We start from the raw sequence: 209,135 nt of genomic DNA, 5'->3' as shown, positions 1-209,135 counted from the left end.
GATACACACACTGCCATCCCACCACTTTCATGTTATCTTGCACAGATACACACACTGCCATCCCACCATTCATGTAATTATGCACAGATACACACACTGCCATCCCACCATTCATGTTATCTTGCACAGATACACACACTGCCATCCCACCATTCATGTTATCTTGCACAGATACACACACTGCCATCCCACCATTCATGTTATCATGCACAGATACACACACTGCCATCCCACCATTCATGTTATCTTGCACAGATACACACACTGCCATCCCACCATTCATGTTAACTTGCACAGATACACACACTGCAATCCCACCATTCATGTTATTATGCACTGATACACACACTGCCATATCACTATTCATGTTATCTTGCAAAGATACACACACTGCCATCCCACCATTCATGTTATCATGCACAGATACACACACTGCCGTCCCACCATTCATGTTATCTTGCACAGATACACACACTGCCATCCCACCATTCATGTTATCTTGCACAGATACACACACTGCCATCCCACCATTCATGTTATCTTGCACATATACACAAACTGCCATCCCACCATTCATGTTATCATGCACAGATACACACACTGCCATCCCACCATTCATGTTATCTTGCACAGATACACACACTGCCATCCCACCATTCATGTTATCTTGCACAGATACACACACTGCCATCCCACCATTCATGTTATCATGCACAGATACACACACTGCCGTCCCATCATTCATGTTATCTTGCACAGATACACACACTGCCGTCCCATCATTCATGTTATCTAGCACAGATACACACACTGCCATCCCACCATTCATGTTATTATGCACAGATACACACACTGCCATCCCACCATTCATGTTATCATGCACAGATACACACACTGCCGTCCCATCATTCATGTTATCATGCACAGATACACACACTGCCGTCCCACCATTCATGTTATCTTGCGCAGATACACACACTGCCATCCCACCATTCATGTTATCTTGCACAGATACACACACTGCCATCCCACCATTCATGTTATCATGCACAGATACACACACTGCCATCCCACCATTCATGTTATCTTGCACAGATACACACACTGCCATCCCACCATTCATGTTATTATGCACAGATACACACATTGCCATCCCACCATTCATGTTATCTTGCACAGATACACACACTGCCATCCCATCACTCATGTTATTATGAGCACATACATGCACTGCCGTTCCATCATTCATGTTATCATGCACAAATACACACACTGCCATCCCATCATTCATGTTATCATGCACAGATGCACACACTGCCATCCCACCATTCATGTTATCATGCACAGATACACACACTGCCATCCCATCACTCATGTTATTATGAGCACATACATGCACTGCCGTTCCATCATTTATGTTATCATGGACAGATGCACCCATTGCCGTTCCACCATTCATGTTATCATGCACAAATACACACACTGCCATTGCACCATTCATGTTATCATGCACAGATACACACACTGCCTTCCCACAATTCATGTTATTATGCGCAGATACACAAACTGCCATCCCACCATTCATGTTATCATGCACAGATACACGCACTGCCATCCCACCATTCGTTATTATGCACAGATGCACCCATTGCCGTTCCACCATTCATGTTATCATGCACAAATACACACACTGCCATCCCACCATTCATGTTATCATGCACAGATGCACCCATTGCCATCCCACCATTCATGTTATCATGCACAGATGCACCCATTGCCGTTCCACCATTCATGTTATCATGCACAAATACACACACTGCCATCGCACCATTCATGTTATCATGCACTGATGCACCCATTGCCGTTCCACCATTCATGTTATCATGCACACATACACGCACTGCCGTCCCACCATTCATGTTATCATGCACAGATGCACTTACTGCCGTTCCACCATTCATGTTATCATGCACACATACACGCACTGCCGTCCCACCATTCATGTTATCATGGACAGATGCACTTACTGCCGTTCCACCATTCATGTTATCATGCACACATACACGCACTGCCGTCCCACCATTCATGTTATCATGAAGAGATATACAAGTTACTATACCGCCATTCATTTTATCATGCAGAGATATGTAGGTTGCTGTCCCATCGTACGTTTTGTTATGCACAAATATATATTCTGTCATCCCACCGGCCAGGTTATCATGCATAGATATACAGGTTGCCACCATTCATACCTGTGAAGATCCGGGTTTGATTAGGTCTTCAGCAATCACAGTTTGCCGTAAAAGACGGCTATCCTTGTAAGATGCGACTTCTGGGATCTGGTAGTCAGATTCGTTGACTTGGTTGATGGATGTCATCGTATCCCAATTGCATGGATGGATGCTCATAATCACTGCATTGTCTGGTGGAGACTCAATAATTTACAGATCACCGTCATATAGCTGGAATATTGTTAGGTGCGGCGTTAAAACAAAACAAAAAACAAATCCCACCATTCATGTTATCGTGCACAGGTATACAGGTTGCCATTTCACCCTTCTTTACATTACAAATCAAATGGTACTAACAAAGAACGCATGCGCCTTGCATTCAAGAAAAAAGCAAAGCAATGTAATGTTGCGATTTCGTGCCTTTATTGCCTGATTCGACAAGTCCAAAGGTCGCATATCGACTTTTAAGAAAAAGTACTTTGTATAAAAAACCCACGATAATGCGACATTGCAAGAATGAGATTCCAAGGGTCGAGATCTTCAGAATGTCCCTTTCAGTATTCCATAGGCAGTAAAGAATGCTGTGAGTTTATTTGTAGGGGTTGTGAGTGGCAGCAAATGATTGAAAAGCTGGAAACATGTCAATGCGTTGTAGTGGCCAGATGAGAGGTTATTACACTATGAGTTAACGCATTCGCCACCAATGAGAATTTGTATAGTGCAGCCATTGAGTTAGGATCTTGTTATAATACAAGACTGTGATCATGAATTCAACTTTTTCATAGTGTGACACGAGCTTTGTCATTATTTCAGCTTACAATTATTCATAACCAACTTTTTTAACGTTTTTCAGGAAACTTATAGCCAGTCCGGCTTTTAACAGAAGCAAGATATTCGATAACGACTTAGCCGCGTTGCATATGCAGAAGAGTAATATAAAATTCAACAGACCGGTGTACGTCGGTATGAGTATTCTCGACTTGTCAAAACACTTAATGTATGACTTTTATTACAACGAAACTTAAGAAGCAATACGGCGATAGATGCGAGGTGTTATATACCGACACAGATTCTTTGTTGATGGAAATACAAACCGAGGATGTGTATAAAGATATGGCAGAAAAAAATAGATATGTACGACACGAGCGATTACCCTAAAGATAATCCACTGCACAGCGTAGTAAATAAAAAGGTGTTAGGTAAGATGAAGAATGAATGTGCTGGGACTCCTATAGCGGAGTTTGTAGGATTAAGACCTAAGATGTATTCTATAAAGAAGTCCGATAATGGAGAGATAGGAAAAGCTAAGGGCGTTAAGAAGTATGTTGTAAAAAAGCATATCAAACACGAACAGTATAAAGAATCATTCGAAGGTAGAACGTTCAAACACGAGATGAACTCTTTAAGAAGTTACAATCATAGGATATATGGATTACGAATGAACAAGACATCATTATCCCCCTTAGATACAAAGAGATGGATTGATAATGATGGTGTAACTACCTATGCTTATGGTTATGGTGGTAATACCGTACCGTCGGGAACTATAAACAACTCTTCTCGTACAAATGCCCTACCCGGTCCATCTTTAAGATAATAAAGAATAGGCTCTCCTTCTTTCATAACCAATCGACTAATGTTAAATGTCTTAATGGACCATATAGGATCGGTTGCGCGACGTAGGCCTCCCTCGAGTTCACCGGGCTGGTATAAATATCTTACCCTTACTCTATCCGGAAGTTTTCGTTCTTTGCCTCTCTCCTCGGTGCTGAAGATTCGGAAGTCACGGATTTCATTTTAATCGCATTGGATGGTTTCTTCCCGATTAATCTCGTTACTTCATTATTCAGCGCTGATACAACAGCTGATAATCGTGTCACCCATTCGGTTGATCTCAATCGCTCGGATTTCATTTTGATCCCATACTGATAGGCAAACGAACGTTCCGCTAATGTCCTGTTAAATCTTTCGACGATAGCTTGACTGAGGTGGGACTCTCTTTCACCACGCCTGATTTCGACATCGTGCTTTGTTAACAGTTTTGTTATCGATCCAAAAACTCGCGACCGGGATCTACTTGAAATAGCTTAGTCATTTTAGTGGTCCGCGTTTATATATACGACTCAGTGCATTAGCTACTTCTGTTGAATCTTTCGAGGTGAATGGCTCTGCCTCTTTGTATCGACTAACCACATCCACTACGGTTAAAGCGTATTCATATGCTTTGCGTCTTACCTTATAGTGGGGAAGAAACAAGAGGTCAGCCTGATGAACTTCATTCGTTGTAAAAATATCAAACTTCTTCCTCGGTATATAACGCGGTGCCGGTAAATATATTTCCCACATCGCTTGTTTCTTTAACCAATCCTTGGCTACATCTTTAGATACCTTAGCCGCGGTGGCGTATTTTTTTATTGCTCCTATACCTTTCCAATATCCTCGTGGGCTATAGTAAATTTTATTCATCATTAATTAATATTGATGTTTCGTTTAATACAACTCATGACTATCGTTGAATCGCATAAAAATGCCACCTGTAGTAGCAGTATAGGTATATAAATCCGGCTCCAGTGGGGTTGCGGCAGAACCCCTATTACCTATACTACTGCTTGTCAGTGTCCCACATATATTTATTACTGGCACTTGCACCAGCACGTGCTTATTGCCTCTCTGCATGTGCTGCCGACTGAACACGTGATTGAAGTGAACATGAGACCGGTAAGGGGGGGGATTCCCCTCTCGAGACAATGTTAAAGCTATCACAAAAAGAAAACAGGTTGCTGAAAGCAATAATATAGTCAATCACACTTGTTCCTGTGGAACTGATATAGGAAAAATCACCTGTACCGGCATCACGACCCAATCTTCCATTTGATATATTCAGATTCAAAGTTGCACAGAGATGCAACAATTTTCGGCCATATTTGTTGATTTTTTTGGCACATGAATGCCTAGTAATATTGAGACTATCACACATAAAATCAAAGAAATTTATATTTAAGTGTTCGGCTATATCATCATTTACAAAATCCACACGTGTGCCTGTCCGAGCGTTAAAATCGCCACCAAGAATTATATCAACATTGCCCACTTTCTGCAGGACATCAAATAAATCTTCTTGAAATAAAGTGATACCACATCTACAGTTCTTACTGTCATACCATGACGACCCATCTGGGTTAATATAAATTGAACACAACTAGATATCTTTTTCATGAATAAATAAGGACTTATTAAATGCAATGAATACCGCATTTTCACCAATATGCATATACTTTATAAAAGATTTTAATGATTTTCTAATTAATAGTGAAATGCCGCCTGATAAACGTCCAGACTGGGCATTTTTGATAGCATTTACATTATGTGCTAGTGGCCTACTGATGGGTAAAGTGTCGGGGCTGATGAGGTCAGTGGTCTACTGATGAGTAAAGTGTCGGGACTGATGAGGTCAGTGGTCTACTGATGAGTAAAGTGTCGGGACTGATGAGGTCAGTGGTCTACTAATGAGTAAAGTGTCGGGACTGATGAGGTCAGTGGTCTACTAATGGGTGAAGTGTCGGGACTGATGAGGTCAGTGGTCTACTGATGGGTGAAGTGTCGGGACTGATGAGGTCAGTGGTCTACTGATGGGTAAAGTGTCAGGGTTAATGGAGTCAGTGGAAGAAGAAATTGGTACACACAGGCAGTTGGTGCGAGAATTGATACACAGATGCAGGAGAGGAAGGAAGTTGTACTCGCAGGCAGAAGGTGAAAGGATGAATACAGAGCTGAAGGAGAAGAAGGAATTGGTACTCACAGGCAGAAGGTGCAAGACTTGATAAACAGATTAGGAGAAGAAGGAATTGGTACTCACAGGCAGAAGGTGCAAGACTTGATACACAGATGCAAGAGAGGATGAATTGGTACTCACAGGCAGAAGGTGCAAGACTTGATACACAGATGCAGGAGAGGAAGGAATTGGTACTCACAGGCAGAAGGTGCAAGAATTGATACACAGATTAGGAGAAGAAGGAATTGGTACTCACAGGCAGAAGATGCGAGAATGGATACACATATACACACAGACAGGAGGTGAAGGAATTAGTAAACAGGCAGAACATGAAGTAGCTGAAGTCTCTTTATTCATCGAAGAGAAAGCAGTTTGACCGATGTGTTCATCGCACCAAAACACAGTATGTCAGGGAGATTCAGACTCTACAGATAATTACGGCTAGTATTTCCAGAAGACTGTGGGCAAAATAGCTGTAGTGAAAGAAAGCCGTAAGCAGACTCCGGCGGAAGTCGAGACAGTCGATGCTTTGTGGCAACATAAGTCCCTGTAGTAATGGACAAGTAGAACAGTGATTATCAAAAACCTCTTGAAGGTGCACAGTGTTACTGTAATACCTGGAGTGAGAGCCGTGTTTGGATTGAAGACTGGTCGCAGAATTCTGCTTTGATCCTTTCATAGGGAGCGAGCTAAAATCTGCTTTCAGTTGTGATCAAGAACGATGAATCAGCAGGTCCATATGATATGCCCGCTGAAGCATTACGCAATGAAACATCGAAGGATGTTCTGTTATGACCAATACGTATTACAGCCATGGTATGGCCCAATATGCATGGTTACCATATATCATTCCCGATCCCAAGAGTAACACTACAGACCCAAGATTTCCTTTATCTTACAGATAAATGTCCTTGTCATGGTTAATATACAAGTTGTACTACAATATTTAGAAAACCAGACTTTTGACCGTCTCCCCACACTGTCCTCTCTCCGTCGACACTGGGAAAACAAGGACTCTATAATTGGTAAAGATTCTGGAGTATGGATGAACAGGGGGTGCAGGGAAATGTGTTGCACGTGCTACACGTGCTACACAACGTCTCGTACGTCACCCACTGAACCCCTGGGGTGCGGTACTCTGGATAGCAGTCTCCAAGCGACATAATAAGTAAATACAATTACTTTTTAATGAATATAATAAACATAGTATTGATCGTTAAGGTTATGATATGCGTCGGGGAAATGTCACTTTCGATTATTGACATAAATTCTTAAGAATATGAATATCGTTTGATGTCATAACCGTTATTTTGAGTGTTTCTTGTCATTTTTTGTATGCATTAAATAGAAACGGTACAATGGCAGTTTACAATTTGTTAACTTCTCATAGTTGTGTGTTGGAGCACATAGTTGATAAGATTCTCCTTCTCCTGGCAGTCATATAATATCTAAGGCTGCATGTTAAGAAAAGAAAGAAACAGTCGTTTGATTTTAGCCCTAAAGTACAGACATCCGGACAAGTGTTGGTTAAGTTAGCCAGGGAAGAACGTGATATCAAACTAAAGCACACGGAGGAGGAACGTAATCTTCAAATGGAGGTTATTCAGTTGGACAAAAGAATTGCTGAAAACAAACAGTTCGGAAAGTCGCATCAGAAAAATTGTCTGGAATGAAGAGCAGGGTTACAGTTGCAAGTACTTTAAAATGTCAAAAGTTTATGCTAATTAAATTTAATGCTGTTTCATTTCTCTTCAGGTTACATACTTAAACATTTCGGGTGAGATTTTACAGGACAAGTTGTGGGAGCTGACATTAATTGACATTACCTGTAATACTCAGTTGTGTATGCAGCAAATGGCGACATATTATCTCATAACATAAGAATCTTATTGGTTTATCAAACATTTTATCCAGTATTTTTAGTCTCAATGTAACTGAGGTTGGATGTTAATTCACAGGGTAAAACATGCTGTCTTTGTTGAGGTCATTCAGAAAGGCACGACTGTTTTTAGTTGATTTGCACTGTTGAAAATGCACATGTGTTGATTAGGTTTTGTCTCAGATTATGATTTGGGCATGGCATTGTAAATTTTGTTTCTGGAGCACTGCTTCACTTTGACAATTATCCATATTCTTAACCTCTGCGCCTATTTATTCGATTCATGAATATCTTATTTCATGAAATCAACTCCAAGAAACGTCATTTTAGCCTTAAGGGGATTTGGAGCAATTAGCGACGTGCTTTGCGTAAGGAAGGCATTTTAGGGACTTATCTGATCCATTCGATAAGGAATTTCATATTCTTTTCCGTTTTAGCAAATTAATGCACGGTGATATTATATTTGTTGTCAGAGACGTTGAAACCAACAACATCACCGTACTCTATAGTGCTTACGTAAGTCTTTGCACAGATTATTGTTCTTCCGGTACATTTATGAAAGCTGTGGGTGATTTGCTGGACGTCCATCAGACCACAGTTTGTTTTATTCAGAGTGTCAGAAAGGCAATATCTGAGCAACGATATACGGTTATTAAAATTCCATCAGGATGCCGTTGTACAAAGTGATCTTAGCACTAAGTAGATCGTAACTCACATACCTTTACATAGACTTACGACAGTCGGTTGTTTTGTGATACTCCTGGGTATTTTGGGTATCAATGTCTTGTGCTCCTATCAATAATCCACGACCTTTAGAGACGCTGCAGCTTAGCGCAATGGAAAACAATTGAGAGCTTATTTTGCGTTAAAAAACGTTATTTTCCATGCCTGTCTTTTGCCTTCGCATGAAACTTGATAGAATATTTTACGTCATCATACCATGTGTTCCTTAGCAGAATATTTCAATGCTCAGAAACGAAAAGACAGCGAAACTCTCCAATTTAAATCGAATCACAGAGTTGACAAAGTCTTTCTTCTCTTGATATATTCTGCCTGCGACCAGTCTCAATGGGCAGGTTATGATTTGAAGTACGAAATTTTAATATCGGCTGGTACTAGCTTTAGGGAGTAACAGATCATTTTCAAAAGTTGGCTTTTCCTTATAGTATGTATGGTATATACCCTTTGGGCACGTTGAAGAAGGTGCTCGACAGTGATGGCTACGTTTTTCACTTACTTTGCTTTGACTTCAAGGCACGGAATATTGTGCAATGTAGAAATTTTCTTAAATCAGAATTCCTCCGGCAATAAATTTATTGTTAGTAAATATGTGTAATCATGGAATGAGAGATGAACCAGTGACAACATATGGTGTCAAATCATTGCACATCCCATTTGTAATACTTGTTTAATGTTGCACCAATATGTATATTCTATATGTCAATATTTATTTGTACATGGGCCTGTGGCCTTTATACTGAATAAAGAAATTGAATATCACTGCACACCATCCAGTACTATGCCTGTTTGAATAAGTTAGTTTCTTTGTATATTATTTCACAGTGCATTAAAATAAATCCAGCACGGCTGTTGTTATTCTTGTATTCTTTTTATCTTCCAACCAACCCAAAATATCATGATTGGGATAATAAAGAGTTTAGAAACGTGTTCGGTATGAGTTTAGAATAGTATCATTACTTTCTTTCTTTTTAAGTATTCATGCGATCAGTAGATTGCCACGTAGAATAGGCACTTCTATGGTATCGGAATTTGTGCCAGAAATGTGTCAAGCCTTCTACCAGTGTCTGAAGACGTAGTTTTTGCAGGTTTGACATGATCCTGTATCTTTACGACTTACACCATATTTATACAAAATATGTCAATAAAAAAAACCAGGAAATGTATGTACGTAATATGTTAGTTCATATCTAAAGGAGAACTCGCTGTTGGCATTAAAAATCCTAACCTAGCATCCCTGATGCTATTTGTATTAATTGTCTGTAATAATGAACGCTGGACACCAGTATAGTTGACTATGTCGGCTGCTTGTGACGATGTTGCTGAAAAACACAAATGTTCCTGATGGTGAAAGGGACTGAACGAACCAACGACTGTACTTGATCGTCATGGTACAGGGCCTCCACAAGCTGTTGGTGTATCTTTATCTTCAGCATTTACTGTGATCGCATATCCCTAAAACCTGACCAAATAGGTCATTATCATCTTGAGTGTATTGAGACAGCTCAAGTTGGGGTGGGCTTTTCATCAGACTCAACACACAAGAAAGTATGTCATCTTCTCTGGATGTCTTCTGCCTCTTCCGAAAAGTTGTACTTCTTGGGGGTTTGACTTTGGGGGTACGAGTTGGAACATGGTCTGGAGCAGATCCAGAGGGACTAACCTGTGTCGATGCAGCTTCTTCCTCATGAATATGATAATAATACAGGTTATTAAAGTTGCTGAAACAAAGTAAATAACAATTCAACTCGAACCAGAAAAGGTTGATTTATTGTTCTGGCTGCTGTTACACTCCACAATTATTTGCACAGCAAGCGCGCTCATTTTGACGCCCCAGATATGCAAAATGCTTATCCTTTGACATTACGTGGAGATCGGAGACAAAACGCGAATTTCCATTTGCCAATTGTCCGTCCACAGGGCTCAAACAGAAGTTCCATGCAGGCCAGAGATATCAGTGAGGAATTTCTAGACTACGTTATCGCAAATGGCCAAGTAGACTTGCAGTCGGAAATAACATGTATGGCCATGTTTGATAAAGTCCTCCGTGGTAGCACCTGGTCTCTCAAAAGTGCTTCAAGTGAATCAAAATAGGCCCATGAAGATATGTATCACCAGCTCCCGCCCCAAGCTTCAACGTGTTCTTCACCTTCTTGTGCACCCTGATGTAAGAGGCTGTTTAGTTTCCTTTTCACTTTTTCTGCTGTAAAATAACAGCAAATGATATAAACATTAAATGTCCATTTTTCAAATAAGAATTTGATTTTAGGAAAATGCACTGACATTACATTCCTACAAACTATCAACTTCAAACGACAAATGTAAATAAAACCAGACGGAGTGTTGATATGTCATTTTCTTAAGAAATAAGATTATATCTAAAATACTTTGTAAACAAGTAATAATAAGGGGTCAATAAATGTTTTTTGTGTAGTTACGTGTCGATTCCCAAATTGAAAGAATAAGTAAACCCAGATATCTATAGAAATCAACAAATGTATTACAAAATTAACTATGTTTGCAAATCAATAGTCTGATGGCAGTGGTCAGTATCAAATTCAAGAAATACAGTGGTGATAGCAAAAGTCAGTGATAATTATATATTCATCCAGTAGCGACAGTGGTCAAGCTTCCGAGGTCGGTTAGGCAGGGAATCAGGGAAGATGAGCGATCCTCACATGAAAGCTGGTTCCGATGTGGTGAAAATGCGTCAGAGATACGTAAACACGCTCTTGTACACTTATATAGTCTAACCACATACCGGAAGGTTCCATATAGTGCCCTCACAGCATAGAACCTTCTCCATGTTTCTTTTACATACTATCACCGTCCGCGGTATTACGAACCGAAAGTTTACACACCACACTAGCATCTAAATATAGTAACTTCCTGACGACTGATCACTGTCCAAACACAATGCAATAAGTGTCTACCGAATCTCAACAGAAACAATGTTACACAATTACAATCACTGTTCAACGATAAAATACACTGCCATATAACACTAAAAACAACCGTGCACTTGGTGACGGATGTTATGAATGTAATTTTCTGATTTTTGTGTGTCCATTAGTCCTGTAGTTTTCAACATTTTACAAACGCTTTAACCCTCATATAGTGCATGGCCGTCAGCTGGTATATTAGGTTCTTGCTGGATGAAGTGTGGCCTCTTTACGTCGATGGTACAGTTACACCAAGCTAGACCCGAGTATGACTTGTGAATACAAGACACTTCACCTAAATAGACCCTAGTGCGACCTGTGAATACAAGACACTTCACCTAATAAGGCCCTAGTGTGACCTGTAAATACAAGACACTTCACCCAGTCAGGCACTAGTGTGACCTGTAAATACAAGACACTTCACCCAAGTAGACCCGAGTATGACTTGTGAATGCAAGACACTTCACCTAAATAGACCCTAGTATGACCTGTAAATACAAGAGACTTCACCCAGTCAGGCACTAGTGTGACCTGTAAATGCAAGACACTTCACCTAAATAGACCCTAGTGTGACCTGTAAATACAAGACACTTCACCCAAGTAGACCCGAGTATGACTTGTGAATGCAAGACACTTCACCTAAATAGACCCTAGTGTGACCTGTGAATGCAAGACACTTCACCCAGTCAGGCACTAGTGTGACCTGTAAATACAAGACCGTTCACCCAAGTAGACCCGAGTATGACTTGTGAATGCAAGACACTTCACCTAAATAGACCCTAGTGTGACCTGTAAACACAAGACACTTCACCCAGTCAGGCACTAGTGTGACCTGTAAACACAAGACACTTCACCTAAATAGACCCTAGTGTGACCTGTAAACACAAGACACTTCACCTAAATAGACCCTAGTGTGACCTGTAAACACAAGACACTTCACCCAGTCAGGCACTAGTGTGACCTGCAAACACAAGACACTACACCCAGGTAGACCCGAGTATGACTTGTGAATGCAAGACACTTCACCTAAATAGACCCTAGTGTGACCTGTGAATATAAGACACATCACCCAGTCAGGCACTAGTGTGACCTGTAAACACAAGACACTTCACCCAGGTAGACCCGAGTATGACTAGTGAATGCAAGACACTTCACCTAAATAGACCCTAGTGTGACCTGTGAATATAAGACACATCACCCAGTCAGGCACTAGTGTGACCTGTAAACACAAGACACTTCACCCAGGTAGACCCGAGTATGACTTGTGAATGCAAGACACTTCACCTAAATAGACCCTAGTGTGACCTGTGAATATAAGACACATCACCCAGTCAGGCACTAGTGTGACCTGTAAACACAAGACACTTCACCCAGGTAGACCCGAGTATGACTTGTGAATGCAAGACACTTCACCTAAATAGACCCTAGTGTGACTTGTGAATACAAGACACTTCACCCAGGTAGACCATAGTGTGACTTGTGAATACAAGACACTTCATCCAGCTAGATCGTAGTGCGACCCATGAATACAAGCCACTTCATCCAAATAGACCCTAGGTCACATTTAGGTGAAGTGTCTTGCATTCACAAGTCATACTCGGGTCTACTCGGGGGAAGTGTCTTGTGTTTACAGGTCACACTAGTGCCTGACTGGGTGAAGTGTCTTGTATTTACAGGTCACACTAGGGTCTATTTAGGTGAAGTGTCTTGCATTCACAAGTCATACTCGGGTCTACTTGGGTGAAGTCTCTTGTATTTACAGGTCACACTAGGGTCTATTTAGGTGAAGTGTCTTGCATTTACAGGTCACACTAGTGCCTGACTGGGTGAAGTGTCTTGTATTTACAGGTCATACTAGGGTCTATTTAGGTGAAGTGTCTTGCATTCACAAGTCATGCTCGGGTCTACTTGGGTGAAGTGTCTTGTCTTTACAGGTCACACTGGTGCCTGACTGGGTGAAGTGTCTTGTATTTACAGGTCACACTAGGGCCTTATTAGGTGAAGTGTCTTGTATTCACAGGTCGCACTAGGGTCTATTTAGGTGAAGTGTCTTGTATTCACAAGTCATACTCGGGTCTAGCTGTGTGTAGTGTCTTGTATTCACAGGTCATACTCGGGTCTAGCTTGGTGTAACTGTACCATCGACGTAAAGAGGCCAAAATTGTTCGAAAAGCATTTCTTGTGATAAGTGTCTCAACACGTGAACATTTTCGTTTTTACTTGCATTTCCTTGTGTGTTCTTCTTATCACTTGAAACAAATGATTCAACAGTGACATTACCATGCTCGTTTCGACTAAACTGCCGGGCAGAAGGAAATACACGAGTGGAATATACAAATACTGGTGTGACAAAACACACTGTACAAATGTTGTGGATGTTTCCCTTCAACGGTTAAAAAACAGCCACAGAAACACTGCAAACATGAGGTCCAAAACACAACCGGTATCAAATACATGACCATCGAATAAACATTCATGTTTGTTTCATATTTAGTCTCTATCAAACATCGGTGTATATTAGCACTTTATATCTAGGCGTTCGTCCTGGTCAGTGGCCACAGTTCGCACACTAGCCCCTATTGGGACGAGTGAGTGGTTTACTTCCCTGAGATGTTAGCAGCATCTGGTGGCATTGAAGACAACAAGAATAACCCCAATCGGGACATTTCCGCAAAGGATATTCGTCCAAATGATGATTGGATTCCTTAGAACAGATGTGACGTGCAATCATTTACGACATAAGCCGGATTCAGACGGGTTTAGACCGTTAGTTTCAGTGGAAAGTCTGCATTTGTTTGTTGCAATTTACTAATTGCCATAGGATGAATTTCTTCAGCAAGTCACTGTACCTAGAGAATAGGATTATTTAGCTTGCCGACATGGGCATTGCTAGAACGCCTAGACTCCACGACCCATGTGCTCTCCTCAGTGTAGTAGCCTCCTCCTCAGTGTAGTACCACCCTCCTCAGTGTAGTAGCATCCTCCTCAGTGTAGTACCACCCTCCTCAGTGTAGCACCATCCTCCTCAGTGTAGTACCACCCTCCTCAGTGTAGTACCATCCTCTTCAGTGTAGTACCATCCTCTTCGGTGTAGTACCACCCTCCTCAGTGTAGTACCATCCTCCTCAGTGTAGTACCACCCTCCTCAGTGTAGTACCACCCTCCTCAGTATAGTACCACCCTCCTCAGTGTAGTACCATCCTCATCAGTGTAGTACCATCCTCTTCGGTGTAGTACCACCCTCCTCAGTATATTACCGGCCTCTTCAGTGTAGTACCACCCTCATCAGTGTAGTACCATTTTCCTCTGTGTAGTGCCACCCTCTTCAGTTTAGTACCATCCTCCTCAGTGTAGTACCATCCTCCTCAGTGTAGTACCATCCTCCTTAGTGTAGTACCATCCTCCTCAGTGTAGTACCACCCTCCTCAGTGTAGTACCATCCTCCTCAGTGTAGTACCATCCTCCTCAGTGTAGTACCATCTTCATACTTCTCATCAGCAGACAGTGAAACCTGGCTGGTAGTATAGGCCGTCGGTGGAACATCGTCAATATGTTGGAGTTCAGTTTCAATCTAAGAGGCTATGGCCGTTCTTTAAGTTGCACAGCTTATCATTCCATACCATTAATTTTTACCAAAATTACAGAAATTACTGTGAAATTGGCGAATATACAGGACACATCAGCACAGATTTTACAATGTTAACATCACAATGTCGGTTTATATATTTAGCATTATATTCAGTCAATGTGCAGTCATGTTTGTCAACATAATGTCTGTCAAAATGGAATTGTTGATTGGTACCAAAACGGCAGTGTGGTGTCCAATAAACAGACATCACTTCAGACATCAAGACATTCGGACATCAAGGTTGAAATGACGAAACCGTTAACAACGCCTGTCGCCAAATGAAGTCTCAATGCCATGCTGGATTTGGTTGTCACAACCCCAAACTATGTGACATACCAATGTGCTGTCTCTTAGGATTGGTTGTGCCAATTAAAGATCAATTACAGGGTAACAGATGCTTATGCATAATAATTATTTAAAGTGTATTAACAAAGCAATCGATCCGTAATAAGTATCATAGTATGGCTATAAACAAATTGCAGTTTTAAAATGAGGGTACGCACCGTCAATCTGGCTGCTTACTTTCAAACAGACTAAATGCAAGCCCTGCCCATAAACATCTGAGATCACAGATTTCACATAGTTCTGTACAATCTTCTGTGATGAGCAGCGGACACATCTGTCACTGGGAAGATGGAGGTCACCAGGTGCAAAAACACTATCGCAGGATTTACAGCCATATAATTAATTTTGTTGTTGTGTTCAATGAAATTCCTGTGTTCGGATTAGCTGAATTGGTCACGTGTTATTGCATTCATTTCCCAATGAATGTTAATAATTAAGCTACGCTCACCGAGGCGCACTACTTTTATTACAGCAGAATGTCGGGGAATCCCAATATTTCAGTTGAGGGAATGAGAAGGAATGAAACAGCAAACATGCAGGCTCGCTCGCCTCGCTCATAGTTCTTCCGGTTCGTTACAGTCTGACTGTTGCAGTTCTTCTCGTCTCTTGCCTTTGCCAGGTTCTATGAACATTGTTTGGATCCTACTCTCCGTTGAATGGCTACTGACTGTGTAGGCGTGTCAAGTTCTGCGCATCACCTGATTCATGTCACGCCACAGCATGTATTCCTACACCTGGAATGTTTATTAATCTCGTCATGTTTGTCTGTTTTGATATATACAACTGTTTTTGGTTAAACTATTGTAGATAAAACATATTTTACGTTGTCGAATTTAATTATAAGCATTGACTGTGTATTTTGTTTTGGTTCATTGAGGTATGAATGGAAAAACCGCAATGAACCGAAAGAAATACACAATCATTCCTTAATTACGAAATCAAATATCTCTTTATTTCGACTGAACCTATTATGCGCTATAAACCTGCATGTATAGACTGCGCACATTGGAACAAGAAATCGTCATGGCCGGGGTCAGGCGTTCATGGCGAGCTGGCAGGGGCTACAGGTGATCTGTACACATGTATACAACTGCTGCTCGTGAGAGAGGCTGCATCATATTTCTACGTTTGCCTAACAAGTAATTTACTATTAGAAGTACGAGGACATGGAGAAAGAGGAGACTGCTGGTGGAGATGTACTGGACATTATCTGTGTGTGCTTGGCGTGTTCTTTATGCTGTCGATTAAGTACAAGTACTGGAAGTTAATCTGCCATAACCCGTATTGTCTGTTTCAGAAAACAGAGACAGCGAGGATGTTCATCAATGTTAACAGAGTAAACCAAATGTCTCTTATGATGAAAACCGGTACGTCATAGAAGATCTGTAGCTCACCTGACTAGGACTGTATACACACAAGTTGTGTCAGCACATGCCATATATTTTCGTGAAATACCAGCCACGCGTCCTATTTATTGTCAGAGTTTGTGGAATGTAGCCTTGTCATGTAACGTGTAATTGATATTGATTGATCACCTGTTTAATTCCAGTCACATGGTTACCTCAATTATCTCACCACGCCACCGACGTGGCCGTGTCTGGTTTGACGGAGATCTTAGGACAGAGGTTTCTTTTCTGGGACAAGTTACTTAAACACGACACATAAATGATTTATTATCCTTAAAGTTAAAAACAAGCTAGCACATAAGCAATTAATGCGTGTAGCCTACGTCACGTGTTATTTATTTATACAGGTTATACGAACACGAGGATGGTCAAAATGTTCTCAAACTGACTACGTTTCAACTATGGGCCATAACAAAGTGTCAACTAGTCAAAGTAGTACATTGTTTGAGTGGTCCATTGCAAGTGTATTTGGTCTGCCGAGGCCGTTTGTACATTAATGACAGCCAGTTGAACGTGATATGGTTCCAAATGGACACAGAAATGGAACAGACCGAGTACTGAGCAGTCGTCAAGCTTATTGAAAATTTAAAGTACTCCGCAAGAAATTCATGACGTCATGTCACAAATTTATTATGATAAGTGCCATAGCTATTCCGCTGTTAAACGTTGAGCAGCTATGTTTAAGCCTGGGAGAACACGCCTTGATCATGATCCTAGGTCTGGACGTTCCTCAACTTCAATCAATGAAGTTTCAATCAAGGTTATTGAAAAACGTATGCTGTCAGATAGACGTATTAGCATTGCTGAACTTGAGGAAGACACAGGTCTAACCCATGGATCCATTGAAACTATTATTCATAAACATTTACATATGAATAAGCTATCTGCTCGCTGGAGGAAAAAAGGGACTGGCATTGCTGGGTAAAATTTAGAGCTAATTGTGGATTTCGTCAAATTCAATGAGTCAATGAGTCAAAACGTCAATCCATGGGATGGCACCATTCCACTTCTCCGCCACCAAATAATTCAAGTCTTCAAGATCAGTGAAGAAAGATATGGCCGTTGTATTCTGAAATGCAAAGGGTGTGATAGTTGTTGATTCCTCAGAAAGTCAAAAGTCGATTACCGGTGCCTAGTATGCTGATTTGCTTCATCACCTGAGAGATTCTATCAAAGAAAAGCGACGAGGAATACTGACTGCTGGAGTTCTACTTTTTCATGACAATGTCTCCCCTAACACCTCTCGATTTGCAAAGGCTGCTGTGCGAAAATGTGGGTTCGAAGAATTTCCTCACCCTCCATACTCGCCAGACCTGGCACCAACTGATTTCCGCCTGTTTCCTAAACTGAAAAAACACCTTCGTGGAAAGCGCCATGACGACAATGATGATCTTAAAGCTGCCGTGAATGGGTATTTCAGGGTGTGTTCAGAAAACTCCTTCCTGACTAGATTTGAAATGCTTCACTATTGAGATAAGAAATGTATAAAAAAGCAGGGAGATTATGTTGAAAAATAGAACTAAAATCACTTTCACAATGGTTGGTTTCGTTTGTTATTTTGGGGGGTTTTTTTTTTAGCCCTCGTATATATTAGAATCCGTGCACTTCCCGCTCGGGAGGTACACTCTATGAATGATCCTGATCACCGTTGTATTGCGATTTCTCATAACGTAAGGAACCTGAACAGCCATCGCTCCATCGCACCTGCATACATCCATCTGGAGTGCCTACACCGTCTGTATATCACCTCCTGCCATCAGATAGCCTGACACATCCCATCTGTGAAGTGTAAACCGGGAAAGTTTTTCCAAATGGACACATAAATTACCTTCATCATTGGCCTGTTAACGTGGAATAGACCAGGTGTTTATATTCATGAAGAAATCTCTTTGTAAACTATACAAAGGATTGTAAGATTCCAGAGAAAGCAGTTAACCAAAGGCTGGCCGTCCCAGGTCTCACCGTTTCTTCTGGCTGCGAGAACCAATAGATCATCGCAGTATATTTATTAATTTTATGTTGATATTACATAATGCATTGACATCAACAACACGTATACAACCGTATACGTTTCCACACTGTAATATGTTAAGCCGAAGGGACTCGACAACATGTGCAAAGTCATTTCAATATTATAATGAAGTCAGTTTACAGTGCCGTAGCCAGCCGGGGAGGCGGGTTGGGGGAGAGCCCCCCTCCCCCCGGATTTTGTATAGAAAACAGTCATACTTGAATCAGGTTGGGGAAAAGTGATAACCCCCCCCCCCCCCCCCCCCCCCCCCCCCTCTCTCTCTCTCTCTCACACACACACACACACACACACACACACACTGTCAAAAGAGGTTAACTACGGCTTTGGTTTAGGTGTTTGTCTGCATTTGACATCTGACGTATAAGTCTCAGCTGTTGAAGGGAGCAGGTGTAGGCTACATTATGAACCCTCAGGTAGTGGACAAACAATTCCGTGAACTAAGGCCAAACTAGGACGATTAACCGTATTTCTGTGCCTAACTAAATGCCTAACTTATAAAAAGCACAGTTGTCTCCCTTTCCCAACACTCGACACCACCAACGGTTACCGTAGTCCGGGGTCAAGGACGACACAATGGCCGCATCTATACAGTGACTCCATTCTGTACAGGATAAGTTTGCGACAGAAATACGTGAGTGAAGGTGGTTCAGGTGCCGCAAATCACTTTGAGGGAGCTTACTAATGAGAAACAGCTATAACAATCGTTAACCGTAGTTTTCCCACGATTAACGTCACTGAATTTAGCCCTACAGAAAAATAATAATGCAAGTGAGACCCGCACCGTTCCACCTTAAACATTGGAACATCCACAACATTTGCACAGGTGTTTTTTCATATTAGCATGAAGTTAAAACATTAACTAGACGCGCTGTACACGGATCAGAATATGATGACAATGACAGCACTTGTATATTCCGAGCTTCCTGTCGTTAACGAGCGGGTTAACAACAAGAGCTGAATGGAATTCCATCTGAAATTAGAACATTTATATCTTGCTCCAAGCGAGGTAAAAAACACCAGCTCTAGAACGATGACATCTTACACTAAGGAGTGCGTAAGTAGTTTTGTCTACAATTACGCACAGTGCACTCCGCGCTCTATGGGCGAATGTACAGATCCCTACGTGCTTAGTTGTATACAATACCACCAGCCACATCTCCAAGCTGTCCATATCAGCACTGTATTTCGTTTTCACTGTATGATCAGCGAGTCACTAGCGATGCTGGTATTTCCTTCAACGTCGCTGGAAGATTGTGAAAGGAAGGTATCTCGCTAGTTTAGCTGCGGCAGGTGCTTGCTCCCATCATGATATAGTGGAGGCCTGTTGTGAAGGCCAAGCGAATGGCTGTGCATGTGGTTAATACAAGATCAAATACACTGTACCATTGAGGACTGCTGGCCTTTTATCAACTGGAAATGGATAAATACGCAGGTTTTGTCATCACAATCATTGTCCTCCTCATCTGTCCCCAGGTAAGTGCAGTGACAAACACGATGATGCGCATACTCTCTCTCTCTCTCTCTCTCTCTCTCTCTCTCTCTCTCTCTCTCTCTAAAGTGTGTAGAATATATATATATATATATATATATATATATATATATATATATATATATATATATATATATATATATATATGTGTGTGTGTGTGTGTGTGTTTACAATATACGATGCATTTCAGTATGATATTAGTCAAGATATGGATACATTATCCGTTCAGACACGTCTGGAATCTTGATTAATTCTTCGGTATAAAATCAGTCGCAATCAATATTCGTTGGAACAGTGACGATTAAGGACAGTGTTCTTTCAGATCTGTTAATGAACACAGAAATACACATCAATGTATCGTGTTGTTGTGATTAATTAGTGCAGGTCGGCGTGCGATGTGGTACATGATCCAGAATAGGGTGTTTTAACAGGGCCGCAGTGTTTACCATGCAAAAAGTCAAATCTGGACTTCACATTCATTTGTCGTCAGCAACTCAGCGCACAGCCAACCCTTCAAATGTTGCCCACACGCCATACACAACAAACATGAATACATTACAGTTATTTCCTCGTGCTGAGTCATTCCAACTTAGCCACAACTTTGGTGTTCACGCGAGCTTTCCCAAAGCAAATTTGTCGGCTACATGGGGAGTATACACGCACGGCAGTTCCTGTTCCTTATCAGGGACGATAACACACTGATAAATATAGTCGCTGAAGTTCACCTGCTCTCTGAACTCAATCACAACCTGCCCTGGCTATCTGTACAGCTCTTCCACAACTCACACAAACAAATGACACTGAGTTGTTCCATACTCCAATACCAGTTGATAAATTGAATTTGTCTTGCACACATATCATCCGGTTGATGGGTGAGTCCAGATGCTCATGACTGGTCACCGGTAGACATTTCTCGTTGATCACTTCGATTTCCTGTGCTCATGTAAACAAGGTTGTTATTTTACTAAACACTCCATAACATGAACCACATCTTTGTAAGACTGGCTTTTAGAGTGGAGTGATTTCCAGCGAGGTAGAGATTGACACAATAACTATTTTAGCTTAACTGTACATAGGGGTGAGTGTCCCAGCGGTTGATCGATGGTTGGTACCTGGTAATCGGGGTACGTAGTTGGCACAATTTCAGTTTACCCTGAACACAGCGTTATCACTCAGTTACATGAATAGCGTGTTATTATGTTCACAACCGGCTTACGCTATACGTATTCTGATAACATGTATTCATTGTTTTGGTCATATTTTGTAAGGAGACATTTTACGACTGTTTTATTAAATGTAAATAGGTATATTGTCAGGGATGTTTTATATCATAATGAAAACAGTTACTGTGAAATCGTGTTTAATGCAGGGTCGAGGACATGATAAGTGTGTTCATTGTGAACTTCTTAATTCTGAACGCGAAATAATAACACATATACATCCTTTCATCGTCAGTGTCAACGCGGGTGTGTATTGTGGCGTCCCCATCGGACATCCCCGACCTTTCATATGTTAATACGTATCACAATAGACGTGTCGGCAACTACAAGGCGTGGCGGACAAACGTGATGTTGAAAATACGGTGTTTAAATACAATAACAATGAACATGCATTAGCTTTGCTGAAATGTTTTACAGCAACCCGACTTTTCACTTTCTAAATAAAACAACGTATGATCATATAATCACATGACAAAAACTGCCATCACCAGAAATGACATATATAAGTGAAAGAATTTATCACGAGATTTAATTGGTCACATAAAGGTTGTAAATACTCACGGGTAGACCCATGTTATCAGCAGTGTCCATCCTTGTTATATGCATCTCGTTTTGTCAATCACCAATTAAGGACAATAAACAACCCTGCTATTTTAGTGCCTTTGAAAGATCTACAAAGTCTGCGTGTTTGTAAACAAGCATTCACCCATGTCAGCAGAGACCATATAATAGATTATATGGTCTCTGATGTCAGTCACCATATCCCGAGGCTTATACCAAGGGTCACTGACCATGTTTACAAACAAAAGCAAATTAAGATGTTGTCATTGATAATAATTGGCAACTTAGAGGTATGTATTTAATCCATATGTAACTTAAAATATGTTAATCACATCTTTTAAAAAGTCAATTGTAGTAAACACCATTTAATGTTACGTCAGTGTAGGAGTCGGTGGCTTTATGAAGCAATGTTCAGCGGCTGCGACTTAAAGCAAATCAACAATACAATTACTGCATAAACTCTACACTTTGGTTATAAATTAATACGGTTCCAATACGTAATCTCAATTACATTTCGTGTGACGCGACTATTTGTCAGCAACATGGCGGCCATGTTTATTGTGCTTCAAACTGACTGAACATGTGACCTATTTTGGCTATAGTCTGTTTCACAAATCGATAATTATGTCTAGTAAACGAAGCATTAACGCCTTATCATTATTACTGCTGAATGTTTTATTATGTTATGTATTATATCCCTTTTTGAAATTAATAATACACACACAAGAAACTTTGAAATGATACAGGTTTTATTTCAATAATATGATGCAACATTTTTACACTGATAATTAAATGACCTGACATGAAAATATTATAAAAATCACCATTATGAATCAAGGTTAGGAAACAAATATTATTTCCCAGTTCAGTGAAAAGGGTGGTGTTCTGGGTTGCTGAATACACACAAATAGATTCAAGAGACAGGTGGGCCGATAAGCAAAGCTTCCGTGATGTTTAGTGTCTCAGAGTCCACTCTCAGACGCGGATGTCCACTCAACAGCTCCTGCATTACACGATGGGCAGGCCAGTCAGACTCAGCTTGCACAACATTGTACATTAATGGCTCGTATTGGCTATTGATGCTGTAGATGGCATGTCACGGAAAATTGCAGATCAAATGGTACATTTGAAAGAAGGAAATTTGATATCTTGCAACAAATAGTATATACTTTTGTCAACTATTTCTGCATCTCAGGAATGTTGACTAGACAGGAACCACACTTGATCACACAAGTCCTAAGGTTCTTGCACTAAGAGAGATAATCCATTTGTCATTACACATTATGTGATAGCTGCTGTCAGTGCCCTTGGACAAGCCTTCCCGCCGTATGTCATCTATACAAGGGGCAGCGTTGGCAGAAGGACTCTGCCTACCCGCCATTATTGTTACAATCACAACATCTGGTTAAATGCAGCACTATTTGTTTTAGATTGTCTAAGAATCAGTTCATGAAGCAAAGTATCCTTCAAGACAGACCATCCCTGCTGACAAATTAATCACCTCTGAAAACATGAAGGCTCCTACTTCGAACATTCTGGAAGCACTGGAGGTCACCATAAGAATCTAGAAGCTTGACCCATTTATCTATAAATGTTAAGACATGGAAATTCAACGTGTCTTCACTGATGTTGATTTTTTCCAATGTAATGTAAATATTACATCAATCCAGGGCTTGAGACTTGACGTTTTGAAACAGGTTATAACTTTAATGATGGGATTTAGTGATAAAAAATACCACGACCTCAGTAAATTCCATTTCACTGTGTATATAATTTGAAACGACTTATAGATAGTCGTACACGTTTGTTTTGATAACGCACACTTCAGTGCCACAATACTGGGCAGTCAGGTCAGGTGTGTGGGAAGCAAAACGTGCAGATTGTTTTGAAAGATTCCGATTTACATTATATATACTTTAATATGCACATAAGTACAAAAATCCTTCTGACTTAGATACATGATTGTTTTATCTTTTACAGCTGTTATATATCTGCCATGCACAGGAATGCTAATTTAAGGTGCACAGATTATGTTACCGGCAGTGTATATTCGCAAGTTCATTTTGCCATTCTTTGCTTATACAAGAGGTTCACAATGAGCGACCTACTTTTCATGATTTTGTTCATGTGGCGGTTGTACAAAAACATATATGGTATGTGCCCAACTGTATATAGCCGTCAAGAGAAAACACCATGTTATACAACATATGTGATCAAGTACATAAATGTATGTGTATGTGATTTGATCTACACGTGAACATGTCGGTGGGGATGCTTGGGGAGTACTTTTGTATCATAAGTATGAAAACCAGTTTTACACCTGAAAGTGATTTGCTTGAAATAGGTCAAATAAACCAATACAAGATGTCCTATTTTATGAACATGTATTTGACGCCCATCACTGACTCCATCCGTCTCTTACAAATATCCCGACTGGGTGTCTATATCTGCCTGTGGATGAATGTGTGTTTCTCATTGTCCACCAGTGTTCCTCTGCAAGCACACACCCACGTCAAGGAGAGACTAAGTACATTCATGGAGTGAGACACGCACATGCCCAAGTAGTCATGTGATACGTGAAAGGGTCACACGGACAGCTGATCATGACGCCGTTAGGTATTCTAGAACTAAGGCAATAAAGTGTATATTGTAGTCAGTTACAGTAGTCGCAGTGACAGCAATGCCGCGGTTCAGCGTAAATAATCCAGTGTGGACCAGATGAACTCGTGGATGATAGCACAATCACCGTAACACGCAGTGTCTAACAATGTAACAATTACCCACTCCCAAACTTAAAAGCATTTAAAATGGATATTAACTGTAAAGAGATAGCAATATCATGTATTAAAAAATGGGTTATAAATACATAAAAATAATCACGCTTTTTTATCAGCTAATTCTAATATTAATTGTTAGGTTCTGATAACACTTGAATCAGCTGTAGACCATATCCAACAGAGGACAGGGATATTAACAAAGTCTTGTATGTTTGTTGTTTAACGCAGTACTCGGCGATATTCCAGCGAAATGATGGCGGTCTGTAAATAATCTGGACCAGACAATCCAGTAATTGATATCATCAGCATCGATCCACGCAACTGGGATACGATGACACGCATCAACCAAGTCAGCGACCACCCGATCCCGTTAGTCGCCTCTTACGACAAGCATGGGTTCCTTAACAGCTATTCCATCCCGGATCGTTACGGGTGTAAAGAGATAGAGAGATATGCTATATGAGAATCGGCAGAACTATCATAAATGTAGCCCTCTCCGTCATGTTACAGCTTGCTGTGTGGAAAGTGATAATCTATTACAACAGCAGTACATTCCTACTAGATTCTCTCTTCGACGGCAGAAGTCGCAAGAACAGTTACAAGGCTTGACGGCTGGCATGTTCGTTATAAGGTTGCAGCAGTTTAAAATGTTTAAAGGAAAAGCAAAACGATTTAGTCTTACCTGTCCTCTTCTCCACAGAGCACTGCTTCTTTTTCTGATCGGACATTTCAAATAGGACACGAATAGCTGAACACATATAAACATTTATAATTGTTGAGCACATAGTCACATAGTCGTCTACAGTTGATGGTATAATAATATAGTCGTCTGCAGCTGATGGCATAACCACATATACAAGTCTACAGCTGATGGTATAGCCACGTATACACGTCTACAGTTCACGGGTATAACCACATATACAAGTCTACAGCTGATGGTATAACCACGTATACACGTCTATAGTTCACGGGTATAACCACATATACATGTCTGCAGCTGATGGTATAACCACATATACACGTCTACAGCTGATGGTATAAGCTCATATACACGTCTACAGCTCACGGGTATAACTGCATATACATGTCTGCAGCTGATGGCATAACTGCATTTACAACAACTGATATAACCACATGTACATGTCTATAGCTGAAGGGTATATCCACATATACACGTGTACACTTGACAGGTACATGTATATCTATATACATACGCCTACATGTGAGGTGAAAAGACACATGCATACACATACCTTTGAGGGGAATAAACACACACACAGACAGACGTACATGTATATACCTCTGAGGGGTATTGTCACATACATATGCCTACATCTGAGGGGAACAGACACATACATGTACGTCTTCAGCTGACGGGTATAGGCCACATACATACATCTACGGCAAATGTCGCTGGGACATAAAAAATATAATTGCTTTCTATTTATCTTTGTTTTAATCTATCCAACATGCAGTAATAACATGCTCAGAATTTTGCTAAATTGTGCATATCCAAATGCCATTAAAATAACAATTTTGAGGTGTTTTCTCATTCATGTTACAACTGGAGCGTATGTGTTGCTTCGAAAGCCAAGTAGGGTTTAAGCCAACAAAAAATAAACTAACTTTTTGTTACAATTAGTCAGGTCAGTTCATACAGTACTATTCGACCATTGACAGGAAACTTGTCTCACCTTGGTGTACACAGGTTCAAGAAATAGACACTGGCTTTGTGTTGGCGACTCCCTTTCCTGATAGTGCTTCTGTATTCCCTTGTAACATGTCTGACGCAGGTTGTAAATAGCAGTTCAACAGCCTTCCCTTTTCAATCATGCCAGTCGTGTGTCCAGTGCCAGACTGTGACTAGCTAATTGCAGGATTTACACAGACCAGATATATACCACTACTGTTACATATACCTTTGTCAGAATACAAATGAATTGGCCACAAGTTGCGACACTTACATTGTCGTCTCCAATTAATATACACACGCTAAATACCATTAATGACAGAAAAAGAAAGAACAATTGGAAAAGAGAGAATAATAAAACAGATCATCACAGATGAAAATTATTCAAGAAACTTACGAAAATATGTTGCCAACAAAATCATGTAGAAAATTATATATTCCGCAATTAATCCAAAAACATACACTTCCATTTCTCTTTAGAATTGTATGTAAGGATTTTGTGTCAGTTGTTTTATTTATTTATGAAATAAATTCGTATGTGTATTAAGTCCTTTACTTTGCACCGAGTAGTTCCAAGCAGTTTACGACAGGTTGGAACTTCTATGTTTGTACTGTTATGCAGGTTATAACCAATGGCAATGGTGCTTGGACCGAGACTAGAAAGAAATCGTGGCAATTAACTTCGAGAAAGTCTTCGTCTCTCCACACTGATGGACACGTGGGCAACCAGTGACTTAACAAAACTTTCGAAATAGGCCAAGTCTACGACCACCTTCTCCAAATGCCTAAATCGACAGAAGATTCGTGGGTATCTGCTACATGGTTTATATAGACTATAAATAGGAATGACCCGAGCATAAAACCTTGTCGAACACAAACCTTCTGTGCTTTGGAATAGTCTCTGTGACGCAGACACTTTGTTCTCATGGAATAATCTTCTAACCAAAGTCACACCATGATTCACACCCATCTGTGAGAACACTTCCCCACATCTATCAATGATTCACACCCATCTGTGAGAACACTTCCCCACATCTATCAATGATTCACACCCATCTGTGAGAACACTCCGCCACATCTATCAATGATTCACACCCATCTGTGAGAGAACTCCGCCACATCTATCAATGATTCACACCCATCTGTGAGAACACTCCGCCACATCTATCAATGATTCACCCCCATCTGTGAGAGCAGTCCGCCACATCTATCCATGATTCATACCCATCTGTGAGAACACTCCGCAACATCTATCAATGATTCACACCCATCTGTGAGAGCACTCCGCCACATCTATCAATGATTCACACCCATCTGTGAGAGCAGTCCGCCACATCTATCAATCATTCACACCCATCTGTGAGAACACTCCGCCACATCAGTCAATGATTAACACCCATCTGTGAGAATACTTCCCATCATCAATCAATGATTCACACCCATCTGTGAGAGCATTCCGCCACATCTGTCAATGATTCACACCCATCTGTGAAAGCACTCCGCCACATCTATCAATGATTCACACCCATCTGTGAGAACACTCCGCCACATCAGTCAATGATTCACACCCATCTGTGAGAACACTTCCCCACATCAATCAATGATTCACACCCATCTGTGAGAGCATTCCGCCACATCTGTCAATGATTCACACCCATCTGTGAGAACACTCCGCAACATCTATCAATGACTCACACCCATCTGTGAGAGCACTCCGCAACATCTATCAATGATTCAGACCCATCTGTGAGAACACTCCGCCACATCTGTCAATGATTCACACCCATCTGTGAAAACACTCCGCCACATCTGTCAATGATTCACCCCCATCTGTGTGAGCACTTACCCACATCAATCAATGATTCACAAGCATCTGTGACAGCACCTCCCCACATCAATCAATGATGCACACCCATCTGTGAGAGCACTTCCCCACACCAGTCAATGATTCACACAATCTGTGAAAGCACTTCCCCCCATCAATCAATGATTCACTCGCATCTGTGAGAGCACTCCGCCACATCTATCAATGATTCACACCCATCTGTGAGAGCACTTCCCCACAGCCATCAATGATTCACTCTCATCTGTGAGAGCACTCCGCCCCATCAATCAATGATTCACACCTCTGTGAGAACACTCCGCAAAATCTGTCAATGATTCACGCCCATATGTGAGAGCACTTCTCCATATCGATCAATGATTCACACTCATCTGTGAGAGCACTCCGCCACATCAATCAATGATTCACACACATCTGTGAGAGCACTTCCCCACACCGATCAATACTTCACCCCTCTGTGAGAGCACTTCCCCACACCTATCAATACTTCACCATCTGTGAGAGCTCTTCCCCACACCTATCAATACTTCAACCCTCTGTGAGAGCACTTCCCCACATCGATAAATACTTCACCATCTGTGAGAGCACTTCCCCACATCGATAGATACTTCACCATCTGTGAGAGCACTTCCCCACACCGATCAATACTTCACCATCTGTGAGAGCACTTCCCCACACCGATCAATACTTCACCCCTCTGTGAGAGCACTTCCCCACACCTATCAATACTTCACCATATGTGAGAGCACTTCCCCACACCTATCAATACTTCATCCCTCTGTGAGAGCACTCCGCCACATCAATCAATGATTCACACACATCTGTGAGAGCACTTCCCCACACCGATCAATACTTCACCCCTCTGTGAGAGCACTTCCCCACACCTATCAATACTTCACCATCTGTGAGAGCACTTCCCCACACCTATCAATACTTCATCCCACTGTGAGAGCACTTCCCCACATCGATAAATACTTCACCCGACTGTGAGAGAACTCCTCCTTATCAATCAATGATCCAGACCAATCTGTGAGAGCACTTCCCCACACTCAGCACCGACCTAACACCATCAAGAGTTTTCAGCAATAGGTCAGAAGGTAGTGCCCATGTAATCGCCGTTGTGATTTTCTTCAGTTCCAGATTTGATATACAAGATGTTATGAATCTGTACATGAAACTGTACAATATATATTTCAATTTTCGATGGGGTAATGTTTCACCATCTGTCGAAAGCATCATTTAATCTCAGCCGGAAAAGCATAGGTTTCCAGGATGTGAAATCTTGTCATGATTGCATGGCACAATGCTCGGTTACATAATCATTTACAAAATGTATACGTGTTGTGTAGTCACAGTCATGTATTTGATGTTACGTAAAGCACGGACCGCACCGACTGTATGTGATAACTCTCTGGCCTCCTCAGAGTAGGTAAAGAAAACCGATGCCCGTATGTATTACACTAACTTGCAGGTGAAATAAAGCAACATCCATCTCGGCGACTACAGTCTAGACAGAAGGAGATAATACCACTAGATTTGTCCAAATGTAATTAGTAGGAATAAAACAAAGATGAGTCCAACCGACAAGATTTGTCGGTGTAAACCTAAGTTGTTTGTTGCTAGTGAGTATTTCAACCAGACGTCTTATAGTATTTATTCACGGGTCCATGTGCTCGGAAGGAATATAGATAGCCATATATATTGTGATCGGTTGATTTGAGAACCTGTAAAAATAGTAAGAAATCAACGTTTTAGGGTATGTTTTATTTGTCCAAGGTTCTTGGAGATCCCTTCCCTTTATCTAGCACTGACACACACATCTGTGAGAACATTCTCCCACATCCAACAATGACACACACATCTGTGAAAACATTCTCCCACACCCAACACTGACACACACATCTGTGAGAACATTCTCCCACACCCAACACTGACACACACATCTGCGAGAACATTCTCCCACATCCAACACTGACACACACATCTGCGAGAACATTCTACCACACCCAACACTCACACACACATCTGTCAGAACATTCTCCCACACCCAACACTGACACACACATCTGCGAGAACATTCTCCCACACCCAACACTGACCCACACATCTGTCAGAACATTCTCCCACACCCAACACTGACACACACATCTGCGAGAACATTCTCCCACATCCAACACTGACCCACACATCTGCGAGAACATTCTCCCACATCCAACACTGACACACACATCTGCGAGAACATTCTCCCACACCCAACACTGACACACACATCTGCGAGAACATTCTCCAACATCCAACACTGACACACACATCTGCGAGAACATTCTCCCACATCCAACACTGACACACACATCTGTGAGAACATTCTCCCACATCCAACACTGACACACACATCTGCGAGAACATTCTCCCACACCCAACACTGACACACACATCTGCGAGAACATTCTCCCACACCCAACACTGACACACACATCTGCGAGAACATTCTCCCACACCCAACACTGACACACATCTGCGAGAACATTCTCCCACACCCAACACTGACACACACATCTGTCAGAACATTCTCCCACACCCAACACTGACACACACATCTGCGAGAACATTCTCCCACATCCAACACTGACCCACACATCTGCGAGAACATTCTCCCACATCCAACACTGACACACACATCTGCGAGAACATTCTCCCACACCCAACACTGACACACACATCTGCGAGAACATTCTCCAACATCCAACACTGACACACACATCTGCGAGAACATTCTCCCACATCCAACACTGACACACACATCTGTGAGAACATTCTCCCACATCCAACACTGACACACACATCTGCGAGAACATTCTCCCACACCCAACACTGACACACACATCTGCGAGAACATTCTCCCACACCCAACACTGACACACACATCTGCGAGAACATTCTCCCACACCCAACACTGACACACATCTGCGAGAACATTCTCCCACACCCAACACTGACACACACATCTGTCAGAACATTCTCCCACACCCAACACTGACACACACACATCTGCGAGAACATTCTCCCACACCCAACACTGACACACACATCTGTGAGAACATTCTCCCACATTCAACACTGACACACATATCTGCGAGAACATTCTCCCACACCCAACACTGACACACACATCTGTCAGAACATTCTCCCACACCCAACACTGACACACACATCTGTGAGAACATTCTCCCACATCCAACACTGACACACACATCTGTGAGAACATTCTCCCACATCCAACACTGACACACACATCTGCGAGAACATTCTCCCACACCCAACACTGACACACACATCTGTGAGAACATTCTCCCACACCCAACACTGACACACACATCTGCGAGAACATTCTCCCACACCCAAAACTGACACACATCTGCGAGAACATTCTCCCACACCCAACACTGACACACACATCTGCGAGAACATTCTCCCACACCCAACACTGACACACACATCTGTGAGAACATTCTCCCACACCCAACACTGACACACACATCTGTGAGAACATTCTCCCACACCCAACACTGACACACACATCTGTCAGAACATTCTCCCACACCCAACACTGACACACACATCTGCGAGAACATTCTCCCACACCCAACACTGACACACACATCTGCGAGAACATTCTCCCACACCCAACACTGACACACACATCTGCGAGAACATTCTCCCACACCCAACACTGACACACACATCTGCGAGAACATTCTCCCACACCCAACACTGACACACACATCTGCGAGAACATTCTCCCACACCCAACACTGACACACACATCTGTGAGAACATTCTCCCACATCCAACACTCACTCACTCTCTCTCACACACACACACACACACACACACACACATATATAAAGTTCGCACATATATGTGTGTGCAAACATTCTCCCACATGTTGGGTGTGGGAGAAGAATGTTGAATGTGTGAGTGTTGGATGTGTGAGAATATTCGCACAAGTATGTTTGTGAGTGTTTGGATGAGGGAGAATGTTCGCACACCCATATATGTATATATAGAATGTTCGCACATATATGTGTATTCGAACATTCTCCCACATCCAAACACTCACACACATACTTGTGCGAACATTCTCCCACATCCAACACTCACACATATGAATAGAACCAGTTCCTCCTGCCACATATTATGCAATGGTGGTCACAATGATATTGACATGACTATAAGTGCACAGTAAAAAGACAAGACATGTGACCTCATGACTTTATCAGGTCACTTCACAAAGAGCCCCACCTGAATGTGTAAGCGTGACTACAGTCTCGGGGATAATTAGTGTAGTAAGGAGCAGCCTATACAACACGCTGTTGTATTTGTATTTACCGTTGTCTTGTGTTAGTTCTAAATCCACGAAAACGTTTCTTTTAATTATTTAGGTGTGAGCATAATTAGGGTTGTTTGAAGTACAGGTACAGGAATACATATGTAATACACGGCCTCGAATTATTTGGTTTGTCGAAATGGGAAAAAGAGGATCTCAGTTCAAGTTAAACTTGATGTGAAACAAATGAATGATTAACACAGTATTTACATGTCAGGAAAAAGCAAACAGTCTGAGCCACAAGGAAACTGCCAGATAAAATAAGTCCCTAGAAGCAGCGTTACGTCGTTGTTATAAACACTCAGCTGAGTAATAGTAGGTACAGGTAGTATGTTATTAGTACTCGGTGATTCGTGCGGAACCACGGCGCAGTAATCAGATAGTCACTTGTCTATTCTTCTAGTTTGGTTTTTATGTAATTGAAAATTGAAAGAACTGTTGTTCCTAAAACTGTTTGTAAAAAGTAATATGTGGCAGGGTAATTTTGTGTGAATAAATAGGTTCAATGACAACTTGGGAGAGAAATGAAGTTTCAACCACACGACCCTTTTCACGTTTGTAATGTTATAAATTTATGCCGATAAAAACAAATTATTGATTTTCAAAGATACATGTTTCAACAACCCATCAGCAGTTGTGTAGAATGCGAATTTATTTATTTACAAGTTTTAAATCAAATCATATTTTTTTAAAAATAAAACCATGCAGAAGTATTCCCCGAATCCTGACTAGGTGCAAGTACAGTTCATTGCTGTGGATAACGATATCGCTATCTTAAAATATACTGAACCGAAAAAGAAATGTAACCATGGATACATATGTGAGAAACCTTATTTGTCCAAACACTGTAAACATACTTTGAGACACATTAAAAAGATGAAACTTGGCAAAACTGATCATCAAGGTTGAAATTAAAGTGTCAAATGTTCTTAAAGTGAAACACAACACTAGTCTCTGAGAAAATGACATCACAAGTCAGCAATTCCGTCATGTGCATTGATGACGGCCGTGCAACGTCGATACAGGGAATGGACGAGGCGGTTGATGAAGGCCATAGACACTTGAGCCCACACTCTGAGGAACGCCTAACGCAGTTTAGCTGCAGTTGTCGGCCTTGGTGGGACGCCATTCAGCCGTCGTTGAATCTCGTCCCACAGGTGCTCAATGGGATTTTAATCGGGACTGAGGGCAGGCCACTGCATGGTTCTGATGCCATTCTGCTGGAGGAAGTCTCTTGTTGCTCTGGCAGTGTAGGCGAGGGCGTTATCATGCTGAAACACGTGGTTGCGGCGACATGCCAAATGAGGTATGGCGTGTGGTCTCAAGACTTGATCAATGTACCGAGCTGCTGTGACACCATTGCCTCTCCCTGGATCGATGTTCTGGAAGACCACAGGGCCGACCCTCTGTGCAAGACCAATTCAACCCCACTCCATGATGCTCGGACCATCCCACGAGTCTCTCTCAATAACACAAGCATCCGAATAGCGCTCCCCACGGCGTCGCCAGACTCTCTCTCTGCCATCTGCTGTTGAGATACAGTAACTGCTCTCGTCTGAGAAGAGGACTCTTCTCCACTGCTGGTGGCGCCAATGCTGGTGCTGATTTGCCCACTGAATACGGTCTAGGTGATGACGTGGTGTCAGAATGGGTCCTCGGTGTGACCTGTGACAGTGGAGGTGTCTGCTCGTCAATCGTCGACGCACGGTGTCCACACTAATGTGTCGCTGGTGTGTCCCCATGGTCTGTCGAGCAGTTTCTGCAGCAGTAACAAAGCGATCTTGAAGATGCAGTCGCACAATCTGACGATCCTGACGTCGGGTGGTGACCCTTGGTCTTCCACTACGTGGTCGGTCATCTGTAGTGTTTGTGGTCTGGTACCGTTGCTGGAGCCTGTATATGGTCCTTACGTGGACTTGAAATGCATTGGCTACTTGCCGGGCGGTTTGTCCAGCGTGCAATCACCCAAGGGCTTGGTGTTGGTGATTTCTTGTCAATCTTGGCATGTGGTAGCAATTTAATAAGGAATGAATGTTATCCGATCTCGGTGGATTTTTATAGGGCAAGAAATGGGGGAACGCATGTGCATTTCACATGTGCATGTGCACGGAACTCACGTATATCGGGTTACCATGGCCGTTGCCACGATTCGTTTGGGCGATCGGTTTTATTGTCATCTGCTTTGTTTTTTATCATCAAATTTCATTTATCCGGACAAGGTAATGGTAAATTTTAGAAATTTGACAAAAATTAGCCAGATATTTAAAGGACAACTTTTCATGCAATGTTTCTTTGGGTGGCGTTTCTTTTGCGGTTCAGTATATTTTAAATTAAATATCAAACATATGATAAAATCAACGGTGATATATAGTTTCTTTTGATTCTTAGCTTATAATGTGCTGTGGACATGGTATTAACCTTTATATATAGTGATATATAGTGATATATAGTGATATATAGTGATATATAGTGCTATATTTATTTATTGACACAAGCCACCACCCCCACTTCTTTCCCATTTCCCGGCACCCGCGTTTGATAGTTTGCCTGACATGCAGCTGCCGTGGATACAAGGATGCCTTGTGACAAGAGACAGAGCAAGCCGAGTGTGTGCTCAAGCTGCACCGTGTTGGTTCTACACACTCAAGATGGGTCTAACACTCTGCGATGTTGTGTACAACACTTGACGATAATGAGCAACGTATACACACACAGCGGGCGGTTAATAGAATAGAAATAAAGGGCACATCAAATATCAGTAGCGAACGTACTTGTACAGTGTCCATTGACATATTATCAAATCTTACATAGTATCACAGTTTAAAACGAGTGGTGCTCATACGCGTCTAGTGCATCCTACTAATGTATGTCATATATGTATGTAAACAACAGGGGTTCACTAACAAATATAGTTGCACACCGTTGTCAGTGCACATGTGTAATGCCAGCGCCTATTACTGCCAGGAATCAGTCATAATTAACATCATCAGCTTCAGTTCATCGTGCGTACGTGTAATCTGTCTTAAAAAAATAGAATTATTAGCTGTGTGTATTTAAAACATCGGTTTGTTAAGATGTTATATTGTAAAACGTAAATTAATAGCTGTTCTATTGAAGTATTAGCTGTTTATCTTGTAAAACATGGACCTATTAGCTCTGTGATTGAACCTATGTTTTGTTACTGGTTGTATATCAATGAGATTCAAGAGACAAATGCTCCAGCATTTGACATTACGGGAAACGTGCATGCATACCTCTTGTTGTGTGTGCAACAACATACACACGTAGGTGTACACTACACCAAGAAGTACCGTTTGCTAACACACCACAGCTGCATTTGTTTCCCTTGGTATGCTGTTAATAATCTTAAAAAGTGGTATTTGTTTGAAAGGCGTATTCTGAACAAATTTAAACAATTTGTTATTAGCTTTTGGACTGCTAGCTGTAAAATGTCACACCAGTTGTGCAACGTGACCTGTTTGGAGCCTCACACGCAAGTATTGATTTTTTTTAAAGTAGGTAGCTGTTCCCACTGAAGTGTCACCTGGCACCCTCGCCCGACCTTTCCACCTTCTTCAGTCATAGCCCTTATTTTTAGACCTCTTGAAAAGTGTGTTCTTTTTCTTCTCAAAGTTAGCCATTAAAGAGGTGGCATCTCGATGTTGGAGCGTATACTTTGGGTGTTGCCTTTTTAATACTCTCAGTCGTACTGTGGTAGAGTTAGCCCATCCAGGTTAGACTCTAATCATGTTTGTTTGCATTCTGGTATCAATTGTAAATACTGCTAATAATGCCGCCACTATATTACACTTGTTTGTCCATACAAGGAGACATATTATAATATTACTGATTGCAACAACCAGGTCCCACCACTACACACATTGCCAGTAATTGGCATATCTGATTATTATTACCGTTTGACTTTTCAAGGCCAGTTCACTGTAATTAATAAAACTGACACACGACGGAGACATGGAGGTGTACCTGTGCGTCTGCTGCACAACATTTAGTATTCCAAACATGTATATGTCCGCATTCCTTTTTGTAGACAAACAACATACTCATCACAGACTCGGAAACTCAATCCCCTTAAACTACCACATGTAATAAGAGTATACACCCGAGGCATAAACAAATTGCTGCTGTATATCTTCAACTAATGCATCGTTCCCTTCCGTACCGCGGTGGTTGTCCGTTCCTTTGTGTAAAATCAACCATCTAAAAAGATCGTGTTGATCTGACTGATTAGCGCCCGAGTGGGGAATGAAAGACCTATGTTGGCATTACGTGCCTCAGGCCATTCGAACCCTAAATGTCAGGCGGTAAAACTTTCTCAAACATTTTGTTTCCGCTCTCTTTCACTGTGTGTCGCTGTATTGACGACCATGGACAACCCGTGTATTAGCTCGCCGGGACGGATGTCGTTTCTTCAGTGTTTAACTTAACTTCTGACTCTGGGGTTACAAAACGATCACGTACATAACTAAGAAAAGGTAAGCAGACGCCATACCATGAGTCTTCTGTGTGTCTTAACTTAAAACACAGTTACATGTACATACAGTCAAGATCTATTGGAATCAATAGTCAACTCTCCATATATCAAACATGGCATTTACAAGCTCGTCACAGTGCCGGTTGCAATATGATGTGAAAAGTTGGAACGTAATTGTGACACTGTTATAGATAACAATGTGTTGTGCCGGTGTAATATTTTGTGAACCCTGGCCATGTGATAGCAATAATGTGGAATTACGTGGAGTGACACTAACATCGTTTCACGACACTCGTGACATTATTAAAGGTCTTGTTGTCCACTGTTGCAGTCGCCCCTGCGAGCTCTTTCTTCTGATATGTACGCAGTGTTACACATGACATGACCGCACTTGTTTGTAAGGTCAATGTTGCACGACAAACGACAACAACTTGGAGAAAACTGTTGGGATATATCATGAACAGACAACAGTGACGATGTATGACCAGTTCTAATCTATTGTATGAGGTTGGTTAAAGGGACATACTTTTGTAGTCTGTGGTATATAATTGGACCGCAGTCAGAGGCATGCCACCGACGGACAAAGAGCACGTCGGACAGGCATTAATCAAAATGATTAAAGTGATCGTTGCCTAGTAACATTAAAGGTTTATCAGTTGCATAGATATATGTATGACAGAGTACATTTTACATGTCTACTTATACAGTGGATTGAAAGTTCCTCGGTGCGTATCCATATGAACCTGACAACAAGAAAATGTAAGGATTACACAACACAATACAACAGGACTAAGTGAGTTAGCGGTAGCTTGACTGCGCCACAGATGTAGCCCCTTGCCAACAATGGGCCTCCAAACAATGAACACCCGATAGGACGGTTGAACTTGACAGGTGAATAGAATTTTCACAATTACGTGGTATCATTACAGCCCCGACGCATGCCTTCAGACACTCTAATGATGTACTATATTAAAGAAGGTACACAGTCACCCATTTTGGTCAGTATTAGCTGAAAGATGAAACTTGTTAGTATTAACTAGAATACACAATGGAGCTGGGCACTATTAGCCAAGCTACACATGGTTAGTATCTAGCATTACCTACAGAAATAAATGTACCTAATGAATGATACAAAAGTTTACTGATCAGTATCAGCTCTGAGCGTGTACACACTGCCACACCACTTTACGTCTTGTGGATACAGCACTTTCAAATCACGTTCAAATGTATGACGCTGCTAATTTCGCGGTCTTACCTTCGACAGGACCCACGATGTTGGTGAATACGTTGACTCGGCAGTGAAGTTAACCATAGTGGTAGAGGTCCCTATAATGTAAATAATGTCCAAGCAGCAGAAGGTCGTGCACACTTGAAGTCCCCCAGGAGCAAGTCACTGACTACACTAACATTCAATAGCATGTCTTGCTCTATTCCAATATTAAGAAAATTTTAAGATTTTTTGTCAGCACTGCAGTTAAGTGCTTTTTATTTTGCATTGTATCAGTTGAGTGTAAATAGGACTATTGCGTGGCTTCATCACAAATACTTCAGTAATATTTAGCTGCCAAACGTTCGCCTTACGTTTTAGCTGCATGTGATTGAGATAAGATAACAAAAGTATAGCTAAAAACATAAATGATTCATTTAACAATAAGATAACAAAAGGAATATAACGTAAGTTTGTCAAGCTCTATGGGAAGTTTGGTTGCATTGCCTTTGTAATAAAAAGTTCTGGTGATCGAAATATGAACAATGCTACCATGACATCAATGAATACTGCATTCTGATTGGTCCTCCAAGAGTGCGGAATGTACGTTATTTATCACGGCGAAAGCAAACATTCATTTGAATTTACATTCATTCCAAATCCTGATTTATCTAATAAACTTTGTGAAATAGTGTGTTGTATTTCCTAGGGTAGCCAGGGTTTCTCCAGGGAAGACAGTTTAAGACACATAATGCCTATACAGTTTCCCCGGGAAATTGATTTTGTTGTCTGATATTGAAGAAATTTATATTTGATGTTGAAAATTATGTTCCATTTATTTGGTTTCAACCCGATCGCAATTGGTCCTGAATTGGACAGTTCAACCAACTGAAAATAACTGACTCAACCCACGTCACACTCGAGATCACTCATGCGATTACCAAAGAGTTCGCGATTATTTTGCACGTTGTCATGGTCATGGTAATGTCATGTAATTTTAATTACATATTTCGAAAGTATTCGATTTAGAAACAAATTACGCTACTATGTTCATCTCCTAACTGAATCAAGCGTCCATCAATCACATCCCTGGGTTGACTGAAAATTGTTCTCCTTGGGTAATAATGGACTGTATTAGCTAAGTCATGCCCGTGACACTGAACAGTACAAGCTAGGACTCACAAAGTTACTGGGCAGATTTATCCACGAGGCAAAGGTCCCTGGTAACATATTAACTACAACAGACAGCCAAAACTAAATTATATGGACACACAATAACACGGAACACTATTCTGCAAGGTGGCTTTAGTTAAACAACTCAACGTCATACGGCAGAATTATCTAGTATACTGAAATACCCGGTTGCATTATCTGACAGTGAATGGTGACTGGAAGTATATTTAACACTGGTGTACTTGTACACGATAGACGTTTTTGTAAATGGATGAGCAGTATCTATGAAAAGTGTTCTTTCTAAGTCACAATTAAGACTGTGTCTTGAGAAAACAACTATAAGAGTGGAAGTCAGTGAATTATTAATGCTGTTTCGAAACGTGACTGGAACCGTGTAGCAACAGTTTCTATGTGCACTTAATCACCTTGATGACAGGGGCGGACACACACGGAGTGAATTTAACAACTGTACTCGACTATACGCATGTGTCTCTCACTAGCCCTCTTTCCTCGGAGACGAAGACGTAACAGAGACAACAGAGGGTATATCCAACGTCATAATTAATTGTTGTAGTGGGCCTTACACATATCATGGATATAGTTGTCCCTGGTCTCCAGGACGTTCACGAATGACCCATGCATGGATATACCCGTCCCTGGTCTCCAGGACGTTCACGAATGACCCATGCATGGATATACCCGTCCCTGGTCTCCAGGACGTTCACGAATGACCCATGCATGGATATACCCGTCCCTGGTCTCCAGGACGTTCACGAATGACCCATAAATGGATATACCCGTCCCTGGTCTCCAGGACGTTCACGAATGACCCATGCATGGATATACCCGTCCCTGGTCTCCAGGACGTTCACGAATGACCCATGCATGGATATACCCGTCCCTGGTCTCCAGAACCCCCAGCCTATTTAAAGGTATTTGCTATTTCCCCGGAATCAAAAGTCAGAATGTTGACAATGTCGACCGATAAGAAATTCTCTGCACGTAAGTGACAAAAAGCGAAGATTGCTGGAGATCCACCAAGTGTAATGGACGCTGAGAAGGGTTTATTTCGAAGGGGAATTGACAACATTTGTACACCTACCCTATAAATCATTTGTCCCGTCAAAGATAGCACGCCAAGGCAATAATGTATTACTAATTGATTTTCTAAAAGGAATGTATTTGCTAAAATATGTATGCGGCAGCATTTTCGGGATCAATTGATCATTAATTACTTCTGTCAATAATAATATGTTTTAGAGATCACTGTTCGTTAATGATACTGCTTGATGACAGGAGCTTTCTGCGTATTCATTATACCGAGGTAGGATGAGTTTCCCTCATAATGTGACGCGATACTTGGCAAGCGGATTTCATTCTGGATTAAAACAATTGTTTCTGACAGATCCACAATGAAGGACACAGATTTATTGCACTTGTGACATGGCATCTCTTCTGTAAATTGTATGGTGTATGTTACAATTCACTTCCAACAACACGTGGTAACAATCATCAAGGGATGGATTTGAAGAAAGAGTCAATTGATGTGTCTGTCTGGTAGTCTGTTCATGCCGATGAGCACAGGTCTACAGTTAGTGTACTTTCAGTTTTCTGTTGATGCTGGTAAGCACAGATCAACATTCTCTTTGTGTCCGTTAGTCTATGCTTGCTGGTAAGGCACGGTCAACAGCCTGTGTATATGTCTGGTAGTGTATCCTTGCTGGTAAGGCGCGGTCTACATCCGTGTATGTCTGGGAGTGTATTTTTGCTGATAAGGCATGGTCTACAGCCAGTGTATGTCTGTTTGTGTATTCTTGCTGGTAAGGCATGGTCTACATCCTGTGTATATGTCTGGTAGTGTATTTTTGCTGGTAAGCGGCGGTCTACAGCCTGTGTATAACTGGAAGTGTATTCTTGCTTGTAAGGCATGGTCTACATCCGTGTATGTCTGGTAGTGTATTCTTGCTGGTAAGGCATGGTCTACATCCGTGTATGTCTGGTAGTGTATTCTTGCTTGTAAGGCATGGTCTACATCCGTGTATGTCTGGTAGTGTATTCTTGCTGGTAAGCCGCGGTCTACATCCATGTATGTCTGGTAGTGTATTTCCCTGGTAAGGCGCGGTCTATAGCCTGTGTATATCTGGTAGTGTATTCTTGCTGGTAAGCCGCGGTCTACAGCCTGTGTATATGTCTGGTAGTGTATCCTTGCTGGTAAGGCGCGGTCTACATCCGTGTATGTCTGGTAGTGTATTCTTGCTGGTAAGGCACAGTCTAGAGCCTGTGTATGTCTATTAGCGTATTGTTCCTGGTAAGGTATGATCTACACATGTGTAGGTCTGATAGTGTATTCTTGCTGTTATGGCCCGTTGACTTCCTCGGTATGTCTGGTCGTGTATTCTTTTTTTGTAGGCTGTGGTCTACAGCCTGTGTATGTCTGGTTGTGTATTCCTGCTGGTAAGGCACGGTCTACAGCCTGTGTATGTCTGGTAGTGTATTCTTGCTTGTAAGGCATGGTCTACAGCCTGTGTATGTCTGGTAGTGTATTCGTGCTGTTAAGGCACGTTCTACAGCCTGTGTATGTCTGGTAGTGTTTTATTGCTGGTAAGGCACGGTCTATAGGTTCTATATGTCTGGTAGTGTATTATTCCTTATAAGGCACGGTCTACAGCCTGTGTATGTCTGGTAGTGTTTTTTTTATAGTAAGGCATGGTGTACAGCCTGTGTATGTCTGGTGGTGCATTCCTGTTTGTAAGCCGCAGTCTACAGCCTCTGTATGTCTGGTAGTGTTTTGTTGCTATTAAGGCCCGGTCTACAGCCTTTGTATGTCTGGTGGTGTATTCCTGTTGGTAAGCCGCGGTCTACAGCCTGTGTATGTCTGGTAGTGTATTCTCGCTGGTAAGGCACAGTCTAGAGCCTGTGTATGTCTATTAGCGTATCCTTGCTGGTAAGGCACGGTCGACGGCCTGTGTATGTCTGGTAGTTAATTCTTGCTGGTAAGTCGCGGTCTACAGCCTGTGTATGTGTGGTAGTGTATTCTTGCTGGTAAGGCACAGTCTACAGCCTGTGTATGTCTATTAGCGTATTCTTGCTGGTAAGGCACGGTCGACAGCCGGTGTATGATTGGTAGTTTATTCTTGATGGAAAGCCGCGGTCTACAGCCTGTGTATGTCTTGTAGTGTGTTCTTGCAGGTAAGCCGGGGTCTACAGCCTGTGTATGTCTGGTGGTGTATTCTTGATGGAAAGGCACAAGCTACAGCCTTCGATGTCTGGTAGTGTATTCTTGCTGGTAAGGCACGGTCTGCAGGCTGTGTGTGTCTGGTGGTGTATTCTTGCTTGTTAACCGCGGTCTACATCCTGTGTATGTCTCGTAGTGTTTTTTGCTGGTAAGGCACTCTCTACAGCCTGTGTATGTCTGGTAGTATATTCTTGCTGGTAAGGCACGGTCTACAGCTTGTGTATGTCTCATAGTGTATTCTTGCTGGTAAGCCGGGGTCTACAGCCTGTGTATGTCTGGTGGTGTATTCTTGCTGGAAAGGCACGGTCTACAGCCTGTGTATGTTTGGTAGTGTATTCTTGTTTGTAAGGCACGGTCTACAACCTGTGTATGTCTGGTAGTGTATTCTTGCTGGTAAGGCACAGTCTACAGCCTGTGTAATTCTAGTAGTGTATTCTTGCTGGTAAAGCACGGTCTGCAGTCTGTGTATGTCTGGTAGTGTATGCTTGCTTGTTAACCGCGGTCTACAGCATGTGTATGTCTGCTGGTGTATTCTTGCCGGTAAGGCACAGTCTAGAGCCTGTGTATGTCTATTAGCGTATTCTTGCTGGTAAGGCACTCTCTACAGCCTGTGTATGTTTGGTAGTGTATTCTTGCTGATAAGGCACTCTCTACAGCCTGTGCATGTCTGATAGTGTATTCTTGCTGGTAAGGCGCCGTCTACATCCTGTGTATGTCTGGTGGTGTATTCTTGCAGGTAAGGCACGGTCTACAGCCGGTATATGTCTGGTAGTGTATTCTTGCTGGTAAGGCAAGGTCTACAGCATGTGTATGTGTGGTAGTGTATTCTTGCTGGTAAGCCGCGATCTACAGCCTGTGTATGCCTTGTGGTGTACTCTTGCTGGTAATTCCCGGCCTTTATTCTGTGTATGTCTGGTAGTCTATTCACGCAGCGCGTTTTGTTTTATGACGTATTCTCGAAATCAAGATCCTCCTTAAAGCAGCCTGCAGTACCGATCGATTTGACGCACCAAACGTGGCCTGAAAAGGAGCTGTAGCTAGGATGGTGTGGGGCATCTGCGGATCAAGCACGATAGGTTCACGCCAAACCTCGCGCCGAATAATTGAATTCGTGATGCAAATGGGATTTGTAGGTCTTGAAGATCGCAGAAGCGTCACGCAGCCTCAACGAATGCGCTGGCAACTGTATCGCGAACCAAGATGCCGGACTGGACAAAATGGCGGGAAACGGCTCCATTGTCGTCTGCAAGAATATAACGCTTTTGGCACTTGAGCACGAGCTACAGTGAGATTACATTGATTCAGAGGCAGAATGTTATCATTCTCATTGATCGATAAGTGTGGAAGTACCTGGGTAATTGAAACCGAATACCTGCAAGGCAGAGTTCACACCTGCCATTAAAAGGTGTGTGTGCATGTGTGTTTTAGTTTGTGTGATTGTGTTTGTGTGAAGGGGGTAGTAGAAAGAGATGGGTAGTGTGTGTGTGTGTGTGTGTGTGTGTGTGTGTGTGTGTGTGTGTGTGTGTGTGTGTGTGTGTGTGTGTGTGTGTGTGTGTGTGTGTGTGTGTGTGTGTGTGTGTGTGTGTGTGATTTAAACATATTTTATTGCGGAAAGTGACACACTTACGAGGCCTTCTCCTATATACATTTCATTACATTGTGGTATGTGAGTAATGATAGTGCAGAATAAGTGTACAGTGCATAGGAATTACAAGTACTTAGAAAATATAATAACACACACATACTCATATATGTACAGTATTACACACAAACACACATATACCTACATACACTCACACATACATATACATATATACATATGATGAATTTTTTGGTATACAATGAGTACATGATATATTTATAAAATAACAATGTAGTTAATAAACTAATAGACATTTAAAATTTATGTGAAGGGCGGGCAATATAGAATGTAACTAAGCTGTGATAGTTACATGGAATGCTATTGTTTTACATCAAAATCAAAGTTATAACGAATACCCAAACTAATAAAAAAAAGAACAAAATGAATTATATAAATATAACTAAGAATTTTGGTGTTGAAACAACCATGTATATATTATATGTGCAAGTCACATGTAAAATCAAGATAATTTGAAAGTAGCTCGTGAAATATAATTCTTGTGATAATTCTTGTTATATTAAGATACAATTCAAAATTTGTTTGTTTCTACAATAAATTGATGGACATATTTAAAAATTAAGTTATTTTGTTCTTCGGAAAGATTTTTGTTACCACTAATTTTTTTTTTCTAAATTTGGCTGAGTCCCTATATTTCTAATGTTGATAAACAAAGATTGTCTTATTAAAGAATATTTTTTTACATTCAAGAAAATAGTGAAAAGCATTTTCGCATGGGGAAGAAATAGTGTCTGACAAATTAACCCTAAATAAATCATCATTTAGATTGCTACATCTACATCTAAGTCTTGTGTGGATAATATCAATTTGACGCTTTCCAACACTGAAATAATATGGAGATTTAATAACATTTGGATAAATTTTTGTTTCTAATTCAGCTATAGAGATAATATTTTCAATATTTTTATTTTATTAATTCCGTTGTTTTAAAGAGTCTATTATAAATGATTTCTGAAACGTACTTGTTCTGGCAAAATGTACAGTCATGTTCTGTTTGTTACGTATGTTATAATTTGAAGCAGCTGATCTATTGTGGGGTAACAAACCATTTAGATATGTGGGACATTCATTTATCATTATTTTGTGCACTGTCGTAAGTTTTTTTTAATTTTTCGTCTCTCTTTTAGTGGTAGCCAGCCAGGTTTCGAAATATATACTTTCTCTCGAGGCAAATTTGGTAAAACCTGTCACAATTCTGGCAGCGTCAAGTTGTATTAATTAAAGTTTATTTTCGTTAGAAGCAGAACAGCTGTCCCATACTTCTGGTGAGTATTCCAGAATAGGTCTTATAAATGTCCGATAGATTTTGACAGATTATATCTATTTAATTTATATTTAAGTTTACGCATAGCCGAAACCATTTTCGCTGTTGACCTAGCAATAATTGAAAAATGTACAGTCCATTTCGTATCTTGAAAAAACGTGACCCCCAGATGTTTGTGGGTTTCTACATGTTCAATGGCACTGTTAGCATAGCAAATAGTTGGATAATCCTGTACCTGTTTGTGACTTACATGTATTTTGTCTTGGTTGGATTAAAGTTTACAAGCCATGTACTTGCCCACTCGTGGAGAGAGAGAAGGTCTTGATTTAGTCTGTCTTCAATTACGACCATGTCAGTAGATGAAGTTCCTATACGTGTATCGTCGGCGAATAACCTAGTAATATTTTGAAGCTGATCAGTAATATCATTTATTTAAACTAGAAATAGGAACGGACCCAGTACAGAGCCCTGTGGTACCCCTGCTTTGGTGATTTTTTTACTTGATAAACTACCATTAATAAATACTCTTTGGCAACGGGATGACAGATAACTACCTGTCGAATGCCTTAGAAACATCACAGAATATCATACAAAAATATTTTATGATCATCAAGCGAATTACAAATGTGATGGTAAATTTCAATTAATTGATATGTAGTACAATTGTTTGGCATTAATCCCGATTGATATTTGGAAAGTAGTTTATTCTCCAGAAAGTAATTATACATTCTTTTAAAAATAAGTCTTTCAAAAAATTTCCCATGACAAGATAACAGTGAAATAGGCATGTAGTTGGAAGGGTTGGATTGATCTCCCTTTTTGTACAAAGGCATTACATTAGCTACCTTCCATTATGATGGGAACGTGCTTTGTTCAAGAGACAAATTAAATAACAAGGATTGGCTATGGATAGTGATATATATATAGTGATATATATATACACTCTGTGTGTGTCTGTGTGTGTGTGTGTGTGTGTGTGTGTGTGTGTGTGTGTGTGTGTGTGTGTGTGTGTGTGTGTGTGTGTGTGTGTGTGTGTGTGTGTGTGTGTGTGCGTGGTTGAGTGTGTGTGTGTCCGTCCGTCCGTGTGTGAGAGTTGTGCACTCAATCTTCTACAGCCACAGAAAACTGCAGAGGACTGCTAAATACTTTCAGCTTGTTCTCAGCTCCTGGTATTTTGTAGGTTTCTCTAGCCTCGACACCATTACTGAATTGCGAGTGACGGTATTAAAGTAAAGTACGACCGATGCGGCAATGTTTAAAGCCTGCCGAGAATTGCCGGTAAAAGTCGATGCAAATTGAATTGAGATTATCAGATCGGGGACGTTTTATTCAGTCTAATCCTATGATATTAACAAGCAGATTGGTACACTGCTTTAGCCTCACTGCTCTCCGCCACAGACACACTTAACTTTACCAAGAGCATTTCTTCCTAATTTACTTTCGATTAATTTTACAAACTTCAAAACCGCTGGACCAGCTTTCTAACGACGAAGGGAGTATCATTTGTGCTTGATGCTGTTGTAACGACGAGGGGATATCATTGGTAATTGGTGTTATTGTAACGACGAGGGGATATCATTGGTAATTGGTGTTGTTGAAACGACGAGGGGATATCATTGGTAATTGGCGTTGTTGAAACGACGAGGGGATATCATTTGTGCTTGATGCTGTTGTAACGACGAGGGGATATCATTGGTAATTGGTGTTGTTGAAACAACGAGGGGATATCATTTGTGCTTGATGTTGTTGTAATGATGAGGGGTTATCATTGACACTGATTGCTGTTGTAATATTGAGGGTTATCATTTATACTGTGTGCTGTTGTAATGATGAGGGGTTATATTTGACACTGAGTGATGTTGTAATATTGAGGGTTATCATTTATACTGAGTGCTGTTGTAATGATGAGGGGTTATCATTGACACTGAGTGATGTTGTAATATTGAGGGTTATCATTTATACTGAGTGCTGTTGTAATAATGAGGGGTTATCATTGACACTGAGTGATGTTGTAATATTGAGGGTTATCATTTATACTGAGTGCTGTTGTAATAATGAGGGGTTATCATTGACACTGAGTGCTGTTGTAATATTGAGGGTTATCATTTATACTGAGTGCTGTTGTAATAATGAGGGGTTATCATTGACACTGAGTGATGTTGTAACGATGAGGGGTTATCATTGACACTGAGTGCTGTTGTAATGACGAGGGGTTTTCATTGATACTGAGTGCTGTTGTAACGACGAGGGGTTATCATTGACACTGAGTGCTGTTGTAATATTGAGGGTTATCATTTATACTGAGTGCTGTTGTAATAATGAGGGGTTATCATTGACACTGAGTGATGTTGTAACGACGAGGGGTTTTCATTGACACTGAGTGATGTTGTAACGACGAGGGGTTTTCATTGATACTGAGTGATGTTGTAACGACGAGGGGTTTTCATTGATACTGAGTGATGTTGTAACGACGAGGGGTTTTCATTGATACTGAGTGCTGTTGTAACGACGAGGGGTTTTCATTGATACTGAGTGCTGTTGTAACGACGAGGGGTTTTCATTGATACTGAGTGATGTTGTAACGACGAGGGGTTTTCATTGATACTGAGTGATGTTGTAACGACGAGGGGTTTTCATTGATACTGAGTGATGTTGTAACGACGAGGGGTTTTCATTGATACTGAGTGATGTTGTAACGACGAGGGGTTTTCATTGATACTGAGTGCTGTTGTAACGACGAGGGGTTTTCATTGACACTGAGTGCTGTTGTAACGACGAGGGGTTTTCATTGATACTGAGTGATGTTGTAACGACGAGGGGTTATCATTGATACTGAGTGATGTTGTAACGACGAGGGGTTTTCATTGACACTGAGTGCTGTTGTAACGACGAGGGGTTTTCATTGATACTGAGTGATGTTGTAACGACGAGGGGTTATCATTGATACTGAGTGATGTTGTAACGACGAGGGGTTTTCATTGATACTGAGTGATGTTGTAACGACGAGGGGTTTTCATTGACACTGACTGATGTTGTAACGACGAGGGGTTTTCATTGATACTGAGTGATGTTGTAACGACGAGGGGTTATCATTGATACTGAGTGATGTTGTAACGACGAGGGGTTATCATTGATACTGAGTGATGTTGTAACGACGAGGGGGTTATACTGGCTGTTGTGTGCTGTTGTATCGACGTGTGTCTTCTTCACACATACATTCCTGTATAGTCCTACTGACCATATTTGGACATACCTTCGAATTAAAGATGACATTTACAGAGGATTTAACATAGCAAACAACGTTGATCCATTTGTATTGAGAGAGAGAGAGAGAGAGGGGGGGGGGATTTTTGTGTCACACGCACAAGCCGTCATGGTAAAAAACATTTGGCATAATATTAGTTCAAAAACAAAAGCTTGTACATCCAGCCTTATTAGGCTTATGAGACACATTGAAATGCAAGTGTATCCATAGTGAAATAAATAAATAAATAAATAAATAAATAAATAAATAAATAAATAAATAAATAAATAAATAAATAAATAAATAAATAAATAAATAAATAAATAAATAAATAAATAAATAAATAAATATACAATACTAATAAAAATAAAAGTGGTGTTTTACTTGAGAGTGGTGTTTTACTTGCATAATATCAATCAATTTGTCTGAGCTGCCTAAATATAAAAAACTCTGTTAATAGCAAAAGCTTCTTGTGAAGGATCAAAACGTAAATCATCATAAAAGTTACATTCGATTAAGAAATGACATTTATCTTCAATATAAATGGGGGGAGCATCGTGTTCATTAGAGTAAATATAATATATACATATTCTTTGAGACAAAGGTGTGGGAGGCTCGGAGTATCGGCCGGTTTCAATATGCAGTGATAGATAAACCCATCTAAAAGAGGCTAAAATCCTTCTGTGATCCTTGAACTTTACATTCTTGACATAAAAATCGACATCAGGAAAACATTTATAAGTTCGTAATTTGTTCCCGTTTGGTTTATTTCTGTCATCCCATACAGCGGCAAGCCATTTATCGTTATCATCAGAAGTGAGAACATTTCTAACATGAGCGATGCATTGTTTCATAGTCAAACCCGATCTCAATAAGAAGTCCACATTAAAATGACCTTAAGAAATCTTTTATCCCAGGAGTCGTCATTTCTTAGAAGACCATTTGTGAACAACATAGGGGATACGCGAATGAGGCATATTATATAGTCTAAAATATAACCAAAAACATTCAGTAAGTTGTGTGACCTTCACAGAGCCCCATCCCATATCACCTCTCATAGCAATAAGGGTTGCATTCTTTTTTACTCCTAGAAATAGTCGACAGGCTTTTTTTTTTAACTCCGTCAATCTCTTTACATGTATTCAAACCCGCCTTTAGATATGTGAGGCTTGCTGTCCCACCAGTGTTACCATTATAGTACAATCATCACGCCACCGTGTTCCAGTTGAACCAATCCCCTTGCGCGTCACTCAACTAGTCATGAATAAATCATTTTTTAATTTCCAAGATTGAATGAAATTGTAATTCTGTAGCAATGTTTCGGTCGTGCACTGTAGTTACTTAGAAATTATAACGCAGGATTATCATATAAATGACGGTGAAGGAAACCGGCCATTGTAAGGATTGGAACTTACTTAACGCGCAGGGTCTACCTGATCCTAGGTCAAGGTATATCACGTGATAAAGGAACGTGAATCAGCGGAGACAGTCATTTAATTTGCTCTACCTTCAGCCATTGACAATACAATCGTGTGGCGGCAAGCACCTGTGCGTCACGGTTTCATGAAAGCACATAGCAGATTGTGTGGTGTCAAAAGGAGGGACGCAGTGAGGCAACAGTGGCAATTAAACCATTATTACATAGGAAATATTCTTGTCTACATCAACTGCTCAGACTTAATCTTTTATATCAGTATCTTTACAAAGATCGAACACACATTTGCATTTGAATCATTTATCATATTTCAAAGTACAGAGTAGCCAGTAGTTATGTTGATTCTTCCTGTAATGATGTTTTCTCTGTATGCAAGGTTGAGACCTTCGTCTATGTCAACAGTAATTGATGTGAAGTGACATAATTACACAACTCCTTCAGATCGGCTGACAGTAAATGTACAAAACAACGGTGAAGGGGGTTAACAAGGTGGAATCTTATAAGTAATGGCAATTAAGTGATTCGAGGCTACAGGGTAATTAGCCCTTGGAATTAAATGTTCATTCAGATAATGGTTCTCATGAATCGGCCGCTATGACACACGTTTGAGAATATTTATGGTTATACATATGTATAAAGCAGTAACACTCAAAGGGAAGCTGGTGTCAGAAATAGGTGTCTCATATGAGCAAGAACGACACGAATCATTCATAACTGTTTCTGTGATGAGTTACGTGCGTATATACTATGTATGCAGGAGGGCATGTGTAGGAACCTTAACCCACGCTATGACGTAACCCATGAGATAAAAACCCCGCGGGGTGCAGCAATTGGTGTGCAACGAGGTGTCACATGGCACATATATAACACATGGACCCTTCAACTCAGTGCAATACAGACGTGCATGACGTACACAGCCGACAAGGCAGCGGCGGGGTTTCTGTATTGTGTGAACGCTCTAAAGCTTTCTCATTGCCTATCCCCACCCATTGACGAGAAATAACTTCAATTCATTCAACTGATGGAATTGGTCAGAAACCGCGTCACGTCACGAGTGACACAATTGCAAGTTCCCCCAGAAAGACACCGTGTGTATAGGACTTTATCACATACATTAAACTGCATCTCGACTAGGGACCTATTTCATATAGAACTAAGAACATAGCGCTCGCTCTCGGTGCAGCCATTTACAACAGAATATGCAGCATCATACTCTGTATGAGGGGGTGTTACACGAATCAGTACTAGTTTTAGAAACTCCAAAAATCCATGTCAGTATAATTAAATTTGAATATTTTGAATATTCAGAAACAATTCATTGGAACTTTTACCTATCATAAAAGGCGTAAGTGTTGCTGAAGAAATGATATTTTTATAAACATGACAGGGTAAACTTTTGTTTCGCCTCAACGTGACAGCATTGCGCTGACAGATGTAGCGCCGCCTGAGGCGGTTCCGTGTGTCAAACAGTCGCCACGATGGCCCTTGCTTAACGAACACTACTATTACCAAATACAACATAGCATAGAACAGACAATCTGTCGCAAAGATTTTGTTATTCTGGCAACTCTCTGCGAACTATCCGCAAGGGTTTCCTATCTGTTCAGCATGAGATAAATGGATGGCACTTATCACACATGGGTTCTGTGGGATAATGACTCTCTGGATGTTCCGACGGCATATCCACATAGCAGTGATGACATGTATTTGAAACTGTTTTCTACCGCCTGGAACAAGCGCTATCTAATACATGTATCATAACGATTACCGTCATTTTAGTATCCAGTGTTTAGTTTGGATTTTTTCAACGCAAGTTAATGTACAAAACCTTAAATTTACGTTGTTAGGACCAGGACGCCAGCACTAAAATCTACACATGAAAGTATGGCTGCGTCACACGCAGAACACTTCACAGGGACAATGCAAGGATATATAATTACCTCGGCATTAATTACAAAATATTATGGCGTTGCAGCATAAACCATATACGACATCAAACCAGTATATGGCAAGACTTTACAGCATGTACCATATGGGAAAAGTACCATGCTGTTTCACAATGAACCATATATGACCCTGCTCCAGTACAGCACTATCATGTTATCATATGTTACATTATGTTACACCATGCACCTAATACCGCATGGCAACCAGGACATATCATGAAGTTACACCATATACCTAATACCGTATGGCAACCAGGACATATCATAATGTTACACAATATACCTAATACCACATGGCAACCAGGAGATATCATGCTGTTACACCATGTACCTAATACCACATGGCAACCAGGACATATCATGATGTTACACCGTATACCTAATACCGTACGGCAACCAGGACATATCATGATGTTACACCATGTACCTAATACCGTACGGCAACCAGGACATATCATGCTGTTACACCATGTACCTAATACCACATGGCAACCAGGACATATCATGATGTTACACCATGTACCTATAACCGTATGGCAACCAGGACATATCATGATGTTACACCATGTTAGATATAGTGTTCAATACAGCGGCCGGGAGATATCATGATATTACACCATGTACCTATATACCGCATGGCAACCAGGACATATCATGATGTTACACCATGTACCTAATACCGTATGACAACCAGAACATATCATGATGTTACACCATGTACCTACTACCGTATGGCAACCAGGACATATCATGATGTTACACCGTATACCTAATACCGTATGGCAACCAAGACATATCATGATGTTACACCATATACCTAATAGCGTATGACAACCAGGACATATCATGATGTTACACCATGTTAGATGTAGTGTTCAATACAGCAGCCGGGACATATCATGATCTTACACCATGTAGATAATACCGAATGACATCCAGGACATATCATGATGTTACACCATGTACTTTATACCACATGGCTACGAGGACAAATTATGATGTTACACCATATACCTAATACTGTATGGCAACAAGGACATATCATTATGTTACACCATATACCTAATACCGTATGGCAACCAGGACATATCATGATGTTACACCATGTACCTATATACCGTATGGCAACCAGGACATATCATGATGTTACACCATGTACCTAATACCGTACGGCAACCAGGACATATCATGATGTTACACCATGTACCTAATACCGCATGACAACCAGGACATATCATGATGTTACACCATGTACCTAATACCGTATGGCAACCAGGACATATCATGATGTTACACCATGTTAGATATAGTGTTCAATACAGCAGCCGGGACATATCATGATCTTACACCATGTTCCTAATATCGCATGGCATCCAAGACATATCATGACTTTACATCATGTGTATGATGCCGCATGGCAATCGGGATATATCATGATGTTACACCATGTATAATATACTCCATGGCAACCAGGACATATCATGACGTTACGTCATGTGCATGATGCCGCATGGCAACTTGGACATATCATGACGTTACATCATGTGCATGATGCCGCATGGCAACTTGGACATATCATGACGTTACATCATGTGTATGATGCCGCATGGCAACCGGGATATATCATGATGTTACACCATGTATAATATACTCCATGGCAACCAGGACATATCATGACGTTACATCATGTACATGATGCCGCATGGCAACCAGGGCATATCATGACGCTACACCATGTGCATCATACCGCATGGCAACCAGTACATATCATGACATCATATTTTGTGCATAATACCGCATGGCAACCAGGACATACCATTACGTTACATCATGTGCACATATATACATACAATACCGCATGGCAACCAAGACATACCATTATGTTACATCATGTGCATATATCTTTAGAATACCGCATGGCAACCAGGACATACCATTACGTTACCTCATGTGCACATATATACATACAATACCGCATGGCAACCAGGACATACCATTACGTTACATCATGTGCACATATATACATACAATACCGCATGGCAACCAGGACATACCATCACGTTACCTCATGTGCACATATATACATACAATACCGCATGGCAACCAAGACATACCATTACGTTACATCATGTGCACATATATACATACAATACCTCATGGCAACCATAACATACCGTTATGTTACCTCATGTGCACATATATACATACAATACCGCATGGCAACCAGGACATATCGTTATGTTACATCATGTAGGGGTTGGGGTGCTTAGTAAGACATTAAGGTGAGAGGTAAGTATTAAGGGGTTTACAGACCGCAAAATTTCCTGTACATTAAGATGTGAGAGTGGATATAATACATGCATAGCGATTCCCATGGGACGCAGACAAGTTCAGTTATCGGAATCCTTAAAACTCATTCCATTGCAGCATGCATGTTAATCTAAAATTATATTTCCTTTGATCAGAAATACATCAACATTCAAGCTGTCAGTGTCCGTTTTTTGACACTCAATGTGTAATCATAGTAAAGGATCGCGGAGTGTTGTGACGTCAATGAACCTGTAAGAAGTCAAGTAAAGTGTGCCATGTGTCGTTAGCCTGTAGACGTCAAGTAAGTAACCGTCATCACCATTGGGTCCTCATGCCTGACACATCAACAAAATTCTTGACTGACTCAAGGATCGACACATTGTTAATAAGTTAAATAGTTTTCCAGTTTAACCACGGCGTGTCAGATAGATGTGGGAGGAAAGCCCGAAAAATACAGGTTTTTTTAAAAGCTAACCGCAAAGGTAGTGAGCCGACAAACAATCAAGTCGAATCTTGTATTAAAACCCACAAGCAAAGGAATCACAAATAAGTATCTGATGTTGATAAATATATGATGCTGACGATTGTTTGTTGGCTGTTGTGAGAACGTGAAGGCACTTGTCTGATTGGTGTCTCAGCATCAGGGGTTTATGTGAAACATTCATTACACAGGTGGTTTAAGCGATAACGGTATTATTGGCAGTTGTCAGGGTTTCGCTACTAAAACTGAGACGGAATGTTTGCGACACCGTGGACAAGATAGCTGGCAAACAGCCGTAGGTCCGTGGTAAAAATAGCACGGTGCCCTTTGGTGCTTCGTGTACACGTATTCGCTGTGATAAAGGATCCGTTTTTTTTCAATTTCTGGACAAATCAATATTCGGAAAAGGAAGGATCTTGGCGTTTCCTCTCTTGTTTCGTGTTGTATGTGTTGACGAAAACAACTCTTATTTCAAACGGACACTGCCTCACTTTTATTTTCAACTGTAACCGTTGACCAGTGGGACTGTTGTTGCAAATACTGCATTAGTATACCTGTTAATAGGACCAGCCTTTTGTGATGGTTATTCCTGGTGAGCACTGTTCTTTGACTGCTTCAACTTGCTGACATACAAGAACGTACATAGAACAACGCTGATGTGCACTCGTGTGACGTCGCGCTTACTAACTTGAACAAAATAAAAAAAAATAGTAATTTATGGAAGAATTCAATAGAACGAACTTCTTGTGACGTCATAAGAGATCTTCCTCACATGACGCACCCCTGTACCATGACCATGGTGACGTGTCATGTGTCCGCATAAGCCCCGGTCTCATCAGCATTCAAGGAATCCGCCTCATTGTATTCGGCGGATTTTAATCTAAATACTTTCAAACTTCTCTTTAATCTCCCCGGAGAGTAGTTTTTGCTCAACCCGTTTTCAGGCCGTGGAAAATTGGACTGGAATCTGTATTGATTTTTCCAAGTTGATGGCAGAGCGTGGATGATGCGACAGCAATGGTTTATGGATTATAGCAAAACGTATGTTTGAACAGCGAGGAAATCCCGTGCTAATATACCATTAAAATGTTTGCTTACAACAAACGTTAATTGATTCATTTAGGTCAGAGGGGCACACTTGAATCCCCAACAAGTTGGAAAACAACAATCGGATGTATGTAGGTGATCTGTCGTTGGACGTGATTGTCACAGTGCACAAGACGCTGGATGTGTTTCATCTCGTCTCTCCGTCCGCACACTCGACTATAACGCTCGCAGTTGGTTGCACAGATAATCGAATGGTTTAATGGGGATATTTCATTTACGCTTGTTCTGGGAGTGAAACGAAACTTACATCTCATTCTGTTCAACGCCAGAACCAAATTACATAGTCACAATCAGCGACAAATTGCAACGATTTTTTGCTCGGTGGCTACAGTTTAGGAGGCTAATCCAGAGAAGGGCTGCACTTTAGGTTGTGCTAACACTCGACGGCAACACGTGTTAACGGCCGCTTGTGTCACTGGTCCCTGCGCCTCGCCAACTAACAGTCATCATGGACCGAAGTGTTTAGCTACCTAACATCTGCCAGCTATTGTGTTCGTCTGTTATTACTGGATTTAGCATGCTGGAATCCCTGATTCACAACATCACTCACACCTTTGACCGACTTCACATCGCATTTCAACAGGTAAAGTATCTATATTTGTATCACTTTGTGTGCACGGTTTAGGATGTTTAGTGCATTTAAAAGTAAATCAGTATTGGTCATGAATCGACACAATGCCACAGTAATGGAGGACTGCTGTCAGGCACATCGCACAGATGTCGCCTATGGTGGGCACGGTTATCTAGCATGGTATCTAGAACGCCTTGTGGAAATGGTGCAGGTGCGTGCTGTATTGCTGTACACAAATGGAGGTCGCATTTGAAGGTGTAGTTTGCCCTGTGACATATGCAATAGTGTTGCGACTCAACATATAAATGCACATACACATATTTTAATATGATGGCTTGCAGGTTCATATATTCGCCATCATGGTTGATCGAAAGAAAATACTTGTATGTTACACTAAACTACAAGGATCGTAGTAATGGTTTCCCGGGCTGTGTTGTAAGATGTGACTTCTCGGTGTTTCTAGGCACCGATGGCAGACATGTACATCGCAACATTAACATTTTTACCTGTCCATAGGTAAATTGATTTCAGTTCAGTACGCCCACATGTAGAAACAGCAAGGCACAGTAGTTATGGAGTATTGAGATATTTCTTGCATTATGATATATGTATATTTCATGCAATATATTCAGGTACCGAACAAGAAACCCCCCCATTTTAAATAAACACTATTCAAAGCTAAATAATAGATGTGTGACCCTAATCACAATGTGTCTACACGTATACCGTTACTATAATGCACTGAAAGAACACAAACCGTCCTGTTCCTTCACACAGCATAATGCAAACTTAAGTGATACAATACTACCGCAGTATGTGCTTACATTATTCAGTGAGGTTCTCGTGTCGCCTTCATGGTATCATCGATTGCTGTGATGATTGTTTAGTCGATACCACCTGCACGAATAAGGAGAACAATACATTACAATTCGGCAACAACACAGCAGTTCAACACATTAATATAACACTCAGACCATGCCATTACAAAGGCTAGCCAAAGAAGTGTCAGTTCGCAGTTAAGGTGATGGTTATTTTTGAGGCATTTTGATGCACTGGATTCTCAACATCAACACAGATGTCACCGTATATGCGTCATGCAAAAATATTGACAATATAAATTCTATTGTTAGCGTACAACCCACAGCAGGATATTGATCGCACAGCGTCATGTGTTCATGTGAATCACTCTCTCATTCCGAGCAATGTTCAGTTGCTAGGAAGCGCTTGTTATCACATCTGATGTATATTGTACAGAACTGTGTCGGTTTACACCAAAGGCAATAGGACACGTACCCTGCCCTCTTATCAGCCCCTGTGCACACACAGCTAGTACATGCTATTTACCAGATAAACATGACTGTAGGGAGCTGGTTCATCATAAAATACCGTGTCACCGACAACACGTCGCTGGGAGATGAGGCTAAACATGTTGAAGGACATGAAACATAAAAAGATTCTCTCCAAGAATGATACTCTCTCTCTCTCTCTCTCTCTCTCTCTCTCTCTCTCTCTCTCTCTCTCTCTCTCTCTCTCTCTCTCTCTCTAAAGGCGTGTTTATTTAAGTTGCTTGCTACAAATATGTATCATCCCAAACTGGCACCAACAGGAGATATCGCTTGGGTGAGATCAAGCGATATCTATATTGTTGATAACGCTGCAATGAAATTGCATCACAATGCTTTGCAGGCCATTGCAGGATATTGTGGATAGCATACATTCATGCCAGTTACAGATTCAATAATCATTATGGAACTGTTCTTGTTGATGGCTTTCAAACATATGACACTCTATAATGAATTCACTGCATATCAACAACACCTCTGAAAGCATTGCTGGTCGAGAGCCTGCTTTCCGTGCCTGATCAAATCCTTTAGTCTCAGATGTTGTTGACCAGGTCTCCCTTACCGCACCTCCTATCATATTAGCCCCAAACAAGCATTATAGATTGGTTCGAGATTGGATTGATAATGAGGATATCCTGTTCCAAACATGACCTTTAACTTCTTCAGCGATGTTGACAAATATGGCCCCTCCTCCTTGCTACTTTGACCCATGGTGCCTGCAGTCTCCAGCCCCGTCTTCCTTGGTGTACAATGTTGACTACTTGATACGTTATCGATCAGCTGCCTCACACTGGCTCTATAATAACCACTACTCGTGTGGTCAAGGAGGATCCCTCGAAGCTCCCATAATATGTTGCCTCTACTCTCATACAAGCCGCTTATTTACGATCCTGACAGTGATTGGGACTTGAATAATGCTGGAACCAACTTTCCTTAACATACGCAGACCATTTATTTCATTACCGAAGCGAGATAACTCCATCCGTCTTGTGACGACGGCGATAGGCAGGAATGTTACTCGCACCCGAACACAGCACGCAACGTTGTTGGTCATTAATTCTAAGGGAGATAACTGTCATCCTCCACAGTGTCATTTTGTGTCAGGTTTCGGTTTAGCTGATGCTGATTGCTTTGTAATCTAATTTAAAATCCACCACAGGGGAATTAGTCGTACCAAACGTCGTCGGATATTCAAGTAAACCCATAAAGTTTCTGTCTCAGTATCAGGGGTTCTCAGTAAGATCTGGAAAAGAAAAGACAGTTTATTCGGATCGGGTATTCCAAAGACAATATCCAAGATTATGTGAAGTACGTTGGGTAGACGATTTGAACCGAAAGCTTCAATACAAAAGGTGATAATCGTGGCTTTAAGCACAACAAAACATTTCTTTGTGATGTCTTTATTTAGCTCTGGATTCCATCATTAGCAGGATCAAAATGTGACTACATGTAGAAATACATGAAACAAACAGTTGTGACTCCGATACTAGTATACAGATATACATCATACATGCAGTGTGTATTCAGATAGGCAGACGGACAGCATACATGCAGTGTATATTCAGGCACAGAGATAGACATCATACACGCAGTGTATATTCAGGCACAGAGATAGACATCATACACGCAGTGTGTATTCAGGCACAGAGATAGACATCGTACACACAGTGTGTATTCAGGCACAGAGATAGACATCATACACACAGTGTGTATTCAGGCACAGAGATAGACATCATACACGCAGTGTGTATTCAGGCACAGAGATAGACATCGTACACACAGTGTGTATTCAGGCACAGAGATAGACATCGTACACACAGTGTGTATTCAGGCATAGAGATAGACATCGTACACACAGTGTGTATTCAGGCACAGAGATAGACATCATACACACAGTGTGTATTCAGGCACAGAGATAGACATCATACACACAGTGTGTATTCAGATGTACAGATAGACATCATACACGCAGTGTGTATTCAGATGTACAGATAGACATCGTACACACAGTGTGTATTCAGATGTACAGATAGACATCATACACACAGTGTGTATTCAGATGTACAGATAGACATCATACACACAGTGTGTATTCAGATGTACAGATAGACATCGTACACACAGTGTGTATTCAGATGTACAGATAGACATCATACACACAGTGTGTATTCAGATGTACAGATAGACATCGTACACACAGTGTGTATTCAGATGTACAGATAGTCATCATACACACAGTGTGTATTCAGATGTACAGATAGACATCATACACACAGTGTGTATTCAGGCACAGAGATAGACATCATACACACAGTGTGTAATCAGATATACAGATAGACATCGTACACACAGTGTGTATTCAGATATACAGATAGACATCATCCACACAGTGTGTATTCAGATATACAGATAGACATCGTACACACAGTGTGTATTCAGATGTACAGATAGACATCATACACACAGTGTGTATTCAGATGTACAGATAGACATCATACACGCAATGAGTATTTAGATGTACAGATAGACATCATACACACAGTATGTATTCAGATGTACAGATAGACATCATACACACAGTGTGTATTCAGATGTACAGATAGACATCATACACAGTGTGTATTCAGATGTACAGATAGACATCATACACACAGTGTGTATTCAGATGTACAGATAGACATCATACACACAGTGTGTATTCAGATGTACAGATAGACATCATACACACAGTGTGTATTCAGATGTACAGGTAGACATTATAGATATGCTGGAACAATGGAGGCAAAACTATGTGTAACTACAGCTCAACGCTCATGAAATGACAGAACAGAAGAGGTAATAAATGTAGTTAGGAAAGGGTCTCCAATCTGAAAACGGCTTTTCATGCTGTGGGTGTATTCGTGTATGCTTCAGATGCTTTGATTTCGATCAGAAGAAATTGGAACGGCATGGCTCTCATAATTCAGCTTCGTTTGATCTTCCTAAGGCATCCTTTTCATTTCAGCAAAACCAACTTGTGTAGGGAAATGGTGGTTACCGGGCGACGCTCTGGGGGCTTTAATCTTTGGCAATAATAATTTTATCTTTCGTAAATCTGGATTGAGTGCACCAAAGATATTTCTTCCCCATTTCTGACTGAACATATTTTAAGGTGGCAATATAACTTCTAATAAGAGTATTTGTATTGATCTGTTACTTGTATTGATTTGTATCTCAGTCGTGAATCATTATTGGTATCAATATCACCCTTGAAATATTATCTTGATATTCGAAGATATTCTCGTGAAGTATTGATAGAATCATTGAAACATTCGTGACCTTGCCTATAATCTTGTGAATACGTCAGTGACGTTTTACTTCGTGACAGGTGTGGTATACCCTGTTTGCAGGACAGGATTAATCACACTCATATGGTTTAAAGTGGCATAGCAAATATGGCTAGATGGTTGCTCTTTCAGATTCTATTTCTACATGTTCGTTTCCATATGTTACACCCAATCTGTGCAACTGCCCATTGCGTGCAGTGGAGAGGCCGTTTGCCCAATGCGTGCTGTTGGCAATACAGTTTGCCCAATGCAGGCAATGTGCAAGCAATTATCTGCTCATTGCGTGCAATAGGCAACAGTTGTGAGTAAAAACAAATCTCCAAATATTTCACAATATGGGCAACCAGCTTGCTCATTTCATGCAATGGGCAGGTAATTGTTCTGCCCAAAGCAAGCAACTGAAATTGGTATTGTCACATTTTACACAGGATATCAAGCTTCTGGGGATATTGGCATACTTGACTAACGGTTTCTTGTGCGTCTTCTCACCACCATGGAGAGTTTCAGTGTGTGCGTGTCTGATTAACTCTACTAATGTTTCCTTGGTGAGAAATAACATTTTATTGGCCAGAACTTATACGTATACTTAAACGGTAATGATAATTTTAACAAGCATCATCATATGGTTTTAACACACTCTCTCAATTTGAGTAGATATAATTAACGTAATGTTTTTCATATCAAAGATAAAACTATTTGTGCCGCAATTGTATTAGTTTAACCTTTTGAAAATAATATACCATCAGAATGTTTGTAAAGATAAGACAAAACATAACTAGTTGTCACAAACCCTTTAATAATGCTTCGGTGATGATCAAAGGGAAACAGTGCATTTAGATGAAAGGTGAACTTGTTTACGTTATCAAAACACCTCTCTAAGATGGAGAAACTAATTGTAACTAAACGCAATACAATGATCACCTTTTAACAGGATGCCTTGTTTCATTCAGGTAAATTGCTATCAAAACAAAGTACTGCGTGTCAATTATACAACCCAACACATGCTTGTGAGCAGGACACACAGTTCTGGGAGTCGATATAGTTCAGGGAAGATCACAGTTTAGTGATTTAAAAATAAATAATAACGGTTGATAACGTTTATTTGGTGCGCATTAAAGTCTCCATTTGGTCAGACGTATTATTTTCGAGCCGTATTTTATTTGTGTTTTACAGTAGTTAAGAAACCATATAAATCGTAATTTAAGGATAATGTTGAAGCATCCGTGTGGGAAAACAATTCAGTGAACAGGTTTTTGTAAAATAACTCGGTGAATAGATCCTTATAAAATAACTTTGTCCTTTTGGATTCTGTGAATAAGATTTTAAAACTCACACACGTCTATGTCCGTTGCATGCATTGGGTAAGCTGTATTACCGATTGAACCCATTGGGCAAACGGCCCGCCCAGAGCACGCAATGGGCAGTTGCACAGATTGGGTATAACACATATATTGCGTTCAGTTGTTTTTTAATGCGATATTTTTGTCATGATAGCCTAAGTATCACGGTCACAAACACAAAATAAAAGGCACCCACAACCTTTTATCATTTATCACTTATCAATATGAAATACCAGTGTAAGTGCATGGTATCGATCTACGTACAACCAAATAAGAAATTAGAGATTACTAGCGTGACACATTCGAGAATACAAAATTTTATGTTCTGGAATAGCTGCTGCCGAATGTACTTCGTGCTGCCTCAATGTATGTAGACTTCGTACAGCCTCAATGTATGTAGACTTCGTACTGCCTCAATTTATGTATATTTCTCCAATTATCCCTTCGCTTTCTTTTTCAATATAATCATGTGTTCGACGCTGTGGAAATTAAGTGCAAGTGGAATTCATGAAACACGTGACGTGCTGAACAGCGTGCAACTATACCGGGCGACTACTGTACTGCCGATCACCCGGTCTATATGTGTTGGTTGGAGACACCAGGATTTGAATTGCATCGACGTCGTGTCATACTCAGTGTATACCTGTGTTGCTGCTGTCAGTCACATCTTCCTCTCTGCGGGGGCACGGGGTGGCCCAGTCGTCTAAGGCGCCGCGATTCGCTGTGCAGAGTTGCGTCCCTTGGGCACGCCAGAAACCAATGATTGTGGGTTCGAATCCCGGTTCGCCCTGATTATGTTTCTAGGTTTGTCAGCACCATACCCGTGCCGAAGTGGTAAACGCCCGAGACCTGCATCACCTCGGGCTTTCCTCACACATTAAGCTGACACGCCGTGATATAACTCGAATACTGTTAAAAGCGGCGTTAAATACAACTCACTCACTCACACTCTTCCTCTCGTTTTGCCTATGTCACATATGCTGTAATGTAGGCTGTGCCTGTCATGTACCATGCATATGTTGCCTCAGTGTATATACTCACCATGATAAACTGCTGTCGAGTAATAAAATTCAAGATATGATATAAGTATGTATGTGAAGGTGTCTGACGTCTGAGATAGGCATGTGCCTCAAATTCGTCGATTGGGCATGCGTAAGTCGGAATATCTGGAAATGCAAAATATTGTACCACATTAACAGAAATGCTATTTATTTGTCCACAAATACTAATTGCAAGATGCCATTCGGCGTATTGATTGAAGTTTGGTTCCGCGTAGTTTCAAAGCATATCCATAGAAGTTTAGTGACATGTCGAAAAGAGGAGTTTTATCTAAGTGTCACGCATTGTACAGCATAAAACATTCTAGATATTTCGGGTGGGTATGTATGATAGGTCATTCACGGAATGTAAAGAGAGACAACACGTAGGTCTGCATATCAATAGCCGATACAACATTCACTTCAACATTCAAGTACATGTTGACACTCTGTGTCGGCCTGCCAGTACAAGGCAACTGGAAGTAGTTAGTGGTAACATATAGTTACCTTTCCTCCCGTTGTCAACATGAATATCCGATGACTGGTTGCCTTGTCAGGCGCATCTATCCCTGTCAGCCATTGCGATAATACAAATACATTAAAATACAGATTTGTATAACTAGACGAGATCTCGCATCACTTTGCGCGTCTCTGAATTATCAGTGAATACATACATTAATCCGGCTTTGATAACACATCTGCAAAAAACCTTCCCAACATACACTGGATTTGTGAGATAATATGAAATTTTAGTGAGCGGTACAATTGTGAGTACGGCCCTACCGCCCCATACGTGTAGCGCCTCCGCCATGTGCACAGGCTGCCTATTGACTCCTTCTACATGGAAACCGGAAGCTGGTGTATGCTTCAAGCATTGCCTCGTATTGAAAACACGGAGTGGGGATTACTAAAGATGCCTGGATAGAGGGAAATGTTTAGATGCAAACTAAGTACTCTTCTCCGTGGGAAAGGTAAGGTATTACTCAGTCATCTTGCCATTTTTTCTTTTATATTCGTTTCGTCAAAATGACCATCAACTAACGTCTTGGATATCGATTGGGGCAGCACTTAAAAGCGAGATACAACCGTTAGCTCCCTCCGACTGCTCGGCAAGATGGCTGGTCTATACAAAGACAACATGTACAACGAGGGTATTGTTGTAGCAGAGCTGGTCCGCTGGTGATATACATGCTGTGCCGACCTGAAGGATGCTCATTGTTTCAAGTGCTACAGGCAATCCAACTGAGAAACAAAAGGACGATCGTAGACCTATATCCACAACTTACCGTTTGGAAATGATTCGTCGATTCCAGAAATATTTTCAAGTATAACAACGTAAAATTACATCGATGGGGTTCTGGTGCTTTGTTTACGTGTCGTTTAATCACAGCTTGCTCCCCCTCCTCCCTCCCCCACTCTAATTTGTCAATAGTTATCACTCAGAAAATCAATGTTTGGGTGGAAAAGAAACCCATACAGTAGAGACACAACACTTCCTAAAATATGATTATCGGTCGTATCTGAAATGTTGCCATAGTAACCGGGAAGACATATTTCTCCTCGGCGCATCAGTGTGTGTATGTGTGTCATGTTTCACAAGATGGTGCTCCGGTTGCATACATCAGCGTTTCACGTCCTGTCAGTGCTTGCATTATTAATCTACGATATGTTGTTCATGGTTCCGTCCTCATCATGTCGAGTGACGTTCAGGTGTTTATTAAACAGGTATATTATGAATGCAATGGTAGTACCAGGCAGTGTGTGAATCTTACGCCTTCTGATAATAAATGCGTATAAAACCTTGGGTCAACGAAAATAATAGAGAAAAATCAGTTGTTGCATCAATGAATATATCAAACCTAGTGGGTTGGAGAAAAACATTCATTCAGGATATCAAAGCGAAATTGTAAAACGTGCATTAATATTATTTATACACGTTGCTTATAAACACATACTGGAATGATACGTGAAGGCAAGAGGAAGCTAAGTGGGCGCAAAGTACAACATTATAATCTTGCAGAACAATTTGACAAGTGACAAGGTTAATGTCAGCCAAGGGGTAAGTTTTTTACGCAAACATTAGGTTCCTACGTGATACACATCGGCCTTATCCAAGGTGTTACTCACACCTGTTAACTGTTATCAAGACAATACGGCGGCTCCCCTCCCTCTTTGAAAACTGAATACGATGTCTTCATTGAAAATCACTGTAGCGTGAAGTGTGCGTATAGAATGGTGAGCAGTGTAAACACGGGGGAGGGGGTGGGGGCTGGGGCGGGCACAGCAGGCATAGGGGATTTGTGTCAAGCTCAATGGGTGGCGCCGGCTTCGTTCTCTATTGATGGAAACTTTGACCGGTTTGGGTAGCGACCTTCGTCTGGGGCAGTGAACCATGGACAGTCCACGGTAATCGTGCTGCTGATAAAACACGCACTCCGCATACTTCATCTTCTCCAACGTGTCACAGCTTTTGTTAAATGTTACTTCATCCCCCGATAATTCTTCCCATGGTCTCATGACGCGAGGAGAATACCGACGCCCTTTACTGTTGTTACGCGTATACAGCTGATACGTGCAATGTGAGTACTGACAAGCCTTGTGTTGTATGATAGTATTACATGTGAATATTTGTTGTTGATGTCGACATCGGTTTTAATACCATACAATAAATATTTAGTAGTGTCAAATTTGCAGTTTCCCAAGAATAAATGGAGGTGTGTAGTATATTTGACTAAAAACGTGCAGATAGTAAATATACAATGTATAATGGCTTTTATGCTGCCTCTATTACATGCCTTTTCAAAGTACATTTTTCACCTATCGTTTTTGAGGCAGGTTTTGCCTATTTTAGTATTTTTGGGTGAAAGTTGTATGAGTTCATTTATTTCATGAATTTCCCCATGTTCATATTTATACTCAAATACTAGTACTTGAATGTTAAAGCGTCGTGACTCATTGTGGTTCACATGGTTTGACTTGCCAAGTTGAAATGGTGTGAGCGTGCTGAGGTACTGGTGACAGGTGGAGATGGTTGTGCGGATGTGCTATAATTTACCTTACCAAGACGTTTATTCACATTGCATAATTTTACCCCATGCTGTTAGAGAGAAAGTGAACCAAATGTTTGACATGTGTCACACTATGTGGTGTACACAGGTTCAAAACAGTGCGTCCTCGCTGTGTGGTGTTGTGTCGGGAGGCAGTCCCGTGTATGCTGTCTGTGCCGCGACGCTCTCGGGTGTCAGGCGCTGTAGTATTGCTCACCTCGGAAGTAAGGCTGAATGTGTCAAAGATATGTGAGTACATGTCAACACGGCCGGTGTAAAGTCTGACTGGCGCATAATAACACAATGTAACATCAACTGCGTTACACTACAATCTGATTCTGATGCACTTGGATTTGGTTCGGTCTACTGCCTTGCCGACATCTTCCTGCGCAGTATTTGTGGCGCGTGTCCCTAGAACATTCCTTTAGTTCTCCTCCCCAACACCATCGGCATCTATTCCAAATCTCAAAATTCCCCAATTCTATATAAGCAACCCCTAAAGCTCCCTCTTGGGTTGCACAGACCACTTTCGCCCCTTTCGGAAACACATTAAATGGCCTGACCCGTGTGCGAAATACGCATCAGTCGGAAAGCGCTCGTTAAATATCCAAAGTAAGTAAGTAAGTAGAACATTCTACGTCAGTCCATGCTCAGATAATATATATCTTCTCTCAGTATGAGGCCGGATACTCCTTCGATACACAAAAGATACCTTCAATGACAACAGGTAATGCCCTAATAAGGCGGAGATCTGCAAATGTCTGAAAGAATAGATGGTCAACGCCATGGGATTCCGATCTCAACTGTACCATGTATTTTAAACTGACTTGGAGGATACCGCGATATAGCCGATGATATATCTAACATTCACTCATCTACATGCTCATCTCATGAATCGAAATTGGATAAAACAGGAAAGCTGCTAAAATATTTGGAAAGTAAAACAAATGCATCATACTAGCCACACATGAAGTGTGTGTACCCGTAAATATCCGGGGTAGAATACGTCTTCACCAGCCCATGCTTGCCGTAATTTAAAGCAACTATGCTTGTCACAAGAGGCGACTAACGGGATCGGGTGGTCGGACTCGCTGGCTTGATTGATGCATGCCATCGTATCTCAATTGCGTGGATCGGTGCTCATGACATCAATCACTGGGTTGTCTGGTCCAGAGTCGATTATTTACAGACCGCCATCATATAGCTGGAGTGTTGTTGAGTGCGGCGTTAAACAACAAACAAAACGACAAATGTGCGTGCCATTTCATATTGAAACTTCTTTTTTAGTCCCATAATCATTAAAAAAATGATAAAATAATGTAGTAACTGGCACGGTATAACGTTTTGAGCCGTCAACTTGCACTCAGGCACCTCGGTGTGTAACTGTCGGAGTGAGTATAGGATATCTTGTCTCACAAAGGAAGTCACGACTTTGTTTGATTTGTAAACAATGTAATGTACATTGCTGTATCGATATTTCAAACATGACAAATATGTGGTTGCAGTCGACTCTCCAGTTACCTGAGACCTGTTTCATGGTTGACATCAACTGGTGCCTCCGTGTATTTCACGTTACGTTTGCAGTTACCATGCTCTCCCGTTTGAGCGACGTGTCAAGCTTTAACTTCCAATGTTACTAAAATATAGGAAATTATAGTTATCTATCCAGACTAAACGTGTCTGTATATACACTTTCTGCTGTCATGTCACAAGCAATTGTACGTCACGGCTAGACAATCTTCTGTTGCATAGTGAACATAGTATAGTGACAGTCTGACGTTACATCATGGGTAAACGATAGCAGGTAGACAATAAGCTGTCACGGTGGTGCCATTCCGCTGAAACATCGAGATGGTAGACCATTCACTTTGGAGTTCGGATAGTGCTTGGACGATTTACTCAGCGTTACATATACAACATAATCACCATTAGTTAATCCGAAATAAGTTGACTTCTTGGTGAAACGATGTTCACCTCACTGCTTCACTGCAAATATACACTGCATAATAGGTGCCGTCCGTTTAGGTGGGTGACCATCATGAACTGTCAAGTATTTAGGTGGGTGACCATCATGAACTGTCAAGTATTTAGCTTGGTGACCATCATGAACTGTCAAGTATTTAGCCGGGTGACCATCATGAACTGTCAAGTATTTAGCTGGGTGACCATCATGAACTGTGAAAGATGCCAGCTATGGCATCTCCTGATGCTCAAATTACATATAAGAATAAACATGTGATCCTTAAGTGTCAGACCAAATTATGGATAATAGGGTTCTAGTTATCAAATAGGTGATTATCTTAATTTCTTTTTTTAAATATCATGGATATATGGTCTACTCTACGTATAGATATAGTTTCTAAATGTCACAAGCTCTGGGCGTCGTATCTCATGGAAAATACCACTGGTTATAAGTGATACATCAAATGCATGGACCTTTGTCCGCTTTCCATATGCAGTAGTGTTAAACATTTCAGCGGTGTATATTACTATTATGACAATAGATGTAGACCAACACCGTGTTGTGTAATACGTGTATTGACTTGAAATGGATATTAATCTATCGGTTAAGTTTGTTTGTTTGAGATTTTACCCTTACATTTCTAGCTGTAAACATCGCGTGTCATGGAGTCATGCTTATGACCCAGGACCCAGTTGTACAAAGCGATCGTAACGTTAGGACGACCGTAACTCTCATACAAACATATGACTTAATGTAGTTGTAGCGCTAAGATGCTTTCAACACCGGGGCCCTGGCCAGCTTCAGGCATTGTATTGGTACGATGAAGCTCAGTATACCAAGATGGCGACTACTTATATAATGCCGCTATAGCAGAGCTTATACCAAGGCACCTTCACGCCCATGTCAGATGTATTCCTTTACTTTTAACTGCTGAACCATGACTGAAATGTTAACTATCTCACCCCTTGAAGTCTGCTGAATGTCTGTGGGTGTTATGCGTCCACGAGGTGGGACTCGCATGTGGTATCAATGCATTAAAATGTCATTGTTTTCCTATTAACGCATTCAAAATGGCATTTTATAGAAAATGAGGCGAGATGTCATTATTACAACACAACGATTATCCAACATGATAGCATCAGGGCGATAGGACAGCGTTTATTATTTTGGAAATGTAGTAAGTAAGTTTGACAGGCTGACAGTGCATCACGAACGTGTAGGAGTTTAAATGATAACACATTCTGTGAGAGCAAGCTGAATATCAATTTGGCTTCACGGACGGTGTTCCGATAACTATATTTAGCAGAGACGTCTTCAAGTTCTCCTCGTCTTGCATAACTAAGTTATGAGCTAGCTCTGGTTTAAATGTTACAGCGATGCTTGACTGACAGAGGCAGTTGTATGATTAACATGTCCATTATAATGTGGAAACCCAAGTTAAAACCATTTATATCAATTTAGGAATCACTGTGTTATATCACAATTAAATAAAAGTACGCAATTCTTTTAGTGTTTATTTAAGATTAAAACAGGATTAGAAATTTAAATATACAAGTTATACATGTATCAGTTGTACATTCCAAAGTAATAATATCATTCGTTAGAATAATTGGTAACTCTGTTTTGGAAGTTGATTGTTGAACGCACTCCACGGGGACGAATAAAAATATACTTGTTCCCAGGCAGTTCTTCCTTCATAGTACACTATGCAGTACTCCGTGAGTGAACAGTCCGTCCTCATAGGAACATACATCTGGATGAGGAGATCTCAAGAGAACTTGGTGATGAATGTCAAATGTTAAAGGAAATGCTGTTTGTTGCCGACTGCATGTGCCCCGAGGAATACATGATGTCTCCTGACATAATCAGGAAATACCAAGTGATACTGGCACGAACATGGAACATAACCCCCTTGGAAAATAACTCATTTTAAAAGTTTGTGTAACAGTGAATTAACAGTGAAAAAGAAGCAATCATATTTGTATCTTATAGAGGGACTATTACGTTTTCAATGATCAGATTTGGTTTTTACAATCAACAGCTAAACATTAAGAGTGACATTCAGACTTCTTGTTCACATCATCCTACCTCGTAGACTAGGTATTTACGACTGGACCGAGTCACTGTAATTTGTACATGCACAGAACAGTATGAATACATGTATACGTATGCATATGCACACAAGCAGAATATATGGCATATGAAGGCATTACCACAGCGCCATGGCAGCCATATCGCATCTTGAGACCGCCGACAAAAATAATGTTGTTGAATCTGAGATCGATGCGACAACATGCGAAGTGTTAGGACTGCGGGGATGGAACAGGTCGAGCGGGCAGGCTTCGGCCCTCTGAGGCGTCCCTATTTAAAACCAATTTTCGTTTTCCATTACATTTTTGCCTGACTGTTCACTGTGTTAAGTTTTTTGTGCCAGTAATGCAATTACAGAGGTTCTCTACGTTTCTCGCATCTTTTTGACGATCGATCTCTGGTACATGTGTGTGTGTGTATTCCTGGAAGAATAGGGAAGCGATATGTTTGGTCGTGCGCCTTCCGCGAAGTTGTGTCTTGATCGTTACTCACGTACAGTTTTAATGTACCTTTAATAAACTTAACTTAATTTTTATTGATTTTCCCTTTAACTCGGTATTTAAGATGTAATGTTTGTTGTTACTATATAACCTCATACTTTTAGCACTATTATGCCACAAGACAGTAAAACAGTCCCCAATTCAAAGCACATTTAACAAATGAACTGTCAGAGATGGCTGTTTTATAATTATGACAAAGCGAAGAAATACTTTAGTAATGACATTCATATATTGTTATTAATCCCATAAGTAAGTATGCATAGCTTGATTAGAATATTTGTTAGAGAATTTAAAACTATATGTTATTGAAGAACGTTTGCACCAGAATATATTGTCAAACTCGGTTAACGTTCATCAACGACCTATTTATTTTGTTGTTTGTTTCGTTACACTGCAGCTCCAACATATAGCACGGCGGCCTGTAGGTAATCATATATTGGCCAGGAAAACCAGTATTAATTTATATACATAACAACCATAAATATGCTCATTTTATTCTGGCATAGATAGTATTTAATTAACAGTTAACAATTTCATTTCCATGAGCAAAAGCATGGTTAATAAACATCGATAAATTCTTTAAACAACCTCTGTTCTCTCATATTTTAATAAACTTATAAATTTACATATGTTTGGTTCACTGTAATAGTATTTTGGTAAGTATTTTATTCTTAGTTCTAAATATAATGGACATCTGATAAGGAAGTGATACTCGTCTTCTATTTCATTTAAGTTACACATGTTACATTTTCTTTGTTCTCGTGTGGTATTTATATATCTGCCTGTTTCAATATGTAGATCATGCGACATGCAACGAAACCCTGCCAATGCTTTTCTATAGTTTGGTAGGTAATATCAACGTGATAGCATTCTCTATAAATGTAAGATTTAAAAAGTTTATACTAAAAGTGTTAATTTGATAATGCCAATGAAACATTCCATGATTGTAAATAAATATCTTTTAGTCTTTGTTTCAGTGACTGGATAAACTCAGCAGTATTATTGACCCGTTGATCATACCAAACATTACCAAAACCAGATTCAAATAAGAGTTCTCTAACACCAGTTGCCCAGTTTCTTTTACCATTTGAATCAAACAACAATAACATATTATAACACTTTTTGGAAGTCTATACAAAGGCATATTTAAAAGTATTAACCAATATTTGATAACTTTAATATATGCAAGAATATACAGTGGATAGCGACCACAATCACCATAAACCATAACCCCGGGTGTTTTAACTTTTACACCTAAATATTTTTTACATGCATACAAGTGAATCTTTTCTATAGCATCTACTTTTGAGAGTCCCAAAATCTCCGCACCATACAATAAAATTGGACTTATTTTTACATTAAAAAATTTGAAAAGGGTATTATAATCAAAGTTTAGACCACATGCATTTCGTCGTATACCAATGAATACCTTTTGAGCTTGTAAGGATGCTTGGCTAACATGATATGTCCATGAAAGACGGTTAGTAAAATACACTCCTAAATATTTATATAAACTACAATCGGTTACCGTTATAGTACCATTTTTCATATTTGATAAATTACCGCCGTTTTTAAATACAACAATTTTTGTTTTATTTCTATTTCCATTCAATTTCCATTCATCACAATACTTTTCTAACTTTAACCTTTCATAGTACTTAAAAATAGTCGTGATATGCTGAAACGCTATTACCCAATCTGACCAGCTGAATCACACCTTACGAGAAGGTGTTGGTTGCTGATGAACAACTGTGACCCGGGTGCCTACGGGGATAATCTATATTATGTTGATGACACCCATTGCTATTGCTTCGTGCACATTTTATCTCATCTCTCTCACTAGACCACCTTCAAGATGATATTTAGGACTATGCAGTCAGCGACTTATCTCTAATAGATGAGTCTCATAAAGTAGATACAAGGATATCACATTATGCCTCATGTTTCAATACACAATATACCATTTTGATGTCGCTATATCACACTGTGCCTCATGTTTCAATACACAATATACCATACTGATGTCGCTATAGCACACCGTGCCTCATGTTCCAATACACAATATACCATACTGATGTCGCTATATCACACCGTGCCTCATGTTTCAATACACAATATACCATACTGATGTCGCTATATCACACTGTGCCTCATGTTTCAATACACAATATACCATACTGATGTCGCTATATCACACCGTTCCTCATGTTTCAATACACAATACACCATACTGATGTCGCTATATCACACCGTGCCTCATGTTTCAATACACAATACACCATACTGGTGTCGCTATATCACACTGTGCCTCATGTTTCAATACACAATACACCATACTGATGTCGCTATATCACACTGTGCCTCATGTTTCAATACACAATACACCATACTGATGTCGCTATATCACACTGTGCCTCATGTTTCAATACACAATACACCATACTGATGTCGCTATATCACACCGTGCCTCATGTTTCAATACACAATACACCATACTGATGTCGCTATATCACACCGTGCCTCATGTTTCAATACACAATATACCATACTGATGTCGCTATATCACACAGTGCCTCATGTTTCAATACACAATATACCATACTGATGTCGCTATATCACACTGTGCCTCATGTTTCAGTACACAATACACCATACTGATGTCGCTATATCACACTGTGCCTCATGTTTCAATACACAATATACCATACTGATGTCGCTATATCACACTGTGCCTCATGTTTCAATACACAATACACCATACTGATGTCGCTATATCACACCGTGCCTCATGTTTCAATACACAATATACCATACTGATGTCGCTATATCACACCGTGCCTCATGTTTCAATACACAATATACCATACTGATGTCGCTATATCACACTGTGCCTCATGTTTCAATACACAATACACCATACTGATGTCGCTATATCACACCGTGCCTCATGTTTCAATACACAATATACCATACTGATGTCGCTATATCACACCGTGCCTCATGTTTCCACACACAATATACTTTGTTAATACACGTTATTGTGTCAAACTATGCTTCATTTTTCAATGTACATAATACAATATTGATGACTACTATATGACACATTGCCTCATAATTCAATGTACATTGTACAATATTGATGAATACTATATGACATATTACCTCATAATTCAATTTTACATTATATAATATTGATGACTACCATATGACATATTACCTCATAATTCAATTTTATATTATACAATATTGATATCTAACTTTATCATACTGAACCTCATATCGTAATGTACACTATACAATACTGATATCGGCTATATCACATTATGCCTCATACTCAGTATATGACATACACTACTGATGTCGGCTATTTTGTACTGTCACCCGTGAAGATCCGGGGTAGAATAGGTCTTCAGCAACCCATGATTGCCGTAAAAGGCGATTGCGCTTGTCATAAGAGACGACTAACGGGATCGGGTGGCCAGGCTCGCTGACTTGGCTGATGCATGTCATCGTATCTCAATTGCGTAGATCGATGCTCGTGATATCCGTCACTGTATTTACGTAGGTCCCTTTATCTTGACACAACTGTGTTTGACTGTACATCAATGTACATTACACAGTAATGGTGTCTGCTGTATATTTTACGCCATGTCTCTTACCTCAATGTAAAATATACTATATTCATGTCTGCCATTTTACACTATACCTCATAATTCAACACGTGGTATACCATTCTGATCTCTGCGACATAAAGCTGTGCCTGATAATTCAATGTGAAATATACCCATAGTAATGTTTTCCACAGCACTTTGTGCCCTAGCATTCTATGTTCAATATACAAAACGCATGTCTTTTTCGTCAAGATTCAATGTACCCTTCAAGGTCCTGCATGCCCCCATTCCCTTCTGGCGCGCCCTTGTTGCCCTTCCACTTTCAACTGTAAGAACACCCTCCCCTGGACTTGAGTCCTTCGATGCGCCTGTGTGATCCACACATGTATGGACTGCTGGACACAAGTATATATCTGTAGAGACCAACCCTTCTTACCTCGGGTGAAATACTTATTACAGAGAAGGTCCAAGTGATGGTCTTAGGGCATGATGCTTCTCTGACCGCCAGCCATCGTTATGCCCCACAGCTGACTTCCGACGTCTTCGCCGAATGTCTGAGTCTGAAACAAGATGTCCGGCGCCACAAGAGGACATTATACATTTGCTAATGATGTTCAGATGTTGACCTTGGTTCATGTATGTTTTATAAATGAGAAATAATGTAAAACTAGAATTTGTATTAAAAATCTTCTTGGAAGCATAAGAAATTAGAAACAATGACATGACATTTACAAAGAGGATGGGATAAAGATCGTTTCATGTCAGGAAACCTGTTTTTGTGTGTGAAAAGTCATACTTCAAGAATCTTCACTGAAACCACAAGATCCAAATATAGGAAACCGCGAAACAGGTTGGAAGGATATAAACTATATTAGAGTGTTAACGTGAAATTGTAGCCTTTAGATTAAGAAAAAAAGACACATGACACAACAATTGAAAATAACACCAACAATTTATGGCTACTTATAACATGTCCTATCTGTTATCCATGTAGTACTGAATGGCAGATATGTACTATGGCTAACGTTTTTTTGTATGATTTCACCAGACTAATTCGACACCTCCAAAACAGAATATTAATGTTAATGTTACTGTAATACTAATACCCTACCTGACTGAAAGTCAAGTGAGCTTATGTCTTGGAGCGATATCCGCCGCCCGCCCATCAGTATGTCAGTTTAACATTTACACTTTTGACATCTCCTCTGGACCCACAACACCTTAGAAAAGCATAGATTGTGTAAGCCTCTACATTCCCAGTATTGCACGATTAGTCGGAGATTACATGTGTTGTGTAGAAGCGTCTGTTATTTATTGTGGTTATTCACATTTATCCACGAATGACCTTTATGAAAAACATACTCCCGATAGGATGGTGAGGTATACAATTTTACAAAGTCGAACCTCTCTGAATATTTAGAATGTGTTTGCTGACATAAACCCTATTCATGAACCAACATGCGACAAAACAATTATCGGATCTTCTTAGAATTTCGAAACAAAACATAACATGTCTATTTCGTGAATGCATACTATTTTACAGACTCTTACTATACATTCAGGCGCTTGCCTCTGATAATTTACCTTGGTAAGAGTCTAACCAAGTGCCACCCATCCTCAACCCCGTCAACAAGAGCGAGTAGTGCGCAACAGTATTTGAAGTTAGTTTATGTCTTTGGTCTTTGTAACTTTGGTGAAACCCACGAGTACTAGTATTGTTATGACAAACATAATCAGGGCGAAGCAAGAATTGTGCCGACTTGGCCACACGTGGCCACAAGTTTAAGTGGTTGATCGGTATAAGAGTGCAGAATAGGTTTGATTTACATCAGTATTTTCGGCTGTGTTCAATACTAACATTCACAATCGCATTGCTATTTCGAAGTACTTACTCTTATTCCTCCCCCAATGCTCATGATATCAGCTCGTACCAACTCTGATAAAATTGGAAGGGTGTATGTCTATGGTTAAATTGCTGTGAAATTAGTTAAGGTGTGTTACTCTAGCCTCACTAAGGCCATTCGTTGACGCTTTGTGTACAGTTCAACCGCCACGATGAAAACGAATGATGTGCGTGAGGCTGATAGGAGATTAAGGACACTGCGTTACGGTTGAACATTACTTGAATAAAATTTGAGATGCGTGAATCCTTGTTGCGCTGACCGAGAAGGTGGTGGTAACAAAGGTAGCTGTGATCCCGGGCCAGTCGGAGAATACCTGAACGGAGCTGTAGACATTGAGGCAGAGTATCGGGGTGGCGACGTCGGTGGTATGTGTTGACTGGTAACTTGTGATAACTTGTGATTTAGGTGGTCTGAACCTCTTCCTTGAGATTCCTGAGATTAAAACAGTACGGCTGTGACAATAGGACTTGAAACAGTTTACATGGGGCCTTGTTATGGTCGTATGGATTTTTATGAAATGAGGTCAGGACGGGACTCGGAATAGAGCCGATCTCCACATTCTCGTGTATAGATTGTTGAGACACCGTTCACACATCAGTTAACTTACATGTGTTGGAGACTTATGCCAATACCATATTTAATATCCATGCATTTCTTTGTAACTACATATGATTCCTGTATCAATACGTTTGTTAATACAGTAGTAGAAGAAGCGAAAGAGAGAAAGACCAATATACTATTGTAAACTTGTCATTATTAATGAACCATGCAGGCGGTTCCCAAACGTATTTTTTCGTATGTACAGGACCCTTCAGAAGTTTGCTAATATGTTTTAGTTTATTGTGTTGTGAAAGCGGTGGTTATGGCCGCTGTAGAAATTGTGTGTCATGTTAACTTGCTTTTTTCATTATGTGTTAGCCTCTTCACGTTGATCATATGAATAACAATAACCTGTTGCAATGACGCCAGATTTAGTCAACTCCACCTTGTATGTATTCTTGTGAAATATGGGCCGGCCGGACTAATTATTAGCTTTGGAACTGTTATGTTATAGTTGATTCCTGGCAGGATGTGCCATAACGGAGAGTGGTTTTGACTCGGAATGTTATGTCATGTCATTACTGATTGCTGGAGGAATGTGGTTTTTCCAAACTGATTGTAAGCTTTCAAAATGTCATGTGGATATTTCTGGGTGTACCTGATTACTGACAGAATGGGGGTATGATCGATTTGGTTGTTGGTATAATGTGTGTTCTCTTTATGATGATGTGTTTTATCTAGGACACCTAATCACAACCTTCCCATCGAGACAGGCCGCTAGAAAGGAACTGCAAAAGAAAACGGAATGTGTACACTATGCAACTCCCCAGCCAGAACTTATGAATTTCACAATATTTTCAGGGTTCAATCGTCTGAATAACTGAGCTTAAGAAAATGTCAAAGTTCACTTTATCATCCTTGCCAAATCCCTTCTGTATGGATCTTTTTTAATCCCCTGACTGTTAAATAGGCTCTTAGTATAAAACTGTAGAAGTTCTGAGTAGTTTCTGGTTGGGTTATGGAATCATGGCCTACAACTTTCGAGTTTACATCTTGTGCAGTTTAATTGACCACATTACGTGACGTTTTCTTGTATGTGCTTTTGTTGTTATGCTACTCATAACGTTAATCCCAGGATGGTATGTACCTGCTAATGATGCATTTGACATGGCTTCTCTTAATGTATTGTTATACTGAACCATGACACTGATTTCTACATTTCTACATACGACTGTTTGATCAAATATTGTCATGCTCCGGTCAGTGCTCAACAACCTCCTGTTTGTTTCAGATGACACCTTCAAGACATTCACTCGACAAATGTCAGAAGAATCTCAAATCGTGTCCACAAGGTAAGCAGTTCTACTCTTGTCTCGCTACGTAGAACCTTGTGATGTCCTTCATCCCAAGGCTGCCTTTCGTACCGTGAATAGAATGAGAAAAGCATGTGTACATGACCCACCAGACAGAAGGTGACCCACAAACTGGTATGTTGGTTGGAACAGACAAGCGGTAGCCCAAGGAAAGATAAACATTTCAACAACAAAAATATATTACATATCATTTCGTTTGAGTGTTGCGGCTTAATCGTGTTTCATTGTTTATTAGCTCACCTGACAGAAAGTGAAAGTGTCGTGGCAAAACCTGTTTACTCCACAAAAGAGAACAATAAAACTGTTGACAGTTGCAGAATCACTTAACACTTCTAATAGTTGAGTATATTTGTTGGGAAAAAGTATGCTTTGATTGTAAAATTATCGACATATGTATTCAGAGAATAGCAACTAGTGGACTTCGAGCGTTAATCTCACGATGGAGTAGAAGTTGGGTGTGAAGGGAGACCATAAAAGTCATTGGGTTCTTTGTTTACAGACGTCGGATAGTCCATGTTTTAATTGTTTGTAATCTTAACACATGAATTCAAAAGTATCGTTTGTGATTCATATTTACTCTTAGCTTAAGAATAAATGCATATTTATTGTATTTACTGTATATAGCTTAATTATGAATGTCGCATACTGCATTCATTCAGTGAGAGAGAAGTTACAGCAACGTAGATAGCTGGTGGATTTAAGTCCTTTAACCAAGGCTATTTTAGTCACGTGCAATGTCATATCTATAATCATTACCAAAGAGAGCAAACAGAGCCAATTCCTAGCCACGTCTTCATATATGTGCAGTTTTGCCCTTGATTCCCACTATTAAGACAGGGAGTAAAAGGAACAAGAGGTGTAAGCGTCTTGTTTCATTCACTATGCAGCTGCGCCAGTAACACTCAGTCCAATAAATCATTCATCGCTTCTGTAATGAACTGACGTATTTTAATCAATGTCAGACAGTTCAATAACAGTTCAATAACTGCTGTTGAAACATGACCTCTTGTGAAGCGCTACACCTTTGTTGGATGTAAGTAATTATTACTGTAGTCTAAACATTTATATGAATACTAAAGATGATTTATTCAATAAGAAATACATTCAATAAGAAATACCGTATCGCGAGGTGTTTTTTTATCGATCAGCTGTGGTTTGCTTGTTTCCCATAGTAAATCGTCGCAACATTATTAACAACATATCATTATGTATTAGTACCCGATAGACGTGTTGGACTCTGAAAGAGTTAAAACAAAACGTAAACGTAAACCATCCGTATTCTTTGTTGGATTGTCTTTGTATCAAACGTTTATACGAATCCTACATTATTTAGGCTGAGAAATTAAGTCCGGCACCGTATACAAATTAGGCCATATTTTCAAAACCTATGGAATGTTATTGATTAGTTTCCCATCCCAATTACGGCTCAATCTTTTGCTCAAAGTCACAAGGCATATTAAGTGAGTGCTTGACGTTCTGCAAATTCAGATCCGTTTTTAAAGATGGCGGGCATGACAACCATATTGTAAATATCAGTTATATATAGTTTTTATAGCGAATTATGATATACAGTAAGTATATTTTATGCAAAGTATTATGATAAGTTTTAATTGTTTTGGTACCCTGCCACAGAGCCTGTACTCTCACACACCCCGTTTTACACGCCCAAAGCTATGTTGACATTCCATTTGAAACATGTGAATTGATGACATTTTATGAATACATTTCATGCAAATGTGCCTCGACAAGTGCTCACCGTATTCCTCTCTGATTTGATACATGACAGCGACATCAGCCTTATCATAATATATAATTGTGACCTAGTACCTAGTACCAATGTGACATGTGATAATTTCTTCGTTTCAAACACAAATGTTACCTTGCCTGGGGATAGGGACGCTGTGGAACATTGTCGATTAATGTGAAACCACTCTGTATGTATTACAAGAGGAACACATGTAATAAGAAACCTTTGTAATATTCAGTGTAGTAACAACGCATCGAATTACTGGAATTATTTACTTATGTCACCACAGGACCACGTAGGTTAGCATTTCTATCATGTACTTCTAGAATTCCTGAACAGGGGGCATGTATGACCAAATCTTCATTAGTACGTGGTGCGTTGTTGAACGAATCGAAGATTCGCCCAGATTCTATGAATCATGGTTTGCCATCAACATACCCGGAGGTTTCACCAAACTTGTAACCATCTGAGACCTGCATTACTGCCCCTTACATTAAGCTGACACATGTTACTGAAATACTCACTGACTACGATGACAGTATGATGTAGTAATGCATGCCACGGACATAAAATATCACTATCGAGTAAATGGGCATTTTGGTTTGGTATTTTAAGATATTTGAAAGTCTTAGAAAGGGGTTTCACAACAATGGTTACTGTGTGAAGTAAATACTCCTGATAATAATGGCAGTCCATCAAGGGAGCAACATCTATGTGCTTAAGTGCCACATGGATTTGTTCTTAATCCATTCTTATTTCTTATATATTAACTATATCTATATTAATAAAAACGTCTCCCCCCCCCCCCCCCCCCCCCGACTCACTCGCTATATTGCATCTAATCTCTCAAATTGACAGAATATAAATTCATTCCTAGCACGTGTTTCAAAGAGGAAAGTCAGTGTGTAGTAAACAAGAGCAGTCGTTTACAGACACATTTATCAAGTCCTTATTACACCAATCCTCAAACAAACGCCAAATGTAGAAAAGTTCGAGTTATGTTCTTCTAATAATCCGGTAAAATAAATAAACAATACATCAGCTACTTTTGTCTTTTTGTAAAAAAGAGCCTCTTTTGCATATCTGGATGGCTACCCTAATCTGGCTACTACATTGAGAAACAAACGTTAACTTGTGGCCATTAATCAGCCACGTCAGTCACCTGACTAAAAGTAGTTCGAAGAGAAGCTCAACACATATGCTCTGTTTTTCACTATATGTTACATTTTGACCCTTATATAACCTTTTGCACTTTGACCATGTTCTAATATTGTCTCAGAATACAATTCGTCACACTGTGAACGTCATCTGCGCACACATCACAAGACTAATGAAGCTGAAATGATGACACCCCAATTCAAAAAGTTGCAATCTGATTTTTGTAAAGCCAATACTCGATCCTTTTTTGTTCGGAATGTGATAAAATTTGGTATTTGTTTAGTTTCAAGACATGTTCCGTGTTAAGCAATATTTTAAAATTTGACCTTGTTTTGACCATGCTCTTAAATTATCTCAAAAGTATTATGTTTCTCCTCGTGATGACACTATATTTTGTTCAAATCATTAGAGTTTAGTGTTTGGCTTTTGTCCTAAGTATTTATGCAAATCAACGGTTTTTGGAATATCCATGTTCACAGCAACTTTCTTTAGTATCTATCTTTATTGACATTTTAACTCTTGACTGCATATTCAGGTTCGATAGTGTGTCGTGGCTCTAGTTTTGTTATACATGAACTGACATGTGGTAAGAGGGTAGCCAGCAGTGGTACTCCACCCATATTATATTTGACTGTGTTTCTATCTTTGTGTTTTGATCATGCTGTTAAGTTCTCTCAAAATACAACTTTCAAAATACTATTCCTTTACTGAGGAAGCTTAACTATGACTCGAAGTGTAAGTATCTATAGAAGTACATCAAAGATTCAATGATAAAGCTTAAGTTTATACTTAGTCGTAGTGTGTTGGACAAGATTTATGTGACGTTTCTTAGACCACATTTTGAATATGCATGTGAAGGTTGGGACGGTTGTACCAAAGAGCAGAGTGACAGATTAGAAAAAAACTCCAACTGCAAGCAGCAAGAATTGTAACTGGTTTAGCAAGCTATAGTTCCGTCAAAAATATATTTCCTAGGAGCCCTTGTCAGAGCCTGGGAGAAAACGTAAATTGTGTTCATTTTATAAAATATATAATGATATGACACCACCTTCGTACCTTAAAGATCTAGTACCTCACTCTGTCGGGACAAACACAACATACAACCTTAGAAATGCTCATGATATAACTTAGCCTTTATTACGTACTAAGTTATCTGAATCCTCCTTTGCACCATACTCTATTAAATTGTAGAATAGATTACGCATTTAGCATAGGACTATTGAAACCTCTCGATTTAAATCCAGCTTAAGAACAGATAAATCTATAAAGAAAACAAAACAAAAAGGCTTGAGCGAGCAATGTTAATGTACATACGTTTTACCTGATTGGATCAAACCATTTATGAATAGGTATATATTGATGAAGTCACGTGTCATCTGATTAGCTGTCCAAATGACTGATGAAAGATGTTAGGGCATGCACCAAAAGGTGGTCATGTTGCTTTTTTTTAGGGACCTTTCTTGTTCACATCATACTTGTCGTTTACAGGACACGCACTCACACGCTGCCCGGAAGACGGAGAGTATTCCTGTAAACAATGCGGACCTCGGTTTTTCCAACCTAATGAAAACCGATTAGGCGATAAGTGCCGATGGAGGTATGTTGCATCTACCTTCTTTCCTTCCCGAACCCATAAATCCACCCATGCTTTCCATGGACGATGTTTTTTTCTGGTACTCTGAAAGTGGATGTGTTAGCTGTATGCTCTCAACAGGATACTATTTCATTCAGCGCTTGAAAACATAAAAGGAGTGAGTGAGTTTTTATGCAGCTATTGACAGTATTCCAGATATATCACGGCGTGTCAGCTTAAAATGGGAGGACAGGTCTCAGGCGATTACCACTTTGGTGAAACCCACCAGCATGGGTATGATGCTGACAAATATGGTGGGTATGCTGTTGAACCCACAACGATAGGTTCCCAAAGAATGAAACTCACTGTAACGGTGAGTGAGTGAACATTGTCACCGGTACAGCGGAGCCCCGTGTACGATGATCTGGATGTTTGAAATTCCTGACAAACTGTTATATGAATGTAATGGCACGGTTAAAATCAGATCTCGCAGGGCACACCTAGAACACATTTCTTACATACCTTGTGATAATGATTAGAAGGGTTTAGAAATTGAAGCAGGTAACTTCATTCTCAATGAAAGGGAATTCGCTATGACGAATCACAAAGTTACCGCCTTAATCACTTAGTTTCCACCCTCCAGGAACCCCAGCTACAACCCCTTCCCTATGTCAAACACACTTACATGAGGAACAATTTTAACGCACAGGTATTGGAGCAGTATATTTATTCTTTCTGCCAAATTCCCAAATCCAGCAACACAGGGTAGTGCTTCCAAGTATCACTATCCATTGTAACATTCCCACTCACCACAACCTGCCTGAAGCTGTCAACTTCGGTTTATATAACATGCATTAATGGTACTCGAAGTAAGAAGAGAGGGATTTGATCGCACCATGTATCCAATCCTTTCAAAACAGTTATAAATCGGTCTCCCATTGAAGCTCGGGCATCAAGCAACACAACAAGCTTAACATTGGTATGCCCAGCCACGCTGTCGTACTTCTCTAGGCAAATCTCGTTACAAACACCTAGGTCTCGTCTCTCCTACACTACGGCCGGATATTCTATTGATCACGGAGCATGAAATCATCCGTCGTTTCTCTATAATTTCCTTCCACTTGGAATTAAGCACATCCTGTCGCAAATACGCGCCGGTTCCCTCGGGGAAAGTATGCACAAGAATAGGAGGATACATGCTATCCAAGTTCAGAAGGCCCTGAACAGCATTGATTTCATTACTTTAGGCTTGTCCGTACCATTTTAGTTTCCTTAAAAGCTATCGGCGATCACCGTCTCCATTTGGTCAATACTCCTGCTGCTATGCCTTTCTGTCGGCTTTGCATACATGGTGCCACAGCAACGATCTCTGTGAACACGGTATTGACTGGTATCAACATATAAGATGTGGATATTTCGACTGCTTTGACGCTTTTGTACGGCGCGCAGCCTCCAGTCGCGAACTGTATTTGTAGCGTTTAATAACCACGAAAATTAACGGTTATCTTCATTGGTTGAATTACGGCGACCAAGCAAGAAACAGCAAGTCACATGAAGTAACCCCTGTGTCTTGTGGTGACGCCTATCAAAATTTATAATTTATACCCCTAATGGCAGAAATCGACCCTGTCTCCTGGACATCACGATAATCTGTGTTATATATGCCGTGACCATTACACTGTCTACTGTAAACGCACATCGTCATAGTGACTGTGTGCAACTGTAACCATTGGACCACGTCATTAAAATATAAACTCATATGTACGTATACTGTTTCAAACATGTATATGTTGTCTGTAACCGAATGTGTGCATAGTTATTGTAAGTACATACCTATATGTTTATGTTCACAGAGAGCATGACAGAATATGTGTGTAGTTATTGTAGCTACATAACTATATATTTATTTCACAGAGAGCATGACAGAATATGTGTATAGTTATTGTAGCTACATAACTATATATTTATGTTCACAGAGAGCATGACAGAATATGTGTGTAGTTATTGTAGCTACATAACTATATATTTATGTTCACAGAGAGCATGACAGAATATGTGTGTAGTTATTGTAAGTACATACCTATATATTTATGTTCACAGAGAGCATGACAGAATATGTGTGTAGTTTTGTAAGTACATACCTATATATTTATGTTCACAGAGAGCATGACAGAATATGTGTATAGTTATTGTAGCTACATACCTATATATTTATGTTCACAGAGAGCATGACAGAATATGTGTATAGTTATTGTAGGTATATAACTATGTATTTATGTTCACAGAGAGCATGACAGATCGGATTGTAGTGGGGCTTGTGTTTGACAGTTGTATTTCGAGCTTAGTGAACGGTGAAACTTTTCATGGCGATTAAAGCGCCATTTTTTCAAAATTGAATACTGTTTGGTAAATATTCTCTGTTTCCCTCGATATTTTAGACTTTGTCATTTATTTGGCCTTGGCCATCGCAGCCATATTGAAAAAGATATTTATGAGCTATTTTTACGATTTCTTCTGAAAACGTTATGTATAATACTCATGAATTATAGCCAAATGCATTTTTGGCTCTGTAAACATTTCTCCTCTAAAGGTTATGGACCTAAGCTTAGTAGGTATGTAAGACTCAGAGTTGAAAAGAATATTTAGTAAAGAAAATATTAATACTTCCCATATATTTCCCAAATTATGTCATGAAAACGTTGTTATTGGCGATAGCTTGTGTACAGTTTTTACATTTATGTTTGTTAACATTATCTAGAATATATTACGTATTCGAAATGAGAGTGTATTTCGTCAGGCATTTGGGAGGTGTACATCACAGAGACACAAGAAATATTGATTTGAACATGGGTAACGTTTAATGACTACCCTTTTTGCCCCTTCATCAGGTGAACGATACAAATCAAGTAATGTTCAATCGAGATTTATACAGGTAGGGTGGTGAGGTGAGATGATAAAGATGAGTGGACAAATAGAAAGTGAACTGAATTTGAATTAAAGTGAGGACTATGCATGTCCTCACAGTTGGTATTTTTCTTAGTGATTAGTTTATAATTATATTGTGTATGAACTATGGGCTTGCGAATGGTAATGTGGAGTTTTCCGAGATGTCTAAAATGCAGTGACACTCGAGGGAAACGTATGAATTTCTGCAGGTGGGTGAAACAAAGAATTATGCTGAAAACATTTTATATGTCACACACCATACCACATACTTGCTCCATACCAAATGTCATGAAGTACAGAACACTTCCGATATTGCTGCCATATAAGCTTGTTTAAAGTCGGACGTCTGTGAGCAGTCAGTTTATGAGGAGATTCAACGATAAATGGCGAACGGATAACGCGGCAAGAGTGAAGTGAGTGAGTTGGGTTTAACGCGTCTTTGAACATTATTTCAGTTTTATCACGGCGTGTTAGCTTACAGAAATCCCGCAGTGAAGCAGGTATAAGACTTTTACCACTTTAGTGAAACCCACGAGCACATACCGTGCCATAATCCGTATTGTATCATAACATATACTTATACCCTTATAGATACCTCTCCATCACTCCTTCACGGTGTGCTAGAAAACATAAAATTAAAGTCATTTTCAAATTCTATCGCAGGAAGTATTTTCGTTTATGTCATTGAACATCTATATTGTCCCCACCTCGGTAGCCCCGTTCTGAAATGATGTATGCTTTTCAGTATTGATTTCCCCTACCGGTAGCCTAAGGCAAGAAGGCCTGCTCTATCATTGATTTCCCGTTAAGATAGAAACCATGCATTCCTTGGCGCGGTTCTGTGTCAACATTCTTCTCAATCGTCAACAATTTCCAAATCACAGGGGTTCATTATAGGGTGACCGTTCACAATACATTCTCTAAAGCGTGCGCCTGGTTCGCCACAGAGGCGATATTCGATAGTCGCTCGGTGTGGACGAAGTAGAAGGGGGATGTGGTCCAGTCATTACCGAGATTCACTGATTAATGTCAGCCATCTCGGAGTATGGTTGAGAGGGAGATACACAGATTTTTGATCGCCACATTATGACTCAGACAAAAAGAATAGGCCGCACATTCATTTGTCAAAACACAGAAAGGCTTGTATCCGTCATTGTGCACGACAAGAATAACTTAATTGGGATCATGTCGAGGATGAGCCTGTATTGTTTAATTTGAGTGACAATGAATATTTGATAAAAGTGTAGTGAGTAATGACTTCAAGTTCAAACAGTATTTCATTCCGTATGGAAAGGTTCATACCACAAGTGAAGCAAGTCTCATACCACTTTGGTGAAACCCACGAGAACGGTACGGTACTAAGAAACCAGAAGGGTTTTGAAAACGGGATCCACACGACTAAACATAAATCTACATTTCTTCCTAAGAATCTGAACGAAACCAGGAGAGTACGTTCTCTTTTTTGGATTCGTGACTCATGTGTGCCCTGTTTACCGTTTGGAGGAAAGTATCATCATGTCGCTTCTCTCGATTCCTTTCAGGAAAAGATGTGATAAGCCGTTCATGAAGTACAGCAACTACGGCAGCACAGTCAAAGATGCAATATGTGAATGTAATCCCGGCTACCATTTTGAGAACGAGGACCAGAGAGCCTGTGTCCCAAACAGAGACTGCGACAAGGGTTTTGGTCAAGGCGAATATGGTGAGTCACTATGATATGATACATGATTTGAAATAAGATAATATGTGATAGAGAGAAAGGCACAGGTAGTCTGCCACACTGTCCCTGAACCATATTATTTTCGCTTATGCCCAGCCCTTGCCGTGATTTTATAGCCCTAGATAAAGCAAGTCTAGAATTGCCCCAGGTTGAGGTCTCATTTCAATGAGCCACGTTTTCAATTTAAAGGGAGTTGTATATTTCTATAAAAAATATATATTTTAGAGACTGGCACCTATCGCTAACACCAAAGGAGTCTAGATGTATTTTGTCACGTATATTGTATTTTGAAGTTTCCGGTAGCATGTTTGTCTGTCTGGAAGACTTTATTCTTGTGTGCTTGTTTACCTATCAATGTGCATAGGGAGGGAGAGTTTGTCATTTTGATCAAAGTCGGTCCTTTTTTTTGCAGTTCGGGTTGCTGCTCAAGGTTTCTAATTTGCCCATGTATTCTCATTAGACGTTGTACGTAAAAGGTGCAGTTATGTCTGTTTTGTGTGTTACAGGTGTATGTGAAAACTGTATTGAGAAAATGATGTATTCCGATGTAAAAAATCCAAGACAAAAGTGTAAACCTCTTAGAAAGTGAGTATGTTTCTGAGTTTTTTTTCAAATATGCCATTCTTTTAATGAGTGATGGTAAATGTTTTAGTTACAGGCTCACCTGACTGCAAGTCAAATGACCTTATGTCACCGGCAGCTTACTCGTATGTGTCCATAGACACCTTTTCTTCAGACCCCACCAATGAAGCTGAGACTGCATATGCCTTTCTCATAGAGCTGACACTTGAATTTGAGTTCTGAATCCGATTTTCTATATGGCAACTACATTGCCACTTATGTTGAGGACCGCAAGGCTTAAATATGACTGAACTATGACTGAACAATGACTGAACTATTTGAATGTATCAATCCTGAGTATTGTTTAAATTACAGATTCCAAGTTTAGTTCTTTTAATCATTAATCATAATGTTATAGGGGATTAATGTAACTTAGAGGGTTGATAAAGTTAGTTTTAAGACATAATTCTCATTTATTATTGCTCCTCCGTTTATCATTATTCATATTACTTATGTATGACACCTCATTCTACGAGTGCCACGAGGTATGTTCCGGGAGACAAAAAGTCCTCGTTTTGTAATATGAAATTATGAGAAAAATATAGGGGAATATCCTAATATCACGTTTAAGAAAATCTTACAACCCATTATTAAGCTGCAGTCAACTATCGACACAATAAATCATCTGGATCCAGATTATCGAAAACCAGATTAGTTTCTAAGTCACAATTCTCGAATAAAATAATTTGTTCTCTTTGTGAATATAATAACGTTTTTTCCGAAAAGGTTCACTTTCACTGCACATGCTGAATGTTCTGAAACATAAATGGCGCCTCATTTCAGAAAAAGACAAACAATTGTATGTTTTGAAGAACTAACTGAAAATATATTCTGGAGGATATAGTATTATCTTACGAAGGCGGACTCGCAACTCTCAACAACTGGCGACCAATTTCTCTGAATTACACCTTAGATAAATTGGCATCATCAATCGTTCCATTAATATCAAGTTGTTTTAATTGAGTTTACAGAAACGTGTCAAATACTAGTACTGACAACGCCTAATTTAGTGTTTTGATTTTGTTTGGATTTGGATCAAGTTTTGTAGGCAACGACAAAGTCCATTGTATTGGTAAATCGACTTTCTGTTTCCATTGCAGCTATTAGTAAGTAACTGAAGGAATAAATATCGTCATATATTGTGATAATATTTACCAAACTATAAGCCAAGTACGTTGATGCATTGGATCAGAGTAAACATTTCGCCTTTTTGATGCATACTTTTCTCTTAATGCCCAATATTGCACATAAAGCGCCATTTCGCGGTTTAAATTGTACACGGGACACCATATTGCACTGGAGGGACATTACACTCTTTACGTAAGAACAACACAACCACTTGTCTGATCGGACTACCATGTTGCTACTTTATTATTGTTATTAACTTTCCAAAGGACTCTTTATGATAACTTGTTATCTTGCTTTTGACAGTGGTAGCGACGCCTTTCACCAACCTGTCATTCTGTTGCTTAAGCAAGCATTTGTACCTCACCATAAACTTCAATATCAAATGTAATTCTTTCTTTAAGCAAAGACTTATTCAATTAATGGTTGCACCAAAGACAATTTCAGACTGGAGATTGTATTACATCCTCATGTACGTACGTTGTTTTGCTGTTATGAGGTGATGTATGTCTTGAGTGGATGGTGAAGTCAACTACTGCTGATACAGGAACCTTAGATGTTATACTTTTAATAAGATAGAAACAAACAAATAATAGTTTAAGATGGGTTTCATGACATGCAGTCGGAAAAGTCATTTGAAATAGATTATTCCGCTCGTAATATGCAGCTACTTTTCCAACCCGAAATGTGCAAACAGGAATAGTACCGAAATCACGGACAATGAGTAAATACTGAAATCTTCAAATACTCAGGCTAGGCTATAGACAAGAGAGAATGTATACTGAAGATCAAGCAAAAGAAATATGGTTCGGAATTATCCCTACGTTGATTGCAAAATCCCCTTTGTGCTGATTCTTGAAACTATGTTTCGTGAGTTGTAATGAAGAGGCTGAGTTGTGCCATCAAACATAAGAGTGAGCTGTTGAGGTAGTACAGGTCAGTCTATAGCCACATTTATATATGTTCAATTTCATTGTATGGGGTTTCAATTAATCATTTGAGGAAAGTAAATCATCATGGCAAACCAAATGCAGACGATAAGTACCGTGTGCACACATTCGAACAGAGTATTCCTATCTCTGATTATTGAGGAAGTGGGTCTTTTGATAGTTGTCTCTTGTAACTACCTCTGCAGTATTATTTTAACTGTGTAATTATTACGTGTTTATTTAAGATCACCTAATTGGATTGTAGGGGAGAAGAAATGGGATATTGATTGGTTCTTGAGTAATGCGATTTGGGGGACAGGGTTATAATGGTCTATGGGCGCGTTTTCCAATTTCTTTTTTCTCGTATTTCAGCTGCGAGAAGGAGAGTCGATGCACGAAAAAGAAAAGTAATGGCACCTTCGACAATGAATGTGGCCCTGTAGTTAGAGGTAAGGTTTTGGTCTCCATAGGCCGTCAGGGGAAGTACATCGCCAGGTTGACTATTGTGCAGCTTGGACAAGAGATTTACTTTATCGTCGACCTAATGCAGCTCAACTAGATTTGAGGACTAACGGTAGCCATAGGAATGGCGGCATCATTGCTAGGAATCATCATTCAGCTGATAAACCATTTGTTTATAGTGTATCTTTAGTTAAACGTTCCTAACGGTGTTTTGAGATCATAATTATTTTATTGAATTTATGTTGTACCTTGACAGCAGCTATTCAGCTGCCAGTGACAAATTGGAAATGGCAGACATGTGGGCATTAGTATTACAAGATGCTGGCTTCACTCCATTACGTTTAAGCATATCCTAGATTGGAGATGGCCTTGTTCGGCATCTCAAAACTGGATACAGTACCCGTTCATGTTACACATCTCTTTATCAGTAGTAATTATTGGAAGATGTGGCTATGACATGAGGATACTAAATGTGACAATGGTCGCCTTCTGGCAGCGTATTTTTTGCCCTGACCTATAAGTACCATCTCTTTTCTCAGAACGTTATATGGGGAAGGTGTTGGTTTTGCCACGGTATTGGGGCCCAATCAATGCTTGTCCCATCTGCTAACAAAGAAGCGTATCTGATTAATCTTCTTCAATCCTCCATGAACAATCTGTGCACTTGGATTTAATCCATGCATTTAAAGGACTGGGGCTTGGCTCAGAACTTTCTCCCTCATGCATGATGTTGGCAAATCAAAACTATGGAGCAGCAGAACATCCTGTTCTGATGGAAGGTACACGAGCAACGTATTTGATACGAACTAATACACCTGAATTTGAACTGCTTCTTCATCTGGCAGACGCGTTTTAGGTACAACCACAAACTAAACCGTCAACAGGGACATCTGTCGAATGAAGAAAGGATTTCAGCAATAGATTACAGACAGTTTAGCGAGTTTTGGCAGATTACAGAAAATAACCAATACAAAGACACATTGTTTGCTGCAATCAAAGGTACGAATTAAATTTCTACCTAGGACCTAAAGCAACTGGACTTAGAAGATGTTATTTTAGAGTGTTATTTATCATGTCTACTCTCACATGATAATAAGACCATGTTTGAACACCCAAGTATTAAAATATGCTTACACATATATCTGCATGGTGAAAAGATATGTTGACAGTTCATTGTCACCATGGAATACGTAATTGTATCTTATCGTGTTATTTACCATACACCAACAACAGTTTATTGAACTTAACTGATATATATTTACATTCTTTCACATATGACAAACTGTATAGTTGTGACCAGTGGTCTACGTACAGTCTGTACAAACATGAAGATCCTTTACTATAATTATCAGGGATTGTTTTATCAATACTGTTAGCTTATCAGTTGAACCGCTTGGTTGTCAGGGAACCTATACTTTAACATCATCTTTCAATGGCCAAAGAATTTGAAACGTCAAACTTTTGTAAGTTAGTCGTACGGTTACTAAGATTCATTTATTCTCTTGAAATCTATACAAATGAGGACAATTATTGTACAGTTGTATTTTGTTGTATGCTCATGTTTACCAACCGTTTCGAAAAATAATTACACCAATTTTAATTGAGACGACCCCTCACATATGTAAACCCACGTCCTTGGCTGGATATACCCCGGTCATCTGTTCAGATCTCAAGGTCCGTAGGTGATACCACTGTTCATGACATCTACCAAAGTGTGCAAGCCACCAGTGTAATCTGCAGTTTGAGTCGTCGCTTATGCATGTGAAGTTGCATATGGTAATGAATGTAAGATTACTCTTCTTACATTGTCTCCATTGCAGACATCAACGACTGCAGCAGTATTGTATCTCAAATTGATGGCCCAAACACAAAACTGAAAACAGCAGCCATTATAGGCGGTGTGGTGGGGGCTTTAGTTCTTCTTGTCCTCCTTGTACTGCTGCTCCTCTACAGACGGAAGAACCACAAGAAGACACACAGGGTATGCCTCTCTCTCTATCTCTGTCTATGTCTCTCTATCATCATCATCATCATCATCATCATCATCATCATCTTCTGTGTGGATATATGTCTACTGTTCACCTCGTTACACTATGTTTGATTCCAGAATGTAATCTTAACAGAGGATCAACTCGAAGAACTCAAGAATTTGATCATTCAAAAGTGCGAAAAAGATGATGATCTAAGCAAAAAAGGTACAGTGCTTAGATACGGTAAAAAGACTGAAGTGACATTTGGGAACATGATGATAATACGCATAACATGATGATGTGTAGTTCGTATATGTTGGGTATATATTTTAGGTTTGCCTTTTTTTCTTTGCCCTTCGCACTTCATTCGTTTGATATATGTTTTCTTAAAGCGCAAGTGAAGGTATCGTGCCAAAAATACATTTGACTGTCTTTTTAGCTAGACTTGATACGACGGTGTTTCTGTATTAACGGTGCACTGCGTTAGATATTGTTTCCCAATCGATGTAATTAAACGGGAAGTGATTATAAATGATTCACTAAGGTAGATACAGACTGGGGACTTTATTCTGGTTTGAGGTGGCAATGTTCCCGCAACCTGAAGGTACTGGTTAGAAATGTATTGAGGTATGTCGTGGTTTCTGTTGCCATGTGAAAATAGCGGCGAAGTTTCTGCTCTTGTTTTTTGCAAATATCTGCAAAAACATTTCTGGTTTGTGTTTGCTTATATTTCTTAAGCTTTTTATGATGTAATATTGTAGAATGTGCTACACGTCACTACACGTGTTACATCTCGTGGATAATGTGATTATTGACCAAGATTCCTAATAAAGTATATATTCATCAATATTAGCATTCTTTTTCGCCACAGTTACTTTTCGCTGACGTGCGACTACGCGTTCCCTCCGTATGACGTGATTACTAATGTTCGTTATACCATTGCTACTTCAGTGTTGGACGAATCATTCAGCCAGATCGAGTCCAGGATTGAACGACAGGCATGGGGTCTGGCACAAGATATGTTCAGATCACATCCTATGCCGGGCAAATACGAATTAGTGGTGGAAACTTATAAAGGTACATATTAGATGTTTTATTGGCTTTCTAACTGTATATGCAAACATTCAACGTTCCCTGATAACTCTATATTTGTCCAGCCAGAATTTTAATAATCGTTTGACAGTAGCATATATTCATATGTGATGAATCAGTCAAGGTACAGAGGCTACACAGTAAGTTGAGAATACCCACCATGTCCACAGACGATGTTATGAACAATATGTGACATTCTAACTGTTTCTGTTGACAGACAAAACACCACGAGAGACAATTAAGGGATATCTGAGCGAGTGGAAGTCTTGGAAAGGAGAGAACCATACAGCAGTGACAGAGCTGTTTCAGTGTCTCCGTAACTGTAAACGAGATGACATTGTCTATGAAATATGCAACAGACTTAGAAGCGATGTTGGTATGTATTATCAGGCAGGAATATCTCAACTCGTTTTACTATGGATCAAACAGCTGTAACAAAACAAAAACTTCATGTAACATTGCTGTGTATCTTACCCAAGTCACTAAGTAGGGAATAGTATTTGAATGAACCTATCTAGCAACCTGCCTACAGTGAAAATACGTACGTAGGTGACTGACTCAAGCATCTCAGTATGATCGTTAATTTTCTTGCCAGATGTTAAAATTGAATACCAGAATTGATATAGTGTCACATTCACACGTCCTCGTGTGTTGTCCTTGTTAGTTTATGTTTCACGTGCATCTTGCTGAAGGTGTAGGAACATACGTGGTGTGCATGTCCCTGTAGGATGTATGTTCAGCAGTCAATGTAACTGGAAAGTTTTATTTTGCAGGTGACTTATGTGTGGACGCTGAAGGTAATGTGATTGAAAATCACACCTACAACAGAGCCCAGAACAACTTTTGCCATGACATTGCTGACGTTTTTCCGTGTATTAAAAAGACAGAAAAAACACAAATTGAAAAAGGGGAGAATCTTGAAACAACAAATAAACTGTTAGAAGCCCAGACCAACATGGACCCTCATACCACTGGCGCCGTGTTTCAGGGGAGAACCTACCCTACTGCTCCTGTGCCCGACGAGACCAATGGTCTCCTCACAGAACCTGAAGTGCATTTCCATCGCCAGTATTCTCAACCTGTGCAGGCAACAACATGATATGCCCCAGAAGTACATCATCTGTCTACAAGCTATCACTGCACTTCCTTCCATTCGTTAACATGGATGTGGAAGATTATTGCATTCTGGAAACCTGTCTGCAATAGTGGTTACCATTTCTATTATTTGCTCACGGGGACAACACCCCATGACTTGTTTTATACAGTGTGAATGGTCATTTAATGTGAAAAGTCGCATCAAGTGTCTAGTTAATACCCACAGACTTCCAACGTAGTAATGTGACAAGATGTAGATTCTATTACGGAGTAATGCTTTTTGACAGTGCAATAGTTTCACTATTGATCTAGTTACTTATGATGAATGTAAAGCACAGTCATGAACTGATGTACAGTCTCGTGTGTAAAACCATGAACAGAACAGTGTTCAAGCATACTTTTATGGTATATCTGTTCTGCTATGCTGCAGAGAACCTCTTCATCCATCTTGACAGGAAACCAGTCCACTTGTGACGATTGCATATCAACAATAGCACAGTATGCATTTCACCGAGTGGTAGCAACGAGTCGTCCTGTAATACTTTGGACGGGGTGGTTTAGGAGAAGAAAGAGATTCAAAACAACCGTAAAATATTATTGGATGTTTTCTTTGATTGCTGGATATACATATTGATCTTGGTGTTTATCTTGGTGTTACAAAGCACAGGCTACATACTTCTATCGGCAAGATGCACATCTTTGGTTCAGTTTGCTTTTTGGCACTGTGGTGATACGATTTCTTCTGTGGTAACCAGTCCTCAGTGACGCGACACAGTCCAAGTGTCCACTACAATGCAGGATGGTTCCATCAGTAAGTGCTATCTTCTTGGGGTTCCTGGTGATTTAAGGCCCCTTAGGGAATCAGCTAAGAAACACACACTCGTGCACACTCGTGCACATACACACACGCACATGCGTACACGTAAACACATACACACACGTATACACACATGTACACATACATACGTATATATTATACACACACAGATACCTGTTCCGGTAATATTGTTGATGGTGGGGGGTGGGGGGTATAAGAGAAGCAGTGATAAACATAAACATACTGGCTATCTCATCTAAACACCTTCGTATAAATGGCAGAATTTTGTGCAGACGTTGCCACATTTGTATTACTGTCAATATCAATCTACTCGTATTTTGTGTTCAAACTTCTAACTTTCATGCTGTAATTCATGATATATCTGTTATTCTAGTTTTACATATAAATATATCTTTTATCATTACTAAATAAACATAACATTTGCTGAATTCAATACAAGCCGGTGCTTCGTACCGTTCTACATAACTGATATATTTCTTCGACCTAATGCTAATGCTAATGCTAATATTACCCACAGGGGAACGGATCCGTTATTTCGGTAAGCCTCGCTGAGAAATATTATTTTTGAGTAACGCTGACTAGCTTATTGACACATTGTGTTCAGTTGTTTCGTTGCTTGGCATGGCTGTCCGTACATTAATGTCGTGTTGCAAATGATTGGAAATATCTTTTGCGTCACAGATGATTTAGTTTGACATCGTTCAAACAATCATTTGATATCACTTTAGTCAGCACCCCAACATTTTTCTTCATTCTCTTATACAAGAAAAGACTCTGGGTAATATATAGAAACATCTACTCTCGGTTTTGCGGTTTTGCGGATTATCTGCCCCTCGTGCATTGATGTTGGAAGTCGCGACACGTCTTCTTGGGACTATTAATAGTAATTCATTAAACGAATTAAGATAATCCGTGATTTCTGGCAGCTCGTAACTTATTCTGAAAGTATAGACCGATAACCGATCTTCCGTTTCCAGTTTGCTCATACCAACTGTTGTATCATAGGTTCATGCATTTGTCTATTTATACTTTGGAACTTCGCAATTTATCATTTAACTTTACTGATGCAATATGTTCATTTTATTCACATGTTACATTATGTCTTGCGGTCATAATAACTGTATATGTATGCCAAAACGATGTTTACCATATTGTTTAAACAAACATCCACGTGCCCGCATGTTTATGAGTTTAAGAACTTACAAATCATGAAGTTATTACCCACTTAAATAGTTTTTGAAGCCCTGTTGATCTATGAAAGCAGTCTGTATGCGCCGTAGCTACATTAGTTTATTTGATAAATGTTTGGGCATTGAGAATGAGAAGTTTGGTCTCACAGTCGACACATTCCGTAGATTAACAAGATTTGTTTCATCTTCCTGTAACTAAAGTCCTTTTCTATCAGGGACCAAATTCTGTTTCTGAGTTTTTAGATTTTGTCGGGATCTCTGACGTTCGAAACCGATAGTGTAACATTTTTGCATAACTTTATATTTTGTATCCGTATGTAATACAACAATTGTTTTGGAGGGTATGAATATGTGGCAAAAGTCTGCAGTAAAGTATCATTGATTTTCACAGCCAAATGTAAGACTGAAGGTCCCTAAACAAGTAAAAATGTTAACAGACTTTACTGTTGAAAAAAAATAAGAACAGACAATCTATTGCAGTCAGGAAAAGTAATCAGTTTATTAAAAACGCCTGGCATAGCTTACTGTCACACACTGTAGGTGTGTGTTTGACTATTCATTGTATTACTACATAACAGTTTACTTCATTTGTCTTATTGCTATGTACATGCCTCACTACCCGCGTTGTTTATTGTGATACTGTAGTTCTTACGTTCTTCTATAGACCAAATACTAGAGGTTCATATCGTGTACCTTCATATACCCTTGTCGGTTTTGTATCATGCCAACAAGCGAATGCCTGTGTTTATGCAGTAAGCATTTTACATGTATATTGCAATTTATGCGTATGGAAATAAAGAACTATTTTTCAATGACTTGTAGCACAGAACACGTATCTTCATGGTAACTGCACAAGATGTCCATATTGATCCAGCGACAAAAAATAACACAACCTTCTTCATTTATCAATCATGTTTGGAGTTGTTCATGTCAAAAGGGGCGGTGGGGTAGCCTGGACCAAAGGGTTCAAGTCCCCACATGGGTACAATGGGTGAAGTCCATTTCAGCCTCGATATTGCTAAAAGCGGCAAAAATAAGAACACACTCGCTCACTCCCACTCACAAGGAAAAATGTTTCATCTCGTTTTGGGCACATATTATTGTAAGATGGTCTAACATGTGGATCGTTATCTCAAAAGAATGGGAAGTTTTAATCTGAACGTTGCAAGTGGATAAATTGATTTTGGGCGTACAACCGATATAAACGACCACATTTACAATTATCTGTATATCCGGAGATACAGTTTCTGGCTCATACGGTCATGAATGCTTAAGATGGTAATTGGTAAAATGCTTAATTTTTAACTCGTCTGACTGAATACACGCAATGTTTGAATCAAAACCGTTGGCATCTAACGTTTGAAGCAAAACCTTATTAGTAAGTATGTGCATCATTGGAATAAGCAGATGCAGCGTTTGAGTGACTTTATGCAGCGTTTGAATGAGTACATGCAGCGTTTAAATGAGTATATCTAGCGCTTGAATCAGTATATCTAGCGCTTGAATCAGTATATCTAGCGCTTGAATGAGTATATGCAATGTTTGAATGAGTATAGGCAACGTTTGAATGAGTACATGCATCGTTTGAATCGGTATATCTAGAGTTTGAATGAGTATATGCAACGTTTGAATAAGTACATGTAGCGTTTAAATGAGTACAAGCAGCGTTTTAATGAGTACATGCAGCGTTTTAATGAGTATAAGCAGCGTTTTAATGAGTACATGCAGCGTTTTAATGAGTAAAACTAGCGTTTGAATGAACGTATGCAGCGTTTGAATGAGTATATCTAGCGATTGAATGAGTATATCTAGCCTTTGAATTAGTACATATAGCTTTTGAATGAGTATATCTAGCGTTTGAATGAGTATATGCAGCATTGAATGAGTATATGCAGCATTTGAATGAGTACATGCAGCGTTTAATGAGTACATGCAGCGTTTGAATAAGTATAACTAGCTTTTGAATGAGTATATGCAACGTTTGAATGAGTATATGCAACGTTTGAATGAGTACATGGAGCGTTTGAATGAGTATATATATAACGTTTGTATAAGTATATACAGCGTTTGAATGAGTACATATAGCGTTTGAATGAGTATATGCAACGTTTGAAAGAGTACATGCAGCGTTTAATGAGTACATGCAGCGTTTGAATGAGTATAACTAGCTTTTGAATGAGTATATGCAACGTTTGAATGAGTATATGCAGCATTTGAATGAGTACATGCAGCGTTTAATGAGTACATGCAGCGTTTGAATGAGTATAACTAGCTTTTGAATGAGTATATGCAGCGTTTGAATGAGTATATGCAACGTTTGAATGAGTATATGCAGCGTTTGAAAGTACAAGCAACGTTTGAGCGAGTACATGCAGCGTTTTAATGAGTATATATATATATATATATATATATGTATATATATATATATATATATATATCTCGTTTGTATGAGTATATACAGCGTTTGAATGAGTATATGCAGCGTTTAAATGAGTATATGCAGCATTTGAATGAGTACATGCAGCATTTAATGAGTACATGCAGCGTTTGAATGAGTATAACTAGCTTTCGAATGCGTATATGCAGCGTTTGAATGAGTTTATGCAACGTTTGAATAAGTATATGCAGCGTTTGAGTGAGTACATGCAGTGTTTGAATGAGTATATGCAGCGTTTGAATAAGTACAAGCAACGTTTGAATGAGTACATGCAGTTTTTGAATGAGTTTTTGTAGCATTTGAATGAGTACAAGCAACGTCTGAATGAGCACATGCAGCATTTGAATGAGTACATGCAGTGTTCGAATGAGTTTTTGTAGCGTTTGAATGAGTACAAGCAACGTTTGAATGAGTAAATGCAGCGTTTGAATGAGTACATGCATCGTTTGAATGAGTATATGCAAAGCCTGACGAATAGGTAATTAAGGCGTTTGAATCAAAACTGTATGAAAGCGCGCTCACATACTTGAACAATAGTGCAACATAGTTCAACCATTTTTTAGCGTTGGTAAAACAATTGGCCTTGTGCCAGTTTCCTTTGCACAAAAATCATTTTGCTTTGCCAATACAGAAAGGTGTATCTACACGTATCATCACACATAATTTTACCAATTTCTACTTTAATCGAATTTTAGCGGTGTTAACTCAAGACTAATGCTGTTTGTTTTGCAAGGAGATTAAAGACACAATACAACTAATTTTAGCGTTATCAAAATATCTGTAATTTCTTGATTCTGAACGAACACAGAGGTGTAACTACTGTTATTACCAGACAAAAGTCAACTTTTAAAATTAGAAAATAATTCGAACTCAATAATTTACAGGACACGTTTACTAAATGAACATAAATAGTTATAAAATCACTAGACCCTATAGGCGACAATGCCGGTATACTTGACAAGACCTACGCGTGTATGTAGAAGAAGAAAGGTGAAAGAAAAGCTATTTTATTTATGTGTCACACTTTGCAATTTACATAAAATAGTAGATGATATGAATATATTAATAAGTGCGAAAGCAGAACCCAGCATTACCAGACAAAGAAATAACTTAAAATACCATATATGGATAAAACTGATAAAAAAACAACATAAGGTATGTACACCAAATTCGACATATCACACTGAGAAAGTAATAAACAGCATAGTTATAAATGATACGCATGTACTCTAGAGTACATGTAGAGTGGCGGCTAGGGGTTGTGAAAATATGTTATTTATCATCAGGTACAAGAGGCTACATTGACATGTGGCTTCAAATTTTGTAATTGTGTGAAAAAGATAAGTTATTAAATTTGTATAAAGTTTGGAGAGGGTACTCTAACAGAATATTTCTTTGTTCCCTAGAGACAATGTGTTTCACATGTTTTCAGTGTTTAATTTGTTTGTATCTATTAAGGCACAGTCGTATTTGTTTCCTTTCAGTTTCAATATGCCAGTCCTTAAATATTCCAACCACTTTGAAATATCACACTTAATGAGTAAGTCCTTTACATCGGTAAAATTTAGGGACATATTATTATTATTATCTTCATCAGCACGTGCAAACAGAGCAGATACACTATTAACCGAAGAGTTTCGGATAGACTTAGACCAACTGTTTATATTATGTAATAATAAACGGTTGGGTGACGTTTTTTTAACTTAATCAAGAAACGTGAAATATCAACAAGTTTAAAAAAAGACAAAGACCAATCCATATCACCTCTTTTTGCTAAATTTGGTGTGTTGCGGCCAACCGCTTAACATCTACAGTCTCTGTTCTGCACTGTGTTAATGCATTGACATCCCCCGAGTATCCCATATAACACACGTTAAGATAAAATTAGTTGAAACAGATTGTCATACAATTGCTTAAATACACTTTGCGGAATACCGCCAGTGACTCTAAATGTAACAATTATTACAGATAGAGCTCGACTGGCAGATTTGCCAACTCTCTTTTCTGTATAACTCATGTCTAAATGTTCATGCAACTACATTCCCAGAATGTTATCTGGAGGAGCAAACAGGAACAAACTCTATACCGTTGACAATGTATGCGGAAAACTCCTAAAATGGACAATTTGGCTCGAAAAGCCTAAATCTAGTCCATGACGTAATACGGTCCAGGTGATCACCAACATCGCAAACTACACACGATGCCGCCAACAATAGGAAACGTTTGCAGAGGTGGTATCGGGATAAGAAATAATTTATATAAATTCGAATATTATTTTACATTAGTATACATATCCTGAGACAACAAATCTAAAGCACGCCCTGAATTCCCGCCAATTAAATTACAATGGACGCAAATTATTCACCATCATTTGTATTTTTTTAGGTAAGAAATCAGAGGAGTGCATATATGTCATTAGTAGGTAAACAAAACTCTCCGCATATACTATTATAAACAAGGAATTATAATGTTAATACCAAGCATAAGAGCAGAGATTGGTGTTGGCGACAAACATCCTATGCAAGAACATTCATGTCTGTAAAACGTAACACCAAAACACATCCTTTCCCCACTTAACACGTCGGGGACATGATAGGGAGACTTGTGCGTCAACGTGATAGGCCACCGACCAGGTTGATTGAACTTAGCCACGCGCTGCAAGGGGAGCGGGACAGACTACCTCAAATCGCCATTGGGAGATTCATACGCAGTATGCCTCGTTGAGTGTTTGTTTGTTTGTTGGTTGGTTGGTTAACGCTGCACTCTGCAATATTCCAGTTATATGACGGCGGTCTGTAAATAATCGAGACAATCCAGTGATTGACAACATGGGGATCGATGACATGCATCAACCAAGTCAGCGAGCCTGACCACCCGATCCCGTTAGTCGCCTCTTACGACAAGCATGGTCGTATTTTAGGCAAGCATGGGTTGATGGGGTGTCTCAATTACTCAAAAAAGGAAAGAAAAAGTGACTTCAGTAGCGGGGCAGGTGATTAGCATGAGTTTGGTTGTAGGTGAGGTGAAATGGGGTTTAACGTCGCGTCCAAGATTATTGCACTTATATAGCGACGTGCATGTACGTGTGTGTGTTTGTGTGGCTGCTTGTACTAGTCCGGACTGATGCCGATTTATAATGCTAGCTCACTGAGATACCATGCCGCAGTTTAACATGAATACCCCACTGAGACACAGTATACTGACTCCGAGCCGACCAGACCATGTTTTAGCCCCTTAATGCCGAGCGCCAGACAGGGTAACAACAAGTAACATCTTTTAACGTCTTTTGGTATGAAGCGGTCGGGGATCGAACCCCGGACCCCCCGCTCTCCGGGCGGACGCTCTACCACTAGACCACGGAGGCGGTCCCGAGTTTGGTTGTAGGATCTGTCGCTCAGCCCATGGCCAGGGCGTTGTGTATGTCTATAACATTATGGAATGAGTTTGTTGTTGTGACACAGTACAGCAAACATCAGCTCGAGTTTTGGTTACATGAGATAAATAAATATACAGACAGAACATGGTGTGATCAGTCCATAGTAACGAGAGCGGGGGGGGGGGGGGGGGGTATTGTGTACATGGGCAGTGGAAGGAGATGCGTTGAGTCCTGCACACAGGGAATTAATGGCAGTGTATATGGTTCTGCACAGTTTTCTCCCTTTGCTGAAGTCACACAGAATCAAATGTTTTCTGATAGTAGTTGAGGCCCCCTACTAGGATAACCACTGTGGGGTCTGCGCATGCGCGATGACGTGACTTCCCGTTTCGGTTCCGATGGCGTGCGCATCCAAGTTGGCAGCACATCCGGTTCCGGTGGTGTGCGCTTTCAAGATGGCGGCACTTCCGTTTCCGGGGAGGAGGAGCGACCCAAAGAAGCGCTCGTACAATATGAAAAGATCATAATTGAAAGAAGCTTCCGTAAAATCCTTGATGTTCATTTTTATCTTTTTCTTTTCAACAAAATTCCACAAATGACATCATCGGGTATGATGATGTGATTGTAAACTTTGAGGTGCAAGGTCTCGTTCCACAAGGCGATCGTATTTTAGCGCAATGACAGTCGTTCGTCTAAGTTACAGTAGGTGAGTGGCGATCACCTTAGCGCTACGATCATGTTGTGGAACGGAGTCTGAATTCTAAAGGTGAATCGACATGCACAGACATGAACGTGATGAAGGTATATGCCTACGTACTATTACTCGTGTCTCCATGCAAAACGTGGTGTCATGTGTGACTACAAACAGACGTTTATCCATATGATTATGTCGTTGTCACTCGCTCATCCACGCCGAGGAGTTGGCACTCGTGTATACCTACATGCGTACTGTCACGCGTGTCTTCAAACAGACGTGGTGTACTTCGTGTCTTCAAACACACATGGTGTACTACGTGTCTCCATGCAAACGTGATGTCCTACGTCTCTCCATGTAAACGTTGTGCCACGCGTGTCTTCAAACAGACGTTTATCCATATGATTATGACGTTGTCGATCGCTCATCCCTGCCGAGGAGTTGGCACTCGTGTATGTTTACATGCGTACTGTCACTGGTGTCTCCATGCAAACGTGATGGTCTTCGTGTCTCCATGCAAACGTGATGTACTACGTCTCTCCATGTAAACGTGGTGCCAAGTGTGTCTTCAAACAGACGTTTATCCATATGATTATTCTTATTATCTATACCGAGGAGTTGGCACTCGTATATGCCTACATGCGTACTGTCACGCGTGTCTTCAAATAGACGTGGTGTACTTCGTGTCTCCATGCAGACGTGGTGTCACGCGTGTCTCCATGCAAAACGTGGTGCCACACGTGACTACAAACACACGTTTGTAGAAGTACTGATCGATACACATGCGTGACGTTTGCAAACGTGATGTACTTCGTGTCTCCATGCAAACCTAGTGTCACGCGTGTCTCCATGCTGACGTGGTGTCATGCGTGTCTTCAAACAGACGTTACTGATCGATAGACATACATCAAACACAAACAACAATCCAAAAGAACCCACACCCTCCCCGTCCTCTTGGAGGCACACGCCTACGAGTGACACCACGCCTCAATGTATGTCTGTCTTACATTTAGTCTTACAGGGTTAAACAGTCAATCTTACAGCGATGTACACTTAGTCTTACAGGGTTGTACGGTCAATCTTACAGTGGTGTACACTTAGTCTTACAGGGTTGTACACTCAGTCTTACAGTGGTGTAAAGGCAGTCTTACAGGGCTGTACACTCAGTCTTACAGTGGTGTAAAGGCAGTCTTACAGGGCTGTACACTCAGTCTTACAGTGGTGTATAGTCTATCTTACAGGGGTGTACAGTCACTCTAAAGGGTTGTACACTTAGTAACTTCCTTACTGTTATATTATGGAAGTACGTATGGTAATGTCGAATGAGGGCGCTCCTCTCGATGGCTTCCATGAACGAATTAGAATGCGCCACAGGATATGGGTACTTCGATCACATTCGTGCCCAACTCGTGCCCTATCTCATTAAATCAGATCTTAGTTTTCGCTTTTGGTTGACAACGCTCTGAGGACATCCCAATTACGACGACGTTAGAACGACCTTTCATCCGACCAATCAGAACATCGGTAAGACTGAGTGTACACCACTGTAAGACAGACGTACATCCTTTAAGGCTGACTGCACAACTCTGTAAGACTGACTGTACACCCTGTAAGACTGAGTGTACACCACTGTAAGACTGACTGTACACCCCTGTAAGACTGAGTGTACAACCCCTTTAGATTGACTGTACAACCCTGTAAGACAGACTGTAAAACTCTGTAAGACCGACTGTCTGGATTTGGATTACCTCCCCTGGAGTATGTTGTGTACAATCACATGCTGTCAGTGATTTATAAAAAAAATTGAATTATCAACTCACGCAAGGGGGCATAGAAAGTTACCAAACAACATGGGAATATCTCTAGAAGCCTGGCGAGCAAGAATCGGCAGATTTATTCCCTCAAGAGGACTCCGACAAGTAGAAACAATTCCACCTTACAACCCCACAACACAATGGACGCCGGGTATGGACATGGCTTATCGCCTTCTTCTCTGTACCACACTCCTACTTCGTGTATGGAATGTAGGTGAAGCTACAGCAAGTACAATCGAAGCAGCACTGCTTACACTTATCCCCCCTGCCCAGGTATGTTCCGATGATAGATTTTGTCACAACTATATGAGCAGAGCCACATTGTTTACATATCGAATACTGAACAATGCATTTGACAGCAGCGTCTCACCACCTATATCACTATTACACTTAGCCGGAGATGTAGAACCCAACCCAGGCCCTACAAATACAGAGTCAGATGCTTTAAAAGATTCAATTATTAAACAGATTAAGGAATCTGAGGATAGGCCTGCTAAAGACATTAACTCTCTCAAAGATGAAGTCCACTCAATAAGAGAGGAGGTTAGCGGGTTATGGAGAGAGGTGGACAATACTAAAGAAACACAAGTTATCCTACAAGCTGATATTGATGCTCTAGCTGATAGAATGGAGGATATTGAAACTTTTCGTCAGTCTATAGATGAACTAGAAACTAAGGTTGAACATCAAGAACGACAAAGCAGACGGAACAATATCATATTTTATGACGTACCTGAGGGTGTATCTGAATCATACAGGGTGTGCAAAGAAAAAGTTATTGAAATAATTAACACGGCCAGAGACAAGAAAGACAAGTCCCTACAACTCTTATCCCCAGGATATGTAGAACGTGCACACAGAATAGGTGTGAAAAACACTAATAAACCTAGACCCCTCATTGTAAGGTTATTACACTGGGATGATAAAATGCAGGTTACTGGAATGAGGGACACTTTGCGGCAAATGGGGTATGGTGTGGCAAATGACCTGACCTCCTATCAACGTCATGAACTGAATAAACTGAGAAACGAAAATCCGGACAAACATTTTTATCATAAAGGAAAAAAAGATAATGAAAGATGTGAGACGCAGCACAGAAGCAGATACCGGTATATCAAGAGTAGAATCAGATAGAGGAAAAAGACAGAGTGGTGATATATCTGTCCCCGAGACAGAAATGAGTCAGGAATCAGAGAGATACACAGAACGAGATGAAAACCATGTGCAGAGTAGACCAGGGACAGAGAGGAGCAATACAACAGAGAGCGCAGTGCATAGAGACTTAGGCAGAGACAAGGATTCTGATTGGCGCATGGATCGTGTATATGATGACAAGGGACAGTCGGGAAATGAAACGAGAAACTGTCTGACCGTAAATTAAGAGACAGAAACAGGCCCGTAGACAGGAACAGTAGATACAGATAGGGGTGCGCCCAGGGCCTGCGTGATTGTACGAAACTTCGTTCAACGCCTCTCACTAAAACTCACGCACAGGTGGAGTTTTTATTCGGGAATGTGTCAGGACTCTATTCCAAAATTGATGACTCTGACTTTATTGATTTTATTAAATCATGTGATATCATTAGTTTAACTGAAACATGGATGAAAGATTTTGATTTGTATTCATTTTTTTCGGAATTTATGATATATGTAAAAGAAGCTGAAAAGATATCGGCAACGGGCAGATTCTCTGGAGGTGTTATAGTACTTGTTAAAAAGAAGCTATCTGTTTATGTCAAGGATATAGAGGTGTTTGACAGTGGAATTTTACTCTTATTGGACAAACAGCTCATTGGACTTTAAAAAGATATTTTATACTCTTGTGTTTATATACATCCAGGGGGATCAAACTGGTATTCTAATCTGTTAAGACAGTATAAGAATGGTGTAATATACCTACAAGAGAAGCTTCTTGAGGTTCTAATGAAATTTAATGATGTATATATGTTTATTGGTGGCGATTTTAACGCCAGGACGGGAACAGAGGCTGATTTTATAGAGGATGATATTATTGAGTATGTTGAAGGTAATGACGGTTGTTTTGGGGATTTTTTGTTAGATAAATTCTCACTGAAAAGATATTCAGTGGATAAGTGTGTCAATAATTTTGGCAGATGTTTGTTAAATCTATGTGCTGTATTAAATGTTCACATAATGAACGGAAGATGTGATGATGATCAGAGAGTTGGTGACTATACTTTCATTGGACATAATGGGGCCAGCTTAATAGATTACGTTTTATGCTCCCAAGAGCTTTTTCCAAATTGCAAAAAGTTTGCTGTTCTTTCGTGAGCAGAATCATCACACCTTCCAATTAATTTATCTTTACGAGCGCTTTATCACAGTGAACGCCACGCTGATAGTAATTCCAAAGATTTGAGCTAAAAGTTTAAGTGGGACAGCACTAAGAAAAGCTCCTTTTGCAATAATTTACAATCAGATAGGGTTCAAAATTTGTCGGAGGAATCCATAGATGTAGCCTTTACAAACATAGATGAAAGTATTAATTGTTTATCCCGGGCTTTGTGTACGGCAGCAGAAGGAATGCGGAAACTTGTTTGTGGTACTCCAAAAACTAGCAAACCTTGGTATGATTTTGAATGTGAACTCTACAAAAAGGAAATATGTAGGGCATTAAATAAATTCAGGACACTTAAGGACACCAAGTCTTTGCAAGAGTATAACTTCGCACGGAATAAGTATAAGGCAGTTTGTCGTAAACGAAAAGAAGCATATAACGGAGAGAAATTAAAACTATTAGAAAATTCCATCGATAACCCCAAAAAGTTTTGGGAAGTGTTAAAAAGTTTAAAATGTACTAACTATACGTTTAATACGATAAAATTGGAAGACTGGTTTAATCATTTTAAGGGATTATTTGACGATAGATCAGAAGAGAATGGCTCAGATGTTAATGATTTTCATAATTATTTCGAGTCAGTTTTGGAAAATACTGTTGAGAATAATATTACAAGGGATATCTTAGATTCACCAATTTCATAAGATCAGATAAGAGTAAGCATTCGGCATCTTAAAAATAATAAATCTGCAGGAATAGATAACCTTATCCCGGAGTTTTTCAAACACGCTGAAGATTTATTAACGCAATACCTACTGGTAATGTTTAATTTAATGCTTGAAACATCTTACTTTCCTAAATGTTGGGATGTTGGTATTATCATACCCCTATTCAAGAATGATGACTCAAATATGACTGACAATTATCGAGGTATTACACTTCTTAGTATATGTAGTAAAGTTTTCTTGTATATCATCAATAAAAGACTAGTTTTTTGGTCCAACGCTACAGATAAAATCAATGAGGCACAATCAGGATTTAGGGAAGGATACTCAACAACGGACAATATTTTTATTTTGTATAGTCTCATTCAGCGCTATATATCAAGCAAAGGGGGTAAATGTTACGTTTTATTTGTTGATTTCTCTAAAGCTTTTGATTCTGTGGATAGAAGTAAATTATGGATGTTGTTTACCAAGCATGGCCTGAGCAGTAAAATGGTAAAACTATTATTTAGCATATATAAAAATGTAAAAGCATGTGTAAGAAATAACGGTATAATGTCCACCGCTTTTGACTGCAGCATTGAAGTACACCAGGGATGTATACTTATCCCTTTTTTGTTTGTCTTCTTCATTAATGAACTAGCTACAGCTGTTCATCAGAACTGTACAGATGGTATACAACTTCATTCAGACATTGTCAAGCTTTTCCTTCTGTTATTTGCTGATGACATTATCATGTTTTCTAGTACGGTGAAAGGATTGCAGAAACAAATAGCAGAATTAGAAGTTCATTGTGATAAGTTTAATTTGAAAATTAATACAAATAAGACAAAAATCGTTGATTTCAAAAGAGGTGTCAAATTATCAAGGTTTGAAAAGTGGTTGTTTAAAGGTCAGTGTTTAGAAGTAGTTAAGGGTTATAAATATTTAGGTGTGTATTTTTCAAATACGTTGGCATGGAATACACATCGAAATAATGCTGCTGTACAGGGAAAGAAAATATTGTTGGGCATTGTTCAGTAGTTTATAAAATCTTGGGGCTGTAAACTATAGAATATACTTCAAAATATTTGACACGAAAATTAAACCCATTCTTTTATATGGGGCAGAAATTTGGGGATTTACACAAATAGATGCTCTGGAAAAAGTTCTTTTATGAGCGTAAGAAATATTTAGGAGTTAAAATGAAAACCCCAAACATGATGGTTTATGGTGAATGTGGACGAGTCCCTTTGTGTATAGAAGCACGTCTGAAAATAATAAAATATTGGATAAGACTACTTAATATGCCCTCCTCAAGATTCCCTAAGAAATGTTACAATATGATGTGTTTGTATGATAGCAATGGCAAAACAAATTGGGTAACAGACTTAAGGAACCTGCTGAATAATTGTGTTTTTTGGTAATATTTTAAAATTAGAACATATTGCTTATCCGAAGTTGTTCATAAATGCTATAACACAAAAATTAAAAGATTTATATTTTCAGTCATGGAATGCAACTCTAACGCGTTTACCAAAGTCCCTGTTATATAGCAGTTTCAAGTCATATATCATTGCAGAGCAATACCTTTTCAGTGGTAGTCTTAGAAAATTTAGGGTAGCACTTGCAAGATTCCGATGTTCATCACACGATCTTTAAATTGAAAAAGGTAGATATCAAAATATTCCGAGAGAAAATAAACTCTGTCCACTATGTGACCTAGGATTAATTGAGGACGGGTATCACTTTTTACTAGTATGTCCGCATTATGATGAACTAAGAAAAGTAAATTTACCAAAATATTTTCATATAAACCATTGTACATTTAAGTTTAAACTATTACTGACTACTAGCAACATTGAAACCATACGAAATCTTTCTATGTACATATATCATGCTTTTATACAAAGAAAATCAAGTTTGGAAATTATATGATTGTACCAATTGCTCCTGTAATCATGATTGTACTATAGGCCTGTGGCCTCCTCAGTACGTTGAATAAAGCAATTGAAGATTGACTGTACACCCCGTAAGACTGACTGTAGAGCCCTTAATAATGATTGTACAACCCCGTAAGACTGGCTGTACAACCCCGTAAAACTGACTCTACAAGTCTGTAAAACGGACTGTACACCCATGTTAGATTCAGTGTACAACCATGTAAGGCTACCTGTACACCACTGTGTCAGACTGAGTGTACAACCCCGTAAAACTGACTGTACAACTCTGTAAGAGTGACTGTACACCCATGTAAGACTGAGTGTACAACCCTGTAAGGCTACCTGTACACCTTCGTGTAAGACTGAGTGTACAACCCTGTAAGACTAAGTGTACACCACTGTAAGATTGACTGTACAACCCTGTAAGACTGACTGTACACTCCTGTAAAACTGAGTGTACAACCCCGTAAGACCGACTGTACAACTCTGTAAGACTGACTGTACACCATTGTAAGACAGACTGACTGTACATCCATCACAAGGGTCTTTTCGGTTTTGAAGAGAATAAAAACGATGCTCAGACAAGGCGCCGGAACGGATCCATCGGCGCGCTGCGTTTTCGACCAACCAGGAAGCAGGGTTTCAGTGCCTCTCCTCTAAAAATAAAAAAGAGAGCGAAGCCACGCACACCGTCACAGTCCGAGCGCTGAAGAAGAGATCAACCATGTCGTCTCGATGCAGCTGTCTGAAGTGTCAGACCAACAGTCAACAATGCCCGTGGATGAGTAAAGTCTATTCCTGGACAATAGTGGCCTACCCACCTGATGAATCGGAGACGATCTTATCGCAGAGCCCGCACTGGTTTAAGAACAAGTCTGAGGCTATGGCAGCATTACAACGAACTATTCAACGCGGAATTGACGTACCCGACTGTTGGGGTGGTCCGTATTATTATCTAGTATCGAGATCAAGGAAAGTAATGTAATCAAGGAGACAACCCTTGTCCAGCTTGTTTCCAGTTTGTTTCCAACGGCCCTTTGGAGGGCCACCCATCTCTCCCGAAAGAACGCTTTCATCCTTTGCTTTGCCAACACAAACAACAATCCAAAAGAACCCACACCATCTCCGTCCTCTTTGAGGTACACGCCTACAAGTGACACCACGCCTCTATGTATGAATGTATGTTTGTATGTATGTATGTGTACACGAGTGACATCACGTTTGCATGGAGACACGAATCAAACACCACGTATGTCTATCGATCTGTAACGTCTGTTTAAAAAAAAGAAAAAAATGAACATCAAGAATTTTACAGGCGCTTCTTTCAATTTTGATCTTTTCATTATGTACGAGCGCTTCTTTGGGTCGCCCCTCCTCCCCGGAAACGGATGTGCAGCCCTCTTGGGGGTGCGCACGCCTCCCAGAACTCCCAGAAATGGACATGTAGCCATATTGGATACGCGCGCCACCGGAAACGGAAGTACCGCCATCTTGGATGCACACGCATCACTGGAACCGGATGCGTCGCCATCTTGGATGCACACACAACCGAAAACGGAAGTGACGTCATCGCGTATGCGCAGAACCTAAAGTGGTAACCCTAATGGGGGCCTCAACTACTTCTGATAATACAAATGTTGAATCGATTGTAGCTAAAGGATCTATGAAATCTGGGCTGCAAAGCATTGCTTTGAACATTGTTAATCTTTGTTTCCAAGGTCAGATTCAGTTGGAAATGCAATGGATACCCCGGTCAGAAAATGAGAGATCAGATTATCTTAGCATAAGTTAGCAAGCTTGTGGACACGGACGACTGGGGAATCAGTGGTTTTGTACTTCAATACTTACAGAGTATATGTTGTCCATATGATACAGATGTATTTGCTTCATATTATAACAACAAGGTTGCTAGGTTTTTTTCCAGATATTGGAATCCTGGATCATGTGGAGTGGATGCATTTACCATGAGTTGGTCTGAAGGCAACAATTGGATAGTGCCACCTGTTTATTTGGTATCTAGGTCATTACGACATTTGAGCATGTGTCATGGCAGGGCTACGTTGATAGTTTCTGTTTGGTATTCAGCTACTTTTTGGCTATTGTTATGTCCTAGGGGAGAGTTTGTTTCACAGGTGAAGGAAGTAGTTTATCTGCCTACATACATAGATGCATATATCCCAAGCAGACAAAGCAATGGTCTGTTTGGTGTTGATGATTTAAATTTTAACATGATGGCGATTCGGGTTCAGTTTTGAATTCCCAGTTACAGGAGTTTTTGATCTTGTGTTTGGTGACGAGATAGCGGAGCTACCACCGAGTGTGACGGATTTAGCCAAAACGATACCGGGACTGCTTAATCATACCAGAGCGACTTCCACGTGCAGAAAGTACAAGTATGGTTTCCGTGCTTGGAATAGGTGGGCTGTTTCTAACGGTATGCCTGTTGGATTACCGTTATCTCCCTTGCATTGTGCGCTTTATTTGCTGTCAGTCATACAACGGTCGGGTTCTTTTTCACCCGTGCAGTCAGCGTTTCATAGTATTCGACACTTTCATGTTATTGTTGGTTTACCCACTCCCACGGAGAACACATTGGTGATAAATTTGTTGGAGGCGGCCAAACGGAAGTTAGTTAAACCCGTTAGAAGAAAGAGCCTATTACGGTTGATGTACTTGAAAGAATGTTTGATTGCAAAAAACAAAACCAAAATGTATATAATTTGAGAACTGTGTCTATTTGTTTGCTCGTATTCGCAGGTTTTATGTGGTCGGCTGAGTTGATCAATATTAAGCATGATGATGTTTATTCTCATATGACTGTATTTATAGAAAGGTCCAAGACCGATGTATACAGAGATGGAGCTTGGTTGATTATTGGTAGAACAGGGACAAAGATGTGTCCTGTGAAGTGTATGTAATGTTTCTTCGAAAAATCTGGATTAAACTTATCTTTTCAGAAATCTGTCCAAGACCAGTGATGGCTATATAATTAGAGCCGAAAACAAACCAATGTACGTCTTATACTCGGTTGAGGGAATTATTTATTGAAGCCTTTAAGCCTTATTTACCTGACATGAAATACTACGGTCTGCATAGTTTGAGGTCAGGTGGAGCCACAGTGGCAGCCAACAGAGGCATCCCTGATAAAAAGTTTAAACTACATGGTCGCTGGAGGAGCGAGAATGCCAAAGATGGCTATGTTAAGGACAGCATCGAAAATGGATGGAAAGAGTCTCTTTCTTTGGGACTTTGAATTGCCCGGTCTTTGTTTCCTCAGTCAGTGCACCGTACAGTATCCCGATATGCTGTAGTTGTGTATTTTGTTGTGTTAAGGGGGAGAAGGAGGAGCAATATAATTTCTTTCGTTTGGGGGACGAATTAGAACGAAATTATTTTCTCCTAACGTCGGAAAGAACAACAAAGGGAGGTAACCTGGTTTCGTATATAAGTAAAGGCGGGAAATTGAAACTTCATTCTCAGGTGTGGTGCAGTCGCGGCTGGCTATATCAAACATGTTCGATTGTGTATGATGCCGATTGGAGTCTATATTGAATCTATATTGTTTATTATTTATGTGTAGTAGCTGCTGCTGCCCACATGATAATCAGGAAGTTATGCGTTGTTTGCACGTTGTGTTGGCGAGCCATGATAAAACGTTGTGAGATGGACCGGTATCCATAGTTGAAATTTCGAACACTCCAGTCGTGACAGTATGGATTTGGGATATACTCTGATGAGTATGCGCTGTCGAGCCATTAGAATACGTGATAAGGCGTCGATGCCTGTGTATATGTGTATATGTATGCGTGAAGCGTCGAGTTAATATTCATGTAAATTACGAGGTGTTGATGGCGCTGATGCTGGTGATGTTCCTGATGCGGACGATGTTCATGATAATGTGGATACTTGTTGACGAATAAACTACGGTCAGTCAGTGCACCGTATAGTATCCCAATATGTTGTAGTTGTGTATTTTGTCGTGTTAAGAGGAGAAGGAGGAGAATCACGGGCCGCCTCTTTGAGTGAATGAATGTTTGACAACAAATCGCAGCGATTATGACGCATGAGCGATAAAGAAACGTGAACTTTGAAATTTCAATTTTGGAAATGTAAAGTAATATCCGAGTATCCCCTACATTTTTAAAGAGTATATTACATTATAATTTTTATGTCGCGATGCGTTGTCCGTCGTCTGGTTGTTAGTCCTTTGACCCCGCCAGCATGTACACATGGACCCCACTAGGGGTTAAGAGAGGGCCAGGTAGGCCAGGTGAAGCAACGGGTCAACCCCGCCAACATGAACACACATGGACCCCACTAGCTGTTTAGAGTGGGCCAGGTGAATCAGCTGGTCAACTCCGCCAGCATGTACACACGTGGACCCCACTCGGGGTTTAGAGTGGGCCAGGTGAATCAGCTGGTCAACTACGCCTGTATTTACATACATGGAACCCATTCGGGGTTTGGAGTGTGCCAGGTGGGCCAGGTGAAGCAACGGGTCAACCCCGCCAGCATGTACACATGGACCCCACTTGGGGTTTGGAGTGGGCCAGGTTGGTCAGGTGAAGCAACGGGTCAAGCCTGCCAGCACGCACACATGAAGACAACTAGGGGTTTAGAATGGGCCAGGTAGGCCAGGTGAAGCAACGGGCCAACCCCGCCAGCATGTACACACATGGACCCAACTAGGGGTTTAGAAGAGGCCAGGTGAAGCAACGGGTCAACCCCGCCAGCATGTACACATGGAAACCACTAGAGGTTTAGAGTGGGCCAGGTCGGAAAGGTGAAGCAAAGGGTCAAGTGCGCCAGCACGTACACATGGACCCCACTTGGGATTTAGAGTGGGCCAGGTGAAGCAACGGGTCAACCCCGCAAGCATGTACACACATGGATCCCACTAGGGGTTTAGAGTGGGCCAGGTGAAGCAACGGGTCAACCCTGCCAGCATGTACACAAATGAACCCAACTAGGGGTTAGAGTTGGCCAGGTGGGACAAGTGAAGCAAAGGGTCAAGTGCGCCAGCACGTACACATGGACCCCACTTGGGGTTTAGAGTAGGCCAGGTGAAGCAACTGGTTTACACCAGCAGCATGTACACATGGACCCCAAAAGGGGTTTAGAGTGTTCCAGGTGGGCCAGGTGAAGGAACGGGTCAAGCCCGCCAGCATGTACACATGCACCCCACAACGGGTTTAGACTGTTCCAGGTGGGCCAGGTGAAGGAACGGGTCCAGCCCGCCAGCACGTAAACATGTACCCCACAACGGGTTTAGACTGTTCCAGGTGGGCCAGGTGAAGGAATGGGTCAAGCCCGCCAGCACGTAAACATGGACACCACTAAGGGTATGGAGTGGGCCAGTTGGGCCCGGTGTCGCAACGAGTCAACCCAGCCACTAGGGTTTTGGAGTGGGCCAGGTGAAGCAACGGGCATACCCCGCCAGCACGTACACATGGACCCCACTATCAGCATTAGGGGTTAAATGCTGATAGCCCTTTGGAGTGTTCTTGACATGTTTTTCACGCCACAATTCACCCTCAGCTGTCAAACATTCAAACATTTATTCTACTCGCGCGACCCAAGAAGCATTTCAAAGAGGTGAATGTAACTTCCCAGATCTTAACATAATATGTGGAAGGTTAATCATATTGTGTGTTTGCTATTTTTGATAAAAAGCCTTTATATATCTGCAGACAAAAATACATTTTCATGTAGTGGTTGTATCATTAGAATACTTATGCATGACAGTGATGATATCGAGGCATCTGTATGGGGCCAGTGATGATATTTAGGCAGATATGTGAGGCCAGTGATGACATTAAGGCAGCTGTGCGAGACCAGTGATGATATAAAGGCATATGTGTGAGACCAGTGATGACATTGAGGTAGATATTTGAGGCCAGTGATAACATTGAGACAGATATGTGAGGCCAGTAATGCCATTGAGGTAGATATGTGAGGCCAGTGAGGATATTGTGGCAGATATGTGAGGCCAGTAATGACATTGAGACAGATATGTGAGGCTAGTAATGACATTGAGGTAGATATGTGAGGCCAGTGAGGATATTGTGGCAGATATGTGAGACCAGTGATGACATTGAGACAGATATGTGAGGCCAGTAATGACATTGAGGTAGATATGTGAGGCCAGTGATGACATTGAGGCAGATTTGTGAGGCCAGTAATGACATTGAGGTAGATATGTGAGGCCAGTGATGTTATTGAGGCAGATGTGTGAGGCCAAAGATGATATTGAGGCCGATATGTGAGGCCAGTGATGATGTTGAGGCAGCTGTGAGTGACCAGTGATGAAATTGAGGCCGATATGTGAGGCTGGTGATGATATTGAGGCAGCTGTGTGAAGCCAGTGATGATATTGAGGGAGATATGTGAGGCCAGTGATGACATTAAGGCAGCTGTGTGAGGCTAGTGATGATATTGGGGCAGCTGCATGAGGTTGTGAGGTTGGTTATTACATAGAGGCCGAGACGTGAGGCCAGTGATGATGTTGAGGCAGATATGTGAAGCCAGTGATGATATTGAGGCAGCTGTGTGAGGCTACTGATGATATTGAGGCAGCTGTGAGGCCAGTGATGATATTGAGGGAGCTGTGGAAGGCCAGTGATGATATTGAGGCAGATATGTGAGGCCAGTGATGACATTGAGGCAGCTGTGTGAGGCTAGTGATGATATTGAGGCCGATATGTGAGGCTGGTGCTGATATTGAGGCAGCTGCGTGAGGCCAGTGATGATATTGAGGCAGCTGCGTGAGGCTAGTGATGATATTGAGGCAGTTATGTGAGGCTTGTAATGATATGGAGGTAGATATGTGAGGCCAGTGATGACATTAAGGCAGATATGTGAGGCTGGTTATGATATTGAGGAACCTGTGTGAGGCCAGTGATGACATTGAGGCAGCTCTGTGAGGCCAGTGATGACATTGAGGCCGATATGTTAGGCCAGTGATGATATTGAGGCAGATGCGTGAGGCCAGTTATGATATTGAGGCAGATATGTGAGGCTGGTGATGATAATGAGGCAGCTGCGTGAGGCCATTGATGATATTGAGGGAGATATGTGAGGCCAGTGATGGCATTGAGGCAGCTGTGTGTGGCCAGTGATGATATTGAGGCAGCTGTTTGAGGCCAATGATGATATTGAGGCCGATATGTGAGGCCAGTGATGATATTGAGGCAGCAATATGAGGCCAGTGATGATATTAAGCCCGATATGTGAAACTGTTGATGATATTGAGGCAGCTGCGTGAGGCCAGTGATGATATTGAGGCAGCTGTGTGAGGCCAATGATGACATTGAGGCCGATATGTGAGGCCAGTGATGATATTGAGGCAGCTGCGTTAGGCCAGTGATGATATTGAGGCCAATATGTGAGGCTGGTGATGATATTGAGGCACCTGTGTGAGGCCATTGAATATATTGAGGCAGCTGTGTGAGGTCAATGACGATATTGAGGCCGATATGTGAGGCCAGTGATGACATTGATGCAGCTGCATGAGGCTAGTGGTGATATTTAGGCCGATATTTGAGGCTGGTGCTGATATTGAGGGAGCTGTGTGAGGCTAGTGATGATATTGAGGCAGCTGTGTGAGGCCAATGATGACATTGAGGCCGATATGTGAGGCCAGTGATGATATTGAGGCAGCTGCGTTAGGCCAGTGATGATATTGAGGCCAATATGTGAGGCTGGTGATGATATTGAGGCACCTGTGTGAGGCCATTGAATATATTGAGGCAGCTGTGTGAGGTCAATGACGATATTGAGGCCGATATGTGAGGCCAGTGATGACATTGATGCAGCTGCATGAGGCTAGTGGTGATATTTAGGCCGATATTTGAGGCTGGTGCTGATATTGAGGGAGCTGTGTGAGGCTGGTGATGATATTGAGGCAGATATGTGAGGCCAGTGATGACATTGAGGCAGCTGCATGAGGGTAGTGATGATATTGAGGCAGACATGTTAGGCTAGTGATGACATTGAGGCAGATATGTGAGTTTTTTTATGACATTGAGGCCCAGTGATGACATTGAGGTAGATATGTGAGGCTGGTGATGATAAGGAGGCAGCTGTGTGAGGCCACTGAATATATTAAGGCAGCTGTGTGAGGTCAATGACGATATTGAGGCAGATATGTGAGGCCAGTGATGACATTAAGGCAGATATGTGAGGCCAGTGACGATATTGAGGCACCTGTGTGAGGCCAGTGATGATATTGAGGCAGCTGCGTGAGGCCAGTTATGATATTGAGGCCAGTATGTGAGGCTGGTGATGATAATGAGGCAGCTGCGTGAGGCCATTGATGATATTGAGGGAGATATGTGAGGCCAGTGATGGCATTGAGGCAGCTGTGTGCGGCCAGTGATGATATTGAGGCAGCTGTTTGAGGCCAATGATGATATTGAGGCCGATATGTGAGGCCAGTGATGATATTGAGGCAGCAATATGAGGCCAGTGATGATATTGAGCCCGATATGTGAAACCGTTGATGATATTGAGGCAGCTGCGTGAGGCCAGTGATGATATTGAGGCAGCTGTGTGAGGCCAATGATGACATTGAGGCCAATATGTGAGGCTGGTGATGATATTGAGGCAAATGTGTGAGGCCATTGAATATATTGAGGCAGCTGTGTGAGGTCAATGACGATATTGAGGCCGATATGTGAGGCCAGTGATGACATTGAGGCAGCTGCATGAGGCTAGTGGTGATATTTAGGCCGATATTTGAGGCTGGTGCTGATATTGAGGGAGCTGTGTGAGGCTGGTGATGATATTGAGGCAGATATGTGAGGCCAGTGATGATATTGAGGCAGCTGCGTTAGGCCAGTGATGATATTGAGGCCAATATGTGAGGCTGGTGATGAAATTGAAGCACCTGTGTGAGGCCGTTGAATATATTGAGGCAGCTGTGTGAGGTCAATGACGATTTGAGGCCGATATGTGAGGCCAGTGATGACATTGAGGCAGCTGCATGAGGCTAGTGGTGATATTTAGGCCGATATTTGAGGCTGGTGCTGATATTGAGGGAGCTGTGTGAGGCTGGTGATGATATTGAGGCAGATATGTGAGGCCAGTGATGACATTGAGGCAGCTGCATGAGGGTAGTGATGATATTGAGGCAGACATGTTAGGCTAGTGATGACATTGAGGCAGATATGTGAGTTTTTTTATGACATTGAGGCCCAGTGATGACATTGAGGTAGATATCTGAGGCTGGTGATGATAAGGAGGCAGCTGTGTGAGGCCACTGAATATATTAAGGCAGCTGTGTGCGGTCAATGACGATATTGAGGCAGATATGTGAGACCAGTGATGATATTTAGGGAGATATGTGAGACGATATATATATGTGAGGCTGGTTATGATATTGTGGCAGCTGTGTGAGGCCTGTGATGATATTGGGGAGATATGTGAGGCCAGTGATGGCATTGAGGCAGCTGTGTGCGGCCAGTGATGATATTGAGGCAGCTGTGTGAGGCCAATGATGATATTGAGGCCGATATGTGAGGCCAGTGATGATATTGAGGCAGCTGTGTGCGGCCAGTGATGGCATTGAGGCAGCTGTGTGCAGCCAGTGATGATACTGAGGCAGCTGTGTGAGGCCAATGATGATATTGCGGGAGATATGTGAGGCTGGTGATGATATTGAGGCCGATATGTGAGGCCAGTGATGACATTGAGGCAGCTGCATGAGGGTAGTGATGATATTGAGGCAGACATGTTAGGCTAGTGATGACATTGAGGCAGATGTGTGAGTTTTTTTATGACATTGAGGCCCAGTGATGACATTGAGGTAGATATCTGAGGCTGGTGATGATAAGGAGGCAGCTGTGTGAGGCCACTGAATATATTAAGGCAGCTGTGTGAGGTCAATGACGATATTGAGGCAGATATGTGAGACCAGTGATGATATTTAGGGAGATATGTGAGACGATATATATATGTGAGGCTGGTTATGATATTGTGGCAGCTGTGTGAGGCCTGTGATGATATTGGGGAGATATGTGAGGCCAGTGATGGCATTGAGGCAGCTGTGTGCGGCCAGTGATGATATTGAGGCAGCTGTGTGAGGCCAATGATGATATTGAGGCCGATATGTGAGGCCAGTGATGATATTGAGGCAGCTGTGTGCGGCCAGTGATGGCATTGAGGCAGCTGTGTGCAGCCAGTGATGATACTGAGGCAGCTGTGTGAGGCCAATGATGATATTGCGGGAGATATGTGAGGCTGGTGATGATATTGAGGCCGATATGTGAGGCCAGTGATGACATTGAGGCAGCTGCATGAGGGTAGTGATGATATTGAGGCAGACATGTTAGGCTAGTGATGACATTGAGGCAGATATGTGAGGCCAGTGATGATATTGAGGCCAGTGATGATATTGAGGCCGATATGTGAGGCCAGTGATGATTTTGAGGCAGATATGTGAGGTTAGTGATGACATTGAGGTAGATATGTGAGGCCAGTAATGGTATTGAGGTAGATATGTGAGGCCAGTGATGACATTGAGGCAGCTGCATGAGGGTAGTGATGATATTGAGGCAGACATGTTAGGCTAGTGATGACATTGAGGCAGATATGTGAGTTTTTTTATGACATTGAGGCCCAGTGATGACATTGAGGTAGATATCTGAGGCTGGTGATGATAAGGAGGCAGCTGTGTGAGGCCACTGAATATATTAAGGCAGCTGTGTGAGGTCAATGACGATATTGAGGCAGATATGTGAGGCCAGTGATGATATTTAGGGAGATATGTGAGACGATATATAAATGTGAGGCTGGTTATGATATTGTGGCAGCTGTGTGAGGCCTGTGATGATATTGGGGAGATATGTGAGGCCAGTGATGATATTGAGGCAGCTGTGTGCGGCCAGTGATGATATTGAGGCAGCTGTGTGAGGCCAATGATGATATTGAGGCTGATATGTGATGCCAGTGATGACATTAAGGCAGTTGCATGAGGCTAGTGATGATATTTGGGCCGATATTTGAGGCTGGTGCTGATATTGAGGTAGCTGTGTGAGGCTGGTGATGATATTGAGGCCGATATGTGAGGCCAGTGATGACATTAAGGCAGTTGCATGAGGCTAGTGATGATATTGAGGCAGACGTTTTTGATGACATTGAGGCCCAGTGATGATGTTGAGGTAGATATGTGAGGCCAGTGATGACATTGAGGCAGATATGTGAGGTTGGTTATTACATAGAGGCCGAGACGTGAGGCCAGTGATGATGTTGAGGCAGATATGTGAAGCCAGTGATGATATTGAGGCAGCTGTGAGGCCAGTGATGATATTGAGGCCGATATGTGAGGCCAGTGATGATCTTGAGGCAGATATGTGAGGTTAGTGATGACAATGAGGTAGATATGTGAGGCCAGTAATGGTATTGAGGTAGATATGTGAGGCCAGTAATGGTATTGAGGCAGATATGTGAGGCCAGTGATGATATTGAAGCCGATATGTAAGGCCAGTGATGATATTGAGGTCGATATGTGAGTCAGATGATTATAACGAGACAGATATGTGAGGCCAGTAATGATATTGAGGCCGATAATTGAGGCTAGTGGAGATATTGAGGCAGCTGTGTGAGGCCAATGATGATATTGAGGCCGATAAGTGAGGGCAGTGATGAAATTGAGGCAGATATGTGAGGCTAGTGATGATACTCAGGCCGATATATGAGGCTGGTGATCATATTGAGGCAGCTGTGTGAGACCAGTGATGACATTGAGGCAGATATTGAGGTTTTTGATAACATTGAGGCAGATATATGAGGTTTTTGATGACATTGAGGCCCAGGTATGATATTCAGGCAGATATGTGAGGCCAGTGATGACATTGAGGCAGCTGCATCAGGCCAGTGATGATACTGAGGCAGATATGTGAGGCCAGTGATGACATTGAGGCAGATATTTGAGGCTAGTGATGATACTGAGGCCGATATATGAGGCTGGTGATCATATTGAGGCAGCTGTGTAAGGCCAATGATGATATTGAGGTCAATATGTATGGCCACTGATGTTATTGAGGCAGCTTCGTGAGGCCAGTGATGATATTGAGGCCGATATCTAAAGCTGGTGATGATATTGAGGCAGCTGCGTGAGGCCAGTGATGATATTGAGAAAGAAATGTGAGGCCAGTGATGATATTGAGGCAGCAATATGAGGCCAGTGATGATATTAAGCCCGATATGTGAAACCGTTGACGATATTGAGGCTGATATGTGTGGCCAGTGATGACATTGAGACAGCTGCATGAGGCTAGTGGTGATATTTGGGCCGATTTTTGAGGCTGGTGCTGATATTGAGGCGGCTGTGTGAGGCTGGTGATGATATTGAGGCCGATATGTGAGGCCAGTGATGACATTAAGGCAGTTGCATGAAGCTAGTGATGATATTGAGGCAGACGTTTTTGATGACATTGAGGCCCAGTGATGATGTTGAGGTAGATATGTGAGGCCAGTGATGACATTGAAGCAGATATGTGAGGTTGGTTATTACATAGAGGCCGAGACGTGAGGCCAGTGATGATGTTGAGGCAGATATGTGAGGCCAGTGATGATATTGAGGCCAGTGATGATATTGAGGCCGATATGTGAGGCCAGTGATGATTTTGAGGCAGATATGTGAGGTTAGTGATGACATTGAGGTAGATATGTGAGGCCAGTAATGGTATTGAGGTAGATATGTGAGGCCAGTGATGACATTGAGGCAGCTGCATGAGGGTAGTGATGATATTGAGGCAGACATGTTAGGCTAGTGATGACATTGAGGCAGATATGTGAGTTTTTTTATGACATTGAGGCCCAGTGATGACATTGAGGTAGATATGTGAGGCTGGTGATGATAAGGAGGCAGCTGTGTGAGGCCACTGAATATATTAAGGCAGCTGTGTGAGGTCAATGACGATATTGAGGCAGATATGTGAGGCCAGTGATGATATTTAGGGAGATATGTGAGACGATATATAAATGTGAGGCTGGTTATGATATTGTGGCAGCTGTGTGAGGCCTGTGATGATATTGGGGAGATATGTGAGGCCAGTGATGATATTGAGGCAGCTGTGTGCGGCCAGTGATGATATTGAGGCAGCTGTGTGAGGCCAATGATGATATTGAGGCTGATATGTGATGCCAGTGATGACATTAAGGCAGTTGCATGAGGCTAGTGATGATATTTGGGCCAATATTTGAGGCTGGTGCTGATATTGAGGCAGCTGTGTGAGGCTGGTGATGATATTGAGGCCGATATGTGAGGCCAGTGATGACATTAAGGCAGTTGCATGAGGCTAGTGATGATATTGAGGCAGACGTTTTTGATGACATTGAGGCCCAGTGATGATGTTGAGGTAGATATGTGAGGCCAGTGATGACATTGAGGCAGATATGTGAGGTTGGTTATTACATAGAGGCCGAGACGTGAGGCCAGTGATGATGTTGAGGCAGATATGTGAAGCCAGTGATGATATTGAGGCAGCTGTGAGGCCAGTGATGATATTGAGGCCGATATGTGAGGCCAGTGATGATCTTGAGGCAGATATGTGAGGTTAGTGATGACAATGAGGTAGATATGTGAGGCCAGTAATGGTATTGAGGTAGATATGTGAGGCCAGTAATGGTATTGAGGCAGATATGTGAGGCCAGTGATGATATTGAAGCCGATATGTAAGGCCAGTGATGATATTGAGGTCGATATGTGAGTCAGATGATTATAACGAGACAGATATGTGAGGCCAGTAATGATATTGAGGCCGATAATTGAGGCTAGTGAAGATATTGAGGCAGCTGTGTGAGGCCAATGATGATATTGAGGCCGATAAGTGAGGGCAGTGATGAAATTGAGGCAGATATGTGAGGCTAGTGATGATACTCAGGCCGATATATGAGGCTGGTGATCATATTGAGGCAGCTGTGTGAGACCAGTGATGACATTGAGGCAGATATTGAGGTTTTTGATAACATTGAGGCAGATATATGAGGTTTTTGATGACATTGAGGCCCAGGTATGATATTCAGGCAGATATGTGAGGCCAGTGATGACATTGAGGCAGCTGCATCAGGCCAGTGATGATACTGAGGCAGATATGTGAGGCCAGTGATGACATTGAGGCAGATATTTGAGGCTAGTGATGATACTGAGGCCGATATATGAGGCTGGTGATCATATTGAGGCAGCTGTGTAAGGCCAATGATGATATTGAGGTCAATATGTATGGCCACTGATGTTATTGAGGCAGCTTCGTGAGGCCAGTGATGATATTGAGGCCGATATCTAAAGCTGGTGATGATATTGAGGCAGCTGCGTGAGGCCAGTGATGATATTGAGAAAGAAATGTGAGGCCAGTGATGATATTGAGGCAGATATGTGAGGGTTTTGATGACATTGAGGCCCAATGATGATATTGAGGCAGATATGTGAGGCCTGTGACGATATTGAGATAGATATGTGAGGCCAATGATGCCACACAGCAAAAAAAATGCAGTTACCGGTATCCAGATACCTGCCGGATACTTCCGGACACTTACCCAAAACGCGTCTGGGTATCCGGTGGCAGATACCTTCACGGATACCGAATCCGTGGTATCCGGCATGGACACCTCACCTGAAAGAATGCCACCTGGAATCCGGGTATCCGGCACCGGAAACCTCACCGGATACCTCAATCTGGGTGTCCAAGGATCCGGCATGCATACCAAGGATCCGGCACCGGATACCTCATTCTGAGTTTCCAAAAACATGTCGCAATTTGGGGGTGCATTTTGTTCAATTAAGTGTGAAACACCTAAATATATATTGGAAACTAACCAAGAAAATTTAACATTGCTGAAGGTATCCGGCAGGTATCTGGATGCAATTTTTCGAGATGTCTTATTTCTGGTAAATAATGTTAGCCTGGGCATATCAGATAGCTGTAGTAATATTCTGTGTCATTTTAGTTGTAAATATCCCCTTCAAGTTGAGATCTATGGGGATGTACTTTTGGAGAAGACACTTTTTTCAATTTCATCTATAATTCTTTTTAATGAACAAACATCAGTTCTAATACATGTATGATGATATCCTTAAGTTTCATGTTCAGACTTCCAGATTGTTCTAAGTGAAAGTATAAACTCATCGACTGTGTGCTCACTTGGGCCTTTGGTCCTAGTGAGATGATAATATGATTATTTGTAAAGGTACAAGTACTTGTTACGAGCATACCAGCTTCATTTTAGTTTGAAACACAATATGCCTCACTCTGAGGGTGACATGTACCAGATTTCATCACACTACAGAGAGCTGTTCCTCAGTTACTGTGAAAATTTTTACTGGTTCATTCAGTGTAATATTGACAAACATATGACAATGATAAACAACTATATGTATAAGAGTTATTTACACTTCTGCAGGAAAAGGCACATTAGAGAACAAGAGTCATCAGAAAGATGACATATCCCCCCGACAGCTGTCTGTAAAGTAACCACTAGTAAATGTGCAATTCTGTATGTAAGTCAACAGTTTAAAGTTCTTTAAGAGGCATACATTGTTTACCCACAAAAAATCCATCATGGTCGCATCCATATGAATGCCAAGTTTCGATCAAATACATTGAATGGTTTTCGAATTCTGCCCCAGAAACGAACCTCATCCCCAATGAGTCTATGTCAAACTTCAACCCATAAAAAGTTAAAAAAATAAAAATTAGAAAAATCCCGAAATATCAAAAGGCACCACTTCAGTATATGCCTGATAGCTTTGCCAAGTTTCGATCAAATACACTGAAAGGTTTTCAAATTCTGCCCCGGAAACGAACCCCATCCCCCGGAAAAGGAAATGATAACGGATGGACAGAAGGACTGCCAGGGGATAAAATGTAAGTGTATGGTTTCATACGATAACTGTGGCTATAAAACTGAGGCAAAATATTGGAAAATCCCCATTTACACAGCTGGCTAATGAAACATAAACAACAAACAAATTATCAATTTCTTTTATTTATATACCTATATCACACATTGAACTGTGTTCACATGATGGTTCCTGATGCAGTATGCAATTTCCTCATATTCTTCAATACTCATAACAGAGCAGGATAACTGTTCGTTTGAAAGCATCAGCAGACCATGCTCACCAGTTCAGAGTTACTTGCCCTCAAACATCCTTTTCCTTCTATATTGCCATGGAAAAACAGGAACCAGGATGAAGGGAGGCCAGATGGGCTCTATCCCTGTTGCATTGTGTTAGTAGAATTGTGAACATTCTATTTGGTGTTTGGGTCCACATTTATAGGCAAGTAGTCGCAAACATCATTCCTTTCAAGTTATTACCACATGGCCAAAGACAATAATTTCTTCAACGTCCTTGAAGCGTCCCACTCTGACTTGGCATTGGGTGGTCTTCTCACATTAGCCAGACCAGCCTTTGTGAGTGTGTCCCAGTGTCAATTGGCATATAACTTCTCGGTAGGCCCCCATTGAAATAACAGAACTCTCCTCATCGCTGTCTGTCAATCACTTCGGAAATCTGGAAGGGTCCTTCCAGACTGTCAACCTGTAATCCGGGTATCTCAAGTTGGACTTCAGTTTCTGCAGAATTATGTATAGAGATTGTAGCAATAGAAAAGAATTGTTGCAACATGTACTTACAGATAAAGGCAGCAAATTCACTTAATTTATCATCTTTTTGTTATATACCAAACATTTGAGATATATATTGTTCCATGCTGATGAGTTGAAACAATCATTAACTGACATCTCTTAAAAATGTTCCTAGCAACCTATGCTTGCCATACAAGCCAAAAGTAATAGATGAGTTAGCAAGTGGGCTCATTGATCGCTCGTAATCATACCCAATACCGTGGGATGTTGTCCATAACAGTCATCATCAGTGCGTCTGGATCGAGCTAGTAACATTAATCACTGGTTTGTCTAGTTGAGATTTTTTATTTGATTATTTATAATCCTTGTCAATTAGCTGAACTATTGCTGGATGTGGTGTTAAATGAGTGAATTGGGTTTAACATCTCTTTGAACAGTATTCCAGTTATATCACGGCATGTAAGCTTGATGTGGGAAGAAAGCCCGAAGTGATGCAGGTCTTACATGTTTACCACTTTGATGAAAACCCACAAGCAAATGTATGATGCTACCCTCGATTCAAACCCACGACCATCGTTTTCTGTCAAGCCCAAGAGATGCAACTATGCACAGCAAGTTGTGGTGCCTTTGATAATTAGGCCATCCATGCCAACAGGTATTAAAGAACAAGCAAACTGAAGAAATATTTGCAGAATAGCTTCATGAACATGATGAACCAAACAGAATAATTTCAAATACTCTTCTCTTGTTCCTCATTGCTTATTTTTCCATTGATGCTGTGCAGATGACTGACTCATTCATTCATCCAGACATTCTGCAAACATAAGTAGCATTCACATTACAGATATGTCCAAACTGTATATTGAATTCAATTGAAAAGACCCCAGTTGAGATTCCAACTTAGAACTGTCCTTATTAAAATATTTCATCCCAAACATTCAGAGATAAAACATAACCAAGATAACCCCATATTTAACAACTGTCAGAAGATTATTTGACAACAAAGCTAGGGTCATTCAACATACACTTTACATAGGGAATCACTTGTTGCAAAAAAGATCCTCGCCAAGGTCATTCCATGAAATATTGAATTCTTAAGTTATGAAGCTTATACAAAACAAGGACATAACAGTGTAATTATTAAAATATCTTAAGCGTAAAAAAATGAAGTCTTTGGTGGCCATTATTGTAAATTATAGTCTGTATTAGCATCCCACGAAAGTTTAGAGTTAATAATCGTTTCTAGATCTTTGTACTTTTCTTCATTATCTATAAAAAGCGGATCTAATTTGGATCATCTTGTTTTGACCACAAATCCATTACGCCCCTTTTGCAAACCCTTGTCGTCATAACAAACAGTTGACCATAATACTAAAAAAAAGGATCCTTGGCGTTTACGGTAAAGTATGTAGAGAAAGAATATATTTAAATCAATCCGTTCCATAAGAACTCTGCACAGAAATCATAAGGTCACGAGCCCTGCTACGTACCTGGCATCCGCATTTGCTGCCAATCGCCTTTCGAAATACTGTTGACTTCCGCGTTGTGGATGGCTCAGAGGAACTTCAGCCGGCATTTCCGTGGTGGAGTTGAATGAGAACAATGTATCGATACACGAGGTAAGCTTATCGTAATCAAGCATCACAGCGTATATCGATCTTCGAGATTTGTTTACATCCATGTTCTAAAATGGCGCCCTGGACCGTAAGGGATTATCGGTAAAATGGCTTGTTCCGGGTTAACACTAAGCTCGTGCTTTCATTGCCTTTAATTTTTTTGATGCGGGAATCATCAAAACTATTCACAAAATATCTCTAATATCACAATATTGTTTGGCGCAAGTTGACGACGCGCATAGGGAGCCGGGAACCAGCTCTGGATTTGCAAACAAGTAGACTGGTTCCCGGATCCTCCGCTTGGTGTCGCTGCACTTGTTCCGCTTTCCAATCAAAGGACCGGTATCGCCCACCATGACACATCGTCTGCTACAACAAGATGGCGGCTGTCAAAATGCATTGGGCAAAGCTAGTGAGCTCTGGAAAATTGTAGTTTTCCAAGTAATGGAGGTGAGTATTGGTACCAACATAACGGCTATGGGATGTCAATGTATTCTTTGACTAATTTCGTGCAAATATTGACACGGCAGTGTTTTTGTTTTAAATGGAGGACGATGAATCTCTTATGAATTTACCTTCTGAACAGATTATCATGAACTTCTTACGCAAGACAATTTAAGTTTCTGAGAAATTCTGTATGAAACTGCCGTGTTGTCAACTATCTGTTGCATGGACTATTACATATGCACTTATATTCATAATTCATATGCTTGTCATTGTGTCTGGTAGTACGAAATTGTCATTTCTAGGCAACAACATGACACGGCCAAAATGTCAATGATAACACATGAAACTGAATTTTGACCGAAATAATATCTAGAAATATTTTGTGAATAGTTTTGATGATTCCCGCATCAAAAAAATTAAAGGCAATGAAAGCACGAATAAATATGTCACTGCAAATATTTTATCGTGACAATAATTACGAAACGGGAATCATTTGAACTGGGCTGTGTTTATGGTCAGATATGGTCATGTACCCTAATTTCGTGGGTATATTATTAAATTCCTGAGCATACTGAGGGACCATTTGATATTGGTGGGGTAGGGAATGGTGGCCTGGGTCTAGGATTGTGTTTGGAGACAAAATATATTATCAGCTACAATGTATTCTTTGTAGCAGTCAATTTCTTTTTTTCAACAGTTTGAAGCATGAATATTTTTTTCAAGCATATTTCTGGGACAATTTATTTTTGTCAATAAAATCCCAGCCCTACCACCAGAATACCAAATGGTTGGTCCCTTATTATATGTCTTGATTCAATCAAAGAATTAACATTATAAATATGATCAACTGATGAAAAATATCAGGACAATGAATAAATCGTCAAATGCTTCATATTCAATTGAAAGGACATTAAAGATCTGTCCATATTTATAGGGTCAGACTAGACTATTATTTTTAAATTATTTGAAAAGTTCTATATAGTAATATTTATTTTTATTTATAAATATTTAATCATTTGATGTGACTTTTAAAATGTGTCCATCTGATGATCATGTTAACCAATGCATTACAATACATAAAGAGTCAGTTGAATAGGTTGCACTACTTTAACATGCAACAGGCCCTATGCAGGTACATATGATATAATATGTTGTTGAATGCCTTTGTGAATATACTACATGTACAGTAACTGTAATTACATCTGTTGTCTCCAGATTAACAGCAGGTGTCATGTAAGGCCATAGAATGTTTCCCGGATGCTCTGCTTGGTGTCGCTGCTCTTGCTCTGCTTTCCAAGGAATTAAAGGACCGTTATCGCCCACCATAAAATATGGTCTGCTAAAACAAGATGGTGGCTGACAAAACACATTGGGCAAGGCTTGAGAGCCTTGAAATACTGTAGTTTTCGCAGTAACAGAGGTGAGTATTAGTACCCACATAATGGCTATTTGATGTCAGTTTATCTTTTGACTAATTTCATGCAAATATTGATACGACAGACTATTATTTTTTATTCATTTGAAAATTTCTTTATAGTAATATTTCTTTATATTTATTAATATTTAATCATTCATTACCATGTAATTATTAGTTGTATTCAAACTGCATACACATACATGTTTGTTTGTAGGAACTTGCATAAGAATGAAGTCATGACTGACCGAACCATAACATAATCATTGATACAAAGTTTAGGTGGTAAAGATTAAGACAAAGCAAACAGTATTGGCCATCCTGACAAGTTTTATATGAGACTCCCTAAATTATTTTCTAAGTTTTGTTTTAAGCTGTTGACACAAATTTTGTATAAACATACTGATGTTGCACCATTTGCCTACATTTAGAATATTTGAAAAAAAATAATATATAATATTTTGCAGGAACCATGCCATAATTGGAGATGGACTAGAGATGAGGAGAAATTTGACAGCTTGATGAGAGCAGGGGGGTGGAAAATATCAAATACAAAGAGTGGAAGGACTGTGCCGAAGACCAGAGAAATGGGTGTACAGACCAGGGGTCCGGAAAATTTAAAATCCCAATCGGACATTTACATTTATGCCACGCCCCCTTCAAACAGCGTGTTTTAGTACGACTTTTTACACACAAATTACAAGTTGTTACGTATTCATAATATGATGAATTATGAATTGTTTCAATTTAAATTGTTTAATTCACCGGACAATTTATAACAAATAATATCATTTTACGTTGTGAACAGTCTAATTAATATTCATGAGTCTGCTCAAGTCTACGCGTTGTAACATTTGGATCGAGACTATTATCCCATATTTGGTTATCACGTGACCTCACGGGAAAAGTTGTTTTTTTAAACTAAAGATTATTTAAAAACAAGACAGATAATATAATCATAAATCCTAAACTATCGTTGATAGAAATAGTTATTTGAATACTTTTTCATCTGTACTTAATTACTGACCATAAAAAAATTTGATATCGATCGTCACAGAAAGCAAAATGGCGGTCAATCAAGATTTAATATACGATTAGCTACTGAAAACAATAAAATCTGCAAATCCTCATTGTATGTCAACCAAGTGAAAGTCGTTAGCCACGACTTACAAAATGATCATTCAGACTTTGATCTGCATCGGTCGACTGGCTGTCGTCACGCTTTCGCTTCTTGCCTGAGGTTACGTATCGTAGCATTGTGAGGATAATGAGGTACATCGATGATGCAAGGTATTTATGTACAGTTGTAAACACATTTTACTCAAATTAACAAGATGTTCTCAGTAATAAATCCTCGATTAATCAGTGTCAACTCAGTTTATTGCCTATTACAGTGATTGACCGATTGGACTATCATTCTAGGTACGATGTATTTACAGCAATCAAAACAAACAAAGCTTGTCAGTGTAGATAATCTTCATTGTGTTACAACTGCAGACAGAAATTGCTTAGTCCTAACTGTTGATCATGTCCGGACAATACTTTTTAAAATGTACGGACAGAAAAATTTAAATGTCCGGTAAGCAATATTTTAAACCGGACATTTGAGATTCCCAATCGGACATGTCCGGCGCATATGACGGTTTCCGGACCCCTGGTACAGACTGATGTAACTTTTGGGCCTATGATTGAAGTGACCTGGGCATGTAGCAGTCATGCACTTTATACCACTCATTCGCATTCCTTAATTAGATCTTTGTTATCAAATGTATCAGTCAGTGAACCAGCCTCACCCGCCATACGCTCACAGACCTGCCATGTCTATGACATACCGTCAACCGATGCCACTTCTCCGTTGGTGCCCGAACAAAACTACTCGCAACCACTTATAGTCAGTGAACCAGCCGCACCTGCTATATGCTCACAGACCTGCCATGTCTCTGACATACCGTCAACCGATGCCACTTCTCCGTTGGTGCCCGAACAAAACTACTCGCAACCACTTATAGTCAGTGAACCAGCCGCACCTGCTATATGCTCACAGACCTGCCATGTCTCTGACATACCGTCGACTGATGCCACTTCTCCGTTGATGCCCGAACAAAACTACTCGCAACCACTTATAGTCAGTGAACCAGCCGCACCTGCTATATGCTCACAGACCTGCCATGTCTCTGACATACCGTCAACTGATGCCACTTCTCCGTTGGTGCCTAAACAAAACTGCTTGCAACCACTTACAGTCAGTGAACCAGCCTCACCAGTTGTCTGTTGTTCAATTATGCTTGAGCATAACTAAGCAAATCAAAAGAGAACCAAAATCTTATCAAAGAAAAAGATTAAAAGGCAGAAAAAAAAATAATGTCAATTGGCAAAATTTCTTACCCACCAATCAAGAAATGTTCCTGGAAGAGTATCTTTGACTCATCTGGTCAAACTGGTATTCATGTACAACAAAATGAATAAATGCTCAATTATCGCATGAAGAGATTTCTTTGCCATTTGGCATGGATACTTTCACAAGTTCAGGAAAAAGCTGAGATGGGTTATCAATTTGCAAATCTTTGTAAATGAGGTTGCTGTTCACTGGTTGTATATTTTCACCATATATTTGGGGGCCATTCAAATGTGGATTGTGTGATATTAATTCTATGATCATGTTGTACTGTTGTTTTGTGCAGTATCGAAGAAAGATATTTGTGTTATAACTATTTATTCTTATAACTAATATCAATCCCAGCTGTATTTCGTGGCAAAAACATACCTATTCTGTGACTAGAATTTCACTTTCAAAATTGTTTTTAGTGACAATGTTGAATGATGATCACTAGTGTAAACATACAGACATAAGCAATAATACATAATTCACATTTACTGTGAAACAAAATCAGGATATTGAGTTTATGTTACCATTTCTCCAATTAAAAATGTTTAAAAGACTGTTTGTAAATTGTTTTTACGCTTCCATTTGTCATACTAAACTTGGCATTTAAGAACAATATGTTTTCTAAACATTGGTGAATGGAGAATAAGAAAAGTAAGCAATATTTTCTATGATTTCACTAACAAATGTGATTATTATCACATATCTTAAGAGTTGATGAGATGAATGGTAACTGTTCAAATTTGGGATTTGTCACGTCATGATTATTTGTAACTACCGTATTCGACGTAATAAGCGCCCTGCTCTAATAAGCGCCCACGGCGATATTTGCTAATATATTGGCTAGTGAACAATCTCAGTTAGCATCCCTTCCAATTGATTAATGTAAACAAGACTTATTTACTTGTGTATAATATGCACTTGTATGTCATATGCACCCTTAATTATGGGCAATTAAATCCTGGAAAAATATATCTGTTGTATATAAACATTTCAGGCTGTCCGCATAAACCACAAAATTTACGATCTTTCAACTCAAAACAATATCCTAACAAGAGCTCCCTATTTCTAATTTTGAGAGCGCCCTGGGCGCTTATTACGTCAAATATGGTAACCTCTGTAATTGTCAAAGTGCTTCGCTACATGAATTGCCTTAGCTTTTCAAACCATACTGTAGATTGTACATGTTGTAGTGTGTATATTCGAAAATATATTGAAAGATTTCTGAGTGCAATTGTTGTGGTGTTAATTTTCTTCTTGAGATGACAGTATACTGTACTAGTAATACTACTTTGGATGTACTTCACATTTCCAATAGCATTAAGAATATTATTAAATTCATATGTATGTATGTGTGAAACTATTGAACTACATTGTACATGGAAAACATTATTTTTGTTCAGTGGTCAACCATGTGCAGAAAGTCTAATAACAAATAATCTATAACCCTTTTGGGAGGTATTTTCCCTTTTGACCCTTGTAAGTAATGTTGATGCCCTTTAGATTATAGGTTGCTGCATTGTATGCAAAACCACAGACCTATATACAAGTTATACAAGTCCATGGCTATACTTAATCTTAGATATCCATGTCTACATCAGTGTTATCAAATGACTCAATGTACTAAATGTTAGTTCGGATACTATTAAATAGATTTAATAGAGATTAGGGAAATTTTTCCGAAACATGTCAAGTTTTCATAAATTGGGTATCAACAGAGTGTATCGATACCTCGCTGGTGTATACTGTTTTGTTTAAAAATCTATTTTGATTGCAAACTTCACCTGCCAGGAGTTTCAGCTGCAATTAGAGGATTCACTATGCACAAAGCCTGCTGAATTTCATACCTGGCTCTAAGGATTGCACGTAAATCCCCTACTTTGAGAAAGGCTGATCGAAAGTTAGATTTCCCCCATGATATGACACAATGCGCCTCATTAACAATAATGTGCCTGATCTGAAATTTGAATATGGGTTGAGGATAATGGGACACAGTACACTAAGACATGTTTGTTTATAGAAAACATTTAACAAAATGTGCAATAAAATAATCACTACAACAAGGCGATTTTGGTCTTCCCTTACGACCATATCAAAGTCAAAGAGAATTAAGCCTCCTGACCACGTCAAGGTATCGCCCTTTCAGGAGGTTTACATATTAAATAGCACTATTTTCAAAATATGAAACATATATTTATTTATAATTATTACACTGTGGCTACGGAGGCGATTGTGCTGCTCTTCGAGAATCGCATTTAGTGGATTCACAACCACTACAGTGCTGTCGGAATCGTTCACTGTATCACAACAGTTTTGCCGTAACCAGTCGGTAGAACACCCAAAACACCCCTTGATGCACATGCCAAAATAGCATCACGTTGGAAAAAAATTACAAGATTGGTACCTGTTCGCCCGTTCCAAAATACTTTCAATTTCTATGTTACTGTTGACAGACGACACATTAGTCGCCATCTTGTCTTGACTATGTTACTGTCTATGTAACCAGCAAATGCGCTAAACCAGTTTACCGTAACGTCAAGGTGAAGGTTGTTTTACCCAATACCTGTCGTTCCAGTCTGTCGCAGGAACGAACGGGAACCAGTCTAGCAAACAAGCCGATGGCTTATGGGTAAAAATCTCAAAACCGACAAATTTTCTGATATCAACTTGCAAAAATAAAAGTGTCCCTAATATAATTTTTCTCTTGATATTAGAGAATATGATACTTGAGAAGTGTCATTGCAGTGCAGTGATGTGTTTAATTAATTAGAAAATAATTAATGAATTAGCCTAATCTGCTAGGACATTCAACTCCGTTACGGATCACAAAATGGAAAGTAATTTTAATAGCGCTAGGTTGCTTTGAAATATAAAATCATATTTAGCAATTAACATTAAGTGTGAATACAATTCAGTGTTAAACAAATGGAAACTGGCTAAATAAAATGTATGATTGGACATTTGTAAGTGCTCGCTCCATATTTCAAAAGTTTGCCTAGACAACAAAGTCATTTACATGAAAGACGGTATCCAAAATATAGTATTTTTCATCTTTTGTCACAACATATATTATCATTAATCCTAATCTAAAGTTAAAACTCATAAAAACAAGAAAGTTTTTCGTCAGTTGTCAAAAGAAGTCATCTATTAAAAAAATTCTGACGTAACAGAGTTGAGTTTGTTGTAACGGAGTTGTAACTCATATATTTTGTTATTGCTCTCTAGCATAAAATAACAACCTTTTCATCCCTTTTGAGATGAAATGTGAAAATACATGCACTGTGTTGTGTTACTTGTCAGGACTTTGGTACTCATGGTTTATGAACCAGTTTCTGCAGTAATGGCATACAAAAGTGGGTCTACTAATTACTAATGTTCAACCCTTTGTATAGACGTTGAAATAAATAAGCACAAAGTTGCTTAAAATGCTATTTTAGATCACTATAATATAGTTACAAAACTTCAAGATCAAATCTCAAATCAATCATATCATCAACACTGTCAGAAAATATGTTGTTCATACATGCATAATGAAATTGCTTTCTGCAGCCAAAACACAATAGCCAGGCACTCCAATCAATGTAAAAGACAACAGTTCTGTCTTCAATAATTAGTCCAATGTCTGAAAGAGTGTAATCAATAGTATCAAATCCACATTTTGCACAGGTCCTAACATCTTGTTCATCCGAAACATCAGAGCAGTCTGAGTGACTATTTTAAAAAAAAGTTCTTACTACAGACTGTGGGAAAATTATTTGTCAGGTATAGGGTTAAAATAAAATAAAATATTCTTGAAGAACAAAGCTATGTACTGACATTAACTATCGAAATTGTGCAGATGCACAAATTTTTCCTCTCCGTTACGCTGTACAGCATTACAGAGTTGTGTATAACGGAGTTGAGAAACCTTACTATAAATGGCTCATATCCCAGCATGCTTTGCTTTTTATGGAAATTAAAATACTCACTGCTAACATGGTCTTGCTAACCAATTTCTCTTGGAAAAGTGAAGGAAATTAGAATGAGATATAGATCTATAGACAGTGTAACAGAGTTGAGGCTCAGAAAACATACTGTACTTCACAGACATATCTTGATGTCATTGGCTTGAACATTGTACCTAAATGTGGCATCTATCTATCACCAGCAGATGAACTTCATACACATGTTGCCAAAAGAGGAAGCGTATGAGAGTTATCTCCCTTAGCACAGTTATTTTTTTAGTATTGGTACGTTGTAACGGAGTTGAGTGCCTTTTGAGGGACATCTTTTTTTTCCTAATTTATTTTTTTTCAATTAGGTTTTAGATAATAATGATAGGATACATGTAATTAATGTTCATTTGAGAGTGTGAAAAACAAACTTTGTTACATTTTTAGAATATCTAGATATAGATAAGGTATTATTTTTTATTCTGGTCCAGCTGAGGGACAGCCATGTTTTTAGTAAATCCAGAAAACATTTGCTTATAAACAAACAAATATTAACTTGAAAGTACATTTTTTTAGCATTTTACATTTGAAGAAAGGTAATCTACTTGCAAATAGTCTTGAAAAGGAAATCAAATATTTTAAAATACATTTCTGCAAACAAACTACTGATGTACAGGTCAAGTGGGAAATTGTTACGGTGTTGAGATTTTCACCCTTATCTAAATGATGCTCAAATACAAAATAAGTATTAATAAAATAAATAATTCTATACTATTGCAAACTATTAGTTGAGCCATTATGTAATCATCTGATTATAAGTAGATAATGAAGGAGAAGTCCATATAGTAGTATAGGTAATGGGGGTTCTGGCTCACTTCCACTGGAGCTGGATTCATATACCTATACCACCACTACAGGAGGAATTTTTTATGCCAAAATGACTATGCAATTCAACGATAGTCATGAGATTAAACTAAATTGACTCCAGCTCACCACCACCTGGAGTCTATGATATAAATTTTTATAGGTAATGATGGTTCTGGACCACTTCCACTGGAGCCAGATTCATATACCTATACTGCTACTACAGATGGAATTTTTTATGCCAAAATGATTATGCGATTTAACGATAGTCATGAGATTCAGCTCTAGCTCACCAATACCTGGGTCCAATCATTGCTTTAGATGAGTCTAAATGGTAATAAAAATATTCTTCATTATTTTTATCGATAAAGCGATATTCAACATTTTTATTAAGTTCTTCGTTCATTTTACTAGGAGACCAGACTATATAACTACACTCTTTTTGTAAATTGATAAGAAACAATTGATTACCGTATTTGGTTGGTTTGACATCACTGATATAATAAAAACCTTGTGGTAATTCTCTCCATTTAATAGTTTTTTCCATTATTATATATTTATGTAAGCATTTGTCTAAATGTAATTACACGATAGTAAACAATTTATTTTTAATCTCCAACCAGTTCTTTGGTTTTGGCACGGAATAATTGACGCGCTTGTTGCCTCCCCTGTTCTATGAACTTTTTTTTATCGTCTTCGCTAATACCACTGGTCTTACGAGAATTTGATCGAATCTCCTGCTTCATTTCATTGTATTTTGAGAGTTCCGACAGCACTAAACGAAACTCATCCTCGGATATCTTACAATCGGCCACTGCTGTCGAAATATGATCCTCGATGCTGTTCAACTTTGCATCGGCGAGTATCCGAATACTATCGTGTTTTAATGCTTTCTTTTGCAACCTACGAAAAAATGAATTTTATAGCTATTCCTGCCAGTCCCGAGACTCCGGGGGTTATTCCATGCCGAGCACGATAGGCGCGGCGATTATAGTTGATAGTAAACCGACACCGGCTACACCGAGTCCCATGCCAGCTACTACAAGAGCGGTGTCAACTCCGTCCAGAGCATTCACGGCTCTGCGATACTTTTTATACAATCCAAGTCTCAACTCCCTATCCTTTTCTATTCGATGTTTTATGTCGCTTATTTGATGTAATCGAAATCCATCAACAGTTTCCATCTTTTCATCGAGCGCTGGATATAAACTCATAGTGTATATTACGAATATATAATAGTCTTTAATTGGTCTTGCTTAAATGTTTTGAGAGTATACATCAACCATATCAAATGTATATTATACGGCAAGAATATCTTAGAAAGAGAAATACTACCACTTTTAATAATTTGAACCCCCTCGAGGGTTGTAACGGGTGATGCACCGACATGAATAATACTGCAACGTTGACGCTCGTGTTTCTTGAGCCATTTAATCGATAGACCTGGTAATATTTCGAAGGCATCTACCGGTGCATCTGCGAACAAGACTTCAATAATAAGCGTAGAAATATTAGGTATTGCACTCAAGTTAACTTTAATATTATCGAATTCTGTAACCAAATTTAAACTAACATTTTGGATTGCCGGACGACTATATAACATATGACCTGGTTTTTCTGGCAGGGGAGTGACTAACACACTTTTTCGTTTTGACGGGATATAGGCCGCGAGTACGATGCCACTATTTATTATCTTAGTTAAATTATGTCCCTTACCCATCATCGCATAAGGTGGGGTAATGACGATATTCAGTAGCCACTTGATGTTTGCCTCGACCATAGTCCATTTATTCTCACTGTTGTAAATAATATTGTACGGAGTGGTTTTAAGGAGTCTACTAACGTCGACATCGCTTAAATCTTCTAGATTACCCGCGAATGTAACTTCTTTCCGCTTGTATACATTATCGTGTAAGTGTAAAGCGTATAACTTACCATTGGTACCGGGTTTACCGAATCCTTCCGTGTCTCCTAGATCGGAAAGCGCAATTGTATTACATTGTCTTATCGTTCCAGGGCCTGATGCATCAACCATTTTTTATAATATGGAGTGTTACACTTAAGTATCCTATATGTACAGGTTGGTGTTTTACATCTAATACAGAAATTTTAAGGTCTGAAATAATACCCCGCTTCAATTTTTTATATTGTAATGATGAGAAAGATTCCGTTCTACCGCTATTGTATTTTTCATTTTTCACTGGAACACTTCTGAGCAAAGTTGAAGGACTTTCTTGTTGAATATTATCCGTTGTACTGATTTGATCAAGATGGATGCACAACTCTTTATAGGGAACTAAATCGGGTAATTTAGATCCCTCATTTGATGAATCGACTATTATAGTATAACCGGCTGCAAATCCAAGTGTAATTCCTAAGTTCCCGGTAAAAACTACACCTCTTCCTCCAGGGGATAATTTCAGTCTCCCAGTCGCCTCATTTTGTGTGAGACTAGCTCCATAAGGCTTAAAAAATTCATCATTGATTGAGCATACGCTGTAATACCCATCAGGTATAGCAATAATTCTACCTTTGTCATGTAATATCATTATCTCATTATTTCCTCTCGCAGCACTTATATTGGTCCACCGCGGGTAATACGTTACATCGCATAGAGCGACTTCGAGTTGTCCATCCGAGTTATCGATAGTACGAAGCAGTTCAATAGACTGACTATTTGTTATTCCCAGGAGTGTAACATACATATCAAATATACAATGATACTATATCATAACTTAAATATGGAATCAACCATTATTTATAATATGGAGTGTTACACTTAAGTATCCTATATGTACAGGTTGGTGATTTACATCTAATACAGAAATTTTGAGGTCTGAAATAATACCACGCTTCAATTTTTTATATTGTAATAACGAGAAAGATTCCGTTCTACCACTATTATATTTTTCATCTTTCACTGGAACACTTCTGAGCAGAGTTGAAGGACTTTCTAGTTGAATATTATCCGTCGTGCTTATTTGATCAAGATGAATGAACAAATTTTTATAGGGAACTAAATCAGGTACGTTGTTAATACCTGCAATCATTATTACGCCGGGTGATAATGGTACTTGCCGATTAAATCCAAGTGTGTATGATAACTTCTCACCAATAAGTATATCTGTGTTTCCATTGATGATTTTCACTGCCCCAGTGGCCTCATTTTGTGTGATACTAATTCCATAAGGCTTATAAAAATCCTCATCAGAATTAAAATATTCATCACTGAGTGAGCTTATGCTGTAATACCCATCAGGTATAGTAGCAATTCTATTAATTCTACCTTGGTCATCTATTATCATTATCTCATTATTTCCTCTCGCAGTACTTATATTGGTCCACCGTTGGTAATACGTTACATCGCATAGAGCTACTTCGAGTTGTCCATCCGAGTTATCGATAGTTTGAAGCAGTTCAATAGACTGGCCATTTGTTATTCCCGGGAGTGTAACATACATATTAAATATACAATGATACTATATCATAACTTAAATATGAAATCAACTTACATTACTAATCAATCGATTATAGTAACTGCCTCTGGTGCTGAATTTTTAGTTAAATTCCCTGATATCTTTGAAAAGTACAGGGTCACGGCAACTAGCGATAAAATGGTGCACGATTGGTTTCACAATCCGATGCAATTTTGGCAGAATCAGTTAAACTTTGCCATATGGTGTGCCACAACGGGATGTGGCGTATCTCTTTACGCTCCAGGATTTGAACTGAATAAGTTATGTCATTTCACGTGTACTATCAGATTAGACGTATACTTAAAGAAATTAGTGCTCCATTACCGCAGGATCGAGCGTGGAATTCCACAAATAATAATTATGATAGGTCCGCGTATGAGCGTATTTGTCAGGAATTTAATGTTTCTACGAGTAAAGATTGGCGTATTAAAGGAGCAAACCATGGTCTAGGTGTTCCTTACACAGAGGAAAATAAATCCGTCAAAGAAGAAAGCGATTATGTATGTAAAGTACTTAATAAACTTCCAGTTAATTTTGGTAAGTTGTATAGTACCAGCAAACTTTACGCAAGAATATATGATCATTGGCATAAAACCGGTGATTGGTATAAAGGCTGGGAACTTTATAGTAACGATTGGAGAGGGGATATTATGAGTTTTAAGAGTGGTTTAATTTACATTGTTAAAAGATTTATACAAATGAACGATACCGAAAACGCTTGGAATGAATTTCTTAATGATAAAACGGAAAATAATTTTACTAATCCAGGATTTGTAAGAGTTAATGAATCGATAAGAACTTATGTATGGGCAATTCTCGGTGCGCAATCTCAAACACGAACGTCCATTATCGGTTCTGGGACGGCGCTCGATGCGCAAAAACAGTTTGTCTCAAATGTGGAGGACGCCATTAATTCACCAGTTGACATAACATCGTCTATAAAGCGTTTTCAAGATGCATTACAGTATGCTCAATCCAAAGTGGACTTTGTTTATGCACCGGGACTATACATGTCTCCGAGTAATATGGAACTTAAGATCGGTCAAGTGATAGGTTATAATAATAAAATTGTTGTCGCTACCGATCAACAAAAACCAGGTATAAATTCAGATATGAACGTCGAATTAATAACGCAAACGATCACGGGCGAAAAGGGAATAGTCAAGCCACAAACACCACATGTTTCACAACCATCTACTGATGCACAAGTGTCACCGCATATTGCGGCTAAAAATCAACAACATATCGATGAAAAAACAGCGCTTGTAGTGGGTGGAGTCTCGGTTGGCTTACTCATGATTTGGCTAAATAGTCTTTAGCGAATACGTACAACAGCCCTGCAATTGCTACGATCAACCCCCACAAGTTTTGACTAAGCCAAGTGGTGGTCTTAGCTAATAAATTCAATAGCCAGGAAACAACACTCCCTATTATACCGGGAAGTGCGGCCGCGGCTTTCTCAGCTAGCTTTCCCAGTGCTGAACCTAATGCTTTTAAATGCTTTTTTATCCACTCTTTTATACCGTTTTTATCGTTAGGAGGTGATCCGCCTCCACCACCTGTTAATGAGAGAGTCAAAGTCGATATGATAAATCCCAACGCGGTTAAAATACTAGCAATTGTTATTCCCTGTTCTCTGAACAATGTTTTAATTTTATCGGCCAGTGTAGTATCATCGTTGAGGACTTGATCGATAGTTTCTCGAATACGACTGATTTGCGAACGAAGTGCCTTTCTATTACTGGAAGCTGCTTCGAGGCGGGCCAATCTTTCCTCTTCTAAGTTACGCAATCTTTCAGCAATGCGACGTCTACTGAATTCATCGCCCGCCTGTTCGAGTTTTGTTTTCTCTTGAGCTATATGTTTGTCGATTTCGGATAGCTTGGCTGTATTATTGATGAGTTCTCCCCGCATAGTTTGCATTGCCTTGTCAAGACCTCGTAATTCCCTAATACTGAACTCTGAATGTGGTACACTGGCCATGGAATTATCGTAGTAGGTATCCAAGATTTCTCCGAGTCCGTCCGAGGCCACCATCGAGGCTGCTTCCAAATCATCTGTATTAACGAGTTCTTTCCTCATAGTCTGAAGAGCCTTAGTAGTCTTCGCGGAAAGTCGTCGGTAGTCCACAAAACCTAATTCATCACGAACAAAGCCGATGCCTTTTTTAGCGGCTATCGTAGACAAGGCTAGGGGCTTACGAGTACGATAATGCATAAGATCAATATCCGGAGCGCCACGCAGTCGCAATATTCCTTTACTATCTATCTCAAACTTTGAATATTCACGACCTATTGGAGTAACATAATTTTTATCATCTTTTAAGGCATCGTAATAATCATCAACGGCTGGTTTCAAAAGTTCATCATTTACGGTTGGGATCATAAAGCTGGTTTCATCAGTACCCTCTTCGATGGTACTAGTATCAGTTATGTTATCTAGATCAAAGTCATTATGTTCAAAATTAGTCATTTTTATATTAAACATAGGGTACATGTTTTCAATATAACAATGTCTTCGCAATACGGACGCAAGTTAAACCCACAACGCAGACTTCGAGATCCATTAGGGGTCAAAGCAATTCGTCAGTCTGTAACTATAACTAATAACCCTCGTACCATCGATCAGAATCAAACGCTTCTGGTTCGCTTTCCTAATCTCGGCGCACACGATGTGTTAGTTCCGGGAACTGTCCGACTAGCATTTACGATTGTTTTGAATTCTACCGACGTTAACAGGGAGCCGGTTCAGAACTTAGGTCATGCTATCGTTAAGAAAATCGCTATTAAAATTAGCGGTAATGAGGTTTTGAGTATCGACGATAGCGATGTATACTATTGTTACATGGATCTCTGGAGAACGGATAAAGAGCGGGAAAACTTACAGTACCAAGGTATTTGTAATAAGAACACATTGAGACTGCGCGTAGGTGCTGAAAATGGTGATGGTACCATCGTAAAAGATCAGGCCGTTGCCGACGCATTAGGTAACCGATTTTATATTCCCCTAGACTTTGAATTACTAGATTCCCACATGCCCTTTTATCAAGCATCCCTAGGCGATAGGTTAGAATACGAACTCACTTTTAACGACTACGGTAGAGTAATCAGATCCGCTAATGTAGATGCTAGCTATTCCATTGACAATATCTCGCTCGAGTACGATATGATAACGGATCCCAAATTAGCCAGACAAATTCGCAACCAGTATTCGGGAAGTTTAGCCATTTTGTACGATCGCGTGCTGCGGCATCGAAAGATCACGAGGGACAAAAAAGATACGATGTGGAATATCAATCTAAACGTCCCCACGAGGTCGTTGAAGGGTATTTTAATGTTGTTCGAGGACCCCTCCGATGCGTTTAAAAGGAATACGGAGAAGTTCTATAATCCCAAGATTACGAAAGTAGAATTGACTATCGAGGGCGTTCCTAATCAACTATATAGCCAAGGAATGCTAGCGTATCACCAGTGGGATGAGATTAAAAAACTTCCTTCTATAAAACGCTCCCCGGAAGTTAACGCGGTCGTGAAAGATCTGTCTCTCGGGAGTGTATCGATGGGTGAATACCTCACCTCGAAGTACGCGCTATGGCTCGACATGCGAACAACGGACGATGACCAACTACACGGCAGTTGGAGGAGAATAGAAAATGCTAGCGAGGGTGTCACCATACAGATAACGAAGCTTCAGGAATCAGCTGGTAAATTAAACATATATTTGTACGTGATTATGGATGCGCAACTTAATATACAAAATGGGAGATTCGTGAAAGCAATCTATTGATAATCTTTTACCTAAAGATACGCACTGCGCTATCATATGCGGGCAAACGGGCTGCGGAAAAACAGCCTTTATTCTAGATATTTTAGAAAGTCATTATCGGGACGTTTTCGATCATATTATTATTCTGTGCCCGACTATAAGCGTTAATAAAACATACTTATCGAGAGATTGGGTAATGAATGACGACGGAATACACAGAGTCGATCCGGGCGATCGTTTACAAGACTGTCACCGAGTATGTCACGAAAAATACAAAGGAGAATCAACCCTTTTCGTAATAGACGACTGCAGCGCGAGTAAAGAATTAACAAAAAAGAAAGATATGCTTTCGTATTTAGCATTCTCCGGTCGGCATACTCAACATAGCGTTTGGGTCCTTACTCAAAAATACAACTCTGTCCTGAAAGATCTCAGAGAGCAGACCAAATGGGTAGCGCTGTTTCATTGCAAAGACCGAGATTCATTCGAGGAATGTTTACGCGAAAATGACGTCATTTATACCAAGGGTGAACGTGACAAAGTCAGAAAACTGTTAGCGGCAACGAAGCACTGTAAACTCGTATTAAAAACCGATCAACCAGCTGCTTATGCAATTGCTTAGCAAAATGTAGCAAAAATGTAGCAAATGTAGCAAAATTATAGCAAAATTATAGCAAAATGTAGCAAATTGAACATTAGCGGTTAATATTACATAAAATGTGGTTCGAAATCCTCATTCTTTCGCAACAGTTCATTATTACGGGATGTATTGGATACGTCATATTATGTTAGACTTAAATATCTCCTTAGGTATTACATTATGGAATGCGACGAACTCATCAAACAAATGCTCAAAGAATCTGATGTAGATACACATCAACATGCAGATAAACATAGAGAAAGACTCGCGGCTTTGGTAGCCGGTGGAAAATGTTCCCAATATTTGGGAGAAAATTATACCATCGAAAAAATTGATAACATGACCGACGAAGAGATTAAAAAACTGTACGCGCGTTACGAGTCTAGACTGGGAGCTACCATGACTAAAACTATAGGGTCGTCTATATTACAACTATACACAGTCGTAGCTAGTACGTTTCTCCCCATCCCGGCAGAACATCGCATGTATTTATGCGAATCTCTAGAGAAAGACCCATTCATCGAACATGCTATAAGCTCAGTGAGCTGTGAGTTTTATCATAGATTCGGAATGTTCTTAGCTCAACTCACCACAGCTTTAATAACGGCTAGGTATTGTCAATTTAAACATACGTGCCCACTTGATAATAATGGAGACTCAACAGATTGCGGAGACTCAACAGGTGACACCACAACAGATACAACAGATTGCGGAACAACAAGTGAATGAGGATGTGAATGAGGATGCACCACAAACAAAAAAACAACCCAGAGTTACTAAGAACCCCAAAAAAATAGCTGCAGGAAGAAAGGGAGGGCTGGCGCGCAAAGCAAAATTAATAAATAATTCAAATCCGATTAAAACATGGGCACTAGTAGGAGTTGCTGGTATAGCGGCTGTATGGTTCTTTTATAAGACCGGAGAAGAGAAAACGTCACCCCCTATGCAACAACAAGTTCAATTAGAGGTTAGTCCTCATATAATGCTATAAGAAGCATGACTACTCCAGTTACAGACGGTAAAATGTTGGTAAACGCGACGTATCATTCAGCGGTGGTCACCGGCTTGGCCATTGGCTATGCCCGTATGGCTAAAATGATTACTAAAGCCACACCTCCCAAGCTAGATTTTAATGGATTTGATATAGGTATGATGGTTCTGGATATTGGATTGGCAATGGCAACGAAGGATATGCTCATCAAACAAGGACTTATCCCGGAAGACATAATGAAGTAATTAAACATTTGGATATTTTATATTCATATACTATGGCATCAATTGCGATGATGGTCAGTGGAGCTGTTGTTAATGCTCTAGCTTTTTCGGGGAGTAATTATTTATTTTCCAGTATGAGGGAATCAAACGCTAAAGAAGTTGAAGAGGAGCGTAAACGACATAACGAAGCTTTAGAACAATACCAAGCAGCCCAGTTACAATATACGCAGCAGAGAATGAAGAGATTAGACTTTATTCATGAAAAACTGATTAAACTGATTAAACTGATCAATTCAAACGTTTAAGGATGTCGAATCCGCCATGCACGAATACTACCTCATTTATGGGAAAAAACTCGACCCAATACCTAGACCAACAATGAGTCAGTTTTATACACCATCAGAGGCTCAGAAAGACTGAGAGGTCGCATTTGTTATTATGGGGTTATCTGCTCTATTGATTTTCAGCTATTCACTAGTGTAGATGTGATTTGCATTTAGACAAATGATATGATAGATGTATATACCATGAATAACTGCAAGTTAACACTCATGGGGAAGACAACTCTATGTAACCGCCGCTGTGTTGATGTTTACTGCGGTATACACAATTATTACATCAAGCGTGGACACATAAATTATACGTGTTCTGAATGCGGGATAGGGGTCAAAGGTCGTTATTGTTTATGTAAGAAACACGGTGCTGATAGGGTCAGGAATCAGATTATTTATGCTAGGAAGAGAGATTACATCAATGAGAGGAATAGGTTGGGGAGGATACGTATTTAGATATATGAAAACAACCAATTAGACATTTGTTTCATTTTGCATATACCATTCAACCACTATGGTTTTTGTCAGAGAGTTAAAAGCTATGGCAAAGCAACGTGGTCTACGTGGATATTCTCGTATGAGAAAAGCTGAATTGATTACCTTACTCGGTTTGGAACCACCCCAGACTGTTAGAGAACTCAAAGTTCGAGCGAGAAACAGTGGGCTAAGAGGTTATTCTCGAATGAGAAGAGCTGAATTGATCGCTTTACTAGATAATAATCAACAAGAACAAGACGAGGATGATAATGTTCATCAACAACAAGAATTAATATTTGTACCCACATCCGCCGGCGTTGGTAAATATCTAAGAGGTTGGAAGATTGATATTAATTCCAACATGGATGTTAACTATATTAAGCCCATCATATCAAGTAAAATTAACGAGGAATTAGATGATTTACAAAGTATAAAATACCAGCTGACGATTAAAATGTCATTGAGTAAAAGTAACGCAGACGATAGCGTCGAATATACCGAACCATATTTCCGTAGCAATCAAGAAGTTATAACCGAATCCGATACTATAAACGCATCATTAGATACATCAATTCAGAGGATACAGGAAACTTTAGAACGCTGGACTAATAGAGGTTCGGGTTGGGGTGTGGATAAAATCGATAGTTTATATTTAGATATAGCAAATTATATGCCCTTCAAAGGTAGATCTTATATAGATTTACTCCCGTATTATAAGAAGAAAAAAGCCATAATTAACGTAAAAAATAAATCCGATGATTGTTTAAGAATGATGATAAGATCTGCATTGTTCCCCATAGACAAAAATCCGGATAGACCTTCTAGCTATCCCCAAAACGATGGACTCAACTTCGATGGTATAGACGAACCCACACCAATATCACAAATTGATAAGGTGGAAAAGCAAAATAATTTAGCTATAAATGTTTTCGGACATTCTAAAGGAATTGTTGTACACAGGATAAGCTCCGCTCCGGAACATATTCCCAGAATCAATTCATTTCTGATCGAAAAAGATGGAAAATATCATTATACATGGATAAAGAGTTTAAACAGGGTGCTATACGATCAAACAAAACATAAGGAAAAGAAATATTTCTGCGAAAGATGCCTGCATGGGTACAGCAGACAAGATCTATTAGAAGCGCATAAAGAAGACTGTAGAGGTGTTGGACAGAATGCTATCAGGATCGATATGGCTAAAGAGGGAAAAAATATATTAAAATTTGAACATTATTGTAATCAAATGCCAGTACCGTACGTAATTTATGCCGACTTCGAAGCGCTTATCAAACCCATAGAAAATACTGAACGCAATAATCAAGATAGTTTTACGTACAAAACTCAAGAACATATTCCTTGTGGGTTTGGATATATAGTTGTAAGGTATGATGGGAAAACAAACACTCCCGTGATTTACAGAGGTCCCGATGCAGCGGGAAAGTTCCTAGAATATCTACAAAATGAAGAGAGAATAATCAGGGAAAATTTATTGTGTAAGAAACCCATGCGTATGACGATAGATGATTGGAGGGCCCACAAGAAGTCAACGAGTTGTCACGTTTGTAATAAACCTCTGGATGGGGATTCCGTAAGAGATCATTGTCACGTCACGGGTAATTATCGGGGAGCCGCTCATAACGAGTGTAACTTGAAACTAAAAATGAATGCTCAAACAATACCCATCCCCGTTGTGTTTCATAACCTTAGAGGTTACGATTCACATCTCATTATGCAAGCTATCTCAAAGACTGACGGCGGTTTAACGTGCATTCCTAACAACATGGAAAAATACATATCGTTCTCGTTGACTAAACCTATACATTATAGGGACAAGGATGGGAAATCTAGAATAAAGCAATGTAATGGGCTTAGATTCATAGACTCCGTACAGTTTCTGTTATCTTCCCTGGACAATTTAGCTAAAGCGAACAATCCCGATGACTTTCGCGATAACAAATCAATATACCGATAAGATAACTCGTCATTTGTTGCTGAGAAAAGGTGTATATCCTTACGAATATATGGATGATTGGTCTAGATTCGAAGAAACTGAATTACCACCCCTCGAATCATTCTATAGTAACTTAACAGAATCTAGAATAACAGATGCCGATTATGAACACGCTCTGACGGTCTGGGATAAATTAGGTTGTAAGAATTTAGGCGATTATCACGATCTGTACTTAAAAACCGATGTACTGTTACTCGCCGATATATTCGAGATATTTAGAAAGACGTGTTTAAAACAATACGGCTTGGACCCGGCATGGTACTATTCCAGTCCCGGACTATCGTGGGATGCATTGTTGAAGAAGACCGCTGTAGAACTAAAACTACTCAGAGATTACGATATGCACTTGTTTATTGAGAAAGGATTAAGAGGGGGTATATCGATGGCAGCGAAAAGGTATTCCAAGGCTAATAATAAATTAGTGGAAGGATACGATCTGAGTAAACCCGACACGCATATATTATATCTCGACGCTAACAATTTGTATGGATGGGCTATGAGTCAACCTTTACCCACGGGTGGTTTTGAATGGGTCAATGTGAATGATATCAATAATAATAATGATGAGAATAAAGGGTACATACTAGAAGTTGACTTGGAATATCCGAGTTCCTTACATAAAGACCATAACAGTTATCCGCTAGCTCCCGAAAGATTAATGGTTAATAAAGACTGGATGTCGGAATATCAACGTTCATTGATGGGTAATAATAGGTTAGCTAACGTAGAAAAACTCGTACCAAATTTGATGGATAAGACAAAATATATAGTTCACTACAGAAATCTCCAGTTGTATCTATCGTTAGGTATGAAACTTAAGAAAATACACAGAGTTCTTAAGTTTGATCAAAGCCCTTGGATGGGGCTCTATATAAGGCTGAACACAGATTTAAGAAAGATAGCTACCAGCGATTTCGAAAAGAATCTATATAAGCTCATGAATAACTCGGTATTCGGTAAAACTATGGAGAATCTAAGGAAGCGTGTTGATGTTAAATTAGTCAGATCTAATGAGGAAGAAAGACTCAGGAAACTTATAGCCAGTCCAGCTTTTAACAGAAGCAAGATATTCGATAACGACTTAGCCGCGTTGCATATGCAGAAAAGTAATATAAAATTCAACAGACCGGTGTACGTCGGTATGAGTATTCTCGACTTGTCAAAACACTTAATGTATGACTTTTATTACAACGAACTTAAGAAGCAATACGGCGATAGATGCGAGGTGTTATATACCGACACAGATTCTTTGTTGATGGAAATACAAACCGAGGATGTGTATAAAGATATGGCAGAAAAAATAGATATGTACGACACGAGCGATTACCCAAAAGATAATCCACTGCACAGCCTTGTAAATAAAAAGGTATTAGGTAAGATGAAGGATGAATGTGCTGGGACCCCTATAGCGGAGTATGTGGGATTAAGACCTAAGATGTATTCTATAAAGAAGTCCGATAATGGGGAGATAAGAAAAGCCAAGGGTGTTAAAAAGTATGTTGTAAAAAAGCATATCAAACACGAACAGTATAAAGAATCATTATTCAACGGTAGAACGTTCAAACACGAGATGAACTCTTTAAGAAGTTACGATCATAGGATATATGGATTAAGAATGAACAAGACATCATTATCCCCCTTAGATACAAAGAGATGGATTGATAATGATGGTGTAACTACCTATGCTTATGGTTATGGTGGTAATACCGTACCATCGGGAACTATGAACAACTCTTCTCGTACAAATGCCCTACCCGGTCCATCTTGAAGATAATAAAGAATAGGCTCTCCTTCTTTCGTAACCAATCGACTAATGTTATACGTCTTAATGGACCATATGGGATCGGTTGCGCGACGTAGGCCTCCTTCGAGTTCACCTGCCTGGTATAAATATCTTACCCTTACTCTATCCGGAAGTTTTTGTTCTTTGCCTCTCCTCGGTGCTGAAGATTCGGAAGTCACGGATTTCATTTTAATCGCATCAGATGGTTTCTTCCCTATTAATCTCGTTACTTCATTATTCAGCGCTGATACAACGGCTGATAATCGTGTCACCCATTCGGTTGATCTCAATCGCTCGGATTTCATTTCGATCCCATACTGATAGCCAAACAAACGTTCCGCTAATGTCCTGTTAAATCTTTCAACGATAGCTTGACTACGGTGGGCCTCTCTTTCACCACGGACGATTTGACGTCGTGCTTTGTTAAGAGTTTAGTTACCGATCCCATAAACTCGCGACCGGGATCTACTTGAAATAGCTTAGGCCATTTTAGTGGTCCGCGTTTATATATGCGGCTCAGTGCATTAGCTACTTCTGTTGAATCTTTGGAGGTTAATGGCTCAGCCTCTTTGTATCGACTAGCCACATCCACTACTGTTAAAGCGTATTTATACGTTTTGCGTTTTACCTTATCGTGAGGAAGAAACAAGAGGTCAGCCTGATGAACTTCATTCGTTGTAAAAATATCAAACTTCTTCCTCGGTATATAACGCGGTGCCGGTAAATATATTTGCCACAACGCTTGTTTCTTTAACCAATCCTTGGCCACATCTTTAGATACCTTAGCCGCGGTGGATAATTTTTTTATTGCTCCTATACCTTTCCAATATCCTCGTGGGCTATAGTAAATTTTATTCATTATTAATTGATATTGATGTTTCGTTTAATACAAATCCGGCTCCAGTGGAAGTGAGCCAGAACCATCATTACCTATAAAAATTTATATCATAGACTCCAGGTATTGGTGAGCTGGAGTCAATTTAGTTTAATCTCATGACTATCGTTGAATCGCATAGTCATTTACACATAAAAAATGCTACCTGTAGTAGCAGTATAGGTATATGAATCCGGTTCCAGTGGAAGTGAGCCAGAACCCCCATTACCTATAAAAATTTATATCATTGGCTCCAGGTGGTGGTCAATTTAGCTGATTCTCATGACTATCGTTGAATCGCATAGTCATTTACACATAAAAAATTCCTCCTGTAGTGGTGGTATAGGTATATGAATCCTGCTCCAGTGGAAGTGAGCCAGAACCCCCATTACCTATACTACTCATATTGATTAAATCTACCAGATTCTGAGATAAATGCACGTATTGATTGATTTATTTCAATGTTTTCCTGTACATAATTTTCAACAATACCATATAAAGCTTTCTTATATCATATCCATGCTGTATAATAATGCCTAATATTTCTAATAATAGCATAATTTGGACAAAAAAATATGTAATGAATGGTGCCACACATGCGGGATAGGTAATTTGACATGAATCAGTTTTATGTGAATTTAAATCTCTACAAGCTGATCTGAGTCATGAAATGATATGACTTTGATTCTGCGAAAATGGAAATGCTAAAGCATCTCCCAATATTAACCATGCTTTTACAGAATCTGTTCACTTGTTATTGTGTGTAAAATATTTTTGAACAATTACATCCATCTAATGATTGTTTGTATGTGTGATATGCCAGTAGAGGTATATGTGTACAAGCATGTGCATACGCGTAAAAGTATTATGTACGTTTGGCTAGGTACCAGTATCTAAATGAGTGTTGTTTTGTGAGACTTGTATATTAGCATCATCATAGTTTTAACAGACAGTTTATGTATATCAAATGTTAAATGTCTTTGTAGGGAGAATTGCATATCAAAACTGTCATTATTTTATAACTGATGAGTAAAACTTTTTAAGTATCTGCCATTTTACATTTCCTTGGTCCATAGAAACATGTTACCAGTAAACTGACTTGATAAGTAGCATAGCAGTCAGTATGGCTGGAAACTAACTAAGCTTACTTACTTACTTACTTTGGAGATTTAACGTGCGCTTTCCGACTGATGCGTATTTCGCACACGGGCCCGGCCGGGCCATTTAATGTGTTTCCGAAAGGGGCGAAAGTGGTGTGTGCAACCCAAGAGGGGGCTTTAGGGGTTGCTTATATAGAATTTTAGAATTTTGAGATTTGGAATAGATGCCGATGGGGTTGGGGAGGAGAACTAAGGGAGCTGGGTATGGTGGATGTTTGTTTGTTTATGTAATTTTGATTTGGTAGATTATAGTGTTTTTAGATGCGTTTTATTAATTCCGTTTTGATTAAGAATACGCCTAAGGCCTTGAAGTTTTCTAGTTTATTTTGTGGGTTTAGTATTGCTTCTAGAGTGAGAGCCTTGTTTAGATTGAGGGTGGTTTGTAATGCGGTTTCATGTGTTAGGTAGTGTGTGCAGTGGATGAGTGCGTGTTCTGGGGTTTCTAGTTGTTTGCAGTGTGTGCAGTTACCTGTAGTATGTTTTTTAATTTTTTTTAGATGGTTATTTAGGTTGGTGTGTCCTGTTTGGAGTTTAGTGATTACTCTGTCGATTTTTTTTGATGGATGGAGAATTTTTGGTTTGGTTAGTGGTTTTTTTGCTGAGTACATTTTTGATTTGGCTATTTAAGGTTTGGATAAAGGTTATGCCATTTTTTGGTGATTTTTTGCTTGTTTACGCTTTTAATTTCTGATTTTGAGATTGGTAAGTTTAAGCTTATTTCTGGGATTTTGAGGGATAGTTTAGCTCCTTTATCGGCGTTTTCATTACCGTATATTCCTACGTGGGCGGGTATCCACAAGAAGGTTATTTGTTTGCCTGCCTTAGTTAGGTCGTTGGAGCTTTTAAGCATTTGATTTATCAATTTAGGTCGGTTTTTGGTATTTTTGTTTTGGTGGGCTTGCAGTCCACTTAGGGAGTCGGTAAGTATTAGGATTTTTTTGTGGTTTTTTTTATTCTTGATTATGGAGGGCTGAGGCCATGCCCATTAGTTCGGCCGTGAATATTGATTGGTTGTTTGGGAGTCGTAAGGATTGTGTGGTTTTAGTTGGTTGTGTGGTATGGACTCCGAAACCTGTGTGTTTGGAGGTCGGATCTGAGGATCCGTCCGTGTAAATGTGACACCAATTTGGCCAATTTTCGTGTATGTATGCTAGTGTGGTGGTTTTAGCTATGTTTGGGCCGGTTTGTTTATTTATTTGGCTAGCTAGTGTTGTGTCTATTTTGGGTATTTTAAGTTTGGGGGTGAAGATATTTGATTGTTTGCAGTTTTGTTTAAGATTTTTAATTTGGTGTTCATTGAGGTAGTTTGTTATTCTTTGGGATATTGGGGTAAGTAAGGGGTGTTTACGAGCTAGAGCTTGTTTTTTGGGGCTGATATTTTGGTTTATTAAGTTTTGGATGAGAGGGTTTGATTTTGATTTGAAATTGAAGCTTAGCTGTTCCCTGCGTAGACTTAGTGGCATTTCTCCTGTTAAGGCCTGAAGTGAAGTGTAGGAGGTGCCATGTTGGGTACGTGTAATTAGTTTGAGGGCCTGATATTGTATTGAGTCAAGTTTTTTAGATAGAGAGTTGTTTAGGGTGTTGTATATGGCGCAGCCGTAGTCTAGTTTTGATCTAATTAGTGATATGTAGAGAGAGAGGAGGGTATCTTTGGAGGCTCCCCAGTTAGAGCCAGTTAGGCATCTGAGGGTGTTTAGGCCTTTACTGCATTTAGTTGTTAGGTTTTTGATGTGAGCATCCCAGGTGAGATGTTCATCGAAAATAAGTCCTAAGAATTTGGTTTGTTTTTGAAATTTGATTGTTTGGTTGTTTAGCTGGAGGATTTGGGAGGCGGGTTTCATGTTTTTATGTTTGAATACTATTCCTGTTGTTTTTTCTGAGTTAAGGGAGAAGCCACATTTGTCAGCCCATTGTTGTATTTTATTAAGAGATTTTTTGAGTAAATTTTGGGCCATTTTAATGCTTTTAGTGCGGATCCAGAGGGCTCCGTCATCCGCGAATTTCGATGTGTTTACTTTAGGGGATAGGCCCTCGAATAGATCGTTTATCATTATATTGAAGAGGGTGGGGCTGAGGATACTGCCCTGGGGAGTGCCATTTTCTAGGGGACATTGGTCCGATAGTGTTTGGTCTATACCCACGGTTATTTTACGATTGTTTAGGAAGTCCTGGATGTAGTTTATTATCTGACCTTTGAGTCCTTACTTACTTACTTACGTTTGGAGATTTAACGTGCGCTTTCCGACTGGAGCGTATTTCGCACACGGGCCCGGTCGGGCCATTTAGCGTGGTTTTGAAGGGAAAATAAAGGTGTTGCAACCAGAGGGGGGTTTTAGTGGTTGCTTATATAAGTTTTGGAGATTTTGAAATTTGGAATGCATGCCTAGGGGTGTGGTAGTGTACTAAGGGAGTGTGTTGGTGTGTGTTTGTTTGTTTATGTGATGTGGTTGAGTGTTTTTAGATGCGGATCATTAGATTGGTTTTAGTTAAGTATACGTCTAGTGCTTTAAATTTTTCTATATTGTTATGTGGATTTAGGATTGATTCTAGGGTTATGGCTTTATCTAGTTTTAGATTTGTTTGGAGTGTTGCTCGGTGGGTTTGGTAGTGCGTGCAGTGTAAGAGTGCATGTTCTATTGTTTCCAGGTGTGGGCAGTGTGGGCATTTTCCTGTTGCGTGTTTTTTTTATTTTTAGGAGTTGACTGTTTAGTTTGGTGTGACCTGTTTGGAGTTTGGTGATTATTCTATCAATTTTCTTGGATGGATGGAGGATTTTAGGTTTGGTTAGAGGTTTTTTGAGGATTTTGATTATCTGTGTGTTTGTTTTTAGGTATGTCTTATGCCATTTTGGGGTGATTTTACGTTTGTTAATGCTTTTGATCTCTGCTGATTGTTTAGGAAGTCCTGGATGTAGTTTATTATCTGACCTTTGAGTCCTATTTTTTTAAGTTTTTGTAATAGCCCGTCGTGCCATACCATGTCTAAGCCGTCACTGTTCAATTAAGTAATTAACAGAAAAATGCAAGTGATAATACCCACCTGACACTAATTGCCCTGTTAATCCCTAATCCACCATGAATTGACATTGAGTTCATCTTGCTAATGAGCTGTTGTGAGCATAACGAGATAATAAACATCAAAGGTGGGGCAGGCTTTGATCATGTGTTCTGTAGAAGATATTATGTCACTTGTTTAATGTTTATTTAGGATAAGCTACATCCCTTGATGCTACCAAGACCATACTTGAGATTATCAGGCAGTTTGTCTGGTTCCAAAACCAAATAGAACTACTTAAATTATGATTACACTTGACCAATATATTTGGCAGTTTTTCCCGTTATTGTTAATCTTAATTAAGGGGCGGTCGGGTAGCCTGGTGGTTAAAGCATTCGCTCGTCACGCCGAAGACCCGGGTTCGATTCCCGACATGGGTACAATGTGTGAAGCCCATTTCTGGTGTCCCCCGCCGTGATATTGCTGGAATATTGCTAAAAGCAGCGTAAAACCATACTCACTCACTCACTGACTAATCTTAATTAAAGATAGGATAAATGATAAAAATATGATGATGATTTTACTCATGACTTATCATGGGCAGATACAGCTTTTTTGAAAAGGGGGGGTGCACAATTAAGATCTATTTATTGTCTTTGGTGGTAGGTCGGGTAGCCTGGTGGTTAAAGCGTTCGCTCGTCACGCCGAAGACCAGGGTTCGATTCCCGACATGGGTACAATGTGTGAAGCCCATTTCTGGTGTCCCCCACCGTGATATTGCTGGAATATTGCTAAAAGCGGCGTAAAACCATACTCACTCACTCACTGACTAATCTTAATTAAAGATAGGATAAATGATAAAAATATGATAATGATTTTGCTCCTGACTTATCATGGGCAGATACAGCTTTTTTTAAAAGGGGGGGTGCACAATTAAGATCTATTTATTGTCTTTGGTGGTAATTTATACAGAAATAAAGATTTCTTTCGCCCATACTATTGGCAGTAGCCTAATTAAGGTCCCTTATATATGTAATATACATAGTTTTGTCGATTGTTCAGGTGGTTCTTTTCAGTTGATTTTTTGTATCAGTGTCTATTTTGGCCTACCAATTAATGGTAGATATTAAATATCAATAATAAGTGAGATAATTATTTTCAATGTAGCTCCCATTGCAACTACAGCAAGGAACGATTCAAATTAAGCCTGATTCAGCTGCTACATTGAAATGTATTTGCTCCTCTAATCAGTAATTCAATCAGTTGTATAGTGACTTGATATTTGGCGAAAATATCTGTTGTATGAAATCCTAATGTTACTTACTTTTGTATTTGAGATGATATTTGTATTTGGTAGCCTAGTGGGTAATGCGTTCTCCGAAGCACTTGGTTCCCCACATGGGTACTGTGTGAAAAGCCCATTTCTGGTGTCCCCGCAGATATATCGCTGGAATATTGCTAAAAGCTGCGTGGAACTATACTAACTTGCTCACTCATTATATAGTATTTTGAGATCACTTACATGACTTGTGTGATTGAAAGTTTTGATAATTATGAAAACCGCATTTTTCGACGTAATAAGTGCCCAGGGCGCTCTCAAAAATTTGTGGTTTATGCTGGCAGCCTGAAATGTTTATGTATGACAAATATATTTTTCCAGAATTAAATTCCCCATAATTAAGGGTGCATATCACACACGAGTGTGTATTATACGCAAATAAATAAGTCTTGTATACATTGATCAATTGGAAAGGGTGCTAATTCGGATTGTTCACTTGCCAATATATTAGCAAATACATGTATTCCCGTTGGCACTTATTAGAGCGAGGCGCTTATTACGTCAAATACGGTAGTTCTGTTTTTATGTATAAGAACCTATTTTATGCAATTTTGCATTGCCTTGTTTACCCTTCCTTATATTTTGATGTAATGCAAACATTTGAGAAAAATTCAGGTGTGCCTTATGGCACTACAGGAATTGTTTTCAGAAGATCAATTACAATTTTGTATTTTCTGTAAAATTTACTGTTTGCTATGGCTTTTTTACAGTGGTTAACATGGTTTGGTAAACAGTTGCTTGATAAATTGTCATTCCCTTACTCATTGAGAAACCAACTTTTTACCCTTTGTCAATATATGTGTGTTTCTTATATTTTTAATAACAAGCTTTTAAAGATGTTATAAATTGTTTCAGGTACCTGGATTTCACAATGACACCAGATCAGATAAGTCATACAAAGGACTCTCCGGATGATGAATAATCCTCCCCAGAACAACTAACAGGTTCACCTCAGAAAGTGATGACTCTGAATGAATAATGCCACATCAGTGTGATTCTGTAGGTTGTTTCAATACGACACTAATCAAGTCCAAAGGAATTAATACCACAGCAGTGAGATTATGTTTATGTGGTGTACACTGACGCTGACTATACAAATCTGAATGACTTTTGTGGTTTACTGCACAAACATAATTGATTTTCTACCTTGAAATTCTTCTGAGATTTGACTAATTTGTTTATTTAGAAAATGGCATTGAAGCCCATTTGGGTTAATGATATTCTGTTTCAAACTTCAATGAAACTCGTCTGTCAAGATGTAACAAGTACTGATACGGTTCCAAAATAATCTTTTAATCTCACCAGGAACAAAGGCCCAAGTGAGCACATAGCCAATGACTTTCATTATTTTGTCAGAGTGAGTATGGTGTTATGCCACTTTATGAGCAAAATTCCAACAATATCATGATGGGTGACACCAAGCAATGTGCCGATGTGGTGAATCGAACACTTCAACCACTAGGCTAGAACAAACTGGGAATATGAAGATGAAATGTAAGGATACCATCATACCAGGACTGAATGCTTTTCATTTAATACGCTGAACATCTAAAATGACCATCTGCTATGCCCAGGCTAACATTATTTACTAGGAGAAAGACATCTCGAAAAATTGCATCCGGATACCTGCCGGATACCTGCCGGATACCTTCAGCAAAGTTCAATTTTCATGGATAGTTTCCAATATATTTTTAGGTGTTTCACACTTAATTGAACAAAATGCACCCCCCCCCCCCCAAATTGTGCCGGATCCTTGGACACCCAGATTGAGGTATCCGGTGAGGTATTCGGTGCCGGATACCCGGATTCCAGGTGACATACTTTCCGGTGAGGTGTCCATGCCGGATACCACGGATTCTGTATCCGGCAAGGTATCTGCCACCGGATACCCGGACGCGTTTTGGGTAAGTGTCCGGAAGTATCCGGCAGGTATCCGGATACCGGAAACTGCATTTTTTTTGCTGTGACATTGGGGCAGATATGTGAGATTGGTGATGACATTGAGGCCGATATGTGAGGCCAGTGGTGATGTTGAGGCAGATATGTGAGGCCAGTGATGATATTGAGGCTGATATGTGAGGCTGGTGATGACATTGAGGCAGCTTTTTGCGGTAAGTGATGATATTAAGGCATCTGTGTTAGGCCAATAATGATATTGAGGTCGATATGTGAGGCCAGTGATGATAATGAGGCAGCAATATGAAGCCAGTGATGATATTAAGCACGATTGGTGAAACCGTTGATGATAGTGAGGCAGCTGCGTGAGGCCAGTGATGATATTGAGGCAGCTGTGTGAGGCCAATGATGACATTGTGGCCGATATGTGAGGCCAGTGATGATATTGAGGCAGCTGCGTTAGGCCAGTGATGATATTGAGGCCAATATGTGAGGCTGGTGATGATATTGAGGCAGCTGTGTGAGGCCATTGAATATATTGAGGCAGCTGTGTGAGGTCAATGACGATATTGAGGCCGATATGTGAGGCCAGTGATGACATTGAGGCAGCTGCATGAGGCTAGTGGTGATATTGAGGCCGATATGTGAGGCTGGTGCTGATATTGAGTCAGATATGTGATGTTGGTGATGACATTGAGGCCGATATGTGAGGCCAGTGATGATATTAAAGCAGCTGTGTGAGGTCAATGACGATATTGAGGCCGATATGTGAGGCCAGTGATGACATTGAGGCAGCTGCATGAGGCTAGTGGTGATATTGAGGCCATTATGTGAGGCTGGTGCTGATATTGAGGCAGCTGTGTGAGGCTGGTGATGATATTGAGGCTGATATGTGAGGCTAGTAAAGATATTGAGGCAGCTGTGTGAGGCCAATGATGATATTGAGGCCGATAAGTGAGGGCAGTGATGACATTGAGGCAGATATGTGAGGCTAGTGATGATTCTCAGGCCGATATATGAGGCTGGTGATCATACTGAGGCAGCTGTGTGAGACCATTGATGACATTGAGGCAGATATTGAGGTTTTTGATAACATTGAGGCAGATATATGAGGTTTTTGATGACATTGAGGCCCAGTGGTGATATTCAGGCAGATATGTGAGGCCAGTGATGACATTGAGGCAGCTGCATCAGGCCAGTGATGATATTGAGGCAGATATGTGAGGCCAGTGATGAAATTGTGGCAGATATTTGAGGCTAGTGATGATACTGAGGCCGATATATGAGGCCACCGATGACATTGAGGCATGATATGTGAGGTTTTTGATGACATTGAGGCCCAATGATGATATTCAGGCAGATATGTGAGGCCAGTGATGACATTGAGGCAGCTGCGTCAGGCCAGTGATGATATTGAGGCAGATATGTGAGGCCAGTGATGACATTGAGGCAGATATGTGAGATTGGTGATGACACTGAAGCCGATATGTGAGGCCAGTGATGATGTTGAGGCATATATATGAGGCCAGTGATGATATTGAGGCTGATATCTGAGGCTGGTGATGGCATTGAGGCAGCTCTTTGCGGCCAGTGATGATATTGAGCCATCTGTGTGAGGCCAATAATGATATTGAGGCCGATATGTCAGGCCAGTGATGATATTGAGGTAGCTGTATGAGGCCAGTGATTATATTGAGGCAGATATGTGATGTTGGTGATGACAGTGAGGCCGATATGTGAGGCCAGTGATGATGTTGAGGCAGATATGTGAGGCCAGTGATGATATTGAGGCAGATATGTGAGGCCAGGGTTGATATTGAGGCAGTTGTGTGATGCCAGTGATGACATTGAGGCAGATATGTGAGGCCAGTGATGATGTTGAGTCAGATATGTGAGCCCAGTAGTGATATTAAGGTAGCTGTGTGAAACCAGTGATAATATTGATGCAGCTGTGTCAGACCAGTGATGAGATTGAGGCAGTTGCGTGAGGCCAGTGGTGATATTAAGGCAGCTGTATGAGGCAAGTAATGACAGGGAGGCTGATATGTGAGGCCAGTGATGATATTGAGGCAGCTGTGTGAGGCCAGTGATGATATTGAGGCCAATATGTGAGGCTGGTGATGATATTGAGACAGCTGTGTGAGGCAATTGATGATAACTGAGGGAGGTATGTGAGGCCAGTGATGGCTGCGTGAGGTCAGTGATGATATTGAGGCAGCTGTTTGAGGCTATTGATGATATTGAGGCAGATATGTTAGGCCAGTGATGACATTGAGGCAGCTGTGTGTGGCTAGTAATGATATTGAGGCAAATGTGTGAGGCTAGTGATGACATTGAGGCAGAGATGTAAGGTTTTTGATGACTTTGAGGCCCAGTGATGATATTTAGGCAGCTGCCTGGGGCTAGTTATGATATTGAGGCAGATATGTGAGGCCAGTGATGATATTGAGGCAGCTGTTTGAGGCTATTGATGATATTGAGGCAGATATGTTAGGCCAGTGATGGCATTGAGTCAGCTTTGTGCGGCCAGTGATGATATTGAGGCGGCTGTGTGAGGCCAGTGATGATGTTGAGGCAGATAATTATGTGAGGCCAGTGATGACATTGAGGCAGCTGTGTGTGGCTAGTAATGATATTGAGGCAAATGTATGAGGCTAGTGATGACATTGAGGCAGAAATGTAAGGTTTTTGATGACTTTGAGGCCCAGTGATGACATTGAGCCAGATATGTGAGGTTTTTGATGACATTGAGGCAGATATGTGAGGCCAGTGATGACATTGAGGCAGATATGTGAGGCCAGTGATGACATTGAGGCAGATATGTGAAACCAGTGATGATATTGAGGCAGGTGTGTGAGACCACCCATGATATTTAGGCAGCTGTGTGAGGCCTGTGATGATATTGAGGCAGCTGTGTGAGGACAGTGAGGACATTTGGGCAGATATGTGAGGCCAGTGATGACATTGGGGCAGATATGTGAGGTCAGTGATGATATTGAGGCAGATTTGTGTGGCCAGTGATGATATTGAGGCCAATATGTGTGGCTGGTGATGATATTGAGACAGCTGTGTGAGGCAATTGATGATAATTGAGGGAGGTATGTGAGGCCAGTGATGGCTGCGTGAGGTCACTGATGATATTTAGGCAGATATGTGAGGCCAGTGATGACATTGATGCAGATATGTGAGGTTTTTGATAACATTGAGGCCAGTGATGATATTGAGGCAGATATGTGAGGCCAGTGATGACATTGAGGCAGCTGCATGAGGCTGGTGCTGATATTGAGGAAGCTGTGTGAGGCAATTGATGATAATTGAGGGAGGTATGTGAGGCCAGTGATGGCTGCGTGAGGTCACTGATGATATTTAGGCAGATATGTGAGGCCAGTGATGACATTGATGCAGATATGTGAGGTTTTTGATAACATTGAGGCCAGTGATGATATTGAGGCAGATATGTGAGGCCTGTGATAACATTGAGGCAGATATGTGAGGCCAGTGATGACACTGAGGCAGATATGTGAGGCCAGTGATGATTTTGAGGCAGCTGTGTGAGGCTACTGATGATATTGAGGCAGCTGTGTGAGGCCAGTGATGATATTGAGGCTGATGTGTGAGGCTGGTGATGGCATTGAGGCAGCTCTGTGTGGCCAGTGATGATATAATATATGCAGCTGTGTTAGGCCAATGATGATACTGAGGCCGATATGTGAGGCCAGTGATGATATTGAGGCAGCAATATGAGGCCAGTGATGATATTGAGGCCTTTATGTGAGGCCAGTGATGATATTGAGGCAGCTGTATGAGGCAAGTGATGACATTGAGGCCGATATGTGAGGCCAGTGATGATATTGAGGCAGCTGTGTGAGGCCAGTGATGATATTGAGGCCAATATGTGAGGCTGGTGATGATATTGAGACAGCTGTGTGAGGCAATTGATGATACTTGAGGGAGTTATGTGAGGCCAGTGATGGCTGCGAGAGGCTGCTGATGATATTGAGGCAGATATGTGAGGCCAGTGATGACATTGATGCAGATATGTGAGGTTTTTGATGACATTGAGGCCAGTGATGATATTCAGGCAGATATGTGAGACCAGTGATGATACTGAGGCTGATATGGGCATTGAAGCAGCTGTTTTCGGCCAGTGATGATATTGAGGCATCTGTGTTAGGCCAATAATGATATTGAGGCCGATATGTGAGGCCATTGATGATGTTGAGGCAGCTGCGTGAGGCTAGTGATGATATTGAGGCAAATATGTGAGGCTTGTGATGACATAGGGGCAGATATGTGAGGTGTCTGATGACATTGAGGCCCAGTGATGATATTAAGGCAGATATATGAGGCCAGGGATGATGTTGAGGTAGATATGTGAGGCCAGTAGTGATATCAAGGTAGCTGTGTGAAACCAGTGATAATATTGATGCAGCTGTGTCAGACCAGTGATGACATTGATGCAGCTGTATGACGCAAGAGATGACATGGAGGCCGATATGTGAGGCCAGTGATGATGTTGAGGCAGATATGTAAGGCCAGTGATGATATTGAGGCAGCTGTGTGAAGCCAGTGATGATAATTGAGGGAGGTATGTTAAGCCAGCGATGTCATTGAGGCAGCTGTGTGAGGCCAGTGATGATATTGAGGCAGCTGCGTGAGGCCAATGATGATACTGAGGCCGATATGTGAGGCCAGTGATGATATTGAGGCAGCTATATGAGGCCAGTGATGATATTGAGGCAGATATGTGAGGTTTATTTATGACATTGGGGCCCAGTGATGACATTGAGGTAGATATGTGAGGCCAATGATGATATTTAGGCAGCTATGTGAGGCCAGTGATGATATTAAGGCCGATATGTGAGGCTGGTGATGATATTGAGGCAGCTGCGTGAGGCTAGTGATGATATTGAGGTAGATATATGAGGCTTGTGATGACAAAGAGGCAGATATTTGCGGTTTCTGACGACATTGAAGCCCAGTGACGATATTTAGGCAAATATGTGAGGCCAGTGATGATATTGAGGCAGCCGTGTGAAGCCAGTGGTGATATTAAGGCATCTGTCTGAGTCCAGTGATGACATTGAGGCAGCTGTATGAGGCCAGTGATGACAAAGAGGCAGATATTTGCGGTTTCTGACGACATTGAAGCCCAGTGATGATATTTAGGCAGATATGTGAGGCCAGTGGTTATGTTGAGGTACATATGTGAGGCCAGTGATGATATTGAGGCAGCTGTTTGAGGCTATTGATGATGTGGAGGCAGATATGTTAGGCCAGTGATGGCATTGAGTCAGCTTTGTGCGGCCAGTGATGATATTGAGGCGGCTGTGTGAGGCCAGTGATGATGTTGAGGCAGATATGTGAGGCTAGTGATGACATTGAGGCAGATATGTGAGGATTTTGATGACATTGAGGCCCAGTTATGATATTAAGGCAGATATGTGAGGCTGGCGATTATATTAAGCCATCTGTGTGAGGTCTGTGATTATATTAAGGCATCTGGGTGATGCCATTGATGACATTAAGGGAGCTGTGTGAAACCAGTGATGATATTGAGGCAGGTGTGTGAGACCAGTCATGATATTTAGGCAGCTGTGTGAGGCCAGTGATGATATTGAGGCAGCTGTGTGAGGACAGTGATGACATTGGGGCCGATAAGTGAGGTCAGTGATGATATTGAGGCAGATATGTGAGGCGAGTGATGGCATTGAGTCAGCTTTGTGTGGCCAGTGATGATATTAAGGTGGCTGTGTGAGGGCAGTGATGATTTTGAGGCAGATAATTATGTGAGGCCAGTGATGACATTGAGGCAGCTGTGTGTGGCTAGTAATGATACTGAGGCAAATGTGTGAGGCTAGTGATGACATTGAGGCAGAAATGTAAGGTTTTTGATGACTTTGAGGCCCAGTGATGATATCTAGGCAGCTACCTCGGGCTAGTTATGATATTGAGGCAGATATGTGAGGCTAGTGATGACATTGAGGCAGATATGTGAGGTATGTGATGATATTAAGGCATCTGGGTGATGCCAGTGATGACATTAAGGGAGCTGTGTGAGACCAGTGATGACATTGAGGCAGATATGTGAGGCCAGTGATGACATTGAGGCAGATATGTGAGGCCAGTGATGATGTTGAGGCATATATATGAGGCCAGTGATGATATTGAGGCTGATATCTGAGGCTGGTGATGGCATTGAGGCAGCTGTTTGCGGCCAGTGATGATATTGAGCCATCTGTGTGAGGCCAATAATGATATTGAGGCCGATATGTCAGGCCAGTGATGACATTGAGGCAGCTGTGTGAGGCCAGTGATTATATTGAGGCAGATATATGAGGCCAGTGATGATGTTGAGGCAGATATGTAAGGCCAGTGGTGATATATTCAGGCAGCTGTGTGAAACCAGTGATGATATTGAGGCAGGTGTGTGAGACCAGTCATGATATTTAGGCAGCTGTGTGAGGCCTGTGATGATATTGAGGCAGCTGTGTGAGGACAGTGATGACATTTAGGCAGCTGTGTGAGGCCAGTGATGACATTTGGACAGATATGTGAGGTCAGTGATGATATTGAGGCAGATATGCGAGGCGAGTGATGATATTGAGGCAGCTGTGTGAGGCAAGTGATGATATTGAGGCAGATATGTCAGGCCAGTGATTATATTGAGGCAGCTGTGTGAGGCCTGTGATGGTATTGAGGCAGATATGTCAGGCGAGTGATGATATTGAGGCAGCTGTGTGAGGCCTGTGATGATATGGAGGCAGATATGTCCTTACCACGAAGTATGCGCTATGGCTCGACATGCGAACCAACTACGCGGCAGTGGGCGGAGAATAGAAAATGCTAGCGAGGGTGTTACTATGCAGATAACAAGGATCCAGGAAGCGGCTGGTAAATTAAACATATATTTGTACGTTATTATGGACGCTCAACTTAATATTCAGAATGGAAGATTTGTGCAAGCAATCTATTAATAATCTTTTACCTAAAGAACTGCACTGCGCTATCATCTGCGGGCAAACAGGTTGTGGAAAAACAGCTTTTATTCTAGATATTTTACAAAGTCATTATCGGGATGTTTTTGACCATAATATTATTTTGTGTCTGACTATAAACGTTAATAAAACATACCTATCGAGAGATTGGGTAATAAATGATTCCGAGGTGTACAAAGTTGATCCGGGCGATCGTTTACATGACTGTTTACGAGTATGTCACGAAAAATACAAAGGAGAATCAACCCTTTTCATAATAGATGACTGCAGTGCGAGTAAAGAACTTACAAAAAAGAAGGATATGCTTTCATATTTAGCATTCTCCGGTCGGCATACTCAGCATAGCGTTTGGGTACTTACTCAAAATTACAACTCTGTCCTGAAAGATCTCAGAGAGCAGACCAAATGGATAGCCCTGTTTCATTTCAAAGACCGTGATTCATGAGGAATGTCTACGTGAAAATGATGTTATTTATACCAAGGCGGAATGAGATAGAGGTCAGAAAACTGTTAGCAGAAACGAAGCATTGTAAACTTGTATTAAAAACTGATCAACCAGCTACTTATGCAATCGCTTAGCAAAAATAGAAACTGCCAATCAAAAATATAGCAACTGCCAAGCAAAAATAAAGCAACTGCTAAGCAAAAATATAGCCAAAATATAGCAAAAACAGCAAAAATATAGCAAAAATATAACAAAAATAGCAAAATACGATAAATTGAACGTTAGCGGTTATCATGTAATAATGTGGTTTGAAATCCTCATTCTTTCGCAACAGTTTATTATTTCAGACTGTATTGGATATGTCATATTTTATTAAGTTAAACTTAAATATCTCCTTAGGTATTACATCATGGAATGCGACGAAATTATCGAACAAATGCTCAAAGAACCTGATCAACATGTAGATCAACACACAGATAAACATAGAGAAAGACTCGAATCTTTGGTAGTCGGTTGAAAATGTTCCCAATATTTTTGGGAAAATTATACCACTGAAAAAATTGATAACATGACCGATGAAGAAATTAAAAAACTGTACGCACGTTACGAGTCTAGACTGGGAGCTACCATGACTAAAACAATAGGTTCGGCTATGTTACAACTATACACAGTCGTAGATAGTACATTTCTCCCTATCCTGGCAGAACATTGCATGTCTTTATGCAAATTTCTTGAGAAAGACCCATTCATAGAACACGCTATAAGCCCAGTAAGCTGTGAGTTTTATCATAGATACTGAATGTTCTTAGTTCCGATGACCACCGCTTTAATAACGGCTAGGTATGGTCAATTTAAACATACGTGCCCACTTACTAATAATGGAGACTCAAGTGACACCACAGATTGTGGAAACACAATCACAACAAGTGAACGAGGAAATAACCCCGATTGCGCAACAGATTGTGGAAACACAATCACCACAAGTGAATGAGGAAATACTAGCGATTGCACAACAACAAGCCAGAATGACTAAGAATCCTCGAAAAGTTGCAGCTGGTAGGAAGGGTGTGCTAGCGAGGAAGGCAAAACTAATACACATATTGAACATAGTCGTCCGATTAAAACTTGGGCTCCCTATACACTGGGGGTTGTTGCCATAGCGGCGGTATGGTTGTTTTATAAAACCGGCGAAGAGAAAACGTCACCCCCGATTACACAAGCCCTCATATAATGTTATAAAAGCAATGACTACTCCAGTTACAGACGGTAAAATGTTGGTAAACACAATGTATCATTCAGCAGTGGTCAGCGGCTTGGCCATCGGCTATGCTCGTATGGCTAAAATGATTACTAAAGCCACACCACCCAAGCTAGATTTTAATGGTTATGATATCGGTATGATGATTCTTCATATAGGATTGGCAATGGCTACAGAAGATATGCTAATCAAACAAGGGCTTATCCCAGAAGACATAATGAAGTAATTAAACATTTGAATATTCTATATTATTGAACATTTGAATATTTTATATTCATATAAAACATTTGAATATGGCAACAATTGCGATGATGGTCGGTGGAGGTATTGTTAATGCTTTAGCTTTTTCGGGGAGTAATTTTGTATTTTCTAAAGCATTAGAACAACTCGAAACAGCCCAGTCACAATGATCCAGGCGCAGAATGTTAAGATAAGATTTTATTAATGATGAACTGCGTAAAGAGGGGCATTCAATTCAAACGTTGAAGGATGTTGAATCTGCCATGCACGAATACTTCCTTGTTTATGGAAAGAAACTTAACCCAATACCGAGACCAACAATCTCTCAGTTTGATACACCGTCAGAGACTCAGAAAAAACGCGACATAGCCTTTATAGTTTTTGGATTGTCCACCGTGGCTATTTTTAGCTATGTTCTATTGTGTACCAACCATTAATAATAACCCTGACTACTCAGCTATAAGTAGCGCTGACTGGCTGTTCAGCTATATCGAGCTGACCGGCTGACAGTTGTCTATTATCAACTAATCTATAAATAGCGATGACAACTATGTCTCACCAGTGGAGATGTGATTTGCCTTTTAGACAAATGATATGATAGGTGTATAACCATGAATCTGTGTAGATATACACTCATGGGGAAGTCAATTCAATGTAATGGACGGTGTGTGGGTGTTTACTGTGGTACCAATTCATATTACATCAGGCAAGGATATAAAAATTACTTTTGTTCTGTATGTGGGATAGGGGTCAAAGGTAGTTACTGTTTATGTAAGAGTCACCGTGCTGATAGGGTCAGGAAGCAGATTATTTACACTAGGAAGAGAGGTTACATCAACGAGAGGATTAGGTTAGGGAGAATACGTATTTAGATATGAAAATATAACCATTTAGACATTTGATTCATTTTGTATATACCATTAAATCACAATGGTTTTTGTCAGAGATTTGAAGGCTTTGGCAAAACAACGTGGTCTGCATAGATATTCTCGAATGAGAAAAGCTGAATTGATCGATTTACTCGGTTTGGAATACAACTCAGACTGTTAGAGAACTCAAAGCTCAAGCAAACAAAAGATGGGCTGAGAGGTAATTCTTGAATGAGAAACGCTGAATTGATCGCTTTACTAGATGATAATAAATCAGTTGGCATTGGTAAATATCTAAGAGGTTGGAAGATGGATATAAATTCCACCATTGATGTAATGATGTTAAACCCATCGTATCAAGCAAAATTAATGAGGAGTTAGATGATTAAAATAGTATAAAATACCAGCTGACGGTTAAAATGTCACTTAGTAAAAGTAACACAGACGATTGCACTGAATATACTGAACCTTATTTCCGATGCAATCAAGAAGTTATAACCGAATCCGATACTATAAGCGCATCATTAGATACATCAATTCAGAGAACACAAGAAACTTTAGAACGTTGGACTAATAAAGGTTCAGGTTGGGATGTGGATAAAATACCCTCGTATTATAAGAAGGAAAAAGCAATAATTAATGTAAAAAATAAAGGCGATGACTGTTTCAGAATGATGATAAGATCTGCATTGTTCCCCATAGACAAACATCCGCAGAGACCTTCTAGCTACCACCAAATTGATGGACTAAACCTTGATGGTATAGACGAACCTACACCAATCTCACAAATTGAAAAGGCGGAAAAGCAAAATAATTTAGCTATAAATGTTTTCGGACATTCTTCTAAGGGAATTGTTGTACACAGGATAAGCTCCGCTCGAGAACATATTCCCAGAATCAATTGATTTCTGATCGAAAAAGATGGTAAATATCATTATACGTGGATAAAGAGTTTAAGCAGGCTATTATGCAATCAAACAAAACATGCAGGAAAGAAATATTTCTGTGAAAGATGCCTGCATGGGTACAGTAGACAAGATCTATTAGAAGCGCATAAAGAAGACTGCAGAGGTGTTGGACAGACTGCTATCAGTATTGATATGGCTAAAGAGGGAAAAAATATACTAAAATTTGAACATTATTGTAATCAAATGCCAGTACCGTATATAATTCACACTGACTTTGAACCGCTTATCAAACCGATAGGAAATATCGAACGCAATACTAAATGTAGTTTTACATACAAAACATATTCCTTGTGGTTTTGGTTTGGTTTGTTGTTTAACGCCGCACTCAGCAACATTCCATCTATATGACGGCGGTCTGTAAATAATTGAGTCTGGACCAGACAATCCAGTGATTGATATTATGAGCATCGATCCGGGTAATTGGGATCGATGACATGTATCAACTATTCCTTGTGGGTTTGGATATATAGCTGTAAGGTATGATGGGAAAACAAACCCACCCGTGATTTACAGAGGTCCCGATGCAGCAGGAAAGTTCCTAGAATATCTACAAAATGAAGAGAGAATAATCAGAGAAAATTTATCGCGTAAGAAACCCATGTGTATGACGAAGGATGATTGGAGGGCCTATAAGAAGTCAACGAGTCAACTAGTTTCCGCCAGAGATCATTGCAACATCACAGGTAATTGTCGGGGAGACGAGAACGAGTGTAACTTGAAACTAAAAATGAATTCTCAAATAATACCCATCCCCATTGTGTTTCATAACCTTAGAGGATATGATTCACACCTCATTATGCAAGTTATCTCAAAGACTGACGGCGGCTTAACGTGCATTCCTAATAATATGGAAAAACACATATAATTCTCGTTGACTAAAACTATACATTATACAGACAAGGATGGGAAAGCTAGAATAAAGCAAAGTAATAGGCTTACATTCATAGACTCCGTACAGTTTCTGTTATCTTCCCTGGACAATTTAGCTAATGCAAACAATCCTGATGACTTTGCAATAACAAATCAATATACTGATCAGTTAACACGGCATTTGTTGCTAGGAAAAGGTGTATATCCTTACTAATATATGGATGATTGGTCTAGATTCGATGAAACTAAATTACCACCCCTTAAATCATTCTATAGTAACTTAACAGAATCTAAAGTAACCGATGCCGAATATGAACATGCTCTGATGGTGTAGGATAAATTAGGTTGTAAGAATTTAGGTGATTATCACGATGTAACCGTTAAACCGATGTACTGTTACTTGTTAAACCGATGTACTGTTACTTGCCGATATATTCGAGATATTTAGAAAGACATGTTTAAACCAATATGGCTTGGACCCGGCATGGTACTTTTCTAGTACTATAGTACTATCGTTGGATGCATTGTTGAATAAGACCGGTGTAGAACTTAAACTACTCACCGATTATGATATGCACTTGTTTATTGAGAAAGGTTTAAGAGGTGGTATATCGATGACGGTGAAAAGGTATTCTAAGGCTAATAATAAATTAGTGGAAGGATATGATCCGAGTAAACCTGATATGCACATATTATATCTCGACGCCAACAATTTGTACGGATGTGCTACAAGTCAACCTTTACCCACGGGTGGTTTTGAGTGGGTCGATGTGAATGATATCAATGCGGATAAAGAGTATATACTAGAAGTTGACTTGGAATATCCAACTGGGTTACACAAAGATCATAACAGTTATCCGCTAGCTCCCGTAAGATTATTGGTTAATAAAGATTGGATTTCGGAATATCAACACTCCTTGATGGGCAATACTAGATTAGCTAACATAGAAAAACTCGTACCAAATTTGATAGATAAGACAAAATATATAGTTCACTACAGAAATCTCCACTTATAACTATCGTTAGGCATGAAACTAAAGAAAATACACAGAGTTCTAAAGTTTGATCAAAGTCCTTGGATGGAGCTCTATATAAGACTGAACACAGATTTAAGAAAGATGGCTACCAGCTATTTCTAAAAGAACCTATATAAGCTCATGAATAACTCAGTATTTAGTAAAACTATCGAGAATATGTTGATGTTAAATTAGTCAGATCTAATGAGGAAGAAAAACTCAGGAAACTTATATCCAGTCCGACTTTTAACAGAAGCAAGATATTTGATAACGACTAAGCCGCAATACATATGCAGAAAAGTAATATCAAATTCAACAGACCTGTGTACGATGATGGTATGAGTATTCTTGACTTGTAAAAACACTTAATGTATGACTTTTATTACAACGAACTTAAGAAGCAATACGGCGATAGATGTGCGGTGTTATGTACCAACACAGATTCTTTGTTGATGGAAATACAAACCGAGGATGTGTATAAAGATATGGCAGAAGAAATAGATATGTACGATACGAGCGATTACCAAAAAGATAATCCACTGCACAGCGTAGTAAATAAAAAGGTGTTAGCTAAGATGAAGGATGAATGTGCTGGGACCCCTATAGCGGAGTATGTCGGATTAAGACCTGAGATGTATTCTATAAAGAAGTCCGATAATGGGGAGATAAGAAAAGCTAAGGGCGTTAAGAAGTATGTGGTAAAAAAGCATATCAAACACAAACAGTATAAAGAAGAATTATTCAATGGTAGAACATTCAAACATGAGATGAACACTTTAAGAAGTGTCAATCACAGGATATATGGATTAAGAATGAACAAGACATCATTATCCCCCTTAGATACAAAGAGATGGATTGATAAGGATGGTGTAACTACCTATGCTCATGGTTATGGGGGTAATACTGTATCGTTGGGAACTATGAGCAACTCTTCTCGTACAAATGCCCTGCCCGGTCCATCTTTAAGATAATAAAGAATAGGCTCTCCTTCTTTCATAACCAACTGACTAATGTTATATATCTTAAGAGATGAAATCGGATCGGTTGCGCGACGTAGGCCTCCTTCGAGTTCACCGGGCTGGTATAAATATCTTACACTTACTCTATCCGGAAGTTTTTGTTTTTTGCCTCTCCTCGGTGCTGAAGATTCGGAAGTCACGGATTTCATTTTAATCGCATCGGATGGTTTCTTCCCGATTAAACGCGTTACTTACTTGATTATTCAGCACTGATACAACAGCTGATAATCGTGTCACCCATTCGGTTGATCTTAACCTTTCCGATTTCATTTCGATCCCATACTGATATCCAAACAAACGTTCCGCTAATGTCCGGTTAAATCTTTCAATGATAGCTTGACTAAGGTGGGCCTCTTTTTGACCACGCCTGATTTCGGCATTGTGCTTTGTTAACAGTTACTGATCCCATAAACTTGCGACCAGGATCTACTTGAAATAGCTTAGGCCATTTTAGTGGTCCGCGTTTATATATGCGGCTCAGTGCATTAGCTGCTTCTGTTGAATCTTTCAAGGTTAATGGCTCAGCCTCCTTGTAGCGACTTGTACGGTTAAAGCGTATTTATGCGTTTTGCATCTTACCTTATCACGGGGAAGAAACATGAGGTCAGCCTGATGAACGTCATTCGTTGTAAAAATATCACACTTCTTCCTAGGTATAAAACGCGGTGTCGGTAAATTTATTTGCCACATCGCTTGTTTCTTTAACCAATCCTTGGCAGTGGCTAATTTTTGTATGGCTCCTATACCTTTCTAATATCCTCGTGGGCTATAGTAAATTTTATTCATTATTAATTAATATTGATGTTTCTTTTAATACGACTCATGACGATCGTTGAATCGCATCATCGTTTTGACATAAAAAATTCCCCCTGTGGTAGCAGTATAGGTATATAAATCTGGCTCGGGTGGAAGTGGTCCAGAATCACCATTACCTGTACTACTTGAATTTGTCTTGACAACTTCTAAACACGTAGGTGTAGCTACGGACACTGTACGACATGCCTTCATTTCCATTACCAAAGTGTTCCCAAGGCAACGGAACGGTGGCCTCTGATTGCTCGAAATTTAGAAATTGTCTGATTTCGTTCAAATTTTGTATATTGACATGTTAGGGTATGGGACTGCGAACTCAAGCACATGGGTTTTGTTTTTACCGTGTCAATGATAAGGATCCCTCTAATTGCTCCTTTAAATGCTCTTCCCTACTTCTTATAATCAGAGGTTGCGATTATGCCTTCCAATGCGATTGCAGAGGGACGTTTGGATACTCATGTTAACATTATCATTCTAGTCAGCTTAATTTTTATCCATCCATGCAAGACGACCGAAAGGCTTATAATGACGTATTGCCATCCGTCTTTGTACGGCGTGCGTCATCCGTCATGCGAAATCTATTAACAATCCAATACGATTTATTCATACAATATGTCGAAAGATAGCTCATCTGGTACGATCTACCGCGGTGAGCTTATGTCAGCTCCCCTAAAAGATCGAATGATCGGTCCCTAACTGACATGAAATACTCTACAGGTCGTATGCCTAATGTTCTTTTTTCGCTGTTTTCAATCAATAATGGTCTTATTACAGGATATGTTAAACTGCTGTAGAAAAGGTATAGACTTCATATCCGAAACATATGCTTTCTATTGTAAGAAAAAACAAACATTTCATGGCTATTTTTGAATCGACACGGTACTTGTGAAACCGACAAAAACACCATTGCATTGGCATTCCTGTCGTTTGTAATATCTATGGTTCTGGTGTAAGCGTATCTGTCACATGCGTAATACCTCTTCAAAATGTCCATTATTTTATGCCTAAAACTCTGTTATTGGACCATTCTAACAACCCACCATCATCTACAACTTTTACGTCGCTAAGGTATTAGGATAGTAACGGAAATTAGGTTACCTTGTAGAGTATCGTAAGATAATCTTGGGTCAGGAGTCATAAACCCTTTTATAAAATATTTGCACATTTCTACAAAGTAACGATCAATTAAATCTGAGGGGTTGTATGAATGTCCGATAAATATTATTTCATAGTGATAACCCTGAATCTAAAACAAATATTATCTGTCACTTCAGCCCTCAATGTAAAACATTTTACATCAAGAATTGTAATAAGGTTGAACCCGCAACCCTTAATGTAATTCTTTTTACATTCAGAGTTATGTTTACATTAAGGGTTGTAAAACAGCCGTTTAACATTAATACCCCAGTCCTTGTTTTATCCCTTTAATACCCAGCGCCAGGCTGGGAAACAACAAGTACCATCTTTTGACGTATTTTGGTATGACGCTGCAGGTGATCGAAACCCTCGACCTCGACTTGACCACGGAGTCGGTCGAGAACGATGTGGAAACAAAACATGAATATTAGAAATAAGAAAAGGCAGTATTTCTACACAAGGGTGCAGATTAGCGTTGTTAAAGAATATCAATCTAAAGCAAGTTTACTCCAAAGTATTCCAAACGTTAGACAAACAACGTATCGTTACACTATATCTATGTGCACTTCTAGCAGTTGGCTGCTGATGGTTATACACCCAATCTCATGAACAGTTACTCCCTACATCTTTAATAATAGAAAAAACAATCTGTTGACACTGTTGACGCCATATTTGCATTGTAATCCTTAATAAGTAAATAACTTTGTTCCAAAAAGCGCTCTTATAGATTTTCAGGTCTTTGACTTGTGGATCATTATAAACAGTTCTATTAGTGATATTTTCTACGTTTTCAAATGAAAGATCTGAGTGAATCTCAAATGTTTTATTTCGAATTATTTTAGAAATGTTATTGGCTTGATGCAAGGGGAAGTGTCATCGCTCATATAATTGTTATTGTATGTAAATGATTTTGAAAAGTCTTTTATGCAAGGTGAAAGCACGCCCTCAGTATTTTCTTGTTATTGAACGCCAACAATCTGGTTACTTTTATGGATTCCCTTGAAGGTTTGCAGGAGCGTTTGAATATTTTATCAGCTTTTTCAAAACACCGGGGACTTACCGTTAATTGGCAGAAAACTAAAATTGTTGTTTTCAGAAATGCTGGTAAAGTTAACCAGTACACAATTGTTTTATGGGGGAAAGAGTATTGATGTTGTTGATAGTTTATTCTCTTATCTTGGGTTGTTGTTTTAATTTAATAAAACGTTTTTCGTACCGAAAAACATTTTGCAGATACTGGCAGGAAAACGTGTGCTTTGACTTCTTATCTCTGTTATCACTATTTGATACATTATGTGACAAATATTCTGTGTTACTCATCTCAAGTTTTGGGTTCACTTAAATTGAAAGAGTGCATCTTGATTTTTGTAAAAGGCCGTTACCATAGTATTTTGCTGAGCTTGACCGATATCCGTTACAATATACCCGAATGTACAATTTGACAACATTTTGCTGTAAACGTTTGGCTGCTAATAATGGTACATTAAGAGGATGTTACGACCCTATGTACTAAGAAACTAAATCTTCAGGAATATAAAACTCCGCACATCATGTAACAGTCCCAGGGGAATTCTGCGAAAGATTTGCAAAAAATGTAACCTTACGCAGAATTGCAGAACACTGGCTGAATTTGCCATTTTTTGTCAATCAATACACTAATTTTCATTATTTTCAAGCTATCTTATCGAATATTGCACTCGAATGATGCCTAACATTAAACATCGATTCAAACATTCAAAACATGAATCTTACAATAAAACGAAAATTGAAATATCATTCTCACTTTGAAATGTTCTTGTGGTGTTACGACTGTATAAACTGTTTACATCCAACCATAAATATATATAGGATCTGTGTATCTGCAAAAGTGTGTGTCCTGAAATGCTAGTGATTAATTTTTAGCTCACCGATTCCGAAAGACCGTCGTCCGTACGTCAACAATTTATTCAAAGGACATCTTCTTCTGAACCACTGATTGGAAATTAACGAAATTTGACTGGAAGCATCCCCAGATGGTGGGGATTCCAAATTGTACAAATGGTGAGGCTGATGGTCGGGGTCAACTAGGGATAGGGATAATTTGGCTATTGTTTCTTTAAACAACTTCTTCTCTGGAACTAAGAGATATATATCAACCATATTTGGTTGGAAGTATTCTCCAGTGGTGAGGATTCAAAATTGTACAAATGGTGGGGCTGACCTCCCAAGGGGCTGAGGGTGGGGCCAAATAGGGATAATTTGGCTATTGTTTCTTTAAACGACTTCTTCTCTTGAACTAAGAGATAGATATCAACCATATTTGGTTGGAAGCATTCTCCGGTGGTGTGGATTCAAAATTGTACAAATGGTGGGGCTGACCTCCCAAGGGGCTGAGGGTGGGGCCAAATAGGGGTAATGTGGCTATATTGCTTTAAACAACTTCTTCTCTGGAACTAAGAGATAGATATCAACCATATTTGGTTGGAAGCATTCTCCGGTGGTGAGGACTCAAAATTGTACAAATGGTGGGGCTGACCTCCCAAGGGGCCGAGGGGCGGGGCCAAATAGGGGTAACTTGGCTATTTTGCTTAAACGACTTCTTCTCTGGAACTAAGAGATAGATATCAATCATATTTGGTTGGAATCATTCTCCGGTGGTGAGGACTCAAAATTGTACAAATGGAAGGGCTGGGGTCCTGCCTTGCCTCTGGAAACTTACATCCTGGATCATGACATGCAAACGGTTCAGATCTTTATGCTACATTTGTATCTAGAGAAATACACATTCATGCTGTCAGATTTGCCACCCACCTACATTTTAAATGCTGACAGAGTCGAAATATTTGCAGTATTATATACATGTACGGTGCAAATGTATATTTTGTCATGATTGCGTAAATATCTAGGTGAGCGATACAGGCCGTATGGGCATCTTGTTTAAAGTAAACAAGACAAAAGGCGAGTTAAAAAAATGAAAAATGCAATATTGTCTCAGAAAAGCCATTTATCGAATTCAAACTTTGGTATAGAAACTGTACCCCCCATGGGAAGATAACCCATGAAGTAGTTTTCACGTCATAGGGCGCACAAAAGTTGACGTTAACAAAAACATCTAAGTTCAAAACATGAAAAACATCATATTTTTTTCAGAATATACAAATATCAAAATCAAACTTTGCACTGCACCTTCCTTTCACATCCCTTCTTAAGGGCGTCTCTGTCTCCAGTTACCAAGTGTGGAGTTTTTCAATGAATTTGTGAGAAAACATTGATCAACGAATGACATAATACCATAACGTTATTTTCAATAACATACATGAGTGAATGAGTGAGTGAGTTGGTTTAACGCCGCTTTAAACAGTATTCCTGTTATATCGAGGCGTGTCAGCTTAATGTGGGAAGAAAGCCCGAAGTGATGCAGGTCTCAGGCGTTTATCACCTCGGTGAAACCCACGAGCACGGGTATGCTGGTGACAAACCTTGAAAAATAAATCGGGGCGAACCGGGATTCGAACCAACAATCATAGGTTTCTGGCGTGCCCAAGGGACGCCACTCTGCACAGCGAATAGCGGCGCCTCAGACGAATGGGCCACCCGTGCCCTCAATAACATACGATTTACATCACTTTATATGAAGCACAGGTCCCTTTCTAGTTAATATGATTTTATTATTGTTCATAGAATGTAGTAATAATTACAACAACACTTCAATTACTTCAACAGTTACTTCAATAAATATACAACGTCATCGCCAGAGAATAACCAAATCTCAGATTATCATATGAAGTAATCACTGGAAATGAGTGATGACAGTAGGTGGTCACGAAAAGGGTATCACCTGCCACCAGCCACTCACACAATTTGCATGTAAAGGATGTGTCTGTTGCCCGACACAGCATAACAGTACTCCTGCCATGCGGCGGTGGCGGCGGCATGTATACAAACCACAACCACAGCGCATTTACTGATTTTGTTGAAATTAAAATCGATTTGGTTAACTTTGAACTGGAAGAGATTCTGCTGCTCAAAAATATATATTGTCGTTTTGTAGTTGACTCAACATTACGGAATGATTCTGATATCAATCCTCAGAAAACATACATAATACATTATCTCGTAAGAAAATAGTGACAGTCAAAATACATTAGCTTGAGGTAATCAACAAAATCAAATCATACAATCTCTGTACGAAAACATCAATACCAACGCACAAGTTGCAATGAACGTTGTAACACACATTGTATATAAAAAATGGAAATATATGTATCCATCATAACTGAAATAATACATACAATAATAGGTTCCATATCCCATGGGTAACACGCCACCGTCTTTGGAAGGAAGGAATAAACAAACCTATTGAGAACCTATTTAATGCGCTTATACACAGATGAGATTGAATATGCCATTGAATAAGTTACTATATAACTAAATAACGTTGATACATACAACGTATCAGGCCATTCCTCAATCATGCATTCACACATCTATGATAATATTGCCTAAACTAGCACTTTAACGTATGTGTTAATATGAACGTATTGGCTAAAAATACCAGTATCAATTACTTATATATAGTCACCAATTTTGTGATATTTGCGTCTGATACATATGTGTCACTTCCCACACCAAGAATCTGGTTATCCGTTGTATTTCGTTTCGGATTATATCAAATAGGTTTTTTTTCATCGACTGCAGTTAGATTTTATATGATTAGGCTGAAATTGCATCGGGGTTCTCGCTATGCCACGGCCTATTGTTTAGGGTAGGCAGTGCATTCAGGCGTGGTGGCTGGTAGAGCAAAAGAGTACAAAGGGGACAAACAAGTTGTTTACATGTTATATTATAAACATACATTTCATATATACATGTACATTACAAACAGTCCCAATGGTATGTACAGTTCAGAGTGTTAGTGCGAATGATACATGTATGTATCATGTGTACTGATATCATTGCGCAGATCAAGGGCCATGATGCCAATCTGTGTATTGTCTGGTCCAGACAAGCGTATTAACATACCAAAGAAGTATAGCTGGAATATTACTGAGTGCGGCGTTAGACAAAATAAACAACCATGAATATGTGACACTTTTTATGGATAACAACTTCTTTTACTATTTGTTCGACGTCTCAGAGCTACTTCTTGCTTCTTCATCAGGCGAATACCTTGTAAGTGCGTAGAGTACTATATATATATCATGAAGTTTACACAAGACAAGGTGGGATGAATATTCAAAGATAAAAACATAAAGACAAAGCCAAAGATATGGGATGAATGTACAAAGATAACAATAGAATGACGAAACTGATGGGATATGATTTAGATAACATGGTAATGACAAAGCTAATGAGATTAACAGGTAATAAGGATCTGACTTGTGACACACGCAATAAGTTAATCACGATGTCTTGTGGTAGATGATGTTATTACGGCACAGTGAAGTACACACTGGGTAGGAAGAAACCATGGTCTCTGTTAATGACTGGCTCCCTTACCAGGCACTCATGAAGAGCAACCTCCACGTGGTGAATGCTGGGTAACGCCTATAGCTCTTCCCCCGTGTGGACCCGGAGTAGAATGTGTCCTCAGCACCCTATTGCTTGTCGTAAGAGGCGACAAAATTGGGCAACCTGTTTGACGTGGGTTGCGCCCCTGTGTCGGCGGAGGACGAGATTCTGGTGGTTGAGGGCATTGGAGCCAGGAACAGGTGTTCCTTTTGCCCAACACACCACTTTGACCCTTACTTCACCTAGACAGGTGGTAGAATAGGCCCGATTCTATCAATCGGCTGGTCACGTCATGCCCTAGCATGGAATACATGGCTATATTGATAAAAATATGATTTCACACTAAACTTTGTGATCAAAATCATTGTTTGCAATGCAATATTTAATAACCAGCATGCAGTGTCTATCTTTTTTTACGTAGAAAAAGCATATGACACTACTTGGAAACACGGGATTTTAAAAGATTTACATGATTTTGGATTGAGAGGCCGTTTGCCTCAATTCATATACAGATTTTTAACTGACAGACAATTTCAAGTCCGCGTCGGCTCAACCCTGTCTGATCATTATAATCAGGATCAGGGTGTTCCACAAGGCAGTATTTTGTCTGTTACACTATTTAGTATTAAGATAAATAGCCTGTCTAAGGTTTTAAACGATTAAATCGATGGATCTCTATTCGTGGATGATTTTAATATTTCTTGTCGTGGTAAAAAGATGCATACTATTGAAAGGCAACTGCGGTAATGTTTGAATAAAATTCATAAATGGTCCGTTGAAAATGGTTTTATGTTTTCAAAAGCCAAGACTAACTGCATTCATTTTTGTAGAAAATATAAACCTCATAGAGGCCTTGAGTTAGTTTTGGATGGAGCTCTTATCAAAGTAGTAAAAGAGGCCAAGTTCCTTGGTATAATTTTTTATCATCACTTAACCTTTTTACCGCATATAAACTATTTGAAGACTAAATGCCTGGTTTCGAATTCCAAGTGGGGAGGGGACCAGAAAACCCTTCTCCAACTGTACAGAGCACTCTAGCTAGATTACGGCTCCATCGTCCATGGTGGAGCCTGTAAGAGTAATTTGAAAAAACTCGATTCTATTCACCACCAAGGCCTGAAACTTTGCCTTTGAGTTCCTACTGATAGTTTATATGTGGAGGCCGATGAGCCTTTATTGATACAACGTCGTCTAAAATTATCATTACAATATCTAATTAAATTATATTCCAAGAAATCTAACTCAGCGTTTGACTGCGTATTTAACCCCCTTTATGGTGACGTTTATGAAAAGAAATCATCGCTTGTCCCACCTCTGGGAATAAGAATTCAACCATCTGTTGCTGCTGCAAGAATAAATCTTGACACAATAGCCCCAACCCAGCTTTTTTGCTTCTCCTCCTTGGCAGTTAGTAAAGCCAGAGGTCGACCTTACTTTTACTCAACTTCAGAAATCTGCAATAAATCAACCTCTTTATCAACAACACTATAATGAATTTAGAAACACATATGATACTCACAAATCTATTTTAAGAGATGGATCCAAGGATGGTGACGCAGTTGCTAGTGCTACTATCATTAGATCAAGAACAATATCATCAAGATTACCAGATGACAGCTCCATTTTTACAGCAGAAGCGAATGCCATTTTAACAGCTCTAAAATATATCAATAACCAATCAACACATCAAAAGTTCATAATTTTTTCAGATTCACTCTCGTGCCTTCAGGCTATTTAAAATATGTCTTGTAAGCATCCACTTATACTCCAAATCGTTGAATTACATAATGATCTTGCCACTGGCCAATACGACATCGTATTTTGTTGGTTACCGAGCCATGTTGGAATCATTGGTAACACAATGGCCGATGCTGCTGCAAAAGCAGCACTAAACAAATCTGTGACACCACTTATGATCCCATACAATCATTATAAGTCAGTTATTAGATGTTACATCAGAGATCTAATGCAAAAGAAGTGGGACACCCAGGTGGGTATCAATAAATTGCATGGAATTTAACCAACTATCGGTTATACCTACTTGGGTTGTTAGTCCAGATATGAAGAGGTCATAATGCGACGATGTCGTATTGGCCATAGCAGGTACACACAAGAATATTTATTGAAAGGTGAGGATCCTCCATTTTGTATCCCTTGTGATGAAAGAATCACTGTCAAGCATGTCCTGCTTGACTGTGTTGATTTTTCCATCACAAGGGATAAATATTTCAAAATGTCATCAATAACGGATCTTTTTAACCAAATACATGCTCCTTTAATCATCGTTTTTTAATGGAAATAGAATTAATTAATACATTTTGATGTACAAAGATATATATTTTATAAATTGGTAGTATCTGATTTTTAACTGAGATTGTTAGTGGCTATATCCTCGAAGGGGGTTGAAGTAGCGTAAAATGATTGTCCCCCTGAGAGGTTATGTAAGACCACATAAACATATTTTATATCTGCCTGTGTTTTAATCGTAATATTTGTTTGTTTTAAATCTCCGGCTAAACCCTGTCAATGGTCGCCAGTGACTAATGCAATTCTTTATTCATGTACATGTGTTAGGCCAGCGGCCCATGGTACAATATTTGGTCCATCATTAACATTTATAGGCTTAGTGTTTGGAGTCTAACATTCATAGCATGGTATATAAAAGTTGCAACATTTCTAATTACAGTTTCATTGTTTACCGCCATAAGCATATTGAATTTAGCAAGAGTAGGATGTACAAAATACTTATGTGGTAAATACTGAAGTTCATCATAAGCGTTACAAATTAATAAAAAATGATATTCATTCTCGACATATCTTTGGTTGCAACTATTGCACAATCTCTGCTCTCGTGGAGTATTAACGTATCTACCAGTCTCAATATGGAACCAGTGACTAAAGGGATGGTGTAAATCCTGCTGGGGTCCATGTGTGTAGCAAAGGTACTGTAAGTCCCCATGGTCCCCAGTATGGTGACCTCACTTTAGTTGCTGGTGATATATAGACCAATTTTATCTATTGTAATGTTATGAATTGTCATATTTAATGGTTATGTACTAGTTTTAAACATATATCTGTGATAATCTAGTTGTTTTACTGTTCTTCGTCGACAGAATTTTATACAGTTTACATATATATTATTAAAGTCATATTTTGTCTCGTCACGATATGGCTGCAATATTGCCGATGTGACGTTGAATATTAACTCACTCACTCAGGCTCCCTTACCTTATGTTCACAGTCAATCTCCATCGATCTCTGAGAAGCGCCCTGTCAAGATTCAGATGCGGTGTCACATTTCTGCGGGTAGATACTGACCGCTACACTACAACACTCCGCGAGAAGAGAGCATATCCTTTCAGTAATGGCACAGCTAGAGATGAGAGCATATCCTTTCAGTAATGGCACAGCTAGAGATGAGAGCACGTTTTTATAGAACTTATAAAGATGGCAGAGTTACAACTGTTGGATTTTAACCCTCCCAGATTGTATGGATCTTAGTGGTGCTCACATATTAGGTTTTTTACTCTCCCAGTCGAGAAGACATTTTAATTACTGCCAAGACTTGCAAATTTATTTCAAATGTACGTACACTTAATTTGTAAAATATTAATGAATAGCTGTAACGGGGTACCTCTTTTTCATATTTATTGTATCCACACGTAATACTTGTATCATTTCTTAAATAACACTTTGGTACTTTGCGGACATATAATTATCACAATTTATTTCTAAATTTGTATGAATGTCATGTATTGTAAAAAAATATCGTCTGTTTTATGTCAGACATTTTAGTCATATATGTACATAACACTTATTTTCAATTTAATGTACCTTTCAGGATAATAGTGCAATTTCCATAATACGTTAATACATGTAATACATAAACAGATATGCGCGTCAACACATTTAAGTCCAGAATATTTTTGGACATTTGCTTTGTTCATTTCAATATTGAATACGTTTACAGTCCAAGGTGACACTGAGCCTGCATACTCACTCCGTTTCTTCTTTTTGTCTATGACACTGTTCTTTCTTTAGAATATCAATAAACGTACAGAGATTCGGGTGAGAATACCGAGTGTTGTTCATACGAGCTTGCCATCATCCCACATCGGCAGTGGAACATACACAGCGATGAAGACAAATCATTTACTTATGATTTTTACTCTATGAATCTCATGAATGGTGTTAGAGTACACAAGCCAGAGCTCACTCCCTTCTGTTAGATGTCCCCTCTATAATCAGGGTGGTGGCAAACTGGGCATAAAACCTTGCACACAAACACCGCTAACCGATCTGGGCAAATCTGCAGGATTAGAATGTTTTCCCATCGACCCCAGTTACCTGGCCTAGCTGTAGTTGCAGTAGATATATTTAATTGCTGTTTTGTTGGTGTGCTGAGAGCGATTAGGTTTGTTAATGATGAGATAAATAATTTCAGTGATGTCTGGTTAGTTGTGGCTGAATCTTTTTAACTGACATTTTAACTATCACTTTCTGGTCCATAAACCCCCTAGACATATACTATGTATCATTTTAAACATCTTTCAATTTGAAGATAATGTTTTGCCTTATTTGCAGATATATATCTCACAAGAAAGATACAAAATCATTTAACGTTGAATAAAATCGGATATAACCAGAAATTGTTGAAGCGTCAGTAAAATAATGTATCTTTCCTCGTGTGTTTTAAGTCGGTTGTCAGTCAAGATAAATTGTCTGCATTGTAAAGATATGCCTTATAAGTGTCGAAGTATAAATGTTTTGAATTTTTAAATATTAATTTAAAAGCTTCTGATGATTAACTGAATGAGGCGATTGTAGCGTTTTGATTGCATCATGGAATAACATAACAAAGAAGTATACTACACCCAAAGCGATATAAAGTAGATATAAGCACATCCGTGACAGTCATTATTCGAGAGAATGACTAGAGAGAGTCTTAAATGTATATTACGCTGCTTCCAGTTATCAGGCGCTGAAGGGAAGGCCCCTCCACACTCACACTGAAACACACTCACTACCCGTGCTACACACACTGCTCCACACGTGTATATATATTAAATAAGAAATGTAACTCGCTTTGCTGAGTTGTGTCCCGCGTCACGTAGTCTTATTTTATTACATATTTTCATTATTGATAAAAGCAGCTCTGTGTTACTCTGGTATTCGTCTTGGGAGTATTCCACTCCAGAATGCCCAGGGTTTATCTCTGCTAAGAGATGCGTTGAAATTGAAATTCTGACATGGTAGATAATAAAATAATTATCACAGAGTGGTCGTTGCAAAAGTCTTAAAGTGTAACTTGTCAGGGCATTGGGTGTTTGGTAAAAAGTGTATTTTCATCACAACAGTCGTGAACGTTACTGTTACTGTAAACGAAACTAATTGTTGCCCTCACAGCTGTGAAGATTGCTGCTACTGCCCTTACAGTTTTGAAGGTTACTGCTACTGCCCCTACAGCTGTGAAGGTTGCTGCTACTGCCTTTCAGTTTTGAAGGTTGCTGCTACTGCCTTTACAGCTGTGAAGGTCGCTGCTACTGCCCTTACAGCTGTGAAGGTTACTGCTACTGCCCTTACAGCTGTGAAGGTTGCTGCTATTGCCTTACAGCTGTGAAGGTTGTTGTAACTGTAAATGAAGCCGCTTCCAGACTTACTGATTATTATCTGCGGCTGGTCCGCACGAAAGGCCATATAATCAAAATGACGCTGAAAGCGGTGTAAATCTGCACTAACTAACTAACCCATGTCGGAAGGTTATTAAGATTTTGTGAATATGAATAATTCCCGCTCTGACCTCACGATGCAATCATACATGGCTAGTCTGCATTTTTTTGTATTACATTCTGAATATCTGAGAACCCAAAAACTGAAATTATGTTTCACAACTATATATAGATTTTCTTTAGACCATCGATGAAGTTTGGCGTTTAAAACTTTGGCAAAACATGCTAAAATGTTTTCAAAAATAATAGTTAACATTTGTGCATCACTGTAAATTGGGAAATTCATCACTTTACAGTCGTGACATCAGAGTTGATCATGGTTAAAATTATATTTGATTTGTCTCTAAGTGACACTGAAGAGTATTTGAAACAATGAATGTGTGGATGTAATGCCTTTTTATCGGGCGATTTATTAGTATAACGCTCTGGATCTACAAAATATTCTGAATGTTTCCAACGAATACCATACATTTTGGAAATTTATCATTAATATAGATAAAACTAAGGTTCTAAGATTTAGATCAGGAAAAATAGTTACGTGTTCATCATAGTTGATAGCGTTATTGAAGTAGTAGATCACTATAAATACCAGCCTTTAATATTTAAATGCACTGGGAATTTCATGGTAGCCAGGATTTCGTTTTTTGGTTGCGCATACACTTTCCTATAAATTAAGAAATTTTGAAAAACCTGCTGGTGCCAGTTACTGTTATTAGACTAACGATAACACCAATATCATCTTAAAATGGTTCCGACATTTGGGGATTTGGTAAGTTACATCTTATAGCAATGATTTACACATACTTTTATGAAATATACCTTTGGTTAAAAGTAGCACACATCATTACATGTTATATGGCACGCTGGGAAGAACTCCAATTACTGAGATAGTTAAACAAATAATTTTGACGTGTTGGTGAAAGATCTGATTCATTCAATAATATACCAACTAAATGTGTTATTTGGGTATTGTAATTTCTTATAATATGCAAGCAAAAGCTCGCCGAAGTATGTCAGGTATTCATTAGGTGGATTAAGTTAGAGCTACATGTGGACTTAACAGTTTGTGCAAATAATAATATACAATGTATTTAGATCTGTTGTCAACAACGTGTTTTGGATCAATAAAGTCAGACATGGAGAAATTTGAATTTCTCGTATGGCAGTATTTTACAGATTATTTAAACATAAAATATATTAGAAAGTGATTTGTTATCTCTTCCTAAAAACACTTCCTAAACGTTCCACTAACCACAAATAACAAAAGAGTAATAACAAAGGGAAAACACACACGTGAAGATAGAATTTGTAATCATTGTAATAAGAATGATTTAGTAGACATATACCACTCTTCATTTATGTTCCTTTTATACTATAGTCGCAAAAACATAATCATACCCATCAAAAGTCTTTTACAATCCTAATGTAATCGAACTTGATCAGTTATTAAACACTTACAAACATTTTGTTAAACAAATGCTGAAATGCTGTAATTAAACAAATTAATCATGAATATGCGTTGCAGTATAGTAAAATTTAAATCGTATAAGTTGCGGAAGACTGTTTTGTGCCTCGTATATCACCATATGTAATTGTATACATGTACTCCATCATTATGTTATTCCTTTGACCCTGAAGCGAAATAAACGTTCTGTGTTTTATTGTGTTCAGACATCATTGAAACATCCCATCCCACAGCAATCACCGCTCGCTGTATGCATGTGTCTACCATTAAGGTGCCCAGTGCGTAGGCCGTCTTTAAATATACGTACATTAGTTTTAGCTTTTAGTTTTATTTGGCCTCAATACTTCTGGGAAGTCTCAACCTACTGCATGGAAACTCTCGCATGTCCATGTTTAAACGTTGACAGATTTATTACGTTTTTAAAATGTATGTTATTCTGTAATTCTTCATTTCGACAACGTGTCTTATTTAAGTGCATACAATATAGAGCCCAACAAAATTTAAAACAATACTTCCTCCAACGTGTTACACCTTACATCAGGGAAAATGGAGTTCCTTCATGACATGATATGATGTGAATAAAATAAGTCGGAGGAAGTATGCAGCGGTGTGTCTTGTGTTAATGTTTTAATGTATTGGACTGTACACTCGAATTGTAAAAACTTTTATTTATTCACCACTATTCATCTGTATTTGCGCTGCAAAAAACACGTACACATACAAAACACATAATCACCTTGCGCTTTTTGTTGTTTAACGCCGCCCTCAGCATGTTCCAGCTTTTACGACGGCGGTCTGTAATTAATATATAATCGAGTCTGGACCAGACAATCCAGTGATTCACATCATGAACCTCGATCTACGCAACTGGGATACGATGACATCAACTACGTCAGCGAGCCTGACCACCCGATCCCGTTAGTCGCCTCTTACAACAAGCATGGGTTGCTGAAGACCAATTATTCTATCTCAAATCTTCACGGGCAGATCACCTTGGGTAATTATTCTGGTGTTAGTGTGCTCTGGCTGTCGTCATTGTAAGTTATATTTATTTCATTCGATAGCCATGCTAGTATTTGGGCGACTAGCCCGTTTCCAATCCTAATTAAAATACATACACGACTAGAAACATAAAGTACATTGACAGGTGGTTTTCTTGTTGATACAAGAGATGGCAGTGTCATAAAGAGATGTTCAGGTGTGAGGCGAGAATGAGCCGATGTTTGAAATGAGATAAAAAAACACTGTGAATGTCTTCTGACACGTGTTGCTTCATCCTGCACAAGGCGCCCGCGTAGTCCATGTAAACTGTCTTACACTATAACTGTGTGGACTTCATGTATATGAAGAGTTACTCTTATGATAAATATCCAACCACTTAAATGCCATATAGAAATGCTTTAAAGTGATTCCGCTGAAACATTGGCCGGCATTTTAACCACGCATGCTTCTTTATTTTCCGCGAACTAATTGAGGTATTTTTTTACAATATGACTCAAACTATAACAGTCTGATAAGATTACTTACATCTCCTTCAAGACAGTAGCTAACACATAAGACAAATGTATCTAATAGATGTTATTACTGAGGAGACATGTAAAGATACAGGTGGCAACTATACGTATGACGTGTTGTCTTTGGTAATTGACATTGGCGGATAACTTTAATTAATCGAACTGTCTCTATCCGAACGTACGTCGCCGTAAATACCAGTATGAGTTTTCCAAGCAGGCTTTGGCGTGGGAAAGGTTGGATCAGGAATAAAACACTTTATCGGCCTAATATTTATTATAATATAACATTCGAAATATTTGATTATTTTCTTATCATTAATAAGAATGATGAAATAATAACTATTGCCGTGTGGGATATTAGAATTCTGAACTTCTGTACTTACACCGTTGAGGGGTACATCGTATTATACATAATTTATATGGTATTAGAAAGAATACACACAACTCATATCATAGACACACATATTTTTCCGTTTTGGTTTGCATAACAATCTAACAATAATTAAGACAACACAATGGTAGGCCCGGGGTATATGTCTCAATGCTAATCTGTTGTGGCAATGCTAAAATCAAAACATTGATACGTTTAAAGCAGATAAGTTGTGTTGAGCAAGGACTAAATTATTTATAGATACATATATTCCTAGGATAAAATTTTGCAATCTTTCGATACCTTTTAAAGTTAATCTGACCCTTCACAGAATCAGAAAAAAGTGTTGTTACGATCCATGGATGTGTTAGTTAAGAAAGGTTCAACATATTATGTACGGTGGTAATGCATGCAGTGAGGAAATATTACTCGATTGAGTATGTAACATTACTTACTGGGGATGTTCCAAAATCATATCAGGTTTGAGAGATAATGTGTCTAAACCGAGTCCAACACTTGCGACAATTGCTAGACAAACCAAGCATATTCATTTGAGTAACATAACTGGGAAAAGACTATATTCAATCACACATATCACCATTAAAAGCCGTCATCATTTTCTCACGCTGTCTGCGGACGTAGCAGTTGTGTATTTGCATTATCCAAAGCAGGCCTCTATATAGTAAACTACTGTTAGATAGCATCTGAAATTATCAAACAAACTTGTATCAAAACACTAAACAAATACGCAATAATTCCAGAACCAGTATCAATAGTTTATCCGGGTCTGTCACCACCCTCTCAATTGTTTGTCCTGATTTACAAATGTAAAAAGTTGGTACTTAGTTCGTCTGTCGTCTACCGCCTCCTATCTCCCGTCTTCAGGGTTAGCGGAAGAACGCCCGTTGGTCACGCGCAGAACCGTGGCGCCCGTGGGATCAGAGATGAAGGGGGACTTGGTTGAAGAGGTTTTGCGAAACAATAAAATATTTCCTTCATTATAATTTTTAAAAGCTGCGTGCATTTTACGTGAGCTCGCTGTGCATGAAAGGTGTCCTTGTGTTATCGCCGTTATTCAGGTAACCCAGGAATAACCAGGGGCGTGTATAAAGCGTACTGTTGGTGTGTTTTCCGCTGCTAAAGTGCTAGCCTAAGAATACTTAAAACGCAGAGAATATTTTCTAAACAGCATAATTATTTAAGGGCATCGACATTTCCAAGAATGTATCAAGATATGACCTGTGGTTATAAGCCAGTTTACGCATTTAAAGAAATTAGTATAGACTTTGTTTGTTTTTTAACCATATCAGTAGATTATTATTATTATTATTATTATTATTATTATTATTATTATTATTATTATTATCATTATTTATTGTAGTTGTAGTAGTAGTAGTAGTAAAATTTCGTATTTCATTATCCAACCACAAATGGGAACAAGCAACACCCTGGGATTCTTATCGTGTATTATGAACGGGCTTTTTCAAATAAAGGTGCTGGGTATTTAAATATACTGTGCCATGTTCGAGCATTTAATGCCAGAAAACCAAAAGATGCCTCATGCTTGTGTGTATGCATTAGTAGTGGCAATGCTTTCCCTCTACCCGATGCTAATGACCGCATTTTATCTCTCGCGTACCGGCGTACACGTTCACACCATCCCTATACTCCCCAAACTCTCCATCATACTCACTGGTGTAGATTTTCGTTTACATGCTCGCTAAAATGTTTGGATTTACGTCCAACGGAAAACTACAAACAAACGATGGCACCTTTGTCCAAACATTAACCACACTTTAAATAGCGGTCGCGAGATCGGCAGTGGGAACCAGCGGTGATATATTAGTGTTAAGTAAACCCAAAATGCCTCGAAAAATATACAGTGTATGGTTAGATACTATCACGGTACGCTGTTAAGGAAACAGGAGGACAGATTATAGAGTGTTACACTTTCAAAGTACTGCGCTACACCAGCAGACAGAGTTCAGGGGATGTACAGAGAAATCCATATGCAGAAATGCATTTACGAATCGTTTCGAAGTCCTTTTCTTAAACTTCAATTGATGTACTTGAGTTGAGATGCTTTATCTATCTCTTGTCCTGTCATGTTGACTGCCTTGCTGAAAAAGACTAAAGATTATAGTATATTTTATAAAAACAGCACCTGTAACATATATGGTCCAACAGTAGCACACAACAACGAAGCAAAATAGTGGAACTTTAAAGGTAAATTGTGCGCAGCAGCACTTTGATTTGATGGTAAAACATTGGTTAAATAAGCTGGGCGGAATGGAAATATTTTTGTCATTTCTGGAAAATATGCTCAGTAGTTTGAAAACAAACTGTCTATGTTGTCAAAATATGCTCACACATCTAGCAATAGCAAAGGTGAGAAGCTATGGGGAGCAAGTGAAGTTCCCACCGTATGATGTAATTACAAGACATCAGCAGAAATAAACATCTAACCTGTCCGTCTCTGACCGCATGTATTACTGAAACCAGCTGACATTAGTGAGCATTTTATTACAATTTACCGACACCAGGCATATTTAAGCGACAATGTAATAAAACACATTTATAGTGTCCATTCGATGAGTTTTGTGTAGGCTGTACAAGCGATCATTGGAAATGTCGTAATGACCTAGATCTTTTGATGTGTTCTTTTTTCACACAAGCTAAAGTACAGTTAGTATTGGTGAATGACATTGTTGTAACACTAGATATGTGTCAACATAGCGCCACGTCATGCGTTTCGTAGGTTTCCAAATACTATCTACATTGAAAACTTTTGATAAAGTCTTGTCATCCTTATATCCTTTGCAACAACAAGAACATGTACGTGGTTACAAACGAAAGCGATACCAGTATATTGATCAAAGAGACTAGCGCACCCCAAGGTTCTCAGTATAGGTATAAATATATACATATTAGATATATCGATTGGATTAACAAAACGTATCAAATTCAAGTCGGAATGACAATGGATGCTGTACGCATGAATGCGTAGCACCCTGATAACTGCGCTCACATGTATTTAGGCAAATATATTAATATCAGAAAGGCTTCGTGAAAATATCCATCAAGTATCAGTCCCACTTTGTGTGTCAATTGACCTTAATCAATGCGCAGTGCGGTTCCCGCACTCAACTGTTACCTACAACATTTCCATAGTGACTAGTAACACGACAGTGTGCCCGATGGACAGGGAGCAAATATACGAAGTATATGGGCACCAATATACTCAAAGAAACGCATCGAAAGCCCAAAATCTATAAGATTATACTGCATTAATTGTCTATATTAATTACAATTTGAGACAAGTCAGAGTTTCCTGTCGTGATAAACCAATTGTTTTTCTTTTGCATGTTAATATCAAAATATCGGACATCATTTAATCGTTGCAGGTACTTATGAAAAAAGGACGTCGCTTAATCAATAGGGCCCTTCACACTTGCAATGGATGTGAAAACAATGTGTTCCTTATATTTTCAAATGATGAATGAAGGAACGTGTACGTGCTGGATTTTCGCAGTTAGATGTTGTTGTTGTTTACAATATGATCCAATTCAACCACAAACACCAGTATTCTGTAAGTAGATGCAGTCTAGATACATGTCAGTCCGTTTGACAAACATATATGACAGTAATGGGCAGAAGTGTAAAATGCAAGCTATGAGTCGCATCTATTTGACGCTGACAACGCTTCTTGTTTGGTGAACCGAAATATGTACCTAATGTCACCACGGTTGTTGTAGTATAGGAATTCATATGTATCATGTAAATGTACACTTGAATCATAACAAGAAAAATGTTTATATTACTGATCCTGTGTCAACAGATTCCAGGGATGTTTCAAAGAAATATTTATACAGGCTTAGTTCACGTATGACAAAACAATTCAGCTCTAGGATGCACTAGGATAAAACCGACACATAAGGATAACACCGACACACTAGGTGAACACCGACACATAAGGTCAACACCGACACACTAGGTGAACACCGACACATAAGGACAACACCGACACATAAGGACAACACCGACACATTAGGTCAACACCGACACATTAGGTCAACACCAAACCATGAGGTCAACACCGACACATAAGGATAACACCGACACACTAGGTGAACACCGACACATAAGGACAACACCGACACATTAGGTCAACACCGACACACTAGGACAACACCGACACATTAGGTCAACACCGACACATTAGGTCAACACCGATACATTAGGTCAACACCGACACATAACATCGACACATTAGGTCAACACCGACACACTAGGACAACACCGACACATTAGGCCAACACCGACACATTAGGTCAACATCGACACATTAGGTCAACATCGACACATTAGGTCAACATCGACACATAAGGTCAACACCGACACATTAGGTCAACACCGACACAAGAGGGTAAGCAGATAAGCGTGTATGATACTAATATATATTTCATATGTCATAGCAATTAGCATTGTTATTGAAGTAATTAGATGCAGTTCTGTTGCTTGTCTCTAAGGTCTCCCAGTAATTCACAAACAAACCCCCACTACAGTACAAAATAGTGTAATGTCCAGGATATAGTTGTTTTGGTCTATCATAAGTACTTTCAATGAACCATGAAATCATATGACGTAGGATGTCGTATATGACCATCACCTCCTCATTTACCTGTGTGTTTCTGGTGGCTGATAACATGTGTTACCACCTGGTCAACCCCGCTCACCTCTGAGGGAAGAGAATTAGGGGTGGGGCCATAAACAGGGTCTCAAATTAAATACAAATGAAAACATCCATATTTTGATAACCTTAGTCTTTGGCGCGTCTCTGTAAGAGAGTCATAGATACGCCTACACTGCGATTAAGGGTCTAGAAGATTCGGTGTGACGAAGTACAACGCTGCTTTCAGTTGTGTGTGTACAGGTTTTGTGTATATTTGGCTGAACCACCTCTCTCTCTCTCTCTCTCTCTCTCTCTCTCTTCTCTCTCTCTCTCTCTCTCTCTCTCTCTCTCTCTCTCCTCTCTCTCTCTCTCTCTCTCTCTCTCCTCTCTCTCTCTCTCTCTCTCTCTCTCTCTCTCTCTCTCTCTCTCTCTCTCTCTCTCGCGGCAAAGTATCCACTTTCAGGCAGAATATTTACGTTGATTATAGAGGATAAATGACAGGCTCCCAAAAAATGATTGTACTAATTAGTTCTGGTTTAAACCTCAGAATTACGTTTTGTCGGGGAACTTATGTTAACATTTACCCCCATACAAGGGAGATTTGTACACGGCTGTTATCAAAGCGGGAAACGTCTCATATCCGCGTATACATGTAGTATAGCAGATGGTTCGTTCGTGTATTTCCTTCGAACATCCATATCAGGTTTAAGGCATGAACTCACTTGAACAGTGACCACACTGAAAAAGTAGAGTGTTTAAATTGTCGCAATTACATTGAAAACGCACAATACAAACGAACAGACTCGTAATGGAAGTTATTGTTCTAATTTAACTATCAACTTTGAGAGTCCTGTGATTAAGAACAAACAATACTATCAAGCGGATAGGCAGTCAAACAGCCATTTGAACAAACATGTAGATAGTCATACAACCATGTGAACAAACATGTAGGAAGTCAAATAACCATGTGAACAAACATGTAGGCAGTCATACAACCATGTGAACAAACATGTAGGAAGTCAAATAACCATGTGAACAAACATGTAGGCAGTCATACAACCATGTACACAAACATGTAGGCAGTCATACAACCATGTGCACAAACATGTAGGCAGTCATACAACCATGTACGCAAACGTGTAGGAAGTCATACCACTATGTACACAAACATATAGGCAGTCATACAACCATGTGAACAAACATGTAGGCAGTCATACAAACATGTACACAAACATATAGGCAGTCATACAACCATGTGAACAAACATGTAGGCAGTCATACAACCATGTGAACTAACATGTTGGCAGTCAAACAACCATGTGAACAAACATGTAGTCAGTCATACAACCATGTGAACTAACATGTTGGCAGTCATACAACCATGTGAACTAACATGTTGGCAGTCAAACAACCATGTGAACAAACATGTAGGCAGTCATACAACCATGTGAACTAACATGTTGGCAGTCATACAACCATGTGAACAAGCAGGCGTATATCTATGTAGTCTTTTATCATATACAACATTTAAGACTTTATTTGCTAGTCGTAGATTGTGGAATAAAGTTTGGAAATGAAGATCATATTTAAGTTACATGGCAGCAGGGCAGATTATTTACGATTGACAACAATACAGTGCGTATATCATTTACCCGTAACTCCTCCATCCTTGGCGTGTAAGCCCTTTGTTACAACCCTTGATGTAAAAATTACTCTTAATGTAAAATGAATTACATTAAGGGTTGCAGGTTAACCCTTGTTACGACTCTTAATGTAAAAAGTACTCTAATGTATAAACAATACATTAAGGGTTGAAGTGACACATATTATTTTCTATTCATTAAGGGTTATCACTATGAAATAATACTTATCGAACATTCATGAAACTTCGCAGATTTAATTGATCGTTACTCACGTCTAAATGTGCAAATGACTATTCAGTTTTAGATTCACTCTCTACAACGACCACCTGGTTGCTATAGGCAGTTCCATAAAAGGGTTCATGACCCCTAAACCATTTAACCGATTTCTATCAAACTTACAGTTGTACAAACGTTATCTTTCGATACTCTGCGAGGTAGCCTCATTTTCGTTACTATCCTAATGCCATAACGACGGAAAGAAGGACTCAGACCAAGCAGATCAGATCCCAGTCCTAGGTGGTGCTGGGTTGTTACAATCGTCCATTCACAGAGTTTTAGGCATAAAATAATGGACATTTTGAAGCACTATTACGCATATGATAGTTGAACATACATCAGAACCATAAATATGACAAACGACAGGAATTCCAATGCAATGGTGTTTTTGTGAGAGAGAAACACCCCGTCGGTTTCACAAGTACCGTGTCGATTCATACATAGCCACTTAAAGTTATATATTTTTTCGGATATGAAGTCTATACCTTTTCTTTAGCAGTTTAGAATATCCTGCAGTAAGACAATTGTTGATTGAAAACAGCGAAACAAGAACATTAGGCATACGACCTGTAGAGTATTTTATGTCAATTAGGGACCGACCATTCGATCTTCTAGGGGAGCTGACAAGCTCAACGTGGAACTTCGTACCAGACTAACTATAAATGCTATCTTTCGACATATTTTAAGAATAAATCGTATTGGATTGTGAATAGATTTCGCATGATAGATGACGCATCACCATTCAAAGACGGGATGGCAATACGTCACATAAGCCTTTCGGCCATATCTTGCATGTATGTATAAATATTATTAATTAGAACTGACCTATGGGGAATTAAATATCTCCCGCAGACGTATGATAATGTTAACATAAGTATCCAAACGTCCCTCTTCAATCATATTAAACGACATAATCGCAACCTCTGTTTTATGAAGATTATACATAATAGGATAGAGTATTTAAAGGAGCGATCAGAGGCCTCCTTTCCATTGATAAGGAAAAAACAAAACCTATGTGGTTGATTTCGGACTCCCAAAACATGTCAATATACAAAATTTGAACGAAATCGGACAATTTCAAAATTTCGACCAATCAGAGGCCTCCGCTCCGTTGCCTTGGGAACACAATTTTAATGGAAATAAAGGCACGTCGTACAGTGTTCATAGCTACACCTACGTACATATCTGAAAGAAATCGATGTAGTAGTTTAGAAGTTGTCCAAACGAATTGAAATGACGATGAAATAAAAGGCAATAACTCCGCCGAAATGAAAAAAAACCCCAGTTGCAATGTGCCCAACTACATGTTGAAGTGGCCACGTGTACAAAGTTTAAATGAAATCAGTCAATTAGTTTAGAAGGAAGTGTCCAGAAGTTGCGGGGGTACAATGAACTAATAATCTAATGAAATGATATTCACGAGTTTTTTTAAAAGGACTTCATGAATATATTTACCCATTTAGGTGTTTGAGACAGGAAAATTACAAAATGGCGACTGTGAGATTGGATTTCTGAATGAGGTTATTTTATTGGACCTTCCATCCCCACCAAGTTTCATAAAGAGCACTTATTAGTATGGGAAATAGTCTTAAATAGGGTTAACTATCTAATTTCAACCAATCAGAGGACTCCATTCCGATGCTGTTGTAATAAAATGTGCTTTGTATGCACAGATATATCTAAATATCGTTTAACGAAATCGAACAACTAAATTTCGACCAATCAGATGCCTCGGTAACTTTCCCATGATGGTAAGAAAACGTATTCGATTGAGCCCTGAAATACATTGTACCTAAATACCAAATTTGAACGAAATCTCTGAATATCGATCAATCACTTCTGCAGATGTCGCTTTCCGTTTCCACAGAAGTAAAGTAGTAACGTAAATAAAGTCCTATTGCATAGTGTCCCTAGATGCACTTTTGTACCAAGATTTAACAAAATCGGCTAATCACTTACACACGTTCCACAGCTCTACTATATGCTGTTTCTGAGAAAACGCGCGACATTGAAGGAAGAATATATTCTATTACGAATAATTGGTCTTCACTTTGTTCAGTCCTTGTAGGCCACGGGCCTTTTTGTACAAACGAAATACAATTTAGGTGCAAACAGCATAAAATACAACACATTTCTTTGCTCTTTTTAAAAAACAACAACACAAAAACATAATATAATTGCATATTATCAAAGTTGGGAGTATTTTTGTTCTTACAGCATTAACGTATTCATATTGATAAGGGGGTCTTGCGATGACAGTCGTGTATTAAACTTCCGGATATTTGGAAAGATGGTAAATTTAGATTTTATGTAACTTTGCCTGAGATGGCTATTATAAGCTGGACAATTTAACAATAGTTGATATTCATTTTCGATATGGTTTAAGTTTCAAACTTTACATTTTCTAAATTCACGAGAAATATTGAAATGTCGCCTATTTCGGAATTGTGAGAACTGAGCCGAAAACGAGTCAAAGTGTTCCTGAATCTATTTACTGTTATACCACTCAAATAGTTCTCAGATGAAATGGGTGTTTTAAACTGTGCATAATAAGCCATTTTCGTTTTTCCGGATAGATCACTATGACAAACCTGAAAAAGCTGTCTTTTAACCGCTGACGTAACATATTTAAAAATACGGTTTTATTACCACATGTTTGAAAGTACCAGACATCACCAAATCCTAATCTAAAATTAACAGTTGTAAGTTTCGTTACCCAATTTACGTAGCCTCGTTCATCGTACAACAGCAACATTTTATAAAAAAATTTGGTGAACGAAATTCCTGCATATTGAAAAGAGACAGCCAATATTTGACACATTTCACAATATTTGACACAGTACATTGGTGTCTCGAGTTATCACTCGTGTCTTCAGCATAGAAGCGACTAATAAAATAGCATCAGTTAATAATGCGACTGCGCCAGACACGTCTGTAAGACAACACAGTGCTGCATTCTCTATTTAGTTTGTTGTCGAAGAGGATTCCATATTGTTGACAAAACACTGTGAAAAACGTACGTATATCGGTATTCTTTACGGTCACTTAAGGGATCTGACTTTGTGCAACAGCTTCTTTTAATGCCCAAATGTACAGGTAGATGCTGCGATTACTATCGAGCTGATATATCAAAATCGGTAATATTGGGGAACATGTCACTCGATGCTGAAACATAATCTATCACACTACACCTTTAATGCCTAATAAATGTATAGTCACCGATTTGATAGTTCCAAATCTTCCATGCACAATATAAATGTTCAGAATTGAACACATTTCCAAAAGTGCTTTTTTAAAGTTATTTAGTCATTTGTCACATGAATATCTTTCCATCTCAAATTGTGTAACATGTTCATGTCTCAAAGTACAATGGACCCGTGAAGATCCGGGATAGAATAGGTCTTCAGCAACCCATGCTTGCCGTCATAGGCGACTGTGCCTGTCGTAAGAGGCGACTGGCGGGATCGGGTGGTCAGACTCGCTGACTTGGTTGATGCGTGTCATCGTGTCCCAATTGCGTGAATCGGTGCAAATGATGCCAATCACTGGATTGTCTGGTCCAGACTCGATTATTTACAGACCGACGTCATATAGCTAGAATACTGCTGAGTGAGGCGTTAAACAACAAACCAACAAACAAATCCAAGTACAGTGATAGAAACAGCTGGATACTCTTCCAGTGTACTCAATAAAAACTACAGCAAAATGTCTACCCCATTTTGTCTATCTTTGTTATCATACCAGGTCGATTTCTCAGGTTGGATATATGTTAACACACATAATGTATCTCTACTGAAAGCAAACATACTTTTATCAAACAGGATAGTAATAGCATTTTCTCCGTATCGAACATCAACAACATATCTCACCAATGAATGTTTTATCAAAACCAGTATTCCTCCCGAATACCTCCCGAACTGAGACATATTTTTGTGGCTGGTAAACAAAAAAGTTTATACCATGAAAAAAAATGTCACTAAAGTCATTTTCTATAGACTATTGTTTCATATAAAGCAACAATGTCATGTTGAGATACAAAACAAACGAAGCCAATATCGGACAGATTCTATATTCCAAGAAATGTAAGATATGCTTTTGCCTGTTGACTCGTTATAACAGCCCTGGCCACCCCATTATTTCCCCGGGGTAGAAAAGGTCTTCAGCAACCCATACTTGCCTGCCATTCTTATAATAGCCCCTCTTATTCTCAGATCTGTGCAAAGTCAGTTTCTCATGGATCACGCTGTCGCTTATTACGAATAATTACAAGAAACCGAGCAAAAGCAATGAAAAATGTGAAAATAGCAAAAAGTACCCCATATTTCCAATCAGACTTTGTTCATAAGAATCTTGTACAAAAAAGAGCGATATGTACGATGTTAACCCTGATGTAACAAAAAATACATTAAGGGTTTCGGGTCGTTTTTTCTTACATTAAGAGTTAACACGTTACCCGTTGTATGTTTTTACATTAAGAGTTATGTTTACATTAAGGGTTGTAAACAGCGCTTTTTCGTGTTAAAATGTCTACCCCAACCACATCGTGCGTTGAGAGTGCGGCCGATATCCATTACCTTTATGCTTACAAAAGATGTAGTAGTTACTGGCTGAAGCCTATCTCTATGCCTGACTCCCGTTATCCAAAAAAGTGTTACAACATGATGTTACAGGCATCTAATAAAGGCAAGCACAACTGGGTTACGAAATGTTGAATATATCCTATTTAGCTTTGGTTTCGGATATACATGGGAACAGCAGTATATTCACCAAAATCATATCACGCCAAAAATATACCTATGAACGGAACCGGCATAGCATGCTCCAAAACGGTACGGAAACATCATCATATTTATTGTTTAAAGTTACTTTTGGAACAGAGCTGAACCTCAATTGTATATCTATCAAGTTGTTTTTCACATCAACTGCATATTGAAACAAGTAGATATGTTAATATACCGCAAAGTGGTCGAATATGTAAATGTTGCAATATATTGTGGATGAAATCCCGTCCTATTAGTTTGCTCTGCGTACAAATATCTACTTACAAAATATATACAAGACACCCATTGCCTTCATCCTAATAAGAATAAATTTGATCTTCTAATGGCCACAAGAAGCGGTACGTGTATTCACAATCTAGCTACATTTAACATGCTATGCTCCTACCTAAAAAAATTCTGAGGATATAATGTCACAGATAGATCTTCTATCTTGTCAACTATGTTCTATAAATATGTTGTATGTTTTCTACACGTCATGTAATGGAATGTAAACATGGGCCGTTGGCCTACATTTACCGAAATAAAGAGTATTACCGGTTACCAGAGGACTTACTATTGAACAAAAGATTTTCAACACACGTTTTTTTATACTTTATTAAACAATATGTGGCACTTAACACATCATAACACATTATTATATCTTGGTGACAAATGTATATCTATCGCATTTTAAACAAAATAGTATATGGTATAAAATTCATCGCTACTATCACATAAATTACAATTCCTTGTTGTAAAAGGTACTTAGCTCCGGCGACCCACATCAACTGCGAGCCTATGACATGATGTTCTTAACTGTATTATTTAGAACCATTGTTTTTTACATAATTAATCAAAATATTGTTCAATTACAAGTACGGATTGATATATTCTATATGGTACAGATTTTGATTTCAGTTGACTATATTAATTTTGTAAGTACAGATCTTGTAATTCGTATTAACTTAAGCACGATTATCATCTAATCACAATTTGAACAATATATCTGAGACTTTTGTTGATTTTCACTCCAATAAACGGACCAAAAATGACACCATACGTGCATTTATTTGGATGTAAAGGGGCATATAAAGTACCTATATCATATAGAATGGATTAGTTTTTGTAAAGGGAAGAACTTACTTAAAACATCTAAATGAACCTTCTCGATGCACTTACAAACCTCCACCCTACCACATCTTCAAACCATCGTATTTCACATCCATACAGAACCATCGCATTAAACAATTTTATCTAGGGTGTCATTGATAGGCTACCTTTATGTAGCATAAAGTGCATGACCTTTGTTGTCTGGTCTACCAGCGACTTTCTTGCTAGGTGGAATGTATTTAATCTATGAAAAACGATATCAAGATACTTATAATCATCTACTATCTCCAACGTTTCACGGACCGCCTCCGTGGTCTAGTGGTAGAGCGTCCGCCCGGTCCATACCAGAAGACGTTAAGAGATGGTACTTGTTGTTACCTTTCGATTGGCCCCAACTAAGTATAATGCGACTACTCTACATCAAGGCAACATTAAATTCCTACAACGAAATGTGCTACATGTCATTTTGATGTTTTACTGCCAACGAGGAACCAGAAAATAATACTTTCCTCAATCAAGACTCGAACTGAGGACCTTCCGCAACTGAATCTCGACATTAGTAATTAGTACTAGGTCAGACGACCGCGTCCGTGGTCTTGTGATAGAGCGTCCACCAAGACCCATGTCGTCTTTATTGGGAGGTTTGTTTGAATTGATATCTTCTTTAATACTGTAAGCCAGCTTTTAAAATCACATTCATTCAAATGGGGAGCGTAACCTTCTTAATGTTCTTAAAATGCTCAAATTATTTAGAGGCGGCTTATAGGATATGAATATGTTTACTTCTTTCATAATTTCCAAAAGGAAAGAGTCTCGTTCAGTGCCACACAATCAAAAGTCTTTGGCAGACAGTCCAAATTTGTTTCGATCATAATCTCCTATAACTTTATGCATTTTATTTATTGGATATCTCAGGCCAGTAACGGCTCAGATGTCTGTATACCGATTACATCATTCATACGGCAGGGAATGTGTGTGTGTGTGTGTGGTGGGGGGCGGGGGGGGTACGCGAAACGGGCAGCACTACCGTCAGTTGTCTAATAAATGCTGGGCGGCGCCTTTGATCTCTCCCCAACCATATCCATGTAATTGAGTGGACCATTCAACGATGATACAAAATCAGGACGCCGTTTTCAGCGCTAAGACGATCGTAACTCCCATACCTTAATGGGCCACTGACAATTCAGCGTTTACACTATTGTGATTTGTAACACAAAATTAATATTTCACCTGAGCATTGCTTATTTTATTGTGTGTACATGTTATAGTCAATGAGTAAAAGTACTAAAAATTTCACTTAGGCAATTTATTTTAACGCCTAAATATTCAGTTATTTTACAAAATGACTGAAAGATCTGTCCATTTATATTATTATGATAACGAATTCCAAAGGATTTTATGTTTTAATTTCATCACTAAGTGACTGAAGTGATAGTTTAACAGAAAATGAATGTCTTCATAAGTTTGACAAAACATTATTGAGTGAAGAATCTGAAATTCAGATTGACTAAATCTTACTTACAGATTTTTCAGTCATTTTGATGATTTTGCAAAATGACTGAAATATTTAGACAACTGATAAATTACCTGACTGAATCAGATTTAACACATTGCCGGTAACATATACACGCCTACAAACGAAAAGGCTTGTGAAAACAACGACTTTGTGTTGTGTGTGTTGTATGACAATATGCCATACGTCTGCAGCTGTACAAAGAACCTTTTCGAAGTCACGTGTCTTTATGACAATCAGATATTGTAATATGTATATAGCGTTTCTGGATATTATTACTCGTATTCGTTTCTTAACACATCACGTAAGTTTGTTTCAGGTGTTTCACATAGGTGTCAAATCCCATCGGTTAGCTGAGATAGCACACGTGGCAACTATTTTCATGATGTCCACCGTTCTTTAAATCAATTGAGTTAGATATTACAATGAGCTGTATATCGGTTAATCCTTTGAACAAAGTATGTTTGTTTTTTAAATAGGCACTTCACGCCATGACATGGGCGCATTCCGTCTGCTTTATTAAACCTTCACATGTAACCACTTACTGTTGACAATTCCACAGCGCAAGATATCAGTGATTAATCATTCTACCATGAAATTGATGAATGCTTGATTCTGATTGGTTAAAAAGAGGTTTCCTTTTGTCTACGGAAACCCCTTTCAAATATATTAAGCTTTTTCACACAAAAAACGTGCGTATGAATACATAGATAGCCTACATATCGATTCACAGAAAATGGCTGCCGATCGATCACCCCCATATGAAATGTAAAACATATCTATATTTCCTCTAATACACGCTGGGTCTCTAATACCAGACAGGTCTCTAATACACGCCGAGTCAAGGGCTCTCGCGAAATTAATAGACGGCGTATAGTGTCAAATAGAGGAAATAAGGTAGTTTGATATCGGATGTTTGGGGCGTTCTAGGCCGCAACCCTGACTGCTTCGATGATGACATTAAAAGATTTAACGAAGGCATATCTTTTGCATACAAATGAAATGTTTATTAAACTGTTAGAGAAATGTTCTATGGTGACCAGAATCGGAGCAATTTAAGCTATTTCCTCATTGAAACAACCGACAATAAAAGTAAAATATAACATTATAAAAATCCAAAAACAACATCACATCAGCAGGGACAGTTAGTCAACATGTTAATGTTGAACAGCATCACACTGTGCATCAGTACTGGGTTGTCTTCTGGTTTCCTGCAATTCTTTAACAGAACTCTAGCTGTTACTGTTAACAATTTCTTTGGCAGCCATAACTGAGAGTGCAGTGCAGATACGGTGACAACCGGGACACGTTAGGATGGTTCTCATTTCAGGGTGGGGAGGTATAATTCAAAATAAGTGAAAGAGTGATATCTAATAAATTTTGTTGAGAAAATAATAATTGTTCATTTTTTTGGTATCTTTTTTTCTGAAACCCACGAACAGGTAATTTCATACTGAAACAACCGACAATGAAAGTGAAATATAACATAATAAAATGTGTTTGAAGACATTTTATTCATGACAACATGTTGTTTACAAACCTTTTTCTGATCGATATCCATAACCATCTCTGTCAACCACCACCGTTAGAATTTGGCAGGAGAGGATTTGAAAGTGCATCAGAAAACACTCCCTTTCGAAAGTCCACGAAAACAATGTCCCAACTGAAGTGACAGCTTATCAAACTTGATGAAATTCATTTCAGAACACGCACAATTATATAAATTATACACGACCTACAATTTCTGGACCAGAAATGTCTAAGTTCTGTCACTATATGGCTTTGGATCCGTGAAATCTTGAAATTGAGAGGTCACACAATGCAGATTCCTCGTTTCAAAATATCCGGCTCGTCTGCAGCGGCTGTTCAGTCATACTCAGTTCCATTGGTAATCATATGGATGTACCAGCAGGCTCGATCAATCCCAGTAAATCTACAGGTAAATGTTGAACCACATCATAGATCGGGGTTGTCATCTTGCTTCTTTTAACTAGATCAAGTTAATGTAAACACATGATTGTCAGACATTGACAGCTGCGAGGTGTGAGTAACCTTGATTTAGGTCAAGTTCTGCAACATCCAAGTTCGGGGTGGAGAGGCATTTACTTTGATGTTATTATTGTTTAGTGGGGGTAATTGCTATCTAACTAATAACTCTTAGACATGTTAAATGTATATTAGAATGTTAATTCATAAAGTTTGCTGTAGAAATATATTCGTTTAGCATTTTAAAACCTTTTTCTATTACCCGTCACCCCTACAATAGAAATGATGGCATGTTCGATTTCCAAGAAATGACCTCTCTCACAATTTTCCGAGAAACGACAGCCAGTCCACAGTGTTCAACAGTGTGCAACAGTTTGATAGAAATTAAAACATCTCTCTTTGGATTATTTGTCAACTTGAAAAACTATGTGTTTTGAACACTTATTATGAACTACTCACGACTTTGGTGTTTTTTTAATCTGGAACTTTAGTAATATTTCTTACATATATAACTACCTCTGACCACTTTTCGGAATGTTCTAAGATCGCGGACCTGTGCACCTGTGTTATTACGCGTTGCAAGAGAGCGCCGTTTTCAAAGCGTTGTTGCCTTCATGGTAGAATGGAGATAAACCTACTGTGTTTTGATATTTGATGTAGTCCCACTGTAGAATAGAAACCTCTAAAGCGCTCGGTTCAAAATTATAATAAAGAGGTATCTATTCTACAGTGGGACTACATCAAATTTCAAAACACAGTAGGTTTATCTCCTAAATCAACGCATTTTCAGTTAATCCTTTGATGGATGTGTTTTTTGTAACTCAACTGATCATTCCTCTCTTGTTGCGCTGTCACGTGAATATTACGTGACATATATTTCACCCCAGTTCAAACCTGGGTTTAGATTGACCTTTGTCAGGTACCTTTGAGTGGTGTTACCACTAATGTTACCTGAAATGAATGAATTGCCTGAGCATCAAGTGAATGACGACAAATTCACAGCTTTATGGTTATACCAGGGAAAATGATAACAACGGAGTAGCAATCGTATTATCCACGCAATCCGAAATCCGAAACTTCTTTCACTGCAGGGATGTTTTTATTAAACTATAACCATCAGGGGTATTTTCAAAATTAATAACGACATCCGATGGGCTTCACATTGTTCCTTTTGTCTGGTTGTTTAGGTTTGGGAAATTTATTAACATGTACCCTTTGTAATATCGAAATCTTCATCAATCACAGATAACCCAATCAGTGCTCGGAAATGCGAAAAGATATTTTCTCAACGTTTATTTACGCTGTCCCTACAGACGGTAGCCCAGTCTCTTGTCACGCTCAGCTGTGTTTGCGAGCAAATCGACTCACGGCAGCTAGTGAGATCCGGCGGGCAGTGTAAGACAGCCAGGAATATATCAGAGATTGGTGACCCTTTAAGTTCGTCAGCTTGGTCCATCAACTAATGTATAACGGTGTTTTCACGCTTGGTGTTGCAGATTGTAATTGAACAGTATAAGATTACAGACTTGTGAATTAGACCGACACTTGCTCATGTAGTCGAGTGACAGTGTATGTTCAAGAGTGAATGGACCTAATAATATAGGCGATTTCACTGAAGGAATTAGTCCTTACGAATAATTTGAAATACTTTTTACGTATACCAACATCACGTACGCGTATTCTTGCAGAAATACAAAGTTCGTTAACACAATAGAGTTCCATATAAGATATTGACTCCTGAGGATCTGTCTTGGTGATCATGTTCTAGTTGCAGCACGTCATACAGGCGGAGTTGACATGACACACCATACGCGTTGGAATATAGCAATAATTCAAATCCCATGACAAACTTGTGGTCGTTTCTAAATTGATGACGATGTCCAACTACTTGGACAATACATTCGGGTCACAATATGCATTCAAGTTTGCATTTATGGACGGAGTATCATATCAAACGAAGACTTGTCTGGCAGTCTAGCAAACATTGTCGATGGGAACTGAAGCACCCCCGCACGCATACGAAGCCGGTGTACACGGTATAAAACCTCCAGTGTAAGGTTCCCCATTATTAAACTACTCAAAACCCCAATGTAGTTGGATCTTGTTAACGCCTGTGTCATGGATTGCTTCCGTTGGTTACATAGGATGAGTGTGCAGATTGCTCCGACACAATGAAACAGGGATGAAAATCAAATGTTCCATTCAAGGGAGGTGATGGTAACATGCTCGTTAAGAATTAGATGTAGAGATCTTTATAATCATATGAGTTGAAATACATTTTTCAGACATTGCAGCATGTCAGTGAGGTTTTTATTTGGGCTCTCCACTTCAGCTCCTCTTAAATTGTCCTACGTATCGTAATATGAATTTAAAAAGAGCTGTCAACCACAGCATACTTGTATCTGTCCATTAGTTTGTAGAAATACTTATTGTTTGTACATTGAGTATAACTACATATGAAGCTTATATGCTTATGACCCAGTGTTATTCTTACTGTGTGATTTGTGTTGTTTCTTGACCTTAAAGTTTTGATGTCTTCACAAATGTAATTATGTAACGGGGAGCGGTATTTACATAAGCCAATTAGGACTGCTGACTGGTCCCTTCGAAGTTAGGTGAAACAAAATATGTTTAAACTGAGGGACAAACACTTCTATAGCTTACCCCAACGCGGGAAATAAAACAACAAAAGACTGGAGGCTTGTGTAAATTTCGATTTGTCACAAGAGTGTAATCTTCTTGTATACATGTACATTATAGATAAATACCAAGCGGCAGAACAATCAAAACAGGTTAAATAATTATCCTAAACTAACACTCAATATTTACACATATATTGACTTGTAATCACAGTACAGTAAACTGTGCTTGTAGGTATCAGTTGTATTGT

General features: G+C 39.7%; 1 protein-coding gene, 1 long non-coding RNA gene and 1 pseudogene across 12 annotated transcripts; all 3 read left to right on the top strand.

Annotated features, from left to right (window-relative positions):
- The first annotated feature begins 20,225 nt into the window (after nt 1-20,225).
- LOC139470726 (uncharacterized) lies at nt 20,226-96,593 on the top strand. 11 transcript variants are annotated; one of them, XM_071252993.1, is made up of 11 exons: nt 20,227-20,446; nt 79,059-79,119; nt 83,534-83,642; nt 88,106-88,266; nt 88,791-88,869; nt 91,332-91,408; nt 93,242-93,402; nt 93,529-93,616; nt 94,343-94,468; nt 94,701-94,859; nt 95,257-96,593. In XM_071252993.1, the coding sequence occupies exons 1-11, from the start codon at nt 20,390-20,392 to the stop codon at nt 95,580-95,582; spliced, it is 1,404 nt and encodes a 467-aa protein (XP_071109094.1). In that variant the 5' UTR covers nt 20,227-20,389; the 3' UTR covers nt 95,583-96,593. The 11 variants fall into 11 exon arrangements, with proteins under 11 accessions (XP_071109101.1, XP_071109094.1, XP_071109100.1 ...); XM_071252992.1 differs by lacking the exon at nt 20,227-20,446 and adding an exon at nt 56,593-57,077; XM_071252994.1 differs by lacking the exon at nt 20,227-20,446 and adding an exon at nt 64,966-65,087.
- Nucleotides 96,594-102,195: 5,602 nt separating this feature from the next.
- Nucleotides 102,196-113,128, top strand: LOC139471054 (uncharacterized; annotated as a pseudogene).
- A 16,299-nt stretch (nt 113,129-129,427) lies between these two features.
- LOC139470839 (uncharacterized) lies at nt 129,428-132,235 on the top strand. The gene is made up of 3 exons (XR_011653784.1): nt 129,428-129,529; nt 130,742-130,946; nt 131,408-132,235. It is a non-coding gene; the product is annotated as an uncharacterized lncRNA (long non-coding RNA).
- Nucleotides 132,236-209,135: the final 76,900 nt, after the last annotated feature.

This window comes from Haliotis cracherodii, unplaced genomic scaffold (assembly GCF_022045235.1).
Source record: "Haliotis cracherodii isolate W230 unplaced genomic scaffold, xgHalCrac1.p SCAF_21, whole genome shotgun sequence".
Classification (NCBI taxonomy): domain Eukaryota; kingdom Metazoa; phylum Mollusca; class Gastropoda; order Lepetellida; family Haliotidae; genus Haliotis; species Haliotis cracherodii.
This window is presented reverse-complemented; position numbering and strand designations above follow the sequence as displayed.

Coding starts and splice junctions, on each gene's coding strand:
- LOC139470726 (XM_071252992.1), top strand. CDS start 57,012: ATGCTGGAATCCCTGATTCACAACATCACTCACACCTTTGACCGACTT. Junction 88,267..88,790: donor TTTTGGTCAAGGCGAATATG/GTGAGTCACTAT, acceptor TGTGTGTTACAG/GTGTATGTGAAAACTGTATT. Junction 91,409..93,241: donor ATGTGGCCCTGTAGTTAGAG/GTAAGGTTTTGG, acceptor TCTCCATTGCAG/ACATCAACGACTGCAGCAGT.